Here is a 288,358-nt window from a genome sequence, read left to right as displayed (position 1 = left end):
TAGAAGAGAGGTTCAGAAATCCAGTCCTGTAAAACTTTTTTGATGTTTAGCGCTGAAATAATACAAGTGTGCTGATGTTTTGTTTCTCAGCTCTCTAAGCTTCTGTAATTTGTAGCTTTTTACACCTGGAACTGTCTCAGACTCAGCTGACTAGCTAAATACAATGACTATCTAGAAGAAAAAACAACCCAAAATCTTTTCTGACAGTGAGGTGTCTCCAGCACACTTGACTGACATCTGCAAGGTTTGTTTATAATATAAACTGTAATTACAGCTACTACCACCTCTTAAGATGTTTAATGGCATGGCAGGGGCTATGGAACAGCACCTGCAAGGCTGCAACATTGCTCTGAATAAAATGGACTAGATGTGCACAAACACTTTGGAGACTGGCAGCATGTTCATAAAGCCTTATTTTCCGTCTTGTAAATTTTCCTGCTGTGTGTTGATGCCACCATGGATAAGTTCAGAGGGTTGGCAGCTGCATTGGAGACTACCTGGAAACTAAGATGAGGAGAAGCGTGACCTTCAAAAAGCGTGACTTCCTGTTATGGGCTTGGGGTTGATTTATCTTTTCCTGCATCCAAGTAGCTTCTCAATTTTTTTCTGTGACTCCTGCTGTTCCACCAGGCATCACTGGGGCATGTATGGATTATTTGGGGTGTATTTAGAAAGCATAAATAATGGTGGAGGTATGCTTTGAATTCTCCTTCTTCGCAGCGTCAGAAATGCCAGCAATTCACATCACGTGGCTGCTTAAACAAGTGTACTATTCTAGTAACATTTTCCCTCCCAAACATAGCAGCTGAACACCCTGTGGAGACCATGTGCTTACTGGAGCCTTGTTCTCCCTGAGGGCTGCACATTGGATTGCAGCCTTGATTGTATAAATAAGGCAGTTTTTGAAATCTTGAAACTGACCCCAAAATACTGCAATGGTTGTAACTAGATCTTAAGCCATTCCCAGTCTTTGCCCTTCAATTCCCTTGATCTTAGTGAGGGAGTGACAGGGCAGAGATTTAAGCCATTTTAGCTTGTCCATCAGTGGAAGGAGCAGAAGAACAGGCTGCCCAAGGAAGTGGTCAAGTCTCTGTCCCTGGAGGTTTTTAAAAGACGTGTTGATGTGCTGCTTAGGGGTATGGGCTCATCAGTGCTAGGTTAACAGTTGTACCTGGCGATCTTAAGGACCTTTTCAACCAAAACGACTCTGATTCTTCGATCGCAAAGCAAAATGGGAAAAAAACCCCCACCAAACACCCTTTATAGCTTAAGTGCCTTTAACATTAATGGTTTTGTCCCCGTGCGTCTTCTGTGGGTCTGCGGCTTTTAAAGACCAGACTCCCCTGACTGCTGCCGCGGGGCATCAGTGGGCTGTGGGACCCACGAGTGGGGACCACCTGGCCCTGACGCCGCACCCCGTTCTGTGGGACAGCGCCCGGGCCGGGCTCCCCGGGCTGGACAGCGGCTCCCCTCCGGCGCCGGCCCCTCGGTTCCCCCCGGCTCCCCTCCGGCGGCAGGCCCTCGTTTCCCCCTGGTTCCCCCTGGCTCCCCTCCGGCTGCGGCCCCGCCTCGGTCGCGGCCAACGTCAGCAGGCGTTGGGGCCGAGCCCCCCACCCTCCCTCCCTCCCTCCGCCCGCAGGATCTGCCGTCCCGCCCGTTCCCTCTCCCCTCGCACGGCGTTGGACGGTAGCAGGCGCCGCGGCCGCCGCCTCCTCAGCCCAGCCCGCTGCTTCTCCCTCCTCTCCCCCTCTTCGAGAGCCGTGCAGCGCGAAGATGGCGGCGTACAAATTCCTCCTGCCGCCGCTCCGCCGCCGCATCCTTCTTCCCGCCGCGCGGGCGCGGGGCGCCGGGGCTGAGGTAAGGTGAGGCGGCGGTGCAGGCAGCCAGACCCTCGGCCACGCCGCTTGTCCGCTCCTCCTCCGCGTCCCCGTGCCCGCCGGGCCTTCGCCACCTCCGCCCCCGCCCCGCGGCCGTGACCTTGGTGGGATACCCACCGTATACCCACCTCGCTGGGGGTCGCCTCTGCCCGGGGGTCGGCATCTCCCACGGGTCGGGTGGTCGGAACCGCAGGGGGAGGCGACCACTCTGCTGCCCCGAAGAGCGTCCTTGTGCGCGCCCGCGGGGAAGCGATGGGCTTTGTGTGGAGTATTTGAGTTAGCGTGAGCGTTTTGGCCCGAGGAAGGCTCCCGGGGAGGGGAGGCGCGGCCCCGGCACAGGCCTGGCGACCGGTTGAGATGCGGTGACCTTGAGGTACCGGTTCTGGAGGTTTAATTTTTTTGTTGGTTTTTTTTGTTTGATTGTTTGTTGTTGTTTTGGTTTTTTTTTTCCCCCTGCATTTGAAATGGCAGAACAATGATAGTGTGCTACTGTGTATTTCAGTCTTGCTGTCGCCACGTCGGACTTGTCTAGAGATAGGCTGCAGGTGTAGGCAGGGACAGTGCTGCCAGAGAATCCCAGAGCCAGCTCGGTTGCTTTGCTCATCCTAGGGCAAGCCTCTGCCAAACATCGTGGATCTTGTGGTTTCCAGCCCACGTGTAGCCACAGTCACGTTAATTTTTTGTCTTTTCAGCTGGAATTTTTTCTGTGGCTTTTTTTAATTTTAGTCGAAAAGCTTCTCAACTTTCCTCATGCACATGTCTAGTCTTTGTGTTGTCTTTATGGACTAAGAGTAGTAGCTCTTTACATCTTTGTTCTTCTTAGTTACACTTAGCTCTTCAGTAAAATTTAGTTTCAGTTCTGTTGGTCATTCTAAGAGCTCATCTGTTTCCATGTTCTCTTTTAAACCTGGGCTGCTAGAATTGCAGCCAACTCCTAAGGTCTCAGCTTACTGTCCCGGTGTGCAGGGAAGCGTAGGTGATTGCTGGCATCTTGTCACCCTGCAAAGCCACTGCTCTTAAACATCACGGGGGTGGGAGAGGTACTGCAGGGATTATACGTGGTACAGAAAGGCCGATACCATCGAGACATCCAACCTGGGAGGAAACTCACATGGAACATTTGCTGCTCTGTTTTTTCACCACTGTTACAGGCAGTTGGAGAGATTTAAAAAAAAGGTACCATGTGATCAGTTAAAAATATTTTCCTGTGTGTTGGTATGGGGATACAGCAGTGGCCTGGCCTCCTTCCAGCACTGGCTAATGTCTGCTTGCAGACCTGTTGTACAAGGGCTCCTGAGGCTGCCAGCACTTAATACTCATTATGTTACTTGCTGAGTGTGACCAGAAGGGACGCTCTCTTCAATCTTCCTGTCACTGTGAAAAATGTCTCTGAAATGAACAGTCATATAATAGGGAAGAGTCTTCTGCTCTCCTGAAACTGTTCTCTATGACATATGTACTGATTTTTTTTTTTTTTAATGTTTGGGTGGGGGTTTTTTGTTTTTTGTTTTGTTTGTTTGTTGTTTGGTTTTTTTGGTTCGTTTTGTTTTGGTTTGGTTTGGTTTGGTTTGGTTTTTTGAGTCCACCAAAGCAGAACATCAGTGTTTCCACTGGGAAAGAGATAAGCGTCTGTTCAGAAAGGTATCTTTAATATTCAGTATAAACTCTTTCAGCCTTGATTGTATAAATAAGGCAGTTTTTGAAATCTAGAAACTGACCCAAAAATACTGCAATAGTTGTAACTAGATCTTAAGACAACACTTTAGAGATGAGTTAGGCAATTGTCCCTAAAGCATATGTAAATTAGCTTTTTTACTATTTACTTCTTATACTGCCTTACTAGTAGACAGCAGTTCCAAAAACTCGAAATTTGTAGAGACTGTGTCAGTGAAGTGACTTAAATGTCAGTTGTTCCTGGTGCCTTGGAAGGACTTGATCAGTGTTAATGCATGATAGACTTAGTGGGAAATACTTAAGAAAAAACAAGAGGTAGCTGTGACCAAAGAATACAATATCTGAGTTATAATTGTTACTGTATAATACCTTTGCACCGTGGAGTCAAATTTTGGGGGTGGTATTTGTGTTGATTTCCCTCTTGCCTTTCCTATTTTATCATTTGCTGGAGTTTCCCTGGTTGTGGTCAGTTCTTCAACAGCACAAAGAGCTGTAAGACTGTAAGGAAGCTGGGGGAAGGTTCATTCTGTCCAAGGGAGCCTGCTTATTATACAGCCAGCAGAGTGCAGTACTTCTTATTAGTTAGTGACCTCCACTCAGATTTTGTGCTGGTGTTGGCTCTCTGCTTCAGCAGTTTCTGGTTATGTTTAATGTCTTTGAAGCTACAAGTAGCAATATATAGGTTAAATCAGGCTTTGGGTCATCTGACTTGTGCTGAGGAATTGCTTGTGAATCTGTTCACAGTAAGTCAGAATTCATTAGCAGTTTAGGATGTAATTCAGAACCCTAAAATCTGTTTGGATAATGTCAGATTAATTCAGTGATATTAAGCCTAAAGCCTTCATAAATTCATATAAAGCTTGTAAAATATGATTCTATGTGAAGGAGAGACAATAGCATCCTTATTTTAGAAACCTGAACCCTTCTCTCCTCCACTGCAGTGTGTAGTGTTCACAGCATCAGTATCTTTTTTTTGTGTGTTCCACCCCTTTCCTAGACTGAGGGATGGTCATCATTATAAGGCTACTGCATAATGCCTTTTATTCATTCACTTATTTCTTTTAATGTTGTTCCAGATTTGTGGATGCTATTTTTCTACCAGCTGTCATCACAACACTAAATTTTATACTGATCCTGTTGAAGCTGTAAAAGACATACCCAATGGGGCAACTATACTTGTTGGTGGTAAGTATTTAAATTGTTTATAGGTGCCATCATGTGTTCTTTTAATGAGATATATTTTACTCTTTCATCATATTTAGTGTTATATTTAATAATTTGAGAAACCATATACTTCTTTGGGTATTCTTAACAAGCGATTTCCTTCTCTAGTAATGAGTGTCAGGTGCTTTCACTCAGAAAACCCCAGTTTGTTTCTTAGAGGGAAGAAAAAGTCTCAGAAAAATATTTAGTTTTCTTTCCCCACTGGTTGTACCAGTTTGAATGCAGAAAATCCACGTTGGCTTTTTTAAGTTAGCATTGTTATTCTGGATGGTGAAGTAGTAAAATTTGTTTTTAATAATTCTTATGGTAGGATTCTCTATAATCTGTATCTACCTAATTGCTGTGTCTGTGTGATTTTGACCAAATCACCTAACTTGTTTCTGGGTGTAGCAAGTGAAGATAATACTAATTTACACCGAATGGTTATCTGTAGCATTACCAGAAGAATCAAAAAGTTGTGATACTCACTTTCACTGTGACTTAAGCTTTTGAATATTCTAGATGATTTCCACAATTTTGTGTTGGTCTTATCTACTAGAAGAAAAGCAATCTCTCTATTCCGTAGCTTGTAGTTGATTTTTAGTATTTAATAAGTAATTAATGTAATGTTGTAGAACATGGGAAACCTAACTGGAGATGTGTAAGGAGACATAATGCCTTCCAGGAAGAATGGCTGTATTTTTTGGTTACTGGAACAGAAGAATATCTGAGGCTAATTGGTTGGGAGGAGAGTGGTAGAATTTTTAGTTTTGAGCCTGAGACTGAGGTGCCTCAAATGTGACATGGTACTTCATTTTAGGCATACTGGGTTCTTAAGTAATAGATAGCAGTGTGAGGCATCTCAGCCTGGGTGGAGATCTGAGTTAGTGTGCTTCCAGTTACACATCTTGCCAGGAGCATTGAGAGTCCCAGATTTTTATCACCTAAGTATAAGATAAGCTGTATGTGAGAAACTCCTTGATCCTTCTGTTTGGCAGTGCTGCGTGCAGCAAAGAGCAGAAGTTAGTTGGGTAGAAAGAGAAAGAATATTGAGTGTAATGATTAGTACACATGCTAGGAGAGCAAAGCTCCTGTAGCCCTTCTCCAAAGTCCATTGGTGTGTGAGCAGATATCTGATAGTTAAATGGCTTTCATACAAAGTGAGAAGTGTCTATAGTGACTGGGAGATTCCAGTAGAAGGGTACAACTCTTTCCAGAAGCATTGGTTTATTTAGTCAGCTAAGGAACTTGTTCTACTCAGAAAATATTTTTAATTAGACAGTGCATATCTGATTAATCTGTGTTCTTTCAAACACTTTTTACATATTCAGTTTTGTTCTGTTTTGTTTTGGTTTTTTTTTGTTTTAATTTTTTTAGGTTTTGGATTGTGTGGGATTCCTGAAAACCTCATTGGGGGTTTACTGAAGACTGGAGTAAAGGGAATAACAGCAGTCAGTAATAATGCAGGGTAGGTATTGCTAGAACTGTAGTTTATTAAGTACAGACTAAATGTTTCATTCAAGTGGAAAAGATGATGTGTATGAAAAGTCCTATTTTTCATCCTAATAATTTTTATACTAACCACACATCTTTGTTTGGAAGTTTTATTTTTGAAATGACCCCAGGAAGTACAGTACTGTGTGTATAGTTGTTGCTGCTGTGTAGTGTTGCAGTCATCTCTATCCATTTAACTGAAATTTCTGACTTGGATGCTTTATGTGTAGTGTCAGTTAGGGTTCTTCTGTGTATATGTAAAGTTTTGTAATAAGGATTATTTTTTAAACTAAAATTTCATGCTTTCTGACCTTCTTATTTTCATACTATTACTTTACAAAACCCAAATAACACAGAAACAATGTAGGATATTTATGATCACAGAATGGAGAAGTTCTTTATTGGTCTTGAAGTTTTTAATTTATTTTTTAAAATGTGTGCCTACTAAGAAGTTAACGAGGGGTTAACAGTGAGACTAATTCTTTTACATATAATTTCTCAGTTTCTCATTAACACTAGTTTTTACATAAATTGTTCATTTTTACAGATTTCACAATACCTAATGATCTTCATAAAAAGAAATAGACACAGCCACTTATGTTGACATACAGTGGTAAAATACAAATGAAATTAAATAAAAATATTAATATGCAGTATAAAATGACCTATAATTGAAATCATCCTAGTCAGTAAAACTGATAATCTGTTCCTTGAAGTACTTTTGGATCACTGGCACCTACAGGTGGTTCCATGACTTATCTTTAAAAAAATTACTTTCAGCAACATAATTCCTGTGTAATTTAGTTCATTGTAGATAGAAAGGTTATGGAGAGATTGATGTTTCTTAGTGAAGTTGTACTTTAGCAAATTGTCTTTAATTAAGGAGCTCACCTTAAATTCTGTTTTCCTGTGAAATAAGAAATCTCACAGCTGAATGTAGCGGGGTTACACACCCCAGTTGGTAAGTAAGGTACTTTGTGAGCATTCTTTTAATGTTTCTTCTTTGTTTTTTTTTAAATTTTAAAAATGTTGCTTACTTTCAACAAAAGGCAATTTTTGTGTTATTACATTTTCTGTGAACTTTTTACTTTTTAATTCTCTGTTTGTGATGAAATACTAATGACAATGTTGTGGTTTTTTCATGTAATTTCATTATTGCTTGAAATTGTGAGCTCTTTGGGTTGGAAGTTTTGTTTTTGTTCTGCAGAAGCTCAGCCTTTATCCCATTGCAGATCAAGAGCTGTAAGAGAGAAAAAAATCAGTGGGAACCTGTTTTCTTCTGTACCTCTGTTAGAATAGCAGAGGGATCTGTTTATGTGAGCCAGGAAGGTTTGAGTGTAAAGAATTTTGTCTTGCATACAAAATAAAAGCAGATGTCAAATCTTCCTCCTTCAAATCCTCTAGACTTGCCAGGAAAGTTAATTATGTGGGATTTATCTAATAATGCTTTGGGCTGTTTTCAGTTGCATCATTGGATCTCCCATATAGTTGGTTCATCATTTTCTACCCCAGTCTGTTTTGTTATTAGCCTGTTTTTTATTTAACGTAGTTAAAACCCAGGTAGTATTCAAAAACCCCACATTCAGTTCATACATATACACAGTTCCAGTTTCTGAAGATGAAGTTCACAATATGTTGATCATAATTTTTGTTTTTTAGTGCTTTATGCTTTCCATTGAACATTCATGGATAACAGGATTTGTATTGGTGTTGGCGCATACATAGGCAAACTCAGGCTCCTGTGGGAAACGGCTGCTGGTGGATTGTAAAAAGGAGAGAGGAAGAGACAGAAATACTTCTGAGTTGAAAGATCAGTCACTTAGATTAGAGATCATTCGTTCTCATACTCTTATTTCTGAATGACACACACATACATATATATATATATATATATATATAGATAGAAAAATTACACAGATACTTATGGGAAGAAGGTGAGTGAATGTGAGGGAAAGGAAAAAGAGAAGTATTGTGGAATAGAGTGGAAAAGACAACATTTATTTTGAAATTAAATTAATAATAAAATACCATTTCATCTGCTATTCCTATTATTGTTACATGGACCTTAGTCTGCTGTAGTTGGTAGGGTTTGAGAGCCAGGTTAAAGCACAGATGTATTGTCAGAATCCTTATCACAAGGGTTAGTACCGTTTAAGCATCTTCTAATACAATGTCAAAAAGTATAGAATCATAGAATCATAGAATCCTAGGGGTTGGAAGAGACCTCGAAAGATCATCTAGTCCAACCCCCCCTGCCAGAGCAGGGCCACGTAGGGTACCTCGCATAGGAACGTGTCCAGGCGGGTTTTGAATGTCTCCAGTGAAGGAGACTCCACGACCCCCCTGGGCAGCCTGTTCCAGGGCTCTGTCACCCTTACAGTAAAAAAATTTTTCCAGATATTCAACTTGAACCTCCTATGCTCCAATTTACACCCATTACCCCTTGTCCTATCACTGGTCACCACTGAGAAGAGCCTAACTCCATCTCCCTGACACTCACCCCTTACATATTTGAAAACATTGATGAGGTCACCCCTCAGTCTCCTTTTCTCCAAACTAAAGAGACCCAGCTCCCTCAGCCTTTCCTCATAAGGGAGATGTTCCACTCCCTTAATCATCTTAGTAGCTCTGCGCTGGACTCTTTCAAGCACTTCCCTGTCCTTCTTGAACTGCGGGGCCCAGAACTGGACACAATACTCCAGGTGCGGCCTCACCAATGCAGAATAGAGGGGGAGGAGAACCTCTCTTGACCTACTAACCACACCCTTTCTAATGCACCCCAGGATGCCATTGGCCTTCTTGGCCACAAGGGCACATTGCTGGCTCATGGTCATCTTCTTGTCAACCAGGACCCCCAGGTCTCTTTCACCGACACTGCTCTCCAGCAGGTCAGCCCCCAACCTATACTGGGACATCGTGTTGTTCTTCCCCAAATGCAAAACTCTACACTTCCCCTTGTTGAATTTCATCATGTTTCTCCCTGCCCAACTCTCCAGCCTGTCTAAGTCTCTCTGAATGGCAGCACAGCCTTCTGGTGTGTCAGCCACTCCTCCCAGCTTAGTGTCATCAGCAAACTTGCTGAGGGTACATTCTATACCCTCATCCAAGTTGTTGATGAAGATATTGAACAACACCGGTCACTGCAATACTAATAAATGCATTTGAAAACTGAAGAAGCACAGCAGTCATGCACCTTGTAGCAAAAGTTAAATTGTTCTGTAATCTCAGGATGTCAGGTACTTTGTGGGATGCATAATTTTCCACTTTCCAAGATGCCCGAGGATTCATTTGCTTTGGCACTGTTGTGCTGCAGTTGATGCTCTGCTGTGCTTCATCTTCCTGACTGCAGCTGCTGATCTCCAGCTCTTCCAGCAAACCAGAGGTAATTTGTTGCGGTCAGGTTTTCTCATCCTGCATGACATTACCATGCTTCTAACTGGAGTGGGGAAGGAGCCAAGTATGTAGACAGACAACTTCTTCTGGCGATCAGTGTCTGAATATGCATTAATTAAAAAATGTGTTACAGAGCTATCTGTTTATAACTAAAATAGCAGCAGTGTAGACAGCACTTCACTTGTGTCTAGGGGAAAGCAGTAATTAGGAAGCCTTGAAGTGCTCTTGCCAATTCTCTTTGGAGGGAATAATGGAATCATGGAATGGCTTAGATTGGAAGGGACCTGTCAGGGACAGAAGCACGTTCCACTAGAGGGTTCTGCAAAGCATCAAAATAGTTGTCAGTGTCTGGAAGCAACTTTAAAGGAGTAGGATTTTCACAAGTTCACAGTCTACCGTTCTGTGTTGCAGTGTAACAGGGGGAAGGTCTTTCCTGCAAATCCTTGTCAAATCACAGTCCTGACAGGTAGAGCCCTTTGAAGGGCTTGCCAAAGGCAGCTTGTGCATTTTGTGGGGGGGGGGTATTCTCAGGACCCCAGTTAGAAGCACTACACTGCTAAAGTCACTGTTCTGTGCATTATGCTAGTACATATGCTGTGCAATACATGGTGAAATGACACCTTTGAAAGTAGTTACTCTTTTTCCAAGCCAAACGAGGCAAAGTGTTCGAAAATGAACGAGCACAAATATCCACTATCTCTGGTATTTACATAGCTTGCTGCAAGGGAAACTGGAGCTTGTGAACCAGGGAGATAGTGAAAGATACCATGGTGGGTGTGTGCTCTTCTAAAATACAGTCTCTTAGAACTTAATTTAGAACTTATTTTACCATTGTATTTTGTATTTTAAATATTTCTTTACATTGTGGTATTATTAGCCCATTAAATTTTGAGATTTCTGTCTCAGCAAGCTACTGAAATACATTCTGTTTAGATTTGGTTTGCTCTATATATCTTTATTTTAAACCTTGATTCAGCAAATTCCCAACATAGTTGTGATAGTATGCAGTACCTTACTGCATGTGGCTGTTTTTTCATCTGCTTGTGAGTTTGTGGTGTCTTGTTGAATACTGACTTTAGGGTACAGTGGACTTGGACATTTCAGATCGGTTTATACTAAGACTTCCCTAATGTAGGCTCTCAGACCTGTTGTTGCAGGTGTGCAGCAAAAACTATGTTCTTGTCAAAACTGCCAAATGCTAAAATGAAAGTATAGATTGGCATCATATTAATATTTTAAATTTATTTTCTTTAAAGGAACAGGTAACTAATTTTGATTATAATCACATTCTGAGATTAACATTTAAGTTCTATCACCTCAATAGGCTGAATTTGTACTGGATAAAAATTAAGTCCATTACCTGTAGTAGCTGCAGCTGTGGTCAGACTTGTGTCAAATGAACTATTTCTCTCTAGGCTTTCTCTTCTTTTGAGATTTAAATCTGTATTCTTTTCAAATTGATAGTTTTGAACTTACAGTAAAAATAGAGACATCACAGTTAATATCTTAATTACTAATCACCTGGGTGATTATCTGAAAGGAGATTGAGAGCATGCTGTCAGATTATCAGAGATTCAGACTTGCTGCTTAAAAGGCATTACAAGCTTTTTGAACCTTGAAGAAGTTCTCTGTTACGATGTTATACATTAGTAAGGAGAATACAACTTTGACATAAACATTTGAACTGTTGTTCATGATACCTGAGTGCACTGTTACTTAGGTCTGTTGAACATAATTGTTTTCCTAATGGACTATTTGCATTTGCCAGATCTCCAGAAGAGGCATTAACCTTGCATCAGATGGAATGGCAAACTTAGTACACCTCATATTCTAAAGCACAAAATATATTTTTATGTTCTTTAAATATTTTTCATTGAAGGAAGGATTGATAAATGTCATGTATGTAAAATTTTAAGGTCATGTAATTTTTTCAGTCATTAGTTTCTGTCAAAACCACAAAGTGTCTGCTGTCTTTGCCACACCCCCTGTTTGTTCTTGCATATGTAAATTGTATGGCTTAATTCTTTCCGTATTATTTACTTATATATATATGTTACCTAGAAATACAAAAAAATAAAAGCTGTAATCTCTGAAAATCTGACCAGGTCACCTTGCTAATATTAGTGTGAAGGTTATTTAGGATTTTGGCAGAGCAAATTGTACTAAACTTTCCACTGCATGGAACTGCTGAGAAGTCAGCTGTGCAGATGACTTTATTGTGATGATTACAAGTGAAAATGGCAAAATAGGGGTAGAACTCAGTGTGCTGAGGAACTGAATCAGCTTAGTTTTAGAAGAGCAACAGAACAGTTAAATTAGCTTTCAGCCAGGAGACTTTTGAAGTATGATCCACTCATGATGAAATTGAAATATTTATTGGATTAAGTCTGTTAGGCTTAATTTGATCACTGCACTACTGATCGCTGAATAGATTATTTTATTGTGAAAAAACTACAAGATGTGATTTCATAGAAGAAGGGAATGTGGAAAGAGGACACCTTGCTCCTGACATAACTATGGAATGTATAATACTTATAATAAAAAAAATTTCATTAGGGCAAATAAACATTGTGTCTTTGCCCAATTTACTTTTCTATGAGCTGAATCAATTTTCGTCTCCCTTGTTCAGGTTTCTCATCTTACCCTTATTCTATGTACCCTTCTGGAAGTGGGGGACAGAAAAGAAGGAGAAATAGAGGATGATCTGAACTGTATCCATAGTTATTCTCCAATATAACACCTGGGGGACGATTGTGGGACACAGTCTCACTTCTAGAGCTAGATAAGTGACTGGGAAAGACCAAGAACTGTTAGGTGGCTGATTTTCAAATCTATTTTACCCTGGGTATGCCTACACTTCTTTTTGATGTCTTCTGGTGAATGCCATTTGGTAGGCATCTATTAATTTTCTACTCAAAGGCTAGAAATGATGGCTTTCTGGTACTGTCAGGCTATGCTTTGTGAGTTTTTTTGTGGACCTATGAGTGTGCATCTCACACGATACTCAGACGATACCATCAGCTATACACCTTCTTTCAAGTGCGTCAAGTTTCATGCCAGAATCAGGTTCCCCTCTGAGCCTGAAAGCTTAAAGATGTGCTACTAAGTAGTACCAAACAGGTAGTGATACATTCCTTTTAGCTGGGGAGCATATGTGGACTTCTCCAGGAAGTATTGACCTGTCAGGAGGCATAACTGCATGTACCTTGCAGCAGATGAAAAGTTGATATTGCAAAGCAAAGCAAAGCAAAGCAAAGCAGATGAGATGAGACCCCTTTTAAGTGGAGAATGACAGTAGAAATTGTTTCCCACTCCTAGCTTCTTGCCAGGAAAATTTCTGGGTCTTGAACAGGTCCATCTGTTACCAAGTTTCATGCGTTGCTGTGCAAGGCTTGGACTAGCCAAATGCCTAGAGACACTGCTGACTAGTGTCTTTACATGAAGCCTTCTACCAGGAGCTGGACCAACCTTAAAATGCTTCATTTCAGCAACAGTAAGTTGCAGGAAACTGGTTTCTGCTCAAGGTGGAGCCTTTCTTCAGGATTCTTACTGCAGGCTTTTCTTTCTCAATCCATAGTATCAGGGGTGGTGTAGTCACCATCCCATCCTTCCAATCCCTCAACTGTGGGAGAAGGTCAGGTAGGACACCATATTAGGTACTCCCTGGCCAACAAGTTTTAATTCTACAGAAGTCAGGTATTGATGTTAATCTTTCATAACCAGTAACTTCTGGTATTAGTGGGATCTTTCAGGAGTATAGACTGCAGGTCCTGAAAAATCTGTGAACAAGAAGTATAGAGAAAGGCTTCTCTTCAAGAGATGTAGAACGGAGCCCTTATGCTAATTGATACTGCTTGCCAGCTCTTTTCCATTGTTCTCAGTAAGGGCAGCCAGTGTGTCCTGGCCATGGCCACTGGTCTTAAGCTCCTATAAATGTCTTTACAAAGGCAGAGAGATAGAGGAGTGAAATTATTTTGTTTTACTCAAAAAAAAAAAAAGCCCCCCACAACCCCAAAGCCACCTTCTGCTCCTTGGCAGGGTAGTGTGACATTCCAAGTCTTCTTTTTTCTGCATAAAAATACAAACTTCTATTCCCTGCTTTTCCATAGAGTCATATGATAGAATGGTTTGGGTTAGAAGGTACATTAAAGATCATCTGGTTCCAACCCCCCTGCCATGGGCAGATACACCTTCAACTAGATAAAGTTGCCCAAAGCTCCATCCACCCTGGCCTTGGACACTTCCAAGTAGGGGAAATCCACAAACTCCTTGTGCAGCCTGTGCTAGAGTCTCACCACCTTCACAGGAAAGAATTTGTTTCTAATACCCAAATCTATTTGCTCTCAGTTTGAAACTGTTCCCCTTCATCCTCTAGATACATTCACTTGTGAAAAGTCCCTCTCGAGCTTTTCTGTAGCCTCTTCAAGTACTGTAGACTACTATAAAGTCTACTTAGAGCCTCTCTTCTCTCATCATACCTTCATAGGAGAGATACTCCAGCCCTCTTCTGATGATCTTAGTGTAGTGAGACAGGACCAGGTGCCCTGAGTTATTGATGAGTGGGTGTGGGTTCACCTGTGTCTGGCCTCCCTCCTGAGCATGTGCAGGAGCACGGGGCCAATAAGAGAGCAGCTGACACCCACAGAGAGAGCTCTCACTCTTCAGTGAGGATTGAGAAGCCCACAGCTCAAGGAGCCCCAGGGGCAGGCAAGAAGGGGTAGATCCCGGAGCCCCAGGAACAGCCCTAGGACATCGTCCAGGAATGGGCTAAACCCCAAGGCCTCAGGATCAGCCCTAGGAGCAAGAAGGGCTCCTCCCGCTTCATCTTAGTGCCCCTCCTCACTACTTGCTGTAACAGCTCCATGCCCTTTTGTGGACTGGACACAGTACTCCAGGTGGGATTCTAAGAAAATCGGAGCAGAGGAGGAGAATCACTTACCTTGGCTTGTTGGCTGTGCTTCTTTTGATGCATCCCAGGACACAGCTTTCTGGGCTGCAAGAGCTCACTTGTGACTTAAGTCAAGCTTCCCGTTTACCAGCACCTCCAAGTCCTCCTCAGGACTGCTCTGAATCAGTTCTCTGCCCAGCCTGTAACTGCCAGGGATTGCCCTGACCCATGTGTGGGACCATGCTTGTGGCCTGACTTTGTCAGGCTGTGTAGGGCTTGTTGATTTGTGAAGCTTTTATCAGCTTGGAAACTTAGCTAACCAGTAGAATGTGTTTTGCTCTCAAACCAAAGAGAAAGGTTTGAGAGCTGTAAATTACTATTTATCTGGAGTGCAACATCAGCATGTTGCCTTTGACTATGAATATACTTGATATATGTGGTCTAGGTCTGGCTAGGTGTCATCATGGGCTATTTTACTAGAGAAGGTAGACAGTTTTTGGCAGGGAGGTTTCATAGATCTGAGAGAGACAAAACAGTAAGAAGGAATGTGTTGCTAGACAACCACACATCCTTAATTGTGATAACTTTTTCTTGTCCTCATCAGTAGAGCGGAGAACTTGGATCACTTATGTTCTTGATTAGTGCTGGGTTAGATATCTTTTCCTGTATATGTTTCATGTATTCTGTTGATTTAGATTTCATCTGAATATTGAATGGGGAAAATTCTAGAGATGTTAACAATTTTTCTGGCAAAAGAACATATTCTCTGTCTAGGTCTAAAGTGTATTTTCCCTGCTCCAGCAGCATGCGTAACAACTATGTCTACTTCCACCACACCTTTTTCCTTCCTCTCTTGGGCAACACATTTTTATTGCAAAAAACCTTTGTTTAATTTTTGAAAGTGTTGAATCCAGCTTTTAAGATAGGTGAACAGGATCTGTTCTTTCTGTGCAGTCAGTACAGGATCTTTTTTCTTTTTATGTTCACTATTTGATAGGAAGGGCATTACCTGCAAGACAGATGTTTTTGGGAGTAACATTTTCAACATAAACATACTTTAAGCTGAGAAGTTCAAATAAACTTTTGCACCTTAAAAAAAACCCAACCAACCAAACAAGAAAGCAGCAAAGTATGGAAAGGGAGAACAAACAATATACAAAACCTTGTATCAAAATGTTGCATTGAAAGAACTTTTCCTAAACCAGAATATTTTTTTTCCTGTGATCGAGATGACAGGTAAAGAGCAAAGGGTAGGGAGGAGTGAGAACAGCATTTTTCACTGCTGTGGTAAGGATGAAAGGAAGACTGATGTGCATGGAAAGTGAAAGGGTTGTTTCAATTGGAAATCAGAATGCAGATAGCAACCTTAAAAGAGATAAACAGTACTACATGTCTTTTAAGAAATTTGCATCTAAGATAACATACAAGATGAATAACAACATTTGGATTTTGTGGTGCTGTTCTGAAGATGAAATGTGGTAGATGAAGTAGTTTGGGTTACCAGGCAGAGCCTCTTGTTGTATGACTTCCTGAAGGTAAAATGCCTCCTGTCATTGTGCTGGAGGAGTAGGAGTATATGACCAGAGTGCTCAGTGTCTGATTATCACTGCAGTTTTAAATATATTGAGTGCCCTTGAGGTGAGAAGAAAATCAGTGTAAGAAGTGAGGAACAAGTTCGAATGAATGTGGCAGAGAATATTTTTGTGTGATTTTCTACTCTAATTTCTGTAGGAAACTTTGATAACTACAGAATTTTGCTTAAGAGAAGGTACTTCCTTGTAGCAGATGAGGGGGTCAAGAGTATCTGTATGGACCTGCAGGACAATATGCATAATCCTAGTAAGGACAATCTGCTCCAGATGAGACTGTAGGTTGAGTAATTACAGATTTTAGTGAAATGAGGCAGAAATTTCTTTAAGCATTAAAAATCTGCTATTGACCCTCTGTTGCCATGCTTTCCTCATGTGAGTGAGGAAATACATTTGGCTGTATGCACGCAGAAATCTCATATCTGCCTGTTTCTGTTTGATAGTTTGCAGAGTCTCAAAGTGTTAAGAGCAGCGTTAACCACCTGAATGACAGAGAAAACAGCAAACTCTGCTTTGTAAGCAGTTCAAGCTTCCCCTACTGGTTCTTGCACTACAAAGCACTGCACAGTTCTGATTAACCTGTGCTTTTGCTACACTGAAATCTAGTGATATAGACCTATTAAACTGCCATGAGGTACTGGCTGATCTGGTATCTTTGCTTGGTACCTTTTATAGTGACGTCAGGTTTTGACAATTTTCTTGTGAGAGGGATTGTCCTGCTTTGAGTTAACCTATACAGAAAGTTCTGCCATTTATATCTTTACCCCTTTTTTTTAAATCCCTTTCTTTGCCCACAAGACTTCTCTTTCAGCTCTATTTCTAGATCTTTTAGTTTCAACAGCTGCATTTTTTTTTCTGTAGGGAGTTATGAATATAGTTATAAATATATAAAGTTGTTACCAGGCAGCATACATTTTATTTTCTAGACTTTGGCACTGCACCACTTCTACCATTGTATCAGAGTTAGTTTTTTAGTTGTTTTTTTTTTTTTTTTAAATTAGGTCAGAGTTGGGGTGTGCAAAGCACTTTTATATTAAGTCAAATTATTTACATCTAAAGAACATGGAATAAATTCAGAGAACTAGGTCAGAGAAGCTTATTTCGCTTACTGTCATGCAGTTTCCAAAATGTCTGAGTGGACTATCTTCTTTAAATAGTCCTAACCCTAAAATCGTCCTTTTTTCAATGCAGTTTGGAAGTCTTCCTGACTGAACTCTGACCATATATGCAGCTATTATGAGTATTAGAAGGCAAAGAGCAGGTGCTAGTACTGCTCTGCTCAGCCTCTTCCCATCAAATGCAGCAGTGCAGCACACAGAACAGTCACAGTTGGAAAAGACTTCTAATATCACCAAGTCCAGCTGTCAGCCCAGAAAAAAGCACTGTGCCCATTAGATCATGTCCTGAAGTGCCACATCTACATGTTTTTTCAATACCTCCAGGGATGGTGCCTCCACCACCTCCCTGAGCAGACTGTTAAAGTGCCTGACTACTCTTTCAGTAAAGAAATTCTTCTGAATACCCAGTCTAAAACCTCCTCTGGTGCAACTTCAGGCTATTTCCTCTAGTCCTGTCATTTTTTACTTCAGAGAAGAGGCCAACACCCACCTGGAATTTTATTTTTGTCTTAAATAACTTTTTTGAAAAAGAGGGGAGATAACTTTATTCTATCTTGTTGAGTCTAAAAGTAAAGCATATATAATGTTTTGAATGAAACAAAACTGTTATAAATGCTGAGTGTTGTCTGTTTTTGTACAGTGTTGAAAACTTTGGACTTGGTCTTCTGCTTCAGACCAAGCAGATAAAACGTATGGTGTCGTCATATGTTGGAGAGAACGCCGAGTTTGAACGCCAGTATTTATCTGGTGAGCTTGAAGTTGAGCTTACACCTCAGGTAAGGAGTGTGTCTAGGAGACAGATTTCTTTCTTCATCTAAAAGACTGACTAGACTAATGCTGAAGTACTCTTATAAGATTATTTTACAATCCATATGTTTTGCCTGTGCAGATATGCAGTGAAGACAGGTGGCACTTGCCATCTTAGGGTCATGGGCTGCAACTGGTCTAAAGAACATGACTGGTTGTATTGTGTGAATTGCTATTATGGCTTGTATATATACAGACATACATATGGCTTGTATATATACAAAAGAACACATGGGGGTTTCTCGTACAATGTTTGATTTTTGGTAGAGCCTCCCGGATGGCAGAAAACACGAATTATGCTCACTAGTGTGGGCCATATAAAGCAGAAAGAAGCTGGGGAATTGATGAATTACCCAATTGGTTGCAGTTAGCGTGTGCTTTTAAGGATTCTGCGTGTGCAAGGGCTACCATCTAGTGGGCAGGAAGCAAATTAAGATACTTCAATTCCTTTTCCATTAAATCTTAACCAAATTGATCTCTGCGTAGTGTTGTGAACTGGTATTTACAACTTTACTTTTTTGCACCATAGTGCTCTCTTAGCACTGCCAATGTACCTAATTAGCCTGAATTCAATGAGATCCTAAAATCATGAGTATCAGTCACATTCTGTTGAGATCTAGTTTTGTGAAATTAGAACTCTACCCTAAAGCCTACAGCATATTAGTGTGTGACAGTTCAAAGGGTAGCAAATAACCTTTGGTCTTTAAACAACTATTGACTGAAGTGTCTGGAAAAAGCAAGTCTTAAGCTGTTATGGAGAAGAGGGTCTTGGGCTCCATTGGTTGGGCATGTTTATTAGAATCCCAGAGGTGAGCAGAAAAACTCCTTTTATACCCAGTCATCTGATATAGAAATGATGAGGGACTTGTCACTTGTCATGTTTCAAAAGTCACAAATCTCACTTTTTTTGTGATTGGCTTTGTGGACTGCACAGACAAGCTATATATTTACAGCATGCAAATACTGTGTTTACAGTTGCAGTGCTAAAAACAGTAGGGTGAACTAATGACTAGCTGGAAGATGCAGAGATTTGAAATATTTGTGTCAATATAAATTAGACTTTTGGAAATTGGTGGGTCTGGAAATGCTAAGGCTGCTTGGAACACAGGACTTGGTATCATTGCATGGTTTGCATCTCTTTTGCAAACCTACCAGAAGTCATTGTGTTTCATGCAGGATGACTGAGGAAAATTCAGCCTATGTTTTGGAGGCCATCAGTCTAGATAATTGTCCATCATGGTCTTTTCTTTGATTCCAGAAAAATGCCAAAAAATGTGTGAAGGACACTAGTGAAAAGCAGGCAGGAATATCTTTGTCTATAAATCCATAATTAAGGCTGAGGAATTTGGACTATTAGTATCCCTCATACAGCCAGACACAGAGTACAATGCAGATGGGGTGGTCAAATAGAGTAACATGACATTCAATCAGCTTCTTAGTATTCTCCCTTTCTTGATATGCTGTTCAAGACTGTTTCATCTTGAAGTGAGGTATGAAGTTTTCCTTAAGATGCTGGAGAATGGAACATGAGTAGGTACAACTACTGTAAAATAAAAACCTTCTAACATATGTAGTCAGGCTGAAAAGAGAAAAAGAACTCTTGTACTCTTCTCAGAGTAATGTGTTTGGAAGCAAGGAGAAGAGGTAAAGCAAAGTGCTGAGGCTTTTGAGCTGACATGGAGCTGTCTGATAGTGTGCTCATGAGCACACATCCACACAAAGGAGCTCACAAAGGAGAGCTAAAATGGAAGGAAGAAGTAGATGTGATGATCTTCTGAGTTCAGAAGGAAAGTCTCCAAAGGACAGAATATGAAAAGCAATTCATCATATATGCGAGCAATTCATCAAAGTTTGATTTGTTCTCCCAAATGACTATTTATTAACTATGTTTTCCCACAGGGTACACTTGCTGAACGTATTAGAGCAGGAGGAGCAGGAATCCCAGCATTTTACACAAGTACTGGCTATGGGACCCTGGTGCAGGAAGGTGGTGCACCTATCAAATACAACAAAGATGGGACCATTGCTATTGCTAGCCAGCCAAGAGAGGTAAGGCACCAGTTTGTTACTGGAACCCTTCTGCTCTGAAAACTGGAACTCTTACTTATTTGAAAAACAAACAGTAGTTTAAGCACCTTCTGGTAAAGTTTAACCTTGGTATATTGAAAATACAGGATGGCTGTGTCAACACTTTACTTGTCCTCCCACTGGTCATTTCAGCCCTCTGTGACATGCTAGAAAAGTTTTTACAGTTTTAGGGTGACTCAGCATCAAGAACTGTTCCAAGTAAACACTTAGCTTGCTGAATTACTCTACTTGACAGTTCTCTGACCTGGTTCACTGTATTTTCAAACAAAGTCTTGTACCAGGCACAGAGAGAAATATGAGTAGTGAGAGAATGACAAATGGAGAAAACCTTTGCATGAGTGGGGCAGGTACTCCTTAAATACTGTGATACGGAGTAAGCAGCCCTTCAGCTGCACCTGAAGTTTTAGCATTAGAAGAATTGGGAAACTTTTCTGTTAAACAGGGAAGAGCTCAGTTGACACAAACTTTCAGGAAGACTCTTGGCATTTGCCAGGAGTTGAAATGTAATTTAGTTTGACTATTTGAAATGTCAAAGAAATAAAAATAGTGTGGCTTCAAGGTGAGAAACAAGGATTTCATATTGAAGTTGCTTGTACAATTTGGAGAAGGGATGGCATTTCTCAGTGTCATAAAAGTACATGAAGAAATAGATGGGGCTAATTGTATATATTCCAGTTTTGCAACAAACAACATTAAATTCATCCACAAGAACATCTTTGAGATAAATTTTTCCCTCTGTGATTTTTGTGCATTTTATACGTCTCTTTTCAGTATCTAATCATTAACCTAGGATTTTTTTCCTTAATTTCCTTCCTGAATATTTCATTATGTTTACTGTTCGAATATTCTGTTTATTAAATCATTTATAATTTCTATAACTTTTTTTTTCTACTTTTATAATTTGTGGAAAAGCCTCTCCTAGTCTCTTCAGTCTTTTGGGAGGCTAATAAACATGATTTCATCAAATTTCATGTTCCAAATTTTTTAATGCAAAGTGTCATTTATAGGACTGAAAAACTAAAATCTCATACAATTTTGTCACACTTCCTCCCTCTTTCAGAAATCTTAAATAACTCTCAAGTAGTATTTGTGTATATTTTAACATTCTAAAATGCTAAAAGGAATGCTGTTTCATGTTTCTATAGGATTAAAATACTAGCTGTTTGTCAGTTATGTGTTCTGGTCTCAGGCATGAGATCATTACAAATATTGATCATAACTGCAGAGAAAACCAAATGAAATTCAGCTTGTCAGATGATGCAGTTTGAGTATTCTGTCTCAAATTCACTTCATCTTAGGTTGGGATTTCTGGTTGTGGGTTGTGGGATTATGAACTTTTTCAACAGTTCTGCTTTAGTACTTCAGCTTTATGTTAGCTGCAAGATGTTCAGGACAAAGCATGTATAATTCCAGTAGATGGAGCAGCAGGAATGTGGATCTGATTCTTAGGACAGACAAACTACAGGAGAACTAGGGTTTACATCCTTTCTATATTTTACATTTGAGTTAAGATTTTTCCAGACAAAACTTAATGTAGGACAAAAAGAATTCTAAATATAATAATTATAAAATTAACCCCAGAAAATAAATGTAACATGGGAGATACGTTTGAAGCAACATATATTGTCTTTATAGGTGCGAGAGTTTGATGGTCGTCACTTTATACTGGAGAAGTCGATTACAGGAGATTTTGCTCTCGTGAAGGCATGGAAGGCAGATTCTGCAGGAAACATAATTTTCAGGTATGACATGTTTATCTGTGGGGAAAGATTGTTTAATGGTTTAGATAATGAAAGAGAAGGAGAATCCTGTCTCCTGTGTAATGGCAAAATAATGTACTGATTTCACTTTATTTCATATTGCCTTTCCCTACAGTGAAATTTTTCTGCTATAAAAAGGAAAATACAATCGCTTTTTTCTAATGACTTTTAAGAATCCAAACGTAGCTCCAAAATAAAACATTAATAGTTAAAGATGAGACATAGCAGAGCAAAGTCACTATAATGGCTGTGGAGAAATGTAGTGACAAAGCGTTCATTCTGATTTTTATGTTAATTTGGCTCTTTTTCACTGTGTAATTGAAGGCTGACCTAAGAAGTGCAGGTTCATGTGTGTCAGAAGAGAAGGAAGCTGAGTCAGACTCCTGGACAGTCAGTGATGTGTAGACGAGATTCTGTCCCCAGAAAAGTGTGTTTAAAGTCATTTGATCTAAATGATGTAGGGAGAGGCATCTTATGAATCGAGAAACCTTTTGTAGTGAAAAGTTTGGGCAATTCACTAATGTTAACATAATTTATTTGAGTTGCTTTATTTGTGTTCTGGTTTGTCCTAAACTGAAGCAGGAGAGGTTTGCTTATGTTTAACATTTAGTTGTTTTTTTTTTGCTTTGTGGCTGTCAGAATGAAAGGTAAATGTTATGGTAATCAATTCCAGTTTTCTACAAGAAGATGGTGAATAATGCAGTTTGTTTTTATGCATTAAAACAGTCGAAATAGCAACTGAAATATATGTGGATAAAATAATACCAATAAAGTAATGCTTTTTGGTGTGTGTATATATACACTTATTTACATGAATTTTTACCTTTGTACCTAGTAGATATAATAATAGTAATATTAAATTAAAATACTTGAAAATTAAGAAATTTTAAATTTTTTTTTACCCAACTCTTGACATCCTGTCTTGCCTACTTGCTAGACAAGGTGGTTTCTGATTAAAAACTGAAATTACTTGTGTGCATGCACATGGATTCGGTGGACGCTAAACTACTTTTCTTAGGTTCTGGAACATGGAGTACAGAAAACATTCATAGAATCATAGAATAATTAAGGTTGGAAGGGACCCCTAAAGGTCACCTAGTCTGTCCCTCTTGCAGTAAGTAGAGACACCATCAACTGAATCAGGTTGCTCACATCAAGCCCCACCTTGAGTATTTCCAGGGGTGAGACCTTAGTTACCTCCCTGGGCAACCTGTTCTATTTTTCCACCACCCTCATGGTAAAGAACTTTTTCCTGACATCCAGTCTAAATCTACTCTTCTCTAATCTAAACCGATTCTCTCTCATCCTGTCACTACAGACCCTTGCAAACAGTCCATCTCCAGCCTTCCTGTAGGCCCCCTTCAAGTACTGAAAGGTGCTCTGAGGTCTCCCTGGAGCCTTCTCTTCTCTGGGCTGAACAACCCCAGCTCCCTCAGTCTGTCTTTGCACGAGAGGTGTTCCAGACGCCTGATCATTTCTGTGGCCCTAATTTCCACTTGCAGGTATCTTGGTGATGTATCCTGCACTTCCCTCCTGTAATAAGGAGAGTCGCAGAATCACAGAACGTTGTAGATTGGAACCAGAGACCTCCAAGATCATCCAGTCCAACCTTTGACTAACCCAGTAATCTAACTACTAAACCATGTCTCTGAGGACCAGTTCCAAATGCCTTTTAGGTGCCTCCAGGGATGGTGACTCCCACCACTGTCCTGGGCAGGACATTCCAATGCCTGACAACCCTCAGTAAAAAAATGTTTCCTAACATCCAGCCTAGGCCTTTCCTGATGCAGCTTGCATCCATTCCCTCTGGTCCTGTCACAGCCCACTAAGAAGCAGAGGCTGTTTCCCTCCTTGTTTCAACCTCCCTTGAGGCAGTTGAAGAGAGCTCTAAGGTCTCCTCTAAGCCTCCTCTTCTCCAGGCTAAGCAATCCCGACTCCCTCAGCCACTCCTAACAGGACTTGTGCTCCAGGCCCTTCATGAGCTTCATTGTTCTTCTCTGGACACACTCCAGAACTTCTATGTCCTACTTACAGTGAGGTACCCAGAACTGAACACAGTACTCAAGATACGGTTTCACCAGAGTGGAGTACAGGGGGATGATCACCTCCCTATTCCTGCTGGCCCCAGTGTTCCTAATACAAGCCAGGATGCAACTGGCCTTCTTGGCCAATGCTGACTACACGTCCTTCTTGTGCACACTGCTGACCACACGTCCCTTCCCAACTTACAGCTCTCTAACCACACTTCCTCAAGTCTGTAGTTTACCATGGGGTTGTTACGACCCAGCTGCAAGACTTGGCATTTGGCCTTGTTAAACCTCATACAGTTAACCTTAGCCCATTGGTCTAACCTGTCCAGGTCCCACTGTAAGGCTTCCCTACCCTCCAGCAGATCGACACAACCACTTCATTTGCTGTCATCTGCAAATTAACTTAGGGTGCACTCAATCCCCTCATCCAAATCATTAATGAACATATTAAGGAAAAGAGGCCCCAGCACTGAGCCCTGGGGCACACCACTCATGACTGGTCGCCAGCCAGATTTAGTTCCATTCACTACGACTCTTTCAGCCCAACCATCCAGCCAATTTTTTAATCCAGTGCAGAGTATATTTATCCAAGCCAAGTGCCATAAGTTTCTGAAGAAGAATTCCATGAGAGACAATGTCAAAAGCTTTGCTAAAGTCCAGATAGACAGTGTTCACAGATCTTCCCTCATCCACTAGGTGAGTCATCTTGTTGTAGAAGGAGATCACATTAGTCAGACAGGACCTACCTTTTGTGAAACCAAGCTGACACGGCCTGATCCCCTGGTTGTCTTCAATGTACCATGTGATGGTACTCAAGATGACCTGCTCCATAACCTTTCCTGGCACTGAGGTCAAACTGACAGGTCTGTAGTTCCCCAGATGATCCTTTTGGCCCTTCTTGTAGATGTGCATTACATTCTCTAGTTTCCAGTCTTCTGGAACCTCCCCAGTTTGCCAGGGTCTTCCTCCTTGAGCTTTTCTTTGTTTCATCCTGAGCTTCCGCTGTTTTTCCTTGTATCTATCTACTTAGGATTACTTACCTCTGAAAAATCTGTTCTCCACTGAAGCAAACTGGTTGCGTTGTCCTTTTAAATTTTATTTTTAAAATTCTTTCTTATGTAATGTAGTCCTTCTTTTATGTCTTTTTCTATCTCTCCTGCTTCTTTCAGAAATCTTCCTATGTGTGCCACATTCACACAACACAGTTAATACCAGTTACTGTTTCTATGTGGAGTGGAAACCTAAAAATCTTGACTTCTTCTTTCAAGTGTTACTAATCAAAGATGGAAACATTATCATCCAGTGTCTTATTCCAAGCAGAGTATTGATAATTTAAGAGAGTTTGATCATAATAGGAATTGACCCATTCTGGTTTTGAATGAGACATTACCTAGTGGCCTACAACAGAGCAGCACAGTTGCATCTCATAGCTTGTGGGAAACAACAGAGAAGGAATTTGCAATAGGTTAGAACATAACAGCAATGCTTCTGTGATCTACAGGGTGAAAAATAAAATGTGGTTTTGTCATTGTGCTCCATACTGAGTGTATTCACTACCAATCGAAGCCTTCCAAAGTTTTTTTATTATGTGAGTTCTGATTTTGTTTGCTAAAGTGTGCCCAAATAGACATAGGGTCTGTGTGTACTCACGTCTGCTACTGCTTTCACAGCAGTCTGGTAGTATTTATAGTATGTTGCCCATGACTCTTTTTTTCTGTAGAGCCAGAAAGAATAGAGTAAGTGGCATTCACACTGTTAGTCACCCTCATGCTAAGAGCTTTTTTAAATTTAGTGGATGTACTTTAGGTAGACTTATTTGGACCACAGGCACACATGAGAAATTTTTTTTCATCAGACATGAAGCTTTATAGTTTTCTTGCTTCTTTTCTGGTTCCTTTAGAAAGAAGATTTTTAAACAGGGTTTTGTACATGGTACTTCATGTCCCCTTGCTCTTTTATTTCAAACAGCATGCTGTGGCTGCTTTGCTTCCAGGCATCTTTATGCTGAGTGGACTACTCTGCACCACAAGTTTTGCTCAGTAGGAGCTGTGTCTGGCTCGGTAGATAATAGTTCTTAGGTATAGTGCACTATTACCAGGACAAATAATCCCATACTCCTTCAAAACATAATGAAATAATGTCACCTTGTTCCTGTCCTAGCTGAAGGGACTCATATATGGGCATTTGGTTTGAATTTAGAGATTTGGCATTACTGGTATGAGTGAAACCTGGTGGGATTAGTCCTGTGATTGGAGCACCCTGCTGGATGAGTACAGACTCTTCAGGGCAGAAGAGGCAGTGGAGTGGCCTTTTATATAATGGAAGGGCTAGAGTGTATGGAGCTCGTTGATGGCAATGGCACAGTTGAGAGTCTCTGGGCAAGAAGCAAGGGACAAACAAATTATTCAGATGCCTTTATGGACATGTACTACAGACCTCCTGGCCAGGATAAGGATGCCAATGTCCTATTCTTTGAGGACTAAGGGATACTTCTGAGTCAATTGCCCTTATCCTTATGGGCATCTTCAGCTTCCCAGAAATCACTGGTAGCAACATTCATCAAGAGCAACCCAGGCTGGAAGATTTCTAAGCCATCTGGGTGACAGCTTTATGGAGCAGGTCATAAAGGAGCCAGCTCAGAAGAGTGCCCTCCTTAATCTCCTGCTTCTCAACAGAAAGGATCTCATTAGTGAAGTGGAGATCAGAGGTCATCCCCACAGTGACCATCAGGAAGTTTCAGAGTACAGAATCTCTGTTGTCAAGACGAAAACTGCCAGCAAAACTTCACTGGACATGAGGAGAGCAGACTTCAGAATGCTAAAGGAGCCTCTGAGTCAAGGTCTCAGGGAGAATATTTTTGCAGAAGCTGGGGTTCATGAGTGCTGGTCACTCTTTAAATGTCACCTCCTAAGGGCAGAGGAACAGGCAATTCCAAAACGTTGGAAGTCAAGCAGATGAGGCAGAAGACCAGTTTGGCTGAACAGGGATCTACTACAAATGAAGTGAAAAAGGAGATGTGTATACCCAGTGAAAGGTAGGTCAGGTGACATGGGAAGAATAGAGAGATGCTGCTTCCTACTAAAGGGTGAAAATTCAAGTGGCCTAAGCTCAGTTGGTGCTTAGACTGGCCAGGCCTGTGGAGTACAGTAAGAAGAGTTTTTTCAGATGCATTAATTACAAAAGACAGTGTAGAAACAACATTGGTCCTTTGCAGGACAAAGATAGTCACCTCACCAGCAGGGCTATACATAAGGCAGAGGTACTTAATGCATTCTTTGCCTCTGTCTTCAACACTGGTGGTGAATCAAGGGGTATCAATGCCCAGAACTGGAGGACCATGACTGCAGCAAGGATCAATCCTTAGCTGACCCTGAACTTGTATGGCATCTGCTGTGACCACTAGATCCCTACAAGTCCATGGGGCCCAATGAGATTTATCCAGGAGTCCTCAAAGAGCTGGCTGATGTCATCACTAAGCCTCTCTTGATTCTTTTTGTGAGATCCTGGCAATCTGGATAGACCCCGGTTGACTAGAAGCTGGCTCATGTCCAGTATTCAAGAAGGGAAAGAAGGGGAACCCTGGAAACTACAGGTCAGTCAGTCTAACTTCAGTGCCTAGTAAAATTATGAAAAAAAGATTATTCTGGGAGGTATTAAAAAAACTCCTGAAGAACAATGCAGTCATTGCTCACAGCCAGCACAGCTTCATGAGGGAAAAGTCCTGCTTGTTAATCTTAATTTCCTGTTTAGTAACCTACCCAGTTGATCAAGGGAAGCCAGTGGATGTCATATTTCTGGACATCAGGAAAGCTTTTGATACTGTCTCTCATAGTATCCTGGATAAAATAACCAGTATACAGCTGGACAACCATGCTGTATGATGGGTGAGCAACAGGCTCACAGGTTGAGCACAAAGAGTGACAGTGAATGGGGTAACATCAGGCTGATGGCTGGTCACTAGTGGGGTCCTGCAGGGCTCCATCCTTGGCCCACTCCTCTTCAACATCTTCATCAATAACTTGGACAGGACTGGAAGGAATTTTAAGCAAATTTGCAGATGATACAAAATTGGGAGGAGTGATCAACTCCTTCAAGGGCAGGCAGGCCCTGCAGAGAGACCTCACCAGGTTAGAGAGATGGTCAGTCACCAACCACATGAGGTTTAGCAAGGACAAGTGCCAAATTCTGCACCTGGGACTGGACAACCCATGTTGCAAGTACAGAGTGGGGAACAAGTGTCTGGAGAGCAGTGTGGTGCAGAGGGACCTGGGGGTCCTGGTTGCTGACCATCTGAACATGATCCAGCAGTGTGCCCTGGCAGCCAGGAGAGGTAACTGTGTCCTGGGGTGCATCAAGCACAGTGTCACCAGCCAGTCAAGGGAGGTGATTGTCCCACTCTGCACTGGTACAGCCTCACCTTGAGTACTGTGTGCAGTTTTGGGCATTGCAGCGTGGAAAGACATCAGTCTACTGGAGAGTGTCCAAAGGAGAGCAACAAGGATGGTGGTGAAGGGTCTGGAACCATAAGAGTGGTGAAAGATCTGGAAGGGATGACTTCTGAGGAGCAGCTGAGGTCACTTGTTTTGTTCAGTTTGGAGAAGAGGAGGCTGAGAGGTGACCTCATTGCAGTCTGTGACTTTCTCATGAGGGGAAGAGATGGGACTGGCACTGGTTTCTTCACTCCTGTGACCAAAGAGAGGACTCAGGGATATGATAGGAAGATGAATCAGGGGGAATTTAGGTTAGATATCTGGAAAAAAAGTTTTTCACCCAGAGGACAGTTGAGCAGTGGAACAAGCTTCCTAGGGAAGTGGTGACAGCGCCAAGCCTACCTGAGTTCAAGAAGCATTTGAATGACACTCTCAGGCACACGGTGTGATTCTGGGGGTGCCCAGCACAGGGACAGGAGTTGGACTTGATGATCCTAATGGGTCCTTCCCACCTTGGCATATTCTCTGATTCTTTGAATTTGCTTTGTTAGTCTGATGCAGGCATTGGTTCTGCTTAGCAGAACACTGTCTCTAGGTCTTAGGCTCCTTTGGAGGCCTTCTTGCTAGGGACAACATCAGGGGGAGTGTCACAGCTATTGAGGATATTCGACCTCCTTTGATTCCCCTCCCTTTTCTTCTGGTACCATTATGCTTTAGAGTTGTTCCAGCCCAATATACTTTCACTTTACAAGGGGAGGTGTCATTTAGTGCAGATGAAAGTATACTCTTGACAAAGAAACACAGATACTGAAGGGATAACCTGACTCAGAGCCCCTGCACTGGCATTCATGTCATCTTGTCTCTGTTTCTGCAGTACATAAATTCACATCTGACATTTCCTTTCATCTCTGCAGCATTAGATATATAGTGGATGTAGTTTACTGGGTTAGTCTACTATGAATTAATTTGCTATCTGTACCTCTGAGAGACAACCTGTTGTAATGCCTTTAGGTCAGCATAGAAATCTATCACTGGAACAATGGACTTTGCAGACATCTCTCAGTCTAGGTCTTCAGAAAGCTATCTAACATAAAAACCAACATAAAAACCACATAAAACCACATAAAACCCAGACTTGGCTAGCTAGTTTCTAGTTTACATGACCCAAAACTTGAACATCATTCTGTGTTGGAGAACAAATTTAGTCTTTCTGTTTTTTCTTCTTCTGGATGATGTGTTCTAGAGATCAGATCTTTGATCTTGTAAGAGACTTTTTCTTCTTTACTAACCCAAGAACATTCTAAATTGCATAAGCTTTCATGCATATGAAATCAGTTCCATTAACTCTCATTAATTAGACATTGAAATATTTTCTTGTAACCTTTCACTCTGTGTGAAAATTACTTAATTCAGTTAATTTTACTGGCAGACCAGTCACTAACGTTTTGAAAAAGACTTTGGCTCAGGAAAGTAGTATGGATCTTGCGACGAAATGCTGAATTCTTTGTTTCTACATATTCCTTCCCCATCTGTATCTATTCTCTGTGTATTTTAATTCAGTTTTTGTAATGCTGTTTTTCTTCTCATTTTACACTCTACCTATTTTATCATAATTTTCCCTAAATCACTATTAGTTAATATTATGTTAATGCACTAAGAACATAAATTTCTTTTCTTAATGGTTTAATTTTCTTGCATCTTTATTTATGCAGCCACAGAGAAGACTCACAGACAAAAGATATTGTCCATTCTGTGGACTCTGTTAGAGGCTTCGCAGCTGCTATGTATCACCAATATAACAGGGTTTCTCCTGTTACAGATGTAACTTTGTTACAGATGTATCTTTGGATATAGCTTTCATTCTGCAGATGTCTGCAGTAGAAATCCTGGTAAAACTACTATGTAGTCTCAGGATTTGGCAGTTTCCATTTGCTATCTGCCCGCAAAGCCACGAGGTGGCAGCAGCATCCCAAAATTTAGAATTGCGGTAACACTTAAGGCGGGGAGTTGTAATCGCATTGAAGGGTGAATACAGGAGAATTTGGGAAATAAGGATGGTCAGGAAAAAAAAATGCTTCCGTGGAAAGGGGATGGGCAAAAGGAGGGTCTGACTTTTTTTGAACCCTAGCTACATAAATTTTGGTGGAAAAATTTCAAGAATTCTACTTTTTAAAAGAGAAAAATGCTAGAAGCTATCAGCAGAACCCTACTAAAATACACATCACAGTCACACCATTTTGCTTTCTTTCTGAAAAATGCAAAGAAGGGCTGACACAGGTAACATGTTTTTTCTTGTGCCCACTAGGATCTCAGTGCAGGTACCATGGCTGTACATGCCATGTGTTACTTGAATCCCCAGAAGTTCTTTTTTCTTGTTCCAGAAATACTGCATGAGAATACTTAGGATGATTGCCAGAGTCTTGCAGTGAGTGTCAAAACTGGCACAGATTTTTACTCAAGAGGATTGGATTAGGTCTACTGCTGTGTAAAGTGCTGTCCCTAGTCTTGATCTGAATTATGAAGGGATATGTGGGAATTGAGAGGTTGCTAGGCCCTGTGCTGGCCTCCCCTGAGGAGAATAATTTTGTTTGTTGTCCAGTGAACTGATAGAAAGGTACATTGTACACAGCTCAGTGTGCTGCTGCTCTTGAATCTAATAAATGAAGATATCAGTAGTGTACTCACTTTCAGTTAAGTGGGGTGCAAATTAAAAGTCAAAAGAGCTGTAAGAAACATTTTATAATGTAGCAAAAATTATTTCATTTCATATGCATCTTACATAACACTTTTTCTTCCCTCCTGTTTTTTAATGTGTCTTCTAACTATTTAGAGTCAAGATTTGTGATGTTCATATTGTAAATATACTTGTAGTGTCTTTTCTCTGAAAAGTCTTTCCTCATACTATTAATAGCTTTTAGTATTTATTAATTTTGTTTTCTTTCACAGGAAAACTGCAAGAAACTTCAACCAACCTATGTGCAAAGCTGCAAAGACAACTGTGGTAGAGGTAGGGAATTGAGACATAATAAGCCCTATACCTCTATAGTCAACAAACCTCTTTGATTTGAATGGGGATTGTGGGGACACAGTTCTTCTTTTCTTGACTCACTGGGGGATTTTATACTATTTCATAATCTGTCTCCTTGGATTGCCTACTCCCAACACTATGCTCTGTTTTATTGGTAATTTTTGCATGGTTCCTCAGCCTATTGTTCAGGACTTTATGTTCTTTTTTCTTACTGGAAAGGTATTCATGTTTGCTGAGCTCACTCTTCAGAAGGGAAACATGGCAACAACACTCAAATTTATTAAAAAAAATAAAATACATGGATGAAATAAGAGGCAATAGGCTTAGGCTGTGCTCAAAGGCACAGTTTAAGCTAAGAAAACCTTCTTACAATAAGGATAAGTACATAACAACATAGATGGCTCATATAATAAAGCTGTCACAGTAGCAGTTGCTAAAATTTAGTAAATTGCCTGAATATCAGTCCAGAATGAGATACAGATATTTGGCTATGCTTTGAGAAAGAGAATAGACAAGATGATCTAGAAGTTTCTTCCCATCTTTGCCCTTTTTCATTGATGCCTAAAACAATAATGTTTAAAAACATAGAGCATCCTACACTGGAAATACATTGGGTCTGAAGAGTTTCTAAGACATAGCAATATCCAAAAGATAGACTTCTCTATTAGCTTTTTCACCACTCCCTGGCAAGTCTTTTTATATGCTTAGTAAAAGCTAAGTATGCTTTTGACATTAAGATCAAGGTGAACTGATCTACATTGTTAATAGCAAATTCTAAATGGAGAAGGCTTGTGTTTCTTCAGTTTTTGTTCTGGTTTGTTTTTTGTTGGGTGCAGTTTTTTGGGTTGTTTTGGTTTTTTGTTGGGGGTTGGTTTTTCTTTTGTTTCTGTTTTATTGGTATAATCTTATCTGGAAAATGTCTCTGTTGCGGATTAATAGATTTTGAAACTTAAGTTATTTCTTTGTGTTTTACAAAGCTATGGCAAAAAATACCATAGAATTTGTCACACGACTTCCATTGACAATTCAGCAGCATTACATGAATTTTCAGTTTGTTTCCAAGAAAGGCTTAAAATATTTTTCCATTTAAAAATGAAATAAAGAGCCTTTCATCATTCCCTTTCCTCCTAGTCACTTGTCCTTCATACTTTGCTCAGTCTAGCATTTCAAGAATTTTAAGTAAATCAAAGCCTTCCACCTATATCCGATCTTATTCTTTTTTTCTGCTCTTCTATCCATGGTAGAATTTTCTTGTCAGTGAGCAGCACTGATGTGACATCCTTCTTGTTGTAAGTCCATATAACAGTTTTTAGTAGATTTCAATGAACTGTGTCCAGCACAAGTCTTTCTTTATTTTCAGTCTCATTTAAAAGCAGGCAAGCTTTTTGTAGGATGTTACATTAATACTGGTTTACAGCTCCAGGTTTTTGTGGACAAATTAATGAGGCAAGAGGCATAAGCAGAAATATAGGACAAATACGTGTTTTGAGCAAATGCAGTGCCTTACTGGCTTAACCTTGAAGTGTTTTTCTTACAAAGTGGCTTTCAGAATACTGTGTTTAGATTAAAGAGTTCAAGCCCTGGGAACTGTAAGGATACATCTCAATATGGCATCTTGTATATTCTTTGTACTGGGTATTGTCATCCTGCACTTGCCTAGAGGTGATCACTGGAGAGTTGTGAAAAGAGCAAGTGAAAAGTTTTGCCTACCTCCTTAGTTAGCATTGTTCAGGGCTGAAGGATGAAATTCTCAATCTCACAAGAAGTTTGTGTAGGGTAGTAATCTGTATACACTCTTGGCAGCAGGGATTTCTGAATTCTGGCATCTGTTCCCAGTTCTGTTTCTGTTTTTCACTTTGTTCTGGCAGACAGTCCTAGAAGTAGAGGTTTGAAGCCATCCTTGCTCCTTACCTTCAAAGCAGCCACAGCTGAGACTTATCTTCAGATTCATGTAATGATTTATTAGGATTTATGGTACTGAAGTTTCTCAGTCTAGCTCTCCCATCCTGACTTCAAGTGTAGTGCTTTGTACCTGTTATGTACCTAGACTTATGCTGCCAGCATATATTTATCAAACCCAAAGCATGAAGTTGATGAGGATACAAATGAGGTATCAAAAAACTAGAGACATATCCCTTAGTGTTTCTGATTTTTGAGTTGCTGAAATTTTTCTTTAAAATTAATGCTATAAATACACAGAAAAAGCAAAGTGTTATTTCTTGTAGCTACTCTGATGAGTTATTTATTTCCTTTTTCTGCTTATTGGTTTTATCCAGTCCTTTAGAAGTAATCTCTTTTTCAGGAACAGAACCTAATTTGTTAAACTTCACATTAGGAGGATTCATTCTAGGCTGTTCAATTATGTCACTATTAAGCTTAATCTCACTACACTCAGTCAGTATCTAACTTGAATTTTGGAAGACAGATTTACTTGTAATGCTTTGATGTAAATAAAACAAGAAATGGAAAAGCCATCCTTCTGTCTGTGCTTACTCCAGTGGTTAATCACTCTCACTGGTTTAAATATCTCTTTTATTGTAATTAGTTTGGCTCTAGGTTCCATTCAGTACTTTTATTCCTTTCTGCTAGATTAAAAACCTTTCTGAAGCTTGCATTTCTGTGTCACTGAGTGGCTTCTCAGGGCTGTTTTTATGATGAACGGATTGAGGTCTTAATGATTCTAACTGTAAAACATTTTCTTCACTTTGCTATATGATGTCCTTCTTCTGACTATTTCTTTCTGAAGCTTCACAAATGTGACCACCCAGAGTGTCTTCATAATTGTAACACTGCCATAGAGTTACTCTATGGTCCTGCTGTTTCCTTGTTTGCATGCTTGTACTCTGCTGATCATTATACAGGGAGTCCTACAGCATTAGTTGCTTACACCTTCTTAGAATCATAGAATCATAGAATTGGCTGGGTTGGAAGGGACCTCAGAGATCATCGAGTCCAACCCTTGATCCACTACCGCTGCAGTTACCAGACCATGGCACTGAGTGCCACATCCAGTCTCTTTTTAAATATCTCCAGGGACGGAGAATCCACTACTTCCCTGGGCAGCCCATTCCAATGCCGGATCACTCTCTCCGTAAAGAAATTCTTTCTAATATCTAACCTAAATTTCCCCTGGCACAACTTAAGACCATGCCCTCTTGTCTTGTTGAAAGTCGTCTGGCAAAAGAGACCAACCCCCACCTGGCTACACCCTCCTTTCAGGTAGTTGTAGACAGCAATGAGGTCTCCCCTGAGCCTCCTCTTCTTTAGGCTGAACAGCCCCAGCTCTCTCAGCCTCTCCTCATAGGGTCTGTGCTCGAGTCCTTTCACCAGCCTGGTTGCCCTCCTTTGGACCTGCTCTAGGACCTCGATATCCTTCCTGAACTGGGGGGCCCAGAACTGGACACAGTACTCGAGGTGTGGCCTCACCAGGGCTGAGTACAGGGGCAGAATCACTTCCTTGGACCTGCTGGTGACGCTGTTCCGGATACAGGCCAGGATGCCATTGGCTTTCTTGGCCACCTGGGCACACTGCTGGCTCATGTTCAGCTTCCTGTCAATCCAGACTCCCAGGTCCCTTTCTGCCTGGCTGCTCTCAGCCACTCTGTGCCCAGCCTGTAGCGCTGCATGGGGTTGTTGTGGCCAAAGTGCAAGACCCAGCACTTGGCCGTGTTGAACCTCATCCCATTGGAATCAGCCCAACTCTCCAGTCTGTCCAGGTCCCTCTGCAGAGCCCTCCTGCCTTCGAGTTGATCGACACTCCCCCCCAGCTTAGTGTCGTCTGCGAATTTGCTGATGATGGACTCAATCCCCTCATCTAAATCATCAATGAAGATGTTGAACAGAACCGGGCCCAACACTGATCCCTGGGGGACACCACTAGTGACGGGCTGCCAACTGGATGCAGACCCATTCAGCACCACTCTCTGGGCCTGGCCCTCCAGCCAGTTCTTAACCCAGCACAGGGTGCTCCTGTCCAAGCCACGGGCTGATAGTTTTTTCAGGAGGATGTTGTGGGAGACGGTGTCAAAGGCCTTGCTGAAGTCCAGGTAGACCACATCCACAGCCTTCCCCTCATCCACCAGTCAGGTCACCTGATCATAAAAGGAGATCAGGTTATTGATCTGTTTCTGGCATACATCAGGAAACGTGTAATGAGTGTTTTACAATATGCATTCTGTAAGTATGGCAGTTATTTCTTGATCACATATGTGTAACTTTGTGTTTTGTTATGAAATGTGTAATGTTTGAATAGACTCAGTGTGTCTGTTGTGTCTGAAACTGCCACTTCCTTCTTAGGACTTATTATTCCACCACTCTTCCCCCCCACCTATTTTAGTTTCTGATCATTGATAAAAATATGGTATGATACTTGGAGTAGTAAGATCTTTAGCAACGAAAATGAAAACTACTGGAAATCCATTCTCAAAGTATCATAGAATCATAGAATCATTAATGTTGGAAAGCACTTCTCAAATCGTCAAGTATCCATGAATTTGATGAAAGTGGGACATGCACTTGGAATCAACGGCTTTTGTTACCTGTCCTTCTGAGTTAACCCAAGGAGCTGTGAAATCTCCTCACGTGCATGCACAGTAAAATGTATTTTTCTTAAATGTATTAAAGCTGTTGTTTTCTAGTTTAAAGAGTGTGACATTTTACACTCTTGGCTGAAGTAAGGACAGACAATTTTTTAACAGTTCAGAGGTGGAAGAATTTAGCAGTGTGAAGAATGAGAGTAGAGACCAGAAAAAAACTACCTGACAGACTCATGAAGTGATATTTATTGGTTGCTTTAAAAACTCACCCATGGTTTGACTAGCAAGCCTGTAGAGAGGTTTCCGAAGGAAGAGACAGTCAGATTGTATGGTTACCCATTATATCTGTGGCACACATGGGAGAGTTTGTAATTTTAAAAATTCCCCTAGGATGAATTTCAGATTAAAGTGTCTGACCCAAAGCGTTGTTTATGTTGACTAGTGGAATGGTCAGTAGTTGTTCAGCACGCTTCCTGGGATCCGAAATACATTAATTGTATACAACTAATGAAATGCAGGAGGTGTTTACTGGCATGCATAAATACTTTGGACTATAACATACATTTTTGTTGTTCATCTAAATGATAGGAATGAATGTTGACATTCATGATAATAAAGATGTATGCTGAGGCACAGACAACTGGCTGTAAAGATCTAACTGCATCAAGTCCAATAGAATTTATATTTTCATTTAAAGATCATCGGTATTAAGTGTCAAAAAGAAGTTTTCTACTGAACGTCACGATTCTTATTATTTGTAAGGGAACCTTTGCTGAGAAAAAAATTAAATAATCCAGCCTTACTTAGTGTAGCTTTAATGATGCCAGAGTTCATTTTTTAGTTCTACAGCGTTTCATTTAAAAGAAATTCTCTGTTTATCAAGTCACTTCATCTTGAAGAACTTACAAGAGTTACATATGCCATCAGAACTGTAGCTGTGTTTGGATTTGATCCCTCATGCATGCACTCAGCCTGAGGCTTTCAGTTCATTTTCAGAGCTATAAACACTTTCCTACTCCTACTGCAAAGTAAGGAGGTTCAAGAAAGCAGTCCATCTACAAGGAACTCGGTGGCAAGTTGTATATGAACCACTAGCGCTTTTAAAGGTACAGAGGAAGGTCTTGGCATCTGAAGATGCGGGCTTGTGTGATCTTATATATGTGGTAACATTTCCAACATTCTGTTGAATGAAGGACACATCTGCTGAGTTCAGGTGGTGACACTGCTGTTAGGCCCCTCAACAGACCTGTTAGATTGTGACTGGAGACATGAAATGTGCAGCAGTTGGAGATACAGAGAACCATCCTAGACATGTGCCTGGATTGGTAAGGCAAGGTATGTGATATTAAGATGCTTCTTAGGGCATCTTCCTGTAGATGATTCTGTAGGAAGAGCCCCACAAGGAGGTACAGCTTTTGGTGTTAACGCCTCTTTTTAGGAGATAATTGAGGCAATCCAAAGCCACAGGAAAAAATATGGTGAGTCCTTGCCAGATGTGGTTGTCATGACAGCACAGGAGAGGGGAAGGATAATACCTCTTGTTCTCTGCAGTGGAGAAGTATGTAAACATCCATACATTCCCAAACATACCTAAGCTGTTGTGTCTTTTCTTGCTGTTGTTATTCTGTGCTGTAATACCAACTCAATGCTTCTCACTGGTCAAGTGGTTTGAGATCTTGGCCACTGCTGCGATGTAAATCTTTTGATAGTGGTAATAGTCAATATATTTGGAAATACTTACTGACTGGCTGTTTGAATATCAATTTGAACAATTTTCGTGTTCAGATTGCAGATGGCTAAATATATCTCCCTGTGTAAATAGCACTTCCACCTCAAATAATACCGAGGGAGGAAAAAGAAAGCATACTTTCTCATAAAAATGCATTAAATAAAAATCATTAAACCCTGCGTTTTATCTCTGGTTGCCTAGTAACAGCACAGCCACATCAGTGAGTGCCATTATCTCAGGTATAATGAACTTCGCTGCACTAAGAGACAGAAGCAGACTGAAATAAATTATTTGTATCCTATCGTCTGTGCTAAATTATGGCATCGGGGGTTTTTTTGAGGAAACTGGAAAACGAGCCTTTTTTTTTTTTGTTGTTGGTTGGTTGGTTGGTTTTTTTTTTGTTTTCCATCTGTATCTCTGTATCTTCAAGTGCTTGAACAATGGCAAGACTTATCTCAGATGCATAGCTCTGTTCTGGGGAAGCTTTCAAGGTTTATGCACTTACAGTTTAGTGTTAAAAGCTGTAGGTACCATTTTAAAGTGAAAAAATAATTTAAAAGAATCTTTTTTCCCTTACCTGTGTTGCCTACCCATGGGTCTTGAAACAGTCCTGGTACAGAGAGCAGTTCTGGATTTGGGATGGGTACAGACTTTGTATGAGGCTGTGTCTCAAAAACCACAGGTCACGATTTTAGGCCAAGGAGGAGATGAATTGAGGTTCTTCTGTGCAAATGATGTAACCACTGCACTGTGGTGTTGCAATAACCCCTTTTGGTAATGTTGAATTGCTCAGTTTTGACTCGATGTGCACTTAGGGGGTGATTGCTGAGCAGATGTTCCAGGCATCTGTACTGGGGTAATGTTTTGTTCAAGAATCCAGTTTGCTCAGTATGGATACTAGACTGCTTAGTCCTACCATCTTACTAGAAGTTTTTAGCACAAGTGACAGTAGAATTCTAGTTGTCATAATACATTAATTATTAATTATATATAGAAAATATATGTCAAAATATAATACATGCAAAATACATGTTACATGTGTAAATATATATTTTAAGTGCAAAAGACTTTGCAACTTAAATATCTGTGTGGTTAATCTAGGCTTTTGACTGCATAATTGGATTTATATGTCTAAGTTTTGGCTAAATCCTAAATCAGAGATACTTGTGGATCTGAGTTTAGATAACCCATTTGTTGAGTATAGACTCTTTTCCAAGAGTACCTTAGATGCAAGGTTTGAGTGGAGACATGTGAGATAGTAACTATGAAATGCAAGCTCATGATCCTTAGAAAGCATAGCATGGAAAATTGCAAAATATCAGGACTGCCTCCTAGGAAGATCTGATTTTATGAGTAAAAAGACTTGGTAGATGAAACAAACATAGGAGAAAAAAAATGAGAGAAAGTGAGACCAAGGTCAGAGATTAACCATTACAAAACCCAACAAAAAAGCTTAAGCACATAAAAGCAAACTCATAAATATCCAGGGGAGTACAAAATATCAAAGACACAGTTAGAGATAATGAAGTCAGAGAGGGATTGGAATTGAAATCCAGAGACTACTAGTACTGATTTTGAAAAGCAGCTTTTTGAAACATTTGCACACCATTGCCATGTTAATTTCAGTTTGCCAAAATGAAGCATACCCTCAGACTTGAATGTCCATTTGTTGTTTTTGTGTCCTTTCATTGTATTTGGTTACTTGCTTTTGTGTGTGCATGGGCTCATTGCCTGGCCTATCTTATGGTTTAAGAAGTACTGGAGAAGACTGGGCTAGAAGGGAGTTTGTAAGGTAGTTCTTTTTACATTTGGTTAATATGCTTCTGATTTTCTTATAGGTGGTGGTTTACTGTAGTGTTTTTCCTATGTTTGCTTTTTTTGTGTATATAGCTTCTAATTATGCTGCAGTAGTGAATGCTAAGTGGTTAAAATTCAAAATCACATTGTTGCTGAATGCTGTTCAGATAGTTTTACCTATGCACAACATTGTGCTGGAAGAGTTGAATTTATTTTTATCTGTCATAGTTTATTCCTTTCAAAATTGATACTTTCTGGAAGGAGTATTCAGAGCCTTCTCAGCATTCAGCTTCAGAACTTAATTGCAGACCTGAATACAGTATTCAGTGAAAAAAGTCTTTTTGTCCTTCTCACATATGTTAAGAACAAATACAGCGTTCAAAAAGAACAACCTAAAACAAGTCCATAGATAATCAGCAAATACTGCAGATTGTCAGGATGATCAGCTGATACTGCAGGTTACCAGGAAGTTTATGTGCCAGGGAAACTTGATGGAAAGCCTATGTGCACTCCTTAACCTTAATTTAGGGGTTTTTTTCTCATAATTTGTAGAAAGACTGCTATACTGTGCATTTTAATAATATTTCATTGACAATACTCATGTACTGTAACATGTCATTCTGAGAATTTATAGGATATTAAGTACTCTAGATTTAACTTTTCATTGTATGTACTAACATGTACAATAAATTAATAACTCTTATGCTGTGCTTCTTTCTCTGTACTTTGTGTGTAAAATGTACTAATGAATGAATCAGTCAATGATATATTAGTCTTTACATTTTAAATCACACATGATACTATCACTGAAAAGATGTTGCACAGAAAATTTTAGGCATTATTATAATTTATATCCATATATACTTTTATTTGTGTTTCATGAAGCAGTAATTTGTTTTATGTGCTATTAGCATCTCTGGTGGACATTTCTCATTTTAAAAAAAGACCAATTTGACATTCAAACTGAAAAACTTACAAAAAGTTCACAATGTAATTGCCTGCTGACATGAAATGCATTTACTCAGGTGGACAGCATATTGAGATTTGAAAAGCTTTAGCCTTGTCACTATTTCTGCAGTGACAATTTTTGAGTAATCATTAGAAACAGTAGCTCAGATTTTAGTTTTTCAGCATCCTTTCCTGCCAGAATTATTCAATGAAGACACTGAGTGTTTAAAGATACAGACTGAGATGCCAAGTGTGTCTTGACTACAAATCATGCTATTTTTTCAGGCTGCAGAAGATGGTAAAAGAATGCGTAAGGACCACAGAATAGTTTCCTATTCCTGTCTCTCAGTGTTTATTGAAAGTCACGTAGTGTTCTCTGTTTTCCCAAGACATTAAGTAGTTCTGTAGAAAACCTGCACTCGTGAAGTTCAGTGTGCAGAAGTGTTCTTGTTATTGTTGTGGTTCAGGTCCAGAATCAGGCATCTGCTCACCTGACCAGGTTCAGGTCAGGTAACACAGAACCAGGCATCTGCTCACTCATCCCTTCCCCCACTGTGGAATGGCGAGAAGAAAACCCAACCAGAAGCAGGAAGGTTTCATTCAGCAGTCATGGTGAAAGAATAAATTTAATTTATCACTAATCAAATCAAAACAGGACAAAAAGAAAACAAACCCCAGAACTTTAATACCTTTCCCCATCCCTCCCTTCTTTCCCAGCCCAAATGACTTTGTTCCCAATACCTTCCCCTCTTTCCCCCCAGCAGCAGAGGGGTACAAGGAGTGAGGTTGAGGGTCGGTGCACCACACACTTTTTTCTGCCACTCCTTCCTCCTCAGGGAGAAGGATTCCTTATAGCCTTTACCTGCTCCAACATTGTGTCCCTTCCACAGGAGAATCCTTCATGAACTCTTCTGACATGAGTCCCTCCCACCAGTTGCAGTCTCTCAGGAACTGCTCCAGGGTGGGCTGCCTAGAGTCATGGCTGCTCTGGAACAGTCACCACCCCTGGTGCAGGATCCTACACAGCTGCAGGTCCACTTCTGCACCACTGTTGCCCTTCACAATCTACACATCCACATTTGCTCCACTGTGCTTCTTCTCAGGCTGCTCCACCATGCTCCTCCATGGGCTGCAGGGGCACAGCCACTCATCTCAGCACAGGCTGCAGGGGACAAATATACAACGTCCCTTTTTATCCTCTCTGTTGGAATACCCCTAGGGTTCCTTTTCTTTACCAGGGAGAGCCAGCAACATATTTTGTTACAAAATAGCTTCTCATATATTGTTGTAATCTGCTTGTCTTTTTACATGTCATGCTCTAGTGTGATCTGATCCTTAGAGGTATTCCTTGGATTTGAAGGTGGTTTAGTTGGACATGTATTGCCTGGAAAATACAAACAATTCCTTTGTGTTTGGTGCAGTTAAATCTTTGATGGTTTCGTTTTGTTTTTTTTCAGTTGTCTGCTTCTCCCTTCATTAGTTCAGTTCTTCTGAGCTAATTTTTGAAATTAATGCTTAAATTTATGTCCTGATGTTTGAGTTATGTTTCTCTGAATGCACAAGAGATGAGATTTCTTTCAATCTTTTTTTACTTGCCATTTTTATTAGTAAGAAAATAAGATGTTTTGTATAGATTAAAACTTTTTTTTTACATTTTAATTCCTCTTGATAATATGTGAATAATTTTAATAAAAATATCAGCTGTTTATTATCTTCTAATCCGTTGAAAGACCTTCAGTCTAATGTAATTTGAAAATACATAGTGAAGTCAAGGAGTAATGTGCATTTTGTTTGCAAATATGTTAAATATTAGTTCATTGGAGTTAATACTGCTAGCAGCTACTCTATTCTAGAGTGGAAGGATTGGGATGTGGTCAGTTACCTTGTTCAGCAGAGGTACCTGCAAGAGTACAGGTCAAGAGGTTTTGCCATTAGCTCTTAATGACTGGCTTAATGAAGTCTGTGTTCATTGATTATGGAATTTTTGTTTACTTTCCTCTGACTATTCTGCAATTATCTTAATTATTTGATTGAAAAAATAATTATGAGTGTCATCTAAAAAGGTACTTCCAAAAATTGCTTTTTCCACATTTGAGAAGGCAATTTTATATGTATTCCATGTAGCCAGTTATGTTTCATTTTGTGTTAAGAACTTAGGTACTGAATACGAAGTGGGCACTTCAGAAGTAAAAGGTAAGAACATTATTATGTTCCCCTTTTTGTTGTTACTGCTATCATCAGTATAGTAAAAATGAGTTCTTAGCAGTATGAAATCACCTCATTTAATCAAGAATGCACCAGGTGCAAAATGTGATCAGAACCGGTAGGAGTTCATTGATGGCTCATATGAAAACAGACCGATTTTAAGGGTTTAGGAAGGAATTATCCTTGGTTGTGCCTACTCCAGGAGGCTGGGTCTGTTGCTTGTACTAGGACTGTTAGATTGATGGATCTTAACGTATTCTCTTATACTTATAATTCCGGTTATTTTATAGTAGAAAAATAATGTAAAATCCAAATGAATTCATCTAAGGAAGCAGGAAAAAAGCTATCATTTATCCCTTCCATTGTTTGATGCATTCAGGGTGATGTAGACTTAATTCTGCAAACTGCTGGACAAGCAATTCCATTTGCAAAGCTCTTGAGGAAAAAACCTGCAAGTTTCAGAATTTACAGAAAGAATTCTTACAGTATGTATTTACAAGAATAACTGATAGCAGTCATTTATTGTTGAAATAGGTGTTCTTTATCACATCGCTTCCATTGTGATTTAAGTCAGTATTCCTAAATGAGTTTTTGTTTTGGGTAAAACTGCCTAGATATAAGGAAAAAAAAATCTTAACATACAATGAGAGGTGAAAAAAACTTTTGAAGATGTAATTTTGGGGGATTTTTCCTCTGAGAATTATCAGTATCTTCTGACTTTGAACATGTTCTTGAAATTTCCAAATATCGTGTATCCTGGCAGTGCTGAAATGTGACTAGCTTAAAAATTTATGAAGAAACATAGCTCTCTGTATATGGTAGAACATTTCCAGAAGTTGTTGGTTAAATTTTTCCTATTGTTTCATGCATGCACACAGCTTTACATATAGCTTTTGTGGATAATGTGGTATGCTTCCTTCTTACTTTGTGGTTGTTATCCCAGAACTGCTTTACTGGAGTACCTAGAGCAGGTCATTTAGTGCAGTCTGTTTCCTTCTTTCTTCTTGGCAACTACAGCATTGAAAAGGAAGTTAAATGCATGGAATGGAAAGAGCATTTGGAGGAAGCAGATAGCAGGTGCAGAGAAGTGTGCGAAAAGAGATTAAGCCTGAGGAAACTTGAAGGGGAAGTAACTGAGGAGACTTAAAACAGAGAAAACAAAGCCAAAATGAGTGTAATCTAGCAGGGACTCCTATCATATGAGGACCACATGACAAAAAACCTGGAGACAAACCTAGGAGATTTCTGTCAGCTTTGGTTCCCTAATGATATGTCTGATGTGACATACTGACAAGATATCTTGCTGTTTTTCTCTCTGGTGTTCACAGACAGTCTACTAGAAACCAGGGAAAAATACAAAGCTATATAGACTCTTCATTGGTACGGAACAGCTGCATGCTGTTCTGTATTACAAGAGGAAAGAAGCACACAGTGAAATTACAAGGGATAATGAGAAATGCTTTTCATAATAGAAATGCAATGATAGAGTGTTTTGTGTTCCAAGAAAACTATTAGATAAGTTCCTGGTACATCAGAAGCAAGGTCATCTATATCCAGACTCCAACAGAAGATGACCTTAAGCTGCTCATTTCCAGGAGCTGAGAAGGTAGGACTAGAAGTACCATGCTGTCTCTTAAGCTCTGGTTCTTTGCCAAGAAGAATGGTTACTCTGAACTAAATGTACCATCAATATGATGCACATCAGTCTCATTATGCTAGAGGTTCCCTGGTAAATCTGAACTTTACCAATTTTTACTGTTATTTTGCCACTCAATATGCTTAGGAAGACATTTAGTCCAAGGCTGATGTGAGCATGATGTGATTATTGACCAAGACTTACCTTTATCAGCTTTATCAACTTACCTTTGGTAGTTGCTTGCTTTTTAAAGTTGTAGGATCCTCTTCTTCAGGATAGGTATTGACTGTCATTTCATTACTGGAATAGAAATTTCATGGTCTGGCTGTAGAGTCAGAAAAGGACAGAACTGAACTCAGAAGATACTGTTTCATCTGTGTGTGTGCAGGCAGAACTGAGTAAATATTAACCTGCTTTGCTCTTTCCTCTAGCCCAATAAGTTTGTATAGTGTGTTCTTAATTTCCAGTGACTTGTCTTCAGAGTATATTTTACTCTTTTACAGTATCAAAGACTTCTGTGAAATTCAGTCTTAACAATAAAGACTGATGACTCTTCTTGTTTCTCACTAGCCATGGAGAATGGCTGAACAGAGTTTTGGTGATCTTGATACAAACAGGCACATACAACTTTTCCTCAGAGCTCTTTTTTTTTTTTTTTTTTTTTTTTTAATTTAACTTATAATTTTAGAAATGTTACAGTGAATTTTGCACTGACATCCTGACTCTTCTAGAAGCAACCCAATGAATTTGTCCTGAGCATTTCAGGGGCTAAATTTGGTTTCATTCTTTTGTTGTTTTGGACATTTGACCACATCTGATAGTTATAATCACAGAATCAATAAGGCTGGAAAAGAGCCATAGGCTGAATCCAGCCTATGACCTAACACCACCATAGGGGTAGATCATGGCACTAAGTGCCACATCCAGCCTTTCCTTAAACACCTTCAAGGATGTTGACTCCACCACTAGCTTGGGCAATCCATTCCAATGCCTGGTCGTGATTTCTTCCACTTACTTTTGGGTATTCATATTGGGTATTCATATTATTTCAGTTTGAAGAACTGAAGTGTACTAGGCTAATTAAGATAGTGCTAGATTTAATAAAGCCAGTGTAAAAATAAGCTATTTAAAAATGTATAGTTTCTACTAACCTCTCTCTCCTCCCCAATCTCTTTCTCTCTCCTCTCCTCCTCAGTCTCTTTCTCTCTCATCCACTCATACATATGCATTTTCAATTTTTTTTTTCCTGTAATTAGGAATTATATTGTCATTTCTGGTTATAGTTAAGTTCTATGAACATTGAGATTTAAAACTAAAACAGCTGAAAACATTTCACTTATTGTAAAAGACCTAATTAGAATCATTAGGCTGCAGAGATAATCTAAGAAGTACGTACTCAAAAAAGCTGTCTTTTTTTCAAGTGTTTTGGCATATGTGGGTGTGCCATTGTAATTTCCTAGCCAATTTTTGCTCAAGAAGCAGAGTTCTGTGATTCTACAATTCTTTGTCTTTGTTTATTGAAGTCCAGGACCTTTGAAATTTCTTTTCTGTCTCTGGAAGCACTTAAAAATTCTGACATGAAACTACAGAAGTGTGATTTCCATAAGCAAAAATGAACAAAACTACTTTAAAAGGGGAAAAGTTGATTTAAATTACTGAAGGAAGTGATATTGTGTAACAAACGACCATGGATTCTATGAGTGCTGATAGCAAAAGGAACAGCAGAAGGCTCCTATGAATCATAGTGGAGAAAAGCTTTTATATTTTGGGTGTCCTTGTGGATAAAGCAGTATTTAGAAATTATTGAATTTATTCATTTTTCTCCAATTGTCAGCAATCAAAAAAGATGCAAGAGTATTTATATCAAGAAAGAAATCCAGTACTATGAAACTCTCAAAACAATTAAAGGATTTTTAAATCATGCAACACACTTCCCAGGAAAGGGAACTTGGCCAGTATGGTTTCTTGAAGTTACTCTTTAGCTTTACCTGTGTAGCAAAGTTGTAAACACTTTTTACCTTCTAGTATGTTGATGACATTAAGATGTAAAATGAGCATGTGATCAAAGCAATCTAGGTGGTCTGCCCTGATTAGTTCCCTCTTTATGTTTTGCCTGGCTTTATGCCTCTTGTGTGAGAGGCATGGCACATGATTTTAGATGTTTACAGGGATTCTTCTGTACATAACAAAATAAAGCCTGAGGCAAGATAAATAGAGAGCAAAAGGAACGGAAAGATAGGTAAGATGGAGAGCTGAACAGGAAGAAAAAGCACACACATCTTTTAAATTATTAATATGAATGCTCTCCTGCATGTCTCATTGAGGCTTAGGCAGTGGATATATTAGAGAAAAGATTCATAAAGGATTATGAAACCTGAAAAGGAAATGCATATACCCAGGTATGGAGCTCTATTTTTGCATTATCATTCTTATCCAGAAAGGTGCTTGAGTTATGAGTTACAGTGGTCACAGAAAGTTAAGTTGCCAATTCCCATGGCTATCAGATTTCCTGATTTCACTTCTTTTGGGCATCTGTGGTAGCAGTCCTGGCAATAATGTCGGAAGTTGCTGGCAGCCCACCGACAGTGTTGCAGCTGGAGTGTGAGCAGAGTTGGGAGAGTGTTGGAGCAATCAGATGACTGCTGTTTCCAAAGAGACAAAATACTAACCAGTTAAGGGAATGGTCTGAGTAATAATAAAATCTAATAACTTATAGGCTGAATTATATATTCTTTGGATTCTATAGAGGGGTAAATACAGTGTGTCAAGATTTCTGACAGCATAATTTTGTAAAAGCTCATTGAAATCAGCTAACATAACTGTCATATATAAGGAAGGACAGAAGGTGGCTCCAAGTAATTATGGGCCTGTTAGTTTGACGTTAGTACTGGGGAAACTGATTGAGCACATCATCCTGAGTACCATTATGGGGTATCTGAAGGACAACCAGGAGAAAGCAAAATTACAAGACAGAAAATTCACTCTATCCTGGCCCAAACTGGGACACTAACCTGATCTCCTAACATTCTATGATTTTGTGATTCTGTGATGATGCCTTTTATGACAGGCTGACCTGCTTATTGGAGAGAAGGGCTGTGGATATTGTCTGCCTTGACTTTAGCAAGGTCCTTGACTCAGTATCCTACAGTGTTGCAGTCCAAGACAGGGACCCAGTTTGATGCAAACAAATGTTCTACTTTATTGAATCAAAAGGCAATATTTATACACTAATCTAAGAGCTAATGCCACGTATACATATTGCTGATTGGTGATTTCTACATCTCGTTACACATGTTTTAACTTGATTGGTTACAAAGCATTTAGCAACAATTAACTAACAAAGCTTGTCTTTCACACATTTGACCTTCTTTGTAGACATAACAATCGTGCCGAGTCCCTTAATCTAATCGTCTTGCTTACTCCTTAACCTTCGAGTGTTCTAACGTACTGGTCCCTGCGGTTACAAAAGTTGCTTTACGCAGAGCTGTCCTTGCGCTTAGCCCAGGGCCCATGGTCGAACCGTTCCATCACAATTGCTTGGCACCAACAGTTCGAGATTGTACTGCTTCAATTCCCCCTTCTGACTGAACAAGATAAACTCTTTTCATGGCACGATTGAGCATCCATTGAAAACATTGGAAGATACAAGGTAGCAATGTTAGCAAAAGCAAGAAAGCAAATAAAGCATAACAAACAGTCTTAACTAACCTTCTTACCCATCCTGTTAAGCCCCATACTGAAAAAAGTTTATCAAACCAGTCCCAATTATCTTGTGATTGCAAATGCGTGATCCCTTCTTTAAGTGATTGTATTGCAGCATGTATAGATTGCGAGTGCTCAGAAAGATTCATACAACACATTCCATTAAAATCTTCACAAACATGACCTAAAAGCTAACAATAAAAAGAGCAGTACAACAGAATAGCACAATCAACAATCAACATACAGACGAGGGATCCCTTAGTCGACATATAAACGATCACATGAATTACAACATTAACAAAACATGTTATCAGTACAACACAATACTAAAAGGACATTTCACACTGCAGTGGAAGGACTTTAACAACTTTTTAGTATGAGGAAGTTCAGATGTCCACTGGTGCATAGAACCAAGGGGGTAGAGGAGGCTTATCCGACAAAAATTGGTCGGGGGGCCCCAAAAGCGTCCCCAGACCCCTCCCGGACCACAGCACGGTGGAGTCCTAGTTTCCTCCATGGTTGCCAAATTAAAACCTAAAAAGCCAAATAAAATTGTTAAGAGACAAAACTCCAAGCCTATAAACAGCAAAGGCACACACACACTTTTTTTTTTTTTTTTTTTTTTGACTCTGTGTTCTCTGTACGAGGAGCAGTTCTCACTTTCCTCAGCAACTTTTAGGCCATGGTCTATAAAAAAAACAAGCCCAGGGGAAGCAATAAAAGTTTGTTAGTGGATTTAGATACATTTTTAGAGGTATAATTATAATAAAGGTCCAAGCCTGCGCTGCCACTGGTGGCCCGAATGGTGTTTGGGTCGGCATTAGCACTGGCGCTTGTGGTTGCGGAAGATTGTGCATCTGCTGATTCGGCATGCAATTTGGTGTTGGAGCGCGGCGCCGACCCGCGCTCTGCCTCCCGTTTCCCTGGAGGGCATTCTGACGTTGAAGTATCACATTCCCATCTATATCAAACTTAGAACGGCAGTGGCTATTATAGTGCCGACCTTTTCGACACCGGCTACAAATAGGAATGAGTGTTCTAGCTCGACACTGCTTTTGCGAATGTCCCATTTTCCCGCAACCGTAACAAATAGGGGCGGACCCAGAGAATCTAGGCTGTGCTGGAGTGAGCTGGATATTTTTGAATGCCGCTGCCATAACTTCGTATTTGTGTTCGGAAGACCCAAACCTATTACAGGCTTCCATCATTTCAACTAAAGTTGGGTTAGGATTAGGTAAAGTTTTCAAAAGCTTTTTGCAATCAGGATTAGCATTTTCAACGGCTAATTTAAGAAGGAGAATGTTTCGGGCTTCGGCATTATCAACTTGTTTTTCTAGGGCATCCTGCAATTTTGAAATAAAATCCATATAAGATTCCTTTGGCCCCTGAGAAATTGTTGTAAAGGCTTTTTCAGGCTTATTTGCATCAGGGATTTGCAACAAGGCTCTTTTTGCTATATGCATATTATCTATCAGTGCCCTTCTCGGAACATCTCGAGCCTGTCTCGCGGGGTCGCCAAACTCAGCCGTACCCATGAGATGGTTAATTGTAAGGGCTTGCAGCTGCTGGTTATCTCCGGCTGCATACTCCTGTAGCAGTTTTTCTGCCGCCGTTCTCCAACGCGATTCCCATAATGATTGTTGCGTGGGATTGAGAAGAAGAGCAGCAATAGATTTTAAATCATAAGGAGTAAGTACATGCCCCTCACAAATGTTTGCAAACAAGCCTTGAAAATAATGAGAGCTTAAGCCGTTTTCTGCTGCAGTGCGGCGAAGTTCTTTTACAATAGAGAAATTCAGCGCGGTCCATTGAGGTCGCCCCTTCCCGGCATACAACACAGGCACAGCTATCATGGATCCTCTGTCTGTCCTACGTGGTTTCGGCTTTGGGGGGATTTCAATTAAACAAGCAATGTCCATATTCCCTGATTTTTGTGCCTCAACTTTAATCGCCGCCCATACACTTCGCGGGTCATTATAGTCATCAGGATACAGGTCAGGCTCTAATTCAAGATCGATAGGGTCTGGGTCAAAGGGGTCTGGCTCCGAATCCACATTCACCATAGCGGCAGTGGTTAGCAGCAGGGGGGTGGAAGGGGGGTTAGATGAAGTAGTAGAGTCTTTCCCTTTTAAAGTTTTAAAAAGTGTTCGCCAAGGTGCTAAGAGTTTGGCGGTTTCATTATCGCCCCGTGTAGTGGCATCCCATAATTTAACTCCGACCTCGTCCCAAAATGTTGGGTCATAAATAGAGACCAAATTGATGTCAGAAAAATGCTCATGAGTCCATTTTAAAAGCAGTTTTAGATCATGGCCCGGTATAACTTTTTTATCCTTATTAAGTAAAGTCTTTAAAGTATAATAAACGTCTCGTTCTTCTTTTAAACCCATAACAAAAAGTTTCTCCAAGCTCACCTGCCAATCGCAAGGAGGTGATGAGGGTGCGCACCACAATTATCGGCTTCCTTTCAGCCTTTTTCTTCACTGTCGAGTTCTTGGAGACCTGCGACCGGATAATCTTCAATCCGGATCACGTGGGGGTCACCATTTGTTGCAGTCCAAGACAGGGACCCAGTTTGATGCAAACAAATGTTCTACTTTATTGAATCAGAAGGCGATATTTATACACTAATCTAAGAGCTAATGCCACGTATACATATTGCTGATTGGTGATTTCTACATCTCGTTACACACGTTTTAACTTGATTGGTTACAAAGCATTTAGCAACAATTAACTAACAAAGCTTGTCTTTCACACATTTGAGCTTCTTTGTAGACATTACAATCGTGCCGAGTCCCTTAATCTAATCGTCTTGCTTACTCCTTAACCTTCGAGTGTTCTAACGTACTGGTCCCTGCGGTTACAAAAGTTGCTTTACGCAGAGCTGTCCTTGCGCTTAGCCCAGGGCCCATGGTCGAACCGTTCCATCACAATTGCTCGGCACCAACAGTTCGAGATTGTACTGCCTCACCACAGCATTCTCCTGGAGAAACTGGCTGCTCATGGCTTGGACACTCACACCCTTCACTGGATAAAACACTGGTTGGATGGCTGGGTCCAAAGAGTTGTGTTAATTGGAGTTAAATCCAAGTGGTGTCCTCCAGAGATCAATGCTGGGGCTGCTCCTTTTTATCATCTTTATCGATGATTTGGATGAGGTGATAGAGTGCACCCTCAGTGAGTTTTCAGATGGTACTAAGCTAGTGGAAGTGTTGATCTGCCCTTGTACTCAGCTGTGGTGGGGCCAGGCTGCACCTTGAGTACTGTGTGCAGTTTGGGGCACCTCAGTATCAGAAGGACATTGAGGTGCTGGAGAGGGTGCAGAGAAGGGCAATTAGTTTGATTAGAAGTGTAGAGAACAGGTCTGTTGAGGAGAGACTGAGGGAGCTGGGAAAGAGGAGACTGAGTAGAGACCTTGCCACTGTCTACAGCTGAAAGGAAGTTGTGATGAGGTGGGTGTTGGCCTCTTCTCCCCAGTGACTAGTGACAGGACAAGAGGAAAGGGTTCAGGTTGAGCCAGAGAAAGTTCTTATTGGATGTTACAAAAAACTTCTTCACTGCAAAAGTGGTGAAGCATTGAAACATGTTGCACCAAGGTGGTGAAGTTGCCATTTGTGGGTGTTTTAGAAAAGCAGGTAGATGTGGCACTTCGGGAGATGATTTAGTTTTTATGGTGTGTAGGATGGGCAGTTTGAAAGTCCTTTCCAACCATGATAGTTCTATGATTCTGTGACCCATGCCAGCAAAGCTTTTGGGTTTATGATTTCAGCTACTGCAGGGCATAAGAATAGTTTTCTTATGAGAAAGTTCTAATTGGTAGCAATTAGTATTCTTCAGGCCTATTTTTCTACCTGATAAGTGAAGACATACTTAATTAGAAAAGGTGAATTTAGGACTAGTGCTGATAGCAGATGATCTGGCTGTGTATGGTTACCTGGACAGGCTTGTCTACCACTTCTTGTCCATTTTGAGCATGTTGTAACACCAAGAATGCAGTGTGCCTCAGCTGTGTGCTTCAGGATTTTTTAATTTTACCCTGTAGTTTGACTTAGTCTCCACATTAATTTTTAAATTTGTGTGTAGCATAATAAATTTCAGGTGAGAGAGAATGGGTGCAATAGCACTGTTTTTTTGTGAATACAGTAGACTAAGCTTTTAAGATACTGATTTGATTGTCTCTTCTTACCTGTGGGTGCGGACTTCTAGATGAATGATTCTGCTCTCCATGAATGTTGAGGTTGGTGTTATACAATTGGTCTCTTCCTGTCTGTTTACTCCCACCCTTTTTGGGGGGATTATCTGAAACTGATCCTGTCATCTTCAGTTTGTTCATTATTCCTCTCCCTTTGCTGTTTTTAGAGTGGATTTGTTTGCTTATTGTCATGCTACAAAACACAATAGGAAGGTAATTGTCTGACAGACATAGTAGATTTTATTATTGATCGCATTGTGCAGTAACAGTAGGATGTCAAATTGAATTTTGAGCTTTTTAGTGTTGCTTCACTGGTGATGCCTGCTCAGTGCTGGACCCTTATTGATAGGTACCCTTTCTGGGTCTTTATGGGATTCTTAGGCTTTGGACATACCTGAAAGTTTAATTTGTTCTTGGTGATGAAACAGTTTGGAAATCTATTTTTACTTATTTTTTAGTAGATTGTTTCAAATATTATCTTTGGCCTGTTGCTTTAACATTACACATTTTTTTTGTGGTCGCATGCAGGTACAGCCCTAATGGTAGTTTCTGTTTTGTGGTAGAGGGAGAGGTACTCTCTGCACATCTTGATTTGTCAGGGAAACCACCAGACATGCCAGAGACTCTCTGCTGCAGGCATCTGCCCATAGCAGGATCTACATCTAGAACACTCTGAGGTCAGACATAGAAGGAAAGAAAACCCTGTCGTTTGTGGTGCTTCAAATAGGTGACATTTCAAATGTACTATGTATTCTTCAGTGCCATTTTGTGCTGAATGTTTCATTAACTGTAGATATTTCTAATCTTCACATCTTTCTCGCAATCAACTTGCAGTTCAAATGTTTTTATTCAGATTTTATTTTTGAGAATACAATAGAGAAACATCAAACCAGCATTTGAGTTTGTATCCTTAAAGTTCATACTTCTGCTTTGTACTCTGACATTTTTTACCAACCAATGGTTTCCTTTTCTTTAAATGGAAGTCATTTATAGGTACAAACAATGCTTATGTAACTGTACATAGTATATTCCTGAAAGGTGGTCACACAAATTGGTCTATTAAAACATAAACTACTTTCAATTTTTATGTAGAAATGTCACTTGAAAGAAACATAAAAGAATCTAAAATAGCCTATTTTAAGGGGTATATTGCTTTTGTCCTACTCTTTAGTTTTCTTTATTTGATCCAGTCTATATTGAATATTTGAAACTTCATTGCTAATAAAATCTCTCACTGAATACTTTTTTCTAAACATTTTCACTTTCCCTTTTCTCTTTGTAGGTGGAAGAAATTGTTGATGTAGGAGCATTTGCCCCTGAAGACATTCATGTTCCCAAAATTTATGTTGATCGTCTGATAAAAGGAGAGAAGTTTGAAAAGAGAATTGAAGTAAGTAGCCGAGCTTCTTGGTCATAGTATGTTTGGGATGTACATTAGACTTTACAGGATTTTTACTTGAGCCACCACATCTTAGCACTGGGAAAATATTGTGAGAGAGATGTATTGAATTTTGCTAAGGAATGGAACTTAGATAGGTACTTAGGTAGTTAGCAGTTTTGATTCTTATACCTCAGCTTCTTTGGTTCAGTCCCTGAATAACTTACAACAACTGCCTATAGTGCTAGATTGCTTTAATGCAGTGGAAAATTTTATGGAAAATCCAGTTTCATTATCCTTCTTCCTCTGAGTTAGTCCTCTGTAGATACAACAAGGGGAACACCTAGACCACAATCTGAATTTGACAGAGTCTTTTTTGTTGGAGAGCTTTTGACATGGGCACATAGGACTGGGCTCAGGCCCTTTTGTGCCATATGTTGAATTATGTTATGTTGAAAAGGCCATGGAAATTTTCTGTCCTTTTCGTTAATCAGGAACTTCGTTAGCAGGTGGCATTTCTGGTCTCAATAAAAGTTATCAATAGCTATTAAAAACTGCTGCAATAATATTCCGTACCTGAAAATATCCAAAAACATGATGATTATATAAGGGTTCCTTTTCTTTTGTGATGTTATGTCCCTCTGTTCATTTTGGTGATGTGACACTATTCTTAAAGTGCAATTGGAAATCCTGTATTTCTCCAGTGTCTCCACACTCTGGAGGTGGGAATTATTCAAAATGTTAACAGAAAAGCTGGTGGAGCGGGAGATATGTGACACAACATAAAAAAAAAACCTTGAGAAAAAAATTGCACAGAGAAATTGTAATAATTAAACTTTTATGATTAAAACTGAGTCACAAAGTCCTAGAAGTTATGCAAGACCTTTTCTCTGGGTAAACTCTTTAATGAATGTGAAACTTTTTTTCTCCCATCCATCTGTTCACTGTTCATTCTGCAAAAGCATATTGCATGTTGTTGAGTTTTGGCTAGAAACAGATGTGTCAAGCCTTTTTTTTTTTTTTTTTTTTTTTTTTTTTCTTCCCCTCCCTGTCTGGACATGTTGTGTTTGACTGCAGTTAATGCCCTGTTTCCTTCTTCTGAATCTCACAGCAAAGCTTTTACCTTTCATGAGAAAAATGCATTTTGCATTTATTAAGCTGATGTTCTTACTGCAGTTTGGCAGTGGGTGAAGAGGTGGCTGTCCAGGAAAGACTTCTGTACAATACAGATATCTTGTTTTATTTGGTGTGGCTGCATAAGTAAACATTCCTACATAGTCAACTGCCCCCTTCCCTCTATTTTTAAGAAAAAGAGGACGGAGGAAGGAGAACCTGCTCTAAACCGCACAACAAAGGATAGCAGAGATTAACTTTGTTCATGTAATTTTCTAATTCTGGCAATGGTACCTGTCATTAATAGAAGTAAAGGAAGGAAATTTATTTCCTCTTTCATATAAGATTATATGTCAAAGATGTGGCTGTACATATGAAAGCATTATGTTATGCAGTAGGAGGAGAGATGATGAATGAAGAGAAGCTGCTTTGTCAGAATTGTTACTGACTTTAAATAGCAGTTCCTGCCTAATTTGGCTCAGACATGGTGCCTCTAGTGCAAGTCATACTTTCTATACAGCCTTCTTTCGGCTGGAAATAAACTCTCTGATTTTTTCCTTAATGTGCAAGTGAAGCAATAGCGAAGGAATAATAAGGAAGTTGCTGGAGAATTCAAGAGGATTGATATTGTCCATTTCTGACTGCCTTAGAGGAAAGTGACTCCCAATGTAGGGAAACAGATACTACAGAAGTTCTTTTGTTGTGATGAAAAGGAACAGGATAATTTTGCCTGATGTGTTCATAATGGCTTGAAGTAAGAGAGGATGTGAAGCCACATGGGGATTCAGGACATGATGTTGCCCAAAGCATATTTATATGCATGGGAAAGATGTGCAAAGAACATAATCTATGTAAACAATAAATAAAAAAAAAATTCTTACAGATTTCTTGAGTGTTGTAGCATTTTCACCTGCATGTGATTTAGAAAGCAGGAATGTAAGGCCAGAAAAACTCAGAAAAAAAAATCAGGAAGATTTATGCAAGATTATACAGGTTTATATTTGAAAATATAGTTGCTTCACTCCCCGTATCTTTAGATGACTGGCATTTGTATGTCTCATGCATATAAATCTAGGGTAGCACCACTGAATTGAATGAATGTGGAAAAGAATGTGGAATATTTGTATTTTAGCCTGATGTTTTACAAATGTATTTACGCATCTCTTGGGTAAAAAGTCTCTCACTCTGACTTGCCAGTATTTGAATTAATATTTGGAGCCTTCTTAACCAGTTGTCTATGTATGACATATTCTGTCAGCCTTAGAAACACAAAGAAACAGCAGTTTGCTCTAAGGCTATCACTGGGGATATTTGGTGACTACATTGGCTTAGAAAAGCTTGAAATGACAGATTTAAAGGTCGTTTTTGTAGAAGGTGTATAAATAACATTATTCTTAGACCAAATAAGTCAATGCAATCACAAATTGGGTTTTGTGTCTTGAGGAGCAAGAATTTGGATTCTAATCTTCATTTATGATTATGGCTTTTTTTGCAGCGCTTATCAATCCGAAAGCCTGAAGACTCAAAAGCCAAACAAAAACAAGGAGACAATGTGAGGGAGAGGATCATCAGAAGGGCTGCTTTAGAGTTTGAGGATGGCATGTATGGTATCCTTTAGCTGTGCTATAGGTTGAACTGACAACTCCTCAGAATTTTAACTGCAGCTGTTTCATTTAAGACAGGTTAATTACCATGATCATTGTCTTTCCCAGAGCCTGAGATTCCCCCATTTTATTGCTACATTATTGAGTAGATGGTGTATTAAGAGTTAGTGTACCTGGAGTTTTTATTTGGGGATATCTGGAGAATTTGTTAGTGGTTGAATATTGTGCAAGAATTTCTTGAGAAAGGTACATATGTTGGAAATGAATCTTACTTTCACTGTGGGTTTTTAATCCTGTAAAGCATTTGGCAGAATGCAATTAGATGGTCCAAATGGCAAAATAATTCATCACAAGTATGAGGCATGTATCTAAAACTGGACATGTTTGTGAAAAGAGCAGATCTCATCTAATCTAATCATAGTAATATGCTTACTTCTTCAGATTTACTGGTTTGAATATGTTCCTGCTTGTGCCTTAACCAATTCTGTTCAGCCAATCTAGGTATTGGAATCCCACTACTGGCTAGTAACTTCATCAGTCCAGACATAACTGTTCACTTACAGAGTGAAAATGGAGTCCTGGGTTTGGTAAGAGTATCTCTTGGTCACTTATTGCAGTGTAGTTACCTTGCAATGTCTGGGTTTTATTCATTGCCCACCACCAATTTGATTAATTCTCAGTGTAGTGCAGGGGAGTTTTTAAGAAAATGATCATTTCACTATTACAGTGCTATTTGTATGTACATGTGTTTCTTGGAAGGAGTGAGAACCATCGGTAGTTTGCTAGACCAAGCCTCGTAAGACCTATCAAAATTTTAAATAAAGCTTATAATTTCAAATAAAGTTTAAAGTAAACATTATCTTCGCTGTTATATCATTTTATGAAGTTATACCACCGTATTACCTTGCTCTGAAAAATGTCACTTTGTTAAAAAAAAATCAAACCAAAACCAAAAAAAAGCCCAAAGCAAACCAGAACCTCATGTTTGTGTTTTTTAGTAATGCTAACAGTGTCTAACAATATGTTAAGCAGTCCTGATGTTACTTGTTGTAAATTATGGATCATATTGTCAGGAATGTTTTTCTGATAAAGACAAAAAATGCATGTCTGTGATGATCTGTTTTCAGTAATAAAAGTCAGAAATAATAAAGCAGTTATGAATTGTATCTCAAATATATTTTTATATAAAGCTGACATGCATCTGTGTTTTTATCAGGGTCCTTATCCACTTGAATATGAAGTCGATCCAGACCTGATTAACGCAGGTAAAATGTTTTAAATAATTGAATTTATGGAAAATTATTATTAATTGTTAATCTAAATTTTTGGTTTTGAACACTATTTGAACCCAAACTTCTGTTTATTTACTTATAAATGTTAATGTATTTGTATATTCTTGTAAGTGAAGCTTGATTTTGATCAACAGAGATGTTTAGTATTCTAGTTAGAGAGCTTGTGGTTTGATGCATTGTAGTAGGTACTGAAGGAAACTGTCTGCCAGGCCAGGTAGTAAAGGGTCAAATCTTCCTTTCCAGAAGTGACGTTTAGTGAAGCCTATGTGCCAACATGGAGTTCTTTTCTGGCTACTTTTCCACTTGTGTATTCCAGAAAATAGTTTTCAATTATTTATGTTTGGGACATGTTTGAAAATGTCCTATGTATAATGAACTGGTTTATTCCTGGCTAATGAGTTTCCAAGAATGCAACTCATTTGCTTTTGGAGAGGGAGCAGCAGCTAGTGCAGGAAGGAAGCTCTCTAGATGCTACCTGGAATCCTCTGCTGCAAGTGGCTGTTTTTGCCACTTTAGGGGGGCAGTGCCAGTCCTCACACACTGCTCTTGCTCAGCTGTTTTGGTACTTTTCACCTTGCAGTGGTGAATCAGCCATGCAGTGTAAAAGGTTAAGTGCTTTATGGTTTAGTGCTTCCGTCTGATTTCTGTTCCCTTCATGGAAAGTGGTGCCTGCATCTGTTCTCTATTTCCATGTAAAATTACCCCTATGTATTGCAAGACAAACCAAAGTGGGTCCTGACATCTTACAAATTCTCATAGATGTGAAGGGTATAGGTTATAGACACATAGCTGACATTGTGGAGTAATTTTTTATATGAGAAACATGCAATTTATATTTTTCATTTACATATACATGTGCACACATACACGTATGTATGTTGTGTATGCATCGATACAGACAGTACCTTTCTCAGTGGCTGTTAGCAGATACAATCAAAATCTGAGAAGTCACAGGAAATAAATCACTGACATTGAACAAGCTTCTAATTTAGTACCAGGCTGCAGTGAAGCAATTGCTCACTGAATCAAAACATTTGGTACCTGATTAACTAATTGAAGCCATGGTCATACTGCTATTGCCCTTGTTTCAGTATTACATTTTAAATAAGGAATTACTTGAATTGAAATAAAAAATGATTAAGGAACTGAGTCCAGCATTTCATCAGTAGCTAGTTGTGAGACTCTGCATGAAGGAAAATATCAGAAACACATGAGAGCTGTGTTAGATCTTGAACTGAAATTGATGTTGTTATTTTTTTTTTTAAAGGTATTATCGAGGATGCCACTTGAAGAACTATTTAAATAAAACACAGTACTATAAAAGATGAAACTGTATACATGCACATCAGAATTTAAGTTGTAACATAGGAGCATTAGAAAGAACAAATAAACAGTGACTGGAAAAAAATACCCAAAGACTTTATAAATACTCTGAAAAATCACTGTGCATTTATATAGATGTTAAGACAATCTTTAATTGTTATTTATGGCTGATAAATATTTTTATGAGATAATCTTGCAGGGCTGAAGATAACAAAAGACATTAGAATGCAACATGGCAAGTCAGATTATTCTAGTATTGGCACTCCAGTGTCTTCCTCTGCAACTGCAGGACACAGGACAAAGGAAAGGTGAACCTCAGCTTTACTGCCAAAATTAGAATTCTTATCATTGCTGAACATTCAGAAGTTGCTAAATCCCACAGACACTTAATTGGATTAAGAACATTCTAAGTGTTTTCCAACCACATTTATCAGAGCATATGAAAAAAATAGAAGCTAAATGGCAAAGGAATAGGGTGACTGGAATGGTTCAGTACTAGCTCCCAAAGTCCACATTTTCATAATACTCTTCTGGTTCGGGCTTTTGCCAAATTTTTATCTGCAAATGAATCTATTTCTCTGAAATGCAAGTGGGTTTTTCATTAGCTGCATTTTCTTACTATCTCATATGAAGTTTGTCTCACCTGTAATTGAAAGGTAGACTCTTGTTAAAAAATCATAAATATTTAAAAGTACTGACCTCCTGAGAGTGTTTTCAGTAAGCGGGTAGTGGAGTGCTCTTATTACATTATTCTGTGGTCCTCAGCCTGTGCCTCTTTCTTCTCAGACTTGCCTTATTTTGTCACTTTATCTCAGGCTTCATGCTCCATGTTGCTGCTTGCAGGCCATGGTGTCTCTCCCACTGCCTTGCTTGGTGCATGGTAGAGAAAAAACAATTCAGGCAGTCTTTGCAGGTCTGGATATTGGCGCGGTGATTTCTTGTGTTCTGACTGCAGGACCACTTGTACAGCCTTAATTCTCTACTATTTTGTGTGTCAGAATTTAGCTTCCATACAATGTTGTGGCATATAATATACATCAAGTGAATAACGAATAAATTAAATCAGGTAGCTTAGGTCTTGAGTTTTTCCTTCCCTGTTCCCATCCTCTTTATTAATATATTGTCTCTTTTGTCCTCTTTTCTGGAAACTGTTTAATGATGGCTCATTCCTCTTTCCCTTTTTTGGTACACTAATATTTTCTTCACAGTGACAATTGGTGCTTAAGTTTTTGGTGTGTTTATTCTTTCAAATTTCCTGTTCTTTGTTTATAAACGCACCTTTTGCTGTTTATTATGCCTTTCCAGAGGCACTCTGTACACACAGTTGTTGCTTGAAGTGATTCAAAGTTCTGGCAGAAGAGGAAAATGTGCACTTTAACAAAGAAAGAGTAGACTAGATCTGTCATGTATTTTTCTGTACTCTACATTATTGTCACTCTAGATTCTTCAATCTGGGCTGCTTGCTCTTCCTTGCAGCTTCCCTGTCTCGTGAAGATGATGCTTCTCTGTTTCAGAAAGTTACCTCTTACTGCTTCAGTGGCTTGAACAGAAAGTTAAAGTCCACAGAGATTTCTTGTCTTCTCGTGTCAGTGATGTCTTGCCTCAGACTGCAGGTGGTCAAAGAGCAGGGCAGTTCTATCATAAAAACTGTAACAAACTGCTTGGCAATTCATTATGATTGATGAGGTTTATGTGTGTAATCAGGTCCAAGGTTATACAGAATCCAAAGGAATTTCGGAAAAAACACTCACTTCTTGGCTGATAGTTGTGGCTTCACTTGTCAAAGAGGCAAAATGCATACATACATACTATAGCTTATTTCTTTTACAGGTAAGGAGACAGTCACTGTTCTTCCAGGTTCTTCTTATTTCTCTAGCGATGAATCATTTGCAATGATAAGAGGGTACGTAACAATGCAAACCCTGATCCTTTGAAATGTGAAAAGAATAAACTGAGTCAGTGACTTGAAATCATTATTCATTCTTTGAAATGCGGTTAGCATTTAACAACCTGTAAAATGATCATGGGCTTAATCAGTGATGGTTTGCAGAGAATTAGGTCTGGCTATTGGAAATAGAATAATACTGTAATTAATAGATACCATAGTGATGTTCTGTCTACCACCACCTGGCCATATATAAAGACATTCTTAATTGTGTTTTAATAGCTACTTTTTGGTCATTTCCTAGTATCTAATCTGTACTTGCATTCTGTATATTCTCTTTTCTCGGCTTCTAACTATGAGCCTCATTCCACCTCCCTAATGGAAATTCACCATCTGCACCTGCTTTTTGTTTGGTTTTTGGGAAGGAAGTTGGATGCAAACAAACACTAAGTCCTGATCGCTCTGAGAAGATAATGAGTGCATATGAATATGTGAAGGATTGCACTTAAAAGTATGAGTTCAGAGCTGATTGACTGTGCATACAATTAACCAAAACCAGACAAAAGTAATAACATTTCTGAGGCTCAGTAGGCAGACAGAAAAATTTGCATTAGTGATACATCTAGAGGGAAAAAAATCCAAAGTACATCTGTGACAGAATGGTTGCTACCTCTGTGGTATGCCAGTGTTTTTTTATTGATGTAATAAGATTGTGAACTTCAAGATTGTGAATCGTGTTAAGATTTGTGGACTGTTGCTTGAACATGATATGCTAATTACACACTTTCTGTTGCCAGAGGCCACGTTGATTTGACAATGCTTGGAGCTATGCAGGTATCTAAGTACGGTGACCTGGCCAACTGGATGATTCCTGTAAGTAGTTTTTTGTGCTACAGCTATTTCACTGTATTTAGGATAATACAAATGTCTGAGGGTCGAGCAGAGGAAAGAAGGGCTAAAGAAGAACTGGGGTTTGTGAAGCTTGGAGCATTGAAATAGAGGATAAGTGTAGCTTTGAGATTAACAAGTTTTCTTGCATGCTGCTAGCACCAAGCAATCAGGATGTCTAAAATTATGCTTGTGCATTGTGAAATGATTTCTGTAAGCTTTTTGCCTTCTTCTGGAGTTTTTATGCTTCAAGTGTCACTTTTTTTTTTTTTTTTTTTTTGCTGAGGATTGATGATTTTTCTGGAGAGCAACAGCTCTTGTATAGTTGTACCTGGAAAAAGAACTTGAAGGAAGGTGTAAAATAGCATGTAGCTCATCATAGAATTGCTAAAAAAAGTCTGTGTTATTTTTTTTCAGTGTTCCTGTCAAAGGATCACAGCACTGCCATTTTGAATATGTCTAGGAGGAAGCAATGCTATTTTTTTTACCTGAATAGTCATGGAGGTTTCAACTGTTGAAATACAAGCTAATCTTAGTATGACTTAAGCAGCTAAAGATACTAAACCATTGTTTGAACGCAGTTCATATTTTAACATTAAAACATGTCTTTCACATCATTTACAAGTTTTACAATTTTCAATTTTCATTTACAAGGCTTTCAATATAGTTTGCATCAGAGATATCTAGAAACAAATTTTCTTTTTAGCCAGGGTTAAGATAACAAGGCATATTTCTCTCTGTCTTAGAGAGACAGAGAGAAAAATCTCAGGAAAAAATCTCAGGAAAGTTACTGAGAAATGAAAGCTGGGTGGAGGAAGAAAAAACAGCACATTTATGTCCCGTCTCATGGGAAACTTAGTTGAGCCCAACAGTCTGTGTGACTCCTCTGGCAGGCCTGTGAGTGCATAGGTGATAGAGAGGTGGCTGGACATAAGCTGCTTTTAGTGAGAGGGGATAAAGACAGGCTCTGTACAGGCAGACCTAGGAAAAAGATTTATCTGCAGGGCTGTGCCAGATGTCCGTGTGAGCAACTGTAGGTGATGTGAAGGGATTATGTCTAGGTCAGAATTTGACACTCTGGAGATAAATCTATAAGAAAACAGTCTTTCTTTAGGTGTTTTCACAGTAAAATTTTGTTTTATGATCACAGAACTGAGAACACATGAACTGCTGCTGGCTGGATCTTTTCAGACCCCACTGATAAAAGTGCTAGTTTTTCCAGGACTTGTTTCTACTTGCAGTGTCTTCCAGTTAATATTGTGAAAAATAGAGCCTAAAAATTGGTGCTGCAGTTAGTGCATTACTCTGGGATACTGTGTGTGCTATTCGATTGCTGTTTTATGTCTTCTGATAGAACTCTGTGTTTTAAAAATAATTTGATAGTCAGATATACTGTATGACATGCGTTAAAGTAGTACTGGTTAGCTTTGCATTGTTCATTTCCATTCCTTTTTTGTCTTGAGTTACAAGAACTTGTCAGTTGAATCCAAACTAATGAAACCAGTCTCTACGGAGAAATACATAGATAGTTGGCAATACGAGGGATAAATCAAATTACATTTTTAACCCTAGGTTTGCTTTTTGGGCCCAGGAAAATGTAAGATTCTCTACGTCTCCAAGGAGTTGAATTGGAGGTAACTAAAATTGGAGTTCATCTGGTTTATCCATGGCTCTGTATCTCAAAGATATGGATAAGTCACCCAAACTCTAATTAGATATTTTGAATAGCTAGCTTAAAAAACTTCAGTGAACTATTTTTTCAGATGATTGACATAAATAAGCCTAAGTAATTTACACTGTCAGTATAATACTGCAGGTATATGTCACTGAGAAGCTGAGTGGGATATTTTTTCCCTCATGTCATCCTGAGAACTCCTTTCTTCTACTGGATGAAGTAGTTCTAGTTTTGTGAAAGCACTTTCTTTAACTTGTGGTGACTGTGATACTAGTAGAAATCACTTGCTTAGGTAGTGACTTTTAAACATTATTCTGAATTATTACTTCCTCTTTTAAAATTTTGAAGATATACTAGAAAAAATATTGAAAGGTAAGTTGTTATAGTATAAACTCAGGGGTTTTTTTAGAGTAGGTTTTAGACATTTTCTTACAGGCAGAGTTCAAGATTATTTTAATCTTTATATCTTTTATTTCAACTGTTAGATAAATTCCAGGCTTTATTTGGCTGGGTTGCCTTGGACTGAAATTCTCTTTTTACTTCGGAAAAAATGAAAATTATCATATAAATGTGTCTCTAGATTATCCTTCAAGCTTACTTATCCTTCAAGATTACTTAACTCCTGAGATTTTCTTCCTTGGCAATCCTTTGGTCCTACAAAAGTGATGTTTAGTGTTCAATGCATCTGGTAAAGCCTTCTGTTTATTCCAGCTGTCTCTGAAAGGTCTATTAGAAAGCAGAAGGGATGCATTGAGTTTAAGGTAGGAAGAATTGCTTTGTTTGCTTTTTTCTGCTTCTACAAATTGAAGCAGCAAGGAAAGTTTTCTTCAAAATACCCAAAATAAACAAATAGTAAATAAAGGTTCCTGCTCTAAGGTATTTATAGTAAAACAGCAAAAATGCACCTCTAGTGATTTTTCATGATGCAAAAATGAATGATATTTCTTGATGTTTGAAACATCAGTGGATGCCACTGAATGTCAATGCCGAAGTTAATTTTAATCTGATATCTCAGAATATAAAATTTCTTGCAATTACATCTGTGCTAAATGTAAGAGCTATTCAGTGGAGTGTTCATTCTTGAAAAACAATACCATGAGCCAGAGCAATTCACTACTTGTTTTCTTGTTTGGTTTCATTTTACTTGGAGTGAGGTTTTTGGTTTTGGTTTTTTAAGGGGTTTTGTGGGAATTTTGTTTGTTTTGATTTAGTTGTTTGGGGATGGGTTTTGTTTTCTTTTGATCCTATTCCCATTGGCTTTTCCTAGGACTTTCATTTTATATTCTAAAGCTCTTTAGAAAGCAGCGTTTGGGGATTCATTATAGTATTTGTAAACAGAGCTGTAGAACTTGCTAGATTAAAACTCACAGTGAAAATCAGCATCTGTTGCCATTTTCTCATGCCAGTCTGTGCTGCTTTTCATAGTTCTGTCTTTTCTATGTTTGACAAAAGTAGTCATGCTTAAAAATATTTTCTAAGGGTGATAAACTTTTTTCACACAATTTATTTATATTACATACAACATTTTCATGTTGTTTATGTACTGAATAAAAAATTATTTTTTTCTCAATGTGCATATACAGTTATTTGTAGAGAAATAGTGAAAATTCAACTCTTAAAATATTCAGATAAACTTCAAAATGTAGATATTTTCCACATACATTTTCCCAGTATATTTAGTTGGCTGCACAGACATTGTTTGATTCCTGTTAACATCAGTTTCCAAAGACAGGTCACAGTTGGAGACTATGAAAATTATTTTTGTGGTATTTTCAACTTGCTAGTAGCATCTAAGTTGAAAAAAAAATACTTAACAATTTAAATTGCTTCTAAAAACTTGAGCTTTTTTCCTAGAATTAGAGTGAACAAAATCACAGCATTCACAGACCCTGCAGGCACAGAAAAACCTTAAAATACCACACAATGTTTCCAGAGACTAAGTAATAACCACTTTTATGCTAGCTTTTCTTCATGCATTTTTACTTTCTTTCAGAATACTTCTTGCTTTGTAGAAGTTAAACTCCTTTTTCAGATCATGATGTTGAAATTTTTTCAGGTTTTGTGGCATCTTTCAATTCTGATAAAAAGATGAAGCCAGCATTTTGCATTAATTAACTGGATTAATTTGAAAACATATTTCTGGAAACATTGAAGCCTAGATTGTATTGTGAGTTTTTCTCAAAAACTGTGCAGACTTACATATTCTTTCTTCAGTGCTTTATGTTGTCTAGAAGATGCTGATTATAGATTTGTGTCCCTATGCAAGAGCATATTTTTTCATATCTGGAGTTGCTTATTTTGTTTATAAAGATGCTTCTCCAGTCTGTTCAGTACTAGATTTATTAGTAATACGTACATTTGCAAAACAAGATATAAAATACAGCTTTGGGTAACTGTTATTTGCCTTTTTGTTAGCTCTTAGTTATACCTTTTTACTGACATACACCACATGGGTCCCTCTGATTTTTTTTTCTATCCTTATTTACCATACTTACTAGCCTTTGGCTGTCTGTAAATACCATTTGCAGTGCACTTGTATTTGCTTCTCAGTAAATATGCTTGACAACACTCTATAAATCCAGTCAGGAGGCTTTCTTATCAGCAATTATTTCCCTTTAGTTACTTTTGCTTTTGATATCCACTGGTCAAATGGTGCTTAATCTGCTTTACTTATGTGTTATTACTAGCCTACACTGCAGATTTTTAAAATGGGATTAACCAGCACATAGGCATTCAGATGTTCTTGCTTTTCTCATAAATAAGGTGATGTGTTACTGGTAGTGAAGTTGACTTACAAGCTAAATGCATCTTTTTTTAGTCACAAGATTTGTGTGGGGTGACAGAAAGATTAATTTTTCTGAAAACTTACTTAAGAAAACTTTATGGTGTATTATATTGTAACATTTTTCATTTAATTTTGTGTTTAGATTTTGTTTAACTCTTTCTCAAATGCTGTAGCTTTTTGGTTCTTGAATTGTGGTATTTGACATTTCAGAGGCAGGTCATAAATAAATTTCATGTTTGAGTAAATACCATCAGAAAGCTATTTTTTCTGTCCTGTGTGAACTGGATAAAATTTGAAACCTAATGCTTACATGTTTGTATTTTAATTGTATGTGTTAATAGGAACTGAGCTAAGGAAGGTTTATTGCAATAATTACAACCCTCTCATCACTCTTATCTGCTGATTTCTAAAGGAGAAAGTCTTCTTCCTAGTGCTGTGTGTGTCATTTGAAACTGACACATCTGTGGAGAAAGACAGTGCCTATCCATAGAGTGAGACCTACATGACTACTGAATATTAATAGTGCATATATACCTTTCCAGGAAGGGGCAAAGCATAAAACTTTGAAGGGGTCCTAAAGTTATCCTTTTCACTGCAGCATTAGCACCATTGATGGTAGTGATGGAGATATATTTTATCCACTGCATTACCTTCATTGCTGCTTGTCTTTGTGGATTTCATTTTGTTCTAGTTGCTTTGAGCTGTACCTGGAACAATTTAATTTTCTCCTTTCCTAAGGAGGATGAGACTGGCAGTGGATTCTGTACTTACCACCTGGTCTGTGGCCAGACAAGCTGAAGACAAGACAAGGCCAGACATCAGACAAGTCCTTTGATACTCTATTTTAAATGGAATTTTTCAAGCTTTTATTGCTATCTGCATTCAGACTCTGCATTGACCACTAATAAGTTTGGGCAGTAACTTGAACACACCATTAACATCTGCTTTGCTGTACTGTTGATGTGATACACGTTTTAACAGATTATGTTCTTTTAACATAACCAGATCAGCTCACATGCATTTTATCCTCTGATATTGGAAGTAGCTGTAAAATTCAGTCATGGAAGAAGAGTCCTTCTCCTTGAGAATACAGAGGAAAGGTGTAAGGCACCAGCAGGGATTCAGTAACATAACAGTGTTTGAAGGCTCCTCCATTTCTCTCATTTCTCTCAGCCACCTCATTTTAGTCTGGTTTTTCTTATAAATTGTTTCTTATTTGCTGTAGCATCTTTCTAGCTTGCAATAACATTGTGGAAAAACTTCACATTCTGTTGAAAGGTACTGTTTCACCCACATTGCACTACTCACAAGCTTCTGTTGGAATGCTGCATGTTGGCTCGGGTGCTACAAGTGACAAAGCTGACAGGAAGGTTTCCTTTAGGAATTGCTGTTAGCTAAATTACTTTCTCAGGCTCTTCAGTGATGTATTTTGACTACTCAAATGACATTCCGATATGAAGACATCAGATGAGAATACATGTACCCTCTCAGATTTTCTTGAAGATACCCCAATACCACAGTAAAAAAATTAATTTTTCTTGCAATAAGTAGGCATTATAAGAAATTCCACTAGCTTTGTGTGCTTTTGTGGATGCGAAGAAGTAGAAGAGATGAATAGGTTAATTAAAATTTAAAAAATTAAACCCTCCATCAAGTCCATGAGTTTCCATCTTTGAATCCCAAGATTATTTGGACTGTGACTTAGCGAGATGAGCACAATGGGAAAAGCAGAAGTCTTCCTTGAGATATGGACCTTCTGTGGAACTAAGAAGTTGCAAGGAAATTGTCAGCTTGTTTCTGTCCTCTACCTAACCCTCTGTATAAATAGTGCCCTCTTGGGACATCTCAAGAAGGTAATGGTTGATTGAAAACACTTCTAGCCTTTCTTCAGGTTCTTGATGTTGAAGTGGGCTTTATAGTTGTGCTTCACATTACTGGTGCTCTACTGCTGAAGTCTTTCCTTCTGGTTTCTTCAGCTGGCAGCATCATTGTTATTTGGAGCTAGCAAAAATCACCTTAGTTAAATAAATGAGGTCGGGGACATGCAAACCCTGGAGCTTGCCAACATAAGAAGGAGCAGATTACTTGCAAATATACTTCAGCAACATCTTATTTGAAATACCTCCTTTTTTTCTTTTAAAAATTTTGAAAGACAATTTTGCTTTATATGGGCTGTTACATTATGCTTGTATGACTTATTGACTAACCAGAGTGACCAGTTTTAGTGTCTGCAATTTGCCCTGGTCAATAAATAAAAATTAATATATTATTGAAGGAAATTCATGGTTCCCACTGTAGCTAATATCCAGTACTATTAACCTGGCTTAGATTTCACAGGAGGGGTGATGATTGCAAGCAGTCTAAAGGAGGAGAAAATGTTTATTTTTAGGCCAGACTGCCTATTGCAAGCAAAGTATTCAAACAAAATAGTTCTATTTATGTAAGGTGCAATTAAATCTGTTATTAAAATTTAAAAGAAACAGGAATTGCTTGTTTTTTGTAAATGTGCAGTGTTTTTAAACGTCAGAACTGTTTTGGTTTGCATGCTTATCCTTTCAGTGTTGAGCATTTTAGTTCAAGTGCAGGATGCAGCTGTCCCCTGTGCCACTGTGGTGGGGGGAAACACACAAGTTCTGGAAGTTTTGTAGGTACGAGAGTGATGTAAGGCTCATATTTTGGATATTCCTCAAAATAAAGGGCTAATTGGGTTTGCTTTGCCAGGCACCGTGCACTGAGGAGTATGTTTGCCTAAGAGGAGGAGCACATATAGCAATTTAGGTTCCTAAAATCTTAACTTGCATTTTCCTGACTCTGCATACACAAAGGAATGAAATTTCTTCTCTCAGTCCTGTGTGACAGTTTCTTCTTAAGTAGACTTGGCCTTCATCGACACATATTCAGGTATTTCCTAGTTTCTGTAACTCTTCACTGGTTTACAGAGCTAAAAAGTCTGGAAAAGGAACATGATATTGTCAGGACTGCTGTATTGATAGCATAAACTTCAATTCAAGCATATTTTGAGTGACTGGGGAGATAACGCATCGTCTTCAGCTGCTCTCCATTCTTGTGTCAGTGAGCGTCTGGCAGACGAGTGAGAGGACACTAAGAGCTGTAAGTGCACTGTAAGAGCTCAGTATTTCCAAGTAGGATGGAAAATGATCTGAGCAGTGCTAGGATGTTAACAGCAGAGATAAATCTCTCATTCCTTTCAGGTTTGTATTTGCAAAGAAATATTTAGTATTAATGTTAATTCTTGTGATTAATACTAAATAGTACTCTGACCTGAAAAACTCTAGAGGGGTTGTTTCTAGATATAGGAATATATGATTTATTCTTTACTGTGTAAACAGTAAGAAATTATTGTTCAGCAAGAATAATTATTGTTTTTAGAAAGTGTGTGTGTGTATATTCCCTTCATTATGTCAAGAGACCAATAAGTTGCTGGCCCAGCAGCTTAATGAGATAAGTCTCTTACATGTTTTTTACATCATCGACCATAGGCACTAAAATTAGTAATTAACTGAATCACATAGGTAAAGAAGGCATAAAAGGAAAGCTTTACACTAGATATTTCCCAGTCTTTTAACTGTGTACTTGTAGGTTTCATCCATAAAACAGAGTACCTTGCATTACTCTCAGAATTTATTTTAATTACAGAAAATAACCAGTCAAGAGAGCAAATGCGAAACACTATGGGACAGAAGTTAATGTATTTTAATCTGTGAAATTCCTTGCCTTGTGTTTCTTGATAACCTCCCTTATGTTACAGGTGCCTTGATGTTCCATTCCCCTTTCTTCCTTTCTCAGCAATTCTGGAGTGGCCTATGAAGTTACTGCCTTGTTTATCTTTTAGGGTCTTGTTGACAAAAAATGTTGTTCTGCTCATACAGAGAGAACTTTGTACTTATGGTCATTTCCCATCAGAAGTGTGCCAGGTCTGGATCTCCTGGCTTCCAGGATCAGATGCATGCAGTTTAATTTCCAATGTATTATTTTCTTTTTAAAAAAAAACTTCTTAGCAATAAAAATATTACATTTCCATTAAAAATTTAATTTTAGGGTAAGATGGTGAAAGGAATGGGAGGTGCCATGGACCTTGTATCCAGTGCACAGACGAAAGTGGTTGTTACTATGGAGCACTCAGCCAAGGTAAGACTGACACTTCTTTCTGAATAAGTGTTTTGTGCTATACTAAAAAAAAAAAAAAAGAAATAAAACCAGACATCTTTCATTCTGCTACTTTGTGAGGATTTGACAGTTTTGCTATTAGTTATGAAGGTGCAACAAGGAGATAGGTTAATATGGTTCCTTTCCTCTTGTGAATCATTCACCATAGAAAAAGAATTAAATGCTTGAAATACTAACCTGACTTTTAAAAGCTGCACACAGGTTTTTTTTTTACTAACTTCATGCAAATTTAATGATTGTGGCAATTGCCAGAGTTACAGTAGATGCTACCCCAGAGGTTTTCCTCTTTGCCTCAGAATAATTTGAAAAATGAGGTTCCCATTGTTAAATGCTTGTTATGATGGAAAGTTATTTACCTCTGAAGTTGCCAGTCAAATTGGTACTGACAGCTTAATAGAACAGATCTTTTTGGCATGATGAGATGCAGACTGCCTTACATCATTATGTGCTAAGAATTAATCGAAGTTTCTTTGTGGAGGGAGTTTTATAGATGTAAGTAGTCTTCCACAGAAGGTAATAGGAAACTTGAAATTTGAAACTTCTAAAACGGGACTGTCCAAACTATAACAAAAATAAAGTGAAGGGCAAAAATCTCTTTTTTCAGGGAATTCTACCAAATGTATGCAAATTATTTTGGTTTTTTTCTAAATTTCTGTGTTCCTCTTAGTCCAAAATTTCGTGTGTCTGCAATAAGAATTAGTTGTGTTTTGTTTAAGGTAATTGTCAGAATGGCTGAGGGCAACCCTAACTAATTTGCATAGTAAACTATGTAAACAGATATGTAAATATGAAAGGTAAACTTAATGTTTGAGTGTTTTTTAAATGTGATTGGAAGAATGAATTTTCAATTTAAAAAAATGGTTGAAAAATATAGTAGTTTCATAATTTATACTAAGCTGCAATCTCAATTTTTAGTAACATTTTTAGTAACAGGTCTAAGTCTGGCCCAATAGTTTTCATATGCACATGTATAAATAAGTAAATGAAAGTACAAAGAAAATTTATCTATATGATTCACATCCTTGTTACAGTTTACCTGAATATGTAATTATCCATTTCTTCCAACACATACTTCAGGTATTAATGTGACCTTAATAAATACTTATGCTAAATTTCTAGTTACTGGCTCAGAGTTCACATACAATGTAATAATTCATACCGATTTTTCTCATAAAAGGACTATTACAAAATTCTTTTTTTGGTACTGTGTTTAAAAGTTGTTTTGCATGTTGTTTTTTTTGTCAATAAGAGTACTGAAACCTGAAACAGATGGAAACACGAAACAGATTCACTGTTACAAAGAGTCCAGACATAGACTTACTATTTTAGCCTATGTCTACATAACTTGGGCTCTTAGGTACGTGGGATGCCTGGTGTGCACTTCTAGAAAGCCAGGAATAGGCTTTCACAAATTATTTCCTGTGCTCTTGTGAAAAGGCACTGCAAAACTAAACCATGTGCATGATTTTTGATATTATTTTCATTTTTAAATGGAGGGTACTCTTGGCATTCTTTCCTTGTACCTAGCCTTATTTTGGGGTCTTAATACTGCTACTTCTTGTTTATGTGAAAGTACAGATTATGAAATAAGGAAATCTAATGTTTGAAAATCAAGAGCTGCTCTTCGAGTTTTCAAGTACCCCTGTCTGTAATATTTTTTATCGATTTGATACAAGAGCAAGTACAGAACCTGTGAGACGAGTTCTGAAAATCAGATGCTTTTTTATTGGGGTTCTTACAGAGCTAATTTTATATTCACAGCTTTTAAATTCTTTAGCCTACAGATTTTCTCACAAATGTGTTGCATGTGTTTCAGTGCACCAGAAGAGCAATCTTTCATGCATGTCTGCATGTATCGTGACAATCTTCTCTCTGCTAGCTCTTTAGTGTTCTGTTCAATATCTTCACTGATGATTTAGATGAGGGGATTGAGTCCACCATCAGCAAATTCGCAGACGACACTAAGCTGGGGGGGAGTGTGGATCAGCTGAAAGGCAGGAGGGCTCTGCAGAGGGACCTGGACAAACTGGAGAGTTGGGCTGATTCCAATGGGATGAGGTTCAACACGGCCAAGTGCTGGGTCCTGCACTTTGGCCACAACAACCCCATGCAGCGCTACAGGCTGGGGACAGAGTGGCTGGAGAGCAGCCAGGCAGAAAGGGACCTGGGAGTCTGGATTGACAGGAAGCTGAACATGAGCCAGCAGTGTGCCCAGGTAGCCAAGAAGGCCAATGGCATCCTGGCCTGTATCCGGAACAGCGTCACCAGCAGGTCCAAGGAAGTGATTCTGCCCCTGTACTCAGCCCTGGTGAGGCCACACCTCGAGTACTGTGTCCAGTTCTGGGCCCCCCAGTTCAGGAAGGATATCGAGGTCCTGGAGCAGGTCCAAAGGAGGGCAACCAGGCTGGTGAAGGGACTCGAGCACAGACCCTATGAGGAGAGGCTGAGAGAGCTGGGGCTGTTCAGCCTAAAGAAGAGGCGGCTCAGGGGAGACCTCATTGCTGTCTACAACTACCTGAAAGGAGGGTGTAGCCAGGTGGGGGTTGGTCTCTTTTGCCAGACGACTTTCAACAAGACAAGAGGGCATGGTCTTAAGTTGTGCCAGGGGAAATTTAGGTTAGATATTAGAAAGAATTTCTTTACGGAGAGAGTGATCCGGCATTGGAATGGGCTGCCCAGGGAAGTAGTGGATTCTCCGTCCCTGGAGTTATTTAAAAAGAGACTGGATGTGGCACTCAGTGCCATGGTCTAGCAACCGCAACGGTGGTTCAAGGGTTGGACTCGATGATCTCTGAGGTCCCTTCCAACCCAGCCAATTCTATGATTCTATGATTCTATGACATTTTTGTTATCTTATTCTGCAAATAAATAATAAGAAATTTATCATTAGACACATTAGTCTCTTGTACATTAGTCTCTTGTAAATCAAAAGCAGTCAAGATCTGATGGATGGCAATACAGTGGAAGGCTTGGGGTATACGTAGTTCTTCAGTGAACATGTTCGAGAGCTGCTGCAGTAAGGTAGCTCTTGCAGTCATTTTTGTATCATTTATAATCTTCTGAAGAATCTTTTCATCCTTTTCAAGTTTTTTTATGTAACACCAGTGGAGTCTTAAACATTGAAGTAAGATTTCTAAGAGTTTAAAACCACATTGTCCTTTCAGTCCACATGTTGCAATTTTTGAACATAGCAATAGGCTAAGTCCATACAAATGTAGGCAAAATGTAATTGATATGAGGGTGAAGATAGTGTCTCTCTTAACCCTTAGAAAAATACTCAGTGAATTATCCTCTTTTCAACTCTGATATATTGTATATTACAAATGAAACAAAATATGCTTTGCTCCAGATTGTTTACATCTTTAGTTATTTAAATTTTTACATGTAATGACAGCCCAAAGGTATGGAAGAAAAATCACAGAACATATAATGAATTTTGTACAAGACTCTTCAGCTTGCAAAATGCTGCTGAGGAATGATAACACAGAAATAGACAAAATAACAAGGGCACACAGAAGATGGATGCAAAATAGCTAGTCACTGCCTTATAGAAGTACAGGTAGCCAATGGAAATTAGCAACAAGTTAACAAGTTTAAAACATGTTTTTCACAGCCAGCTCATGACGTTGTGAGTGATAGGTGAGATGATGAAGGGTGTCTAAGAACTATGTCTGTATGAAACAGTTATATTTATGATAACTAAAGAGCATTGCCCAGAAGCAGTCTCTTGCAGAATGTCAGGAACCAGGAGGGCATATCTGCAGAAGGGTGACAACTTTTCCTCTGTCTGCTTAGGCCACTATGAGACACTTGGCAAAGGGACCTTAAGTGTAAATTTTTATGTTATTCCTTAATGTATTTTTTACTTAATTATGTTTTTGATCACAATGATGAAGAAAAATAATAGAATGTGAAGTTGTTATTTAATCTCTAAACAGCCACTGTGTATCTGTGACTAGCATGCTGAATACTGCCAAAGAACAGTCAAGTTCTTACCCCATATCATCACTGACATGTTTTGCAAAACATAGTAAAATAATAGGTGCTAATTGTTTCATGTAGTGAAATGAGTTGTCTACACCATTCAGAAAGATAAAATGGAAACTAGTTTTAAGCACTTGATTACTGCAAAGTGGAGCACTGAATTGAAAACTCCAATCATTATGAATAGTTTTGATTTTAATGTGTTGTGGAAGGTTAAGGACATTTTTGTTCTTCAACAACAGAATTTTTTACTTAAAGCAGACTGTAACACATTGAGGTTTTATATATCTACACATCTGTCTTTTCCTTCATCTGAACAAGTTCTGTATAAACTCAGACAGTAAAAAATAATTTCATTTGGATTCCTAATTCTGATAGCACCCTGGTAGATGCCTTCCAAAAGTCTCCTTTAATACCAACTGATAATAAAATAATCTTCAGCTCAAGTGTTAAGAAGCTGGAATATATTAGTTCCCAGAGTCACAGGACCCATTCAAGATGTCAAATCTGCAAGTCTATGAATTCCAATCTCAACTTGGTACCAAGAAGTGATGCTCATTTCACATGGCTGAGAAGTAAACCTGTTATGTTACTGAAGATACTAAGAAAAGTACAGATTAATCTTGGCTTTTAGGCTTTTAGGGCAGGAAGGTGCTCAAGATGAACAAGATACAAATAGATCATTTGAAAGTCACTCTGTCCCAAGTCATTATTTGCACTGAGAGTGAATGAGTTTCACCAGAGTATCTGCCCTGGTACTAGATGTGGATCTTGCTGGTATGGTAAGAATGAAAAAATAGTTTTTCACTGAAAAAGATAAAATGAGAAATACATGGATTGCTTATTTTGTTGTCACTCAGGAGTCAAGCTGGCTGAGACATAGTTCCTGACCTTATATTAAGCCTTAAGGCAAAATTGTAAATTTGAAAAATACTGTGTTCATTAAGTGAGACGTAATACTCTGAGAGTTTTGAAAGGAATAGCTGAAAACTGGTTATTTGAGAAAAATTAAGAGCATGTCATAATGGGATGTAGACATTATGCTGCCTCTGTAAAATCCCTACAAATACTAATTGAAAGCATAGTAACCCATCGATGTCCTTAGCATATATTCAGAGCTCTTGCAGACTACATTTATTTATCAGGATCTAAAGCCATTTGCGAGCTATTATAATGATTAAAAGAAAAAGAAAAAAAATAGCAAAAAAATATTTAGAAAAAACAAAAAAATTCACACTCAAGCCTTACCTGCTCAGCTTCGTGTAAGAAGCTGTGTCTTCTCATTAAATAATGGTTTTCTTAGGTGTTAAAGTAGCTGGTGTTTGGTGCCTCAGAAAAGGAAGTATATCCTATTTCCTTGGAATACGTCCAATTTTCTATAGTTAGATTCTTTTCTGTATTTGTATGCCGATTTCCTCTGCATAAAACAAATAATGTAACTTCTGTGTAGCACTTGAGAATATTGCACTCATTTCTTACTCTGATTTTAGGTTTTCCTGGAGAGATGGAGGGAATGGGAATTCAATGTGAGTTAGGAAACTGCATTTACTGTTTTCAGAGCGTGACAATGCACTTGAGTCCTAGGAGTTTGAAATGCCTTTGTGTATGACTGATCCTGACATAGTGTTTGTGATAAAATATAAGAAGGAGAAATGTCATGCCTTCAGTGTCTCTCCCTAATTTTTGTCCTTTATGTGAGGTCCTGTGTATCTCTCATCCTCACACAATAGCAGGAAAGGCAAGTGGGTAATTAGAAGTCTGCAGAACTTCTGAACTCAGGAGCCTGCTCATGGGTACTCTGAGATTCTTGATAGTCATCTCTCCATATCTGGAATTTAGCTAACAGCTATCCCAAATGGCCAGAGATGTAATCTTCCATAGATTTGATACCAAAGAGTGTTCTGAGTACAGTGCATATTTTGATAACTCTGAATGGCTACAACTGTGATTTTCAAGTATGTGTTTGAATTCTGAGTAAATGCATTGTTTTTGAAAATTAATGCTTGTCTGTATATTTTTAAACACAGGGCAATGTCCATAAAATCTTGGAAGAGTGCAGTTTACCACTTACAGGGAAACAATGTGTAAACCGCATCATTACAGAGAAGGTAAAGTACTTTTCTTGCATCCTTGTCAATGCTTTTCCTCCCCTAGCTGTAAGAAGGGAGACTCAGTAAAACTGGTAAAGCTTAGTGAAAATGAAGGGTATATTCAGTATCTGTTGCCAGTGAAGGGCAAAGATTCCACTGGAGTTCAGTTCCAAAGGTCTGAGGGTTGTTTTTTTTCTCTTTAGGTTTTGTCCTCATTGACATCTAGTGTACTAGATTATACTCTTGGGAAACTTCAGAACAAAGATGCATGAGTAGTATGCAAAGTGTGCATCTCCTTGTTTTTCCTAAAGTATTCCTGCAAATTTGACATGTGAGATACAAATTCTCAAATACAGCTGTAATCACAGCTCATTTTTTTCCAACAGAGCAACTAATTGTCATCTTACTTGGTGTATATTACAGACTCTTGGAGAGCAACACAGCCTGTAGCTATGGCAGGACTTTAGTTCTTTTGTCCTTACTTGATCCCATTTGTGAAGCAGTTTACTCTCCAGTGCAAGTACATGTGAACATCTCATATTGCGGCTGTTCAAAGTACATTAAAGGATGTTTTCAGTAGAGAATAAGAGACTTAATGTTTTTGCTATAATCCTGCACTCCTTTTATTATCAGTGTTTACATATTTAAGGGCTGAGAGTAGTCCCCCTGTGAGCTACCTGTCATACTAAATAGAAATGCATCAAAGGTCCTGGTGTAAATTTGCTTTCTCCTGATGCTATATTGCTGTAATTTAAAGGTTTTGCTCTCCAAAAAGTAAGAGAAAAGAAAATGTGGAAGGTTTTCCAGCCTTCTGTGAACTGGCCACATACAAATATAGGCTACAAAAAAAAAGGAGAGTGAGCAAGAACTGATGAAAAATGAGCAAGCAGATGTTTGAGACTCAGTACTTCTCAGACCGTGTCAGACTGCTTGTCACCAGGAGGTGATGCAAATGTACAATGCTACTTTGATAGTGTTGTAAATTCTGTATCCACACTACCTTCCTAGTGTGCGTGTTCCTTATGACCAGCTTGTCTAGGACTTCAAGGAGCTAAAGGGTTTCAGTCCCATAAATCAGTTTCATGTGCTCAGAGGACAGCTGAACTTTAGTATGCCTCTGTGATGAGCTTAAGACTTGGCCTTCATTTCAAGTCTTTTGCTGCTGACTATTTTTTTTAAGGAAAATTACTATAGACCTTATGGTTTCCATGGCAACTAGCTTGCAACCTGTGTATCTCCCTCTGGTAGACACCATTAAAGTGCACATCGTTTTACAGGTGATTTTATTTCATGCAATTGTAAGTCTTGGAAGTGGAAAGCATGTCTTAGGAAGACATTAGAATGAACATCCTTTGCTCCTTTCAGCCACTTTCTCCCAGACTTGCTGTTCCAAATACAAGGAATCTTGTCACCTGAAAATACTGAAGTTTGTACTGGGTTTGCAATAGCTGTGGGAGAAGTTTATAATCTAACAAAGGTATCAACCACTCTATACCTCTCTGCTAGCCTTAAATCAAAACAGAAGAATCACAGAATCACAGAATGGTAAGGGGTTGGAAGGGGCCTCTGAGGATCATCCATTCCATCTGGAATGAGGGATGCACTGTATTTTTCTGTTTTATAATATCTTGCATTGTCTTGCAGCAAGCATATCTCAGCCCTTTAGTTTGGAACTCCCACTGTTCACTACATTGGAGCAGGATGCATGGTCCTTGTTTTATGCAATGAAGAACAGTTGCACATTTTCCCCAGGAAACTAAAACACCTCATATTTTAGATTCAGGTATAAATAAATATAGCACAAAACTTGATTGGTCAACCAGCTGATAATGGTATCTTTTGTTACTGAGAGAACGTCACCTTCTTCAGCACACAATTTTGTATAATATTACTACTTGCATCCTTATTTTCTGCTTTGATAATAAAATATAAATTCCTTGCTGTTTGAACCTGACAGGCTGTGTTTGATGTGGATAAGAAGAAGGGATTGACCCTTGTGGAAATATGGGAAGGACTGACAGTGGATGATATTAAGAAAAGCACTGGCTGTGACTTCACCGTAAGTAGTTTTTAAAACAAATATAGTAAGTCCAGTGTCCACAGATATTCATCACAAATATTCATGAAGACTTTACAGACACAGTAATTTTCCTCTTTGCAGTAAGATTACTTGTGGAACTTAAAGTGGAAATGAGATAATTATGGCTAGCCTAGTATGGTGGTACTGGAAGCATTAGAAGCTAAGAAAAAACAGGATATGGAGCACAAAGAAATGTGCTAAGAGTGAAGGACAATATTGAACAGGAACTTTTATTATGCTTTGAAGAGAATGTTTGAGATTGATGATGTTTGAGAGGTGAATTAATATTTGTTTTTCCACTGTATAAATTAGTTTTCTTAACTCTCTGCTGCTAAGTTTTTGTGCTATCTTTGGGTAAGATTGTGAGTCTTCTCAGTCACATTATCCACTCTGTGTTACTAGTGTCAATCAGTTAAATGCTCTACTGTTGATTTCTTTTTCTCTCCCATTGCCTTGTACAAATGAAACTTAGGCTCTGCATTAATCCAGAAAGCCACTGCCTTTTGACCTTCACATTCATTCTTAAGTCTCAGTTACTGCTGACACAAAACTGACTTATTAATGGAAATCTGTAGCACTTTAGATTGGAACTGATTGCATCTGTATGGTTGATATAACATACAGTTTTGTTCTGGCCTCCTCCATGCACATTATAAATTTTTTTTCTGAGTTATGAGGTCTTTTGGGGTGAGCCAGCCCTCCTTTCATGAGGACAGCAAGTATTACAGCGTACAAATTCTTCTGTAAAGCTAGCTGGGCAATGTTTGTAATGAAGTATAATACCCTTCCTCTTTTCAGTTTCATGGCATGGCACGTAATTGAAAGACTGCAAACCATTTTGGATATCCTTATGAATACTAAGGCTTTGAGCATACTATTGGCAGCAAGTAAAACTATCTGAGCAATGAGCCTGTGGAATTTCATTAATTTCCTGTGTCCATTAGAAAGCATTTCTGGCAACCAATATAACAGTGTATGTTCTCCTTACAGAGATTTAAGTAGTTTAAATAAAGACCTACTTGCTTCTGAAAATGCATTTGTTAACAGCTATCATCCAAAATTAAAACATAAAAGTGACTGTGTAGGTTTGTATCTCTTGCAGTCACTTTGTATCGTTCTTGCATATTTAATTTGGGAATTAACTCAATGATGAATTTAAAGGTTCTATGCTTAATAAGCATTTAAATGAACTGAAACTACAAGGAGAGGACTTCTGTTGTTTGAAGACACCAGTCCTTAAGTATTCCAAACCTTCTTGTTTGGAAGGAGTTGTTTTCTTTTAGGTTAAGCTGGCCAATATATATGTATTTAATTGAACATGTGTTACATAAAGTCAAGTCCAGCAGACTTTGCTCAAGGCAATGAAAGCAGAAGTAAACAAAGCATTCAGAGAAAGGAGTGATAAGCTTAAAATTATGGACACAGACAGTATGATAGGGCAAGACTATTAGGATCAAAGAAAAAATAACCACTACCCACTGTCCTGTAGTGCTTTCCTGTAAATGTTACAGAAGGAGCAGTATAAATTTTGAGACTTTAGCGTAGCCTGAAATTGGCAATTGCTAAGAGTTACTACAAGAATACACTGTTTAAAAAAATCTAGGTCCGTGTGATCTATCCCACTACCACGAAGGGATACACAGTTTACTAGTTCTCCTGAAAGCAAACTCTGGAACAGGCTGCTTTGGCTGGCTGCTGCGGTCATGCATGAAACCACGCTCCACTGAAATAGCTCTGGCCATGAGAAATGTAGATGCTGCTTGTTTTTTTTCCTCTGCTGAATAATGTTTTCAGGTCACAGTGACCCAGTCCTCTCATTGAATTCTTTATTTTTGGATTTCAAAGCTTTCATTGACATCTGTGACAGCAAGAATAGGTCACTGTTGTTTAATAGGGGACCCCTGATCGCCTTTTTTTTTTTTTTGTACATGGCAACAGCTCCTTCACTTAGTTTTGGAGTTCAGAAAATAGATTTGAGAATCGTGATAGGCATTTGTTCAGAAAGCAGCCTCCTCAAGACTGCCTCAGGCTTCCTTGCAAGAGTATTGGTTGTGCTTGTGATTATTTCTGTTCGCTGAATGAGACATCTTGTTCTTGTTTATATTGGTGACAGGAACTTTGGAGATACTGTATTGCTGCAGTAAAAGCATTTTTGCTAGTTTGATACAGAACTAATGGGTGGGAAATGAGGATTTGACCCTTTCCTAGCAGCTTTCTTCAGTGGATATAGTGAATGATCTGAAATAAATGAAACACCTCTCTAGGCTGATTACAAGGCAGATTTTAAAGGTTGGATATACCTTATATATAGCTATGTTTCCCCATGGAGATTACTCCATTTTTGGAGAGAACATTGTAGCCCATATAGCTTTCTTTGAGACACGCTTGGCTATACAGTCCCATTTTCACAGCCTTGTGAAAAGCCTTACTTACTTGGAAAAAAAATCTCCTGAAGTACATTTGCAACACCAAAGTATCAAAGAAAACATGATTTAGAGACAGCAGTCTTGATTGTAGACTGGCATCATATAAAAAATAAGCAATATGACCTTGATTTTACTGTTCTGTGAAGACAAAGTGCTGACTTACCTTGCATGCTAAAAACACATTTGCTGTAACCTAGCATATGGATCACCTTGGCAGGTAATCTGTTTGGGTTTGTATGGGTTTCTGTTTGGGTTTGTACTGGTTTGTACTGTTGATGAGACCATGAGAGAAACAGACTAAGAACCATACTTTTGCAGATACCAGGATAAATCTGTCTAGATAAAAATTCCAAATCCCACCTCTGCTTCCCCTCTTTTTTTATTTTGCTTGATGCAACAGCTCAGTTTTACAAAATTATCTCAATTTAGGAAGAGCATCTGCCAAGGAAACATTAGGTACCTGAATAGTATTTCACTAGTGTATGTTTAAAAAGAAATTGTCTGTCCTAACTTGAAGCCATTGAGTGCAGAGTGACAGATGATATTGTTTTAGTTTCTGGAATCAAATTTTCCTTTGAGGAAAAAGGTTGTTGCAGGATTGAGTCAGTTTTGAAATTAATATTTTGGTTTTTTCCTGGTCAGTCACCCCCCGCTGCAAAAGTCACATTAGTCACATTAATCACAGATTTTTGTACAAAACCTGATATTGGAATTGTGTTGGAATTTTCATTTTTTTCTGCAATTTCAAAGAGTTATGAGTAATAGGGGGTAAGCAACTTAAATTATTTTAACAAATACACTTGCAGGGGTCATATTTGTCGAGGGGCTTTTTCACATTTTTGAGCAGTAACTTGCCTTTGCATACCTGGTAAATTCATTAGAAGTTATGGGGACTCAGCATCTTTCAGAATGAAAGAAAGACCTTGAAAGAACTGCTTGCTATAATGAAACATTATGAAATAATCAGAGGGCTGTTTGTGTATATGAAGAGGGTAATTTGAGTCTGGAAATCAGGGAATCAACAAGCTTGAATTGCAGGGAGCCTCCTGAAGCTGTATGTCCTCTCACCAGTTCAGAGCTGCTAGAGGGATGCCCAGGCAAACTCTTTCCACTCCACACACTGTGTATGAATGTGTTGCTTAGAAGGTTCTGTCAGAAAGTAGCAACCTTCCAAATGCTATTTACTGCAAAACAGTCTTCATTAAGCACATTCAGCCTTTACCAAGTTGACTGGCTACTGGGATTTAAAGCAGTGGACTTAGGGGGCTTTCTGCATTTTAGACTTGATTACTCCTTACTTTCCAAACACAAACCATCCCTTTTCTTACCATTTTCCTGCTTATTTAATAACATTTTATTCAGAGTGAACAGTTGTATTTGGATCAAGTGATGCTGGGCTCTTGCCACCTATGTTATCTTCAGCAGGCACTGTGACACTGCAGCACTCATGGGGATTGGACTCTTTCTAAAGCAGGTAGTGGTACACTCAAATGATAGCTGTTAGCATCAGATGTGCAGACATTACATTACATGTAATATGCTTATACAAATGTAAAACACTTGAGGTTGCAATGGCACCAAAATTTGCAACAGCATAAAACCAATTATCTCCTCCAGTAATTGCCTTTTGTCATTATTTGCAGAAAATAGATTTTAAGGGTGCTAGCTTCATTTTTTTTTTTTTTTTTTTTTTTTTCCCTTTACTTCAGTGGAACCATCTCTGAGCGAGACAGAAATATGGCCAGAGTAAGTGAGGGACATAGGCACTTCAAGTAAGAAATGTTGAAACATTTCTGGAACTAGTCCAGGAATGCTGCTGCTCTCAGGGAGTTTCTTCAGGCTCACTGCATTTGTACCTATTACATCTGTTTATTATACTAGTTCACACACAACTTTTGAAAAATCAGTGAACAGTTTCCATCCACTGAAAACATTTCATTAGCATTTGATACAGTAAACACATTCTTCATGAACTAAGCTTTCCTTGGTGGCTACTGTCATAAGTTTATAAATTATGATACCTAGTGGCTGGGGGAAGGATAATGTAGAAATCGAACTAGTACAGGAAATACAGCCCTCTACCTCTAAAAGAAATGCTTTAATGCTTGGAAAGTCCTTATATATCATTGTTTCATGAGCTAGATTCAGTACTTCTAAGTGAAAAAGATGGGATAAGGAGGCAGAAAGAATGCTGTATGTGATGTTTCACTGGGACACATTAATCAGCTAGGAGACAGATCATCTGTATAACTGTTTTTCATCCTGAACAAGTAAGTTCACATGAATTAGTTTTGATCTTCATCCTAGGGTGCCTATTTAACTAGGCTGGGATCAAGTGATGTTTAAAGAGGTCTTCTGTGTGGAGCTTTTCCTCAGGGTATCTTTATAGACCTGCAGCCAGAGCTCAATCAAATGTTAACTACTGATACACTTTAGAGTCTTCTCTGTATTCTTCCCATTTACACCTCTTTCCTCATCTGGTGAGCTGTTTAGGCTTACTTTGCTTTATTTCTTTTCTGGATATCTTATGATATCACTAACAGATTTTTACAAGTATATGGAATTAAAACAATAGAATGCATAAGTGTATCCTCATGAAAAAAACAAATGTGAATAGAAGAAGCAAGTTTTTTAAAAAAAGTAAAATTAGAAGTATTGAATTATTTACTCATCGAACAAATAATGAAACCAAATATCTATCTGTATTGTAGGTACAGTATATGTATAATATATTTACACATTTGATTGTATATGCTAATACATGTATTCCAAAACTCAGTTTACTACTTCTGCACAGACCCAGCATTGACAATGTCCTGTCTCCTGGTGGGTGGGGAGGAAAAGCAGAATGAACTTGGTTATTGAGTAAAGAAGCAAAATCATCACTTTAAGGTTTCTTGGCATGCTTTTCTTAATACTGAAGTAGCGATTCAGTCAGGTCATTAATATAATCTGTTGTTGCCTGTAAATTATTCAGGGTGTTGATGCATTAATGTAAGTGGATGAGAAGGTGATGGCTGAAGCTGCTGCCCATCTGCAGCAATCTTCTCTGTGTGGCAAACACAACTTCGCTGTACACAAACTATGACCACTCAAGGGCCAGTGCATTAACTAAGATACAGACTATTTCTGAGTTACCTTCCCATACCATTCTGTGAGCTGCTTATTGAAGAGCTGCTTCATCTGAGTTCAGCTATCCTTTCTGCTAGCATTAGGAGCCATCTGAAAAGACCATGCAATTTGAAGGGGCAAGTACAGGTTCAGCTGTCCAGATTTTATCTGTTTGCACTCTTCAATCGGTACTCCAACTCAAAATAAATGAAATTTAGAGACTCACTACTAGCAACAGACATATCTTGTATTTCTGCATCAGAAATTTAGATGTTTGAAATTTTATCTCTGAAATACTGCAAATATATCACTTTAAATAAATACAGTGTCTCTGGTCCTCAGTGGCACGTAATTGACAGAGGTGGAAGGGAATGGTGGGTTGTATTGCTATATCTTTATGCTAACTGTGATTTTTTTCCCTCCTTTTCACTAGGTTTCACCAAAACTAATACCAATGAGGCAGATTTAAAAGTGAAATACAGTCTGGGCTTAACTTGCCAGAAGTCTTGTTTCCAAATGGGAGCTCAGTGAAGAGAAATGGATGCCTGTTTTGCTATTTTACTTCTTTTTTTTTCTTAAGGGCTTTGTAAGTAGTTTCCAGATAGTTAAACTCAGGCTGTGACTATCAGCCTAAATTGTATTTTCCTTTCATAACATTACCAATTTTAATGGAAGGGTGAATTTATTCCCTAAATCCTAAAATGTTAATGAAGATTGTAAAAAAATTGCCTTGTAGACTCTGCCAAATAGTGCATTTTTTACACAGCTTCAGGAAATGACCATGCAAAACTTACGATTGTCTCTGCTTTTCCTGATGTCATTAAACTTACAATTCAGTCCATTGCTATGGAGCTACAGCACTTACTGTGTCCATTCTCCTGTAACAGTGTGTGAGGGGTTTTGATGTCATCTATAGCACATATATGCAGCTGTAGATAATCATCAAGAATATGGACTTCTCTTTTCCTGAAACTTTCAATGAGTCTGACAAAATTGTTTATACCATACCATTTGGTTATACCAAATAACTGGGTCCTTAGGTCTGAATGTATCTATTTCCACATTATGTGTCTGTTGGCATTTAGATGCCTACACCTTCCAAAGTCCAACTCTGACCCTTCTATTGAAATCATACAAACCAGAATGAGCCTCATACGAAGGAGGAAGATCAAAAAGTCTCTGTTCTCACACAGACAGCTGGTAGCTACGCAATTGTTCCACATGAACCACTCTTGTCTTCAGATAAAATCCTTTTCCCAAGCCCCCATTGAAAGGCAAATGAAGATTGTTTCTGGAGTGAGGTCTGTCCTTCCAGTGTTTCATAGAGAAACAGCAGAAGAGAATGTGGTGGGCACTGGGAATATTCTTCTGAAGAGAGTACAGTTGGTTAATGGTAAAAAGCAGTAAATTTGCACCACTTGCCAATCAAGGCACCAGCAAAAAATAGTTTGGAACCCAGTAGTGATAACTAGAATGAATGCCTAAGAGACAATCAAAATGAAGCTTTTCTTTCATAATGGTTCTGCTATTGTTAAAGGTCTTCCTTTCCTTGTTACTAATGACAAAATTACTGTTATTTTTGCAAATAGGTAATATGACAGCATTGGGTCTCACATCCGAAATCATCACAGTATGTCTTTATAATACAGAGCATGAATTGACTGGAAATGTTCTCCCCAAGTAGATGTTATGTAATTATGTCAAGATATGTTATGTTAAGACCTGAAACTACATGGATCAAAGTGTTCCAGAGTATCTTAATCCAGGATTAGCACAAGTTAATTTTTACCCACTTTTAGTTTTCACCAATTTTCCTTGTTTAGGTGTACTCTCTCTGTTATTTACTCATTCCAAATAAGTAACTTGCTTAAAGTTTGGCCATTTCTATTGCTCTGCTTATGGAGGTTTTGCAGATTACAGGTCTCTATATAACAAAAGTTCACTCATTATGAAACAGTTTTGTTTGCAAAAACACAGAGGCCTCTTCCCCAGTCCATAAGGACACTTCAGTGACAATTCTGACCCTTGTGCTGTACACAGCAAAGGGTGCCTATCTTTTCCTTAAGGGACAAGGATAGGTGAAGAGCTACTCTAAGGGAGTGGTACAGTCCCTGAAGGTGTCTTGTTCATTGGCACTCAGGGCTCTCTTAGAGAATACCCAGAATGGATGCTGTTTTTAGGGGAGGAGTATAAAAAATATTATACATGGGAAGATGTTGCTGTTAACTTATCCAGGGAAAAAAAGGTATATTTAAATACATGGGGAAGTCTTAAGCCCAATAATGAAATGTTCATCTCTTGCAATTACTGATACTATTAGTTGTAGGACTGACTAGTTAATTACAGCAAACATTTCTAACACATATTGAGTATCAGGAGAAGTATCTGAGGGCAGCATTAGGCATATCCTGCTTCTGTGATAGGGTTATGTTTTGCTGGTATACGCACAGAAGCCATAATTGTCATTAATATATGGCTATAAAGAGACTAATGACCTGATAATGTCTGGGAGTTCCACACCTTGTTTTCTGAAAGCAAAGAATTAGGAGCCAATAACTTCTAGGTTTCAGCTTTTCCAGTTCTCCACTTTTGGCCTTGAAAACACCTGGGCTCTTTGCCATGTCTCCTGTTGCTAGAAAGGAGATGGCTTTCTTCCTACCTCACAGGGATGTTGTGAGGAATAACCAGATAAGGTCTGCACAATAGTTATTTTTTCTCTTCAACTTGGGGATAACACTTGATCAACAGTGTGAGAGAGTACTTGAAGACTGTCACACATGCTGGATGTTTGAGTTTTGTGTCTTCTCTTATTTGTATCAGTGTTAATGTTAGACAGTGGAAGTCAATATACTCTGAAAACTGGGGGAGAAAGGAGAACAGCCTCTCTCTGAATACAACAATGGTGCAAATACCTGTATTTCACACTTAATTTTTTTTTAATCCTGAGGACAATATACTGGGGATAGAATATTGGTATTGTTATGAAAATATAATGTGTCCACAGTTTCAACAATCTCTTATTCCACTTTTTAAAATGATTTGTAAAGTGATTGTAGTAGAAGTAGAAGCTGAAGCACTCCTAAGTATTTCCCTCTCTGTGGATGCAAGCATGGTTTATAGTTGTGATGATCAGTATTCCAGGGGTGAGAGCTTCTTATTCCTTTTTGCTGGTTGAGGGTATGCATGAAGTTTTATTGGAGTATCATCACTGAGGCCGTCCACTGGTTGACAGCACTTCACAATACATGAACAGTTGACACTCTTTGTCCTGAAGACAACGATGGTTCTACTCTATTATCATATTGGACTTACTTCACTTTATATTTTATTGACTTTTTTCCCAAAAAAAGCAAATTAGAAAAATGAAGCATTATAGAAAACACAGTTGTACTATAAGCCCTGCAAACTAAACTGCAAAGTGCTTCTATGTATTTGCAAAGTAATTAATGAAATAAAGATTACAAATCTGGTGTTCCATCTATTGTTACCATTTTTCATGGTGTTCTATTCTGCCAACACACTAAAGGATTAGTTTGTGTTCACACCAGCATGTCACACCTGCCACTTCTTGGCAGAAGACTGAGGGATTTGATGAACAGAAACAATGCACCTCAAAACTTAGCTAACAGCTGGATTCTCCATGTTCTGCCTTCTCACTGTTGTCTCTGCTGGGTCATTTTCAAACATAATTATCACATCCATTTTTGTAATTACCTGATTTTCAGTCCAGTGGAATAATGAGCTACATATGTAGTCCTTAGAGAAGTGGGTTTTTAGCCTTTCGATTAAAACTGATGTAGATGACACATAGAGCTAAGTTCCATTAACCACCTGGTGAATAATAAATTAGATTATTGCAATGTGGTGAAAATGCTTGTCTGTGGATAGTGGGGTCATACTTCTATATAAGTCATAAGGTCATGAGTACGTATGTCACCATTCTGTCTTCATAAGTGTCATTAGAGAGCAGGTTGACAAATGAGAAGAAAAATGCTTAGAGTCTGAAAAAAAAACCTTGATGATTCACTCTGAAATGAAACTCTTCAGTAATTAATATGTGTGGTTAAAATCCAATAGTCTGCTACCCTTGTAAAGGAGAGTACAAGGTAAGTGCCAAAACCACAGAGATAGCATACAAGTCTTGAAGCTCTAAAATCTACTCATACAAATTCAGAGGTTAAAGTTTTCCACTGGCAAGAGGAGAAGATTGGTTAGAGCTGTATCCGAGCAGTTTTGTGATATCTGGTTATGTCTTCTCTTGCCTATTTTACAATATCCCTTTGTGTCTTTGACGCGTTGCAGTGTTCTGAGCCCTTCTTCTGCCTGTGTCTATCTGCTGCTATAGATCAGGGGTCTTAGTTCTGAATATGGATACAGTGCAGAACTGTGGCAGGTTTTAGTGGAACAACTTCAGGGGGCATCTTGAGAGGGTGAAAAATTTTCCTTTCTAAATGTATTTATGTAGCAGATTTTGAAACTCCAGCAAAGGTGAAATTAGCTATTCTGTCTGTGTTGTGAAATCTTGTAGTGCCTGTTTCACATATTTATTTTGAAGAGCCTGGAAGAAATCCTTCAAGGCCTGTGGGTTCTCCATCTGCTTCTACAGCTTGAGTACTGTGTCCAGTTCTGGGCCCCTCAGTTCAGGAAGGAGATTGAGGTGCTGGAGCAGGTCCAGAGAAGAGCAAGAAAGTTGTGAAGGGATCCAGCACAAGTCCTGTGAGGAAGGGCTGAGGGAGCTGGGGGTGTTCAGTCTGGAAAAGAGGAGGCTCAGGGTAGACCTCATCACTCTCTACAACTCCCTGAAAGGAGGTTGGAGCGAGGGGGGGGCTCAGTCACTTCTCCCAAGTAGCTTCCAGTAAGAGAAGAGGGCATGGACTTAAGCTCTGCCAGGGGTGGCTTAGGATAGATACTAGGAAGAAATTCTTTACAGAGAAGGTGATCAGGCATCAGAATGGGCTGCCCAGGGAGGAGGTGGATTCTACATCCATGGAGGTTTTTAAAAAGAGACTGAATGTGGCACTCAGTGCCATGGTCTGGTAACCACAGTGGTGGTTATTAAGGGTTGGACTTGATGATCTCAGAGGTCCTTTCCAACCCGGATAATTGTGTGAGAAGGCTGAGGCAGGATCTCATAAATGCTTACAAATATTTAAAGTGCAGGTGTCAGGAGGACGAGACCAGACTCCTCTCAGTGGTGAACAGTGACAGGACAAGGGGCAATGGTCACACACTGGGACACAGGAGGTTCAACTGAAACATAAGGAAGAACTTCTGTACTGTAAGAGCAACAGAGAACTGGAGCAGGCTGCCCAGAGAGGTGGTGGAGTCTCTGTTACTGGAGACATTCCAAAGCTGTCTGGATGCCATCATGTGTAACCTGCTCTGGTTGGACTAGATGAGATCTACAGAGGTCTCTTCCAACCCTAACTTTCTGTGATTCTCTTTGTATTATTACAAAAGCAAGTTAAATATTACTTGTTTGCAGGAGCAATAGCATAAAACCCAAGAATTTCTGTTTCAGTGCTCTGTCCCCTGACCATGAAAACCAGAGCATTGCCTATGTCAGTTACTATTTTTGGATAAGTTCCTAAGTATTACCTTTGGTTCTGTCAGCTGGAAAGTACCATAGTAAGTAGGTAGAAAAGAGAATTAAAGACTTGTGTAAATGCAGAAAAAAACATATTACAAGCAGCATAAAATCTGCAGCTAGGACGAAAATTCTTTTGCATAAACTGAGCAAAAGCAACATGAAAAGCAAACTTGCATGCTGCCCCAAAAAATAAATGCAAGCAACAGAAGCACATTTGTACCACCTACAGAAAGTATACATTAAGTCTAGTACAAATTGAGTCTCATCTGTTCAGGCAGTGGATGAAGAAAGACTATAAATTGTATCTGATGCCCATATTCTACAAAATAGCACTTCTCTTCCCCCCTCCTCCTTCTCCCTCTCCCTTTGGAAAATCTGTCTATATGAGCAATTAACACTTTCTTTCAGATATGTCCAAGAACTAAGCAAGCTGTGCAAGGCTATAGCAGGCAAAGCTGCCTTGTCCAATAAATATCTCTAAAAATACAAACTTCATAATCAGGCATTCTGGCTTGCCAGTCATTTCTCTCTAGTTACATCTTGCATTTGCTCCCTTGAAACTTTGCTTTGCTCCTTCTGGCATCTTTCTAATCCTAAATGAGTACCTCCCTTTGCCCAAAGAAGACTTCAAATATCTTCACTCTTTCTGCTTGCCTGTGTTCATTTTTGGTTGAAGGAAAGAAGGTATAAGGTTGTCTTCATATGTCTGCCAATCCCTGCCAGCAGGGAACTGCAACCAGAGGGGTAGAGCTGATGTGTACTGGGCTGTATGGCTGCAAGGCTCACACAGATGCTCTCAGCCAAAACGTGGCTACAATAAATGGTGTGGGCAGAGATGGTCCTGGGGAATGGCATTGGTGTGACCAATGAGCCACCACTGAGCATCATCACGTCTGGTCTGCTGGCTTGTTTCTAATGTTCATGCACCTCCTGCCAGGGGAAAAAAAAAAAAAACTTCTCTCTTGTTCTCTCTTGTTAATTTCATTTCAGCTTGGAGATCATGTGGATGCCTGGTTTTGAAAAATTAAAATAATACATTCGTATGAAGGGGACACATCTTAGGAATGAGCTGGGGGATGGCTAGCCTAGGTCCTGGGCATAATCCTGTCTGCAGCACCTGCTGAGGCAAGGAGGAAGACATCAGGCTTTGACATGGCCCTTCTTAGATCCTAGAGGCTCATCATTGCTTAGACAGCAGCAAGAACCACAGCTGTACTTTTGTCTACCGTGGCTGAGAACGGCTCCCCTGAGTCTTCTCTGGAGCAAAAGACAGGCTGAGATCTGGGATTGAAATGGCATAAAATCATATTCCTACATAGCAGAAACAGTACTGAAACGTCTGCTTCCATGAGGAGATGCTTCTGGTATTATTTGTTCAGATTTACATGCTGGTATTTGCTGATTACTGCTGTATCAATTAATAGTGACATTTTCAGATTCTTCAGGCAGCCTACAGTATGGAAAAAACCTGCATAAATCTGCTAGCTATAAAGGTGAAAGATGGTGAAATTAGTCTGTAGCAGCATATCCATTAAAAGCAATTCAGCATTTTTAGGACATGTTAAATGCTGCAGTGAACAGAAGAGTCTGCACATCAATATAAAGTAAACCACAGCCTTGCAAAATCCTATTTATAGTTTCCAAAGTATTTTCCTTTGGTTGTCCAGTAAAGTCATTGGCACACCAATGCATCAATAGTTAAAACATCACAGACATACTTGGGTGTGGAGCTGCAAAACTCACTCGATCTGAAAAAAAATCAACATATGTTAATGAGAAAAAACTCCACAAAAACAGAGGTCATGTATATTGCCAGAGAGAAACCAAGAAGGGCTAACAGTCACAGATAGCTGCACTTCAAAAGCGGGAGAAGTCATGGTAATTAATTATCCAAATCACCATTGTTAATGTGCCTCTACCGAAAAAAACTGCCTGACCCTTTTAAAACAATCCAACGCAGAATGTATCAACCTGCGATCTTGTTTCTATGGGGATTTTAATTGCATGACAGATTATTTGCATCAGAGCTGAAAGGGGTGGCCTCACCAGGGAGCAGCAAATGTAAACTGGGTGCAGTAGAGAAGGAGCTCGCATGTGAAGGGCCCCAGACATCGCGTAATGGCACTGCTGGTCCTGAGGCACCACCCACTGCAGGTCACTGCTCCTGGCTATTCATCTGGGTAGGATGCGTTTAGGATTTCTACAAGCACGTTTGGTTCACGTGTATCTCCGAATTGAACAGGATTATGTGTGTGTTTAGGAACCTCTGGGAGTGCACGCTTAGGGGCAAAGGCCAGAGGAACCCAGATGACATCCTGACCTCGAAGGGCTTTTTGACTCCAACAGTGTGGCCAGGCAGCTGCCAGCATCCAGGGAAGGCATTTGTTTGCAGGACAGACTTTCCTCAGGGCTGAGCAAGTGATGGTGGGATGGGAGAGCTGGGAGATGCTGTGCAATGCTGCTGCTGGTGCAATGTTGCCCCAGGCTATTAACCCCCAACTCGGTCTAATTGATGCTGTGCAGAGCTGCATGAAAAGGGGAGGGGCACTTCACTCTGTTCTGCAGAGATTTTGCGTCTTTTCCCTGAGATGCTGAGTGCTGAACTCCGGCTTGGATGGCACATGTCTGAAGGCTATCGTGTTCTAACATGAATTCATGTTCTCCTAACATGACAGATTTTGGCAGTAGCTGACAGTTTACCCCAAGGGGACACCAGTTCTTAGTATGCAATAATCCTGTGCACAGCATGTTGCTCTGGATGGGGCAGACTTGTGTGAGGGGTGTGCGTATGTAGGTTGCCAGCACAGTTTTAGGCTGGAAATAGCCATTAAGCATTAATTACTAAATGTATTAATGTAGTGAGATAATGGCCTAAGGATCCCAGGATTAATGCTCTCACCAGTGAGTCACAGTAAATGTTTAAGCCTGTGGCTTTCAGATCCAAGACAGAATGCATTAATATCTACAAATAAACTAATAAGAACATAATCTAACTACTGTATTTAATTTGAAAAGCTCCATACAAATCTAGTAAAAGAAGCATTTAGGAGAAGGGCTTCCCTGTGACTTGCTGCCACTTAGCACTCAAAACTTCATACATTCACACAGTGCTTAAGAGTTTGAGAGGACTTGTGCAAATCAAACCCAGCAGCAACCATTCCTCTATATAATTATTGGGGGCCAGGTAAGAGGAAATGATCTCTAACTCCACCTTCCCTATTTGCAGGTGAAGCTTTTGTCAGTAAAAATTACTGCAGCTTAAGCCTTGCTAGTTATTTGGAACTTTTAAGGTGGAAAAAAAATAAATATAACAGTTGGCTGAATAAATGGGCACCATCATCTCTGCTGGGGAATGTGGTTATTATGGCAGGAGGAGGAGGTTGGTGCCCCATGCCCAGACAGTGTGCAATCAGTCAGGTGAGCAATGGGAGGGCTTCGAAGGCAGATGGAAATTGTACACTCAGCGTGTCCTCGCCTACAGAAATTACATAAGGTCAAACCTTAGCTGGTTTCTGTCACAAAAGCCCAGGACTGCAGAGAAGGAAAGCTGCTATGTCCTCTTGAGTGATTTAAACTGGCAGTCTACAAAATGAGCATTAATTCCCCTCCAAAGCATGGTTTGCTGGGGTGGTGTGGGCCCCAGGTTTTGTTGCTGCTCCCAGCTGTGAGGTTCTCAGTGCAGGGGAGCCAGTGCACCCCCACCAGCACCTTTCCACCATTTTGTTGACGTCTGTTTCTTAAGGCATAGAGATCATTAAGCAAGAAATGGAGCTGTAGCAGAGATAATTTTCAAACAGAGGGCTCTTAATTATGTTTGCCTGGTTAAAAGTTAAGCAGATATATTTGCTAGTCCAGTAAACAAAAAAATCCCTGCATCTGAGAACCACCTCCAGAAATCAAACGGAACTGGCTCTCCCATGCTGCTTCCCCATGGTTTTCCTTCCCTCTCAGTCAAGTACAAAACCAATATTTGTATTTTACCCCTTGCCTTGTGTGGGGAAAAAATACACTGTTTTCTTTTTCCTTGAAACAAGATACATTATTCCATGCTCTTCCACAGATGCTGTGTGTGCATGTCTGTGTGCATAAGATAAAGAGGTAAAGACTGCCATCATGCATGTTACAGTGATACTAAGTGGCATGGGGCTAGAAATGCTGTGGTTTAAAAACTGTAATCATAATAATTTAAAATCTCTTTGGCCAGGTCAGTGCCTTGTTACCAGTCTTGAAATGGGACCACACATCATATTATGAGCCACTGTGCCTGAAAGTACTGTGGTTTGCTGTTGAACACTTAAAATGAGGGAAGGGTGAGGCAGCTGGTAAATGTTTGAGTTTCAGAGTCTCAGAACATTTTCTATAACCATGAAGTTTTCCAGTTACTGTTTTGGACAATGCCAGAGCTGACAGAGCACATGAGGTGCTGGCAGGGCAAGATCTGGTTTCAGTAGTGGATATGTGCATTTCTTCCCATGGATTACTTTTGGGCAGGTGAAAATAGTTATTTCTTATTACAACAAACAGGGAATATGTGTGATACCAGGGCAAAGGGTACTGCTGTGAGTCCACGGCCACTGCTGCCCTTAAGTCTGGTGACACTGCAGACAGGGACTTGCTCAGGGGCCAGGGTGAGGATGGTCTGTGTGCACCCAGTCAGGGCTTTTTGGCTTTTAATCAGGCTCTGGAATTGTCCTCAGAGGATCTTGGTACAACAAGAAACAACAGAAAATGTGAGAATACCCAGGAGAGTCAGTTCATTTTAAAATTCAGATGAAGTTTTGGAGAGGTGTCATTCCCATACTCTTAATGCCAGAAGAGCAGTTTCTTTATTGCTTATGCCCAGGCTGAAAGAAAACTGATGAGACTTGTTTTCAAGGATATTTCTGTCCAATGGCAGTAGTTTTTCTGTTCCCAGAGGAGCTTTGGTAGGGATTTTTTTGTACCTCCCACCTGATAGAATCATTAGAAGTTTATCCTCTCACTTACCTTTTGCTTCACCATTTAATGAGCACAAAGTACATTTGATCACCTGTATATTCCCCTGATTAAATGCTCTTTTCATAATAAAATATAAAGTGGCTTTCCCAGACGTGGTAAGTCTGGCACAGTAACAGTTTATTCCAATGCTACCATTCTTTTGATGAGAGTGAACTTGCTCAAAGAGAGCAGCTATGAGGGATCCTGCAGCCTTCACCCATGTCTCTATAGCAGGTTCATTTCACTGATACTTGTAGCAAAATGGACTTAGAGAATGACTCCCTCAGACTGCTTTCCCAAGCTGCTCATGACGAAAGTCCTGAAGTAACCCTGGAGAAATGATGAAGATGTTACATAACTATTTCTTGGGCCTTATGCTGCACAGAGAATTGCAGGGCCAGAGAGAAGTGCTGCGTGAAACGAGAGGCACATGTTCCTGGGGGTTTCTCACAGAAAATGATCCTTCTCTGCCACAAAATAACACGAGATGAAGTGCTCTAGTCTGGCAAACTCGGACTGCTCTCAGCAGAAAATGTGAAAAATCCCTAATTTTTTCCCCTTTCCCAAGCCAAATGCCTTCAGCCCTCCTGAAGCCATGCTGTCTGATTTCAGGCACCAACCAGCCTCAGCTATGCCCCTATCCCCACTGCCCTTGATCCCATGTCACTTCAGTGACAAATAAATACTACCCAGGGACACTGCAAGCCTGGTAAAATCCTAGGAGCAAGTACAGAAGGAAAATGAATGGGATTTCAGTTTTCTTACATTTAGCAAGGGTCACTGCAGCAGCTGAGCACCCTCTCAACCAGTTTTCTGAGCAGCTGGTCCAGGACCCTCCTCCCTCAGCTTCACAGGGCTTCATCTCCATGCACTTCTCCAGCACTGCCACAAAGGTGGCAGTTTCCATTCCTTCTCTCAGCAGCCGTTCATCAAATTTTATTATTTATAGTCTTGTGTCCATTCACTTCATCTTTACTCTCTAACAATAAACTTAACAATGCCTTTGCAAGCCTTTGTTATCTGCTGAATGCTGCAGGGTGCTGTGTTTCTGAGCTAACAACCACTTCAAAGAGCCTATGATTTGTCTCTCGGGTATGTTATCTTGCTATTAGCTGCAAATAGGAATGGAGACAGTGTTTTACATCTGTACGATTAAGAAGCAACAAATTAGACTCTTCCTCAGCCTCTTCCCTAGCTCACCGATCTCTGTTAACTCCAGGAAAAAATGAATAAGGAATCATTTTTTGTAAAGATCCACACAAAACTCTGCAATTCATATGCTTTTTAATATAACAACTGAGATTTTTAAGAAGATGTGGGTGAAATTCAATATTTCTTTTCCAGAAAAAGCTCAAAAATGTTGCTCTTTGTTTTCACAGGGAAATGAAAAGAAAGCCCAAAGCATCAAAGTTTCCTTTACAAAGCAAAATAAAAAGCAATTAATTTCAAATCAACCCTTTAGAAGATTTTCATTCAATGAAATAGATGTTCTGTTTTCAATAATTTGTTTTCAAGAATTTTTTTCAATACAAAGTAAACCACTTCACAATTAAGAGTCACCTAAGAATAAAAAATATTCAAATTTCCTTCTCAGTGCAACTGAAACATTTATTTTCAATTTATTTGCAAATAAAATAATAAGGTTCTAGGCATTCTCTGGCAAGTTGCCAGAGTTAGGGTTATGACTAGGGTTAGGGTTAACTCTGTCTGACCTGGCAGTGTCTTTCTAGTTGCCATCTCCTCAGCCAAATTCCTCGTGCTTTCTTGCAGGTTTCCTTCATAGGCAAACCAGAGGGCAAAGGCAGCAAACAGCTGCAGACAGTTGAACAAAGAGTGCTGGCATTCTCCCTCTCCGGTGCTAGAGAAATTTTTATCAGCTCCCAAAGGCACGGAAACAAATATATTTTTTAGTAGTTTTCTTCCCCTGTTGACAAAACTCCAGCTTTTGGGCTTCTTAAGTGTAATAATTCTGTAGCTTGGGTTTTGAAGATGAAAAGCACAGCTTAGTTTTGGACAGAGGGGCCTTCCAGACAGCCTATGCTGGACAGCGTGCTGAGGAGAGGGAGAGACAACTGCTCTAGCTCCCTGCTGTCCCCCAAACTCTTGCCCTGCTGAGATGCTGGAGCTTTGCCAGAATCTGCAGATGTGCGTCCTACTCAGCACAGTATTTTCAGAAGTGGTGTATTCAGGGGCATGACATCACTCCTCACCGCTCTGAAATCTGGTTTAAAAACAATAGTTTTTGGATACCCAAAGGGGTCGCATCATTGCCTGAACTCCAGTTCCTTCTGTAACTTCTGCATCAATACCATAGCATCCCTTGCTTAGTTTGGTAAATACAACAAAATTAATATATTGTTATAGTTTAAATGGGACAGGCTGGTTTTGTGGTATCGATACAAGGACCTAGAGGGAGTGTCTTTAGTATTCTGAGGGAGCCAGGAGGGGCAGAACAGCATTCCTTCCTATTCCCTCCATATAAGCCAGGGGGACTGGAAAGGACCTTCCTGGTCCCTTCTTTCTTGCTGCTCAGAGGTCCTGGTGAGAGGCTCCTGTTTTCTCATCAATTTGCCATGTGCTCTGCAGAATCTGAACTCACTGGGTGCTAGGAAGAGCCTTGGACCCCCTTCCTTAGTTGGCCCTGCCACAAGGACTCCCTGGACATTTATATCTGTGATCAGTGAAATCATGTTATATATAATTGTATACATTGTTCCTCATCCCACGTATTACTCTTCCTCCCCTGTTCTAGTAAACCTGTTCCAGTTTTAATTTCCAACATTTAAGTCTCTCTTCTTTATTCCCTTTTTATCTTCCCTTGGGAGGGGTAGTAGCGATCAGTTCTGTACTCTGTGGTTAACCCTGGCCAGTAAACAGAGACAGGATATTTGGTGCCCAAACATAGGCCTATAAGTTTTCATTGATAATATTGGAAGGTTGGAAATCAAAACAAACCATCTTCATAATGGCCTTTCTGGAAGACCTGTTATATCATGCCTCCTTAGACCCCATTTTAAAGCTCTCGGAATGCTGTGCTATCTCCCCCCTATGTTACTTTACTGTTTTTTTCAGGTACTGATTTCTGCTGGGATGAGTTGGGTTAAGGATTCTCTTGGGCAGGCTGGAGGTTATGTTACGAATTTTGGCATTATGAAAACTGATGCTGTTTCCTTCACTGGTGAGTTCAGCTTGCCAGAGTTTGGAGGCCCTGGGAAGTGCTCTTATTTTATCATTGCTGTGCCTGAATGAATTCCAGCGGTGGTTCATTTCTAAAGGTCTACTCCAGAAACTGTCTCCTCTGGGTCTACTCTGGTACCTGCCCCCCAGCCCAAAACAGCCCTTGTCCCTCTGGGAACAACCTGCAGAAAGCATTTAAAGAAGTCAGACTGCCCAGTGAGGCACGAGTCCCTGCTCAAAGAGAGAGCTGGTCCAAGGCAGGAACAGCACAGCATAGTGATTCAGACTCCAAGACAGTTGTTGAGTCCAAGTCTCTGAAATATACAATATTTAAGAAAGGACTATGTTTGTGCTGAGGGTGGGTCACTGACAGCATGCTGACTCTGGCACTGGGACAAGGGAGCTGATTCGGTAGAGCTGGAGAGCAGAAGGCTCAGCAGCTGGGATGGTTAGCCAGGGATGGAGGCACTGACAAGATCACTGGGAGAAAAGCTGGCACTCACAGAGAGAGCTGACAGTCCAGGAAATTGTCTGTGGTGATGGGGAAACACCTACAGATCCCAGTGAGCTGCCTTGAAGGAGGCCTCTGTTTAAAAAATTGAGTCCCCCTCCTATGTACTCCCATATTTCGGGAGGAAGAGTATTTAGGGGTAATGATGAGATGGCACCAGCTGTCAATGACCTTGCTAACCAGCCAACCAAAGCAATATGAAGACAGTGTTTTTAACCCCCTACAGGATTGTGTCTCAGCTGTGGAAAAACTGGCTGAGGAATGCAGGACTTCTTTTGAGAGTCTGCATGATAAGTTATCCAGGATGCAGGAGAATAACACCTGTCCTTCTCCTGGATGGGGAGCCATGTGTCAGCCATCAGGAACAGATGCTGTCCTAGAAGACCAGCTCAGGGCAGGCAGAACTCAATATGAGGTTCTCTGTGGTTTACCCTGTGTGACCATGGTGAGGACATTAAGGACATGTATATCAACATCAGCAGATGACAGAAAATCCACCACTGCTCTGTGTGCAAGAGTGTTGGAGCTACAAGGTAATACTATTAGACATTATGTTTCCAGAAGGATGGCTCTTCTGGTCTCCCAGGAAACATCCACTGGCCTAAGCAGATGAGTCTGTGATCCAAATGTGAGGTGAAGAAGTAACTATGAGTCTGCCATACAAGCCCTTCTGCTGAGTCTGGCTGTTGTGCTCAACACTAGAGGGGCCCTCCCTTCAGAATGATGAGAGGAATAATTGAGTTTGTTGGAGAGTTTGAATTCAGTGGCCTGGCACAAGAGAACCACAGAGGTGCACTGTCTTTGGTGCACTGTGTACCTTGATGCCATGAAATCACAGAAAGGCAGACTCCAACACCATCTCTGAGGTCTCAAGAACTGACTCTATGGGAGGCTGAAATGAGCCTAGCCAGGAAAGTCTGGGAGACCCCCTGTGTATTAACTCTTCCAGATCTCTCTGGATCCTTGGTATAGAATTTCTCCTGACAGGGTATTTCAAAGGTACCCAAAAAAGTGTAGAAGGGAATTTTGTGTTGCAGCTGTAGAAACTGAGGGCTTAACCAGATTTTTACCTTGCCCAACCTTTGAGTCAGCCCTTCTGCGGTGGGCATGTTGAGGGTGGGGAAGCAGCAGATACCAACAGTGTCATTACAAATACATGGTAGGCAGCACCCTTCCAACAGAGACTCCCTTCTCTGCATACATAGCTTGATTCATCAACTAGAGAGCCAGAGAGACTTACTCACCCTTCCACAGTCCCATATGGCCAGTGCAGAAGCCTCCTGTAGAATGGAGATTAACTGTAGATAAGTGGTCTCAGAGAAGTTACACCACTGATGAGTGCTGAAATCCCAGACATCTTGAAACTTCCCTATGAACTGGAGTCCATGGCAGCTAAATGATACGCCATTACTGGCGTCTTTGATGTGTTTTTCTCCATTTCTATAGCAGCTCTGACCTGCCCTCCATGGCCACTGCCTCAGCATTCAGGTCCGAGCATCCACTGCCCCAGCCCTGACCGCCAAGGACAAGGGGCTCCCACACCTTGTTTCCTAGCAGGCCGCAATGCTGGGGTCTTTCTGGATGGCCCTGGATGCAGCCCTGGATCTGTCTCAGGCCTTACACATCCCCAAAGCCACGGCAGGATGCACTTTTTGGGGACACAAATCAACCTCCTGCTCCAGGAAGAGCAACAAGCTGCATCAAGCAGCATCCTGAGTCCTTCCACCAAGCTTGGAAAGGGCCTAGAAGATGGTCTTGCATGGCCTGGCCAGCTCAGGGGCTGGATGAAGATGGGAAGGCATCAGTAGGTTTTGAAGAAGATGGATAGCAAAGGAGAAGAGTTGGCCTGCCAGAAGCAGTTTCTTCCCCTCTAGCATCTTTCCCTGAACGCACTGTTCTCCAGCCAGCATGTTATCTCCAACACGTTCCCAGTCTGCCATACTTCCCAAGCCCACTCCTCTCTCCTCACTCTGTTCTCAATCCTTCTTCACTGCTTGCATCACCCACTGGGCATAATCTCAGCCCTCAGCCAGGAGGGCCTCATTTGCCTTCTGCAGCACAAAACTGCACTTAGTTCCAATTTGGGAAAAATACCTATTTCACACTTTGTGTTGGCTGGCACTGGGAATATCCTGCTCTGTTCCTGCCAGGCCACGGCATGGTGTTGCTGCTGCAAGCAGTCAGCATCATTCTGTGGTCTGCTGCATCCCTCTGCTCCTACTAACTCTGCTGCAGTGAGCTCAATCTGAGCCTCTTTTGTAGAAAAATCATCTTCTTGCATGAGTTACTACCAGCTTTATTCAAAGACCAATCACAAATTATTCCTGCTGGTGTTCTACTTTTCTGCTTGAAGGCCTGCCTGCAGCACATCTCCATTGCCTGGCAATACCTTTACTTCCCAAATTCATCTGCACAGCATGTTCATAGATTTCTCAAGTTACAGTAAGGAAATAAAGCCCAAGAAAGATCTGTAGCTGGATGTCGAGCTCCTTACCCAGTCACTCATGCAAACCTTGGGTCTTTCAAGATCCCTGTCTCCTGGGTCACAGGAGACTCCATTTTCAAATACACACACACACAGGGATCCTATCAGTAGCTGGCCTAAGAACAGCTTTGTGTTTTCAGCTGCTCTCCCTGTGACCTCTCCAGCCCTCTCTGGCCTGTGTCCCCTTCTTCCACTGCACTATCACCACCATCTCTACCTGGCATGGTTTCACCCCTTTTGAGTGTCTCTCTCCGATTGTGCTCTTTTATCTCTGTCTGAAGCCCCACTCGGCAGGTGCTGGACATGGGAGCCCTTGCTTTGCAAAGGAGACTGGGCTAGACTGATGCACAATTTACTGTGAAAATTGGAAAATTTATTTCAAGAACAGTCAACTTCAGCAGTAGTGTGCATTTAGAGGACTGTGGGCAGTACATAGATGACCCTTGACACTGAGGCTGCCTGTGGAAAAGCAGACATTGCCTCAGAGGGAAAGGGCTGTGGTATGCTGCAGTCTGCATTGGATCATGTCTATCTTGCTGCTCAAGACTTTTCATCCTTTAGGAACTGCATAAGCTCCTGCACCACATTAAAGAATTTCACCAGCTTATCTGGTGGAAATAGGCAACCTGAGCTTGATTGTGTTGTTGTTGGGCTGGGAGTCTGAAGGAAGGTTGAGGTGAAGACTTGCTGTGGTGTTGGAGTAGTTGTTGAATACAGTCCCATCTGTGCCGTGATCCAGTCATAGAAGCTCTGGGTGGAGGTGTAGATTCCAGGCCGTCTGATTCTTGCACAGCCTTTCCCCCAGCTGGTTAATCCAACCAGCCAGTAGTAGTCATCTGTGTTATCTTTGCAGGCAAGAGGACCACCGCTGTCACCCTGCAGTGAAGAAGAAAAGGTGAGGGTGGTGTCAGGTGGCCACTGTCAGCACCAGGGCTGCCTCCTCTCTCACAGCACCTGCCTGAGCTCTATTTGCTTCACAGAAAGGCTCTGCTCCAGTACTGGAACTGACAGAGCCTTGCCTGGGGGGGGGGGTTGAAGGCTGGTAAGGTAGGGTTCTCTGTCCTCTGCACAGACATCCTGGATGTGCAGGAGATGTGTGTTCCAGTCTTGGGATCTGGATCCATGGGCTGCCAAAAGCACTGGATAGGCTTTCTGAGCCTCTGAGACAAGTGGAGCACTCGACAAGGATGTGCAGCTGGGGAAGGTGAGATGAGCCCCAGCAGTGCTGGGGACCCAGAAGTGAGAAGGTGACTTGCTGGGCAAAGCATATGCTGGTCTCTTGGGACGCTGTGACAAGGCTGGTAATTTGGGTTGTGTTGTGGTTGACCTGTAGCAAGCTCCTACCTGGCAGGTATCGACTCCACCCTGTGCATAGCCAGCACACAAGTTGTAGGTGTGGATTTCCCCTTTGTACCACTTGCTGCTGTTACAGAGTTTGACATCAATAAGCCGGACCTTGGCTTCCTGTAGGACATCACTTATATCTGCAGCTGTGAGCACAGAAAGGAGTTAACACCCAGCACCTTACAGCCAGTTGTCCACCTCTGTGTAAACCCCTTGCCCAGGCCTTGGCTTTGCATCTCAAAGGCCATGTGCTGGTGTTTATCTTCTGTCTTACTGTGGGCAGTGGATCAGGCCCACCCCTCTACAGGCTCATGTCCCCACATCCTGACTCTGGCTTTGGCCTCTGTCCTTGGCTGCCCAGCGTGCTGAGCTTGCACTCAGGACACATGTACTTTTTGGGAACTCACATCTTGCCGTGGTGGCACCCCAACCACTGACGTAGCAGATTTTCAGCTTCTGCACTCTCACTGAGTCATCGGGCACGCAGGCAAGCTGTATGTAGGAGCTGCACTGGACGGGCTGGTCCAGCTCCAGCAAAGCAATGTCATTCCTCATTGAGATGTTACTGTAGTCCTCATGAAGCAGCAGCTGCCTGACATTGCGCACGTTAGCCTCAGGGCCCAGCTGACTCAGCTGGGTGGCCCCAATGACCACGCGCCATGTGCCAGCTTCCCTGGAAGGCAGATGGAGAGAAGGGTCAGAGCGAATGGAACCCCGTGCCACAGCAGCCCAGCGGCTCCCGACCTTTTGCCTCCCAAGGCAAAGAGGAAAGCAGGGATGTGGGAGGTGTGGCTTCTGTCGAGTGCCTTCAGCTCAAGGAACTTGGGGGCTAGAGGCTGCCAGAAGATAGTGGCAGGAGCCCAGACTTCTCCTGAGCAGACTCCCAGATGGACTGGCAGTGCCCAGTTATTGTGTCCATGCTACAGAAAGATGGGACAGGGTGCGAGGTGGTGCTGGGGACAAGGGACATCCCCTTTCCCTGGTCCTTCTTACCTGGTCTCATCAAAGCAGTGGGCTGCTGTGAGAACCCACTGTGGGCTGATGAGGGACCCTCCGCAGGTATGTCCCGTGCCTGTTTTCCAGCGGTTCTGGATGCTGACAATCCAGGGCCAGGCCCCTGGCCGGGCGTTTGTACCGCCCACAACACGTGACATACCATATCCAGATGCCAAGGGCCGGAGCCCGCAGCCCCTGTAAACAAAAGCTCATGAGCGTCCTGCTAGATGGGTTGCTGCTGCTCAGGCTGAAGGTCAGCCCTCTTCCCTACCCACCAAATGCTGCATGGACAGCAGGGCCAGGGCCCCTAGGTGCTGTGCATCCACCAGGCCTCTCTCTGCCTTAGCCCCCTGGATGAGCTGCCCCAGCAGCCAGGTGCTGGTAAGGCCCCGAGGCTCCCCACGGAGCTGTGGTGTGGCCAAGGGAGGCAAGGAAGCACCTTCCAGCCAACCCCGTAAGGGCTGCCCAAGATCCAAGCTCCCTGGTGTAGCCCCAGCCTCTTACGAACAGCTCTCTTCTGTGCTGTGCACGGTCCAGCACAGGGCCAGCAGGACGATGAGCAGGACCCAAGTCATGGCTGCAGGGTGTGAGGGCTTCCAGCCAGCAAAGCAGCTGTCAGGGAAGTGCTGCAGGGCTGATGTCACAGAGACACTGTTTCCACGTGGCATCCTTAGGGAAAGGGGACAACGGGGAGTTCCAAGAAGGAGGGGAAGAGCCGGGGGCCGGGGGGGGGGGGGGGGGGGGGTGAGTTAGGGGCCAGCAGGGCCAGCCCATGGCAGGGGTCACATCACTATGAAAGGAACCTGCAAGAGAAACCCCCAGGTGAAGCTCAGTTTCTTCTCTTTGAGCTTTGGACACCAAAGCCATGCAGGACTTCCCAAAGCTGCCCAGGCAGAGGGGAAGCATCATCACTAGCTTTGTGGGAAGTAATGGGCCTGAATGTACATTGGATAGATTTAAACACTGAGACCCAAAGAGCCATTGAATAGGCATTGTTGGGGTGGTGGGACCGGATAGTGGATGGCACATCATTTCCTTTGTGCAGAGCTGCTATAAACTTCCAAGCCCCTTGGAAGTCCTTCTGCTGCAGAGGTGTCTGCTTCATCTTCTGCAATGTTCTCACACAGCCTCTCAGAGCTGCAAGAGCTGGGAGATACAGATTCTGGGAACAGCTGGGTGTGGAAGAGCAGCTCTGCACAGCCACCCCAGCACAGGGTAGTGCCAAGCTGAGAGCAGTCTCCTGGCACGTGGGTGGCCTTACTACAGCCAGCTGAGGTGGCCTTAGCAGCAGTGTTCAAACTCAGCACACAGCTGTGGGGCTCTGCAGGGCCAGCATCATCCTGAAGGCTTCTCTTTTCTTCTGCATCTACTCACTCAGCTATGTTCCCTGCCTCTTCTGCAGAAAAATCATCTTCATCATCTAAGTCTACTTTTCTCTAATTTAAAACCATTGTCCCCTCATCCTATCTTAAAGGTCTTTTCTAACCAGTACAATTTTTTGATTCAATGATTATATATCCATGTGCAGCTGCTGCAAAAGGATAATTGCTGCAGCTCCCACAGGAGACCTACTGAGACAGGGGAAAAGGGTAGAAAAGTGTTGCCTTCAGCACTGGAAACAAAAATCAGACTAACCTATCTTAACATTTGTCTGATTTAAAAACAGTCTTAAGATAATAAATGAATTAAAAACAAAAATATTCCTTACTAGGATGATTGACCTCCAGTCCTTTAGAGGAAAGAAATTAAACACTTTGGGTCTGTCTTGCTTTAATACTATTTTAATCTCCGACCTCGGTAAATAGATTCATATATTGTGGTTTTCCTCCAGTGTGGGGCACTGCTGGAAAAATCCTTTGCTGAAGGCATGAATGTCATTAATACCTACTAAAAAAAGGTTTGACTAATTTGTTCTAGAGTCTGTTTTAACATAAATAAATTACAGTGTTTTCCAGTCTAATCTGTCATTTTTTAGAAGAAAACCATCAGCTGATGTTTTTGATAATTCATTTATTTCCTAAACTGTCTGCCCATGAAAACTAAACTTTTCAGAGGAAATGGCTTTGACTAGTGTGGAGCTATAGTCTATTTTCTTTAATCTATGTCTTAGTATTTTTCTTGGCATTATCAGAAGGATATTCCTCTGTTGTAGCACCTCTCAGGTAAATCCCTTTGTGGCTGAAGAAAGTACGGGTTGTTTTTTTTTCCAACTCCAGGACATTTCCTCAGGGGTCCATAGATGCAAAAAATTGAAAGATCTTCCAACTGCAAGATCTTGGCTGGCCCATCAAACACTTACTGGCTCTTGTTTAGTGGGAAGGGAAAGGGAGGAAAATCAGCCTCAGACAAACAGCAAATGGTGCACATACTCCTCTTCACACATACTTGTGTTCATCTGCTGTGTCTGGCAGACTCCAGCCTGGGGCTCTGGGCTGCTCCTGTTGTGGCAGGGTGCTGGGAGGCTGCATGGTGCCATGCTGAGCATCTGGGACCCCTGCAATGTTCAGAGGTTTGCTGAAGCTACATGTTCTGGTGAAACCTCGGTGCACATTAAAAAAACCTGAAATGCAAATTATCATTCAAATCCAATAGTAAGAATAAGGCAAAGGAAGAAATATAGTTATTCCCTTTTAGAAAACAATTTCTGTTCTTCATCTATTAGCTCATCATTATTCTGACATTTGCATTTGTAATGTATTACTTCTGCTGTATGCAGCACTAGAGACTTCTGAAAATATCTTTGAAATTAGAGTCTTTGGGTTGGAGAAATAGACATTTGAATGAAACATAATGGTTCTGGCTCACTTTATTTAAAATCATGTTATCTTCAAACTGAAGTCCTTTATCCAGGTTATATCCTGTTACTATTTATTGCTCATACCATCAATGTGTCTTGCTGCCCCAAGCCCTCATGGTGTGAAGGGCTTATGGAAAACGGTACTGTCTGTTTCCACACCTCTTCTTCCAGAGATCCGTGCTTTTCCCTTGTTTATGCATGCTTTGTGGGCAAGCCAGCTACCTCATCATGTGGAGCTAGGATTAATCCAGTCAGGAAACAGGTGAAGGCATGCTCCCTACAGCATAAGCGACCAAAGCATGGCATGCCTGGCATCGGTAGCTCTCACACAAGTTGCCCAGGATGTCCCTTCCTCAGGAGCAGTGGTGCCCTGCAGCTTGGGCAGAGGTCTGCAAGAGAGCCACCCCACTCATATGCACAGCACCTTTCAGCCATATGGTGACATTTGCATCTTCATCCATCACTTGCTATAATGAAAATACAGAATTTGCCTTCTATGAATGCCTTGGCATTTATTTACCACTATTACGCTATGTCAGTATTTTATTCTTGTGGCATCATGTAGGCTAATTAAGGCTTGCTCTACCTGCTTCAGCTATGCAGCAAAGTAACAAAATGACGCTGCTTCAATTCCTGAGTCTTTTGAGGCTGTAACAAAGGAGGCAGGCAACGCGAGGAGGAGGGCTGCCACCATCCCAGCAGCCTGCCTCCAACACATCTCGGTGCTATGCAGTACAGATCTCCATCATGTGCTCAAGGCAAAACTGAGTGCTCAGCTGTCACTGGCACCAATGTGTCCAGCAGCACCAGCATTTAAGAGGCACTACGCCTGAGCATATCTGCATCTTTTTTTAAATAAGGTACTATAAAAGAGAAGAACTGTGTTTATATGATAAGTTGCAAAGCCACCTTTCTGGAAAACTGGGAAAGACCAGGATTACATCAGCCTGAGCAATGGGAAAAGCACTCACCATGCAGATGAATGCAGAGAGTGTCCATGGGTGGGTAAGACTTGCCCACCTCTCCTAGTGTGCAGCTTTGGCAGGTATAAATGAGATGGCTCTGTGAAGATGTCCCAGGCTTTTGTGTGATTCCAGTGTCTCAGCATTTCTACAGATGACCCAGGTTTTATCTGGAGCTATTTGCTTACCTCCAAGTTCTTCTGGGTGCTGCAAGTTGTGTCTCCTTTTGTAACCACCCTGAAGTGTACCCAGGCTGGACCAAATAGCATGAGGCCACTGTCTTGGGTTAGGACAGTGGTCTTTTGGAAGTGGAGGGCATAGGCGTGGCTCCTGTTAGAAGCTGCTGGAAGATCCCCAGGTTCCAATCCCTGCCCTGCCTCTGCCCAGGGCAGAGGAGATAAGGGAAGCTGGATGTGCTTCTGTGAGTTACATAATCAAGAAAGAGCAAATGAGATTGTAGAAATGTAAGAGAAGGACCAGCAGAGCAGACTAGAGAATTAAGTGAGAGAGAGATGTCAGAGAAAAGACATGAAGAAGGAGAGTGAAAGGTGCCAAGAAGAGATTTTGCCACAGCCCATGATGGGATGGCAGCTGTCTCCCTGTAGCCTATGGAGGAGCATGGTGAAGCAGTGTCTGAAGGATCATGGAGGGGTAAATGCAGATTGGTGTCACTGAGGTAAGTGCAGATTGGTGGGCTGTGTGAGGAAACAACCTGTGCAGTCTTGCAGGGAGTGGCAGATGTAGATCTGCAGCCATGGAGGACCCTGTGGCAGAGGAGGTGAGTGTTCCCACAGCATCCAGCCCAGGCTGGAGCAGTTCCTGAGGGACTGCACCTCCTGGAAGGGACTCACATGAAGGGGTTTCTGAAGGACTCTCCTGTGAGACGGACCCCACGCTGGAGCAGGGGAAGAATGTGAGTCCTCCCCTTGAGGAGGTAAAGTGCCCACCTGCCCACCCCTTGTGTCCTGAGGGGGAGGCAGAAGGGAAGTAATCCAGACCTGGGAAGAAGGGAGGGGTGGGAGGAGAAGGTATTGAGTTTTGGCCATGTTTTATCTTTCTCCATGTAGATTAAATTAGTTTTTTTCTATCCCAAGTTAAACCTGTCTGGTTTTTCCTGTTACCATAACTGGGGAATGCAAACTTCCCTGTCCTTGCCTTGATTAACAAACCTTATTCTATCCTGTCTATCCCAAGTTGAACCTGTCTGTTTTTTCCTGTTACCATAACTGGGGAATGCAAACCTCCCTGTCCTTGCCTTGATTAACAAACCTTAAGGTGGATTTTCTCCTCCCTGTCCCATGGTGGGGATGGGGGTGCGTGGAGGTGTGGTTGACCTAAACCATGACAGCCACACACAGGACATAAACCATGTGGCTGCTACCAAAGAGCAATAGTATCCCATTAGGATGGTTTTGCTCATGGAAGAAAATGCAATGGTTTGGGAAAAATGAACCACAGATGAGGATATGTTCTCCTGCAGCTTCCACAAGTTTTATCAGACTACAGGGAAGAACATATTTCTTCTTCCATGCAAATGGCAGCGATTTCCTCTAGTTTTTAAGGAAGCATCTTTTATACAGATGCATATATCAATATATAATACAATTCCTGGACACTCAGGAATGCTGCAAGAGTTATTGGGATTTAAGGACAGTGAGCCCATGTGAGTACAGGGTTCAACAGCTGATTAATGCTTCTTGCTGGAGCAGGTTTGTATCAATGATGTGCCCCTCACCCCAGCAGGAATCTAATTCAGCCAAAGAGATAAGTGCCTGGAGTGTGCCCTCAGAGAGCCTCTCTGGCACTGATAAGCAATACTATGCCCCAGTCACAGCTTCATGTCCAGTCAAAGGACTTCTGGAGAACACTGTCAGTAAAATTTGGGATATTTTTTCTGCTATTCCTTCTTGGAAATTGAGTGTTTGGAAAATTGAACACTCCTGGTTTAATGACAAGGCCAGTGTGAGGCCAAATTTCCCCTATCTGCCTTTAACATATATATCTAAGTGAAAACATAAATGTCTTAAAATCACAACTTTGTCAAATTTTTTTCTTTAAAGAAGGTTGAAAAAAGACTTGATTGGAAATGGAGACAAGTGGGTCTGACAGGCTATGTCAGTGAAAAACAAATTCAGTAATAAACCGTGAAATTATCACCCCTCAACACAGTCAGTCTCCTACTTGCCACTGCATGCACTTGCTGCCCATGTTGCAGTTGGAGAGATCCCCCGAGACCCATGCCAGCAAACACCAGACATGCAAAGATCTGCTCCAGCTGGAGGCTGGCTGGATGCCGGGTGGGTTTGTTATGGGGAGTCTGAAATGGAATTATCCTTACCATTAGTAGGGGACTTTTCATTGCTGTGTCTTGGGAAAATATATTCTTGGGAAATTAATTATTGTCTCAAATTAAAACCTCAGGTGAAAGGCAGGTACCTTCATGCTTTAATTGTTACTACTAAAGTCCCCCTGACTTTGTACTCTCTCTATTTTCTCTCTCATTAGCATAACTGGTAATTGTATTTTTGAATAATTGTAACATTTTCTCTGTTGAGCTTAACTGGTCTAGCGATGTCAAAAAAAGGTTAGAGAGGATGTAATATCTCTTAATAAATATGCTAGGTGGTTAATGCTGAGATAAGGAAAGAGCTCTTTGAGTTGAAGGATAATACAAGCTCTGGATCAAACAGCTATGCATTGGTCGTGAATAAATTTATACTGTGAATTAGAAGACAATTTCTAGTTATCTGAAGAAGCACATTCTGAAGAGCCTATTTGGTCAGGGAAATGGGAGACTTCAGCTTGTTCTAAGATGGAGCTTCATGGCCCCATGCAAGGGGCAGAATAGGTGGAGGGAGGAATACTTGGAAAAAAGGGATGAGGCTTGTGCTGTAAGACTAGGGGGAAACACATTAAATCCATAGGGTTTTTGAATAGATACTGGATTTCTCTGCTTACACAATACTTGTGCTGTCAATACTTCATGTTTGAGTTCTCTAGGGTGCCAGGAAGGACACATCTCCTTCACCTTACCCAGCACTGGTGAATCAGGGTTAGAATCACAGAATCATCATGGTTTGAAAAGACCTTCAAGACCAATTCCAACCATCACCACCATGATGACCACCATGACCACCACCACCATGACCACTAAATCATCTCCTGAAACACTACATCTACTCGTTTTTGAATACCCCCTGAGATCGTGAATACACCACCCCCTTAAGCAGCCTGTTCCAATGCTTCACCACTATTCTAGAAAATGAATTTTCTTAATACCCAATCTGAACCTCCCCTGGCTCAACTTGAACTCATTGCCTCTTGTCCTGTCACTGGCCACTGGGAAGAAGAGGACAACACCCACCTCACTACAGCCTCATTTCAGGTAGTTGTACAGAGCAATAAGATCTTCCCTCGACCTCCTCCGTGCTAAACAGCCCCACCTCCCTCAGCCTCTCCTCAAAAGACCCATTCTCCAGACCCCTGATCACACTTGCTGCCCTTTTCTGCACCCTCTCCAGCACCTCTATGTCCTTCCTATACTCTGATGCCTGCAAGTACACACATGCACCGTTGTTGCTCTGATGTTTACCTCAAAGGAATCTCAGTGCATGTCCTTTTTGCTTCTCTTCTTAAACCTGTTACCAGAGCTCAGTCTAGACAGGAGAAACAACTGAGGGCCTCCCTTGTCTGCTCTGGTATCATGGTCCTTGTTAACTTTTTTGGTTTATCTAGGATTATTTTTTTTTTAAGGTTTTTGCAATAGCAGATCAATTTGCAGTTACTGGAGAGCCAGTGGCGTGAGAGATGTCCCTGACCTCTCTGTTGTCTTCCTGTGGGTGTATCTTGGTTTATTATTATAGGCTTCGTGTTTGTTGCAGAGAGGGGAAGCTCTGTGGCCTGCAGCATGTTCTGGCAGATGGGCGAGTGTCAAAGGGTCCCCCTATTCATGGCACTTACTGCTTGGCACTGTGTAATCATGACAGTTGCTGTAACTGTGCATTACTGTAGCTACTAACCAACACAGTTCATTTTTTGTCCCAGGTGAGTTTTTACAAAAGGTGTGCTATCATGCCTAAAATTACTCTCCTATCTCTATCTGCTGTGCACCTTTTTCCTGGTGTTCATTCATGAAATCATGAAGTTTTGTATAAATGAAGAATTTTTTTGCTTAGAATTAACTTTCTCTTTAAAAATGCTAACTTATATCAACTGAGCCTATGACAGCTCAAAATATAACATTCACGGAGTGTGAACTGTTTGCACAAAAAGCTGCTTTTTAACTTCATAGTGTCTCTCTGACTATTCTCAGTGTGCTGTCTTTGCCTAAGACATGATTGTGGAGTTAAGCTTTATCCTATAGGAAGTCACAGGACCTACTGCATGCAGCATTTGTGGCACTAAATGCTGAAGCTCAGTTCTTGAGAATGGAAAACCTCCAAGTTTTGGCTATCTTCTTCTGTTATGTTCCTAAAGTGTAGGCAAATGTCATTGGATGGAAAAATGTGTCAGTTTTGAAAAAAAAATCTGGTTATTTTGACAGTGCACACTGAAACAATACCAAATTTCCAGAGAATTGAATTTTTTTGTGAGAATGTGGTATGACATCTGAGAGTGTGGCCTGTCCTAAAAAAAAAGTAAGTTCTTCTGCACTCCGTGTTTCCATGTCTTTCCTGAAAACTTCATTCGTAAGCAACCACTGACTGAGAGACAAATCTGGCCTGGAGTGCAGCAACTACAACTTCAAAGACAATGAAGAAATGTTTATCAGGCAGTATGTCCGTTTTCTTACTACTCATGTTGCCTACTCTGCACAGAAGATTCCTCTTCTGCAAGCAATAAAGATATGAAGCTTCCCACCTGACATCACCAGCATGCAGACTCCCTTAGCCCCTTTGCACTCCTAGTCCATTTGTAATTTTTTTTGTTCATGGTAACAGACTGAAATAAAAACCTGATAAGAAAAATGTAGTGAAAGCTCTGATTCAATATCTGCATCCCTGGTCAATCAGGAGCTCTTCAGATCATTCCTGCCTTGCTCTTTCCTCCTCTGTTCTCTGCTGGAGCAGGGTAGAACAGGAGTGTTAAACTCCGGTGATGAATTTTGGTTAGCAGAAGATGAAAGGCTGAACTTGATCATATGTCAGAGAGATTTCTTTTTGCATGGTCAGAGAGAAAGTGAGAGCAAATAGTTCAGCAAGGAGACAAGTTTGAGCAGGACAGTCTTTGGCCAGTTCCACTGTTCCAAAGCCTGGAGCTGTACACATGTGTCTGTGTACATGACTGTGTGTAGATGTGGTGTGTCAATGGCAGTAGTTGTCCTTTTTTCAGAATAATATTTCCTTCTGACATTTTTGCCTTTCAATGAAGAAGAATTTTTTGTATGGAACACACATCTGTGAAATAATTAGCCCTACTTTATATTTTTCTTTTAATTTTAAGCACTCTATCCTGGCCAAGCTAATGAATTATTCTTGGATACCTTATTAAAGAAATCAAATTGGTCAATGCATTGTTCATAACCATGGCTAATTATTACAATTATAGAGGTGCACAGGACCATTTCTAATGATAGCTATTGTTTAGGGCCTCTTTATAGAGTCTCCAAAGAAGTTGTGATGAGGGATTGTTAGAAGCCATCCGTGTCACATCCTGCTTCCATGTGTGTATGGGACTCAGTGTCTTAAAACAGCAAAACATGTTGTGCCATGTGAGGTGTTTCTGGGTAGCTTTGTAATTGTCCATAAACAAAACCAAATCAGAGTGAATTCTTAGAAGCATTTTTATCACTCTTCCTAGTATACAGCAACCTTGCACATCCTCTCCCTGAAAGAAGAATAACTTTCTTCTTCTCTGATTATGCTTTCAAGCCTCAATATATAATTCCCTCTTTCTAACTGGAACATGCAGCAGTCACACAGTGAAGAACAAGATCAACAACATCACTCATGGACTTTGGAGTCACTAGTGTAGAATGAAGGCTTGTCTGGATTACCCAGGCAGTGTATGCAGTCCAGTAGTACTTGTTTATTTTCCAAAGTCATCTATGGTTCATGGATGTGTAGCCTCTCATACACATGTATGAAGACACTTGCTATTTGCTCCTATGCTCATAAGCTCTAGAAACAGTGACTGAACAGCAGCTTTATCATGCACTATAAGGGGACCTGGTTTTGGTGGTCCCCTTGCACACCCCAGTTCTTTGTAAACATCTGCTTAGCAAAAACCACAGGGTACCCAGTGCCAGGCCAAAACAGGCTGTGAGGATGGTGCTGTGAGAGGCGTATGGGGTCTTCAAATGATATGACTGCAAAAGTATTTCAAAAAGACTTAGAGTATATAGAATTTGATTGGTTTATAGCAGAAATAATGGGCTTGTAATTAATTCTTCTACAATATTAATGACATTAAACAATCTTTTCCCAGATGATCTGAACAGAGGTTATAATTTCCTTCATTACATTTAGATTTACAACAGAGAATAAACTTTAAAAGCCACCAAATAAAGCAATTCATAGTGTGCATCTGCACAGACTCTAATGCACAGTGCTAACTTTAGTTTTCCTTTCTTTGTACACATATCTATCAGGACTGTACAGATTTTATACAGGTTTTTTACAGAATCCCTGTCATTGTAGTATCCGAAGGGTTTCCATGGTATTTCAGTCAGGCATAGACCATTATGAACTTCTGAGGGAAAAACGCAGTTGCAGAAAAACATTTTAATTTATAAATATTTTTGTTTAGATTCAAACTTTTCATCTTTCAAATTCTACTAATGTTACAGGGCTACAGTTCTGGTGGCAGTAATAAATAGCTGTGAAACTGATGCTGGGTCATGTAAGAGTAGGACTGAATCTCATACAGAGACTGCAGTGATGGAAGCACTGTCTAGTTGGCACTAGAACCAAGAAAAAAACTGTATATTTCAGAATGAACTTTTCTGCCTGCAGATATGCAAATAGGAGCCAAACCTTCCTGAGCCATCAAGTCTAGTCTCCCACTGTCTCTGTCCACTACTTCATGGTTTCCCATTCACATGGCTGCCAAGCCCCACTTCAGCCTTGTCCATTGTCCAGGCTGAGAGCTTGCTCCAGAGCCTCCACTGGCTAAGAACATTCCTCTTGCTTTCCACCTGATGCTATTACTGGCATTTTCTAACTTTTAGTATACTGCCAAACACACCTCTAGGCATTATGAAGTCTTCTCTCTGTGATCAGTTTATCTATACTGTGTTTCAAGAGAAAAACCCCATTTCTCCTTTCCAGTGGTTCCAATGGCTAACTGCTTCAGGATGCTTCATGCTCTCACAGGGATTGGCCAGCTGCTCTTACCCATCTTGATGTACACCTGCTCTAGTCAGCATTTGTTCATACTGCAGACAAATGGCTTTCACTCTGTGGCTTTGCATTTAAAAATCCTATTATGTTAGCAATTGGTTTTCTAAATTTTGTAATTATATAATGAAATATTAGTCACTGGATGAGGTAAGCCCATAGCCTGATGGGTTGGAGGTCTGACTGTACCTGTCTGTGTTCAGGTTCAACCCTCTCCATCCTCAGGAATACTTTGGTTTCCCTTGCAAATCAGCATTCACAAATTTTTAATCCAGCAGAGTCTATAAATGGTGCTGTGGGCTCAGACTCTTCATGATGGGGTTTCCTTATGGACAAGCTTGCTGTGGGAATCTGGACAGGCCTTTGGGGTCCACAGTGTCTTTCCAGGGAACAGCAGGGACCTGGGCTTTTGATGAAAAATGTGGCAGATGAGGAGGGAGTTGTAGGGTTTAAACTAGTGACTGCATTCTTGAGAGTTAAATCAATAGTTATGGGGCTCCTGAAGTACACCATACTTTGACCCATTCCCCTGGCACCTGTCCAGTCATGGTGACCTGGGCACCTTCACCTCTTCTGCAACATGGCAGAGCATGGGGACCTCAACCTGCCTAACATGGGCTGGGGACTCTCAGTATGAAAGGCATGAATACTAGGGCACAGATTTGTGTTGCACCATTGCCATCAGCAGGGTGAATGTTGCTAAAAAGGGATGAGCAAGTGGTTTGATGTTAACTGGAATATTTTTCTACAAATCAAGGCAACAGACTTCCTCAAAATAACAACAGCTTTGCTGTCTGGGAACTCATCTTGCACCTGCTTAAGCTGTCAGTTGTGGCTAATTCCTTCCCTGCACTAGGACTGCCTGAGGAGGGGAAATCAAGCACCCAAGTACTTGTTTGAGAGTTTGGTCATTTGACCATTGTGGAATCAGAGGAGCAGCTTGGGAGTAATTATCTCAGTGAAACCACTGTGTATGCATTTGAGCATGTGCATCTGTTTTTATTTCTTGATGTATAAAAGCTTTTGAAGTTTGCTGTTCATCTTGCATTGTTCTTTTACATGGAAAAAAAAAAATCACTCTTCAACTCTGTCAGAAACAATTACTTATGTCCTTCTGGGGTAGGTCTAATTTTTCATTTTATTTTATCATTCTGCTTTATACTGATTACAAACTGGAACTGTTTGTTTATTTACTCAAGCCAGGGTGTTTTGTCAGTTTTCCTAGGTACTTTGCAAGGCAATGTGAAACACAGACTAGAGAGCTGCTCTCCAAGAGGACTTGTCCTTCCTCTGCACAGGGCTGCCAGAAAGCATGGAGACACCCATATTTTGCTGATTCTGCCAACTTAAATGTATTAACACTACCTAACATACACTGTAAGGAGGGTAATTTTTATGACTCTGGAGGACCAGTTTGTTCTTAGAGCTGTTTTACTTGAAGAGTTCTGTTTTGTTTGATGTGGGCTGTAAGGATCATCTTCTCAGAGGCTGTTAAAAGAGTACCTCTTGTTGCACCAAACAGGCTGCACTCTGCCACTTTTGGGGTTGTGGTGGAACAACCATGGCTGCATGGTGCTGGAGGGCAGCTGTGTGGGCATCTGGGTGGTACTGTGGCAACTCTTAGGTTTGTAACCCAACTCTGGCAGCAGGAGCAAGCACACAGGGATGACACTGTGGGAAAGCGTTTGTGCTTCCTACCTACTTTACAGCAACCTCCCAGGTAGCTGACCTGTCTTTAGAGCCTGAGGATGAACAATAGTAACAGTAATAATATTTTTCCTCCATGAGGTTTCTGAACTGTGCTGCCATGTTCAAATGGCAGAATAATTAAGCAAAAAATAAAAATAAAAAGTCCAATCCAGGCCTATATTTTTGAGAATTTTTTATTAACATGAGTCACTGAACACTTAATAAAAACTATTGTCTTAGTTGATACAGAGCCAATGCTATACAGCAGAAGTTCTATTAGCTGCAGCTGTGTAGATTCTGGTGCTTTTTATTGAGTCAGAGACTCAGGATTTGAACAATACATTAGTGCAAAAGGAAAATCTCATCATTGTATTGCTTGATATGGTGATCCATCTGTAATTCAATACCATCAGTCTTCTATCAGATGGTAATGAAATCATTGTGAGCCAAGGTATGGTTTTGTTTTTTCAAACTGAATGGAGGCCTTTTCAGCCATTTTTAAGGAGCTGTCCTTGCTAAGAGTACAGAAATTGCTTTTACTTGATCCAATTTTGCATTAGGACAAAAACTAAATTTCATGCTACATTTCATTTTCAGATGTGGGATATAAAATCGTGAGCTATAAAAGAAACTCATGTACTGCTCATACCCTTTGTCTCATAATAAAACAACAAAAAAGCATAGAGAGACACAGAAAGTTTCCTAGGGAAAAAAGCCCCAGCATACAGGGTTGAAATCAAAGCTCTGTGCATCTTCCTAGAGAATACAGTGTCGCATTTTTTACTTAAGGAGGAGAGATTTGCCCACTGTTGGGTGGAGATTATACCCCCTTGTCTACATTGTATACGTTGTTTCCTGCCTGTAGAATGCACCATCTTTCATCCCCTGCTCTGGCTTACAGAGGAATGGCTGGCTACTACAGATGGAAGATATATATTTTGTGTGACTCCTGTGCCATGTGCTATTAAAACTCACCTTGGCCCACTGATCTATTATTTATTTTCCAGATACTACCCAGACTTGATTTTGAGAGACCAAAATGTGATGGTTGAACATCAGTATCTCTTGGTCCTTTGTTCCAGCTGCCAACATTCTCATCTGCCAGACTTTCATTCCTCACATCTCTGAGGTAGATGTCTGACATCCCTTCTTGTTACTCTAAGTCTGTGACAGACACAGCTTGTCTTTATTGATGGTTGTATTTCAGTGGGTGGCAAATGAACCCTTATTTACTTTCTGAGCTCTACAGTTCTAGGAAGCTCTAACTTTTTTTACCAAAGAAAAAATTACATAGTAATTTTTACATTATGTAATTCATTTACTATGCTAAGACAATCAAGACACATTCAGAATTTTGTTCCTTTTCTCTGGCTAATGATTAAACCTCAGAAATAGTAGAACTATCACCTAGCAAAGGTCAGTTCTGATTACTCACCTTTTCTTTGAAAGCATTTAAATAGTATACTGATGGAAAGACATCATCTGAGCTTTTCCAAACAACACAGAAGAAAATTCACTACTAGCAATATTAGCACATCGATACACTGATGGAATACTACAAATTTTGACCATGTCAGAACAAACCCAACAAGTTCTTCAGTGGACCCACATTTCTTTATTATTTTGTCATGACTATATAAAAAGTAGGGGGAAACATATTAGAGATCAGCATTCCTTCAGAAAACTCATTCAGTCTCTCACTAAGCACAGATGAAAACTCTTGATATTTTTCCATTACATGTACATAAAAAAATCTCTCCCAGGCACAGCTGTGCATCAGAACAATCCTAACCACTGTAGCAGCTCTGTGTGAAACAAAAGTAATTAGTCTGGGGTGCCAGTTATGCTTTCAGGGATTCTCTTCTTTCTATGGAAAAACTGGAGTGATTTTTGCTTAGAGATATCAAAACCCAAGAAATGGCCTTACTGAAATCTAGACCTGCCCTCCCAAACAGAAACCCAGAAGGCTTTTTATGCTCTTCTGGATCTCATTTTGTCCCTAGCATGGAGGCCATGTGGCCTGGCTGACCAAGAGTGCTAATGCCTGCTTGAAAAGCTATGACTGACTTGCCATCTGCAAGCCTGTGATCAAAACTAGATACAGATGGTGTCAACAACGTCCTGCCCAGAGCCAGGGTGCCAGCCTTGCCACAGTGACAGCCCAGTGCAAAAGGGTGCTTATCTTTAGGGTTCCAGCCCTCCCCTTTGGATGAGGGTTTGTTAGTGCCATGGGTAGCTTGCTGCTGATGTTAAGCTGGAGGCAACAAAGGGAGATGCTTTTAGAGGCTCCTAGCAGGACTTTGGTATCAAGGGGTGTGAAGATCTTACATGAGGATTTGTGGACCTCCACACACAGAGGAGTAACTTTTTTGGTCCTGGTTAGTATTCATAAATAAGTGAGTCACACAGGCTTTATTTCTCCCGATGTGTTCCCCCCTTCATATTTTTCATCCTCAGGAAGCTTGAGAGACAGGACCTTTATGCCCTAGTTCTGTAGAAACAGCAACAGTCTTCCTTCCTTCCTTTCCTCCTTTTTGCAGAAACCTCAGAGCTGGAAAATCTGCAATGATAGGCACTGAGCAGTTGATAGAAGTTCTGCTCAGCCATGGCATAGATGAACATTAATAATTTTGTACCAGTATTAGGTTCACCTTCATCTTTCAACCTTACCAGTGTGCTAAGCATCTCAAAGCAGGCTAATGAAGAAGAATATGACATTGTGCTCATGGTTATGTTATGATCAGGAAGCTTTCAGGTGGTCCAGCAACTTTCACTTTTTTCCTGCAAGAAAACTTCTCTACTGATCCACATTCCTGTCAAGTCTGGTACAGTCTCTCTCAACTCCTTTTATCTCTGCTTGAATATGAACATTACAGGAAGCCTAAGATTATACAGCATGCAGCAACATGCCTCATGGCCGATACAAGCCATTCCATCTCTGCTTTGCTGGCTGCATTTCATCCTCCTCAATTCCAGAACTGAGTTCAAAATCCTAATTATCAGCTACAAAGTCATTGCTAGAATAATGATGAATTATCTGCTTTAATGACTTCTCCCACCCTCAGAAAGCTCCATGCTTCAGGAAAGATAATATATATGGGACAGGTTCTTGGTTACTTGAGATGCACAGGGCATCTTCAGTTGAATATCTTTGTGGAAAGAATAGAGAGTGGGCTGACCAGGAGCCTGACTGTGAAGTGTTTAGCACATTCTTTTCTAAGAACAGAGGTTTGTACTATAGCCAGTACCATGGCAGAGAGGTTGGAAGTAGATGAGAACTAGATGAGTTACAGAGTCCCTTCCAACCCAAACCATTGTATGGTTCTAATGTATATTAAAGAACACAAAAAACTATCAAACAAACAAAACCCGTAACAAAAAAACCAACCAAACAAGACACCTAACTTTCTCATGTGAGTATCAATATATATATCAGTATATATATATATCAAAATATATATCAGTATATATTTTCATACCCTGAAGCAGGGCAAGGGATGGTCCAGGTAGATGTTGTGATCTGTCACAGATGTTGTGTACTGTTCTCAGGCTTTACCTCTAGGTTCCTCTCAACCAGTTTTTAAATCTTTCTGGACCTGGCATCTGTAAAATGATGGCTTGAAATACTGCTTTTGTCTTTGATCCTGATAAAAAGAATGATGTTAATGGATTATTTCAAGGGACTAGCATAATATGATGATAGGAAAACTAATATCTGCTATTCAATCTATGGCCCAACTTGGTTAGTATCAAACTAAACGCATAAATGTCTGTCATAGTTTGAGTGGACCTGGATTACTTTTGGTACCAATATGAGGACCTAACGAGAAGGTCTTCAGACCCCATAAGGATCAGATGGGGAGGGGGGGAACACAGAGATCTCTATTCCCTCCCATTCCCTGCCCATATTCTGTGCAGGTCAGGCAGACCTCAGCTCCTCCTCTATTTCTCCCGCTTGTTGCTTGGCTGCTGTTCCTCTGCACTCCTTTACCCCCAGCTCCCCACTGCTCTTCAGCATCCACATCCATATGATGCTGGGAAGAGCTGTGGAGCCCTCTTCTGAGTCGGCCCTGCTGCAAGGGATCTCAGGCACCTCTCCCTGCCAGCATCGAGATCAAATTGTGTATATATTTGTAAATTTCTTCCTTATCTCATGTGTTACATCTCTTCCTCTGTTCCAGAAAACCTGTTTTCCTTTCAACTTTCAAGTCTTATTCTCCTTTTATCTCCCCTTGGGAGGGTGAAGGGAGGGTACTAGGAATTCTGTCCTCTGGTTTTTGGTCCAGCCAGACTGCTAAAAAGTGACAGTATCAAAGATTGTTTTCTAGAATTACAAATGCTGTACAAGTAAAGAATTCAAGATACATTTAATTAAAGATCTTGGACCAGCTCTGGTGAAAGTCCTCATAAATTGTTCATTACCAAATTTTTACACTGGCTAAAGAGTAGAGGCTTTTCCATATTGTGTTGCTGCTTCGTGCTTCAATGAAAAGACTATTGTTTCTACAAAATGGCACAAGTCCAGAGCATATGTCCCATTTGTGCTTTCTGAAAAGTTACCACAGTGGTGCCACACTATGCTTACAAATGTGACCAAACCATTGTGGAAACCATTGCAGTTCATGCCTTGGTAAACCTTGAACAATAGGCTGATGATGAAAGAGCTGCTCTGCTGAAGAAGCTTACCTCACACTGCTTACCACAAACCAAAGCCATTAGATCTAGTTTTACATATAGCAGCAAGTTTGAGATGATGTTCAGCTCCTTTAATTTTGTCTCTGAAAATCATATTGTAAGAAATCAGCCTAGCTGAGATTTAATAAAGCTGTTCTGTTATACTTTATGTTGTGGAAAACTACATTGAAGGAAGAAGAAACTTAGCAGGGAAGAGTCTGTGCCCTTTCCTAGTGGGTGTCATGCTCAGGTAAGAAGGCTTTTGACTGTGAGGGCTTGCCATTCCACCACTCTCTGGGTGCTTTGGAGTCGTGATTCTCACATCTTAGATCAGTAAACTACAAGGTTGTCAAATTATGTATATACCACTGGTTTAAAGAAGACAAACTGTGGAAATGAGAAAATGTAGTAAGCACAGTGGTGTGAAATTAAATCAGTCATGTTAATACTGGAAAATCTGTTGTGATTATCAGGCAAGTAGAAAGTCCAGGGATTATTCCAAATTAATTATACATCCAAGGCATTCATTCCCTTCGCTGTGCACACTAGCTATTTCTACATTATCCAATAAAATTAAACTAAGCATAAACCTGAAATCTCTGCTTTCAAATGCAGTTTAATATGCAAATAATGACAACACAGTTTCCTGAGGATGAATAACTAGGGGCTTGCTGGGCACTAATGGGCTAAGGTGTGCGCAGTAACAATTACACCCTTCTCATCATTAATCCCAGGGATAAGCATGTTCTGATTATCACAGTGTAATTAGTTAATAAAGCCCCTTTCAAAGAGGAAGAGAATCACTTTCTCTGAGAACAATGTGCATCATATCTATCATGGGTTTATTCATTCTGGATGAATCTGATTCTCATTTAAGAGGATGAGACATGTCTATTGTAGTGTCTCTGTTGTTCCAACAGTGCAAAAATAAAAGATGGTGGTGATTATTAATTATTTTAATCTGAAACAAATTCTAAGAAGCAATTTATATCAAGTATAGAAATTGGAAGTGAGAGAGAGACATTTTCAGGGAGACATATTTGCATGTGTAACTTCAAGAGGATGACATAATTTGAACAAGTATTTTCACTTCCTGTTGTCCAGAAATTGAGTGGTTTGATTTACTATTCACTATTACATTGCTATTTAGTACTGAATGTATTTTAAAATAAATGCTTTGAAACATATCTAGCTTTCAAAAAGAATTGTCTTGAGCTATTTTAATCTAATGTATATGTTGCATGGCATTTAAGCGCAAGCTGCCAAGTCAAAGGTTTTAGAACTCTAAACGATATTAGTGCTTTCCATGTCACACATCATAGAGTAAATTCATTGAATTCACAGAAACAAATACAAAGACACCTCATTGGAGTTAGATGAAATTATTGTTAAATGTTAAAGAAATATTCAGAGAGAGAGTTTTCTTGAGGTTTTTTGTTTGGTTGGTTGGGTTTTGGTTTGTTTGGGTTTTTTTTTTTTTTTTTGTTTGTTTGGTTGGTTGGTTTCTTGTGGTTTGTTTTGTTTTGTTTTGTTTTGTTTTGTTTTTTCCCCAGCAGTACTTGGCCTAGGTTAACTGATCAAATTCTCAAGTTAGAAAGCAGATCATAACCATACCTCTGTGGAAATCTCATTAGTTTAAGTTGTGCTCCAGAAGACATAATGCAAATCAAACCTAGTGCAAATTGTCTTAGTCCCTGAATAGTAGAAGACTGATCTTCATTATTAAAAGGCTCTGTTCAAGATACAGGTACCATTGTCAACATTGTGAAATGGAAGTGCTGACCACCTTTTTGGCACTATTTGGCCCATGGAGCTATTATAGGTTCATATAAACAATGAACAAAATGTCTCTCTCTTAATACCATCAGATCAGCAGTAATCCATTTTAATTACAAGTTCATGCTGGGAAATTAATGGGAGCACCTTTGTAACCTTTTATTGAGTAACAAAACCCCAAAAAAGAGGTTGATTTTATGGAATGAGCCTAGTGGAGAATCACCAGAATGCTCACAGGCTGGACCACCTCCCCTGCAAGGGGAAGCTGAGGGAAATGGCTGCTTCTGCCTGGAGATTGGAAAGTTCTGGAGATACCTCAGAGCAGCCTTCTACTGCCTAGAGCCTGATCCCTGAGATGACAGAGCCAGCCCCCTCCACAGCAGCACAAGGCAGCAGAATGAGTGACTGTGGGTCTGAGCTGAAATAGGAGAAGCCCATGTAATATCTAAGGGGAAATTTTTCCCTCTGGGGACACTGGAGCAGTTCACTGGAGCAGGTTACCAGGAGAGCCACTGAGGTCTGCATTCTTGGAGCTTTCCAAGACTGAGCTAGAGAAAGCCTCAGACCATGTGGTCTGACCTTGCTGCCACTGTTTTGAGCAGGCAGATGCTCTGGGAACCTCCTGCCATCCCTTCCAGGCTGGGTTACTCAAGCCATTTAGAGACTCCACAGACATCTCTGTGCTGGGCCTGTTTGCTTTGTCGTGCCAGAATTCAGTAAGCTGTGCAGTCTCTTCCTGTTGTATCCATGTATGAGCCGTATTTATTTGTGCAGTCTGGTTTTTAAACCAAGTTTATAGTTATACCCTTGCTAGCCCCTTTTTCCACTCAGTATCTGACTCATGCTGTACACACTGTCCTGTTTTGAGAGGACCAGGACAAAACTTGCTGATGGCCACACTGACCCAAGACATTCTGGGACCGCCCCCCCTCCCCCAGGTGCTGTCGGGCTGTGGCAGTGACAATGGGCAGGGGAGGAGAGGCTGGGCCAGGTGACCCATATGGACCCTTCACAACACTGCTGCCCATAGCACTCCATATGAAAAAGCTCCTCAGAGAGCCCTCCTCTGGCCTCTCTGGCTGGGCTGGCCATTGTTTCTTTTGTTATGTCTGGTCCTGCAGAAAAACATCATTCATCAAGGCAGGCTGCCTTCCCCTACTCCCCAGGCAGGACCAGCTTGGCAGCTTCAAGGCTTTTGTAGATTGTCACTGGGACCCTGGACTCAGGCACCCCAATCTGCTGCTGAGTCTGGTTTGGGACTTTACTGGCTGGAAAGTAATTACCAAATGAGGAGTGTGGGTTCCATATTTATGCATTTGTGCATATTTTTAATTAGCCATCATCATCAGTATTACTACCTCACTAAATTTATTCTAGCAATTTCCCATTTTAAAGTCTGTCTCCCTTATTTCCTTTTCTGTCTTCCCGTGGGAGGGTAGTGGGGGGATGATGGAGAGCATCTGTCATCCACTTATTGGCTAACCCGTGACACAAACACACTCCTGCCATATTTTCCTGTATCTCAAAACTTCCCATTTTAAGTAATACTTCTCTCTCACAAGTTAAGAAGCTAACTTAGATGTTTTCTCAAGTACTGTGAACAATCTTTTTTTTTTTCCCTACAAACATCTGAGTATACAACATGCTTTCCTTTCTCTAGGTGCATCAGTGTGAGCATCCTTTAAAAGTCAACTGGATCTCTGGGCTCAAGAGGGCTCATATTGGATATGCAAAGTTATCAGCGCAAGTGAATTTTTCTCCTTCTATAATTCAATTTGCTCATCCTGGGGATTATCATGCTGAGGATTCTGCTGTGCATATCTGCTTTCTGCTGATGTCTTAAATGTGTTATACCTTATTTACAGTCTTTGGTTTCTACCATGCAAACCTTCTGTGTAACTGAGTGTGTTTTAGCTCATTGTTGAGGTTATAAGCAAGCTGCTGTGCACTGGAGCTCTAGATACTATAGCTGATTATGCTTTTTCACATTTCAAGCAACATTTTTCTTTCTTATCCTATAAGAAACATTACAACTCATTAGCCAGTTCATGTGCTTTGAAGATATTTTAGAGCACTCATTTCTAATCGTGGCTTTGTAAAGAACAAAGTATGTTACCACCATTCAAGACTTCAAGCCAGTTACCTTCAGCCACTCAATAGATTAAATCTGCTGTCTGATAAGCCTTGTTTTCCATAAAAGCACATTGACTCAAGTTAATTATCCTCTTACTCTTTATCAATTAAAGCCCCATGACAGATTAAATAGATTCTACCTAATAACAAGCCAAAGGGTCTTTGAATAAGCCATTTCCCCAACTACAACTAAAGAGCATTGACTCAAGGAAAGAGAAAAAGCGGAGCAAGGAGCACAGAAAAGAAAGAAAGCTGGGGATAAGGTCAAAAATACTTTAATCTTTGAAATTAGCTCTACCATCTTCTTACCTGCAAAGCAAAAACATTCACTAAACATTTGGACAGAATAAAGAGCAGCACTGCAAGTGTGTTGCTATGGCAGATGTAAGATGGGTTGTTAGGTGGGACTGAGTCTTATACAATTAATTATTTTATTTCCCACTGTTTTGCCTGAGATTGCTACCAAGTAAGCCACCATCCATCATTCTGCTTGCTCCTGATGAGGTGTGGACAATGTTGCAGCACTTCTAGTCATCAGGCATTTTCTCAAGTCTCTGCTAAAATTTTTTTATGTACAAAAATCAAAGTGTAGAAAATTTATTTAATGACCTATGAAAAAATTTATCTGGTCCTGTTGACTCAAGTGTGACCTGGTCTGCTGCTTTTATTACTGCTGGCCTGGGAATCATTTTGTCACTGTGATTAAAATACTTCATCTAGTACCTCACCCTGCTTTTTTTTTCAGATGTAAGACATTAAATGTTCATGGAAAGGCTATCACTTATGAGGTAGAAAGAGATGTTCAGTAAGCAATTGCTCATTTTTCTCTCATTATTATTTGTTTTTTAAAGCACTTCAATGGAATTTGTTTTGTTCTTTGCCCTGACTGCCATGGATTTTTATCTAAAATTGTGTACTTCTCTTATTACACCCTTCTATACTACAAGCTAGTAGTCCTTTTTTCCTATTCCTCTTTGTTTCTTTATTGTATATCTAGCTTCTGCCTGGTGTTCATTTATACAATGAGAACTTTTGCTCAAACAACAACAAAAAAAATTCTCTGCCTTGACAGTAGCTTTCTGACCATCTAAAACTTTTCTTAAAGAACCAGGATATTTGTTCTTACTCCTTCTCTTTTTCTGATCTTTTCTTTCTGATGAAGTTGCCTAGAACTTTCCTCTCATACAAGAAAAGAACTGTCTCCTATTTCTCAGTACTGACACTAAACCATGAATCTTACCTTGCAGGATACAGAAGGAACTGGAACAGATAAAACTTTTAGACCTTGAAAGACTTCTAAGCGGCAATGTAAATACTGAAAGTCTTGGGAGAAGAAAATCACCTTTGTTGAATGATCTTTTGACATTAAATTAAAATTTATTAACATTTACAGAAAGCTTAAGAAAATCACATGGAAAAAACAGTTGTCAGTCTGAAGGGATGAACAGATAAGGATGGGATCCAGGAGCTTGCCAGGTAGCATCTAAATTTAAGAGGCAGATTTCAGAATAGCAGCCTAGCTAAAATAACAGTCTTAACTTCTTAACTCATGTATACTATGAGTCTGCAAGGTGACTGGAGAAGGCTATTCTGTTGAGTTACAGGGTCCAGACTGAACGCCCTTGCTTTCAGAACTCCTCACAGAGGAGTATAGGTCTAGCTGCATCCAGTCATTGTCTAAGACTTGGTCACTGGTTTATGCCTCAAGGATAATGTGTATGAAGCCGCCTATCACAGTCAATGTTTGTCTGGTTCAGAGTCTCACAAAGGACTTGTACTGTTAAAAACAACATTTGCACACTTCAGAGCCCCACCAAAGATGTGTACTGAGACAGTTTTGCAAAGCTGACAAGATAGTCAGCATTGCTTCTTTCAGTGCTGCACTAGGGGCTTGAATGAGAAAGATGCACAAAATTGTAAAGAAAAAGAATTTTTTGAGGTAAGAGATATTACAAGTTTAGAATGGTCATTGACAGATGCACTCAGTACAAAAGTTTGAACTCGAGTTACTAATTCTCAGGTAAACACGCAACAGAACTGGAAGTACAGATATTACCAAAGAAGCATCCCTGTTTTGGAGAAAAGAGAGAATTCAGGCCCATTGACCTGTCCAGATAGTTGGAGCTCTCTTCTCCTGAAAGCAAAGGATTCTAAATAATAATTTATATATATTGAGAAGGTCATAAATCATGTGCTGATTTATTCTTAGCAGGCTAATAAGGCTTATTAGCTAGGGTATAGGGGTAGGGAATGGGGGTTAGAGACTTGGGTTACATCTCAGATTAGCTAAGAGAGAGGACCATTGCTCCCACACCCACTCCTTGCCCAGTGTAACGTTAGAGCACTGAATTAGCCTGCTGTCTTGTCCAAGGCTGTGTGCCAGATATATGGCCAAAGATCAGCTTGCACTCTTGTTCAGTTACAGTTATTTTTGAAATAATTAAGACATGTATTTTCCCTCTTGTTCAATCTACACGTATGTGTCGAGCATAGAAAAAAAAAAAGAGAGCTAAAAAAAAGAAAAGTAAACTAACTTGTAGGTGGTATAACTAGCTTTCAAGGTGCTGTCCAGTCTTTCTTGTTGTTGTTGTTTTTCACTCTGAACAGTAGTTTCAAGTCCTTAAGGTAAGCAATGGTGCCTGTGACACATAGTGTAATTGTTCCACCTACATATTTCCACCTACATTATACCTGCTTTGTTCCTCTTAACCAGGTTAAAAGTAATGTTTTTAACATTTCAGACATGCACATCCTCCCACTAGATTTCTGTAAGCCAATTATATTAAATGTCTTCTTTTAAAAGAGAAATTTCCAATTCTTTTTCTTCTTATTGCAAGTTCTAGTAATTGGAATGCTCTTTATTTTACTTTTTCTGTCATTGTAGGTCAATTAGTTCATGATTTTCTGAGTTAATGTCTGTGTTACATTTGCCTCCTTTGAATACTTACTTATATTTTTAAAGTACTGCCTTTCTTACTGCATTTCTTGCCTCTGTTCCCAGTAATTATTGGTGCAACACAAGAGACACTGGTCATTCACTGGTATTCAAAAATACTCTTCTGTTTAAGGCTCTGCAAAAAATAAAACACATTTTACTTTAGTAATATGACTGAAGATGTGTCTCCAGTATTTTTGTCTTGTTCCCACCTCATCCTTGGGGGCAGAAAAAATAGAGACAAATCTGTCTAGTTTTGCTAGTTATTATACTGTCCCAGGGTGTATCACCATTAACAATGTTTTTCTGGATGTCTTCATAATTCTATCTAATTCCTGCAGTCCAAAGAAAAAAATCAGGATTTGTGCTTTTCTCCTCTAGAGAGACAGCATTCACTATCCTGTTGTTTTTGTGTCACTGAGATGAATGGTGTATAGTCTTGGTATCAATAGTGGTTATTTATAATCTTTATATGGCTGAAGAGCTTCCTTTGGTTGATGCTTACTTAATGTCACAAGGATGCTTATCAGGATACCTACACTCTGCTTAGTTGAGTTTTGCTTCCTCACAGAAACATTTCTTGGCAGTTGACTTTCCAGCAATCTGGAAACCATCTAATGCCTCCAGATGCTAAGGACAGCTTCCATTTCTCATCTTTGACTAGCAGTCTGTAATCTGGACTGTACATGAGTAAAATTACTGGGGTAAGAGAGTACAATCTTGTTGATGGTACTGAATTTCACCAAGAACTTAAAGTGACTTTATTTTGACATTTCAATTAGCTGTTTATTGAAAGGGTCATTTGGTATGGACCAACACTGGTATCTGCCTAGCTTTGTAGAGTGAAGAAAACTAAAACTAATAAAGGTCTCAGATGGAATTCCCTCAGTAGTATGGCTGAAGACAAGATGGTCACAATTTTTTCCTCGAGCTTTAGAAACATAAGGTGCCAATGGGGTTCCCCACATAAAACTTCAAAGCACATCTTTGTTATTTATGCATAAGGAAATAAAAGGAATTCTATCAGAGGTCAAAATCAAACTTATACTGACATTTTGTTCTTACTATTTTGCTTTTCTCTGTAGGCAAACTAGTGCCATCATAGGAATGAGAAATTTTGGAAATTCCTGTATTTGGATAATGGCTGCTAAATGCACTTAAGAGAAAATACTTCCTTCAGAGAAATTACTTTGGAGGAAGGGACTTTAATAACTGCTTTTAGGATATACACAGGGCAATTTTGGTTTTAATTGGTATCATGACACCTTCATTGGATTTTGAACTACACCTTGGTGTATGAGAAAAGCTTAGCACCATGATTATTTTGTAAGCAAACAGTGATATTGCAGCACCATGAGGCATGATATGAAGCAGCACAGAAGAGAAAGGAAGGAATTGTACATAAATGTGTACAAAACAGTGAGGGCCCAAAATTAATCTGAAGAAGCAAAGTTATATTTGAACCTTGCAAGACTGTGCTATGTATTTTGGGTGGTAGCCTATCTCCCTTGTTACACCTAAGGCTGTAACTCCTCTGAACTGAGCATCTTCCTCCCAAGCCATGCTTCAGCCAGATTCAAGAAAAGTTTTCAAAGGTTTTCAGAAAGAAAAAAGGAAAGGAAGCCAAAAATACACACAGGAACTATCTCGGAGCTAGAAGCTACATGCTTGTGTGAAGATTTCCTGAGGTGCTTGCTTATGAAGGGAGCAAGAGGCAGTCTCTGCCCAGCCTGGGGTTCCTGAGGGACTGCAAAGCTGAACTGCGTCACATCCATGGTATCCTCTACCTAAAGACAACAGTAGATCTGTTTCCATGTTGACTGCAGTTCTCATGCCTTAGGTATTCCTTGGGCAAAACAACTATGAAAGCAACTATATTGGGGAGCAAAACAGTGAAAATGGGTCCCAGTGTGTTTCTGATTTTTTTTTTTTTTTTTTTTTTTTTTTATCAGGACACTGTGAACTGCAAGCTAGAGGCAGAATGCTTCAGCAAAGTGAAGTGGTCGTGAGAGTGGATATGGATAGGAATGAGAGAAAGGAAAGATTAAGAGAAGTTGCTAAGCAACCAGGGAAAATTATTCTTGGAAATGACATTTGGACTGAAAAGGGCCAATGTCTGATCTAAGCCTTCCACCAGCAGAGGGGTTAACCTAATAAGAGTGCCATGCACAGTTATCTGCAGTGGGCTTTTCACTGTCTTAAATGGAACTTACTAAATAGCAAGAGAACTAATTTGAAGATGGAAAATCTGTAACTCACAGAAGTGAAATTGGATATGATAAAACTAAGGGGGAAAGGCAGAATAATCATTGCTTCCAGCAACAGGAGCTCAGACAACAATGTTTGAAGGAATACATACCTGTTCAGCCCATCAGGTTGAACTCAGTATATTTACAAGTGTCACGTCTGGTATTTTTGATTTATATAATGTGACACTATGGTAATATGTTGGAAAACATAACACCATGCAAAAAGTAACAATTATAATGGACTGCAACAGTCACTTATAGAGTCCCCTGAGATTACCACACACATAACCTTGTAACACACTCATATACTTGTGTGCATAGGGTGCACAAAGGGGTGTATTCTGTGTCACACTAGGAAGGGCAACATCTTTAAAGGAATCTGGCGTTTAGATGAACTCTATAGCAGTGACAAGGCACCTAATGTGCCACTAGTTTCAGTGGGAAATTGAGTATTTGATATCTCAGGGATTTGGCCATAGTTCCTACCCAACTGTCTAGACTCTCATCTCTAATACTAGGCAGAGTGAAGAGTAGTGTCATGAAGCTTTTATTACTAGTAGCTCTGAGGATCAAAGTGTCTTATGGACAACAGCCTGAGCTGGCAATGTCCTTTATACTACTGTTGATTGCCTTATGGCACTGTGAGGACAGAATTACTATTTTCTGGTGAAAGAACTGCAAGAGATCCAAGTTGAGTTGTTGTCACCTGGGCACAAGGAAGCTGTGGGCAGCGCCAGGGAGCAAAGAACAGACTCACACTAACATCATGAAAGATCTTTTTTCTATGGTCTTAAACTTAAGATTTCTGATTTAACCATATTGCCTCGCACTAGTCTTTTAATTTAGCTATGTATTTTTGGCTAAGTAATGTTATGTTTTGTACTAACTGGTACCAAGAAGCTGATTTTGCACCTTTCTCTAGTAAGGTGAACATTTACACTGGTATGTGAATCCACTGAAGGTAGAAGTAGCTGCCTTTTTGTTATGAAACCAACATGTCAGCATCAGCCAGCAAAACTACGTCTTAAAAAATTAAGAACCCTTTTGTGTTAAGGTTAAATGGACTAGTGTTATCTTATCCCTTTTTCCTATCCCTGTAGCCTTAGAGATAGGCAAGGGGAGTTGACATCTCTGATTCTTCAATTTCTTGCTTACCTATCTTCTCCTTTAATATATGTTATATACTTAGATCTCTGCTGCACCAAGAAAAATAATGCAAAACAGTGCACTTTTGTTGTCAGCAATTTAAAGCATGCAAAATATCAAAATAATATGTCCTGGCTGTGCATTTGAAAAAAAAGTAAATGTTTGAAATCATGGACAAATTTTGACTAAATAGCCTGTTTTTATCTGCAGAGACTAGTTAATGTTCTTTAAACAGTGCTATAAAAGATGGCTTCCCTCAAAAATTAAAAAACAGGTAGGAACAGAAAAAGCTGGCAAGCTTATGTTTCAGTTTATGAAAAAAAAAAAAAGAGCACTGAAGTGCAATTTATAAGTTCTAAAAATCCTGAAGGACATAGTCACCAGGAACAATCTGTTCAGTTTATTTGATTTCTTGATAAGTCATTTTTTAATATAGAATATGATTTTGTATGTGTTGCTTTTCTTTCATGTCCAGAAAAATCAAAGCAATTTAGCAAATAAAACTACTCTTAAGTTCTGATACATATAATTTAAATGACTTCCAATTTTCATCTGAATGTTACTTTGATATATCACAAATATGAATTTTCTTAGACAGGACATAACACTGTTTACATTTATGTAAGCAGCTATTGAACTGTAAGTGGTTATTCAGTCTTATTTAATTTTGTGAAGAAATTGTATGAATCCTTGTATCATCAGGAATTACAAAATAAGTGAAAGAGCTAGAGTAGTTGAAAATTCACATGTAATTATATAGCTGCACAACATGAAAAAACTTTTCTTTGGAAAATAAAAAGAGAACAAGATTAAAATGCATGACAGCATGAATGACAACCTCTTCTGTGGTTATTGTGTGGTATTTTGTATCAATTCATCCTGACAATATTCTGTAGGTCAGACTTTTGGGTCAGTCTGGTATAATTTGAGCATGATGAAATATTAGATACACCATAGCTGGCATGGGTGTGTCTTTGCTTTTGCTAAGTAACAATGAAATACACCTCACACTGCTAAGGATCCAAAAAGCCAATGCAGCAGGAAAAACAAGTGTTGGAACTTTCAAGAGGAATGGTGCAAATGTAGCGTGGGTGCACGTCTATTTTCACTGGGATGTCCCACACCAGAGCTCTACCTCTGCCAGCCCATGGCGTAGCAGCTGGTGGCACAGTGAAAATAAGGTGTGAAAAATCACTGTAAGCCTATAATGATACAAAACTGCTAGAAATCATCAGGAGCAAAACTTCAGAAGCTTCAACTTTCATATCAAATTAAGCCAGTTCTGAGAAAGTTATATATATGGATATGGGTATGGATATAAAAGGCTTACCTTGCCTATGGCCAGTGTCAGCAAAGCCCCAAGCAGTGACACAGGAGATGAGCCAGAGCAATATTGCCTTTGCTTTCCCCCTGAGTTTTCACACCAGAGGGGCTGACTTGATCCAGGAAGCAGCACTGGGATTGCTTTAATACACTGTACTTTTTATCAAAAGAAAGAGTGTTCTGACCACTCCTGTTGTAGTTGAGGAGCTGTATCTAAATGGCGTAACTCTGGGGTCATGGTGTCTCGGTATTAAAGCTGTCTCTCACTCTGGGGAAATCTGCTTCCAGAAGGGCAGCTTTCTAGCCTTTTCTGACATTAAAGCACTGTTCCTACAGTAATGGGACTGACCTGATTTTGATTAAGTGCTGGTAGTAGTATCTGCAGTCCTGAAAACAGAAAAAAAAAATGTAGGTGAGGCGACGAAAAGATTAAAACTCTGATCAGAGTTTCTACTGGATTTTTTTTTCCTGTCTTTACCTAAAGCACAATGTCTTTACAGCAAGGTTATCTGGTGAAAGCACTGTTTGCTATTCCTGTGCAGTGCAGGTCTGCAGTTCAGCACCCTATGACAACCCCATTGGTGTGACCCTGCCAGACACCTTGTGGGGTGATGGGCCATGTGCTGGTGTGAGCGTGAATGTACCTGCTGAGCCCCTACCTGACCATGGCAGGAAACAGCCATAGGTTATTATTCTCTACATCAATGAAACGTAGCATTAAAAATTGAACATTAGGAAATGCAGACATATTTCTTTTTAATGATAGAAGTCCACAGGGAATGTGCTTAAATTTAAAACAATTAGAAACATAGAGTCAACAGTGTTCTAAAGTGTTACAGGAAAACTTTATATTTGCATGCATCCACTGTCCTGCTTTCCATGCTGTTATGGTATCTAAATATTCAGGAAAAATATTGTTAGACTTTAGACACAGCCAAGCCGTAGCTGAAGCACTGTGGCTAGTTTCATAGGAGGCTGCAGCCTGCCATCTAGGCAGATTGGAGGTTCACAGCCACAAGCAGGCTCTCTGTCAGCACATTCTGCTTTTTAGCCATAGGATATCTGCCTGCCTTCAAAGCTCTGCTGTGGTTTTTATGTCCCAGTCTTGTGCATACCCTGTCAGAGTCCATAAGGTTGGTTGCCCCACCCAGGTGGAACTCTCTGAGGAATGGTGGCTGCTGGGCATGCAGCCTGGTGCCCAGGAGAGAGGATGTGTTCAAGCAGGTTTGTCTCCCTTTGGAGAGCTCTGAGGGATGCTCAGTTTGGGAGGAAGAAGGTGAGAGCCTCCCTGGACTCAGTTGATACAAGAAACCAGGGCGAAGGCTAGGACTTTGGACAGTACCTGGGTGTTATATGTGCTGCTGTTTCTGTAAATTTTCCTTTACATTTGGCAGTGTTAACCTGGTGCTGACTGAAAGTCCTATGGTTGCTTTTAGATGGTAGTGTCAGAAGTTCTAAAATTTGCTTTAAAACCAGGATCAGCTGAAAATCAACATGAGAGTTTTTTTATGTGTGAGCAACAGGAATTTAAGCTTTTTAAGCTGCCACTACAGTTGCATTAGTAGAAGGCTGAATGCAGGACTGTTTTATATCATATGACAGCACTTAATAGTTCAAAAATTGAAAAACATAATGAAATAACGTGGTTTAACTTGCTGAAAAGCAATGGTGTCCTTCCTCCATTCTGTGCACTATAACAGTAATGCAGCAACTACAATATTGGGGCCTTTTGGAATAAGGATCTTAAACAGATTTGAATCTGGCAATGTAAGTAATATTTTCTTCATCTTGCTTATGTTTTTACGATGTTATAAAATAAATATTGCATCTAGGTACACAAAAACATCTGCTGCCTATTTGCTTACGTGTTGATAATGGCACTCAAGCTTGGTTTTGGCTGTTTCCTCCCTCTCTGGGCAGCACGAATACTTAGAAAATCTGGCTGCTGCTCCCCTTCACCATCACTTGAGTTTCTGCACCCTTGCTCAAGACAGGGTGTAGGAATTGTCCCCCCTTTGAAGACACCCTCTTTCTCCACAGGGGATGATGCTGGAGATCTTGCCTCCCTTCTTCCTAACACTTGCTCCTATCACATCAAGATTTGAGTCATAAAATGTAACCATTTTAAATTACCAGACCTGGTAATGTTTAATGACAATTAAAAATTTTCAGACACCAATGCAGGGAGTGCCTCTCCCCTGGAACTGCTTTTCTCACCTCCCGAGGGATCATTCCCTGATGCTTGTGAGGGCGACACTGCCCACAGACCTGCAGCCACAGCCTGCCTGGCTTTTCCCTCACCAGCATTCCTCGTTCAGTAGTTTTGTGTTTTGCCTTTTTCTGTGTGTACTTAGTAGCTAAGTGTAACCCCAGAGTAACCTGGGTAGCAAATCTGCTCCTCATGAAACATAGTAACACTCATTGTTTCTCAGGGGTTGAGGCAAATCTTAGTTTCTTTGAGTCTTAGTTAAGGGTTTTTTTTGTTAGTTAAGGTTTTTTTAGAGGCAGGGATCAGCGCTTGTGTCAGGGCTGGGAGTGAAGGTTGTAAAGAAGAAACGGGGTCAAAACAGAGAGGAACCTCTGTAGATGAGCTTTTCAGAGAACAAAGTGCCTCACTTTTTAATTTCCATGAGAGAAGCAAAAAAAAAAGGTTTCTTGTTTTGCTATATGGGTAAGGGTGTACATATTTTTATGTATATATGTTCATATATATATATAAATAGTCTTGAATTGTTCTGAAAAACTCTTCTTTGAAAACAAGGATTTAGAATAATGAAGCAGCTGGAAATTAAGAGGGAGGAAAGCCATCCATGCTATTTAAAATACTAAATCTCATTTATGGTCTCTTTTAAAAACAGGACAATTGAATATGTGAACGTTCCTTGTAATAAATAGATGTATTTTAATGTGCTGCCAGATTACCTCATTGGAAAGATACCAGAATCTTAAAAGCAATCATGATCTGGTTATCAGTTACAAACTGTATTGATTTATTTTTAAAATGAAAATATAACTGGGAAGGTACAATATTTGCTTTTAAAAGATGACAATTGTACTGACTTGTGTGGGTTGAGAATAAAAGAGGCAGCTGATGGAAAGTCTGCAGATCTGATTGAAGAATCAAACAGAAAATTATCCCTGCAAGAGCTGAAGCATAGACAGATAGCCCAGTTTGCTGTGTTTATGATGGCTAGTTTAGTGATCTGGGACCAGAGAGGAGGCAGGGATTAGTAATATTTTATTGCTGTTTAGGGAAATTTTAAATTCAGACATTATGATCCTTTACTGGTTAGGACTTTATTGGGGAATGAGAAATTGCTCTTCTAGATCACGAGTAAAGAAGCAGGAATTTTTCGCACATGGGTTTTGCATGTTGATTGGGAATTGGTACCTTTAGAGCTACCGTGTACTTTATGATGTAGAGTAGAAGCACAAAAGACTACTTCATTAGGCATTTTTCCAAGTCACATAGACTGGAAAAAAACCTGTTCAGATATTCAGGGAAGACATATCTCAGGGATATGTCACTGCGAGAAATCTGCAAATCTGCACCACAGTTCAATGGGAGGCAAAGAAAAAGAAAAAAAAGAGTTACCCACCCTCCCAGATACTAACTTAACTGCTGCAGGAAGAGATGTATCAGGGCTGGAAAATCATCTCAGAAATGTCAAGCATAGACATTTCATAGGTGCTTTTCTATTACTATGGCAATGAGGAAGAAAGAAAAAGCAGAAAATATAGCATTTAAGGTACAGAGAGTCCAACGATGAGCTGTGTTAAAGGGCCATGCAGCGCAGCCTGCTCCCTGTTGCTGAGGTGCTGTGGGGCACCCCAGGAGGGGGAGTGTTTGTCTGCCATCTGCCTACCTGACATTGTTGGTCCAATGAAGAGAGGGTACACTGGACAGTGTTTTTTTCTTGGCCTCTCCCCCCATGACAAACTGTGGCTTGTTGGATTTGCAAGGACGGAAGGGTGTCTGGTGTACCTTAGGTTTGTTTAAGGAGGCTTAGGAGGGTAGATAGAAGGGTATGGGAATTTGCACTTTTGGAGCTGGCATAAACCAACCTGCAATCACTTGGCTGGTGCTCAGGTCCCCAGGGGCTACCATCCAGCCCCATACTCAGTGACTTCTAAGCAAACCCTATGGTTGTGTCTGGGTTTCTTGAAGTTTATCTTCCTCTCAGGTTTCTCAGATGATAGATTTAGTTATTACTATTTTGCATCCAGTTATGCCTGGAAGTGGGATGGTATGGCAGAGTATTGATGGAAAAGACTGCTTCCAGCTCTTTGAAGGGAACAGCAACACACAGACCCATCGACAGCCCTTTTTTTTGCCTCTGAATTCAATTAGTTTTACTGGGATTGATGCAAAGCAGTGTCAAAATCACTCTTTTATTAGCCTCTAATCTGTCTGCTTCTCTGTGCAGCACTAAACTGAAAACTATGAGCAGTCTCACTAAGATGCTGAAGAAATCAGTATGTATGAACAAGCTGAAGGGTAAAAGATGAAGAAAAAAATTCTCTCTAAAAATCATAGGCTGCTTCTTTTAATTAAAATAACAAACTGAAAAAAAGATGTGCCATTTTGAAAGAGCTCACCAGAGGCAAACAAGTGCACATGAAGGATAATGGCTTATAAAAAGGATTAACTACTGATGAATAATAAAACTTCTGTCACTTCTAGCTAGTCCTTTAAATAGTACTATATGGAAGGTTTATCAAAGAAAAAAAATTTAAAATTGGGTGCCTTGAATTATTTTTTTACTCTTTTAAGTATAAAATGCTGTAATTCAGGAAGGGTATAATAAACAGAGATTTATTTCCACTGTAATCCTTTTAAACTTCACACTAAAAGTATATACAAATTTGTAAAAAACATATATACAAATAATAAGCAGGTGATCATTAAAACTAGTAAAATGGGTTTGTTTTCCACCTGTCTCATTCTCCTTCTGCAAAGGCTTTATCCTAGAAAAAAACACCTCATTCACATCTGTGTATTTACATATAGAAGAGGGAAATTCAGGCTTTTCACTTTTCTAGAAAGACTTAGAGACCCTTTGTCTGCCTGGGTAGGAGGGATCCAAACAGCCTTTCCTTTTGCTTTAAAGAGGATCAGCTTCTTGATTTTAGCACCTTGTACCACTTTGCAGGGGGAAGCAGAGAGCAGAAGACAGGTGCATACTGTAAAACTCAATCAGAATTTGCATCCCATATTAAAGGGAAAGATATTTCAGCTTGCTGATAGTACCAGGCATTCGATTAGTCTCACAGATCTGGTGGTAGTATTCACAAGATTAAAATTCTTTTGTAAATCATAAAATAAATCAGACATTTGGGTTTTGTCTGTTTTGCAGTGATAGGGCCAACTGGCATTTCTTGAACTGCTGTTTGATTATGTTGGGTTCAAAAAGGGGAATGGGAAAACAAGTCTGATTTTGTACTGCATTATATCTCAAAGATAAATTATATTTTATTTCTAACAACTCGAAGTTGCAGTGAAACATGATCTGCACAACCAGTGTTAACAGGAGTGTCTATCTAAAATCAGGTAACAAATCCTGAAGTTTTTTTGATCCAATTTTTAGCACAAATGCAGGATAATAGTACTGCAATAATTTACCACATAGGACAAAATGCCATTAAAAAAAAATCAACATTATTCCTTGAAGTTTTATGCTTTTTTAAGCATTAAAGAATAGCTGCTTTTTGATGAGAATTTTGATAGATTATCATAGAAGTTTAAGAACTGTCTTAGAGTGGCTCTGTAGAAAGGTAACTCTTAAAATCAAGACAAAAATATGAGGTAAAAGGGGATGGCCTAGTAAGCAAGAAATGCTCTGTAGGATGCAGGAAGACGCTACTGATACTTTTCCAGAAGGATGAGGCCCAAAGAAAAGCAAAACCATGTGTGAAACAAGGTATTTGTTCCAGCATCAGCAGAATCCCTGGGGACATCCCAGCATTCCCATGCTCCATCCTCACCTGTTTGTCAGCAGGACTTCCTTAATTTCAGTGTTACGTGATCTGGCACTTCCTACACAAACCACTGCGATTTCAGAAGTGGAATGAGCTCTTTTTTTTCACAGGTTTTATGGGTTTCCAGTAAGAGTAAACTAAGGGTGGGGGTGACATATTAACATGAGGGAGTGTTTGCATGGTTTGTATCCCACAGATGTTAGCTCTGCATCTGAAAAACACTTAAAAAGCATTAAAAAGGCTTAGGAAGTTTAATGCATAAACAGTAGCTTTTGCTCACAAAATTTCAGCTTCCAAAGCAAATTTCACCTTAACTAAACCAGTAATTTTTTTCAGGAAAACAGTGCTATCTCTCATGCTTGCATTTGGCAAGCTGCACTAGCTTTACAGTTGTTATTTAGAAACAGTGTTTGCCAACATGACATGATCGTAGATGCAAGTCTCTTTACTTCAAAGAGAAAAGAGCTCTGAAATGGCAAATTTGGGAAAATTTTGGCAACTACTTTAATAGAGAATTGTTACTGAATATGTTTTCTTGCTACACAATTATTCTGTTTTCCACAAGAATTCCAGCTGGTCCAGCTCAAGGACAGCAGAAACAGCAGTACCACTTTCCATAAGCTAAGGCAAAGCCTCAGAAAAGTGTTAGCATGCATCCACAGCTGTCATCTTAACACTGACTGATTTAAAATAGATTAGAGTTTGCATGCTGATCATTTGGCAGGCTGAACCAAGATACTTAGATTATTTGAAATGATTGATTTCCATTTCATTGATAATCCTGTTTGTTCAGCCCAGCCTCCTGTTTGATGCCAGGGGTAGGTGTTTGGGCTCTAGAGATTTCCCTCAGCCCCCTCCCATATATTGTGTGTACAAGAGTTGGCATTGCAGTTTGGTTTGTTGCTTGGAGACAGCTGCAGGGACACACAGTGGTATAAATCACACCTGACTCTGTTGCTAAGGAAATAAGACCATCTCCTACTTTTCCTTCAGGCGTTGTAACAAGAAAGGCAAACAAATTCATATTTAGGATACCTAAAATATTGCTTTAATTTAACAAAAGTGAAAACAAAACTACATAATGCACATCTGTAACAGCTTTCCTGGGGAACAAACACTGCATTTTCTCTCTTCTGGAGATGATTACTGGAAGCACAAGATTCAAACACATTGTATGATGGAGGAGAATAATTAGACACAATCTGGATTTGGGGCATTAAAAACTCAGTGAACTTTTCAGAGGGTTTTTAAACTTGTAGAATGGTGCCTTTCTGCTCACCCTCTTTATGAAATAGAGTTGCGGAGTTAGGTTTCCTTCTGAAAGACCATAAAAGGAAAGAATTTGTCAAGCTGAAAAAGAATCTCAGATGCAACTTGTTAAAAGAGTTATCTAAGAAAATATATTTGGAGAACAACAGTGAATCTGTGAACACATTTCTCAGTCTCTCCTAGCTTCCCCTTAGTAATCTTTCTGGAGAGGAAACTGGGAAGTGGTGTGAGAGCAAAGGTTGATTGGATGACCTGTTGCTGCTGCTGTTCCCTCAGGAAGGAGTCAGGCTGATACACTTGGTGAAAAGTGGCATACAAATAGCTCCTATTTTGTAAACATGACTTCACGACATGCAACATATGTTATTTTGCCCTTTTTCAAGATGGACTTTCTCATCTTCTACCCTTTTCAGAACTCCTGAAGGTCCCTAATCAGCACAGCATACCACATCTGTGGGTTCCATTGTGTTGGAAACAAAGTTCATCAGTACAGAGAAATATATCCTAGAATTTTTACTTGTGGTAGGTATTAAAAGGCTTAGAGGTACCTAAACATTTAGAATCTGTTACCACTACTGGCACTGACTTCCAGGTGTCATAATTGTTACTTTATGTCTCATTTATTTATTTTGATTTACACAACAAATAAAGGAAAAACCCATCCCTATTCCTAAGCTTCCTTATAACTTTTGAGATGTGTCTTAACCTTCTAAAACTTTATCAGACATAGCAAAAACAACTGCTTTTATTCCCTCCTGTGTATCTTTTAAAGACTCCATCTTAAATGTCCATTGTTTATTCTCCTAAGAAGTTTTGCCTTCAAAGTTCAGGAAGCAGAGCTGGGCAATGTAGGCTTGACCGCAATAGCTTTCTTTAGGTGAAAAAAGAATGTCAAACAATAAAAATATTTGCCAGTAATTCCTCCCTGCTAATGCAGGGCAAGGTGATAACCAGCAGAGGGTCAGGCTGTGGTGGGTCCTGCAGCTTTCTCCACCATGGAGGACTTTGAAGCTGTGTGATCTCCTAAGGCAAGCTGTAGAAGTAACAAAGCAAAAATCTGCCTCTGCCCAGGATTTCACATGGACATTTCACCATCTGAATACTAGTGTGCTGATCATTCCCTGAGGCTAATATTTTGTGTTGCATTAGTGAGTAGAGGTCCCTCTTATCATGTTACTGTGAACAACACCTGAACTGAAGAATAAGGAAAGTGAATTCATAGAGTCATAGAAAATTTTGGGTTGGAAGAGACCTTAAAAATCATCTAGTTACAGCCTCTCTGCCAAAGGCAGGGACACCTCCCACTAGATCAGGTTGTTCAAAGCCCCATCCAACCCGGTCTTCAGCACTTTCAGGGATGGGGCACCCACAACTTGTCTGGGCAACCTGTGCCAGTGTCTCATCACCCTCACAATGAAGAATTTCTTCCTAATATCTAATCTAAATCATAGAATCATAGAATTGGCTGGGTTGGAAGGGACCTCAGAGATCATCAAGTCCAACTCTTGGTCCACTACCGCTGCAGTTACTAGATCATGGCACTGAGTGCCACATCCAGTGTCTTTTTAAATATCCTCAGGGATGGAGAATCCACTACTTCCCAGGGCAGTCCATTCCAATGCCTGATCACCCTCTCCGTAAAGAAATTCTTTCTAATGTCCAACCTAAACCTCCCCCGGCACAACTTAAGATCGTGCCCTCTTGTCTTGCTACCCTCTTCCAGTTATACACAATATATATACATATATATATTATACAATATGGTATATTGTATACCATTTTAAGAAGCCACTCCCTAGCTTTCCTGTAGGTCCCCGTCAGGCCTTCCCTCCAGTGTGTCAACTAAACCACACATCTTGGTGTTGTCAACAGACCTGTTGAGGGTTCACTCAATCCCACTGTCTGTGTCACTGACAATGTCCCAATACTGACACCTGAGGAATCCCACACATCACTGATCTCCATTTGCACACAGAGCCATTCACCACAACTCTTTGAGTGTGACCACCCAACCAACTCCATTTCCACTGAGTGGCCTATCTGTCAGCTTCACGTCTCTCCGGTTTAGAGAGGAAGCTTTTCAACAACAAGGAAATATTGAGGGTCAGGGTACATAGTGCAACCAGAGTGTCTGCCTAACTATTGCAAGGTGTTTTGTAGGTGCTGTGTTGTAAATGAATTACTGGAACAATTTAAAGTAAATTACTGTTCTTTCTCCTTTCTCCTGCCCCCTTATCTCTTGCAGACACAAGCAGTTTTAGCACAGAGATTAATTGACTTTTCATACTTATATTTTAAAATATTTTCTTTATGTGTGTACATGAAAAGAAAGACATTCTTTCTATATCTAGCAAGACTTCCTTTTTCCAAGGACTGGGTGCACAGTGAAAGGACATTCAAATTATACCAATGTACTTTAATGAGGGTTGTTTTTTTTTAAGGTATTATTCCTCAGTCTGCAAACCATTTATCCACTGCTGGCACACACACAGATTCTGAAATCTCTTGCTGTCATGTTTTTCTTAATTATTATTCTTCATTGTCATAGAGTTCCTCTCCATGCAGCGGAAAGAAGATGGCACTTCAAGCCAGTTTCAGCTGAGCTTCTTTAACTTAATAAAATTGCTCAACTAGCATATTCCAATAAAGAGAATTTCTAGAATATTTTATGGTGAAAAGTGTTGGAGAAGAGAGTTGGGGTGATGTCAAATGGATTTTAGATATTCCTCTCTCAGAATGTTGAAATTCCTATAGTGTGCGTGATGAATCATGTCCTTGTTGGAATTCTAGCTGTAAGTATGATTGCATTAAGCATGTTTCTGAAAATGGCTTTGCTGTTCCTGGAAGCAGTGGGGTTTGAAACTACTTCACTTGCCCTCTTGCAGGCCTTTAGATGATTAAGGACATATGTCTTAACAGAGGTCAAGAACACTTTCAACCTGGGGTCCCCTGTTTGCTTCCAGGGAAGAACTATGCAGGAGATCAGTGTGTATTTCTGACTCCCATCTGCAGTGGAAAAAGCCTCCTGCTTTTCCTTCTCCTTTCACAACACTTTGACTGTTTAGACACAGTATGACTTGCAAAGATCTTGCTACATACCAGCAAAAGTCAAAACAGCACTCTGAAGGCTGGCTCCTTCATGTTCGGCACAGAACCCCTCATTGGCTTCAAAAGGGTGAGGATTTTACCCACTGTGTTTCCTCAGCCTCTGTGTGCTTCATGTTGTTTATTATCCAGACTATCCACAAACCTCCTGCTGCCTTTCCCCTGACAGCAGTGGAAAATTCTCCAAAAAATAAAATTCTAAAAATGGGACAAAGTTTTGCTGGCTTTTTCTCTTCATGTGGCTAGTGGAATAATACCTCAATGCTCTCGTCACTCGGATGGCATCTGCCTTGTACAATGTATCAGCCTATCTTTACTACTTAGCGGCTGCTGAATATGCTGTACTATTTCCAAATAGAGATTTGCAACAAAACACTCATGTCCTGAGTCAATATACATTTTTTCCATTCATAAATATGTATTATCTGATTTTGATATGCTTGCATATGTACATTTGTATAAATCTGTTTTTCTACATGGAACTGCATCTCACCACACTTCAGTCCAGAAAGACTCTTGTTAGAACAATGAGCTACTTTAAAGTCTTCAGATCAAACCTAGCACTTAAAACTACAGTAATTAAGACTATATAAATACTTCATTAAGTTCTACCACTGTGCTCTGCTCAGAAAGATCTTTTCATTTGTCTGAAGACCAGTGAAACCAAATACTAGAATTTTTCTCTGATCAGCTACTTCCTCTTCTCCAAATCTAGTTGTTCCTCCTTTGTTTCATGGTGCTTTTGGGGCTCTCTGGGGACAGCCCTGGCAGCAGCTGTGGGCACAACCCAGCCATCCCCTGGTGCCCCAGACTCAGGCTCCTTGCCAGCCCCAGAGCCCCAGACGCTTTCTCTGCACCACAGCCTGTTGATGCCGACATTCCCAGCACTGCTCCTGCTAGTTTCCTCCCAAGGGTAGCTTAGCTTCCTCCCCATGCATGTGGGCTTCACAAAGCTGTAATTGCCACAAAGAAAGCACTCTGGGTGTCCCCTTCATTGGAAGAAAAGGGCATGCACGTTGGCAGGATGAAGTTCCTGCTTTCTACAGCAGCAGAAATTTGGTATCTGTTGCTTTGCACTCGTAAGGGAGGGTATTTCAGTGGATCTTGTACATCTGTGTGCAGATTACTGCAGAATTTTTTCAATTTGCATTGTCCTGTCTGTGTGGGCACCAAACGAGCTCCCCAGGGTCTGGAACTGACATGATACTACATGTTGTAGCACAGTTGCAGTCTGGTCTGCTCAGCTTTATCAAGAACATGTGTTGAAAGCAGCTGGTATACAGAGAGGACAGTGTTTATTCCTGTGAAGGGTTGTTTTTCCCTATTGCCCTGAAAAATTGTATTCAGATGACTATGTGCAAAGAAAGCAGAACATGTAAAAGACCAGATTTATATTAGGGTAAAGTAATGGTACAGAGTTCAGGCTATGGGTCAAGGGAAGGAGCTGCCCAGCTCTGTTGTGGGAAGCACTGGGGCTCTGTTTTGAAAAAGAAAAAGAAAAGAAAAAGAAAATGGAAAAAGGAAAAAGGAAAAAAGAAAAAGGAAAAGCAAAAGAAAAAGGAAAGAAAAGGAAAAGAGGAAGCAAAAGCAAAAGAAAGAAAAACAGAAAAAGAAAAAGGAAAAGAAAAAGCAAAAGAAAAGGAAAAAAGGAAAAGAAAAGGAAAAAAAGAAAAAGCAAAAGAAAAATGAAAAGGAAAAGCAAAAGCAAAAGAAAAGAAAAAGCAAAAGAAAAAAGAAAAAGAAAAAAAAAAGAAAAAGAAAAAAAGGAAAAAAGGAAAAAAGGAAAAAAGAAAAAGGAAAGGAAAAGAAGAAAAAAGATCTCTAATGGTAGCAGTGGGGGCTGTGGGGGCAAGGCATGAACTACCATGCTCCTGGCCCCAGTGCTGGTCCTGCTGGCAGGGGCACGAGCCCTGCATTTCTCTCCAGCTATCCCAAATGGCTCCATCCCTCCCACTGCTGTCCTGCTGGGATCCTTCTTCCCTGCCCTCTATTTGATTTAGCTGATGGCAAAAGGCAACTTTTGAAGTTGGTCGGTGTGTATTTTTCAGCAGGGGTCAGGATATCAGAAAAACGTGATCAGACTTTAAGGTCATGAATCCAAAAACCAGGTGCTGAAACCCTCTTAGTTAGACTAAGACCAAATGTAGGGGCTTCAGTGTATCAAAGTCATATTCTTATTTCCAGGCCACTGCATCCAATGAAAAATAATAAAAAATGGGTAAAATGGGAAACCACTGATAAAGCACTGGCAGGCTGGGAGCAGCACTGTATAATGCTGCAGCCTTCAGGAGCTGCTGGAAATGTGCAACACTTGTAACACATTTGAGGGTTGCTTGCAGTCTCTCTTGTCTGCATGAAAGCAGCAGGAGGAGGCTGGTGGGAGCAAAACTGCACCTTTTGCCCTTTGTATTGGTTTGTGGTGTTTTTGGGTTGCGTGGAGAGAAGTCTCTGATGGCCTTTTTAACCCCGGTCTTTCCCAAGAGAACTGAGGAAATATTTTACAGCCTAGTAGATAAAATGTGTAACTTTCTACTGCAAAACCTAATGGCATTTAATATTAAGGGGATTGTATTTTTATTAGGAATTCCTCGTATCTTTTATTCCCTTGGTGTCATGTGGATCATTACATTTTAAAACTAAATTATCTTATAACCCAGAGCTGTACTGCATTTAATGAAACCGCTTTAAACAACTTTTCATTCTGGGAGCAAGTCATGATGCATGGCAATTAGGGCCCAATCCTGTGGGAAGAAAATTCTTTCAGAAACTGATGCTTGATTTCTGAGTTCTGGCTGGAAATATTTACAACCTTTTGGAATGGTTCATTAGCTACAGTGCAGTTAGGAAATCAAGGTGTAGGATTTAATTTGCCAGGTAGGTCAAGGGTGAGGGATCAATTAAAAGCAAAATGGAGCTGAGCCCACAGGAACTGGGAGGACCTGACTGGCAGAGACCAATCTGATAACCTTCTGTGATGGGACGACAGGATGGGTAGTTGTAGGGAGAGTAGTGGATGCTGTCCACCTTGACTTCATCAAGGCCTTTTGGCACTGTCTCCCATAACATCCTCATGGGAAAGCTTAGAAAGTGTTGGTTAGATTAGTGGACAGTGAGGTGGTCTGAGAACTGGCTGAGTAGCAGAGCTCAGAGGCTCTTTTCAGTGGTGCCCAGTGATAGAATGAGACAACAGGCACAAACTGTAACACAGAAGTTCCCTCTGAACACAAGGAGAAACCTACTTACTGTGAAGGTGACAGAGCGCTGGAACAGGCTTCTCAGGGATGTGGTGGAGTCTCCTTCTTGGTAATATTCAGAAGCCACCTGGATGCCATAATGGGCAACCTGTTGTAGATGCAGGCAAGTTGAACTAGATGATCTGCAATGTCCTTTCTAAACCCCTTCCATTCTGTGAGTCTAACTCTCTTCCTAACTTTTCCTCTAGAGACAACCGGTGCACCAACCCTTTCCTTGGAGTTGATGCACTGCCCTGCATCTTGTACTATCTGACCTGATGGAATGGCCAAGCTGGAATAACTTCACTACTTTCACCCATCATGGGATATGTGTAATTAAAAAGGAACATTATCCCAGCAGGCATTGACTGCAGCCTGTGAAATGTGGCTAGCATACCGATTCCAGTAGCATGCTAAAATCCTATTAGTCCTGCTGACTTTTCAGCACCTTTTAGGAGTGTTTCATTACCATCCAAACAGCAGGAGCCTGTTTGTAAAGCCTCATCCATGAGGCAGAAATGCTTTTTTTCATGAAACATGACTCCAGTTGCCAGGAGTGGAACTGACCACTCCTAGCACTTAGCAGCTCCTGTTGGAAAACTTCTGTGTCATCCATCATCTTATTTAAGAATAGAAAACACTTTTCATCTCCAGTGGCCTAGGATATAAATGCAGTAGATGCATCACATATTAACAAACTGATACTAGTTCTCCTCCCAGGGGATCAAAATCCCATTGAATTTATTGTGATTATTTTATTTTTGATTCTTCTACAACCAGTACAGAAATAAAACCAATTTGTTTATTATTGCTTAATAGTAATTACTTAAGCAGCCATTATACATTTATATACTTTAACTATTTTCTCACATAATGCAGTTCCTGTTTCTTTTAGGTTCTTTAAAACTGATTTTACTACAGAACATGAATGGTTTGACCAATGTTTGCTCTTTTGAAAATGATCCTACAGCAAGGAAACGGGAAATACATAATAGTGCATATATATGCTGCTCAGTTATAGCCAGGATTAATTACAAGATGTCATTCCAAATATCTTGATGGCAAAAAAAAACCAAAACAAAACACAACAAAAACAGTTATAAAATCTGAGAGTCCCTTTTTATTACATTTAATTCCCAGACTTTAATAAGAGATTAAAAAGTACTTTACTACCTATTTAGAAATACTATTTTCCTCTTATCCCTCAGTTGCTTAATACCCTAGACTGTACATCTTAAATGGATGACACAAACAAACTGATTGCATCTTCTGTTTCTGGTGGTCTGCTGTAAAATTCTGCAAGCACTTTCCACTTCAGATTATCTTATCTGTTTCATTCCTGCTACCTTCACTGATTTTTCTGTATGTGGGTTTGTCTTTTCTTACCATTTTATTATAACATAAATATTGTCAATGAAAATAGGCTGTTTTTTTCTTTATTTCATTCTGCCTTGCATTGTTAGCAGTTTTTACTCTGTCTTGAACATTCCTAATTTGTTTATGCTAACTACAACACCAAAGGTAAGATCTCAACATACAGACAATCTGAATTCTTCTGAAGTCTCTTCTATATTATCACATTGGTTTTCAGTGAAGATTTTGGCTAGACTACTCAAAATTTTCTGTTCATACATATGGCACTACTTTCTTACAAAACTAAGTAGAGTCATGAGACATGACTACCTTGAAACCTTTTCATTTTTCTTTGCTGCTGCTGGTAGACTTAAAATTTACAGGGCAAAAGCTGATTTTGGGCTTTAAACTCTTTTTTTCTAACCAAAGGTAGACATTTCTATATTGATGGTCTTTTCTGACCATGTCTACAGTAAGTTGGGTGGCTACATGGATTATGATTAGCACTGGAGCTTGTTTCTGCATTGACTGTGGTAACTCCACCACTAAACTAGCTCATTTAACTCTTGTTTTTTTAAAAACACAGTTTTATAACCTGAGAATGTGCTGAAATGCAAATGTTTGGATTGAGCTTTCTGTGCAAGCTATGTAATAAGCTAAAACATGAGCCCTTCAATTCACAGAGATTCTTATTCAGGACAAAATGCTCATGAGCTTCTGTTGAAAAATTTTAAGCATTGCCAGGTCTATTTAGAAATAAAAAGTATCTTCTATCCTTCCCTGTATCGAAGCTGTGTAGTTTTTGTGATCTTAGATGTTGTAGTTTTGGATAGAAAATAGAACTTTTTGTGTTCTGCCATTGCTGCTCTTGGTAATACCTTGTAGTCTTTGCAGTAATGCCAGCATAAATGAACCTGTTTGTTTTTTACTAGGTAAAACTGTAGTCACTGCTGTGTTTTTACACAAACATCTCAGGTGAGACACAGCTTGACTCTGAACAACAAGCTTAGAAAAGGAAGAAGCAAAAGAAAGCTTCTTCCAGAAAAAAAACCAAACCAATCCTTCTTTCAGGAACAAACCAAAACAAACTTTCTTCCAAAAAGCTGAGAAGTGCTCTTCAGAGAGGAGCAGCTAAGGTGAAATTGATTTTCACCTAAGGACTGGATACAAATAATATAATTTGTCTTTCAGCCTCTTTATTTTGAGTTTTCAGAACTTGGTAACTGTAACAAACTGTTTTCCATACACTTCAATTATATCATTCTAATTATTCTAATTAATTTATTATTTTTTTCTAATAGTAGATACATTATGCATTTTGGGCTTGATCTTTGTTTTTGTTAAGACATACATACACCCTTGGGTTCTCTGTATCTTATTCTATTGTCTCGGTTTTGGTTATAAAGCATGCAAGTAACAAATATGTTGGATTTTTCTGTTAACCCATCATTTTCACAGGCTCTGTAGTTCACAACAACAAATAGGGATAACATTAACAACGTGACATTTGTTAGCTGCCTAGAACAAATTCTCGGATTCAGTATCAGCACCAGCCAGGATGCTCAGATTTTCTTACTAGAAAATAACACATCAGAGTGCAGAATAAACTACGTTTTCTTTTGCTTGAAAGGCAGAAACAGACATATTATTTCCCATAAAATGAAAAAAATACTATTTACCCTGTTCCTACAAGGTTTTTTTCTGTCTACTCAGAAATACTGGAAGCAGTTTTCACAGGATGAATATTGCTACGTAGAGATTGCATAAAGAACACAAAATAAAAAATGTAAAAAAACCCCAAACAAATGTAGCCAGATGAAGTATGAAACAACAACAAAAGTTCTTGTTACCCATTCACCCAGATGGTCACCTTGAAAAATTATCTCGTTCAATATATGTGCTTACTTTTACTCTTTAGAGTTTTATATGCTTGTCTTACAGATTAAAATTATTTTTTACACCTGGTAGCCATGAGCAATAACAAAGTTGGGAATGACACAAATTGACTGCATGCTCTTTTAACAAGAAGACAGGTGGGAACTCAACTGAAAACAACTGGAAGGGCTTTGCTGCCCAGATGTGACTGATGGCATCATTTAAAGCCATGAGAGCTGCAGACATGGGATAGCAGCTGAGATTTGTTCTGAAAAACTATCAGCAGTCACGGGCAGTAAGAATGAGGAAGAGACCAAGCCTCAGAAACAGAATTCATTGGAAATTTTCAAATATTTAAATAACAACTATTCTTCTGTTCAAAGCCTCATTTTGCATTCATTAGCAATAGATTTAGAGTAGCCACTAAATAAATCATATATAACAGGAAAATTACAGGGAGGCAATGCCCTATTAAGCCGCTTTTTCTTTTACCTTTCAGACTAGAATACACTTTATGCAGTATAGAGAAAAAGCTTCTGCTCCTCCTTGGTTATTTACATGATTAAAATAGATGCCAAGGACATATGAAAAGGCAAAGTATCTGACTGCTAAAAGGACAAAGAATAATGGTAAATGTTTACCATTAAAATTAAAATTTTTAAGAGAATAAAAGCAAGGGAAAGCCTTTTAAAAATGAAACTAATCCTGAGTGCCGAAGCAACATTCCTAGTGGCTAAATTACTCTGTTTTTCTGTTCCATAGAAGCAGAGGTGTCACTATTCATCCATGCTGTTACAGCTGCAGACTGTGGAGAGCATAATACGTGGTGAACAGATAGTACCATTTTCAATTTTTCTTTGACAAAAGAAGTGATTTTTATTTTTTTACTCTTTTTAAATGTGATCAAAAATTTGTATGGATGCTCTGATTTTGATTTGCAGGCTGCAATGTTTATAAATCAGTTAAAATTTGCAAAATGACCAGTAAGATGCTCCTTTAGGCAAGACGAATGAAGAGTTCTCTGTTTTGTTTTTTTTTTTAGCTCTTCCTGAGCACATGCTTAGACAAATACTGATGTTTCAAACCACTGAAAAGTTGCATAAAGCTACCCTTTTATTTTAAGTCAAAGCTTCCACATTAATGTTTCTTCAGGTTACTGTAGAAAAGTTTCCTACTTTCTGTCCTACAAAAGCTTCCTCTCCTGTCCCACTTCCTTCCAAATTATTTAAGACTGCATTCCCATAAGTTCACAAAGACTCAACAACAGATTTTAAGCTTACTATTTTGGCCATTACAGTGCATGAGAACATGATTAATGTGGGACAGGTTAGAAGGGACTGGTTTTTGCAAAGTAGATGCTCTGTGGTTTGAAAATCCAGACTATGAAGAATCTTACTTTGAACTTAAGAAAACCCAAAAAAGATACAAAACCTCAAATTACTAGAGGAAGCAATGGCCAGCAGGTTATCAGACTGCATGGAGGGGGACATTTACAGTTCTTCAGTAAAGCAGAAAGCATTACTGAGAGACCTGGAATCAGATAGTTTAGGCATTATTACACATAATAATACATTTTAGTTATGTGTTTTGCAGATAATTTTTTTATTTAGCTCTGAACTACACTCAAAACTTTAGAGACTGGAAGATAATCAACAGTATTAAACAACATGTTTAACCATTCAAAAAGATGTATACTTCAGTTCTACCTTAGAAAAGAGAGAACACATAAAATGGCTAATACTCCATTAATAACATTGCCACTTAAACTGATTTGATCCAAGCATGCTGATAAAAACTTTCGTTAGTCCTTACCTGAGTGCTTGCTAGAAATCTTGATTTTTTTTTACTAGAATTTCTTCCTCTCCTTTGAATGTGATGTAAATTAACAATCTTCTATCTTTAGGTGGTAACTAGAATATATATTTAGTTTTGTTTGGGTTTTGTGTGTGTGTTTACTAATCCAGTCGTATTGGAAGGGGCAGATTAGCATCCAAATAATCGAGAAGTAATACCGCAAAAATTAAACCGGTCTCAAGGCTCAAGGACTGTTTGCTTACTCATCTCCCCTTTTAATGTACTACTCGATTCAGAGTCGAAATCTCCCCCAAGGTCAACCATCTGTTCAATTTCTCTGGTCAAATCCCACCTGAGGAGCTATTTCTATCATAAAAAGTGAGCCAGCAAAATTTTCTTTAATTAAATACCTCAGAAATATTAACTCACTTTAAATAATATAAACCATACCTTTATTTTGTGGCTGAAGGAAGAGCTTTTCTTCATATTTGCTCTGGAAACTTGGGCAGAAAGATAAAAGGTTATTTTTAGTTGTTCTCTGCCTTTTTATTTCCAAAACCAGCTGTTACAGAAGATGCTGGGTAAGAACACAAGCTACAATACCACAGCTGACCTTCCTATGAATTCAAGGTGAACTGTCAATTGATCTTGGCTCATACACAGCTATCTCCAGGCATTGTTTTTGATACGAGCTACCAGATGAACTTTCACACAGGTATCAACTTTGATAAAAAACAAACAGCCACGCTGAAAAGATCAGGCTTCTTGTACTAGTTCAAGCTCACTGATCTTTATCAGGTTCATTCACGCATAGATCTGGAGGCTGTAGCATGAATGCTTTGTAAGCTCACGTTTAAGATGCTTCTCCAGAAGACAGGTTGCTAAAGAGAATTAAAGATATTATTTTGGATCATCCTCAAAGAACAATTAAAAAAATGTTGCCAAAAAGACTGCATCTCTCCAAGGAGTGCTCACAGTACGGAGCAATGTTTGTTTGTTTGTTTTTCTAAATGTGAGTAACCCATCGCAAAAGAAGCTTGTTCCAGAGGCTGACCAGCCTGCCACAGCAAACAGCTGCGAGTCGTACCGAGGCGCCAGCCCCGAGGGCATTCCGCCAGTACACCGCCAAGGTCAGGGTCCTGCAGAGCCTCAGGGCTGCGCAGGGCAGCAAAAGCTACCCAGTGCCACCCAGTGCCTCTGGCCGCAGGAGAAGCCCTCTACAGGCACAGCTGCCGGGCCAGCTCTGCCGCCTCCACTCGGCCCGGGAAGGCGACGGGGCTGGACGAGAAGGCGGGGGCACGGCGACCGGGGAGAGGGGGCGGGAGCCACATCTGTACCCGCCCCGGGACTGGGCCGTGACCCTGCTCCCGCCCCCAAGTCCCTGCGACTATTTAGGGAGCGTTCGCACTGCCGAGCCCCCAGCGCTACGGGCGATGCTGTCCGGCGCCGCAAGCACCCATAGCTGAGGGGCACGGCACCGCACCGCACCGCACGGCACGGCACCGGAGGCGGCGGCAGAAGCAGCAGCAGCAGCTGCCCCGAGGGGCCTCACGCATCCCAGCGCCGCAGGGAGGCGGCCAGGGACAGCACCGGGGACCGGGGGGGCGGTGCCGGGCGGGGCTGGGCCGGGCCAGTGCCAGTGCCGGGCGGGTTAGAACGAGCAGAGGAAGCGGGCGAGCGGCAGGGACAGGGACAGGGGCAGGGACAGGGCGGCGGCATGGCTTCGTCGCAAGGAAAGAACGAGCTGCGGTTCGCCGACTGGATGGCCGCTTTGCCGGGCAGCGTCCACCGCACGCCGCTCACCAATCTGGCCATCCCAGGTAGGTGCTGCCGGCTGTCCTCCTGGCAGCTGCCCTTCCCGGGTGTGCGGGGAGGGGAAAGCGGAGCGGGGGAGGCATCCGTCTCCGTCCTGTTAAGATGCGGTGGGTCTGGGACTGCCCTGTGGGGGATCTGGGGCTGCCCTGTGGGGGGGGAGGGTCTCGTCTGAGACGCCCGTGCGCGGCCTCAGGCCGGGTGGAGCGGGGCAGGTGAGCGGAGGATGCCTGCGGGAGGTGTCCCTGGCGTCCCCGAAGTGTAGCGAACTTGTCCGGCGAATGCTGGCGGAGTGCACAGGCTGGATCTGGTATTTGTCTGGGATAACAGCGTGTTCCCTGTACCGCTTCTATTGGCCTCACAGTCCGTTTGCTGGACCTCAGGCACGATCGAAATGCCATGACTCCCCGTTTGCTTGCGGTCTTGTACCCAATCTGGGCCCGGGGGGCTAGGGGAGAGTGCGGGGCTGCCGCCGGGGCAGGCTGACTGCTCCGCTCTGCTACTTATCTGATTATCGGCTTCAGATGGCATTCAATCTCGACCCGAATTTAGGAGAGACGAAGTCGTGGTGCTGTGAAGTTCTTCCTTCCTGCTCTCTCTGCGGTTTTTTTGGGAAGGTGTTATCTATAACTGTAGGTACACAAGGTACCTCTCCGAGTCCAAAACACAGTAATTGGTTCAGTGATCCCTAGTTTTAGGGAACACTTCACTTTGCCAGACCTCTTTACCAGTGAGTATTGTCCCCTCTAAGAGGTCTAACAGGGATGAGGTTTCAGAGATGCTGAAACTGTAATGCATCTTAAGCTGTTTAGCATCCGAAACGTTGTGTTCTTCCAAGTTTTGTGTTGCAAGCTGTATATGCTACAGCAATCTTTGCAAGATATTTTTTAAGACAATGAAATGGAGCATCTGCTTACTAGAGTGCATTTTCTGTATGTAATTCCAATTAAACACAGGTATGCCCTCTAAGAATCATTGGTCTTTTAGCTTCTTGCAGTTTACACAAGCCATGTCTAGAAATTTACTTACTGCACTAGGTTTTACTATTGGTTGAATACGTCCTGTGTAAAAGTGTGTTACTCCAAGGTGTAGAAGTCCAGCACCTGTAGCTGCTTAGTCAAATTATGTTAGCGCTTTAAAAGTTCTTGGTATTAATAACTTTTCTGTAATCCACAAAGCTTGAAATGGTCTTGCATAATATTGGATATTATGAGAAAATAGTCTCTGTTTCATTGGGCCTTTACAGGATAAATATATTAGTTTAGAGACATTTTATTGGTTTTGGGAAGATCATGATCAAACTTACTTGCTTCTAAATGCAAGAAATTTATTTTGATATGCATCACCTTTAACTGTCTTCCTTGACTAAAGCATCATGAGGCTGGCATACCTGTCATGGGTGCGTGATCTCTTCAAGATCTCAGATTTGTTTTCTCATACCCTCTGTAAAATATAGGGCAATTTTTAACAGTGGTCATTTTCCAGAGCTTTGGCAGTAATAATAAAATAATAATGAAAATAAATAAATAAATAAAAAGAAAATTACACCAAAAAACCCACCCCAAAACCCAACACCCCTCAAAAAACCCCACACTAAAAAAAGCAATAACAAAAAGAAAAGGAAAAGAAAAAAATATTACAAACTCCTGTGGGCTGTAAGTGCCAGTTAATCTTAGCACAGCATTAAGGAGTGGGCAAGTTCTGTAGCCTGAGAGTGCAGAGATTAATGCCTTAATATTGGCAGAAGGGTTTTGTTCATGTGGTGTCTGTGCACACAGTTTTTTTTTTAAATTAGTAGCAAAACATCTAATTTTACTAGTATAGCATTAAGACCTTTGAAATTTGCCCTTCTGTTACTGTAAATAGACACAAATCTCACTTACCTGCTTATTTCACTTTTAAAATGCCAGCTTGTGCACGCAGTCTTATTGGAGAGTAGGGCAAAATATTTCATACAAATCTGGCAGTTAGGGAGGCTGATTTGCAGGCTGCAGACATCAATGCAGTTTATATATTATCCTATAATGTATTATTATGTACAACATGCAATGTGAAAATATACAATATTATTATAAGGGCAGCCATGGAATTGGTTTCTTCATTTAAGAAGAAATAACCTTTGAGGCATTCATAATGTTTATTTGGAAGTTTCCTTCCATATAACATTGATGATGAACATTGATGCTACCTGTGCATAATAGTTACTAATGTGTAACTGATAATCAAGAAGTTCAAGCAAAGAATGTGTAGCAAAGAGTGTGTAGAATACAAAGCTGCCATGTCAAGTCTTCATAATTTTAATTTGTGATTTTTTTTCAGCTGTTTTTTGAGTATTAACGTGTAAGTACAAATGTGTTTATAGAATTAGTTACGTATCTTGTGAATAGCATTTTGTTGACATGGGATTTTTGGTACCAAAAGAAACTAACAGAACATTTTTATTTCCCTTTTTTTTTTTTTTTTTTTCCCTATAAGGATGTTAACTTCCCTTGTGCAGTAGGAATACTGGTTTTGACCTTAGTTCAGCAAGATAGAATTCAATTCCAGAGCCAGAGTAACAATCCAATGCTAATGTTGAAGAAACCAAATTATTAGCGTGAAAATGCTAGAATGAATTTTCCCAATTAATATATCTTCACTTACCCAATGGAGAGGATGTGGCAATATATTAGGGGAAAAATGCTTATGAAAAATAATCCGTACAATTCTTATTGTTTAGAAGGTATGCTGGGAACTGAGACATACAGTGTTGTTTGTGCACATTTATGTAGTGGTTTAAGTGTTGCAATGAGAAGCACAAAACCTGTAGTAATCTGCCATGATACTATTGAAGGCACATTATGTTCATAGTATATCTAAAAGCTTGACTGATCATGCATTTCATTTGTTTCATTAGTCAGTAGTTAAGCTTATGCAGGCACAATTTATACTGCTTATGACCACTTAACGCTTCCATAGTGAGTGTTGAACCTGCCATAACAGTACTAACAAAATTCATTTGCTCATTTCATTCTCTACATTTCAAGTCAGATTGTTTTGTTTACCTAAGGTCAGGAACCCAGTAGATGAGAGAGATCTCTGATACAACTTGTGCCAGCTTTGTCAAGCAGAAACTTTTTCATTTGGATTTCTTCCAAATACAAGGATAACACCTTGCACCATAACATTTTCTTTTTTCGTTGTGCTGTCTGTGTCCGTGTTGTCACACAATGCAAATGGCAGATTTTCCTTGAGTAAAGGTTAGTAACAAATAATAGTGTGCAGTATTTGGAAATCAAGCAATCTTTTAGCTTCCAGAAAACACCATGTGTCTTTACTCCTCTATTGCTATAACAATTAGAACAGTTAAAATATTCTCAGGTTTTCAGCCCAAGGTGTATGTCTCCTAGTGTTTATAAACTGCCTTTTATGTTGAAAGATCTGCCTGGCTAAACTCACAGAACTGGCTAAGAAAAAGGTGGAGGATTGTGTTTTATTTTTGTTACTGTTGTTGTCTGGGTGTGTGTCTGTTGGTAGTTGGTAAAATGTAGTTTTGTTCAATGCTTCTGCTGCTTTAACCAAGATAAAATTCAGGTTTTTTTGTAGACAATGTAAGTTGATAGAACTGCAATCTTTGTGCCCCCAAGCTGAGGCTAGAAGGTGACTGTATAGGGAGCCCACGTATTCTGCTGTGCTGTTGCCCTCTTAATCGAGGTTGAGGGTATGAACTATGTGTAGTGCAGTAAAATAAACATCAGTAGGCAGCATTTACTTATGAATTGATCCACTTACTAATCACTTAGCTTTCTTATTGGCAATCTGTAGATATGGATCTAATTTTGTATCAGTCTGGGGTTTTGTATTACTAATGTTTAATACAAATTTGCCTTCTTCTGAGAAGTCTGTAAGAGCAATGTATGATAGAAAAAAGTAATTCCCTCTCCAAATAAATAAACGCTCCACCAAAATTGGTGCTAGCCTAATATCTGCTGTATGAACAATCCTTGTATGTGCTAGGGATGTGTTTGTCCTTCGCATAACATAGATTAAATCTTCTGAATAAATTTAAGAACCAAGATATTCCTGGAGTGCATTATTTTGAGAGTTAGGACTTTTCTTTTCATGGCTTTTGTTTCATAGGAGAGTTTTCTGCTTTCTTGGAGCAGATGAAACCTTTGTCCTCAGCATGTGCTCTTGTTGCTGTGAGCAATACAATAAATTGTAAGTGAAAATTATTTTCACAGTGATATCACCTTGGCAGCTGTTTGTTTAATGTCATTCCTTAAGAGGAATACACAGGACCTGGCTGGCTGCTTTTGTTTCTTATGAGATATATAAATTTTTTTAATGTTGACTTATACATTCCTTTGTCATCCAGAAACCAACTGCTAGGCACAGCAGAACTAAAGTTCGCTCATTTTAAAGAAGAAGCTGTTGACAGGTAGGTTGTTTTTTTTTTTTTGCTACCCATCTTTAGAAAAAAAATCTGAGATTTGAAATTTGGATTTCCCACTATGCCATGATCATCATGCTTTGAAAAGAAAGAGCAAGACCTCATAGGTAATTACTTTACAAAAATGCAGGATGTGTGTATCAGATGTATTAAGAGCTGGAAGATGGTATTGGGAGACTTGGGAAAAGTCTGCATGTTACTGCAGCTGGGATATTTTAGCGATTTTGTGAATGACAAAACTCCTGTAATAATGTGACAGATCCATTTCAGCTATTTTAAATTTTTGTCTTCTGTTGTAATACTTTTCAAATGTTCAAGTGATTACTTCTTGGGTAGTTTGCATTCCCAGCTCCATGGGGAAATTGTTTCATCCTAAAAAAGGCTAGAGGTTATTCCTTGTTGGTTAAATAGATACACAGTATTTTCACTCTTTAATTGTTATTAGAGAGCTCCTTAATTTTGAGCTTAAATTGCTGATAAATTGGATGTTAGAATGAAGAGTGATTGTCTTTGAGAAGCTCTTGGACCTGTTTCATCCTGGTCTGCCCACTAGTGGTCAGCGAAGTTCCTCCACTTTGCTTGCCAAGGTCTGATTCTCTGCCATCTGTAAACTGATGGTGCAGGTTAACTTACAAATAAACCTATAATGCAGGTTGCCTGTTAGCTGTGGACATGCATGTAAGTATTTAAAAGAAGTGCTTATTTTTTAAGTGCACCCTGTACTCTGTTTTAGTGTTCTTCTACTTGAAATGAGTATTTTGTGCTCTATTTGCTGCTCAGAAAATGAGTAAAGACCTCCATAACTGACATTTCTAGCTTTTTTAGGACAGCTGTCCTCTTCTGTATTGATGGTTGTCTTTTTACGTTCCTTTTATCCATAAAACAGTTTCTCACTGGCCCTGCCTGTGTTGATGTGTCATTTCCAACCTCATCAGAAATATTTATGTGATACAGTTTCCTGTAGCATTCACTACTAATTTCCCCTGATGTGACATGTTTCTAGCATGCAAAGAAAAAAGCTGCTTCGTTCCTGACACCACCACAGAAGTCAAATGGTCCAAGCCCTTCAGTTACTTGCCCATTTGCTAAAAGAAGTAATTTGAAGCTGCTTTTGCTTGGTTTCTCCACAGGAACTAACTATTCATTTAGTCCAGCAATCTCTGCCCACTCTGTCTCCAGCAACTTGGTTACAGCAGAGCTCTCTCCTTCTGAGACCTGCATTGCATCTTGCCACCATGGCAGGTGTGACAGAGGGAATGGCTTTATGGACATCTGGAATGATTCCCCTCTTCCCACCTCAGTGAATTTGTTTCGTTTCATCTCTTCGCTGAAAACTGCCTAACTGTTCTCTGTATCCAAACTACCCTTACCTCCTGACAATTTTTAGCTTTGTGTTTGGAATGTGTTTTATGTTTGGTAACCTCCTACAGTTCATACTGTAGCACAGCTTGTACTGTGTCTTTCACATAAAGTGACACTTACTTTGAAGAAGTTCAGGTGCATTCAACTGTGCACGTAATTAAAAATGCAGGTACAAAGTAGACAAAGTTGTAGGGACTATAACTTCACTCTGCTAAGAGGGCTTCGCAGTCTCTTATACTGCTCTACATGGAGATATTAATTAAAATTTTAGCTACTTTATGAATTAGAAATCAATTATATGTCTTTAATAAATACTTTTCAGATTCAGTAAACAGATTTGTGTAACAGTTCTGGTTTTCAAAGAGCAGACAGTTCCAGAGAGAATAACTTTCATGCCCATCTTTTCCTGTAGGTGAATTACAGCTGCTTAATTTGTGAACAGATCTGTTTGTACAGTCTATATAGTAAAGCCCATGGGACACTGAAGAATATAATTCAGAATAAGGATAATAAAAAATCTGGAAGTTTGGATTTTTTCTAAACTTCTGCAACAATGAATGGATTTTTATTTGAAAAATACCTTTAAAAATCTTATACAGCTATTCAAAAGAATGAAAAAACCCCATGGTAACAGCTAATAAAGGTACAGAAATATGGAAATGCGGGGGTAAATGAGTGTAAACAAATGCACTGAAACCCTTCTTTTTCAAGTAGCTTGACAGAAATGGGAATTGCTAGAAATTTCCTTGTGGGGGCTGGTCATCTTCAAGGAGGGCAGGAGGAAGAAGATCCTGTCTGATTTACATGTCTGTCAGTCTGGTTTCAGTGCTGGTGAAGGTTATGGAGCAGATCTTCTTGAGTGCCATCACATTCACATCCTGGTCAAAAAGGGAGTGAGGGAACTGAGTGCACCTTCCCTTTGCAGGAGACTCCATGCTGGGTGGGACTGTTGATCTGCTTGATGGTAGGAAGGCTCTGCAGAGGGACCTGGACTGTTCAGGTACTTCTGTCACTTTCAGTTCTCACAGAATCATAGAATCATAGAATGGTTTGACTTGGAAGGGATGTTTGAAGGTCATCTAGTCCAACTTGAGTATGAGTATGTTCCTAGGTACCCACTTCCACACACACTGCACGGCCATATCAACTTGCACTTGGGCCACAACAGCCCTGGGTAACAGTAAAGGCTTGGGGAAGAGTGTGTGGAAAGCTGTCTGGTGGAAAAGGACCTGAAGATGCTGGTTGACATCTGGCTAATAGGAGCCAGCAGTGTGCCCAGGTGGCCAAGAAGGCCAAAAGCATCCTGGCTTTTATCAGGAACAGTGTTGCCAGCAGGACTAAGAGAAGCATTTTCCCCCTGTACTTGGCATTGGTGAGGCCTCACCTCAACTGCTGTGTTCAGTTTTGGGCCCCTTGCTACAAAGACATTGAGGTGCTGAAGCAAGTGCAAAGAAGGGCAACAAAGCTTATAAGGAGTCTAGAGCACAAGTCCCTTGAAGAGAAGATGGGGGAAGCAGGAGAAAAGAAGACTGAGGGGAGACCTTAATCACTCTCTAGAACTCGGTGACAGGAAGTTCGACCCAGGTGGGTGTCAGTCTCTTCTCCCAAGTGTGAAGTGATAGAAAAGTGGAAAAGGCCTCAAGGTCTGCCAGGGGAGGTTTAGATTACATATTTGGACAAAAATTTTCACTGAATAAGCTGTCAAGTACTGTAACAGGCTCCCAAGGGAAGTGGTTGAGTCACCACCCCTGAAGTTATTGAAAAGACACATAGTTGTGGCACATAGGGATGTGGTTTAATGGTGGGCTTGGCAGTGTTTGGTTTACAGTTGAACTCAATGATCTTAAGGGTCTTTTCCAACCTAAATGATTCTGTGATTGTATGATTTCAGAGATGAATAATTTTTATGCTTGCTTTCATGTATTTGTGCTTCTGATAGGAAGGTACTGGTGCTCTGTATGTTTGTGTAGCTAGGCCACTTGAAGCCATAGTTCGCATTTCTCATTGGCCAGAGGTAGCAGAGAAATAGTTTGTGTTAAGAAGTGGTTGTTTAATTTTGGGTTCAGAGATTATTTTTTTGGACCACTGGTTGCATTGGCTAAACAACAGAAATATTGAGTGCAGTTTGTAATACCGGACGTAACCCCCCCTTAAACAGTCATCTGTTAAAAATGCATGAAAACAAAGCTGCAAATCTTTCTTCCCTCATATATTCATTTATATACTTATTTATACTTTGCCAACCATGTAACTTGGTTTTGTAACTACGAAAGGTTGCTAAACTGGGGCTTAAAAGTGAGAGCAGAAAAATGTACAGTAGGTAAGTAACATACACTGCTGTGCAACCAAAATGTTGGCTTAGAGCCTCAAAGTGTCTAGGTTTGTTTCTGCTAAATCCTTTTCCAAAAACTGTATTCTTAAAAAATGCATGCATCAGACTAGTCTGGATGTTCCAACCAAAGCCAAATGACATTCATACATCATCTCAACCAGTGTGTGACTGGAATTATTTTGTGATATTTCATTCAAGAAGAGAAATGGAGTAGTTCTAGTAATTCTCACTGTCTGTGAAGCTGTGATCTTAAGATAAACTATTAGAAATCTTTGCCGTTTTCCCTTCTTCGTAGGATGGGGGTGGTAAACTCAAGATCACCGCTGATATTGAGGATGGTCTTGTTCTGGGTTAGGAACTGTGCTCCATGGCTTGTGGAACACTTCAGTGCCCCCTGGGCCATGCTTTGACATAAAGGCTGTTCATTTGTTTTACCCTGTAGAGCTCACATAACCTTTGTTAGTGTGTGGCACTTCATCCATGTGAATGCTACTCAGAAGTTGCTTTTTCAGCAGAGGAAAAGTTTGAGTACATAATGCTTCTAGTTGCTAGTGCAGGAATCCCAGTTATTTGCTATTTTAGCATTAGTCTTATTTCTTTCTTTTGAATTCCTTAAATTTTGCAAGATTTGTTCTAGTAAATTTGTTCTAGCAGTACAAATCATGTTCAGAAATCCTGTTTCTGAAGTCATGCAAGCAGGGGGACGACATTCCTTATATATACCTGGTGTGCAGATGCATGTTCCCATCATATGATCCAAAAAATGAGCTTTTTGCATTGGTTCCCTCAGACTTTCGGTGTCTGCTTTGACACCTCAAAAGTGGCTTTTCTGTGTATGATGGACAGATCAGAAGACACTTTGAAGCTACTGCAAAAAGACATCTGCCATTTCAGGGTTTTTTGTTGTTGTTGTTGCTGGAAAGCAAGGTGGGCATTGGATTACACTGTAATAGGAGTGAATCACTCCTGGTCAGTGCACTGGGATGAGTTTGGGCTGGGCGAAATCAGTTTTGAAGAGAAATTCCCCAGTTATTATCATATCATGCAAAAAGAAGGAGGGGGGTGTTGACTGGAAGTTCTCTAAGATGGACCTTGAATAGCAGATGCTGTGGGTTTGTCTGCATTCATCTCTGTATCCTCACTGGACTAAGAGAAGTGGTGTTAGAGGGTTGCATCATTGGATCACCAGGAGCATTTCTCAGCAGCTGCACACTGAAGTTTGTTGCTCTTGCTGCCTGTGAATAATGGACCTTGGAGTACACCACAGGTGTCAGCAGTGTATTTTTTGGTTAACAAACTGCATGCTTAAATTTAAGAGAACTTGGGCCATGTAAGTATGTGGCTCTAGGTCTGAAATTTTCTGTTTGAGGCAGTGTTCGTAGGTTGGCTTGCTTTTGTGTTGTTGGGGGTTTTTTTGGTCGTTTTTGTTTGGTTTTTTTTTTCCTAAATTCTTCAACTTTCCTGACAGTTGGTATAGTTCTCTCACCATCTGCAGAGCTAAAGTGGAGGCTTTCCCAATCACATGAAGATGCTCAGTTTTGGTGAACTATAAATCTTAAAGCATTGCTCAGTTGGAGTTCTGACTTACCCTGCCTCTGGTGCAAAATTGACAGCCTTTAGACTTTCCAGTAGTAGAGATTGCCTCAAAAGAGTCCTGTCTGGGATGGGAGCAGCAGGCACATGTATTTTGACTTTCTAGTCATGCTTTAAGGCTTATCTAGTAGTGCAGACTCCTGCTGTGAGAGGGAGCTGGACTTGTGCCATTAGCCAAGTGTTATTTAGTGCATGTGCCTAGTGAGTGTTTTGGGAAGCATTTTGTAAGCTGACAATAAATAAGGAGAAATCAATCCAGGTTCAGAATTTTTTTGATGTAGCTTTCTTGTAGGGGAAACAAGCCAAGAGACACTGTGAAGGACACAAACAGCACATGTATATATGAATGCTGTTGCTTCTGGAATGTGGAGAAAACTGGGATTTCTAAGATTAGTTTTAAGGAACTGTCCGTCAATGCAAGCTCTTCTGGCTGTAAATGGTGTGAGTATGAACTGATAAACCCAGATACAGACTTGTTTGAGAGCTAGGTTGATGTGGTAGTGGTACTGAGGAGAAATAGTTTGCTTTTGTGCTATTATGTATTTTGACCTGTTGCATCCTCCTGCTTTGCAGGGATCAGAAAAAGTCACTGAAAAGTTGGCTGGTCAGTTCCATCTCACAATTTCAATTCCTAGCTGTTTTTATTCTGCACCACAAAATTCTTAGTTTCCTTTGAGACTGCATTCTTCACATAATCAGGAGTAACATCTGCTATTAGAGAACAACTTCAGTTTTGCAGGAGAGCCCAGTCAATACATGAAAAAAATCAAGGATTAAGCTGAGCCAGGGTTAGGTGATGTGGGAGTTGCAGGACTGGAGATGTAAGGCCAGGGCAAGAAAAGCTATGCTAAAGGAGATCAAAGGTTCAGTTAGTTTAGTCACCTGGCTATGGTGTCTTCTCTGGCCCTTGTCAGGGAAAATGCTTAAGGATGAGGTGAGAATAAAGTTTGCATCCCAATTATTGTTGTGTAAGCTCTGGTAGCTCTCTAGGTAGAGCTATGTCCCTGATAGGGTCTTGCCCTGTTCTTGGCTTCTGGAGGGCGTGAAATTTTGTACAGACACAGGGAGTGGGCTCAAGAGGATTTGTGTCACTGTGTCAGTGACAGGAGAATGTGATTGTGACAAGAGAGGATTGATGCAAGTTTAGGTCCCTACTATTGGAATCGCATAGGTTTTTGACACTGAGCAGAGGAACAGAACCTGCCCTGGGAGCAGCAAATGCAGCCTTAATGCCTCTTCCCAGCTGAGCATGGATGGTCAAGTTGGTTGTCTTCTGGAGCCTGTGAATCTCACCCACTACTGTGGAGATGCAGGGCCATGGATGGGCGGAGTTTATTCTCCTAATGCTCAGTAGTTTCCAGCTATTTACAATCCAAGTAAGTCAGCATTCCCTGCTCTGGAAGAAACGTATCTTTCTGAATTGCCATGTGTTGTGCCACTCACCCTAGAGGAACTAGCACTTCCTGGGGCCTCTTTCCAGCCTGCTTCTCAAGTAAGTCTTCAGGCAACAATAAGCTTCCAGTGTAATTTTCAGAACCAGATTTTATCTTTTTTTTGGTATTGCTTTCCCAGATGTTTCAAGAGAGATAAGGGTTCTTATTCTTTAAAGCACCTTTCTAGGCTGTGAATTATCTTGATCAGAGAGGGGAGGTGATGGTGTTTTGTTGTAATTTTAATGCTTTAATAACTGTTTTTGTATTTCAAATGTTATTCAGGATTATTGATAAACAAACTTCATGCTTTGAAAGCAACTTCTTAGTCAAGTGAGACAATAATTCCCTTTTCTTTTAACATTGCTATTGTCTACAAGGGCATACTGGAGCACAGATGCCAAGAACCTAAGTGCAATTCCTTTTATGTAGCACTGTCCTTCAGATTTATTTTTAAGTCTGGGTGAAATAGAGGCTAGAAATGCTTTGTTTGAGAAAATATAAAGTCAGTAAAAATATGGAAAAGTCCTCTTCTAATATGGGAATCACATTTAAAAAGTGGGGACAATCATGTCTCTCTGCCTTAGATAACAACTTGTGAACACTGTTTTAGTGTTGGAAGTGAAATAATGTGGTTTCAGAACTTGTTCCAACTTTCAGACAAACCAAGAAAAATCCCAGAGGGAGGGAAGGAAGGGAATGCACTTGAAGTAAGCTTTTTGTATGAGTTCAGCCCAGTTCACAGTAAAGTTTAGATATATGAGGGTTTGGGGTTTTTTTTGTGTTTAGTTTTTGGGACAGTTTATGGGATAATAGAATTCATCAACTGCCAGGAGAAATTTTGGCATTAGTCTGGCTTGGCCTGCTTCTTCACTGGCTTGCACCATGTGTAAATGCAGATCTACATGAAATGTCACTAAATCACAGCTGTAACTGTTTTTTTACTGTGTGCATTATGCAGCATGGAAACAATGTGGTTAGCTTGGTTAGCTCTTGATGAATAAATTGCTCTGACCAGCTGAAGAAAGTGTCGCTAATTAGATGACGGACTTCAATACAGCCCTCTAAAATACCCAGTGCAACTCATTTGTCAGAAGGATGAGTACCAGCTTATGTTGCTTCCAGTCTTTAAGTGAACCAGTATTAAATAACTATATGAAAGAAAAAATAATGTCTGTAAAGTGAAAAAACTACAAGCTTTGCAATTCACCCTTATCCAAAATTTTCCATTGTCTTTGATTATGAAATAAATACAAATTAGTGAACAACTAGAGAAAAGTGGGGTTTGGGATTTACCTACTGCATTTCAAAGCCAGATGAAAATACACTGACTAATAGTGATAGATCAGGCCCTTAAGTTTGTTACAGCAATGAGTTAAGGAACATGCAGAAGAAGAGGAAAGGGCACGGAATGTAACTTCTTTGAGGCACCACTGAAGTACCACTGACTCATTTTAGTTTTGGTCTGCATTATAATGATATTGAAGCCATCTGGCCTTTCACAGGCTGGCTCATTTTTTTACTGTAAAGTTAAAAAATACAAGGCTTTCAATTGTATTAGCATAATAGTATGCCTAAGCATTTAGGCAGCAGTATTTCAAAAACAAGCTAGCTTATGTTAAGACTGAAAATATCTACTAAGATGTTCATATCATTGAAGTCTGAAGAACTCTTGGACAAGTAAAGTTTGTAGTTTCTGGGTTTTGTCTCTTAATTCAAACGTAATGGTCTGTTACTGGAATTTACATGTGCGTAGAAACAGAAAATACTCTCCAAGAAAGGACTTTAAACGTGGTGTATTTGAGACTGTATGGTTATTTCACAACAGTGGTATTGGTCTGTTACTAAGGCTCTTTATATCTCTCTTAAACAGCTTCTTACAAAAGACCAAGCCTCTTGCTTTGGTCTCTGGTCTTGGCTGGATTTTCGTGTCACATTACTAACTCTAGGATAGTTTGAAGGTAAATAATTTAAATAATATCAAGGTTCAAGTGAGGGGGGAGAAACAGAAGAGCAGCTGTGAGAAACTCAGTATGGATATGTATATTGCATTAAGGGTAAGGTTTTATGCAGTTCTTGATGCCTGGATTGGAAGCAGAAAAGAGCAGTAAAGCTGGATATCACATTGCAAGTAACCAGTGGGTGATTTTATTAGCCCAGCTGAAGTGTGCAGCAGATGCATGTCTCTATCAGGGAATAACGGCACTGATGATTGGTGGTATGTCTGGTCTATGACAGGGTTTCTGATTTCTGGCTTTTGCTGATGCTGCCGGAGGGGAAATATGACATCAGATTCAGTAAAGTGGACTTTGAGCCAAATGTACTTAAAGCTTGTATAAGTGAAATGGTCAATGCATGGAAAGTGTGTACATCAGTTAACCATCTCCATGGCCTCCATACTAAACACAAATTTTGAAAGGATCGATAATCTGTATTATGACAGGATGTTTTCTGTGTTTCATGGACCAGAAAACTAAATAGCTTGCTAAAAATGAGGGAGGCTAAGGCAGACTAGGAAACTGATCTGAGTTTTATAGATCATAATTTAGTGACTTAGCCTTTGAATCATGCTTTTTCCTAAACAGTATAATTTAGAATGATGTATTCTGCTCTGGCAGTGAATCACAGTATAATAGAGGACAAAGAAATATCCAAAGCTTCTCATGACAGCTGACACACTACATTTTTATGTCTTATGTAAAAGACTTTTACACGAGACTTGCGTGGTTTGCACTTTGTCATGCCAGCAAGGAAAGGAAACATTTCCTGCAGGAAAGCAATACAAGTTCATTAGTCATCAGAAGGTGTGATGGCATATGGAGTGCTAGATTGCATTGCCCATCTGTGAGCTGGTCCCTTAAGAGAAGGGCCAGGCTATACCAGATCATAAGCAGTTGCGGCAGATCCCCACAGGTTAGAGGGTGAGGTGTGGGAGATGAGGTTTCTTGCCTCAATTGAGAAATGAAGTGTTACAACAGCTTCAGCTAAATGGGAGGTTTCTACTTTTGCAGCTGGCCGGTTAGCAACAAGTTCTGAGTTACATTAAGGGTTGTCAATGTTGTCCATTGGAGTTACATGTGAGCACTACATTGCTGCTGCTGTGGATGTTTTCTGGTGTCATCCAGCAGCATTTCTTTACCTTTCAACAGGTAAACTATAGGCAGCTGATTTTATCTGTCCTTCTTTAATCCATGCAAAGATCCAGAGTGTCGGATTTTTATCCTGATTGTTGAATAAGCTGCCAATCACCATAGTCTTTCATGTACGCTAGTGAGGAGTGAGACAAGGTGTGAGCACTCAGAAGCCTCCTTTAGCACTGTCTGAAAGCTTGAAGGCACCAGTAGTTTCATCCACCCACCCAAAATCATCTAAGAGAGAATATAGGAAGTTAAAAGTGAGATAAATATACTGAAGACTGGAGGGAGGACAAGCTGTTTAGATTGCTACCCTCAATCACTGCTGGCAGACGAGGGAGTTAATGCTAGAAGATTAGCTCTAACTCTTCACAGAGTATTGCTTCAGGAAGTGTCTAGTGCGCAGCTCAGAAGTTGTTTGGCTGATTTGGTTTCCAACACTTGAGCAAAAGTGAAGGAAAATGTGTACTCAGAAAGAGCACAAGTATTATGCTGCTCACAGGCAAATGAGTGAAATTTACAGCAATGAAAACCAAATCTTACTGCTAAGCCACAGAGTAAAACTTGTTTGCTACTGTTCTATTGTGTATGACACTTGTTAAAAAGAATACAGTCTTGGTAGTAGTATTTGCATCCAGTCTGAATGAGTTTTTGTTGGAGACTGAAGTGAACTGATAAAATTGGCTTCTGGGCAGGGTGTTTTTTCACTGCTGCAGTGTTTTGGATCCTGTTTCATTTAGTGTTTTTCACTACTAAACTAGATGAGAACAAGCTCATTATGGAAATACGTGAGTAATTGCAGTTGAAAGCAGCACATGAAGAAGACAGGAGCCCATACAGCGAAATGAACTTTATTTGGATAAAGCTAAACTAATAGGTTGGGTCTGAACTGTAGAATTGTTCAAAAGGCAGTTGTTTTTTCTGAAGAGAGATTTAAAATGTGACAATACAGGAAGAGACCAGGAGGGTAGCAGTAGACCAGGAGGGTAGCAGTGGCTGGGATTTTGACAGGCGAGGCAGCTTGGAAGAAGGTCACTGCTGCAGGCTGCAGCCACGTGCTCAGAAGTATGGTGTGTTGCTTGGAGATGGTAGTCTGGTGTGGCTGCAAATGAGGCATGGTATTCATTGGCACTGGAAATACAGAAAGAGGAGCTGGAAGTGAGATGATTAATACAACTAAGGTTATGTGTCTGTGAGGAGTAGTGAAGCAACTGGGTGCAACTCTGAGAACTGGGCTTAGATAAACAGGAGGTGACACTAACATGGAAATGTATCAATGGTGAATTAATTTACTACATGATTCAAAGAAAAGAACTTGGTAAAGATCCCTCTGACCTCCTTTAAACATGGATTGGGAAGAGTGCAGCATTGTAAAACAAAGTTATCACTCCACCAGGTGGGTTCCCTGCCTGATCTCAGAATCCTTCTCTTCCCATCCTTTACTCATCTTCAGGAAACCTGAAATATAAGGTAAAAAATATCTATTATTTTTCAACCAGCCTCAGTTGCAGTAATGAATGCTAAATCACAATACTTGTGTAAAAATTTGAGGACTCATAGAGCTGTTGCTCTATAAAAATTGATGCTGTTAATGCCTTATATAGGGTGGTGGGGTGGAGGAAGTAGTTTCCCATGCTGAATAAAAAGCCTGGGCAAGCACTGGAAGAATGAATCTTCTTACATGACTTGATGTTCTCTCTGAGCTCCTGTCTGCAGGGGCAACTTAAATGCTGACAGGAAGTAATGTTCTTTTACTGAAAAGTTTTATACTGAGTAGCTCCATCTGTTAAAGCGTCAAGGTCTGTGACCTAGGATTCACTCCCTTGATGGTTGTGTGGCAGAGCATAGCCAGTGGAATTACAGCTTGATAATTATGCAAAAATAACTCCTCATCAAGAAGCAAATTTTGAATTCTTGTTCTTTGACCAGTGAGGTTTTTCTGCATGAACAGACCTGCTGGTGAAACTAGTCATGGGTGTAATTCAGGTGAGTATTCATGCCTTAATGCTTTGCTGGAGTTAAGGCACCTTCTGTCTTAGAAGGTAATCTAAGTAAGGAAAATGTGAGGAAATATATTAACAGCCAAATGCAGTGCCACTTTCCTAGTTGCAGAAATACTGTGAGGTTAACTGTTCATGAGCTGTGGGGAACACCTGACCAAACACTGTACGGGGGTGGTTCCTGGGCAGCCATGCTGCCTCCAGCTTGCTACCCATCAGACTTGAGCTATGCAGGCTGAAACATTATTTTTGGCCACTTAAAATGGCCAAAACTTACTTTAGCCTTAACTGCATGAAAGAACCTGTGCAAAATCCAGGCTGTGAGAAAAATTAGCCCCTCCATGTGTGGTTCAGGGGTGCTGATCATATTCCGTGTTGCAGAAATCCTTCCATAAGAGGAAGGCAAACCAGAGGCTTACTAATGTGGCAGTCAATCTCCCTTTCTGAGGCTCATCTTGTAAAAATACAATACAATATAAACAATAAAGTTTTAATTAATACAGTTCTTGAATATGTGTGTTAAAATGCTACAGTGCCTATCAGTGAGACCACATGATAGCAAATTACCACCTTCTCCTTCAGAGAGTGGAGCTTGTTTTCTGAACTGTTCCTTCATCGGTAAAGAAAAGAAGGAACCAAGCTAACCCCCACACAATTGTCACAGTATTTTTTTTACTCTGTTCATAGTACCTGAACATACTATCTTCAATCCCTCACACAGTCTTCACTTCACTGTCGTAAAGACATTATGCCTTTCAAAGAGTATTTTAGACTCAATGTGTTTCTTTTCTCCATAATCACAGTCTCTGGTTACATAAGAAGAGGCTATTACTGTGTACTATGTCAAAATGGGATTTCAAAGCCTGGAGAAGAGCAAATGGTGAGGAATTGCTTATGCAAGCCAAAGGGAGGACAGGAGAGCTGGCAGGATCAGGAAGGGAGGCTGAAATCTTTACTACTCTTGTGCCTTTAGTTCTCAGTATCTTTGGAGGTCAGTTGAAGTTGATGTTCTGTAACCTATTCTATGACCTGATCTTTTAAAGCTTTTAATGACACATTCTGACACTAGGCGTTATGCAGTCCCAAGGAGACCACTTGCTACACCAAGACCATGGAGAAGGTTTGTGTAACGAGATCCTCTGAGATTCATGTTTTTTATGGAATTCTCTTCCTACAGAGTATGAAAATGCTTCTGAGTCTGATTAAAGAATATGAACAGTGTTTCAGGATGGCTCTTCAGATGGAACAAAACTGACAAGATGCTCTGAGGGTAGCCAGAAATGAAATATAAACGTAATTTTTACTCCATATATATTCAGTTTGGAATTAAACTTCTTTTTAGTAATGAGACTGCTCATGCAGCTGATAGATTGAGAAGTTAAATCTCTTAAAGAGAGATCATGCAATTTTTTTGCAGAAAAAAACCCCAGTCTATCTCAGCATGAGGTTTTGGGTTGCTATAGGGTCTGTAGATTGGAATAACTCTGTGGCTTGAACTGATTTATTTCTCTGTGCTGTGCAACAGTAGAACATAAATAAACATTACCTATTGTGGCCTCAGAGGTAAAGAGATGCTGATGTGAAAACCCATAAAACTGTTATATCTTTTTCAATAAATTCCACATTGTCAGGAAAAGAAATGTTTTTTCATTTGCGGTCAAGAAAAAAAATACTTCCTTTGATGTATAAAAATAAGCATTTTGTCATTAAAACGTAAAACAAAATTCCTTGAGTCATGATCCAGTTTAAATGTATTGATTCAGTAATGGCAAGGTATATCAAACACAGAATTTATTTCAAGCCAAAACCACTGTATAAACAGCTATACTGCCATGTCCCCGTTGTCTTGCTCTCCAAGAGCTGACCATATGCAGTCATAGGGATGAGCATAAACAGAGACAAGCTGCTACCTCCCTTGTACAATCTTGCAGTTTCCAGCTATGAAAAATGGCACCAGCTTTGCTTTCATTTCACTGAAATATTTATGCATCTTTTAAATCTGTTGATGATGCTGGATGGAGAGATGCATGCTTTTTCAACACCATGGCAGGTGTTCAGCTAGTTGTATTCAAAAACTCTCTAAGGTGAGAGTAGCTTTCTGTTCTGTGGGTTCTTACAGATCTTGAGGGATTTTCTAATTTCTGTCTGGGTCATTTTACAAATAGAACATTTCTTGTAAAAGATTAATTTTCAAGGAGCTGAATGATCCTGTACAGGAGGCTGTACTCCGTTGAAGCTCTAGATATTAGGCTCCAATATTAAATGTATTTATAAAATAAACAGATCTCTAGTTGAAAGCTTCACTTTCTGTGAAATCTATAATTTTGACTTTTTTTTTTTATAAAACACAACTCTTATTAAATACACATGTATTTGGTGAGTGTGGACTATAGATCAGAAGTAGGACTCTTGACAAAGAGCCAAGATGAGCTGGAAATACACAAGAACTAAGTACATTTCTGCCTTCAGTGTTTTAAATCCACTGCTCTTGTGGAGGTGATTGTTGTAGGCTGGTTTTGTTGAACAGCCTGTATCAAGTACTAATATGATTTCAGTATGAATCTCTATATATTGTCTCAATTCCACAGTTTGTTTCTGCTGTGTAAACCAACCATGTAAGATTACTTCCCTCTAAAATAGCACCTTGCAGTCATTCTTGAACAATAAAATGTGAAGTTTGAATTGACAGGTGATCACACTTAGTAAATTTATCTCTTACTGATTTAAGTAACTACAAATATTTCAGGAAATGGACAAGATGTCTTGTTAGCTCAGGATCAATGATCTAACAAAAATCATCCTTTTTCTATAACCTGCAGGACCTGGAAAGTGGTAGTATCGCCACTTTGCTGAGGCTTCTGATATCTTTGCCAGAAACCAAACCATGATCACTTCTTTTTATTAAAAATAAAAAAAACCGCAAAACATAGAAAAGGCAGAAGCTACTCCTCACTAAGTTTTTAAAGATATTCCACTACAATGCCAGTTTTGCAGTGTGTTTCAGAGGACATTCTACCTGCATTGTTAAATGATTGGTGAGTTCGTGATGTGAAGCAGTGAGCCTTTTTTAGTAGCAATATTTTGGTTTTTAGAAGCCAGAAACAGGCAGTGTTATCTGAAATACTTAATGCGCAGAGAATATGTAGGCCAACACAGCATGCTGTCCAAATTAACAAGGAGTGATAATTGCGGCATAGTTAATCAAGGATGTTTAATCACAGCTACAACATTTTCTTATAACTAGATTATTTTCTCACTTTATTTCTTCCTTCATAATCATTAGACAATAACTACACAATGTATAATTGAGTAGTTTGTAGACTTGCAGAATGCTAGCTTTCCTTACTCTGTCTTTTGACAGTGAAGATGAAAAAATTCATAATGTTTTAAAGATCAAACCATTATTTTTTAATATTGGAACTAGGTAGTTTGTTATTTTCATCCTATTTTGGCAGAAAAAGTGATATTTGGTAAGGATTTCTCTTTGCATATTTTATTTTTCCTTCATTAAACCTAAGATCTCAAATAATGATGGTTTAGAATAAATTTATAAACATAAGAGTGTCATGAGGTAGACTGAGGTAGACAGAACAGCATGTAGCAATGAAAAGCATATTTTCAACTTTAAGTTTTTATGTTTTGGGTTTTTTTGCTAAGGTATAATTCTTCTAGTACCATAGTTGCTTAGGGACAGCTTGTTCTCAGGATGTTTTACAAAAGTGAAATTCTAAAAGCTTACTCATACCCTCAAAACAGAAGAAGTCACAATGTGAATAAGGTGCAATGTGGCTGTAATCCTGGTTCAGTAGGTTAAAAACATTTGGGATATAGTAAATTAGAGGTATGAGAAGGTAGTTCTTGAATGCAGTGACCCAGTGAACTTTCATGAACACTTGCATAACCTTTCTTACCAGAAGCAATTATGTGTGTGAAACTGACCTGTGGGAATTTACTCACCACTGCTCACAGGAAAATAAATTCATGAATCTGGCTGATAAATAGGCTGTGAAATGCAGACAACATTATTAATCCCAGCCAAATTCAGTGATTCAGAGCTAACTGTGGACAAGGCTACAACACATAAAAAGTGAGTTATGTGTTTGGATGCATATAATGCTCTGTCATTCCATGTCATTCTGTGCTCTGTCACTAGAAGTAGGGGAGCATAACTGGAGGGAGGAAAGACTCTGCACTGGTCAGTGAGGACTGGGTTAGGGCTTGCTTGAACAAACTGAAAACACAGAAATCTATGGGCCCTGGTTGTGTGCCTCTATGTGTACTGAGAGAGCTGGCTGATGTTGTTGCTGAGCTGCTCTCCATCATGTTTGAAAAATCATGGAGAACAGGAGCGGTGCCTGGGACTGGAAGAAAGCCAGTGTCTCTCCAGTCTTCAAAAAGGACAACTATAGACCAGTCAGCCTCATCTCCATCCCTGGCAAGGTGATGGAGCAGTGCATTCTGGAGGCCATCTCTAACCACTTGATAGAAAAGAAGGTTATCAGGACTAGGCAGCATGGATTTACTAAGGGGAAATCTTTGACTAACCTGATATTCTTTTAGGAAGGCATGACCAAATGGGTAGATGAACGGAGGGCAGTGGATGTCATATATCTTGACTTAAGTAAAGCTTTTGACACCGCCTCCCATAACATGCTCATAACAAAACTTAAGAAGTGTGGGATAGATGATTAGATTGTGAGATGAATTGATAATTGGCTCAACAACAAGGTTCATAGGGTTATGATCAGCAGCACAGAGTCAAGTTGGAGGCCCCTGGCCAGTGGCATTCCCCAGGGATCAGAACTGGATCCAGTTTTGTTCAGTATCTTCATCAACAACCTGGATGAAGGGATGGAGTGTACCCTCAGCATGTTCACTGATGCAATGAAGCTGGGAGGGGTGGGTGTTACACCAGAATGCTATGCTGCAATCCAGCAAGATCTAGACAGACTGGAGAGCTGGGCAAAAATCAGCCTCAGGAAGTTCAATAAGGACAAGTGTAGAGTCCTAAATCTGGGTGGGAATAACACCAACCACCGGTACAGATTAGGGGATGTCCTGCTAGAAAGAAGCTCCATGGAGCTAGGTATCCTAGGAAGAGTGTGTCCAGCAGATCTAGGGAGGTTCTCCTCCCTCTCTAGTCTGCCCTCCTGGGGCCACACCTGGAATACTGTTCCCAGTTTTGGATTCTCCAGTTCCAGAGAGACTGGAACATAGTGGAGAGAGTCCAATGGAAAGTTACGATGGTGACTGAGGGGCTTGAGCATCTCTTCTATGAACAAAGACTGAGATAACTGAGGCTATTTAGCCTTGCAGACTTTCAAAACCCACCTGGATGCAGCCCTGCTCTAGTTGATCCTTTTTTTGCAGGGGGGTTGGACTAGGTGATCTCTAGAGGTCCCTTCCAACCCTTAATATTCTTTGATTCTTAGAACTCATTGTAATTAACTGTAAAATTGAAAAGCTGAGCTACACAATAATGAAAAAAGAAACCAACCTATAAACCATAAAGGCTGTGGATCTTAAAGGTAATGTGCATGAGAACATTTTTTAATTCCTTATTTATGACACAAACACTGGACTCCAAGAAGCAACTGCTACCTGTATTTATTTATTTTTTGGCTTCAAGGTGCTTAATGGCAGGTGGTGATTTACAGATTGCAAATATTTTTCTGTTGTATTTAACATATTTAGCAAGTAAATACCTGCCAGTTTGGGATCTTGTTGGCATTTGCTGATATAATGTGTATATGAGCTTACCTTAATGGGACGTGGTAAAATTCAACTGTGGGTTTTCAAATGTGTCTGGAATTCACGGAACTATGCTCTGTATAAGTCAGTGCTGAGGTCAATGCCATGTTGTCATAAGCTAGGCCTATGTGAACATTCAGTAAATCTATGTGGGCTTCCCTGAGGACACCAAGTATTTTGTATTTTCAAGGTATTAGGAAAGTGGCTCCATTGTGTGACCACAGTTGTGATGCTTGTCCCTTCCATAATGTAGGGCAAAATACTGTTTCTGGCTGCCCTGATTTCACCATATCTTCTTGAATTCCTAGAGAGGGCATTGAGTAGGAATAGGATGTAACAAATGATTGCAAGGATCCATCGTGGTATTTTTAAGAGGGCCGTGCATGTTGCAAGGTGAATCTTTAAGCTTCCATTTAAAGGAAGGGCCTGCACGCTTTTTCCATTCATATATATGTGTGTGAAAGAAAAAGAATTGATTTAAATTTTTTCTGTGTGTGTATATATATATATATAGCTAATCCATTCAGTTTTTTTCCAAATGTTGAGCTAGGCTTTCACCTATAGTGATAGTCTCAGATATCATCTGCATACAGGTCTTCAGGGTAAAGCAGTAAAAATGCAGTATGACTTTTATGCTCAAAGTTAATCACTACTTAATTGAAACATTGGAGCTGGCAATATTCAATGTTCTTAGCTCTGTGTCAGACACCAGCTGTGCCTCTGATTTGAGAGGTGGTTATTAAAAGTACCTGAAATAATAACTTCACTTCATCAGATATTATAACCAGCTAAACACAGAGCTGTGTAGCTAACTAACCTCCTCAAAGGTGAGTGAAAGTCGTAGTACTACTAGTATCAGCACTGCATGCTCACCTTTCCTCTGGAGAGATGCTTTAGTGACTGGGGTTTTTTGTCTTCAGTTCTCCAAGTTCTCTCTTTGAAACACGTTAAAAATGGACTCTGAGAGGCAGGTTGGTCCCTCCCCCTGCTGTGCATACTCCCAAGCTCTGGAAGATTAAAGAGCCTGGGCTTGCTCTGCTCTCTGTATGTGGGCAGAGATCTTGCATGCTGAAAAGAATAGATAGCAAGCAGATTATTTTAAAGCCTTGATGAATTTTTACAGTTAAATAATCAAACACTTCCTAGCAGCATGTTACTACTTTTGTAACTCAGCATTAGGGTAGACCAACCCTCGTGGTAGGAGAGCCAAGAGTGACCCTGGCAGCTGCTGTGTTATTCTTCTTGCAATGGGACCATGTATGCAAACCCAAGAGGAACTCTAAAAATTAATTTTCTCTTCATTTGTGACTGCCACCAGTAGTGTTATGGCATTCTCTTTTTCTTTCTTTTCACTCTTTTGTCTTTCCATCTCTTGTCCCTGTTTTAGACCGTATCATTTCCAGTGCAGAGGCCACCCTTGTTTTAGCATGCTTAAGTCCTACACTGGGATACTTTCAGTAAAATCCTAAATTCTTTTTAGATAAAACAAACAAAACCCAAACCAAATGAAAAAAAACCAAAAAACAACCAAAAAAACCCCAAACCAAACCAACAAACAAAAAAATCCACAGGGTAAAGAACCGTGCTTTGTATTGCACTAGCTGATGAGGTTTTTTGATGAGTGCATGAGAGGGGGCTTTTCAAGAACTTGAAAACTGTCCTAGGCCAAATTCTGATTGTTTTGAAGTCTGCCTTTTGAAACAAGGCAAAACCTTTCCTCCTCATTAAAACATATTGCCCCTTGAATGACTGAAGAGCTAGGTTTCTCATTATCCTGAAGTAACTGATTAGTTAATAGATATAATAATTTGGACATGCATTAATCACAGAATCATTAGTCCTTGTAAGTTGACTAGGCCATAAGTCAAAGGCCATAAACTTTCCTTTTGTTCCTGAGTTCCAGCCAAAACTATTCAGTCAGGCTGGTGGTCTTCACTGGTGGCTTGTCTTTCAGGTCATGGGAATGGCTTGCTCCATGTGCCTTTAAGACTTCCTCCTTGAAGTATGGCCAGCCTTCCTGGGCTTCTTTGCCCTTCAGGATTTTCTCACAAGGGATACTCTCAATCATGTTGTGAAATAGGCTAAAATCTGCCCTCTGGAAGTCCAAGGTTGTAGTGAAATGAGGCAACCAGGTGCCACTAATTGCTAGGGAGTGAGCATGAGCTTGTGTCAAGCCCACCAGTGCCTAATTAGGGCAGGCCCCCACTGTGCATGAGCAGGACCAGGGGGCCAATAAAAGGTGAGTCCTGAAGCACAGGCTCAGCTCAGTCCTGAAACTTACAATCTTGGCATGCTTGGCTTAACTGCTGCTTTCAGCAGTGCACTACCTTTATTGCTCCACTAGAGCTCATCGCCGTCAGGGTGAGGCTTTGAGGAGTCTCGAACCCGCGGCCCTCAGCATTGCTCGGGGTGTGTAGTTACGTGCTTAGCTGGCTAGTACGCAGTGGGGGCCCACCCTAATTAGGCACAGGTGGGCTTGACACAAGCTCATGCTCACTCCCTGGCAATTAGTGGCACCTGGTTGCCTCATTTCACTACACAAGGTAGCAGTTCTGCTGACTTGCCTCCTTGCTTCTCTAAGAATTGAAAATTCTGTCATTTCATGATTGCTCTGCCCAGGATGGCCTCCAGCACTTACATCGCCCACAAGACCTTCTCTGTTAACAAGCAGCTTTCCCTGGTTGGCTCCCTCCCTGGGTATGTCAGGAAGTTATCCTCTACACCTTCCAGAAACTTCTGGGACTGTTCCCTCTCTGCTCTGTGGTGTTTCCAGCAGACACCTAGGAAGATTAAGTCCCCCATGAGAACAGGGGATAGAAATCATGAGACCTCTCCCAACTGCCTGTAAAATATTTCATCTGTCTCTTCATCCTGTTAGGAAGTCTATAACAAACTCCCACTGTGATATCTACCCTATTGGCTTTCCCCTCAATTTTTATCCATAAACACTGAACACTGTCACGACCATCATTAAGTTCTATACATTCTTGACAACATTCATTGCATGGACACCAACAAATATGTGTATGTATGTATATATTTTTCTGTGTTTGCTCATTCAGGTGATAGCTCCCTGTTTTAAGTTCATAAACAATGCAATTTGAATTTCTTTTGAAGGTTGCACGAGATGTAAGGGACAAATCCAGTGATAAATGATAAAACTAGATAGGGAAAGCTTCTTTAGGAAGTTCATATGTTTTTGTAGGAAACCCTCAAAAGATGAAAAATCCATTTTTTGAGTAAATTCTCCAAATTCTGTTTTCCACATGTGTGGCACTGTTAAACACATGGGCACCCTACAGGAGGTGGTGCAGCTGCAGCAGCAGTACCTGTCATTCTATGACAAGAATCCATGTGGGAACTCTCAGAGAAGATACATAAGTTGTTTGCTCAGGTACTTTCTAGGAGTGATTACTGTACTGCTTGACAAAGAAAAGGCTATATTTGTCACAGTAAATTATTTTTATTTGCTAGGTAGTTAAAAACTTCTTGTAAATTAAGGTACCCAGAAAAGTTAGGTACAGCTACCAGATCATTGCCCAGGCTTTCTACTGTAGTGTTCTGGACATCTTCTGCATATTCAAAAGATAAATGACTTTACTTCCTTTCAGTCATTTTTTTCTATACATAATCCATCTGATTTGGCTGGGAAAAGCTGCTGGGAAAGCAAACCTGAAGAAATGGGGATGATGTTCTGGTGCAGGGTGGCTTTAATTCCCTGTCTCCTCTGCATGTTGAGAGCTGCAGCCCACCTTCCTGCTGAGAGTGGCTGCCAGGCACTTGCACCACCCTCAATGCTTTGGTCTTGCATGTTTGTAAAATTACACTTAAACTCAGTACCTTTGTTTTGGAGTTGTGATCCTTATGAATAACTCAGTGTTGATGCTTCCACTTGGGTTAAGACACTGTAGGATTTAGGGCCCCAGGTCAAATGCCATCTCTGCCTTTTTCAGTAAATATTGCATGCCTTTGGCAAAGCTCCCAACTGTGTGTGGACACACATAAATATGGCACTGTCTGCTCAGGGCAGAGCAGGCTTCTCCAGGACTCATGACTGTTAACAACAACTTCACACAGAAACTTCCCTGGAATACATGTATTTTACCTGGAGACTACATCATTGGTCATCTGAAGCAAAATAAATGCCCATATGCAAAGCCTTCTCTGTGTTTCCTTCACTGTGCTGAAAATCTGCATTGGAGGTTATTATTACTGTTTCCATTTTGGTCCCCTTGTCTTCTGCTCTTGTCTGGTCTCCCCTGCTACAGCTGATTGCGTTGTCTCTTCCTGTCTTTTTCTTTGAGGTTTTTCCTTTTTCCATTTATGAGTTGTGATTTTCAGTATCTTCTGCTCTCCCCCCTCTCTGTGACTGCTGAATATTTGTGCTTGGTGTAATGGTTAGGAACCATTAGCAGGGCAGTCATCTTCAGCCAGGAATCATCATTGCTAAGTATCAGTAATTACTTTCTCTGGATATTTCATCATCAGTCAAAGATATTTCCTCTCCCATCTTGAGAAAAGAGTCATGAGGTGAAAGTAAAGAAAATTCAGAATGCAGCTGCTCTGAGACTGGAATTGGTTAGATAATGTGGTCAGATTACCCACATTAACCTGGTGCCACAGTTTGCTTCCAGATCTAATGTTGTTCTGGTGGGTTTGAAGGGCTTCAGAAATCGCAGTGCTTGTGGAGAAGGAAGCCAGGTCTCAAGGGACAATATCACGAAGGATGTGTGCCAGGTCAGAAGTCTACAAAGGACATATGGATCATACTTTCCAGATGAAATGAGTGATATCTCTTCATCAGCTGGACCAAAGAAGGAGTCTTACTTAATTTCATTGTGATGATGCTTTTGAAGTGAAAGTTTTATATCTATAGACTGAAGAAAATGTACACAAGAACTTTGTTTGCTAGAATTCATTAGAGATAGGGAAATCTTTCAAAGTGTAGAATACAGATGTGGGATTCAACTTGTGGCACTGAAATGGGCACTGCCTTTGGACAAACTCAGTGTCCTTCTACTGCTTCAATTAAATGCTTGTCATACTTCCCAACTTTCTGATGATTGTTCTGTAAGACACTGCTGGATGCATGCTAAGGACATTTTCTATTGAATGGAAGGTAATAGAGCTTTGAAATATTGATGACTAAAACGTTAATTTTTAATTTCCCATCAGTCTGTACTAATTGGAATTCAATGTGCTTTTGTCCAAGACATTTTCTGACATCATGTGGCTTACTGTGGTTACACATTTAAATAAGAATGGAGCTGCAGGATTTTACTTTCTCAGGAGTCCAAACTGTTAGGTTTAACAAAAGAAAACAGTTTTGTTTGCTTCTGTCTGTACTTATACCAGTTACCCAAATTCTGCTTATGCATATTCTATGATTGTTGCCACATAATGCCACTTCCACTGAGCTAATGCAGACATGAGTCTTCAAAGCTCAAGCCACAAACCCTATATTAATAAATGTTTATCCCATATGAACTATGGTCTCCTGTAAGCACAGAAATGAAACTTGCTGGTGGCTAGTTATGTGTTCATCCTTGTGTTGGATCAGCGTTGTGTTATGGCTTCAGTTTTGTGTACCTGCAGTTGTACTTGTGGTTTGGAAGACCTAAGCCAGCTAGAGTGATGGTTGCCTCACTTATTTCCTCCTTCTTGCTTTGGTTGTCTAATGGTTTTGCCTAATTAAGATTCACTTGTTTCCATTATGTCTGTATTTGGAAATACAGAAAGATGGTCACAAATTCTTATTTTCATTAGTGGGACAGAACTTAAAGTACAGTGGAAAAAAAAATGTTAATCTCAGTTTTTTGTAGTCAAGTTTATAATTTAAATTGGATGAAATGAAACTAAGTATTATAGGACTCTATTCTGCCATGACAAAGTATCTTGGTAACACTACAAGAAATAGTTGAAAAGAATGGATAAATGTTTCCTTCTTCCCTGGGAAAATACATTATTCAGTGACTGACACTCTGATATATGCCCGATTGAGCCAAACCACAGTATATTTATTTGGTGTTTTGAATGCGTTTTGGTTTGAGTGAAAGTGAACTGTATTGAACAACAACCACTCAGTAGGTGTGGCTACAAGAAGTTGCTAATAGTAGGTCACCAAAATATATGCTTCACTAGTGGTTATCCAGAAGATCAGTTTCCATTTGCGCAGTTGTCACCAAAACATTCATGTGAGGCTATCTCTGTGTCTCACAAGTTTAGCCACTCCACTGCAAGAGAAGATAAACTTGGACTCTTCTGCTCGGACTTTTCTGCTTGTGCTTCCTTAATGTTTTTTTCCCTGCAAACTGGGGAGATGATTGCTAGTATGTGCATGGTAATAAAGCTTGTCAGGCACAGCCAGCCAGAATTCTTCTGAATTCACATTTAATTTATTCACAGCACAGCATGCAGCAGAGCTGATGGTTGCAAGTTAATGTGCTGTGCTTTAATGAGAACTGTTTTCCTTCCAGGTTTTGAGGTTTATGCTAGTTTTATTTGTCAACCTGGCCAGAGCCATAAGGAATCACAGCCCTGTGCTGAAATATTTTATTTACTTAGCTGATGCTTTTGCCAGAAGAGAAATCTGTGAAGTAATTAAATAGCTCTGCTTCTATTTTAGAACAGGATTTTAAAAAAAAATTTATTGAGCCTGCTGTTTACAGTATGTCCTTGTCAGTGTTCTGGAACAAAAGTATTACCTAGATAAAAATATTCTGTTCACAATTTCTTTGTACTTGTGGAATTAAATTTTCACCTATCTTTGAAAATTGATCCCCTCTTCTCATTCCCTTTGGAGGTGTATATTACTGGGGGAAGGGGCAGGGGGAGAAATGAGTAATATGAAATGCAAATTAAGACATTTCAGTGACAGAGCTGCAAAGTCTCCTGTTAAACTACAGATTATATAGCTCTGCTCAGGTTTTGAAATCCAGTTCATGCCAACTGACTTTTTGTGTTACGACTCAAGTCTTTAACAGTGGCACTTCCTTCTTATCAGCTAATTACTGCATCCATAATGAAAAGCAGATGAACCCTAGTAAAAAATAATAAAAAAGAGGTTATGATGCATGACTAGTGAGACAATTTCTGTCGCATGGTGGTTACATGCAGGGGCTGGGAGGCATCTGGGAGCATCATCCCTGCAGATGGATGTCTGGTGCCAGCCCTTGCAGGTCTGCTCTTCCAGCCAAACCTCGCCCCGAGTTGGCAGAATGTGTGGACACACTGTCTCTTGCAGTAGTTTTGCAGGTTGAACTGCTTAAATAAATCTAAGTGTCCTCTGAGAGGCTTTCATTGATTTATCTAAAGGCAGCTAAAGTATTATTTTAAGAATCACTTGTTTTCACGCAGAAACATTGTTTCTGTAGTCAAAAAAGTGCTTGGAAAGGAATCCTTGAGCTGGAGCTGACATCTGTTTGTGTTAACCTTTAATGTCTAAAGCCTGTCAAACTGAAGGTCAGATTGACCTTTGTCTTCACCATTGTATTTTGCATTATGTTGTCTACAAAATCAAAGTCTGTTCGACGTGCCACCTCTTGCAGCAGGAATAGAGCAATGTTAAGAATCTGCATCGTTCTCTGTCAGTTTTCTGACACTATTTGTGACACAAGCTATTGGATACAAATGCGTTAGTAATTATTAGGAAGTAACTGGTAGATGGTGAGAAACGGCTACAACTGACTTCAGTTTAAATGGGTTTGATGTTAATTATATCTACTCTTTTTTTTTGCTGGTAGTGGAAGGTTGGGGGGAGTGGAGATGGGTTTGGAGGGGAGTGTATGGGATGGAATATGGCACTGAACATTATTGGTTTTGAGAACAGGGACGACCAAATTTATGTCCAGCTCCTCACTGAGAGACTTCAGAAAAAGAGATACAGGGACTATATATGTAAATAATAAGTCAGATAATGTAGTTCATAGAAAGCACAAAGTTGTGGCAGCCTTGTAGCATGTGTTTAAACAAATTTTTAAAATAAAATAAAAAAAAAAAGGTTGGTTTTTAATGCCATGCGTGTGGGAAGAAGTGCATAGATAAAGCATCAGCACATTTGCCTGTGTGTGATGCTTTTTACTTCTAGGCATCTTTCCTTTCTCTTGAACCATGATCTTCCTGTTAGTGTTCCCTGGATGCCAATAGCATATCAAAAGGGAAGGTCATGTATGTTTACTGTGTGGGATTGTGGGGGTGGCTGGGGAAGAGATGGCTTTGCCCCCCAGCAAGTGCCACCTCTTATAGCAAGGGATTCCACACAGCTTCTAGGCTTTCTTTCTCATGTTAATGATAGACCCTTAGATATTAGAGCAGACTGAGATGATTAGCGGTTTACTTGGCAGAATAAAAGATAATTGCTGCCATGTATTGCCAAGTGGTGCTTCCTCCTTAAGAGCTGGCAGCTGAGTTTGTTACCTGTTAATCAGGAATTAATGTGAGTAGCTTAATGAAGAAGCTTAGGGTCCACAAAATTATTAAAAGTTTAAGAGGTTTGTGTTTTTATTAGCCTCCTGCTGTCCAAGAAATAGTCTTTTAAGTGCTTGGTTCCAAATTTCTGTCCAAGGGTGTCCAATCTGACATTACTGTTATTTTTCTTGATGTATTTATAGGAATTCTGGGTCAATTCATTGCTGACAGTGAGTGTTTTCATTGTGTTAATTGGATTTCTATTTTGTTTGGTTTTTTCTTGTTTTTTCTGTTATCAAATTATTTTGGTATTGTTTTAAATTTTGCTCTGTGATGTTTGGTTTTATTTCAGAAATGCTTTTTTTAGTGTGTTTTTGTTTCAATTATCGCCTGTGGAGTTCAGTAGCTGAGTGAAAGTGATGTATTTCTCAGTGTTTGAAATTCCCCACCTAGTTGCCTACAGTAGTTAAAAATGAGTAATACTTAGAGGTTTGGGAGTATACATCTTCTGGGTACAGTGTGTAAAACTGATAATTAAACAGTAATGTGGCTTCATTTTTCTTTGTTTTAAGATTTAAGATTTAATCTCCATTTGGTTCTGTATTCACTTCCAACCAAGTTCCGTACCTTCCCATTGCGGTAGTTTCCTTAGGGCTGTGATAGTCCCAGGCATGTAGAAAAGATAATATCTTTCGAGGACCAACAGCCTTAATTGGAAAAAAAATGGGTAAACATTTAGGTATAAAAAAAACTGTCTGCAGGCCTGAAGTGGAAGCAGCAGACTTCAAGGTAAGTACAGAAATGCAAGATGACATTAATCTAATGCTGGTGCCATATATGAATAAACATAGCCTGAGTAGCTCAATCTGTGAAACATGAAAGTGTCATTGGATATCAAATGGAGTCCAGCCTGAGCATACCCCAAAATATGTTTTCCCATGGAACACTAAGGACTGACCCATCTGGGCACTGTTCTTAGATTGTGGGGAGAGAAATACAAAGATGTCTTGTGTTGTTTGAGTTGATCCATCACAGAGTATTGTGGGGTGATATGGTTCTCCCATAGGCTGTCTTTGTTGAAGCTTACAGTGAGCATTTAGGTGGGGTCTATGGTGGTTCTCTCTGGGCTGTGTGTGGCTACACACCTTCCTTTTCACCACTAATGTGGAGCAAATAAGCAAAGAGAATGGTGTGTTTCCCCTCAGGTGTTCTGCAGGACTCACAACAGCAGTGCCCGATCTCCTTCCTTTCATCCTTGCCCACACCTCCCTACCCATCACATCAAACACAGGCCTCTCACCCCAGGTTTCACAGCCCACCTTGCCTCAGCCCAGCTGGTGAGTCCTGTTAGCTGTGGCAGGTGGGTTCTTGCCTGCACTCCTGTATTTATGGCCCCTTCTCTTGAACCACAGTCAGCGTTACCACAAGTGCCATCACCTTTTGTCTTATGCTTTTTGATATATTTATGCAGGGCAGAAGCACTGTTTCAGAATGGCAGTATAGTCTTTCCCTAACATTTAGCACTGCAGTGGTGTAAGAGCATGAAGAACTTAACTAGCAATTGATGATCTGTGACCTTTTTTTATGCTGGGTTATTATCTTAATGTTTCTTTCAGCTCGCCTCTTTTGATTTTTATTTCTACTTCATGCATTTCTTTTTATGCCTAGATGGCTAGATCCTTGCAGAGATACAGGCTGTCTGTGATGTTTGTATGTAGAAATGAGACAGAATAGAAATGGAGATACTGCTGAATAAAGGAGAATACATTTAAAACAAAAACAAAAAAAAAAGCAAACTGAAAAAAAAGCAAATAAAAAAAACCCCAAAGCAGTAAACTGAACATTGCTGATGCTCAGCCTGAAATATTGAGGGCCTGAATTTCCAGACTTTTTGCAGTCTCAGCTGTTGTCAGTCCCACCACACACATTCCCTGTCTGTTACTCCTTCCTCTGGACCATGAGCACCTTCAACTCACAGCTTAATTTCTAAATAGGGGTTAAGAGCAAAAACACTTCAAGTTTGTGCATCCAAACAGGGACTATATGCCTTTTGGGCACTGAGCTCTTAGTCCATGAGACTGACTTGTTTCTGGGCAACACTGCTTTGGAGATGCTGTGGTAAGAAGTAATATTCTCTGCTCTTTGCCTGTCTGACACAAAAGGCTTTTCAGGGTCATAGTTTCAGGCTTTAAACTCCTAAATTTCATGTAGATGGACTTGAAATTCTTTTAGGTATGACTTTCAGCCTCTTGAGACCCTAAGTTGTCTATTAGTAATACAGAGATAATATTTCCCTCCCCTTAAAGATTCAGTCACTAATAATGGGGGTATGTATTCTGGAATTCATCTCACCTGATTTTGGCTGTCTTAAGTGAGCTGTTCATCTCATTTGAGTGGAGGAAAAGAATGACCTTCAGTGGTGAATTATCCTAACTTATATTAGACATGTATATCTGGAATAAGTCAGTACACACAAGAGGTCCCTCTCTTGCTCTCTTATCTCTGCAGGAATTTGAATGAGCAGAACCAGTTTAGATGAAAGATTTAATTTCAATTGGCTACAGTTGGGTGAGGTGTCACCAGGTGATAAGGTGAACCAGCTAAGTGGGTGTTTATCTGTGTGATGAAATGAAATACCAATGCTTTGTTGCTCCTGAGAACAGCATGTGCTTAGCTGAGCGTGGTTTTACTGCTAGAATATTATAGAGATTTCCTATAAGTTTTAGTTTTTAATGCTGAGGATTGAGATCTGCATCTTACTGAGATCCTGGAAATCTTCTCTATGTCTAAATATCACTGTACATTTGAAGGAACAAAATAATAAAAACATTTCTTTCTTTTGGCTTGGTTTCAAGTAGGGTGACATAATTTTATCAAACTGCCTCTATTAGTGCTTTAATTCAGCAAACAGAGATTGCTAAGTAAGGTTCCTTTTTCAGCCAAAATGTCAGTCAGAACTGCATGCTACAGAGTACTGTACAAATTAACATTTTAACATCACTATTGTAGTAATTATTCTGAGCATCTTTCTTTTATGATACAACAAAAAGGATGACTTTTTGATGAGTTTCCAGACTCTAATTTTCTCCTTCTATAAATGTGCTATTCTGACATCTCTTTCCCCTCTGGCTGTGCAACATTTCTCTGCAACTGCTACCCAGCTGGAAACTCCCTGGTTTAGTTACTGAGCTGCCACAATAGAGGGCAGGAAGGATCTAAACAGCCTACGTGTATGTGAACAGGTTGCTTTGAATGTTCAGAGGATCTGATGAATAGACAAACATATGATTTGACTGCTAGAGAGATGATTTGATGGCAAACAAAAGGTCACATACCAGCAAATCTGTTAACTGGTGGCATGAAGGTGGGGACTGCCATTCTGCTCACTATTTATTTTCCTCCTACACGGAGGGGAAATTCTCACTGAAGGGAGATTCTGCCTCCATTGCACCTGCTTTTGCTGCACAAGGTGAGCAAGGTTTTTGGTTGGTGTGCTTGTGTGCAAGCACTCAACCGAGCATGCAGTGGACAGAGATGATTTCAACCCAGCCTGGCTGCCATATGTCTCCTGTTCCTCTCTATGGGCAATTTATGTGTAGCATCATGCACAGGCTTGTGCCTGGCGCTTGCCTCATAATCCTTGAACACTTAATTTCCTGACCACAGTGCAGTGAACTTGTGTGCTCCTTTGTTGCTGCTTGACTGGTGAAAATCAATCAGTGCCACGAATTTTGGCTTTTTGTATGCAAATAGTTGAACAGGATTGTTTCTGGAGTTCTTCAATTCTGGCTTTTTTTTTTTTTTTTTTTTTTTTTTTTTTTTTTTTTTTTTTTTGACAGCTAAGCACCTAGAATGAGAAATACCTGTTCTTGAAATGCACTGCAGCAGAAAAAGAAGCCATTATATTGCCTGTCTTTGCCCAGACAAAGTAACTTGCAATTCAAAAGCTTTTCTTCTCAAGGTTTTGTACTGATTATTTTTTTTTGCTTTCATTCACCTGCACCAGGTTTGCTTTTTATTCTTACTGCTTAGGGGAAGTGGTGGTTCACATAGCGGATCCAGCAGATTAATAAAGCTTTGCAACGAGTAACTGGACTGCATTAAACCTGCCTGGAACAGTGCTCAGAAATCAACTGCAAATCCTAAAGAGCTGTATAGTAGTGAGATCTGGACTTTAGAAACACCAGGATTTCCATTGCTGTTACTAAAGGCAGAAGTCTTTAATTCCTGCCTCTTCGATAGCAGTGATGCTCCATGTTGTAGTTAAGCACCACCAGGCTTAAAACTGTCCATCCCGCTGTAAGCAGATGTCACTGACTCCCAGCAATAGACAGACTGCTGTGAGTCAGAGTTACAGAAGTCTTTGGGAAGAGCAAGATAAAAGTATTTGCTCAGAGGGCTTTTCAAAGGAACTGAAAAAGGTCAGTTTTTGTGCCTTGTTGAAATGTATTTTTTAAAGGTACTGGTTCAAATAGGAAACAAATTATTTTGTCCTTTATTTGTTATTGAGTTCAAGGATGAGGGACTTTTTAATACTTTCAGCTGTTAGTCTGCAAGTGCCCTTCAAAAAAACCAGTACTTAGTACTATGTCATAATTTGTGATGCAAAAAAGGGCTTTTTAAAAAATTTTCATTAGTGGCTTCTGTAACTTTAAAGCAAGCGAGTGTTGACAAAGATGTAAAACTCTGCTTCATAACAAGTGCATTGCAAATTTTCTAGACAGTGATTATGATGTGTGAATTAGTGCTAATTAAAGTGTGTCACTAGCATAATGTACAAAATGGCTGATTGCCAGTTGCAGGAACAGATTTAGGAGCTTTCTACAAATTTTAATTTTTTATGAATATGTTTAGATTTCAAAACATGCCCTCTGATAAGAGGTATTTATTCTTTGTTTATATGTGAGTGCCATTGCTTGTAACAGAAGATTACAGATTAGATGAGAAATATTTTGCCATGCAATTTTTTTTTTAATTTATTTTTAAAATACTGAACATTTTGACTGTGTGCAAGAGGAAATGATTTATGATTCTGAGCACAGCACAAATTGAGCACTGCACATGGGCTCTGCCTGATCAGTGATGATGTGGCCAGGGTTGGGCAGGGAGGACAGTGTCCTCCCTTGTGGAACAGAATGGAGCACCATGTGCCTCCCAAGATGAATTTCAATCCTGTTGCTACAGGGTCTACAACAGCCATTGTGGCTGTGTTTGGCTCTCTGAATGGGCAGCAGCACCAAGGGGCTGCTCAGCTGCCCATGGCATGCAGAGCTATGGGCTGGAGGGCAGCAGTGCATCAAAGTAGCTGTGGTGGGCAAGAGAGATGTCCTTACTGTCCATGACAGGTGTTACCATGAATATTGTTAAGCTGCTGAGTGTCAGCACCAGATATTGCCTCAATTAGAATTCTGCAGTGCTTACTTCCTATCCTCCATTTTGCAGAAGTGAGAATTGAGTGATGAAGAAATTTACACCAAAGTGAAGTGCAGAATTTTTCTTTCCATATAAATTTCTCAGTAACTGTATTCTGGAAGGACTGGGGGTCCTGGGAACTTTTGCTCCATATGCTCCACTTGCAGTGGTGCCCTGGCAGGAGGATGGTTCTGCATCCAATAGAGAGGTTAAAGTTGTGGAAAAGCTTTTTAACCAAAGTTAAATAGGAAGATCTAGGTCTCTGTCCAAAACTCAATCCTCATTTCAGTGACTGCATGTGGCTTACTGGACTGGGTTTTCCCAGTATAGGTGCTCCTAAAAGAAGTAGCAAGGACTTTGATTTTCAAAATATTTTACTCAAAACTAATCAAATTCCTGAATTAATATATATTTTCAAATTGGAAGAAAGAAGGAAAAGGAAAGGCACTGTGATAAGAACTCAACTTTGACAGTCTCCTTGAAAAATGGCAGTAAGAACAGTATGGAACAGCTTGTATTGTGTTTTGCAGAGTGGAGTGGGGCTGTTGAAAGGAGATACTGTCTGCCAGTGCAGAGAGTGCATTATATTACAGAATTATGTAATGGTTTGAAGCAAAGCAGCCGGTCCAATAGGCAGCCGCTCACCAGTGGTGTCCCCCAGGGATCAGTGCTGGCCCCAGTTCTATTGAATACCTTCATTGATGATTTAGAAGAGGGGATTGAGTCCACCCTTAGCAAATTTGCAGATGACACAAAGTTGGGGGGGAATGTGGATAAGCTGGAAGGCAGGAGAGCTCTGCAGAGGGACCTGAACAGACTGGAGAGTTGGGCTGATTCCAGTGGGATGAGGTTCAACATGACCAAGTGCTGGGTCCTGCACTTTGACCACAACAACCCCATTGGGAGCTCCAGGCTGGGCACAGAGTGGCTGAGAGCAGCCAGGCAGAAAGGGACCTGGGAGTCTGGATTGACAGGAAGCTGAACATGAGACAGCAGTGTGCCCAGGTAGCCAAGAAGGCTAGTGGCATCCTGGCCTGGATCAGGAACAGTGTGGCCAACAGGTCCAGGGAAGGGATTCTTCCCCTGTACTCATCCCTGGTGAGGCCACAGCTTGAGTACTGTGTCCAGTTCTGGGCCCTTCAGTTCAGGAAGGAGATTGAGGTGCTGGAGCAGGTCCAGAGAAGAGCAAGGAGGCTGTGAAGGGATCCAGGACAAGACCTCTGAGGAAGGGCTGAAGGAGCTGGGGATGTTCAGTCTGGAGAAGAGGAGGCTCAGGGGAGATCTCATCACTCTCTACAACTCCCTGAAAGGAGTTTGGAGCCAAGGGGTGATCAGTCTCTTCTCCCAGGCAGCTCCCAGTAAGACAAGAGGGCATGGACTTGAGCTCTGCCAGGGGAGGTTAGGTTTGATATTAGAAAAAGATTCTTTACAGAGAGGGTGATCAGGCGTTAGAATGGGCTGCCCAGGGAGGAGGTAGATTCTGCATCCCTGGAAGTTTTTAAAAAGAGACTGAATGTGGCACTCAGAGCCATGGTCTGGTAACCACAGTGGTGGTGGGTTAAGGGTTGGACTTGATCTCAGAGGTCCTTTCAACCTGGCTGATTCTGTGGAAGCATATCTTTTCTCACAAGCCACTCACATCTTCTCACATCTTCTCAGAAATGAGCCATTTTGAACAAGTCCTTGCAAATATCTTGAAATAATAGATATTTAGAATGGCATGGAGCAACATTGTGAAGAGGAAGGGGATGATAATGCAAGTTTGTACTGTGATACTCCTGCCGGAGTAACAAGGGCAGTTGCTATCCAGAAGAAAAAGGCAACACAGAAGTTATTAGAGAATTCAAAGGAAGCATGAAAGAATTTGTGCTGACATCACCACTTCACTGTGTCAGCTTTACCAGTATCGTTAGTTGTGCGTTTATTGCAGATAACAGTATTTTGACTTATAAACTGAGGCAGTGTCATGTTTCAGCCAACACACAGTCAGGCTAGGTGAACTGCAGTCATTCCTATGGTTTTCAAAGAAAACACAGCTTCTCTGGGCACAATAGGGATGGAAAACATGCCATGCTCAGATGATTTGAAAAGTCATTTACTAATTTGTAAGTTTTACTGTATCAAAGTTAACTTTTGAACTAGGAGGGTGAAAACAGCTGAAATTAGTAGGATAGCTTAACTAGCTGAAATTAGAGGATAAAGAGACAATCCAGTTACATGCCAGGAAATTACTATGCAATGTTTTATTTATGTAGTGTTAGTATGAAACAGCTAAACTAATTATTGTTTTTAAGGATATGAGCATATCCAGTGTAAATTAGACATATCTTGAGGCTGGACAAGTGCAGATCAGGTGACTGTTCATTCAGTTAATGGTACTGCCTGTGCTTTTTCATTGACTTGTTAACGCTAAATGGTAAACACTAAGAGCCAGATGTCCAGAAATCAAATTTGGCCTAATGGGTCATTAAAGCTATGCTGATAAATACCAACTGGGAACCTGGTGTGGACTGTATAATGGAAATGTAGAAAATGGAACGCTGCTCTTTTTTTTTGTAACGTGCTTCATGCATTATTGTACAGAGGCTTATTTGATTGCTGTATGGAATCAAGCAGGGATACTGTTAGCAACAAATAATGCAAGAATTGGATTGAAAGTGGATTCTAGGCACAGTGTGTTTGACAGGACTCTAGGTTAATCAATTGTGCGGGGCTTTAAATTGCCTATTCAGTGTGGTAGAAGAGACAAGAGATAAGGCAAGCATTAAAATTTTGATCCCTCTCTGTTCTGTGTCTCTTTACTTGTCAGCATTCTGTTTGCAAAATGAAATCATTCTCTACATTTCTGGACCAGAGAGGATGTGGTGTGGCTGATAGACATGTTTTGCAATCCTAGCTAAGACTTTTCCTACACTGACACTTGCAACACTCTACCTGTATTACAGTGTGGAGATTTTTATTTGACCTACCATCTGAAATAGCATCCAAGTGAGTCCCATTTCCTGCCTGTTTGTTGAGACTGAGACCTTTCTTTAGGCCTGTAGGTTTTTTCTGTTTTCTTTTCTGTTCTTTTGTGACATCTCAAGGTATTCAAGGTCAAAAATGAAGAGTCACTTGTGTGGATAGGAAGGCAATTCAGAACCTCTGTGGATGAAAGGGTGAGAAATTATCCTACACTTCTATCTGGAAGACTCTTAAATCTCTGCTGAGGTGTAGGCCCTGGCAAAATGGGGATACTGCCTCAACACAGTGTGGGCAGTCTGACAATGCTTTCACCAAGCTTGGATAGGATTTGGTTTTAAATCTCCCACTTTGGTTACAGACAGGTCTGTCTATCCACACCTCATAGTCAAGAAATAAACCCACAGCTCATCTTTCCTTATATTTCCATTTAGTAGTGACCAAGTAAATAGAATTACAAAATGGTTTCTGTTGGAAGGGATCTTAGAGTCCTTCTAGCTCTACATACTCTTCTCTGCCTTGGTGAGACCTCACCAGGAATACTGTGTCCAGCTCTGGAGTGTGTAACACAAGAAGAATGTGGACCTGTTGGAGCATGTCCATAGAAGGGCCATGAAAATGATCAGAAGGCTGGAGCACCCCATGAAGGCAGGTGGAGGGAGCTGGGGGGAGTTGTACAGCCTGTGCAGCCTTGTGGAGAAGATAAGGCTTCAGGGGGACCTAGTAGCACCCTTCCAGTACCAGAAGGAGGCCTACAGGAAGGGGCTTTTTACTAGGGCAGATAGTGAAAAGACAAGGGCTAATGGTTTTATATTCGAAGAGGGGAGATCTAGGGGTTTTAAACTCGAAGACGGGAGATCTAAGAGGAAATTCTTTAGTGTGAGGGTGGTGAGACACTGGAATGGGTTGTCCAGGGAAGTTGTGGAAGCTCCATCCCTGGAAGTGTTCAAGGCCAGGTTGGATGGGGCTCTGAGCAATCTGATCTAGTCAGTGTCCCTGCCCATTAATGGGGGTTGGAACTGGATGACCTTTAAGGTCCCTTCCAACCCCAACCATTGTATGATTCTGTGATTATGTGACAGATATAAGGAGGCTTCCTAGGAAGGCTTTTTCCTTAGTGTTACTCTCCCAGGGAGTCATGTTGTTCAATAGTAGTTTTATGCAGCAAAGCTGTGCTGTATTTGCAGAACTCTAAGTTTGAGAAGGCTGGTGACACCGTGATATGGTGACTTGGTGGAAGGACTATGTTTATGATCAGCTGAGGGAGCCCGTTTGCTTCCTCATGGTGATGCTGCTCCAGTTGCACATTTTCTTGCACCTTGACCAGTTACAGCAAGACAAACTAACTGCAAGGGACTCCTTGGGCCAGAGGGATGTCCCAATTGTACATGCATGGCTAGTGACTTACTGAAGTTAAGGCTTCAGGTGCATAGGGCTGGTTTTTTTACAGGAAAAAAATAAATGCTTTGGGAAATATGACATAGTGTTTTTCATTTGTCTCTCCAGACCCAAAGGAAAATTATTGTATTTCCCTCTAGTGAATAGGAAGTCAAACTTTTTAGTGTCTATGCTTGTAGCTGAAGAGATCTTACATGAAACACACTTCTAGAGCATCTTGTTTGGGGAGCATGTCTTGCATTCAGCACGGTGGCTAAGGGAGTTATTTTGTTTGTAGTAGTTTTTCATGTGACAGGCAAATGTAAAAAATAGAACAATGTCTAATGTGAATATTTGAGAATAAGGAAAGGATAAGGAAAGCTGCAAAGCAAGGGAAATGGTCAAATATTAAAACCTTACATGCTTCCCTTTTATTCCCATTCCTTTGGAGTATTTTGCATCTTTATGTTATCTCCCAGCCTTGGCATGGTCAGTCGACTAAGTTTATATGGACAGCTTATTAACTGCGATTTTTTAGGAGGGTTTTTATGTGTAAGCCTTTGTGAACTGTCTCGGGAATGGGAATAATATTTATTTCTCCATCTTCTTTCCCAGCTTTTTCCCACAAGAACCAGATGAACTGTTCAGATTTGCCCCAGCTTTCAAGATCAGTGACTGAGAAAATGAAAAGGAATCTAGTGTGGATTTCTTCCATGAAATAGAGGAAACTCTATTAATTTTGTCTGTAGGACAGCCCATCCTGGGGTGCTGATAAACTGACTGCCAGGGCACTCATGACAGTGCAGGATATATCCTTAATCTCTGTGTTACAGATGTCCTTGCAGCAGAGTTTGATGCTAATACAAAAACGCTGAAAAATCTTGTCCTTTAATTCCCTGTGGAGATCCATCTCAGATGACAGTAGCTTTCTTGAAGGGATCTTAAAAGTAGCAGAAAACCTATTTTAAGGCATCAGTCTTCCATTGGCTTTGCCATGCAATCTCAATTTACTCAGCTAGACCTCGCGGTTTTCCTTTTTTGGCCCTAAAATAATGGGTGAAAATGCAGACATTGTTCAAGTAATTTATGTTAGCTACAAGGTCAGATTTAATAGAAAATGCTGTACAGTTTTTTTGTGTGGGGTTTGTTTTTAATAAAAAAAGAAAGAAGAAAGAATACAACAAAGTAAAAGCTATACTGAGGCTAATGCATCTGTCAGTGCAGACATGAGTTAGGAAAGGGCTATACTGAATATGCCAGAATAAAAACAAACATACATCAAAGAAGAAGGGAGAGGCAAGAGATGAGGGAAATGCAAAATCAAATATCCAAAGTGTTCTGAGTTGCTGAAAAGATGCAGTAAATGGCAAGAGAGAAATCTCTGTGATCAGAAGCAATTATTTCAAGGGGTATTTCTCTTTTTGCCAAGCATGTTCAGGATTCTTTTCCATGAAAAGAAATCAAATAAATAAAAGTACAAGAAACAAAGGTTGTCTGATCTGATCCTGCTTTAGAGTGTGAACACTGAATTGCTTCTGGCTATACATTATAAGTAATGCTTTATGTTTCCCTGTGCATGGTAAGGAAGAGATATGAACAGATCAAAAGCCTGTTCTCATTTATAAGCCTCCTCAGTTGCATATTGCCCTTCAAAGCTGTCCTGTCAATAGTATCATTAGGGTATGAACAAGAATTATGATCGGAAGGCAGTCACGGTGGGGAGATCCCATTTTGCATGCTCAGCAGAGCTGCCTGGGGTCATCACAGATTCTTGCTAGTCCCAAAGACACTGGCTCACAATTGAAGTGCCACAGATGCCCCCAGGAGATATGGCTTGAATGCTGATGGCATACTCAGCCAAAGTGAGCTGCTGCTGGAATAAAATACACACACCAAACTGTTCCTGGCACATTGATTTTATGCTCATAATCAGAGACACCTCTTACCATTTTTTGCTTTCTGAAATGTTCATATTCTTATATGCTAGTCCCTGAATCACAACAAAAAGAAAAAAAAAAAAGCTTATGTTACATCTGAGACTACTGTTTAACTATAATGTCAGATTTGATAGGGATCTCTGATGCTTCTGAATAAGCAGCAGTGAGGTTGCAGAGCAAAAAGAAAAAGTAGCATAGTATATTTGTTTGTGGTGTTCTCAAAAAAGGAAAAACTTAAGAGAACTATCATATGTGGAGTGCTGGTGACAGACAGGAGTTATAGCTCTGCCTCAGGTATTTTATTTTTAATTGTCTGTGAAATACAAGGTTGTATGTGGTGTTTATTAATATGAAAGAGAATATTCTAATCAGTTTTCCTATACTCAGTCAAATTTATAAATCAGAAGGCCATGGCACATGGTCTATTACATGGCCAATATCATGCGAGTGTTGTTCCTTGATTGCAGTTGTTGAAGTTGTAACTTTTGATAGTTTTTAACCATGTTTTAGGTGCTTGGTCAATCCTGACATAAAAGGGTCTTCCTAAAAACTGGGAGTTGGTCTTGCTGTGTCAGCAATAAGAGCTAAAGCACTGATTTCTTATTCCATAAATCCTCCTGGGTTTTAGCCTGATAGGTGAAAGGAAGTTCTGTTAAAGACTTTGTGCTGCCTGCTCACAAACCATCATGAAGTCATTTATAGTTTCACTTGAGTGCACAAATAAAAGCAACTTTTTAGTGGCTTATTGTAAGGCAGGTTTTAAAATTTTAAGGCTTTTGCACCTTTAAAATATTCAGTGCACAAACATCTTCCAGGGTTGGGGTTATTTTTTGCATTTGCTATATGCACAGGTTGTATCACTGCCTTCCTCCTCCAACTTTTCTTCTGTGTACAGGTAAGAGGTTTAGGTGACATCTGGAAAAAACAGTGGGGAAGGCACACCTACTGATTCTCTCAGTCCTCAACGTGGTCATTTCCACTTCTGCATATAAAATGCAAAAATGTTGACCCATGCTGCTTGCATTCAGATGTCTGCAGGAGATCTGGTGGCCTGACTTGCCCTGGGCAGCACAGCTAGGCATGGCTCCAGAGGCTGTGGGGATGGGTAGAGCTGGGAGCAGTGCTGCTGCCCTGAGCTTGCCCTGCTGCCACTCTAGCCTCTGGCAAGGTCTCCACTGATCTGATGAAACATGAGAATTAGCCTGTGCTGCTCTGCACTGTGGCCCCATATTGCAGCCCTTTTTCAGGTTTCCAGTGGTGAAAATCTCGCAATTTTCTGCATAAGGACTGGCTTGTTTAGAAGCTATACTTGATGAGCTTAATTCACTTAATAGTCAGCTTTTAGAGTACAGTAAGCCCTTGGAAAAGCCCGGCCATTCAGGTACTTCTCCATGTGCTTTTCTTACGCAGATGAATTCTGCAGCGAAATCTGAAGGTGGCTTGACTGGGAAGAGGTAGGAGGCTGTCTACACTTAGAAGTGGCTCAGAAAACTTTATAGCACCTCCTCCTACACAAATAATTACAAGATAATAAGGAAGTTACCAAGTAAGAGTGGAAACATTCTCCTAGGAGGGCTGCATTTCTATTTTTCTGTCAAAGCATAGCTTCTTTATCAGAATTGGTCTGATGATGTCCATCTTTATGAATGTGCTCACATTATTTGAAGAGCTGTAAATACAATTACAGCCTATTTTTTCTTTTGCTTTTCAACAAATGAGAATTTCAAATGAGGAGTTAACTGATGTAGTGTTTTAAGAGCTACAGGAGCTGGTCATTTGCAGGAGGGAGATGCAAGAGACTGAATGTGGATGCTTACATGTACACTACACATATTAGTATGAATTGAGTGATGAGCAGCCTAATCAGGTTCCTTGAGTCTTGCTTGTCATACTGTGATAAATGTTAGTTATCTTGGGTCTTAAAGCCAGGGAGATCGTTCCACACTTACCAACCTGTTTGATTTTTGAAGCAAGTTCCTTAGGGATGAAGCAGTGCTTAGGTGAGGTGACTAATCTTGACTCAGTCTAAAGACCACAAATATTTGCCCCGTGCAGGCAATACCACAGTCCCCAAGCTCTGTCTTAAAAATCAACTTAAAATGGTAACATCTTTGGCCAGAATGAGCAACAGTTCATCATCACCACAGAGATTACTGGCAATATCAACTGTCAGAGCCTTCTCTTACAGGCAGTTGTCACCAACCTCAAAACACAGTAGCCTTTACCTCCTGCAGGAGGAGAGGAGGGAACTGGAGCAGGACTGTCAGTCCTTGCAAGTAATGGAGCAGGAAGAAAGCAAATGTTTCCTTTCTTTTTACCACATTATCACTGTGGGCAAAATTATCCCACTTAAAGAGGGATATAAGTGGAGTAAGAGAAGAGTTTGTTGGAGGCAATAAGACTAGGGCAGACTGGGGAGTGGATACTGATGGGGAAATGTGATTGCGCCAGCTTCATAGCAGCATCTAAATTCTTGCAAAGTTAATAGAAATATAACAATTGCTGCTTTAACATCTCTGTCACCACTGTCACCTTCTCCACTTATTCTCAAAAATGAACAGAATACATTTTCTCTTTTGTCATTGTGCCTTCTTGCTCCCCAGTAGACAACTTCAATTTAGGTGGTCTTAATGTAACTCCAAAGTAATTTTGAAATTTGTTATTCTGAAAGAACCGAAGGAAAAATGTTTCTCTTTCCTGCAGACATTTGTGCACATTATTAAAATTAGATGTCCTTAGAATTGGGGTCTGGATTTATATTTTATTGATAATCTCCCACAGGCTAATTTATCCCTAAACTTACACTTTGAAACAATTAAAAGGCTTAATAGCTGAAAACTGTTGACTTTATAAGATACAACTGTCAGGATAGAAAGTTGTTTGTGCTGTATGACCTGGGAAAAGATTTGCTTTAAAAGGTGGCATAATTTCTTTTCATGTTATCTCACATATATTTCAAGTTTGTTTAATGGACTTATTTTAGAAATGTCTTGATTTTATTTTGTCTTTTTTTTTTTTTTTTCCATAGTAAATTCTGAATTTTATGTAGAGAAAGTGAAATAGCTCTTCTGTTTTCACTGATTAGGAGGGGGGGATTTAGTTTGATTTGTTATGTATGGGCTGGCTCACCACTTACAAAATCAAGCTTATAAAATTTTCTTTGTGATGAGACAGATCACTTAAATAAAAGCAAAATGCTCTTACATACTGTAATGTATTAATCTCGTGTAAAGAAAAGTCTAACTTTTTATTTTTAATTAAAATCCCAATTTCCATGCTGAGACCAAGTTCCAAGAATGTATTGTTGGTTGGCTGTCCAGGACTGGGAGTAGAGCTCACTGTTCTTGCTTTCCATTCAGAGGGTCTCTTGGGCCTTCAAAAAGCTGAAAAAGGTTGTGCTGGTGCTGCAGGCAGCCTTACCTGAAAAGCCGGTCTAATTTATGAGCAGTGCAAAAACCACTTGTGGGTAAGGAGCTGAGAAATCCCATGTGATTTCTGGAGGTTGAGGTAGGGGAAGGAGACTGTAGGTAATGTTCCTCACTGTCTGAATGTGATTGTATGGCTGATTGTGACCATGGGTGGCCAGCTCAGTCTGCAGGCTTCTTAATTCAGACACAGATTAGAAACCAGCCAGTGGGCCTTTGTGTATAGTATATACATGTACTCTTGTTCCGACTCCAACTTGGTCATCAACTAGATTTTTGCAATACCTGGGGTAGTATCTGCTTCTCTTCCCATTCCTTTGGTCATGGGGTGTTTGTAGGTGTCTGAGCCCTGAGCCCTTTGTTTGGTGTCAGGTGCAAACAACTGATGATGAGCACTGAAGCAAGAAACAGGGCAGTTACCTGTGGGGAAGCTAAGTCACTGCATAATCTTCTTTCCCAATTGTTTCTTCTTTCCCAATTGTTTTTGTTTTGTTCTCCTTGGTTATACTTTTACCAAACAAAGTGTGTGTCACCCAAGCTGTTCAAATGCTAGAGGTAATGGGGCTGTGAAGTCTGAAGCTGCATTGCTACTTTTTGACCTTGCGATGTGTTCTGGCTTTTGTGGGGAGAACAGTGCTCAGCCATCTTCAAAAAAAAAGTAAAACAATACTGAGCTGCCTGACTCTAGTGGTCATGAGTAGGCTTTGCTGTTCCTTGAAATAGTAGTGTGGCTAGGTAAAGACTAGGGTTTTTTTATTTGATTGGTTTATAAGGCTGAGGTAGACAGTGAAGAAGAGACAAAATGAAGTTGGGAGAACGTCTGCATTGATTTCTTGTGTGACAGAGGTCATGGAATTTTTCCTAACTCCAACATCCAACTCCAACATCTCCACAACATCCAAGAAAGGTGTTGTGATCTGGTGTCAGTCATTTTATAGCCCTCTTTTACAAGGATGTTTTCAAAAAATTGAGAATGCATAGCATGTGACATTTCAGCAGTAGTGTCCAAGGGATGTCATCACCTCAATAGAGGAAGACGACAGCAGGTAAAGCTTTTCATGACACACTCTGGTAAGAGTCCAGTTCCAAGATGTTGGATAAATCCCCGTGCAGGGAAAGGAGGAGCTTGAAGTCCATGGGAGAAGGGGAGTAAAATATGGCAACAATTGTGAACCTTCGCTCCTCTCTGTGTTTTTTGTGTGATTTCTGGATCTTCAGGATGTGACTGCTGCAGTCAGGAGCATGCTGGGCAGTGCTGCTTGATTCAGTAGCTCTATTTTAGGAACTGTTACCCATGCAGTTGTTAAGGGAGATGTCCAGAGCTAACAGTGAGGAAAGGGGAAGCAGAATGAAGTCCAGCTACACTTGTCTGCTTTATGAATGGCATCTTAGCCACCAAAACAGCATCTTTGCTGTACCATTTTGTAAATTGCTGTGAGACTGAAGAAAAGATTCTGAACTAAAATATGGTCTCCCTGAGGGGCTTTTTTCAGCACTGAGCCAAATTGTTTTTTAAATGGGGGGCTTAGCCCTCCAGGGGAGCCATAAATGTGCTGATAGCTGAGGTGTAGTGGGTTATATATCCCCAATTGTCCTATTAAGGGACTACAGTAAAGAAAAGGGAAGACCATATTCCATAGTAAAAGTACTAGCAGCTGTTTTCTTGCAATCTAAGTGACACTGCACATAGTGTTTGGCCATATCTAAGGTCATGAAAATTTAATATCTCAGTGATTTAAACTGGCCACTTCTATTTTTTTGGATCATGGCTGGTGCTGACATTTTAAGTGTCTCTTGATAATTTCTTCTAAGATTGAGAGACAGTAAGTAAAACTTTTGTACCATGGAGGAAAAGGGAATAAGCAGACAGAAGATAATTTCATTTGAAAGGAACTCCAGAAGTCTGGTCAATCGCTGCTCAAAGTCGAACTAAATCAAAGTTAGACAAAGCTGCCAAGCCAAGGGTTGAGAAATAGGGATGCAGAGTCCAGCTCTGTTGGGTTCCCACTCCAGGGTTTAGCTGGTCTTGTGGGGAATTTTTTTTTTCCTTGCATCTAAAGTAACAAGTCTTTTTCTGTAGAGCTGCTTTCTAGCCAGTTTGTCCCCAGCAGTGCTTTAGTAGGGAATTGTCTGTCCTGGCTCCATCTTGCCTTTGAACTTCTTAGAGTTGCTGTCATCCAACCTCTCTGCTGTGTTGTTGAATATTCTCTGAATACCAGCTTTCCCTTCCAGAGCATTAACCTCTTCCCCCACCTTGGTTTCACCTGCAGATTGACCGAAGGTGCTCCCCATCACATTGTCTTTGTCACTGATGAAGATGTTAAATAGAACTGGCTTGTAATCACCTGTGATTTAAGACTTCGTACCTTCTGCCACAGCCTATTGAACCTGATGGTCCAGACAGTTTTTCATATACCTTATAGTGCACTTGTCTGGTGAGTGTCTTCCCAGTTAGGCTTCAAGCAGACTGTACTAATAGCCTTGCTGAAGTAAAAGGAAAATTTCCTTTTCCTCAAAGCCATCATTTCATCTTAGAAGGCAATTGGGTTGGTCAGTCATTATTTTCTTCTGCTAAATCTATGGTAGCTGTTCCTAGTCACTTTTGTACCATTCAAAAGTTGGACCTGGTTTCCATGAAGACTTCCTGGGTGATTGAAATTCATCTGTCAGATCGTTGATCTCTGGATTTTCCTGCTTTCCCATTTTGAGAGTAACTGTTGCCTCCTGCAGTCAACAAACCTGTCAAAGGTGAGGGAAAAGGCAGCCTTACAGTGATCTTGACCTGATCATCTGCATGTTAAGGTAAATCTTTTCTTGACCCATCCACTTATATAGATCTAATTTAGATTAAGTAATCCTTAACTCAGTTGCCATTTACTAATAAGCAGCTTGAAAAAGACAAAGTACCCGAGGTGCACGAGATCAGACCTTGTGAGTGAAGAGTGAGGCAAGGAAGATACTTCCCTAGTTTCCTTGCTCTGCATTATGAGGTCTCTCACTCTGCTCAGCTGTGGGCCAGCATTCTCCTTGCTCTCTTCTGCTGATGATGGAGCTGCAGGACCTCTTTGTTGTTTTTCCCATCCCTTGTGGAACTCAAGACAAGCTCTCTCCTTGCATTCCTCCTGTGTGTCTCCCAGGGTCCCTGAATACACCACTGTACCTGGCTTTCTAAGAGTTGTTTTGGGAGTTATCCATTCAGCCAAATTTGTCTCCTTGTTTTCTTTCACACCAAGGTGGATTGTTCATGTGCTTTAGAGATGTTGTCTTTCAATTTCAACCATATCCCTCCTTGGAATTTAAGCTAATTCTCCCTCTGGATATCTCTTACTAATTTCATGAACAGGGTAAGACTGATGCTTTAAAATACAGAAGCTTTACTCAGTTATTTGCCTTCCTCGCTCTCCTCAGTATTTTAAATTCTTACACTCACTTCAGTTACTCTGGCTAAGGCTGCCATCAACCTCAAGTTCCTAGCCATTTCTTTCCTTAATTCAAACCCTGTCCATCAGTGTTCCTTCTTCTGTGACTACAGAAAAAGGTTTTGATGCTCTCCAGATTGCCTGTGCATTGCTGTTCTGCTCTTGCAGTGTCTCATGGAAGTTCCTCATAAAAACAGGCCCTTTAAATTTGAAGCTTCTTCCAATTGTTTAGTCTTTGTCCACTTTCTGTTCCTGACTGGCCAAAAGTAGTATATGCACACTATTTTTGCCCCAAGTTTGCCACCCCTGGGATCCTGACCCATAAGCATTTTTCCTTGACTCCTTAGATCAATGGTATGCAGTGTTGTTGAAATAGTGGGAAAGCAGCATGAAATATTAAGGAAGTGCTAAGCACTTAGTAAACTGGTGAGAAAATAATGTTTGCACACAAGAGGAACATCAGTCTACTCCTCTCAAGCATGATTTGGAATGAATCATTTCCCCCCTCATTTGTTTCCCCATGTCTCAGACTGAAATCTGTGTGGTGTAGACTGTCCCCTGCATCAGGTCATTGAATCCCCTGTCCTATTATAATAAAGATAGTTGATGTGCAATCACTACTAACTTCCGAAGTTTGCAGACATCATTCCATTTGTATTTCTGAATGTACTCTGCACCTGTCTTCAAGGATGCTGAGATTTGGCCATACAGAGAAACCAGAAATCCACTTCCCAGTAGAAGAGTATGGTGGGAGTGTTGCTGTACACCAAAGAGAAGCTGGAAGGAAACCTGGTTGCTTAAAATATGGGCATGTTCATACAGGATCCTCTCATTAGCAGGAACATGGTGGTTTGAGGCATAACAGTGGAAAAGCCCATACTGTGATTTGCTCTGCCAGGTGCATGAATTTTGAATTTCATTAAGTTATATGAGTAAACTTGTTAGGAAAACAGGACCTAGGGGGTATTGGTTGTTGGGAAGCTCAACGTGAGGCAGTGATATGTACTTGCAGCCCAGAAAGCCAACCGTATCCTGGGCTGCATCAAAAGACATGTGGCCAGAAGGTTGAGAGAGGTGATTCTCCCCCTTTACTCCACTCTCATGAGACCCCACCCTGGATTACTGTGTCCAATTCAGAGTCTCTCAACACACAAAGAACATGGAGCTGTGGGAGCAAGTCCAAAGAAGGGCCACATAGATGACCAGAGGGTTGGAGCACTGTTCCTATGAAAACAGCCTGAGAGAGTTGGGGTTTTTCAGCCTGGAGAAGAGGAGTCTCTGGGGAGAAGTTCCAGCATTTTTCCACTAGCTGAAGGAGCCACAGAAAAGCTGGGGAGGGATTTTTTATAAGGGCAGGGGATGACAGGATGAGAAGGATCAGTTTTAAGCTGAGAAAGAGTAAATTTGGAGGAAATTTAGAAGAGATATTAGAAGAAAATTCTTCACTATGGGGGCGGAGAAACACTGGCACGTGTTGTCCAGTGGAGTTGTGTCTCTGCTCTCCCTGAAAGTGTTCAAGACCAGGTTAGATGGAGCTTTGAACCTGGTGTAGGGAGAGGTGCCCCTGCCATTGGCTCAGGGGTTGGAACTAGATGATGTTTAAGGTGCCTGCCAATGCAAACCATTTCATGAAATGTAAATGAATGCATGGTGAAAATAAATATTTAAATGACCAGTTCGAATTACTTACACATGTGGAACTTAACACTGCATTTTTCAGTCAGAAGGAATCTTTACATCTGCTTTGTTCAGTTTCAAACAAGTTAAGTCTTTTTGTAGTATTAAGTAGGCCCCATTTGTTTGAGTTACAAAACAGGGACCTAGCTTCGTAGTGTTGGACTTGAGGGTCTTCAAGGTCTTTTCCAATCAAATGATTCTATGGAGGCTCTCAGTGCACTGTGTGTATTTGTGTATTATACATAGGAATCCCCATTCTTAGGCTCAAATATGTGCATGAACACCTTAGTTAAGCAATAATATTTTTCTAAACTATTCTGCATTTAATGTTCAGTTGTTTCTAATTGTGGTGTTTCCATCACCTCCTACACTCTTCTTTGATTTGTATTACCTATATAAAGGCTACCTGCTGACAAGTCGTTCACCTTGGTTTTCTGTTGTAGGAACTGTGCTGACTCTTTTGATTTAGGTAATTTTAAGGAACATTTGACACTGTGTTGCATATTGGCCACAATGGTTAAGTGTAGCTGTCTCATCTGCAGCTTCAGGTTGCCAGTGTCTGTAGATCAGACCATAAAGGGCAAATGCTTTAATAAAGTCTAATACCATTTTGATCCCACTGCTCTAATAATAGATCATGTTTGTACACATACTTATTCTGACATAGAATCCTGCTGAAATAAAAGAGACTTAAATGGACAAAGCAAGGGTCTGCAAGATCCATGCCTTGCTAACATCAGAAGCTATGCCTTGTTTTGAACAAGACTGGATTTGCTTTGATTTCTAGATTAGTGGAGGTTACACTGAGCAGTACATTTAATGTATCTCATAGATTTTCCTGTAATACAGTTGAAACAGAAGTCACTGCTCTAATCATCATTAAAATTCTGTATGCAGATTGGGTCCCCTAGGATATCAGTGTGTAACTAGATACTTCATGAACTAATCAGATTCTGTGAGGAATATGCTATCACTTCAACACATAAGAGTAGAAAGCTTAATCGAAATGGAAAATGTATATATGTTTAAAGTAAAATGCATTTTGAAAAGCCAACCATGGAGAACAAAAACTTTAAAGACATTTTTCAGATTAAACACAGTCAGATCCACGCCAGAGAGTAAGATGATTTGTCATGACTTCATTTATTGTTCAAGAAGATGTTATAGCTGTCACTTCAGTTTATAAGGTTTGTTCCAGTTCTGTTAAAATAGCATCACCATCAGAAATGACTGACTAGTAGGATTTCATTAATGTGATATACATATTTGCCACAGCATACATGCTTTGGAAAGGAATTTTGAAAAGCACCTACAAAAGCATCAGCAGCAGTATCAAGTCTCAAGTAGCAAGACTCAGCTTATTTTGATGCTAGAAACTGGATCTCTGAGGCCCTAGTGCTGCTGTCCATTTAAGAAATACAAGTTGTGCTGACACCGAAGGAGTTTTGCAAGGAATGTGATGTAGGCTGAAGGAGCAGACCTGCTTGCTGTGACAAGTCTGACCAAAAGCATCCCATCCAGCTGGGACAGTGGTAGTGTGGCTCTGGTTGCAGCCAGGCAGTATTTCAGTATAAACTGCCAGCAGAGAGCTAATTGTAGACAAGGGTAGTGCTCATAGAATCATAGAATAACTTGGGTTGGAAGAGACCTCTAAAGGTCATCTAGTCCAGCTCCCATGCAATAAGCAAGGTCATCTTCAACTAGATCAGGTTGCTCAGAGCCTTGTCAAGCCTCACCTTGAGTATTGCCAGGGATGAGGCCTCAGCTACCTCCCTGGGCAACCTGTTCCATATCTTTCACTACTCTCATGGTGAAGAATTTTTTCCTAACATCCAGTCTACGTCTACTCTTCTCTCATTTAAAACAATTGTTCCTCATCCTATCCCTCCAGGCCCTTGCAAACAGTCCATCTACAGCCTTTCTGTAGCCCCCCCTCACATACTGGAGGGTTGCTATTAGGTCTTCCTGGAGCCTTCTCTTCTCCAGGCTGCACAACCCCAGCTCCCTCAGCCTGTCTTCATACGAGAGGTGTTCCAGCCTCATACCTGATCACTTTTGTGGCCCTCCTCTGGACCTGCTCCATCAGGTTTATGTCCTTTGTATTTTGAGGGCTCCAGAGATGGATACAGTACTCCAGGTGAGGTCCTATCAGAGCCACCAAAGTTGTGGAAAATGGTAAATTGTACATGGGCATGTTAAGCAGTATGGTTTTCTCTTGTTTAGAGCATGCAGTGGAATTACTATATTTTATCTGTGAAATGTAATGTCTGGGTCTGTCTGTTGTACTTACATAGCAAAGGAAAGCAAAGAATTTTATAGGTGGATTTGAGAAGAAAAACCGTATTCACGAATATTGTTGATGACCAGAGAAGACTTGAAAAAAAGAGTAGTCCAGAAGGATCATGTGTTCTGTGTCCTTGGCATTTTTCAACTCTTTATTTTACATGGCTGTTAAAGTGTAGGGGGGATGTTTTTGGCTTGGTTTGTTTTTGCCTTTGGTTCTGCAAACTAGATGGTGCACAATTCAGTGTGTGGGGTCAGACTTTCATTATTGGCTCTAGGGATTTATTATGTGCCTAGCTTTTCTAGAGTTACACCAGGACTGCTTTGATGTTCAGAGCCTGCTGATGTCAGTCATCTTAAAGAGCCAGAAGTGAGTGAGGTAGTGGCCAGGCAAGCAGTGAAACAGGAACTATATTTCCTTCAAGTTCCTGGGAAATGCTGGAGAGGTAAAGGCTGCCAGACAACTATAGCATGTTGAGAAAAATGGCAAGGAAGGAGCGTGGTGGGTGATGGTACAGGTCAAAAATTTATATTTACTACAGAAGCATCACTAATGCTTTTTAATATTTTAATATACTGTTATTTTTCTCTGTTGTGTTTTTAGGGTCTCATGACTCATTTAGCTTCTACATTGATGAAGCCTCTCCTGTTGGGCCTGAACAGCCAGAGACAGTCCAGAATTTTGTGTCTGTTTTTGGGACTGTGGCTAAAAAGTTGATGAGGAAGTGGCTTGCTACACAGACCATGAACTTCACCAGCCAGCTGGGGGCAGGTATACGGTATTTTGATCTTAGAATTTCCACCAAGCCCAGAGATCCAGACAATGAACTCTATTTTGCTCATGGTTTATTCAGTGCCAAAGTCAAGGAGGGCCTGGAAGAGATCAATGCGTTTCTCACTGACCATCCAAAAGAAGTGGTCTTCTTGGACTTCAATCACTTCTATGGAATGCAGAAATACCATCATGAAAAGCTTGTCCAAATGCTCAAAGACATATATGGAAACAAAATGTGTCCTGCTATATTTGCCCATGAAGTCAGCCTCCAGTATCTGTGGGAAAAGGAATACCAAGTCCTGGTGTTCTACCACAGCCCAGTGGCTCTGGAGGTACCATTTCTTTGGCCAGGCCAGATGATGCCAGCTCCTTGGGCAAACACAACAGACCCAGAAAAGCTGATCCAGTTTCTTCAGGCATCAATCACTGAGAGAAGAAAGAAAGGCTCCTTCTTTGTATCTCAAGTAGTGCTGACGCCAAAGGCTAGTACAGTGGTGAAGGGAGTTGCTAGTGGTCTCAGAGAGACAATCACAGAAAGGTAAGTTTCTGATGAGTAACCTGTGCTGAATGTGTGCTCTGGTAATGCTGCTTTTCTAATCCTTTTTAAAGAAACTTCGGCAGTTGTGTTTCTTCCATGCTACTGTGTGTAAGTTAGAACTTAGGCATAATCTTAAAATATTTGAAGAGAGATACATTAAAGGAGAAGCTTTTGTATCTTGAAAGACAATCTAAAGTCTTGTGAGATCTTGTGGAATTGGCTTAGTCCTTTTTTTTTTCCCCTCTGAATGGAAGGTTCTTCCTTTTTTTTTTTTTTTCCTTTTAAACATGGTTTCTTACCATGAACACTATACATCTTGCCTTAGATTTCTTTACTAAGGATGTGAAAAATCTACCTGAAAGATTTAAGTCATTTAAGTTTTTATTTATACATCAAGCATTATGGCAGTAATTATTTTTTGGGGGGTCATCAGCAAAGCTTGGCATTGCAGAATTTGCATCTGTGACTACCTCTGTACACCTTAAAGACGTGGTGCTTTTCTCTGCATGCCATTACACAATATAACAAAGATATCAGGACACCATTAGAGAGATTTGCTCGTAAGAGACCTTCATTTATCTTATGGCAAAGAGGTTGCAGACCATTGTAGAGGTTGTGTACATGGAATACTGTGTTGACAGGTCATTAGTTGTTGAATTCCAAAAAAAGCCATCTGTGCAAGGCATGAATTGTTTATACTATTTTGACTTTGATAAATGACAGCCAGTTTTCAGCTCAAAGGCATGTATGTATAACTATGTTCTTGACTACTTGGAAGGAAACCTGAAATTTAACGCCAAGACACAAGAGATTATTTTTTTCCCCTCAAAAAAGACAGAACTACTCCTCATTTGATGATAATCTTGTCAAAAAAAATAAAAAACAAAAAGATGAGTTAAAAGATGCAGCACAATTAGTATAATTTACAGAATTCTTTTCAGTCTTGCTGCAAGAATGTTTCAGTCACTTATAACTATGTAATCCTCACTGAAAGAGACAGGGCAGGTGTTCTAGCTGCACTGTGTTTGCTGCTCTGAACAATCTGGTAATTATTTGCTAAAAGATTATTCTGACCTTTTTAAAATAAATACACAGATCAAAATTCCACTGTTGTGTCCAGGTAGATAACATACCTGCTTTCCTTTGTAGTTGCTGCATAGAGTTACACATTTTATACTATTTTCTGCTTATTAATAAATTCTGGTAAAGACCTTTGCTCTTGGCAGCAGTTTGGTAACCACTCTTGGGTGGAGTTTATCCCTTGCATTGAATTTTGAAGATCTAAATACAAATGTGAAACTAATTCTGGTGCAGGGCTTTTTGTCCTCTGAATTAAATACTACATTTAAGAAATGTTCTTTGGCATTTTCAAATCAAACCCTAGGTCATCTCTTTCCCCCCTCTCCAGCTGTACAGTGTCCAGTTTTGTTTACGTACTGGCTTAATTCTGAAAACAGAGTGTTTAAATCATTTTTGGAACCAATAAAGATAATAGGTTTTGATCTCTGAAGCTGTTGCTCTCAAAATTATTTACCATGAGAAGAGCAATGGCCACCTGAGGGAGAAGCTTTCTTTCATTTGCAGCATTTGTCAGGCCAGGAAACCTGCAAGCAGACACTTTACAGCAATCCATACTCCTTTCTGCTACTTTGTAGGTCACATTGTGAAAGTGACATATACCTCTGTAGCCAACTCAACATGGTTGGTTTAGTAGCTCTTTGTCACAGCAGCTTGTGATGGTGGAGGTCTACATGTTCAGACTGCAGCAGTGCAATTTTCTAGGGCAACATGTTTCAAAAAAGAGAAGTGATGTTGTTCCTCATCCTGTTTCCCACGGGGGAGGGGGGGGGGAAGGAAGGAAGGAAGGAAGGAAGGAAGGAAGGAAGGAAGGAAGGAAGGAAGGAAGGAAGGAAGGAAGGAAGGAAGGAAGGAAGGAAGGAAGGAAGGAAGGAAGGAAGGAAGGAAGGAAGGAAGGAAGGAAGGAAGGAAGGAAGGAAGGAAGGAAGGAAGGAAGGAAGGAAGGAAGGAAGGAAGGAAGGAAGGAAGGAAGGAAGGAAGGAAGGAAGGAAGGAAGGAAGGAAGGAAGGAAGGAAGGAAGGAAGGAAGGAAGGAAGGAAGGAAGAAGGAAGGAAGGAAGGAAGGAAGGAAGGAAGAAGGAAGGAAGGAAGGAAGGAAGGAAGGAAGGAAGGAAGGAAGGAAGAAGGAAGGAAGGAAGGAAGGAAGGGGGGGAGGGGGGGAAGGAGGGAGGAGGGAGGGGGGAGAAACAGTTTCATGCTCCTAAGTCTGAATTCACTAGAAGAAATATCAGTACTCTTTTTCACTGGTAATGCTTGCTCACAGGCTTCATTGCTGTCATCACACATAATAAATACCCTTTGGAACAATAATCTGAAAGAAAGAGAAACTATAAAGTCATCAAGCTTTCTATCTTGCACCAATGCAAGATGGAAAAGCCATTTCTTTTAATTTCTTCCTAGGACCACAGCTTAACATTGAAAAAACTTTATAATGCAGCTTTCATTTTCATTACGTGAATCGCTCTCATGTGTGCATGTTATGGTTCTTGGATTTGATTAAAAACTTTGAAGACTAACAATATGTTTTCAGACTTAACATTCTGTCATGCACAATTCGGATGCCAAGAAATACTCTTTGATTAGCAAACAGTATGTACCAAACGAATTACATTTCCTCTGCTTATTGAATTAAATTCACAGTGAGGCAGCTGCCTTCAGTCTGTCTGAAAGTCTGTCATGAAACAAGCTTTTGATGAGTGTAGAGCTGTTCTTCATAACAATCTAGTTTTTCTGATTTGCAGTGAAATCACTCGTTTTTCCTCTGACACTGGAGACAAGCAGGATATTCTTTTTTTGTCTCTTATGTTGAATAATCCTCTTTCACAGGATGAAAAAATCCTGTGATAATTTTAAAACTTTGGAGAAACAGAAAACGCATACCCAGCCTACTACCACTTGATTTCCAAAATAATTTCAAGGATAATATTCCCTATAGCTCACATGTAACTAAATATTTACCCAGTTTTTTTTTTTACCCATTACCCATTATCTTTTCCCTTAGCAACTAAAACAAATTAAAAACAACTTAAAAACCTGCACATGAGGTTGAACCTTTGAAATGGAGGCAAAGCAGCCACACTTTTAACAAAAGGGGTGGTAAGTAGGCCACAGAAGCTGTCTGGAAAAAAGACATTCTGTTTACAGTCATAAACTAAGCAGGGGCAGATTTATTTAGTTATCTAGCAGGTAATAATTCAATGACAAATAATCCCTCCAGTTTCAAGAAGTAGGATTTTTTTTAGTCAGTTACTAAGGACACGTTCTTTCTCCAAACCGCATCTCAGCCACTGAATTTTTATATTTTTTTGTTGCTGGAAGAGTGGGATATGATTATGATTGTGATCCATGCTTGATACTAAGTGATGCCATTCCTAAACCATTTTATGTTTAAAAAAAAAAACCCAACATAAGTGGCAACTGTACTTACTAATTGTCTGGGTATCCTTCCTGCTTGTCACCTTGGTGTCTGTCTCCATTATGGGCTGCAGAAGAGCAACAGCTTTGGTGAGTTGGTTTGGGTGCAGAACTCTGTGAGCCCATAGCACTGCAAGTGGCTTTTATCTGCCGAGAGGCTTGTGCAGACCTGATCCCTCACTAATTTGTATAGTACAAGCACATTTGTCACTCACTGCATTTGACTTGGGAGGGAGCTGGGGTTTTTTGTTGTCGTTGTTGTTGTTTTTTTCTTTTGTTGGTTTTTTTTTTTTTTTTATATCACAAGGGAATTTAAAGTACTCTGAGCAATAAAGACAAATCCTTAGTATTTCTATTCTTCCTATCCTTCATTATTTTTCTAGCCTTTCCACACAAGGGGCAATCTCAGTTTTCACACACAGAGAAGCACAAAGACCTTGGTTTCACTTGATGCATCTGTCTGCCATATCGCCAGGCCTGCATACTAAAATCCTGATGGGCTGTGTATGCTCAGGTTGGGTTTAGTGACATTTCATCATCAGAGCATCTGTCTGCACAAGGATTTTAGTATTGCATTTAGCATTTTGTTGGGATGTGCTGGGTCATTGTGTCTGATGGCTTTATTCATGAGCCTAGAATAGTAGTAAAGTGTCACAAAATACAAAAGCAAATGATTTTTAATAACATGATTATTTAATAATATATGTATGTATATGTTAGCAGTCTGTGTGATTTAGTCCAGAAAGGAGGTTGACATGGTGATCACCAGCTCTGTGACCACCAGCAAGAGTTTTGGCTTGGCTTTGGGGTTTTGATTTGGGGTAGTTGGCTTGGTGTTTTCTATGGGGATGGGTAGGACTGTCTCACAGTTTTTCCTCTGGCCTGCTTGTAACTTTTATCATGTTATGCAGCAGAACGCTTGCAGTTACAGTCTGTGGTGTGTAACTACTTGTAAAGATATTTTATGTGGTCCCATAATCACACTGAGGACAGTCTAACCATGCATGTACAGAAGGCAGCAAGTGTTTTTCTTCACTCCCCCAGCATCGCTTCTGTAAGCTGTCGCTAACGTCTACTTGTCTCAAAGATTTAATTCTTCAACCTGCACGGCTGCTGTAGTGAAATTGCAAATGGCTCATTAAATCAGTTGTATTTTCTTTGATCTTCCTAACATTACTTAGATCACTAAGGAAACTCTACAGCTAATAAATGGTAACAGGTGCTGAGCCCAGGGGAGATATATTTGTTATTGCTCGGCCTGGGTGTGCCTAGCTGCTTTTAACCTTGATCATGCAGAGAACTGTTCCTTGTTCTCTTCATTTTTAAGGTACAAAATGAGCACAGAGATTTTTACACAAGCCTTACCAGATTTATCCACAAGATAGCTTTCATGCTGATTATGAAATTCTGAAATGCAAGGACACCTAGTACAGCTCTGCAGTCTGAGGAACATTTGTGGAAACAGTAATCCATATGATGAACATCTGTGTCTTTTTTCCCCTCCAAGCTGTTTCTGATGAAACTTATAGGTAGTTGCTTCAAAAAATATTTTTTAAGCTCAGTCAGGACTTTTCTTTATTCTTTCGTAGCTGCCAATAGTGCTTTGGATGGACTGACAACAAGGATCATCTACTGTAATTCCCTCTGAGTAACCTGGGCTTCTGCTTATAGGCAGCATCAGTTGTCCTGGCTTTGCAGTTCTTCTCAGAGTACATCTTTTTTTTCTTTTTTTTTTTTTTTTTAAATTTTTTTAAAGTACAGTGTATTATTCTGCAGGCTTATACTTGTCAGCAACTTTAGCATGTCTGTAGTAGTGTGTTGTGTGTTGGGTTACATGTGCTGTCACACAGATCTCCCCTCCCCTTGCACTGGGGTGCAAGGTCCATCTGGCTGGTCCTTGACCCCTGATACAAGGCAAAACCTCAGATGAGGCTGATCACCAACAGCATCTGGTGTAGAGGGAAGGGGACTGCAACAGTTCTGTGATGACTGCAGCTTGGTCTGTATCCCACAAGAGGAGCACGAGGCACTGCTGGAACTCTCAGTGCACAGTGGTCCAGCATGACCACTGTGGGGAGGTGGAGGGTGAGAGGGAGTGGACTAGGTGATTTTAAAGTCCTTTCCAACCCAAATTATTCTATGATTCTATAACCTCTTTGTTATGGCATGTGTCAACCAAAAAAAATCTGTTCTGGCCTCATTGCAGGAGGATTTTACCTTATTGTTGATGCATCTTCTGTAATCCCTTGCTGTACTTTTACACGCTGCATAATGCATTCTCTAGTGTACCTTTTCTCTAATAGTCTGTGATGTGGTTTATTTCATTTGTGGTATAGCAACCCTAGTTCATTGATGTGAAGCTTTCACTAAATAAAATATGAGAAGTTGCCAGTATTACTGGAAACATGAGACTTTTCACAATGTCTGGTTTTTTTTGGTGTTGATCAGAACCAGTAAGAGCCCTCCAAATCATCAAAACATTTTTGTTTTCAAAGCCAATTTGAGATCATATCAGTTGTATAATGATTATTTTTATATTTATTTTTTAAAGTGTTTGATCTGCTGCTGCTAGATTTGCTAGATGTGGCAGCAAGTGCAGTGATCACAAAACGATTTGTTCTTTTTTCCCATTTATGCAGCTTTTTATTATTGAAAACAGCAGATACCTTGAAGTCTACCATTGTTTTCAGGAATTCATCTTTCAATGTTTTTCTCTAGGGAGTTGTCTATTAAAGCGAAATCATTTATGTCAAAACATCTTAACTTGTACTTCCATTCTGTCTTGTCTTCCTATTTATATTAGTGTTAATTGCTATACTTAGTGCTGGTTCTATATTTGCAGCTTTTCATTTTTGTATTTAGAAATTGGTCTTGAATTTGATAGGAAAGGTCAACATTTTGTAATTCCTTCCTCATTCAAAACAAAATCACATTTTGAAATGCTGGGGCTTATTGCAGTACAGCATTCTTAATTTTGGGCCAGATGTAATTAACACCATAATGGATATTTAGGAGTTAAGTACCCTGATTTGTCTTTCCCTTCATTATCACTGTCTGCAAGCTATAGGATGTCCATTAGCTATAGGGTGAATACCACTGGCCAGGCAAAAGGAGCAGTATTATTAGCAATAATAATTTACCTAATGTTTATTGTAATATACACTGTCAAAGGACAGAGTTCTTCAAGGAAACTCTATCATCTAAGTAATACTGTGGCACATCTCCAGAATTTTTAATTTTTGCAGCACATGTAAGTCAGAACCTAGTTTTAATTTATTTTTTTTTCCTAAGAAAGTTCAGCCTAATTTTTTTGTCCAGAAGTGAAGTGGCCCAATTGTCCTCTTTGAAACATAAAAATTATTTGAAGTCAAAGCAGACAGCATTATAGTAGATGTAGTCTAGAGTTAGAAGTTTGGGACTGTCCAATGTGGAAGAGTCTGACTCAGCCTTATGACTGATCTGAATTTTCCTGTTGGTTGTAATATGTTGCTATTATTTGCATCATCTAATAATTTCAAAGTTGCTGGTTGTAGGGCTCAGTTAAAAGAAAAAAATTACTATTAGCATCTGATTACAAAATCTGCCAGCAATGGATGTTAAAAAGATGGCTAACAGGTCAACAAAAATATCTGCTGGAGGGAAACAAGCAGATTTTATTCCCTACAGTGGATTTCTTCGCAAATTGTGGTTAAGTAAATTGTACTGCTGTTACCTTAGTGACAGGCCCTTGTGAGTTGCTTAAAACAATTGTATTAGTCTTGTTTATCTGCATGTTAAATTTGCTATGTTCCATATAGAGCTTGGAAGTTAGTTTTGAAATGTCACGATTCCTCTTGGAGCCTTCTTTGTGACTCCTGGAGTGACTTGGGAAGATGTTTTGTAATAGCTGTAACAAGTTAACTCATTCAAGCAAAGAGCGATCTGTGTAATCTCTATAGCAAAATCGCTCAAGGACTGGCATGAATGTTGCACACATTAATGCAGATCAGTGAATACAGTGGTTTAGAGTAGAGAGCAACAAACACCATGCTCTTATCTAAAAATGGCAGGGGAATTATCTGAATCCCCCCCCTCCCCCAAGCTTTCAGGTGAAGGCAAGACTGAAGAGCTTAACTGGGAAGAAGTGAGAGCTGAAGGTGGTCAAGGGAAGGTAGTATAAATGTTGAGGTTTTTCCAAAGGTGGATGATGTCAAACAATCTTAATTTGTTTTTTTAACTACTTCTATGGAAATAAAACAGGAAAATTTGTGTACTTCAGTAATGCAGCTGGTAAAGTGTTAAGTAGAATATTATCAACCAAAATGGAATTTGGGAATCAGTAATGTAATTGGAACTGTACCAGATTGGAAGTACCAAACTGAAAATAAGGTAATCATAGAATTGTTCTGGTTGGAAAAGACCTTTAAGATCAACAAGTTCCACCATTAACCAAACCCTACTGACTCCAGTGCTAAACCATATTCCTAAGCATCATATCTACTAAATCTTCAAATCTTCTAAACACCTTCAAGGATGGTAATTCTGCTTCCTCCCTGGCCACCCTGTTCCAGTGCCTGAAAACCCTTTTAGTGAAGAAGTTTCTTCTCATATCGAATCTAAACCTCCTGTTGTGACACATTTCCTCTCATTCTGTCACATGTGTCTTGGGAGAAGAGACTGACACCCACCTGGGTCCAACCTCCTGTAAGGTAGTTGTAGAGAACAATAAGGTCTCCCCTCAGTCTCTTCCTCTCCAGGCTGAACAACCCTGATTACTTCAGCTGCTCTTCATGGTACTTGTGCTCTACACCCTTTATAAGCTTCATTGCTCTTCTTTGGACATGCTTCAGCACCTCAATGTCCTTCTTGTAGTGAACACAGTACTCAAGGTTTGGCCTCACTAGTGCTGAGTATAGGGGCAGAATCATTGCCCTCCACTGCTGGCCACATTATTTCTGGTAACAGCCAGGATGCTGTTGGTCTTGGCCACCTGGGCACACTACTGGCTCATATTCAACTGGCTGCCTGTCAACACCTCCAGGTCCTTTTCCTCTGGCTAGCTTTCTAGCCACTCTTGCCAGGCCTGCAGTATTGCCTGGGATTGTTGTGACCCAAGTGCAGGACCCAGCACTTGACTTTGTTGAACCTCAGACAGCTAGCCTTGGCCCATCAGTCCATCCTGTCCAGATCCTTCTGTGAAGCCTTGCAATCCTCAATCAGATCAATACTCCCACCCAGCTTAATGTCATCTGCAAAATGACAGGTTGCCCTCAATCCCCTCATCCAGATCATTAATAAAGATATTAAACAAACATGGTGCCAACACTGAGCCCTGAGCAGCGTTCTTCAAAGAGCCTGGTACTCTAATATTTCCATGAAGGAGATTGGATTCAGCTGTAGGAGACTGTTAATGGAGTTTGTTCATGACACAAAGTAAGAAGCTATCATCATAAGAGAGGAAAGCTGGGGGGTATCATACATCAAGAACTGGCTGCCTGCAGTATTTAGAAATGAGATGGAATTCAGTGGTATAAAATGCAAGGCTATAATCATGGGAGCATCTCATCAGCTGGGGAAGCCAAGATGCTGGAGTGTCCTCCATGGCTGGCTGAGCCCTCAGTAGAAAATACATGGGAAAAAAAGCAGTGTCCTCTTGATATGCACCAAAGCCTTTCCAGCATGCACAGAAAGGCGGTGGCATTACTGCCCACAGTGCAGCAGGTAGGATATCCTTTTTGGTATACTGTGCAATTCTGGTCATCCATATTCTGGGGAGTAGATTGCCACAGAAGCAGTGAAGGACTACTAACCAGGATAATCAGGGAATGAATTGCTGAAGACATTGAGAGAGCTTGTCTTGTTTACCCTAGCACAATGAAGCCTGAGAGACTCTGTGATTACTGTCTGTAAATAGCACAGATGAATGAAAATGAGGGAGGAAAAAGAACAGTTTCAGCTGAAGGCCAGTGATCTCACCAGAGTAACAGTTATACACTGACTATGTTTAGGTTGGAAGTGAGAAAAAGGCTCCCTGCCATGTGAGCAGTGAAGTTTTCCAACAGTCTTGCAGCTGGAAAAGCAGGAGCAAGAAAGCTGACTGCTTTTAAGAAGAGTTCTATGAACTTTGAAAGAGGAGCAGAGATCATTAGCAGATTCCTCCCTTTTATGGGAGAATATCATGACTGCTAACCTTTTCAAAGAATTCTGTGCACAGCACTTGTCCATGCCATTTGTTTTGCCACTGGAGATGGGAGGACAGCACCACAGGGCACAGTGTTCCTCTACCTGCTGGGCTGTGCTTGTGGCAGCACAGGAAATGGTCTGGTCCAGAGGCATGTGAGGAGCCACCACCCTGGGATGGGGAGGCATGCACCTTTGGGGCTATTTGCTGTGGAGAAGCTCAAGAAGCCTATGCTACAGGAACAAATCTGCCTGATGTGAGACCACCTTGGCAGAAAAGATAGCCTGGTGAGCTTGTCTCTCCCAGCTGAAGCCACCACAAACATTTCTCACTGTGAAAGAGCAGTGGCTGTTCTGTAAAATCACCTGGGTACTGTATTTGACATAATTATAATTGGTTTTATATACAGAGTTTATCATGTGAATGCTTTGGGCTTGTTAACTGGGTTGTGAGGAGAGCAAGTGGAAGGAATGAGGAATAGCTCAGGGAAGGCTGCTGCTGGTACATGATTCACAGCAATGCCCAGGATGCTATTTAGGAAGATACTGCCTGTGGGATGCAGCTGATTAACAAAACTGGTTTAGCTGTGTGTGTGAGGCCAGAGCTAGAAGCCAGAGAGTGTACAAAGGATAATAAGCAGCTTAGCCTCCCTCTCTGGTGAGCTGAAGCAGCTGTTGTAGAGGAGCTAGTGGGTGTGTGACAGTCCTGAACCCTGCAGCCTGAAGTCCGGGTGCTGGGCTGGGGTTGCTGGGTGGATAACCATTGGTGGCACTGTCAGAAGTGTAGTCAGGACCCTCAGTGCCATCTCTCTGTCATAGGGGAAATGGTAAAAGTAGCTTTGCAGAAGGCTTGGTGGAGAAAGAAGTGAGGTGGATTCATTCCATGCTAAAAGATGGTTGCTAGTATAATCAGTGGAAACAGCAGCAGGAGGGGAAGTGGTGCCTCAGGTGGAGAGGTACTGCAGAGAGGAATTTTGATGCTAAACAGGAATTTACTGGAAAGACAGTTTTGTGAGCACTGTTGATATTGCTTGTAAAATGTGATGACTAAATATATTTGAGGAAGTTATGTAGGAAACATTTCATCTTGATATTTTCTAACTTAGTTTTAGAAATACTTTGACAGTCAAAATGTTTTGGCAGTTTCAAAATAACATTATTTCAAAATGACCCCGTTTAAAATTATTTAAATTTTAGAAGACAGAAAAATTATGAAAATAATGTTTAATTTGCTGTGTTGAACATTAACTAGACATTTAATTTTTTTAATTAACTGAAAAATTGTATGTTGATTTATAATTTTGCCCCCTACCATCTGATTTCCTGACTCATTTTAATTACAACATCACTCAAATCAGAGCTGAAATTATGCTCAAGTTCTGCTATTTGGATGAGCAGCCTGAAGCTCTTACTTTATTCTCTACTTCTTGCTACCCTGGTAGCAGCAGTGTAAAAAAATTGCTTTTTCCCTGTATCTTTTTCAAAGGAAATTATTTTTCTCATAATTTTCCATTTAAACATTTTTCTGCTTGCTGGTGTTTCTCAAATGAAGCAGATTTCCACCTTCTCTAAAAAATCAGAAAAGAATCCTGTTTCTGGAAATGCTGCAAGACTTTTCTGCAACTTTCTGGGATTCGAGTATGGCTACTTGCTTTGCATTTTCCCATATTATATTCAATATCAATTATTCCACAGTTTTTCTGTCTGAATAGTATATTGTGGTATATACTGAGCAAGTTACTATGGCAAAGAGCTGTATTCAGTTTTGTATACTTGGTCATCTGTTTTCTGCTACTGCAGACTGACTTTGATCTTCACTTGATGGGACAAAATAACTGGAACAAATTAGAGCTCTTTATCTGAAAGAAAATGGAAATTGCTTTGCTCTGTATTCAATAGAAAAGGATTCAATAAAAAAGGATTCAAATATAGGTGAGAGTTTAATTTTGAAGCATCTGTAGGAAGAAAACATTAATTTTGTAGCCTACACCATTAGACTGTAAGAAATAGTACATATTTTACCTATTCAAGTAATTTAATTTTATTGTAATATCTGTTTCAGTGGAAACTGCAATGATGTGTGAAATTGTTACAGGCCATGTAGGAGTCATAGTCTAGGCTGCCAGAGTTTTCTTAAATGAACTCTGCCTGCTGCAGTGTTCTGGACTCTGGCTGCTCTTCTTTCCCTGATAGTTATACATACCTTTTTGCTAACTTTTCTAGTTAGTAAAAAATGCTTTCCATTCATATTTGCTCTGCTAATATATCTGTGTTCCAAGTTTCTGAGCAAGACAAAACACTGGTAAAAATCACCTCTTCTCTTTGCTCTGGTAAATACTGTGTCATTGTTCTCCTTGTTTAATTTCAGAGTGTTTCCTCCACACACCCATTCTTTTTATTGATTTTTAGTCTCTCTGATTTCTTACATCATTCAAGAATGTGAGTTTTGTAATAATGGGCTGAGCTATCAGCAGCAAGTGAAACTCCATGTCTGGAGTCCCTTACCAAGTGCTTCAGCAGCTTAACTGATACTTGGTTAAGGTGTGGTGACAACCCTTGGAGAAAATTAAGCCCTTTGCTAAGTTTTCTCTGTGCAATAAGTTCCAGAGCTTGTTTCCATAGTCCACACTTGTAACTTCTCTGAATTTCTTCTCATTTCTTCAACAGCCAGATTTCTGTGTGGAACTGGGACCCGAACTGACTGTCTCAAACACATGGAAGCAGCTGTGTAAATGAGTGCCCAGGCTTATCTCTGGGTCACAAAATGTTGAAAGGAATGACAGATCTCTCTGGTGCCTTCTGTTTTCTTACTTTCGCCACTGTTATGAAAATGGGAGATGTTTCTCCCCAGTGTGATTGCTAATGACATAACTTCTCAGAGGAGCAGTTGATGAGCTTGTCTAAGAGGATCTGCTCGATCACTGAGGAAAGCTAGGCTTCCAACACAGGCACTGGCAGGGAAGGCAGTAGTTTTCCTGCTTATCCATGGACTGTCATGTATTTGTTCATAGTAGCATAACTATATGTGTTACAATGCCTTCTTCAGTCATGATGTAAAAACTAAATGCATTACTCTTATGTGGTAGCAGTTAAAACTTCTAGCTCTGGTATTGCCCACTACATTGGCAAAAAAATTAACCAAAATACTAGACTTGCCTCATTAATGAGATCTTTTGTTCTACAGAGTTTACTGTCTCCTTTCCCAGCTGTCTGGCATTCCTAATGTTATTAGTTAATGTCCCAGGTACAATGGCTAAAAACATGGAATCAGGAAAAAATAGGTTTTTTAACATTAATCATCTCCAGAATTTCCATTTGCTACTTTCAGTATCTCATTGCAATTTTATACAAGCATAGAGGTGTAGGTTCAATTAATTCAGCTGAAATAATCTTTGAAAAAAGGACAGGGAAGGCCCCTTTAAGCTCATTTCTGCCACCCCCTTAAAAATGAAACCCAGAAAGCCAACTGCTCTATAGGAGAGAAAGGCACCTGGCCCCTGGTGATTCTCCAGAAAGCACCTGGCTCATGGTGACTCTCCAGAGTACAGTGCTATGATCAGTTACATTAAAATATTTATCTAACCCCAGCACAGTAGTCTGATCAGATGCATTCCCAAAACTTTATAAAGCAATTGGAGGTGACTGAGTTGTAGATAAGCATTTCAGAAGAATAAATCCAGGGCTTTTGGATGTTAATGTGAGTAGTTCTCGCAACATGACATCTTATGCAGTGTAAAGTCCATTCCCACCTGTGTACCTTTGAGACTATTAATAACAAAATTTAACCCAGCATCACCCACATTTTCTGGTTCTGGTCTGCCTGCCATGGTAGTGCCAATTTTATGGCCACACTGCTGCTGCCTAGAAAGAATCTGATGGGTAGGGACATGAATCTAAACTGTTCCTTCCCAACCTGTTCATTTTAAGATCATGTAAATCTCTGTGCTTTTGTTTATTTTTTCCCTTGGTCAATTCAGCAATTTTTGGACGTCCTATTGTAAATCAAGTGTCATCAATTATTTGGGCTATTTGGGACAGAGGGATAGCAAAAACTATCAGTTGGTTTCTGTTAATCCAGACCATTTCCATGTTCTGATTTTTTGTTCTCTCAGCACAACTAAGAGAATGGTAAATTGTGAGGGAGCAGAAACAAGCAGCTGGCACGTAAAAAAAGAGGACCTTTTTGACTAGTTTTACCACAGAGAAAATTGTGGTAGAATGATGTACTCTGGAATGGTACCCAAGGCTCATGGTCTGCACGGGAAGCCTGTTAAGTGATTAACAGTAAAACATTAGTGGGTCTAGAGTGAGGATGTAGTGAACACTTGAGCAGCATGCTTTAATGCTGTTATTTTTGGAGGGATTTATTTTCGGGTACTCTGGTTGAAGCTAATGAGGATGTGTAATGGAATGTATGTAGGTGGTCTAGATAAAGAGGAAGGTTGTGAGATCTTCATCACTGGGGCCTTGCAAGTACTGATTAAATTGAACAGGTAGCAGAAGTGGCTTGTATGGTTGATCTTTGTGTAGTTGATCCTGCCTAAGGGTGGGCTGGATGAACTTGAATGGCTTTTCAAGGTTCTTAGCAGTCTGGATTTTTATGATTCAGTGACACGAGACATCCACTTCTCCCACTGGAGCAATGAATTCTCAGCATCCTTGAAAAGCCAAAGTCAGGTGTGCTGAATTACAGCTGCAGAATTAATCAGTGTTCTTGCAAACATGCTTAAAATTGGATTGAGAAGAGAAACTAAAGAGCATGGGGATTCAGATTTAGGCTTGTGTGAGTACATCCTCCTGCAGAGGAGTGCTGTTTTCCTTGAAAAAGAAAACCCATTTGTTAAAGGCTGCAGGTAGGAACCGTGTTTGCTTTGCTGGGACAGGGTGGAATAACACATGTCACTTTGCCCTGGAGCAAGTGGACCTGCTTCAGTTCTCCCTGGTGCTTACTGGTAATGGGTGCTTAATGCCAGGCAACACTGCATTCAGTATATGAGACCCGTTTCTCACTCTGGGTTAGGTTGTAGTGGCTCCCTGCACTTCAGAAAAAAAACCAAAAAAACCTCTTCTCTGCCTTTAGTGAGCAAACTCTGCCTGAGCAGCAAAACAGCCTTTTTGAACACAAAGCTTCTTTGCCTCCTCCTCTCCCTTGAAAATTCTGTAGAGAGGAGAAGCTGTTTTATCACAGAAGATCCTGTCTTGAAGCACTGCTGTACTTAGTCTTCTGTCATATTATAACACTTTGGTGACTCAAACTTTTAAAAAAAACCCAACCACCCCTCTGACCTAAAATAGCCCAAGAGCCCAATTTTTTTAAAAGGTAATTTTAGTGCAATTAGTTAGGTCATATTTTCTTTCTGAAAGCTTCAAATGGGAGTCACAGTTTTGCTGCTTGAACTGAAGCTACTTGAATGTTTAATTACTATTTTTAAACAAAATTCAGGACTGTTGGAGTCCAGTTGAGATCTTTGGTAGATTTAAAAAATAATAAAAATAGATAGTAGATAAAAAAAAAAATGTTTTGGAATGCTTTGGAAAGGACTAAAGGGCTATGCTTGTCTTATAGTCAATGGCAGTGTTTCTCTGCTAAGTTCTTTAAAGCATCGTAAAATGGCTCCTGAAACAAGACAAAAACTTAAAAAGAAATGTTGACACATTTCTGTTTAAACGAGCAACCAAAGAGAAGAAGGAAAATGGAGGTAATAAAATATTTGTCAAAGCTGAGCCCGGATTTTACTGGGTTGCAAATGAGAGTCACTATAGCAATCTATATGAGAAAATATACAGCTCCTCAGAAAAAAACCACTAGAAAGGGTGATATAGGGCATGTTAGCATGCATGATGTAAGCCATCTTGGTACCCAAGCCATGCCCAAATGATTAGTGCCTCTGACTGGCCTAGTGAGGTGTCACCTGGTGGTAAAGGCCTTGGTATCAGAAGAAATATAGTCACATTAAATATCTCTGCACAATGCAGTGGCACTGCCCAGGTTAGGTGGCTCCCTAGTTCCCAGATCTTCTCTACTGTCCTTATGTAACTCGGAGAAGAGGACACTAAGGAACAACCTCATCATCCTGTCTTGGCTTCATGAACAAAGATTTCAGAAGGGCTCTCTCTCCCCATGCTTGCCGCAAGCACACTGGTGGCTGATAACGGCAATGGGGGACAGGCTGTGTGGCTGCAAAAGGCATAGCAGAAAGTGTCCTGTGAGGGGACAGGCACGGCAAAGTTCTTTCTGTGCTGTCCTTTCTCCTCCAGACTGATTCTATGTGTGTTCTCAAAGGAGGCACCAGTGTTATGGATGCAGTGTCTCCATGTCTCCCAACTGGAGGCCAGAAGGGACAACTGAAGGCAGTCAGTATGGCCAAAGCTGAGGGACTGTTACAGGGAGTCCTTGTATCTCCTCTTTGGGGCTCCTCTGTTGCAGCGGTCAGTGGCAAGCTCACCACAGAGCACAATCTTAGGGAGGTGGTGATCCTCCATCCTGGAGACCTGCCCTGCCCAGCACAGCTGTGTCCTCAGTATCATGGCCTCAGTACTGGTGACCCCTGCCTGTTCAAGGACAGTGACATTAGTCACACAGTCAGTCCAGTGAATGCTTAGCATTGTAGGGAGGTAGCACTGATGAAAATGTTCAAGGAGTAGCAGGTGGTGGGAGTAGATGACTCATGATTCAGACCCATATAAAAGTGTGGACAGTACAGTGACTCTGTAGACATCAATCTTTGTACTTTTCTTCAGCTGTTTATTGCTCCAGACTCTTTTATGAAGTCTTCCAAATGCACTGTGTGCCTTTGCTAATCTGTTGTCTATCTCTTTGTTGATCTTGGCATCCGAGGAAATAATGCATCCCAGATAGCTGAACTGCTGGACTGGCTTAAGCTCTGATTTGCCTATGGTGATGTGGGGATGATGGAAGTCTTCCTGTGGTGCTGGCTGGTAGAGAACTCCTGTCTTCTGCAAGCTGACTTCCAGCCCAAAAAGATCTGCAGCCTCTGCAAAGCAGGATGTTAAGCACTGCAGAGCTGCTTCTGTCTGAGCAATGAGGGCGGCATTGTCAGCGAAAAGCAACTCTGGGACCTGGTGATTTAGGGTCTTGGTGTGGGCCTTCAATGGCCTTAGGCTGAATAAGCTCCCCTTGGTACCATATTGGATGTGAATGCCATTTTCTTCATCAAGGTCTGCCATGGCCCTTTGGAGCATCGTGCTGAAGCAGATTGTGAGTAGAGTGGGTGTGAGAACACAGCCTTGTTTCACACCATTGATTATTGGGAAGGATTCAGAGAGTGCATTACCATATCTGACGTGGCCCTGCTGATCCTCATGTAGCGGGACGGTCATTTTGAGGAACTTGGGGCACCATCCTAATCGTTCCAAGATTTGCCACAGGCCCTTTCTACTCAGTGTCAAAAGCTTTAGTGAGGTCAATTAATGTCACGTAGACCTTTGTTGTGTTCCCTGCACTTTTCTTGCAGTTGTCTGAGAACAAATACCATGTCTGTGGTACTCCTATGGGCTCTGAAACCAGACTGGCTTTCAAATAGAACTTGCTCTGCTACAGTAGGTGCTAATCTGTTCAAAAGTATTCTTGCAAGGATTTTTACAGCAATGGAGAGCAGAGTTATACCTTGGTAGTTGGAGAAGTTTGACTTTTCTCCTTTCTTCATGTACAGGGTGATGATGACTGCATCACAGAGATCTGATGGTAATTTGTCTTGTTCCCAGCAGCTCACAAGGAACTTGTGAAATTTAGCATGAAGTGCTTGGCCTCCATGCTTCCGTAGTTCAGATGGGATTCCATCAACCCCAGCTGCCTTGCCAGTTTTCAGTTGCTTTATAATCTTAAGAGTCTCTCTCAAAGCAGGGGCTATGTCCAATTCAGTTTTCACCAGTTGTTGTGTAAGGTGCTGAATTGCTGAGCCTTGGACTACACAGCTGGGCACTGAAGACAGTCTGAAAATGTTCAGACCATCGGTTCAGGATGGAGGTTTTATCTGTCTGAGGCATTTGACCATTTGCATTGAGCAGGGGGCTTAGACCTGGTGTGTGGATCCATACAGTGCTTTCAGCACTTCATAGAGCCCTCTGTGGTCACCCCTAGCTGTGCATAGTTCAGTCTTTTCTGCTAAGTTGGTCCACCACTTGTTCTGGATGTCTCAAAGTTTCTGTTGGAGCTTACTGCATGCAAGATGAAAGGCTGCTTTTCTTCCATGGCAAGATGGCTGAGCAAGGAGCTTGGGGAGTGGTTCTCTTCTTTTTCAACAATTCTTGCATCTCTTGGTTGTTTTCATCAAACCAGTCTTTGTTTTTCTTTGAGGAGAACCCTAGGGATTCTTCAGAGGACTGCAGGATGCTATTTTTAATGTGTTGCCAAAGTGCTTCAAGAGAGGGATCTATGGGATGATCTAAATGTCTAGCTTGAAGTTTTACCTGGAAGCTGTTTCTCACTGTATCTTTTTGAAGATTGTTAACTCTGAGCCTCCTCCTTGGGATGCCACCCCTCAGGTTTGAGCTTAAAGTACAGGGTAGGTTTGCATTGTACAAAGTAGTGGTCTGTGTGGCGTTCTGCACTGGGCATTGCTGGGGTGAGATGGACATCACCAACATTTCTCTGACACACTAAGACACAGTCAATGAGGCTGCTGGGTGGATCTGGCCAGTGGTTCTGGGGTGCAGGAGTGGATTGGGACTGGACCATGGCCCTTCCCACAACTTCTTGCATGTCCTTCCATGTTATGTCCTGTCACAATGCTTTCAACCCCTGCTCTCTCACCCTCCTTGACTTGAGAGGGAGTAGTCTGGTACCTCCTAGCTCTCAGACTGTGCAAATAAATGATACATTCCACAGAAAAAAATTCTCCCAGATTACTGATCCCAGTCCACAGTCAAACCCAAGTTACGTGGAATTCTTCTCTTTCTCCACCAATGCTTGAGCCCCTGAGTCTTGTGGCTTTCACCTCCCTGCCCTGGTTGTACCACTAGCTCTCCTTTACTGCTGGACACATGGAAAGAATTGACTTCAGATGCTGGTTTGTGGGACAGAGCTGCACTGATCTGGCAGTATTGGATCTGGCCATCCCCAGCCCAGGGTAGGGGAGCTGCAGGAGGATGAAAACAGTGCCTTAGGTAGTGGGATGAGAGGGAGAGACTCCACTCTTCCTCCCCACACAGGTTTTGCTGAGGCACGCACCTTCCCTCCTCTCAGTCTCTGTGCTAAGGCACGCAGCACCCTTCTGTGTGTGTGTGTGTCTCAGTGTTAAATGGTGACTTTTCAATCCTTAAGAGTTGGAATTGATTTCTTCCAAGAACTGGGACTGTGGGTGCCAGGGCTGGATTTCACAGGTGTGGGACTCTGATGACTTCAGTGAGTTTAAGGGCTGACAGTGTCCTGCATCTCTCAGCTTTTGCAGCTGCCTGGGTCTTTTTTTGTCACACATCAACATACGACTTTTCATCTTGTATGCCCTTCTAAAAATTTGCTCATGGTTCTGGAACCTCAAACTGATCAGGAGGACTTCTGATCGACTCATGCAGCTTTCACTACATTATTTACCGAGGTGACAGCTGAAGCACAGGAGGTCCAAAAGACCTGAGTTCCCCCTCAAGAGTGCTAGAACTTGCCCTGCATGCATTTTCAATACTGCCATAGATGTTTTAATTACAAACATGACCCTGTTTTATTAGGAAAACCCATTACACCAACACAATGGAGCTGTGGATGTTGTTACAGTATGACTGCACTGCTATAGTTAGCAGGTAGCAGTAGAGATTACTAATCTTGAGTGAGTATCTAAATGTGTGGCCCATACTCACATGCTAGGGCTGTTCTCAACCCTTGCTGGTTGGTACCAATGGTACTAGAACTTCTGTGAGACCTTTAAGCACAGGAGAACCAGGATCTGCCTGACACATGGGCAGTGGTGCTATCAGTGTTTGCAAGCTGTGAGGTTTCACATGCTCATGCACAACATAATTTCTCCACATTGCAAGAGGATCTGTGAAAGCCATGGTGCATACTGGGTTTTTGTGAGCACAGTCATGGAGGTGGCTGCCACACAGCATGGTTTGTGTTCCTTTGACTAAAAAAACTTAATGAGAACAATTGCTAGTTTGAGTCATGCAAAGACTGGAAATTAGGAGGAAGAGAGAACAAGGTTTGTGCTTCTATCACAAAGGCATCCTGATTAATATTAAGGCAGGTTCATTCTAGTAATTATTGTGAGATACTTGTACAAAACGGAGCAATGTGTAGTTTCTTAGTCATGGATGTAATCCACTTGAAAGATTGTACTTTGGGAGGAATATGGTCTGTATGGGGGTTCATATTAATTTTTATCATAAACAAGAGTTGCATAGCCTAGATCAGTTCTTTCAGGTTACTGGAATCTTTTGTTCAGGTGGGTTGTTTTAAAGGAATGTGTTCCTTGAAAGAGCTCATTCACTTTTTGACTGAGTCAAAACACACAGTTTCATGAAAAAAATATTGCTGTGACTTTACCTAATTTGCATGTGAGCAAAGGTTCATGCAGCTGTGTCCTTTGTCAAATAGCAGTAAAGTGTAAATAACCCTGCTAAGCCTCACTGGAGATGAAATGGCATGGAAAACCAAGTTTAAGATAGATCACTAATTGAAAGACGGTATGACTATCTGTTAAAGGCTGGCTTAATACAAAGACTAGGAGAAAGAAAACAGTATTTCATACTATATGGCTAAGTGTATAGACAGCAGACTATATTGTCTAAAGACAAAAGTACATCAGAACCATCTTCAGAACAAATAAAGGACACCACAAGTTAATTGTGCCTCAAGGGGGTAGTAGAATATCAAGGGTATCAACTTAAGCAGATGAAAGGAAGGAAGAAAAAATCCATTGCTGCCTACTGTCAATCAATTCCTCTTTAAACCTGAAACTTTCTAAGCTTAAACAGCATGGTATTAAAGGCAAAGGCAACATATTGCCACCTTAGAAGTTCAGTTCCTTGTGTCTTTGTCCAGTGTTCAACACTATCTATTGCATGTGAAGATGCAGTGGATTTTTCAACTGCTCTGAGCTGCCTTTTATCAGCTTGATGGTCTGTGCTGTAATGCTGAGGTCTGTCATGGTTCTGCTTTCTCACAGATGTTATGCAAGCAGTCAACACATTGCTGAGTATGTAACACCTGACCTGTGCCTGTTACAGTTCCAGGGAGTGCTTTTCAGGATTGAATAAACTTACATCAAAAAATGCTGTCTGGGTACTTATATAGCAGAGTGCTTAAGCTCAGATTTACGGGCAGGTGTGCACACATACATATACGTCAGCCATATTGAATAAATGACAGTGATAAAATGTGTTGCTGGGATAAAACATGGATCTTATGATGAATTTAAGTACATTTTTCAGAAGCAAAACCTCAGTGTCATGCATACTCCAGTAAAATCACAGAGGGGGCTAGTTATAACTGGTTGTGTTTTTTTCAGTACTAAGTTGTTTTTTTAAATGGCTGATTCTGGTAGCCACTGAGAAGTACTATCAGTGTCTGCCAGTAGTTATGTTTTCTTTAGATCTGTTTTTCTAAAGCTTTTAGGTTCAGCATGTTCAGCTTGATTTAAGTTACTGTCAGACTGACATTTTACAGGTTCCTTGCCTCTCTGAAAGAGGCTGTACAACATGTTGACTAAGGTGGAATGACAGATTTACAGATTTTAGAGAAAAGGGAGAACATGTTGTTAATCTAAACTGACTGTGGCCCTGCCCAGTCTGTAGGTTCTTTTATTTAACTCAGCAGCCCGAGGTTGACCAAGAGTATATTTTTGGAGTTGATTTAAAGACTCCCAAGTGCTGCAGACCTTGTCAAAGTCTTTGGGAGTTAGTTCCAATGGTCAATTACCTGTCCTCTGAAAAATACCTTCTCTTTTAAAAGTTAATTTTCTCTGAACAATCTGTACCTTATTTTCTTGGAATGCTGTTAACTTCTGTCTTCTGAAAAATGGATCTTGCTGCTTGACTTCCTCAGCAGGACTGGGGAGATGTTTATTTTCCTTATTTCTTTTTATTGTTCATTTATATTTTCATGGTGTCAGAAAAATTTCTTTGTACTCACAAACACAGTTTGGTAGACAATTTTACACCCCAATGTTCCTGTACTAAGGGTCTGACATAATAAAATATGCCATCTTGGAAAAGAGTTACAATGACATACAATGGCAGTGTTTTTATTTCCATTACTGGCCACTATAATTCATCTTAATAATGGAAAGAAAGGGTATTCAGTTTATGCTCCTGTGTGACCCAAAATATTGTTTTCTAGTATTTCTTTGAATGTATCAAGCATTCTTTGCAAATTCTTGAGTTGTCTATTACTTCTTTTTCCATAAAAAATTCCCATGGGGTCGTATGGCTAGATGATATTGCAAAGGTTCATGGCCTTGCACCCAGGCAAGATCAGTAGTAACTGTGAGCCCATATGGTCTTCCTTTTATTCTTCTCTACTGAGAAGCTGAAATACAATCAACATATTATTTCCGCAGAGAATGAAAATAAAAAAATAAGAGTTTCCAGAAAGCCTGAGCAGTAACCTGTGTCCTTTCCTACACAGTTCCATTAGAAACCAAGTAGTTGGAGCCAGTGTTGGAAATCTTGCCTTGATGCATTTGTCTCACTGCTTTATGAATAATTATTCTTTCTGTTTCTCTTTAGGGCTCTTCCTGCCATGATGCAGTGGATCCGAACACAGAAACCAGGAGAAAGTGGTGTGAATATTATCACAGCAGATTTTGTGGAGCTTGGTGACTTTGTCAGCACAGTCATTAAGCTCAACTATGCCCTGGATGAAGGTGAAGATGACACTACTTGATAGTACTATAATTTGTGGGTTGATGCATAAAATTGAATTTAAAAAAAATTTGCATTTTAAAAGAATTATCTTGTAAAAGGCTGATCTTTCTGTAACACATTGAAGTGTTTAGGGCTTCAGTGGATGGACATAAGGGAAATGTTTTAATCAATTATGATCATTTTTTACATTTGTGTTTCATGTGAAGAGTAAAACTACATATGTTTACAGTGTTTGATAAAAGGAGGCCATTTACATTTTTTCTGTGACGTACCAATTGTGATTCATGTTGTGTCTTCTATGGTTAGGAACAGTGCCAGGAAATTTGCTGCTTTTGGAGCTATAGGGTGTATATTGCCCTCTGCCTGCCCACAGCAGGTTTCCTGGTGTGAGCATTACACCAAGACACTAAGGACAGGACATCTGACCTGAAAATTTTAAGTTGCTACATGTCATTTATTAGGTGGTTTAAGTGATTATATTTATCAGTGAGGTACAGGTTTAAATGCCTTTGTGAAATAAATCCAAAGTCCTGCCTCTAACACATACATAATCAGTAGACAGTAAATGTGATGTGTTTTGTATTTTCCATGGAGCATGGATTAAATCCTGCTTGCTTTTCATTTGCAAAATGGGCTTTTCCAATGCCTCTGTCCCAGGTGAGTCAGCAGATGTGTGGCACTGGCCAAACTCTGTGCTAGGAGCTGCCAGTGCATTTTTTAACTGGTTGTATGAGGAACAAAGTTAGGCCAGCTTGGAGCATCACTCCCTCCCAAGGTTAATCTTTTCTAAGCACCAGATCCAACATCCACAGAATACAGTAGGAAAATTTCCTGTATTTAGCATGGATTGAACACAGGATAAATAAACTGTGTGTACTTTAAGGTCAGTAAATTCTGTCCCATAGGGGAAACCTGCTTCCTGCAGGACTAAAACCGCATTTTAAAAAAATAGTCCAGGCTTCTCTCTAAGGTAGCTACTAACACAACACTTCTCTGCTGATTAAAAAAAAAAAAAAATCAGTGCCAGTTTCATCAGTGAAAAATGGCTCTACCAAAGAGCATAGTAGTTAAATTTCTAGCTAATAAAGAGCACTGTATAGTTCCTAAATTGTTTGTAGGGTGTAATACTCCATAACACAGGCTCGGAAGTCTACTGAATGGCACTGTTCTGGCAGTGGAATTGCTGATCCCGTTCTGCTTCCAATGAAACATACATAAAGCTCAAGTACATGGGAAACTGCATGAGTTACAAAACACAAGCATTGCCACTCTATGACACCTGAGTGGATACAATACAATCAGTTTTCTGGATACATCAAGGCACAGGCACACAACTTTGGCAAGCAAACTTGTCATTTGTGCAAAAGAATAGATGCTATCATGTCCTACAGTGAAAATGTTCTTTGAAATATTGCAGTGTTTTATGGAATAAGATTAAGGTCAAGTTTCCATTGATGTTACTAGAATGTGAGAAGAGAGAGAGATATCATACAGTCATTTTCTTTTTTCTATCAGAAAATAAGGACTATCATGTACCATCAGAGCTTATAAAAACAAAAATGGTCTTATCAAACATGTAGATTAAGAGGAGGGGGGCTATAGGGGTTTCTTCAACATTTTTAGTTCAGGAAGAGATGGAATAAAAGGAACACTTGCTGCTATTTTGTACTGAGAGGATGCCTTGGAAAAAATGTGTGTGTACTGTGAAGAAATATTTAAGTGTATGTGTACTATAAAGACACATTTAAATGTATGTATATGATTCAGAGACATCCATGCACACCTGCATAATGATATTCTGCTTTCTGGACACTGGACTATTATAAATTTTGTTAGAAAACACAGTGCAGTTGTTACAAAATTATAATGCAGTTTTTCCTGCACAGTTTGGGACTGTAAGATCCCCAGTGAAACCTGTGATTGAAGCCAGTTAGGTTTCTTATATTATGAAAACTTTACTCAAACTACTCCAAAAATTTACCAAGACACACACAGAGCCCGTATTTACATTGAACAAGGGGTGGAGTCTGTAGTGCTTTCATCCATGTCCAAGCAAGAAATGGGGTGGGTTGATGCACATTTTTTCCTGGTTTCACAGGCTCTTCAGGCAAAAATTTGTGCAAGACACAAAACCAAAACTTGAGCATATTTTTTTGTAACCCACCATATGTGGGTGTCCCACAAAGAAACATTGAAATGTCTGCTTATTTATTGGCAATGTGGAGTGAAATGCTCTTTTCATTTTTCTGTCTAGCTGGATTTGTTTGCTTCCAGATTATCCCTGCCATCATTCCTCTATTTAAGTGTAGTCAACAGGGTTAACCTATTATTTAAATGTAGTGAAGTAATCTGAACCCATGGGAGGAACAATATATAGTTTTTTTCCTTTGGTTTCTTACTGAAATTCTGCTGAATCTCAGAGCACCAACAACACTGAGTTCCTTCTGGGATCCCCCACTGAACACACACACATACAAACACACACCACACTGAGCTTATGCTTACCCAGAGGTGTGCTCAAAGCAGCTGTTCTGCTGTATTTAAGAAAAATATGTGTGTGCCTGTAAATATGAATGGAGCTATCTTGAGCTTGTTTTGCATTGTTATGAAATATTTGCTTAGTGTCAGTTTTATTCTAATTGTTGTTTGGGTGCAGGAAAAAAAAAAAAAAAAAAAAAAAAAAAACAAAAAACAAAACAAAAAAACAAAAAAAAAAAAACCAAAAAAACAAACCACCTCTGCCAGGAAGGATAATAGACAAATCATATAGTTTCTCCATTAATGGGGGAAAAAAAATCTTCACAATATGCTACATTGGGTCAGAAAATACATGTTTTCATTTAGTTGTCAATCTCCTTTCTGCTGAGAAAGCACAGCACTTTGTTAGGGAAATGTAAACAAACTTGCCTTAATTATGAAAACAAAAAAGTGTGGGAGGGGATCATGCTATCCACGCTTTTCCGGGGATTTCATCTGCAAGGCCCCAAAACTGTAAACAAACTGTCCTGATAGGAATGCACTCCCTATTGACACTGTTTGGGACATCTTGCAAGAAAACAAGAAGCCAGAAGGGACTATGCAGCACAACTGGACCATCTGAGAGCCCAGTTTTGCCACCCCTGTGCAGCTAAAACTCTTATTATTTCAACCAGAAATTTGCTTGTGGAGTTGGGTCAGATGACCTGTCTGATCCGACTTGTCTGGGAGGTACTTGCACATGTATTATGAGGAGTCTGGCATGGGAAGTTAGGGGACTGTAATCAGCCCATCAAAAGAAAAATTCTTGTCTACACTATTGATCTCCATAAGCATCTGTTTACACAAACTGTCATGTCATTCTCCACCAAAACATATTTTTTATTGTTGTACTTGTTTTCCCTCTTATTGTATTTATTGTATACAAATCAAGTCGTATTGTTTTCTGACATCTTGCATGATTACTTCATCCTTTCTTTTCAGTCATACTTGGAAAACTATGAGTGTGCTGCAGGACACAGGCTTGGACACAGGCTTAGCCATAGTTGGTATAAACCTGCCTGGCTCCATTCTTCAGTTTACATGAGCTGAGATGTCTTTGTTGGTACTGATCCAACGTGCAGTGATTTGGACCAAAGAGCAGGTGGTCCTGCGGTTTGATTCCTGCCTTGTGTGGAGAGGGTGAGATGAGAATCAGACCACAGGAGCCCAGTTTTAAAATCAGTGGGTTATTTGCATTCACTTGCTGCAGGTGACATTACTGGTTTTGTAGGGCCTGCCATTTCAAGCCATTCATTTAAATACACACATGTGTGTTTATATATATATATGTGTGTGCACACACACACACATATATATATATATATATACATATACACATATGTGTGTGAGAGGGAATGTGTGATCCTGTATGCTGATCTAAGTCTGTCATACTGGTACAAATCTAGGCCATTTCTGCTAGCTTCGGAACAGTTACTGAAGTTTTACCCTGGGATGAGAGGGAGCAGATACTCAGTGTATAGTAAGTATATGCTGTGTTGCAAAGGAAATTTAAAACTGTGGAGATTAATTCTACAATATAAAAAAGTGGAGTGCCCTGAAAACATAGTTCCAGTGCTGTTTATTCTGAGTATAGTATGTGGAGCATTAGCTATTAGCAACTGAGTAGGCTGTTTGGTGATTTCAGTAGTTCAGTTAACACCACTTAGAACTTCTACAGTCCTTTTCAGTGAAGTAAAAGCTAATAGTGTACATGATGTACTTGGCATACCTCAGTGGCAGCTTCTGTGTTACATACAGTCAATGTGTTCTGAATTGTATATGTTAACCCAATGGTGAGATTAAAATATGATGTATAGTATGTGCAATGTAGTGATTACAAGTATGTTGGAGTTCAGTGATCTATGTAGTTTTTACTGTGCTGCTGTTTTGTAGGAGTGTATGTATATGGGAGTATGGATTGCCTACAATGTACAATGAAATAGTTAATCCTAAAGGAAAAAGGCAGTTATTTAACCTGCCTAATTCATTTGCATAATCTTGTTTAAATCTTGTGATTATCAGTTCTGATTACAAGTGTTATTGGGGATTGTCCGTAGGGCTGACTCCGTCACCTTTCGGCACTAAGGAGTTAAACTTGAAGTTATTTGGAGCTCACTTAGATATTGGTAATTCAAGAGTAGGATGTTTGCCTGGTCAGTTACCTTGATTGTACAAGGTGGCAAAGACATGGTTTCTAGTGTGATACAGATCAAACCACTTCTGTGCACACACAGCTCCTGCTAATGCCGGTAGGAATGGAGACCATGTAATTGAATGGCCTAAAGTTCTTCTGGGATACAATCATGCAAGGAGGGTGGTGGTACTCTGGCTTTGGGGATGTCCCTAGATGCTATGCAATACTGCTCATGTCAGTGATGGAACGTAGCTGTAAATTTGCAGGAAGAGCTTTGAACTCTGCTCCTGTCTAGGTCGGACTGTAAAAAAACTTATGCAAAAGATGATAAATGTCAAAGGCTGAGCAGCCTGGCCTGGCTTGCCCACATACAGCATTTTGCTTTCAGGAGCCATGGCAGCTGTTATTTAAAAAGCTGCAATAATGTCACAGCATCTGTCAGGACCTAGTGCTCTGGTTAGGAATCTATCCATTGCCCACAGGCATGACCTCTCTACCATTCTCACAGCCAAGTCTAGCTCTCCCTTAATGGTTTCTGCCTGACACTAGTGGTAATGCTGAAAGACATACGGAGCCCAGGAAGGATTTGCCTTATGCCTGGCTGGTTAGACACTAAGAAGAGCTTGTCTGCTCTGCAGTACGTTTATTTGGTGTTAGGTAAGCTTCAGTCAGATCCACCTGAAGAGTGACTGGAGGGAAGGCAGAGGTCTTATTTCAGACCCTCTTCTGTTACTGCTGTCTAGTTACAGTGCAGCATCTTTCCTTTTTTTCTCCTTTGTCTCTTGTGCTCCTTATCTCACCTTCTGTATACACATCTCTTCAAATGCCAGCTGTGAGCAACACTGCTCAAAGTGAGTGCTATAGGCTTGTCATCCACAGTAGACTGTAGCAATCCACAAGTTCTTACAAGATGTGAAGCATGGGGCTAAAAGGTGTCAGTGTCCTACATCTAATGCCCCAGAATGATCTGTCTCCACACTCAGAGCTATTTATTTATGTCCTCTTACATGGGCCTCACCTTGGCTGGTGAGGAATCAGTTATAAACTTTCTCACTCCAAATTAAGAACAAATTGGATGATATGCCCATGAATATCTCCTAAAATGGACATACCCCTAGGTACTTTTTTCTTCAGTGAGATGACAGGCACTGGGTTCTTCCCTCAGCTCTGGGTTCTACAAAGAAGCTTTGATTGTGAGAAATTCCTTGAGTACCTGAAAACAGCTTGGCTGTGAAGCTGGTATCCTTAAAGCAAAATCCTGGGTTTATGTGTACTTATTATTGAAAATAAAACAAACATGGCTAAAAATATAAATTTAAAAATTAAAATAAGAGATGTCTGGGCTTGCCTGGACAGCTGTTAAATTTTTGACTGATTCAGTCATTAGTAGCTTTAGGATCATGTAGGTGATGATTTGGATGTTATTGCCACACTGCCTCCTGACACTGTTCAGGGTCACTGTACAGAAGCCTTATTATTCTCAATGAGCATGAATGCATTTGATTGACTTTTCTCTGTTTCCGTGGGAAGGACGATTGTGTAACACCACAGACATGGAGCTCCCTGTGTGTTGTGCCCACAAAGGTTCACAGAGCTGCACCTTCTCTTTTTAGGATACAGTCAATGGTACTTCAATAAATGTTGTGTAAACAATGCCTACAGTTCTATATAGCAAATGTGAAATTTTATTATAATGTGTATTTAATGTAAGAAAAGGAGTAATATGAAATCCATTTCTTTGTATCCAGTGAAACATCTAATAAAGCTCTGGTACCTGTATTCTGGATTTATGGCTTCATTGCTGCATTCAAGACTTTGCACGTAGGAGGCTTCTTAAACACAGTTCTGTGATACGAGATGGACTTGGATGTTAGACCCAGGCCATACTATTATGTTCACAGAATGTTAGGGATTGGTGGGAACCTGAAAAGATCAAATCTAACCCCCCTGCCAGAGCAGGATCACCTAGTGTAGGTTCCTCAGGAACACATTCAGGCAGGTTTTGAATGTCTCCAAAGAAGAAGACTCCACAACCTCCTGTTCCAGTGCTCTGTCACCCTCACAATGAAAGAGCTTTTTCTTGTCTATGCATAACTTCCTATGCTCCAGCTTGCACCTGTTACCCCTTGTTCTGTCATTGGACATCACTGAGAAGAGCCTGGCTGCATCCTCCTGACACTCATCCTTTTCCATATTTGTGAGCATTAATGACATCCCCCCTCAGTCTCAAAGTAACTTAAATAAGTGATCTTAATCAAGTTTAAATCTCACAAACAACTGACTTAGATAAGGAATTTTAGTTTTGCTTTCACCCTTTTAGTATGCTGAATCCCAAATTAAGTGTGTATCAACACTGAAATCTATGGAAAGTAATTTCATAAAACTATAGAGTCATAGAATGATTTCGGCTGGAAGAGACCTTAAATATCATCCAGTCCCAACCCCCCAGCCTGTCCAGGGACACCTTCCACTAGAACAGGTTGCTCCAAACCCCATGAAACCTGACCTTGAACTGTTCCAGGGTTGGGGCATTCACAAGCTCCCTGGCCAACCTGTGCCAGTGTCTGACCACACTCACAGGAAAGAATTTCTTCCAAATGTCTAACCTAAATTTCCTCTCTTCGAGTTTAAAGCCATTACCCCTTGTCCTATCACTCTGTGCCCTTGTAAAAAGTCCCTCACAGCTTTCTTGTAGCCCCTTCAGGTACTGGAAGGTGCTCTAAGGTCTCCCCAGAACCTTCTGTAGTCTGAACAACTCCAACTCTCAGCCTGTCTACATAGAAGAAGTGCTCCAGCACTCTGATCATCTTTATTGCCTTCTCTGGACATAGAACCTAAAACACAGATGTTGAGAAACTTCTCACTACCAGGTGTTGCAAGGGCCAGGAGTCTCTCACAGGGAGATTAGACTGATTCATGGAGATTCAGGCAGTTCTCCCACTGAAATAATTGTATTGTAAATCCAGTGCCAATGGATTCAGTAATACACTGAAACCTAGAAGCTGTAAAGGGTATTCACTTCAAACATTTCTTGCTTCCTATACTATACCATACCCACAGGCTGGGGATACAAACAGGTTATTAAGGCATCTGGGCTTTCATTTACCAGCTGCAAGACTTCTCATGTCCTTAGTGCAGCTTCCTAGGCCCTACTGGGTTATCTATACCAGCAAAGCATTTGGCTCCAGAGCCTCACTCTCCAAGGAATTTGGGCAGCAGTGTGTCATGACAGCCTCACACAACCATAGTAGCTCACAGAAGAATGACACAAAGAAAAGGATTTGATTGTTTATAAAATACCTCATTTGGACAACTTTTTTTTTGCAGAAACTGTGGGGAATCACAGAACATAGAATCACAGAATCACAGAAAGTTAGGAATTGGAAGGGACATTAAAAGACCATTGAGTCCCACCCCACCCTGCCAGAGCAGGATGACCTACATCAGGTCACATAGCAATGCATTGAGGTGGGCTTTGAATGTGTCCAGGGAAGGAGACTCCACAACCTCCCTGGGCAGCCTGTGCCAGTGCTCTGTCACCCTCACAGTGAAAAAATTCTTCCTAATATTTATATGGAACTGCCTATGCTCCAGTTTATAACTACTTTTCTTTGTCCTGTTGTTAGCCAACCCTGAGAAAAGCTTTACTCTGTCCTCCTGGCACTCTCCCCTTACATATTTATAAACATTAATGTGGTCACCCCTCATTCTCCTCTTTTCCAAGCTGGAGAGCCCCAGCTCCCTCAGCCTTTCCTCATAAGGAAGATGTTCCACTCCCTTCATCATCTTGGTTGCTCTGCACTGGACATTTCCAAGCAGTTCCGTGTCCTTCTTGATTTGAGGGGCCCAGAACTGGACACAATATTCCAGATGCAGCCTCACCAGGGCAGGGTAGAGGGGGAGGAGAAGCCCTCTCAACCTACTAGCCACCCCCCTTCTAATGCACCCCAGGATGCCATTGGCTTTCTTGGCCACCAGGGCACATTGTTGGCTCATGGTAATCCTTCCATCCACCAGCTCACCCAGGTCCCTTTCACCTGTGCTGGTCTCCAACAGCTCAGTGTCCAACCTATACTGGTACCTGTGGTTGTTTTTTCCCAGCTGCAAGACTTTACCCTTGCCCTTGTAATACATTATATTTCTCCCTGCCCAACTCTCCAGCCTGTCAAGGTCCCTCTGAATGGAAGCACAACCTTCTGGGGTGTCAGCCACTCCTTCCAGTTTTGTCTCATCAGCAAACTCGTTGAGAGTACACTCTATTCCCTCATTCAGTTCATCAGTAAATATATTGAATAATACTGATCCCAGTACTGACTCTTGAGGGACTCCACTAGAAACTTCCAACTAGACTCCATCCCATTGACTACAGCTCTCTGGCTTTACTAAAACTTAATTAAAATCTATTGAAATAAGTAAATAAAAAAAACCCATTTGATCCATAGGAAAGGCTTTGAGTAGGAGTTTTTTAGTGATTAACAATTTTTTATTTTAAAATTTTTTTTCGGACTAATAGGCCCCCAAAATTTATATATATTTTTTTCATAGATGAGCAGAAAAGGGAAGCCTTCTTGTGTTTTAAGTAATTTTTTTTTTTACCTTTGACAAAGCTAATAATTGGATTAAACCAAAGAGAAGAAAGTTTATTAATTCCTGCTGCAGCGATCCCAGAAAAGTAGGCTTCTCTGGAAAACTTTATCCTTTGGTGCTCAGAGTAGGGGACCTCACTCACTTTATCTTTTTACATTTTTTTCTGTACTTCAGTGTGGACAAAGTACAAATTATTTTACAGTACTAAATAGTAAATATAAGCTTTCATTTGGATCAGTGTCTATTGACAAAGCTTCCATCTTTCAGTTAAAACAGTGGACGTGATACCCAGTTTTCATATAGTGAAAACAAAACCTGCCCAGAAATGCAGACAGCTGGATTTAAAATTTGCATCTCTTGGGAGAGAGGGAGAATTTGACTCTTGTGTTGGGGAAGAGGAGCGCGGCAGTGGCAGCATAAATCCCAGAAGGAGCTGATGAGCTGAAGGGACCCAAAGGTGGGGCTGAATTTCACAAGGTGTCTCTGAACAGCATGTCCTGGGGGGCTATGGTGTGGAAAAAGAAATCTATTTTGGGAGTGTAAAAGATCTAAGGACAGGGGGATTTTGTCCACTGAAAGGGGGAATCACTGCCTGTGGAGGTATCACCTGGGAAATGACTGGGTTTGAGGTTTGGTAAATTGCAACAGTAAATCCACCTGGTGTTTTGTTATGGTGGGAGGCACAGATGTGAATACCCTTTCTGGCTAGCAACACAGTTTCAGCCCAGACAATATGGCCTGAAAGACATTCCCAAGCACCTTCACCTTCAAATAAGCATTTTCAGGGCAGACTATGCTATGGAAATAGAACAATGAGCTGCAGGCAGGTGGGAGCTCAAAGCACTTGGAGGGTAATTGCTCACTCACAGCATTCAGAGAGCTTTAAAAAACTCCTGTGCTTGATTTACATGATACATGTGGTCCTTGCTCATTAATACCACGTGGTATTAATGTTTAACACGATCTATGTCGATACATTGTCTTTACCTGTCCTTTGCAGTTTGGGAAGCTAAGGAAGCATCATCCTTGGAAGCAAAACTCATAAACATCTTAAAATAAAGCTTGTACAATTTGCAAGGAGGAATGGGAGGACAAAAACTGGGGCTTATTTTAGATTCCTCAGGTACCATGTGGATGGAACAACCAGAATAAATCTCACTTTGGAGCACAAAATCCTATTGTTAGCCAATTAAGTCTTCTGGGTTTGGCTTTCTAGTAACTCAGAAAAAAATGTGAAACCCATCTCTCAGCTTGCATTCAAATACAGGAGGATGGTACATAATGTTACTGGGCAATACTGCGAAGAATTGTTTATTCCTGAACTTACAAGCCCTCTGCAGATCTATCCTGCAGATAGGGTGCTGCAGGTGAGAACACTGACACCATCAGAGGTTTAATGCTTTCATCTTTCTCTAGTGCTGTACTCATCAACCTGGCAGTCTGGCCTGAGCCATCAAAGATCTTGCAAAAGGTTTTAGAGGGCTGGTTTCCTGATAGCACATACCATTTATTACCCTGCATTATTGGGAAGACTTGCCTATATTTATTTAAATACTTGACCCAAAATCTGAGCCAACTCCCTTTCCACTGTCATGTATCTGTAATCCTTTGCCCTTCCTCTAATTACAGCATTAAAAAAATACAAAGCAGGAGAACATGTCAGGAGTAAAGCTGCTGGCTGTACTCATACATGCTTAGGCCTTGTAGCTCATGCAGAGTCATTGCAAGCTCCCAAAGTGGCCAATACATTTCAATAATTCAATTGTCTTTGGATTGTTTCAAAAATAAGTGTCTGGTTTTATATTTTAACTGAAATTAAATACGCAGTTATCAGTGAATACGAACAGTGAATGGTTGTAGCCTATTCTCTTGGCTATTGAGAAATATGTATTTGTCACTTTTGTACCTTTCAATCCTCTAATGACAGTCAGCATCAGCACTGAAACTCTAAATAACAATGCAATAAAATACATTTGCTTTAGCAATCAAAAAATCAAAACACAGTAGGGAAAATGAGGAAATAAATAGGAAAAAAACAACAGGGTACAACATTATGTGTTCATCTAAGCAGCATCTGCATCTTGAGTAGTGAGTGCAATATGGCTCACCAGTCTTAAGGAGCATGGCACAGATCTCAAAATAACTCAGAGAAGGGCAACAAGGATAAGGAAAGTTGTGGCTAACTTCCACCTCAGAAAAGACTAGGTGAAGCTTCTTCAGGCTGAAGAAGAGGCTGGTATGAGGAGGAATGATGGATGGCAATGAAAACATGAGTGGCATGGGAAGGGTGGACTGCAAATGGTGGCCCACAATCAGTAGAAGGCAATAACTGAATCTTGTTGAAGGCATGTTCAGAGCAAACAAAAGGAATGGGTCTCGCCTGCTGTGAGCTCCTTTCCCAAGTATGCTGGAGTGGTTGTGGAAGGCTCTCATCAACCCAAAAGGAGACTAGACGAGTTAATGAAAAATAAATTCATTGAAGGTTACTAAATATACAGGCAGTGGATTCACCTCAGGAAGTGCCTAAGCTGCAAATAGCTGGAGGCTGGGAAGGTGCTTAGGAGGTGCTTAATAACAGAAAGAAAAAATATTACTTTTGATGATAAATAAAGTCTAATCTTTCACATAAATCAAAATCCAATAGTGGCTGTCTAGTGATAAATAGGAAAATAGTTAATTCATACAATAGAGATGTGAAAGTAAACTCTGCTTGGATAGCTCACCCTTGAACACCCCACTGATTTGTCATTATAGGGTAGCAGCATTGTGCTGGTTCATTTATTTCCATATTTGATCCTTCCTAATACCGTTGGCTAGACAGGATTATCAGATGCTTGAAAACATTATCTTGGAAGAAAAGATCCTTCTATGCCTGCATTCATCTCTTTGATGTAGTTATATTCATGACTGCCTTGCTGTTCACCCAGCCAGGATTTCTGTAAGAGCATGTTTTTGTGCTAAAGATTTGCACACTTAATTTACAGCAGAGTGAAGAGCCAGGAGTACTTCTTAGCTGCTGTCACAGCTTGTCACAGGGCCTGGTATTAAACCCTTCTCTCTGAAGTCCAATCTGACAAGCTATTGTGTCTTCGAGTTCTGTGTTCAATGAAATAAAGACAGCAGCAGCCTTTCCCAGATGAAAAGTAAGTATCCACATTGAATGCTTTGGGATGATTAACTGCATACTTATACAAATAGGTAATCATACCCATGATTCATGGACATGCACAAAATAGCAGTGTTCTAATTAATCAAAACTTTTAATAACTGGTTTGTCGTGTGCTTGAATTACTGCATCACTAAAGCTCTAATATGGACTAATCAGGTGCTTTATTTGTAATATGAGGATTATTTTTCCATACATCTGTTTCTGCAGACAATGCACTAGGCAAAAAATCAGGTAATCTGCACTGTCCTTACAACAGTTAAATGTGCAAGATTAACTAAGCTGAACCTTTTTGTATGTGTCCATAATTGGCATGCATGTACTTGGGAAGGAAGGGGGAACTTCTTTCAAACTACTCTAATTTTTCTTGCAGAATCCTAGAGCATTACTGTAAGCACTGACTGCATTGTCTTAACACTGGGATTTTAGGTTGCATGCAGCAAAATCAAAGAGGAAAGCAAGAGGATGTCTGGGGCTATCAGCTGCCTTGTCTTTGAAATGCAGCAAGGCAAAGCTGGTGTATCTCAAGACTACTGAAAATTAATGGGCACTGTTATAGCACACATTGCCAGCTAGTCCTGGAGGTACCCTGGCTTTTTTAGTGGTGACTAATACTCCTTGCATTTACAGCAGAAGAAAGTGGAGCACCCAGCCAGCTATTATGGACCACTTAAGACAGAAGAAATTTAGTCTTTCAGTCTTATTGGCAATAATCTGTTTAGGGCTCGTGCCCTGCACTATCCCACCACTCTGTCCACAGTCAAACACATCAGGTAGGCTCTCACCTTTCCAAGGATTCAACTAAATGGTTGTACTTATGTAAAATTTGGCTGCAGTTTAGCATGATGATGACAAAGCAGCAATTTAAAACCAGAAATTGGAGCAGATGAAAGCAAATACAACCCCACCATCCCCAGAGCCACTTAAAGTCTGTTGGTGAAGGAAGCAACTGTGGTTGCTGCTGCTCTCAAATCTTTGTCATCCTCTCTCTGCTTTCTTTTTAATAGAACTTGAGTCCTAAACTGGAGCTTCCTAGAAAGACTTGACAAAGAGAAACGTAAATCAACGATCAACAGTTAGGGCTGTTCTTTCTCTATGCTGAGAGTCAGTTGTGCAAAGGCTTCAGTTACCAAGTAAGTGTAAAGTGTGTTAATCTTCCTGTAATCACAATGTTTAACACAGCGGAGCTCTGAGAAGCTTTTTCCTGATGTTCTCTTTGTGCAGATAAGATTAGATTTTTTATTAAATAATGCATTTTTTACAGTAAAAAGAAAATTAATTAAAAGACCAAGTAACTGATGTGAGAACTTGTATATATAGTATTAAATTAATTATTCAGTGAATGACCAGCTACTTTTTTTTTTTTTTTCACCCTTTTTCCAGATACTCAGAAAAAGCTCTTGACCTTCTTGAAGAAGTAAATCAATAGGTCAGAGGGTTGCACTCACAATTTTGTAGTAACTTTTAAGCCAATAGCATTGTGCAGAAGTATAGAGAATCAGACCTCAACATCTCACTTTTCATATCAAACCAAGTGTTTGACCAGCTACTACTACAAAGAGTTCTTTCTTTCTCTGTCTTGGGTTGTTCAGAGCACATTTACCTTCTGAACAGAAAACCCTTTTTCTTTTCTGAGTAAAAACAGATGTTGATTATCCCTGCCTCTTCCTAAGGCAGCATTTGTACCAGATTATTGCCTGGCACTCATCTATGTTAATGTGTCATTAATGTTTAATTACACTGAATCCAGTCCTGGGTTCAAAATAGTGCCGCTCGGGCTGATCTGCAAGTCCCGTACTAAGACTGTTGCACTAGCATTGTGGATTTTACAGGTATTATGCAGTCACTAATTGTGACCTAGGCTATCCTCGGGCCCCTCTACTTGCCCTTCTTTTCAAACCCATAAGTCTAATATCGAGTTTTTTTAGTGGGGAGGGGGACAAGAAAACATTCACTTTCAGGATTGTGTCTCCCCATCCCTCATCTACTCCCTGTCCAAAAATGTGCCTGTGAAACCTAAATACACAAAGGTTTGATAGGATTTAGAGGATCTGAGTTGCATCAGCCCAGGATAATTCCTTTCACGGTGTTTTTCAAGGACCAAATCAGGAGAAAATGGGCCATCGGAAAACAAACAATGAATGTGCAGTGCAGGCAGCTGTGAGGGGCAGTTTACCTTAGTGCCTCCAGCCAAATATTCAAATGCACTTTTGCTATACTTGGAAAAATTCACGATGGGTGTTTTACAACATCTTTGCAACCTATAAAATCCTACTTCTGAGCACATGTAATGCCAGATCCTCATGTCCCTAACTGCTACTCTTGCAAGAGGTCAGTGGCAGCCACTGTCAAGTGTGGCATGATTCTGCTGCTTGATTCAGCAGTGTTGTGATCTAAAAGCTATATTGTCATGGATTATAAAACAGAGTAATTCTTACTGCAACACTGATCTGTACAATCTCAGCATATGGTAGCCCTGGACTTGGTGCTGGTATTATGGCACTAAATGGCAGTGCATGCTTCCCCTTGCAAGGGGTGATGGTGAGGCAGCAAATCACTTTCCTGAAGGCAGATAATAAGGTTCTGCTGTGACTTAACTCATACAGATCTAGTTTTCATGTGTATTCATAAGGACTTGAAAAAGATCAGTTGTTACACCTGTTTTTAAGGACTTAATAGTGCTTTTAGGCTTCAAGTGGTATTTAAAAAATTAAATCAGAATTATAGTAGTATGTCTTCAGCAACCTTGCTTTGTGTTCAGCAGAAAACTGTAAGCCTGCCTATAAACACACATACATGCACATATACAGGAGGCAATATTTATGTTAAATAAAATGTGATTTCTCTTGAGAAAGCATTCAGCACAACCTTATTGCTGTACAGTGCTGTTTGCATGCTTCACCTGCAGCTGAATGTGTCCTACAAATCTACAGTCTATTTAATTAGGTAACCATAAAAATCGACTCTGGATCACATAGTCTTTCATTTTAGTCAGATTGTGAGGATTTTAGAAGTGGAAAGACTTCATGTGCAGCTGCTATGACATATGAGCTGTATCATGTCTAATTAGATAGTGCACACTTGGGGCAATTTATTTTTTTTTAGGCAACTCATTCTTCTTTTCCTCAGCCATTCTAATTTTTCCACAAGATCTTTATGATCATTGAACTAATAACATGAAATTTCAGCCCATGAAGCTGAATCTCATCTAGCTCATTGATAAGAAAAATGAAGCTGAGTTAATGTGGTGATACCAAACCCCTGACTTTATGATTTAGGTATCCTGTTCAAAAACAATTAAAATACTTCTTTCCTATTATCCCCCTTCTCCAAGCTTCCAATTCTAGTCTCTATACTAATCCCTTCAATCCATACTCACCTGCTGGACTCACTGAGTCTCTCTGACATTTCATGTACAGGAAGCTCCAACTGATTTGATATTAACTATATTTTTAACTAAAAAAAAAAGTGCCGGCCTCTATGATTTAAAAATATTGAAAGAATTGAAAAATTAAGAGTCCTTTACTATTCTTTCCAATACTCTGCTTATGACCTTGCTTTTAAGTTTGGCCTTTTTCTGAAGGAGCTGACTGTTTATACTTACAGATGGAGCTAACCTGAGGTGTAGAATTCTGTAATTCCTCCCTGCTGTTTCTGTGCAGCTTAAAAATTCATATAATTGGCCATTTTCTTACCTCTACAGAGCAAAAGTAACACTGCAGTGTCAGCTGGACATTAATGACTTAAATTGCCTTTAATGAAATGGAAGATATTTTGCATGAGCTTTTTGGTCGGGGTGAATAGCAGAAAAAAGAAGGTAAATCTCTGATATATGTTGCTTAATTTGTTTCTACAGGTTCCATTGGCTAAGTTAATGCAGTGGTGCAGTCAGCTTTTATCACAAGGCCCGCCACCATCACAAGAGCTGAAAAATCTCATTAACAGTATCTTCAGAGGGCAAAGGTGTTACTCATATAACATAGCCCATAGGTCTGTTGATTGCTGATCCTGCACTGTGTTTTCAGCTCATTCCAGATTCTCTCACCAAAACAGACTTCAAACATTGAAATAGAAATAGCCAAACCCACAATTTCAAATTATCCTTTTAATAGTCCCCAGAAGGCCTACATGCCCCTTCAGTTTGATGTAAAGCAGCTTGTGATGCCTGAGCAGAGAGGGACGTGATGTCAGTCTGGAAAAAATGTGGAGGAGAAAGTATCACTAGGGCAGCCCAAATTGCTACCAAGCCTCTGTGCAAATAGGGTAGGTGAGTGGATGTAGGGTTAGAGGGATGGATGGATGGATGGATGGATGGATGGATGGATGGATGGAGAACAGGACCAGTGGAGGACAGTAGCAGCAGGTTGCTGATGCATTGTAAACTGGACAAGCAAATATGAGTGTCACATCTGGAGTGGTTATACACCGGGAATGTGTATGAGAGCCAGGAGCCTGCCCATACAGGAGGGTCTAGCAGACAAAGTGTGGGTGGGAAAACAAGCCTTGAAAACAGGCCTCAAAATGCCTGCAGTTAGCAGTGTTGATGTAGCCAAGTGTGATATGTTAGTCATGAGATCTCCTTCCTGCAGAGTTAAATCCCAGAGGATGATGTTGTATTGTATCTTCATGAGCTCCCTCCCCCTTCAGTCTCCTTGCATCCTGCATCCTTGTGGCTCACAGGCACAGAACAAAAACCTGATACATCCCTTGCTTCTGCACAGTGCATGTGAGTTCATGGAGCTAGCATGGAGCAGAGAGGGGGGGTTCAGGCTGCACTCAGCTGTGCTACAACATGAGATGAAAAGCAGAGCTGATGGTCAGCAATGCCTTTACCAAAGAAAGTAAAGAACTTGAAGATTGTGTTGTGGATGTAGAGGTGAACAAGACATTTTTAAAATAGAGAATAAACTCTTGAGTCTAAAATGGATGAGTGTCACGGTTTAACACTGGCCCGGCGATTAAACCGAATAACAGATGCTCTCTATTAATCTCTCTATCCTTGATAGACAAAGGAGAGAGAATAAGGGAGAGAGACTTATGGGTTGGAAACTAAACTACACAACTTTAATGAAACAGTAATGATAAATAGGTAAAATTACTAAATATATACAAATATACAGGAAAATGGAAACCACATTCCTCCCCCCTCTCCCCCAGTAACTCTCACGTCACCACCGAGTCTGTAGGGCAGCCCTGGGAAAGTCCAGGCTAGACTCCTGGAGTCGGCAGCAGTCGGGAACCGGAGGCAGGAACACACAGATATGGGCTGGCACGGATCAGGACCACAGGCAGACGAACGAACAGGATCCTTCCAGGATACCGAGAAGGAAGGGAAGCAGGAAATCAGGAAAAGATCCGGAAAAGATCTGGCTCGGCCCTCGTGATGCCTCAAATTTATACTGAGTGTGACGTATATGGGATGGAATACTCTGTTTGGTCAATTCTGGCATCTATCTTGTCTGTTCCTCCCCAAAGGAGGGTTCAGGTGGGACCTCTTTACTCCTTCTGGACGGTAAAATGTTTTCCTCAGAGCTGAGCAGTGTCCTTGGCTCTGCATACCAGTCTCTAGCAGTAACTATAAACATCAAGTGTTATCAATCCTAGAAGCACACACTATCTGAGAAACTTAGCTAAAAGCAAAAGTACAAGACAGAAAATCACCTTTATCCTGGCCCAAACCAGGACAATGAGAAATAAGTACTCACAAGTAAGTGTGTACGTTTTCTACAGTACTTTTTTAAGACAATTTAAAAAATTAAGTAAAACTAAGTAAAACTACAAAAACAAAATAACAGCATGACCTACTGGGGCCACCTCTTGAATCCCCCAGAATGAAGGAAAGGCTGAAGATAAGTTTAAAAAATGACTCACTGAGGACCTACTAAGATTTTGGCAGGCAAAGAGGCAGCCAGTGACTGCAAGGACATCCATCCCTAGGAGCAAGGAAAGAGTCAGTTTCTTCCTCTTTAGCAGTACAAGTGTGTGAGTTTCCTCATGGCTACTACAGGGAATATAGCTTCATGAGGAGATTATGTAGGCATCATGGAAAGCCCTCTTTATTTTCCTGGATATGCAAGCATTTATAGTGCAGCTATAGAAGATAAAGGCTGCCAGCTGCAGCTGAGATGGGAGTTGGGTCAGCCTGAAGGTCTCACCAAAGGCTTTGAAGAAACTCAGTGGAAAGAGTGAGAAGTAGGGTGTCCAGCAGAATAACTGCCTGAGCCATATGACATAGCATGCAGTTATTCTCCCATCTTCATACAGGTGTTCAGGGATTCATGCATGCAGTTATCCTTGGATACAGAGGTAGGCACATTAAATCTGCACAGACAGCTGCGCTATGCTTCCCAGTCACATTCAGATGAATGTTCATGCAGCAAGTTTGTCATACCACTCTCAGACACACAAATGTCAATAATACAGCATGAGAATTAGAGAGCCTCAGTGGAAGCCTAGCTATTTGCATGTGAAGGAGTTTCACTGTCCTCAAAGTTCCCTGCTCTATGTCTTACTATAAATGAATCATGAATAAAACATTCTGAGTTGTGAAGAAGAACACAGGTCCCATAATTGCAGGTAAGTGATGTAAAGATGTTATGACAACAACACCAAATCCATGCCACTGTAAGACATGGGGAGTGACAAAGAAACAGTCATCTCTACTCCATCAGCAGAGCCATCTCAGGCTATCTGCCTTTCACAGAGGCACATGTGCATATGCAAAGCATCATGAAAATAATCTACAACCACAGCTCCTGGCTCTGCTTCTGGGATGCTAGACTGGGAGTTTGGGTCCAGTTTGGGTCCAAGTTTTGGCTTGGTGGAGAGCTGAGAGCATGGCTTTCTAATGTAACTCCTCCATTGACTTTTGGATGTCATCACTAAATTCTGTCCAGCATTGTACAGAATTGCCCCACTACAAAATATATATTTGTGTTAAGTGTTTATTCCTGTTTGCAAAGCTGAAACTAGAAAGGGATTGTCTTTGTGATAAAATTCCTTTCAGGATTTGTGGAGAGCTATGGTAACTTATATCTCTCCTGTCCATGGCAAAAATGTCAACATCCAACAGGAATTGTTCTGTAACTTGCTGTCTGTAAAGCCTTTCTACAGGGATAGGGACACCAATGACAGAATGGTGACACTTAGTCTCAGGAAAAGGAAGCAACTCGCTATTGCCAGATTTTCCCTTTTTTTCTGGAATACTTTGTATACAGTTTCCTATGTGAAGAAGGACCTGCTGCATGCTCCTCTACTTCTGTTGTGGATGACCTGTAAAACAGGCACACAAATATGCATGCACAGGTCTGTCATTCCAGCTGCAGCTCTGATTATAAGGATCTAACCATATACTTGTTCAAGTTTCTTTCTAAATCCATCGTGATTGGTAGTGTGTCATGTTCCTTGGAAGCAGCATATATCAGGTCACAGAGTGTAATTAAAGGCAATTAATGCAATTACTCACAAATGTGCTGCTGATAATGCTGCAGATGCCATCGGGGCACTGTGCTCCCTGCTGCTGACCCCCACAGGCTGAGCCTTTTTGTTCTCCTGTGTTGTCATCAGGGTTAGACCAGGGGGCTGGAAAGGGGAGAAAACCACAATTTATTATTCCTAACTCTCCTTTCTGAAAATTTCAAGTGTGTTACACAGACCCTAAACCCATTTCTCTATTCTTTTTTCTATTCATTGTGTCATGGAGAATAAGAAGGGGACAAGGGTGAAGGTTGCCATGGAAAACGGCTGAAATGTTATTGAGCATTTATATATAAAAAACATATTCTACAGTAGTCTGTTCAGCAATTAAACATGTACTAAATGTGTCGATTTCCACTAATGAGTTTTATAATTCTGGAGTAACTATTCAAAGGGATTATAAATCTGAAAGACTTGAACTAGACTTTTTGTTTGGAATCCAGCCCTGTCTTTCCCTTTTGTCTCAGCTGCTGCCAAATAATTTACAGTTCAAGAAAGGCTAATGGAGCTTTAAACAAAGCACAGATGCCTCTTACATTTCCTTTGTTGGACTGTGGTGAGAAAATAGCCACTGCTTCCAGAGGAGGAGACGTGTATGATTACAAAAGTACCTCAAGTCTCCTGCTTATCTGTGGAACAGGTACACCACAAATCATCCTTTGTCCAGTGGGGCTGCTTTAAAGGGCTCAGTCCTACCTGAATTCACTCTCCCTTCTCTGGATTTATTTTTGTCAAGTGAGGTCTGGCATAGCGGGGTGACTGTTAAATTCATTTAGGTTGCTAAAGAGAGATTGACTGCTGTAAACTCATTTTTTAAAGCTGTCTCACGTAGTGGGTTATCTTTGGATCACCTTGTGAGCCTGGCAATGCGGACACACTAAAGTTCAACATTTCTCCCTCGCAACAGCATGAGACAAAAAATCTCTCAGCTTGGCTGAATGGTGTTGAAACCATGTATAACAATGCAGTTGTGACTGAGCTCATCAACACCAGGTCAGGGCTGCCCCATGATCTTCTAAATGCAGGTTCAGCAGCACTGGAGTCTGGGCAAACAACAGTCCTGCTGCAGCTGATGTCTCTGAGCTCTGCCTACCTTCAGGGGAGCTCCTGTTCCTGCTGCTGCTGGGATGGGGGCACTGGAAGGCTCAAGCAAGCCAAAAGCTCCAGCAGGAAGGATTGAGCGCACCTTCCAGACAGGGAGTCTGTGTCCTGGGAAAGATGCAGTAGGATTCATCCCACGCTTCACTTGGAGAACGCTGACTGTTGGCATATGTCAGCAGCTGATGGTCAGCTGCAAGCAGGTGTATTAGTGCCTATTTGGATAATTCAGGACATGAGTACAAATGAGGGGAATTGAGCCAGCCAGCACATGCACCTTGCAGTTCATTCCTGGAAGAACAAGGTATGGAACAGCATGCCATTGGGGAAGTGAAGAGACTTAATCCAACCGGAAATGGGCTACCATGGCAGGCTGGATGAATGCAGTTTAGTTTCCATACAGTAACCAAAAGGGTTTTTGTAAGAATGCTCAGTGTGCCATCATCCACTGCATCGAGTTTGTAGAGCTTTGCATCTTGAATTTTTTGAGAGCAACACACTGGTATGTTTGCTTGGAAATTTTCCTTGCAGCCATGGCTCTAGCCACAGAAAAGAGGCCCCACAAGCAGTGGCTAAAGGCTGGTTTCCAGTCAAACCTCCTCTGTTTCATGGTAATTGGTGTGAGGTATGCTGGGGCTGTTTTCCAGATGGGTGGCACAGTCATGAGTGCACATTCAGGTTGTTGGGGAAAATGAACACTGGAAGACCTGCAGTTTGGGTGGCTGCTGAGTCACCAGATTCTCAAAACTATTTCCATCTTCTGGTGTTAGAAGCTGAAGATGTGAAATTTTACATTACTCATCAGTTTATTATATATATTGGTTTGTATCCACAAAGTCAAGGATGTGTTGATTTGAGCTTTGCCTCATATCAATGTCCTGAGGCCCCTGAACACCCCTATGGAACCTGGTTGGTGAGCTGTACATCTAAAACCAAATCAGCCAGAGTTTCACAGTGCAGTTTGACACTGTCCTTTAATGTCACCTCACCCTGTACAGACATGGCAGCAATACTGATGTTTTATGAACAACTCCGACAACAAGAAAAAGTAAGGAGGGATGGAGTAAGGCTCCTTTAGTGCTCCATATTTGTCTATTTTATCATGATAATATTACCAATCACAGAGAAACTCGGAAAACAAAGTCCATGAGTTGTGAAGATGAATCAGCACGGCTCTTGATTGGTATTAGTGTAAAGAGCTTGTCTAGAGATCAAATAAATTAAAATCTCTTGCTCTTGTTCCTGATTCATCTCTCTTCTCAGTGGGCAGTTTTTTAAAATTGTAATTTAAAACATTTTTCAGTGACAATGTTTAATGCTTTCTCTATTTTACATTCGTAGTTTGATTTCAATACAGAAAAGCTCTAAAAAGCTTTGTCTGTTGGTGCTCCCTAGTGGTGAAGTTTGCCTACAGTAAAGCTGCTCCTAATTGTGCAATTCTGTATCTTGCATTAATTTTAAGTCCCTCAAAAGCCTTTTTGGGGCTATAAAGGTATTCATACATATCAGGGCTTGCAGGACTGCTCTTTCATGTAGCACAGGGCCTTCATGATGTGAAAAATATACACTGCAACAAAGAAAATCCTTTTTCCCTCCTAGGGTTCGTTCATTGATGTCTTTAGCACTAACCTGCTATGTAATTTTCCTAAATAAGGCGAGATAAGCCACTCTTTCTCTATCAGACAGAAAGATCTTTCTGTAACAACCAGGCACAAATGCAGTCAGGAAAAGGCACACACACAAAGAGGCATGGAGAATATTTGTGCCCCTCAAACCCATGTCCAGAGGCCTTTTCCAGCAGGAAGTGGTACAGTTCCCAGGAGGGTAGATGCTCATGTGTGTGTGCTCCATGGCTTCCTGCCCCAAAATTTGCCAGGATGGGGGAAAAGTGCTGGCCAAAAGGACTTCAATGAATGGCAAGCTGGCACCAATCCACACCTCTCTCTTTGGCAGGGCTTTTCCAACTGGAGAACTACCTGAGAGAGAAGGAAACCCCACAGCCATGAGTATACTCTTACCTGCAAAACAGCTGAATGTAGCCAAATGGCACAGCTCCCTAGTGCAGCAGTTGCTACACATAACCATATTCTCCCTGAGCAATGGTATTTAAGCCAAAAAAAAAAAATTCTTCTGACAGCCATGGTACAGGAATTACTCTGAACCTGATCTGACAGATAAACCCTTGCAGAATAGATTTTCATTGGTAAATCCTCATTGCATTGATCTCCTTCAGCACAAATTTCTTAAAGCCTTTGAATACCCCAGCGCACTCTGGCTTTTATGTCTACACAGGCAAATGAGGGAACAAAAAGAGAAGCTAGTGCAATCTGTACAGATCTGGTATCTTTTAAATCCATATATGTAATATATATAAGCATATGTATATAGATCTTAAACAGTCACACTCAGAACAACAGTGTTATCTCTGGCTCATTTGTGTAAAAAGTTGCTACGGCCACATTACAAGAAAGGTAGTAACGCAACACCACTTGTGCAGAGTTGATGGTATGTTTTGGTCCAGGGAAATTGCCATGAAGCCCCATACAGTAAAGGACATGGCTGACTGTTGTGGTTTAGATTCTACAGAGAAAGGGAAATTTTCCTAGGACTTTCAAAGGCACCAGAGAAAACAGTGGAGTCAGAAGATCATCTCTTTTTGCACAGAGGCAGTGAATCTGAGAAGGGAATGGGAATGCTGAGACAGGACCTGTGATTAGGGATGCACCCAGTTCCCTTCACCTCTTCCCTGTAGTGTGGCTTAATCAAACAAGGTGATTACCAGATGCTTTGGCTGAGGATTATCAGACTTTTTTGATAGTAAGTACCACTGTTTATCAGGGATCCTTATTGCTTTGAAGCTTTTTCTATCCTTTTATCTATCAGGAAAGACCATTTTCAGTACCATGTTCCCTGCTTCAGGCAGTTGAATCCTACCAGCAGACTGGCTCTAAGCAAATTGAAGTCAGTCCATGGAAGTGTACAAGAAAATTTCAGTTTTCAGTGTTCATCTTATGTATATACATTACTAAACCTTCCATTCTGATACAAGGAAGTCCAATACAGCAGATGGCTTCTGAAGTTGCAAAGTGTATTTCAAGTGGCCTGGAACACAGTTTTTTCCCCATGTACTTTCATAAACTTTTGTGAGCTGGTTCCCTGGGAGTTTCCAAACCCTGCAGACAGGCAATGGGCACTCCAGATTCTCTTGCTGCCCATGGGATGCCCTGGTTCACTATCAGGGAAATCAGCTGTGGCACAAGATAGTGTCTCTTGAACTCTCGGTTTGTTCACAGGTACTCAAAGTACCACCATCTGCATTGAGCACAGATACAGATGCAGAATTATTTGTTACATGAAATGACAGGTATTTTCTCTTGCCTTTTCTGTAAAATTCCTGCTCAACTATTGGGCACAAATGCCTTGCAGCTCTGTTGTCACATCTGGTTCCTAGCACTAAGCTTTATAAATTCTCATAGGAAAACAAAACAGAGATACAACTTCCATTATGAGTTACTGGGTGCTGTCTCAGGGATCATGAATGTCCAGCCCTATTTGTTGTCTCAGACTTCAGCATCCATCTCTTACTCCAGTTCCAAGAGAGTTAATTTTCTCAATGATTTTATGACTAGGAGTAATTTAGGATGTGACTGCAAACAGAGAGATTATGGTCTGACGTTGCCAAGTGATAGATGACCAGCCTGTGTAGGACAAGGTGGTGGTGACAACTCACATGCAGCAGCTTTGAACTGCAGGCCAGGCCCTCAATGGCAGCTGTGTGAAGCAGAGTGAGAGTGTGGGGCTGAAAAACTACAGCCCCCACTTGCATTCACTCCACTTGAAGGTAGGGGCATTTGTGGTAGTCTGAGTGGTCCTTAAAAGCCTCCATGGAGCAAAAAAGGTTCACTTTTGTGAAGCTGGAAGTCATATATCTCCTTTGGATTGCTGGGGGTAAACTTGCCCTTTACAGGTCCTCCTCAGTGAACAAGGGCACAAAACCATATTTTGTAACCTGTGTTATTCACTGGGGCATGAGACAGCCTTTCACTTGTCCTCCACAGAGAAATCCATCCCAGTAAATTGTGTGCTTATAGAAATAATAAGTTATAGAAAATAAGTCTTATACATTATAACTTTAGTATAATTGAACATAATTATAAATTATATAAATTGTTCCAGGCAGCCCATGTAGGGGTGGTGGAAAGGGACTCTCCCAAGATCTGTGGCCTAAGCTGTCCTGGGGTGTCTTCTCAGCTCATGAAATAGATATACCATGAACAGAGAATGATGTTCTCCTCCTGGGCAAGCCATGCAGGGCTGCTGTGTATGTTTCTGACTGCAGGAGGCTGTGTGCTGAATGAATGCCAGCATGCAGTTTCTGACTGGTTCCTTGTCCTTTGCTGCTGAAGTGCCTTACAAGCATGGAAAATGGGATTTAGTTTACCTAGAATTTTGTTTTTCCCCTGTGTGGTAGAAAAACCCCTCACTTTTAAGCATTTTAGCACCTGGCAGAAGGGGTGATTTTGCTGCTTTAGGGGAATGTGCCTATTTGGTAGTTGTGCTCAGTAATCCTGTGGTCATCCTTCAGTCCACCAGACATGTCTGGGTGCTAGTGGGGGTCAAATCCAATGTGATCTCTAAGGGTGAAAAGCCTTCACTGAATTTCCAGGTGATCTGTGAGATGAAGAGGCAAAACAGCCTGAAAGCATGGGAATGAAGGAAGGTGCTAAACTGGGGTTTCCCTCCTTGGCTCCAGCCTACCCATTACCATAGGGTGCATGCAACAGGGCTGCAGCTCAGCAAAAGAACACTGGTGCTGGGTCTTTCTGGTGATACAAGCCGTGAATGTGGTTTTCATGGCTTAACTCCCTGATCTGTAGCAAAGACACCTGAACATGTTTACAGAAGCAGGGACTGGTTTTGTCAGCTGCTGCCCCAGAGTGACCTTGGTGCCAAACCCACCTACGATGCAGTCCTAAATCCTGGGCTACTAGTAATGCACCAGGTGTTCCAGATTGTCAATTAAAGTCAAGAAGCAGTAAATACCCTAGAAGAGAGGTAATACCTGGCTGTTTGTTAGACTAAGCAGCCAGTGAGGGCAGCTACAACTTAGCACTTTCAAATCCTGCAGTGTAAAATCTTAATCTGCTAACACAGACATTGGACAGAAGTTGGTTTTTTCTACAGCAGCCTCTGTGCTGACGCAATCCCTCTTCTCAAAGCTTTTCCCTCTGCTCTTCAATCCCACACCTCTAGATCAGGAGGAGGCAGCAGCCTGGGTTTCCCAGTGAAGCACAGCACAAGAGACAAGCAGCTGGCAGCCTGCCACTGCTGTGCCACTGCTGTCATCAGACAGCCCAGTGATGGACAGTGTAAATAAGATATTTTATGGTTTGCTTTCCTTATTGCCACAGGATATGTCAAAACAGCTCAGTATTGAAGCCATTCACATGGCCTTTTGTGCTTAAAGGTGCCTTAATTTTTTTTTGTTTCAGTGTTCCTTCTCATGGGGGGTATATAAGGTGATAAAAGTTTAAATAGGAGGAAAAATGCAGCACTGAATTATTGAATTAAGTGCAAAGTGTATTTTCCACACAGTCCTGCCTTGTATTAATTTTTAATTGTCTGTGTGGAGGTGACAGATTTCTCTTGTACTTTATTTTCAGGCAGATTTTGAGGGGAAAATATTTCTAGGTAATAGTATAGGTTTATGCTCTTAAAACTCCAGACTTTTCCAGAGAGCAGGTAATTGAAGCCACAGTGGTGGGGAAGGATGAGTGAGCAGACACCTGCTTGTTAACAGCAAGATCTGTGTGAGATGAGGAGTGATGTTATGTAAACTCTTGCTGTTTGTCATCCAGAGAACTAGAGGTAGCTGATACCAGTCCACATCAGTGAATTTTATTGGACAAAATAAATGTTTTTCCTGTCCCCACACCTAGGGGATCTGGAAAGCACCAGGGAATGTCACTTAAATTGAAGAACTGTTTGCTGCCTTCTTTCTACCCCCCCTTTACAGTTCCAGAGTTGCTCCCCTGAGCAGAGCTTTGGTGTGAGAACATAGGCTGCTTCCAGACAGGGGTGAGAGATTGACCTGGGAGGATAATATGTTTTTTTCCAAGTAAGAGGAAACAGATATAGGGTTAAATAGATGACGAGTGACCTTGTGAAACCCAGCTAGAAACACTACATTCTCAGGTTGAATACTCATTGGATTTGTCCGTTTCCTTTGAGATAATATTTTCCCATTCTTTGAAAGCTGATCTTTTAGAAACACATTGCAGCAGAGATGAGGGAGTGTTATATTGGTTTGCTGGAGAAATGTTTGTTGTAGAAATAATGAAACTGAGGTCATGGATATGTGCATGGGCACTCCCAAAGTCTAAGTGCTGTAATACTGCATATATCTATACACTGAGTTGCTCCTAATTTGATTCCAATTACAGTGTTTCGATCTTTGGGGAATATTACACCAGAGCTTTAAACCGGAGATCTGACAAGGCACAGTATCAAAAGGATGTGAAAGCTTGCAGAACCACAGTTCTGAAGAGCACCTTTTGGTGCTAATGCCTGTCCATGTGAAAATTAGTCCTAGGAGGATGGCTATATGAGCCATCACTTGCCATATTGCTAACTAAACTTTGTAAGTGTTATCTCTGAGCAAACTCATTTATCATACTTCTAAAAAGTTATGAGGAAACTTTGCAAGTAGTTGACTTTACAAGTAGGACAGAAAGTGAACACGAGGTGAAGTGTCAACAGTACAGTATTGCATGATGTTCAGACGTCCTAACACATCCTGTGGTATAAAGGAAAAGTGCATATGCAGTCTCCAACTAGGGCAAAAGAGAGCAAGATTGATCTGAGGATATCCTTCACACAAAACCCGGGAGCAATGGAGGTACATACATGAGAGAGATGTTCTGTAGTGTCACAGGCTAAGCTGACACACTTGGGAGAAGCTGCTTTCTATAGTCATTTTGGTTACATGAGTGCCAGCTTTGTTGTTCTGATCCAAAACTCTCATTCCTCTGATCATTTCTTCTGCCTGCAGATGACCTGATGGCTTCCTGGGTCATGACAGAAGTTGCAGGCAGCTATGCCAAAATATAGGTCAGCTCTTTGTTGCTAAAGTCCATCACAGAATCACAGAATTATCACAGTTGGAAGGGACCTGGTCCAATTCTCCCCCTAAAGCAGGATCATCTGGAGCACGTTACACAGGACTGCATCCAGGCATGTTTTTGGTATCTCCAGAGAAGGGACAGCAACTCCCTGAGCAACCTGTTCCAGTGCCCTGGCACCCTCAGAGTAAAAAAATTTTTTCTTATGTTTAAATGCAACTTCTGATGTTCCAGCTTGTGCCTGTTGCCCTTCATTCGGTCACTGGGAACACCTGGGAATAGGCTGGCTCCATCTTTCTTGCACCCACACCTGAGATATTTGTAGACAATTACAAGGTCTCCTTCCAGTCTTCTCTTCTCCAGGCTAAAGAGTCCCAGCTCTCTCAGCCTTTCTGCAGAAGAAAGATGCTCCAGTCCTCCAGTCACTATTCTCTGTCTCTCTTGAGCTGGGGAGCCCAGAACTGGATGCAGTATTCATTCCATCTGGAGCCTCACCAGGGCAGAGCAGAGGTGGAGAATGACCTCCCTCAACCCACTGGCCACACTCTTCTTTGTGAAGCCCAGGATTCCCTTGGCCTTCCTGGCAGCAAAGGCACACTGCTGGCTCATAGATACTTTACTTATCTGCCAGGACTCCCACATCCTTCCCCTCCAAACTGCTTTCTGGAAGGTCCACCCCTAGCCTATATTCGTCCTTCAGGTCCTTCCTCCCCAGGACCCTACACTTCCTCTTATTAAACCTCATCAGGTTCTTCTCTGCCCAGCTCTGCAGCCTGTACAGGTCACTCTGGATGGCAGCACAGCCCTTTGCAGTGTCAGTCTCCCCTCCCATCTCAGTATCAATCATGGAACCTGCTGAGGACACACTCTGTCCCCTTGTCAACGAACATGTTGAACAACACCAGACTGAGCACTGACCACTGGGAGACTCTGATGGTTACAGGCCTCCAACTGGACCCTGCTCTACTGATCACCACCCTCTGAGCTCTGTCACACAGTCAGCTCTCAATGTACATCACTGTCCACTCATGCAGCCCACACTTCTTGAGTTTCCTAAGGAGGATGTTAAGGGAGGCAACAGCAAAAATCTTGCTGAAGTCAAGGTAGACAACATCCACTACTCTCCCCTCATCTAGCCAGCCAGTAATGACACCACAGAAGGCAATCTGGTTGGTCAAGTATGATTTCCCTTGGGTGAACCCATGCTGACTTCTCCCAATGACATTCTTTGTTTTCACATGTTTCGTCATGACACCCAGAACTGTTTTCTAGCACCTTGCCAGGGACAGAGGTGAGACTAACCAGTCTGTAGCTGAAAGTATCCTTGTGATCACAGGCCCTGGTTCTCGGCGGGGGACTTCAATCACCCATATATTTCCCTCAAGGACAACACAGCCAGGCACACACAGTTAAGAAAAAGTGTAAAAGTAGTTTCTCTCCATGAAGATTTTAGCTAATTGCATACCTATAAGCACTGGCTTGCAGCTCACAGCTGTGTTTTGTTTCTACAAGGCTGAGGCAAGCCAGTCTCCTATTTGGGGTCCCACTGGGGCTGGAGGGGCTCCTCTAAGCGAGCTGGAAGTGCTGAAGGTCAGGAGATGCTCTCTGAAAGGTTGAAGCCACTATTTTTCACATAACTTTACAAATCCCACCCAGCAGCAACTATGGAGACAGACTGATGACTATTTTGATTTCTTATGACAAGTTTATATGGTTTAATAAGGATCCAGCAGAGCATCCATTTGCTAATTGTGTCCTCAAGTTGTGTAATAACACTTCCTTGGTCACAATTTAAACAAAACAAAACAAAACAAAACAGAAAGGCTGCACAGGCAACTGGAAAATAAAGCTATGCAGGAAACTGAGTTGTTTTTCAAGGAGTTGCATGACCTTGGGTCCCAACAAATTGGGAAACATGTTTTGAGGACTCTTTCATCTTGACATGTTTCTGCCAGTCTGATGGAATGTGGGGGATTCATTGCATCATTTCCCTCTGGGTGGGATACAGGCTGCTATTTGTGAGGTTTTGTTTTCTCTTACAGACTTTCAGATTATTTTTTTAGGGCAAACTACTTCCTTGGTTTGTGCTTGTCATTGCTGTTTCTATTTTGAATGGGTGTATTCTCTCATTTCCCGTTTTAATTCCTGCTCTGGCACCTCTGTCTCAGGGAGATGCCTTTACTATAGGGCAGAGGCTCTCAGAAGTTCTTGTCTGCTGGCTGCACTCCCTGGGCCTGGAGTTCATCATGGAGGGCAAAAATCTGTAACTTCAAATGTATTTGGATTATTGCATTCTGTTGGAGCCCAAATTTTTCTGAGAGGGTTCATCAGCAGACGTGTATTTCACCCTGGCTCGGGCTCTGTCTCCTGTTTCCTAGTGAAAGCAGTAATGAATTATGAGCATGCCTCCAAAGTGAGAGCAGTAAGGTTGTGCAGCTCTAACAGGCAGCACAAAGAGAGCTGCAGTTCATAGAGCCATTATAGCCTGAATGCAAAAGTATTTTTATTCCTTTCAGTTCATGTTGGGCAGTTACATTTGTACACAGAGCTTTTCTTCCACAATTTCCTAGAGAATGTCTCTCTGGGCGTGATAGTGGAGTGGCAGTTTTGTTCTGATCATTTCTACCAAGAGACGAGATTTGCCTTCATTAACGAGTAACCAAATCAAACAAAACCTCCAACCTGTCATTTGAGAGACTGCAGCAAACCCTGCCAAGGCCACACAAGTCTGCAAAGTTGACTGACTTTGCAGCTAACAGTCTTACAGTAAGATAATAAGGAAGCTTTTTTGTTGGATTCAATGAAGAGAAAGACACATGGGGAAGTGTTTTGTGGGGTGGGTTTTTTTGTTTTTTTTTCTTTTAAAATGTCAAATGAATCTCTTGTATACTTACATTTATCAGTTGTTGATAAGCTTCTGGTGTATTAATTTGTCAAAGTTTTGCTCACAAATGAGAATAAAGAATATTTTTATAACTACAGTACAGTGAAGAAACGAACATCTGCAGTCCTTAATTTCTCTCTTTTCTTTTTTTTTTCAAGCCAGCACTGCCTGTCAAAGGGGCCAGGAACTCAGGTAAGGAAAAAGATTTAATACCTGTTCTCCTCTTGGCTCATTGGCAAGACTGCTGATTTCTCTGTCATCAGTTTTACCACATTTTGGATTTGATTATACTTTACTCTCTTGGTAAAACCTAATCACTGATGAATTATTGAGTGAGAAGTGCTCTGAGTTTTCAGCACGACAACTGTATTAAGACTTACTGCCTTTCTTTACTAAAGGAAGAAACAATGTTTTGACTTCACATAACTTAATTCTTCTCAGCAAAGAATAAAACTTGTAACAACACGTGTGACTAAAAACATAAAATAATCACACAATGCATTTCAAATTGTTCAAGATTAAATCTTTTGGAGTATTATTTTAAAGTAAATACTTTGATTTTAAAGCATCTTATTGGGTGTAGTATTTTTGGGGTTAAAACAAAATCATAACATTTTACTGTAACAGAATCTCCTGATGAAAGGGAAAAATCTTCTGCATTTTTCAATAAATGAATAGTTTGTCCAGAAAAAAATATTTTCCAAGTTTACTAAGCATTATTACTTCCTAAAGACTACCTATAACTTATGCCTCATCAAAAAAAATTTAATTGACCACTGGAGTGTGAACTAGGCTAACTGTTCTGTCTTCTGCTGTTGGTAGAAAATCCAGATGAGGTCTGAGTATGACGATTTGTAATTAAGATAAGCTAGTCAAAACTTAGAACAACAAAGAGCTGAAAGAAGAGTTTGTTGCAGCAAAGCAAGCAAGGGGGGTTTATAGGCAGGTAAAAATGATTTGGTTACAGGGTAATAGATGAGGCTGCTTACTCTTACGGTCCTCTTTGAGATTTTACATGTTTTAGAGGAAGAGTCTTTATTCTTATTCCTAGAAACTATTTTTGAAAATATGTCTAAGCAATGAATAACATCAGGTCTTCACCTGTCATGTTTAAACTTATTTTTAAGCAACTTTTTGAACAGAAATAATGCACAGTCATTATTAGTATTCCAGATAAATAAGTGGCCAATAAAAAAATATTGTGACTTCTGGTCCTTAAGTGTTAATTAAAGTACTGATAGAAGTATATCATGTGTTATTGCCCCTTTCTGGATACATTGTTTAGCAACTTTGTATCATGCAGCAGACTTACAAGGTCTGCAAATTAGAAAAGATATCTCAATAAGGATACAGCACAACTGTAAGTAACAGTTTCTTTAGCTTTCAGTACCTGTCTGTACTGTAGGTGGTCACCTTCTTTATGCCCAGGAAGATGTTAATGCATCTGATCCTGCTGAGCCTGGTGATTGGGAGCAGCCAGGGGTGCTACTGTGAACATTACCCGTGGGGGTCATGGTCTGCCTGCTCACACACCTGCAATTACGGCACACAGACAAGGCACAGGTAGGACCAAACTAACTCATTACTTGTGTGTTTCTATTTATTTCCTGAGAAACTATCACTGCTGGGGAGGGGGACCTGTGTCTGAAGCTTCAGTTTCCACAATACAACAAGAAAAATTGTCTTATGCAAGTGTTTACGAAAGCGCAAGACTTAAAAATTACAAAATTATGTGCACAGAGCACTGCAGTGCCTCCAAACAAACCTGTATCTGCCAACATGCAGCGAGGAGAGAACACTGAGGTCCAGCAATGGCCTTGCCAGAAGCATGCGTTGAGCAACCAGACTCTGTGATCATGTGGGGATGGTGCTCAGTGCCCTGCTCTGGGGGCTCTGACCATCACAGAGCAATGCCCCAGGAGGGCCGAGCTCCAGCATAGCAAGCCTGCAGAAGTTTCTACCTGTATGACTAATTTTATGACAACAGTGAAAATCAAATAAAACTCAGCAGCACCAAATTAAATGCAGTTCAGTGATATACTCTAAACTCATGAGAAACCTCTATTTCTCCTGGCTCTTCCTGTAGCTGTTTTCTAGGATACTTGAAGTGACATGACTTGAAAAGAATTGCTCTGTAAACTTAAGGCATAATTGGATTTTTATTTTAATCAACAGTTTGCAACTACCTGCTATCTCAACTTTTTTCATTAGGCTCAAATAATTTTCTATATTAGATTTCACCCACAGAAAGAGAACATTTACGATCTATGATTCATTCCTAGCATAACTTGCTAAACTTTTTTAGGCAAATAAGAATGGATGAATATTATAGCCAAAACTTCTGTGACCAGCTGTGCACAAAGCAGGAATTTCGTGCATGTAACCAGCAAACATGTCCTATCAACTGTCAACTTGGAGACTTTGGCCCTTGGTCAGAATGTGACCCATGCATTAAAAAACAAGTAGGTAGAAAATGTATTATATGGGTTAGAGACAAGAAATTATGCTTAAGTTATCTCTGTTTCAAACATTCAACTTTATGGCAACTGATCTGAAAATTAGAGTTTAAGTTAGCAAGGGAAATTGATTATAACAGTGGAAGAGAGAAAAAGTCAAAATAAGTGTATCAAAACAAAAACAGGTGATTTTGTTAGTATAAATCCATTTGTGAGAACTTTCTTCAAAAGTTCAATTTTTGTAACTAAAAAAAAGAGTTTTCCACATAAAAGATAAATTAATCTGAAGAGTTCGCCTGTTTGTTTAAGCAGGAGAAAGTAACAAAAAAAAGTGTCTTCTCCATAGCCTTCTATCTGTTCTAAAGAAAAGGACAACAGGGTCAAATAATATATTAAAAAGAGGTAGCTGACAAATCTGAACCAGCACTGGCTAGACATGTTCAGGTTATGCCTTACCTTGATAGCCAGAATAAGTTTGAAATTGCTGTTAAGAAAACCAGAGCACCATTTACCCAGCCTTTTTAACCTACACAAAAAACAGGGGTGAAAAGTCAAGTAGATGTCACCTCAAGAAAGCAAGCCCTGGCAAATACAAGGTTGTAGGGAGTAGAGGGGGGCAAAGTGCAGGTTGATTGGGGCAGTTACGTGGCTGGTGGACCTGAGTTTTGAGGCTGACCATCATGGAAGCTCTGAGTTTCTATACAGACAGTCCACAGCTCTCCTGAATATTCTGCTCGGCTTCAGAAATACGTGCCTGGGAAGCAGGCTTGAACAACCTGTCAGATATCATATAATTACATGCTTACCTCACTTTCTGATGGTCATACAAGAAAGACAGGAGGAGGCTGTTCTAGGCATGAGATGAGAACCACCCCATGGGCTTCCCACCCTGCAGGTTGAATGGAGAGTGTGAGAGCACAGAAGGCAGAAACAGTGTAGGAGACAGCAAACAAGCTGCAAGAGCTGAAAGGGGACATCACTCTCAAGTGAACTATTTTGTTGGGGGTTTTTTGTAGTTGATATCCTCTCAAGGATGAGTTTCTCACCTACTCATTAATGTATAGAAGAGCTGTTGATTTTTATTAACTTTAAATATTGATGCAACACATTTGATGTTTCAAGCAAAAAGCTGGGTTTGTGGGCTGTGATCCATTTTTCTCTCCAAGCTGTAAAGATCACTGTTTGTGACCTTTTTAAGTATAAACAACCATCAGAACGGAGGATGTGACTTCTAAGATAAATGTGAAGGCTACAGTAAGCAAGCTCCCAGTGAGGGAGAGGGATTAAGAGGCAGAAGTTCACACAAATAATATCACTATGGAGCCCAAATAGAGTACAAGGAAAGGTTATCTTGAGATAAATATCTTTCAGCTCTAGTGTTGTTCCTTGCACACTTCCTTCATAGTCACTTGGTTACTGATTTTTACTGTCTGTCTACAGGAGGGGAAGTAATGGAAATCTGAAAGAAACTGTGCTTTTCCACTGGAGACAGTTCTTAGAGTTCTCAGTTCAGTCACATGCAGACAGGTCTTGTCAGCAGTCCTTTGATGTGTACTAGGAAAAAGATCTGAAATTATTTGTCTAGCAGCCTTCAGCTTAGTTATTCTGTGTGAAGGGTACAGACTTGCATAAAAAAAGAGGACCCAATGAGATCTAGATTTTGCTCCCAGATCTTCTTTAGTAATACAAATTTTCAGGAAAACTATTTTTGTCCTCCCCAGTCATCCAGTGTTCCTCAAAAAAGAGGCCCCATGTGTTGGAACCAAGCCAGCTGGTTTGGGGATGGAGACACATGCAGTTCCCTGCTTGACTTACTTGGGATGATGGCATGGCTAAAAGCCTACTTTAAGGGCAAAAATAACTTATTATTTCCTTCAGGATCTGGTTTTAATGAAGCTGAAGCAGCACGGAGAGATATGGTTCTGGGCTGGGTGAGGGGGTGGAGGGACAGAGCTACAAAATCATCTTACACAAACAAGCCTGATTTCAATTCTTCCACCTTTCAGTTTCGTGTCCGGACACTCCTGCAGCCATCCCAGTTTGGGGGTCAGGCCTGTGCAGAGCTACTGGTGGATTCCCGACCTTGCTTCCCAACTAAGCTCTGCAACATAGTGGAAGTTGATTGCAAGAATAAATTCCAGTGTGAAAGTGGTAATGATAATCTTCATTGCATAATTGGTGTTTTAGTAAATAGTGAAAGGATTAGGTACAGGGACAAAAAAGGTCAAGATGATAGAGATGGTGTATGTTCCGTGCAAAACTCCATGGAAAAGGAGCAGAGAGCAGTCTACTTGAGAACTTCATATGTATTAGTAGCAGCTTACATTTGCAGTTTCTTCTGTATCTAAAAGTAAATAAAAATAAAACCTCCAGCCTGGGACATCAGCATGACCATGATAAGTAGCGCTGTTCCAATAATCCTTTTTTGCACAAATATTTCATGAACAAACATACATAACATTTGTCTGAGCATAAACTTGCACTGTTGCTATTAAATTTGTGGGTATTTCTTGTTTGCTTCAATTTAAATAGGCCAGATTAGCTTCAAAATAACTTTAGCCACATATCCTTTTGCTAAACCTTAAATTAAGCCTTTGCAGCTTTGAATCAAGGCACAACTGGCAGAACTGGAACAACCCTTTCTGTTTGGAATAATTTAAGCATTGACTGCCTCACTGTTAATTCTCATGGCAAGTTGACACCTTTACTAGTGAAGAAGAAGGACTGCCCTGTTCTGTATTCGGACTTGATCAATCTTTATGTAAAGTCTTTTGCTGCTCTTTCTCAAATGCAGGTCGCTGTATTGCAAAAAAATTGGAATGCAATGGGGAAAATGACTGTGGGGACAACTCCGATGAAAGAAATTGTGGGAGGAAGAAGACCGTGTGTAACAGAAAGTATGAGAGCATCCCAGGTGTGCAGTTAATAGGCAGTGGGTAAGCCAGCTTTCCTTGTGTTTCATAAACTTGAGATTGTTATCTCTCTAATTTACATAGTAGATACTCCTCAATTAGCATGTGAGAATTCCCATGAAAACGCACAATATCTCAAATTAAAATTAATGAGAAATTATAAAAGTGCAAAAAAACAGGTGTGTAGAATGTAAATATGGTGTGCCTGTTCCAGGTTGTCTTGCATTTTTTCCTTTTGAGCTCAGTGCACTCTAGTAGCATCACTTATGGCAGAAATGGAGTATTGCTTGTTCATTTTCTTAGGCCACATTTAGGTGTTTCTCTGCTGAAGAGTGACTGCCTCATGCTGACGTTGGGATTACCTAGAGGGTTAGGCACTGCAATAGAGTAGGAAGCAGCATTGCTACTGCAGTGCTTTTCAGGTTGATTCAGTGTGAATGAGATGTTTTTGTAGAGGAATTTCCTTCCAAGAAGTAGCAAAACCCCGATGCTCATACTGTATCAGTCAAACCTACAAAATCTGCAGCGCAGCCATATACCACTAATGTTTCATGTCTGTGTGTTTTTCTGGGATAATTCAATCTCTGGAAATATTTTTTTGCTAGATTTCACATTCTGGCAGGAGAGAGCCGAGGCGAAGTCCTTGGCAACTCATTCAATGGAGGACAATGCACAACAGTGAAGCACAATGAGACAAGGAAATCATATCGTGTTCCAGCGAACCTCAAGGCTGTCAGCTTTCAGGTATTCTCAAGCAGCAACTCCTAGCTGAAAAGCTGTTGCCATGACCACAACCCAAGTTATGCACTGAAGACTTAGGCAGTAATGTCTTAGGACAAGATTTCTCAACCTAGTGAAGCCTGAACATGCTTCAAGTAACGAGTGGAAATGGGATAAATAGAGTAATCAGGGTGCTGCTACTCACGCCTTTCCGATCTCTGTTTAGTCACCATTGCATCATGTATCAATATCATCATGATAGATTTTTACTTCTCTCCTGCCTCCTTGTGTCTACTGCTTGTCTTTGTTCTGACTGGGTACCAAAAGCGTTGCTCCTGACCCTGCTGTAATCTAACCAGAGGCTTGTTCAAATCCAAAGTTCATGTCAGGCTGTCTTATTTCCATCTTCCTTTTAGTCAAATGCAGACTTGTGTATTGTTCCTCCTCAAGACATTTCAGCCCCTTCCTGTTCCCAGCTCCTCCAAAGAACAGCAAGACAGACACTGGGGCTGGGAGGTGGGAGGTACACAGTCTAAGGAGGATTCTTGTAGGACATTCCAAGGACAAAAAAAGGCCTGGCTTGTATCTTATAAAAAATCTAGGAATCACTGATTTTTTTTTCAAGACTTTTAGATTGATGCGTAGAAAATACCTTGAATACCATAGTTACATCACAGCATCTGTCTGCGTGCACATCAGCAGGTCCTATATGGAGGCAATAAATAACACACTGGGAGGACAGGACATTAAAAGCTCAGCAAAAAGATGAAGTTTGAGCTACTAATTATTCTCATGAGTGCTGTGAGGTTTTGGTATGACTTTAACAGTAGCCACTGAACAATGGATGTCCTAATGTGTTCCATGGAAATTGAAGTTGCATTGGCCATGGCATGTAGTTTTGCCAATAACAGTGAAAAGTTATTGCATGCAGAAATACTCAGTGAGGAAAAACAAAAAACCCACCTTGTTTTGCCCAGGTCTCTTTAAAGCTTTGGTTTATTAAGTTCAATTTGGAGAGTGCATCTACATCTTTTAACATTTGGAGTAGTCTTTGATACATGAGGGTCATTAGATCAGACTTTCATCTTGGAACTCCAGAGTGCTTTCATACAAATGCGCAGGACTTCTTGGGGAGTGGAAGTGGATTGGGGAAATGGACCACCTCATCGACCAAGGTCCTTAGCAGCACTACTAATTAAACAAGCCTAGGGGAGGAAAAGAAGTTACTCTTTCAAACATTCACAGGGATTTGCCTGAGTTTCAGGGAATGAATTATTTCTGAACTGATGCTACAGTTGTCTTTGTACATTATAAAACAGCACCACAGTGGCTTGCCAGCTTGATCAGACAGGTTTGCTTCTGGTTTCTCTCCACCTGTCCTTAGCGCATGTCCTTACCACCATGCACTACGGGTACTTATATTGCAAGTGTACTCTGAGACTCAGGAAGAAAACCAGATTTATCTGGGAATTAAGAAAAAAGGACAGAAAATACCAAGCGTTTGAGCATGTACAATATAGAAGTCACTAAAATGGAACTTTGTCAAAGTGTGAACATATCATAAAATTCTGAAAGTCTCTGAAAAGTGTATGTGTAAAACATTTATTGAAAATTATTCCTAAGCTTTGGGTCATGGGGTGGAGATTTTAGAAGGTGTTACATATTTTGTTGGTTTTTTTCTCCCTGGTAGAAATGCCTACTAGTAAATCTATTTCTTCTCTTGTATTTATCTTGTCTATTAACCTTTCTCAGCCTCATCTTTCATGTTAACAGCAGTATTTTGGCTTACTGCCACATCTCACATAATCAAGTATATTTCTTCCATAAGAAATTGAGAATTCCTTGCTTGATAGGTTTCTGGTTTGTGTTATATGAGCAAAAGCCTTTTGGTTTACTGAGTCTCCAGGTAACAGATGAAGAGGATGATGTAACATCAGATTTCTACAATGATTTGACTCCTCTGAGTGACAGTGATCATGGAAGTGGTTCATCCACTTCCAGTGGTAAAAGTTCTTCTGGTATCCCACTCTTATTTTCAAGAAAGACAAGGGTTGAAGTTATATCATCTACCTCTTTCAAGAAAGCCATTGAAGCCTCATATAAGAAGGTAAATTGAACATTGCCTCCAATTTCCTCCTTTCACTTTATTTCTACCTACTCATTTCATAACTGAACTACCAAACGGTACTTTCCTTGTCAAGGCATTAGCATTATATTTCTTTTTTTAAAAAATAACACTAGAGGTACCCATTACTGAGTTCCTCTTCTGATAATACAGAATGTTCCTGGTTGTAACATACCTTCTGTAATGCAGCCTGGGTGTACTGTTTTAGTACAGAAATCACAGGCCTATTTAATTTTAAAAAATATGGATTTGACATAGATAGGAACCACCCCTTGCCCTGCTCTAGTTATAGACTAATAAGACAGCATGCCATGTAGTAACATTAGCAGACAACTAAAAAGAAATTTAAGTGCTCTCAGGAATGCTATGTGTATGTGTGTACTGGGAATTAACTTACATTAGTTTGTATTTGGTAATTAATTTGCATATCGGGGTCTCATATCCCCAAGATACACTTGGTCATAAGTACAATCTCAGAAATAACACATCTACTGGGAAGTTTTTGAGAACAGGAAACTTTTTCCTATAAATTTCTGAACATTTAATGCAGATGTATACTGTGGGATATAAGATTATGTACCTTCATAGTTTAATAGTATTAAAGGGTGGGCTACTTCTGCATGGAAGAGGCCATACGACTGACCAAAACTATGGTCTGTTGAAAGTCCTGAATTCTAATGCAATTACAATGAATCTTTTAAAAAATATCAGTCTTAATAGTAAGATTTCCTATGATGGATATTTACTGCAGACTTTAATAACTTGTTCAGTAATTGTTCAGTAACTTAAGTAGTCCATTACTCCAAGTCTGAATTATGCAAAGTTCCAGCTACTGGAAAACTCTAGACTTTCATTCCCATGTAGATATCTGTTTATGGATCAGGCTGTTCTTTTGTACAACTGGTGAGTTTATTTTGGTGGTATGGTGGGGTTTTTTTGTTTTTTTGTTTTTTTGTTTAAACCCAGATGAAAGATACACTTGGAAATATTAATGTAAATGAAACTTTGACCAGGAGGTTTTTTGAATGTACATTAGTTTTCAGCATTATTGTAATGAAATAGTAGAAAACCACCTGAAATAGCCAACAACTGAATCTGGCCTTTGCTGAAGATGACACAGGTCAAAATCTCTCCTTAGTGGATCTACAGCAAGAGTTTTAACTGGGGTCTTCTTCATTTTTTCTACTAACATATGGACAACTATGTAACATATGGAAAGCCTCTATTTTTATATCTTTATAGATTTTATTTCTGTGCTTGTAGATAGATTAATGTTTACACGTTTGAGAGACTTATAAATGAATTTGCAGTAACTTCTTTTAATAGTGAAAATAGAAGTTCATACAAATCACTTAAAGGAGGAGGAATTTACCTGGGCTGTGGAAAGTCAGGGTCAGACCTATGTACTAAACTCTCGGCAGAAGGCTTTCATATCACACAGAATCACAGAATCACAGAATCACAGAATCACAGAATCACAGAATCCTAGGGGTTGGAAGAGACCTCGAAAGATCATCTAGTCCAACCCCCCCTGCCAGAGCAGGGCCACCTAGGGTACCTCGCATAGGAACGTGTCCAGGCGGGTTTTGAATGTCTCCAGTGAAGGAGACTCCATGACCCCCCTGGGCAGCCTGTTCCAGGGCTCTGTCACCCTTACAGTAAAAAAATTTTTCCGGATATTCAACTTGAACCTCCTATGCTCCAATTTACACCCATTACCCCTTGTCCTATCACTGGTCACCACTGAGAAGAGCCTAACTCCATCTCCCTGACACTCACCCCTTACATATTTGAAAACATTGATGAGGTCACCCCTCAGTCTCCTTTTCTCCAAACTAAAGAGACCCAGCTCCCTCAGCCTTTCCTCATAAGGGAGATGTTCCACTCCCTTAATCATCTTAGTAGCTCTGCGCTGGACTCTTTCAAGCACTTCCCTGTCCTTCTTGAACTGAGGGGCCCAGAACTGGACACAATACTCCAGGTGCGGCCTCACCAATGCAGAATAGAGGGGGAGGAGAACCTCTCTTGACCTACTAACCACACCCTTTCTAATGCACCCCAGGATGCCATTGGCCTTCTTGGCCACAAGGGCACATTGCTGGCTCATGGTCATCTTCTTGTCAACCAGGACCCCCAGGTCTCTTTCACCTACACTGCTCCCTAGCAGGTCAGCCCCCAACCTATACTGGGACATCTTGTTGTTCTTCCCCAAATGCAAGACTCTACACTTCCCCTTGTTGAATTTCATCATGTTTCTCCCTGCCCAACTCTCCAGCCTGTCTAAGTCTCTCTGAATGGCAGCACAGCCCTCTGGTGTGTCAGCCACTCCTCCCAGCTTAGTGTCATCAGCAAACTTGCTGAGGGTACATTCTATACCCTCATCCAAGTCATTGATGAAGATATTAAACAACACCGGTCCCAGCACCGACCCCTGAGGGACTCCACTAGTCACACACCTCCAACCAGATTCTGCCCCATTGACTACAACTCTCTGACTCCTTCCTCTCAACCAGTTCCTGATCCACCTCACTACCTGATCACCAAACCCATACTTGATCAACTTATCTACAAGGATGCTGTGAGAGACAGTGTCAAATGCTTTACTGAAATCAAGATAAACCACATCTACTGCTCTTCCATCATCTATCCACCTAGTAATTTCCTCATAGAAGGCTATGAGGTTAGTCAAACATGATTTACCCTTGATAAAACCATGCTGACTGCTCTTGATGACTCCCATGTCCTTGATATGCCTGGAGATAGTGACAAGAACAAGTTGTTCCATCACCTTTCCAGGGATGGAGGTGAGGCTGACCGGTCTATAGTTACCCGGGTCCTCCTTCTTGCCCTTTTTGTAGACTGGAGTGACATTTGCTATCCTCCAGTCCTCAGGCACCTCTCCTGTTACCCATGACTTACTGAAGATGATGGATTCATATGAGCATCCCAGGTTCTCTAGAGGACTCTAGCTACTTGAAGGTCATGCATTTTTCTATACTGGCATGGAAGGGATATGAAACCTGACATTTTCAGGTTTATTTTTGTTTATCAGAAACTGTTAAGCTAAACTGCTTGATCATATAGAGTGCCTTCTTGGTTTCTGATCTTTAATCATAGAATAATAGTCCACCACCCCTCTGTGATCATCACAGACATCTTCAACTACATCAGAGTTGAAGATGCTTCATGCATCAGAGCTTCATGCAACTTGACTTTGAATGTTTTCAAGGTTGGGGTATCTACCACCTGTCTGGGTAACCTGTTCTAGTGTTTCACCACCCTTATAATAAAAAAACCATCTTCCCTATATCTAGTCTAAATCTACCCTATTTTTGTTTAAAACTATGACCCCTTGTCCTATTACAAAGTCTGATAAAAAGTCTAGCCTCATCTTTCTTATAGACCCCCTTTAATTACTGAAAAGCTGTGATAAAGTATCCCTGAGCCTTCTCTTCTCTAGGCTGAAAAACCCCAACTCTCTCAGCTTTACCTCATAGGAGAGGTGCTCTATTCCTCTGATCATTTCTGTAGTCCTCTTCTACACGTGTTCCAACAGGTTCATACCTTTCCTGTGCTGAGGGCCCCAGAACTGGACCCAGTATTCCAGGTCAGATGTTAGAGGGCCAGAAGCAGAGAATCACAAAATGTTAGGAGTTTGAAGGGACTTCTGGAGATCATCTAGTCCAGGGCAGGGCAGGCTGACCTAGAGCACGTTGCACAAGATGATACCCAGGTAGATTGTAAAAGTCTCTGAAGATGGAGACTCCATGACCTCTCCTGGCAGCCTGTTCCAGTGCTCTGCTGCCCTCACAATAAAGAAGTTCCTTCTCAGGTTTAGAGGAACTTCCAGTGTTCAAGTTTGTGCCCATTATCTCTAGTTCTTTCACTAAGCACTACTGAAAAAAGACAAGCCCCTCCTCCTGACATCCAGACTTTAAGTGTTTATAAGCATATATGTGCAATCACTTCCCTTGGCCTGCTGATCATGTTTCTTTTGATGCAGCCCAGGACACAGTTGTCTTTCTGGGTGGTGAGCACCCATTTCTGGCTCATGTAAAACTTTTCATCCACCATCTCCCCCAAGTCCTTCTTGAAAGGGCTGCTCTCAATCCCTTCATCACCCAGCCTGTTTTGGTATCAGAGGTTGTTCTGGCACAGGCTGACGACCTTGTACGTGGCCTTGTTGAACACCATAAGCTTCACATGGTGTCATGTCCTGTGACCCAGTTCACATAACAGCCAAAGGAGATTCCATCTCCCAGGCCACCATTTCCTTTTTAGGGAGAAGTTACCCTTGGGCCAGCCAGTGGGGGATGGCTGGTATCAGTGAATCTCCCAAAGCCCACCAGTGCAGCCCCTCATTTTCTAGACATGTTTTGATTAGTAAGCATGGTTGAGACATAGCAGATAGAACAACCAGAGGAGACCTCTGCCCACCTCTCTCCCCAGTCCTTATCTCTTTCATATGCAGGCTGTAGGCCATATACAGACACTTACCACTGTCTCCTTCCTCTCCATGGATCCCTTTGGAAATGATAATGAGTATTTGCTAATGAGGTTTGGGGGTCTGCAAACATGGATTGGCATCTCCTCCCTGTGGACCAGTTCTGTTGGAATGCAAAGTGATGGGGCTATTACAGCAATTGCCTCATCTGGTCCCTTACACCTGGGACCACTTGTCAAGCTTGTCCAGGTCCCTCTGGATAGCATCTCATCCCTCAGAGATGTCAACTGCACTGATCAGCTTAGTGTCTCTGGCAAATTTGCTGAGGGTGCACTTGAGCCCACTATCAATGTCACTGATCAAGATACTAACCAGGCAAAGGTTGTTAAAGTGGGACTGGAATATTTTCTAATACATTTCATCATAAAGAACTTTACTATTTTCTGCCCATTCTGCTCTGTGTTGTTATTTTCATATACTAGTTTCTTCACTTACTTGTCATTGAACTCTCATGCTGTAACATCAAAGGACTTCTGAAGGCTTTGTATAAGAATGAGTGTCCATTCCCTTAACCTGTGTTCCTAGTATTTCTGACAGCAGTTAATTGAGTTGGACTTCTTGAACTACAGTTAAAAACTAAGAGCTCAAAAATAGGAGGATATCTCCATCCTTTTTTTTTTTTTTTCTTTTGTCAAGCAGGGACAGATACATTTTTGTGGCAACACTACTCTTAAGCAGAATTATAATACTTGGGATGAAAAATTAATTAATCAGCATGTTCAGATTAAATCCTGCTTGGTTAGAAAATTTACAGTTAAAACTACTTCTTTAACACTAGTCCAGCTCAACTTGTGTTTGGCTGCTTTTTGTCAATGAAGTAGTTTACAGAACAAACCCAAACTTGAGTACTCATGCTTGACTTACATCAGGCTTTGTTTGGGAATAATCATCTCTGGTATACTAACATTTCGTATTAATACCTGGTACTCATGGATCAAGCTTGATACAGGCAGCAGTGTTTGCTACTATAATTAAACATGTACCTAGGAATTATTTGAGACTTTGGAATCCTATTTCCTGAGATTGTTCTACAAGTGAGGGTTTCCAACACTGTTCATGCCTCAGGGATTTAACATAGAAATTACTGCATTTGACAACTGTAAGGTAAATTGCTAACGAAAGAACCCAATTGCTAATAATAACAGCTCTTAAGGTACTTTTACTAGTGGAAAATGTAAATGTGAAATGCATGTCAAACAGAAATTAATATTCAACATGCAAATGCATGCTAAAACCAGCTAAGGTTTTAGAATCAATATTTGCCAAAATGGCCTGCAATTTTATGTGTCAAAACTGAAAAGATTGAGGAGCAGAACCTGAATTGCCTGTAAATCCTAAAAATTATCTTGCCACAGTTTATTTTAGGAGTTAAATATAATCTGGATATCTTTGCAGACTTTATTTATGTTGTTCTTATTCTCATTGCAACAGAAAGCTGAAAGCCCTTAGGTTATTTTCTAGTGTGCACATGAGAGCACTGAAATGAGCAGTGCAGTGCAGAACTCAGAGCAGAGGTTCAGTTTGTGTGTTATGTTGCTCAGTTCTGGATGGAAGAACTATCTAGATGCATCCTTGCATCTTTTAAGTCAAGTGACCTTGGAAGCAGAACTGGAGTTAAGCTGACCTACTGGCAGCAAATTTCAGCAGAAGAACCTGTGTCTAGATCAGCGGCAAACTGTTTTGTAATGAGTCTTTATTATCTGCCAGTTGGTCACTGGCTTCAATTTTCTGCCCTCCTTTTGCTTTTGATCTCTTTTTGAAAGCATTGTGCCTTCCATTCACCTTGTCACTTTATAAATCTCTTTGCTCAGTAGGTTCTATTCCTCTACTTTCTCTTTAGTTAAATTAGTTTTGAATTTTCTATTTGTTTTCTTTTCCTCTCAGATTAAGAGCCTGACACTTGACCTCAATTTGATCTTTGGTTTAGTTTTAGTTTTAGCAGACTGGTAAGTTGTGAAAGTTCATAACATGGAGTTAGTACCCAAAATACTCACCAAATTAGTTACAAACGATGGTTATAGCCTAGAGCCTCTCTGCTGAAAACTTTGGTTGTCTTATCAGTTGATAGTGTGTTTTTTATGGCAGGAATTCTTTTGCTTCCTCTTTGGTAGGTGCTCAAGAAAGTCCTAATTGCCATTGGGTTGCTATATGCTCCCACAAGGTAAAGGAGTAGGGATAGTTGTTCTCAAGGCTCTTGAAAATTCCATCACTAATTTGTTCATGGTTAAAGCAGCATGATACAGAGGATTAGTCAGTTATTATGGTGTATCTGAGGACATACTCTTTGGTCCTCTGCTTTCTTCACTTAACTGCCTACGAAGGTGCTAAGGCTCCCCTTTTCTTGTTTCTAGAACTCCAATTTCATTAGAGTCCATAAAGTCATTTCGGTTGCAAACTTCACAATGAAACAGTCAGATCTGCAGCTCTCAGATGTCTTTCTAAAAGCACTTAACCACCTGCCTCTGGAGTACAACTATGTTTTATACAGCCGAATATTTGATGACTTTGGCACTCATTACTACACCTCTGGGAAGATGGGTGGTTCCTATGACATTCTTTATCAGTACAGCTCTGAGGAACTGAAGAACTCGGGTATGTAATCTTTAAAAATAAAAGATCATTACTTGTATACCAGCTTTTCTTATTATTGCTTTAAGTCTTACACCACACAGTAAGTTCTCCAACAGAAAAAAAATCATTTAGATTTGCATAGACCCAGAAATTACTCACACTGCCTAGATACACAGCAAAAAGTTTTTCTATACAATCTCACTTGGTAAATGTCATTGTGCTCAAGGAAACCTCTTTTAGACTTTTAGGTCAAGACCATGGATGCAGTCACTAAAGTTGTTTGGTATTGATTAAATAGTATTCTAGAAATATTCCCATGACTGCCAGACTGTAAAAATGGAAAAAAAAGAAAAAAAAAAAAAAAAAAGTGGAAATCTAAAGTTAAAAACCATAAACCTTAATGCCAGTCCTTTATCTTATGTGGATATAGGAGACTACTTATAGGGGATGGTAAGAGTGACTCAGTCCAGTGACATTTGTATTCAGAGAAGCAGGTGTCTGCAGTAGTGAAGTCTCCAGTGTCAGGTGAAGAACAGGGAGACTTGTTATGGTTTGCCTTGATGTGGGAGCCTGGCTGTTGTAGCATAATGTGAATATAGTGTTGAAAATTCTCTGTGTTTTTCCCAGGACTGTCAGTGGATGAATCAACAGAGTGCATCCGAACAGAAACAACAAAACGTGTGTTATTCATGAAGAAAAAGAAAGTCAGCACCAGATGCACTACAAACAAGATGACTGTGAAACACGAAGGTGACCATGAAAAGAAAAGAGCCCATGTCTTACTGCTTACCTTGAGAGATACCATTGCCCTTACCTAGGTGCCTCAGGTTACTTTCTGGGTTTGTTGAATTACAAATGGTCTTCCACCACTGTCAGAGGAGCCAATGTTTTGCTGTTTGTCTTTGAAGCAAGCACCGAAAATATCATCTTACTTTCAAAAGAAGTTATGGTCTAGGAGCACTCTTCCACTGTTCTGGAGAACCATTTTTTGGGGTCCTGTGGCACTGGCTCTTCCATTCAGTTACGGATCTAGCAAACACTCCCCATGGGTCCAGGGGTAGTCATGGCAAACTGGGAAATGAGCACAACTTAAAACATGTGATCATGACTGTGCCTCTGAATTTCTCTAAGGGTTTCTCAGGGCTTATTGAGAGAGTTGATCAGATATGACACACTCCCTGACCTTTATTTCCTATCTTCCTCATGCCAAGCAGACATCTTGGTGCAGCACTTCCCTGGCACTGCCAGAAACGTGTCTTAGGAACTGCAAGATATTGGTACATTTCCTGCTGCTTCACTAACACAGAGTTGTCATCACCTCCATCATGTTTTTTGTCCTCATTTTATGGTCAACGTCCATTTCTGAGGTGTTTACACCTAGCACTAAAGATCTTGCCTTGTAGTTTGTTCTTCTAGAGGAGTGTGCTATATCCCCTGCATTTTCCAAAATTGTCTAGTGTAGTCTTGAATATCTCCATGGCTATGGTCTTAGACACTTTCATTTGGAATACTATAACAGGCTTTTGGAATAGCAGGGAGTGTTTTTCTATGCTTAGGCTTCATTCTTCCAAGGGCAACCTCAGAAACTTGATTTTAGTGTATTCTTTTGTAAACTCTTACAAGTCTTCTTAGAACTCTGTAGTTATATACACTGGTTTTGGAGGCCTTTTTCTGATGATACTGTGACTAAATCCCTTTTCAGGTTCTATTTTGGAGTCAGCAGAAAAGTCAATCTCCCTGGTAAGAGGAGGTAGGTCAGAGTATGCAGCAGCTCTGGCCTGGGAGAAAAAGAGGGCTTTTCCAGGACACACAGTCTTCACAAACTGGCTGGAATCAATGAAGGACAATCCTGTGGTGATTGATTTTGAGGTAATGGAACAACAAAACATTGAGATAGTAAAGCCCTCACCAGTTATCAGCTGTTTTAGAGAGCTCTACTGGGATTGTGATGGTGCCGTGTGTGATACGAACACACATATGTACGGGCAGAACATAAACATTCAAAATATTTATTAGAATTACTTCATGTGCATGTCAATTTGTAAGCCACACTAGGTTTGCATCCTCTCTGGACAGTAAGAGGGAGGAACATGAGTGAATAGCTCCAGCACCTGCAGGAACTGAGGCATGGGCAGAGGTTAGTTTCTGTGCAAGAAAGGATTTCACGGTGCTGACAACGTCTTTTTTTCCCTTTTCAAGCCTGTGCTGCAAGGTATGAGACTTAGCTAAACTGAAACAATGCTTCAGTCTTCTGACATCTCTATTCTGCTCATGTAAGGCAGTGCCCAGTGCTGTTTGAATGTAGTGAGGTGCCTGGGTCCTCTGCTGGCACAGCAGCTGCTTGCTGGCAGTGGCAAAGCCCTGGAGGCAAATAGCAAAACCTGCCTGTATGCAACATGTGCTGAGCTCCTGAAGGCAATATAGGAAAGTCTCATACGGCAGGGATCATGTATAAACAAAGCCCCCATCATCTATGGTGTCCTGAATTTTTAGAGGTGGTGTCCAATCTGGTTGTCTTTCCAATGCTTCATAGAGCCCTAAATTGGGGGGGAAAAAAGCAGTATAAGCAGGGTAATATAGATGTACAGCACTGTCATGGTCCTTTAAAGCACCCACAACTTCCAAGTTACCTGGCTTCTGCATGATATGACTTCATCTGTTGGCTCCAGTGCCTTTGAAATGCTGCAGCTACCCAGAGAAGGACCCTGCTGTGCCTCTGTAACTGCTTACTGAATGTCTAACAGGTGTCGCCTATTGTGGACCTGGTGAAGAATGTGCCATGTGCTGTGACCAAGCGTGGCAACCTGAGGAGAGCCCTGAGGGAATACGCAGGCAGGTTTGACCCTTGCCAGTGTGTCCCGTGCCCCAACAATGGCAAACCTGTGCTTTCTGGGACAGAGTGCCTCTGCCTGTGCCAGGATGGCACTTACGGCAAAAACTGCGAGACACGAGCTCCTGGTTACAAATCAGGTACATGGGGTGACACTGCCATGATGCAAATATGTCCTTCAGCTATCTTATTTGATCGAATTTGAGTCTGACATAACCTTCCCTTACTAAATCCATAGCACATCTCAACACATGGTGATGCTCAGAAAGTATAAACATAAAGGTAGGATTAAAAATAAAAAATCAAACTGAATAGGTATGGCTCAAAAGAAATTTTAAGACACAGTAAATGTTTCCTTGGCTACCTAATTCAGATAACAGGAAATCAGCTTTTCTGCAATAAGGATGAGGTTGAGATCAAAGATAATTGATGCAAAAATTAAGAAACCCATTCCTTTGCTCCCTCCATCATGCTATGCTTAAGACTAAATGGCTAATGGAGATAAGAATTGTTGACTACAACATGGAAGGAAAACTCAGTTATCTCAAGGAAAGAGAACATAATCATCATTCTGAAGAACTTAAAGGTTTATGCAAATAGGGTTTTGAATGAAATTAGTGGTAGTGCCATAGTTATTAGAAATAGAAGAGACTTGCGGTATTATATTTATTATTACATATATTTATATTCCAGGATCAAGAGGGGACAAAAGGAAAAATCACTAAGGCAGCTACAGGTCTCCTTGACCTCAATAAATATTTTGAGAGAAACAATGAAACATATGCAGATAAAGAAGAATGTAGAAAGTACATTGCATTCAGAAAATAAAGGTTATGAAAATAAAGTTTTATATAACTTCATGGTGACACAGATTAAATATCCCAAGGGTTAATACAAGACAGTAGTGTTTTAATATAACTTGCAGGGGATGTAGATCCAGGGTTTAGAGGTCAGATTTATTTGAATAACTCATTAAATACTGAGCTAGCTAAAATTACTGTCATCACAATGAAAACTCAGCCATCTGTGTGTTCAATAAAGGTAGAAAATAAGCTGCTTCTGGTTTTAAATGTTAAAATCAAAACTAGAAAGAAAGATACATTTTAAGTTTTCTTGAAGCAGATAGAATTTGGCTGATCATCTCTTTGGAAAACTTTCTAGAGACAATCTACTCCTTTAACAGTAACAATTTAAAATCATCTGAAAATGGCTCTTATGAATTTATTGGCATCACTCTCATATGTGACCCCAAGAGTAATGCTATATATGGTACATGTTTATCAAAAAGATGGGGTTTCTATTTCTTTCAGTTGCTGTAGATGGTCGCTGGGGTTGCTGGTCTGAATGGAGTTCCTGTGATGCTTCCTTCAAAACGAGAAGGACCCGTAAATGTGATAATCCTGCTCCAATGAACGGTGGGAAGCCCTGCGAAGGTGAATGGAAAGAAGAAGAGGACTGTTATGTCTCTGTGTTCACTGACAGGTGAGAAAATGGTAAATCAGAAGACCTCCATAGTCATGGGGCACAGTTAAGGAGCCCAGCGGTATAAGTCTGTATCTCCCAATGAAAAATAACAAATAACTCTCTTGTCTGAAGTTCTGTGGTGAGGCTCAGAAAAGGGAATATCTGCAAATCTTCACAACTTGCTTCAAGTTTGGATCTATTCATTGTTTATTCATAGAAAATGGCTGACAAATTACATACTAACATATCCCTGTAGATCTCTTACACTTCTTTGCAGAGTTTCTAGTCCAAAGTCATGAAGAATTTATCTGTTCCTGTTCATGGGAGATCACAGATTCTGTTTTTTTAATATCAGATCCTCTTCACTTAGAGATTTAGGGCTGAACTCAATTTCAGAGAGGATTTGACTGAAACTTCCAAGCTTTTCGTATACCTGCTTTATCTGATGTACAGTTTTGCATGGCTGCAATTTAAAATCATAATGCCAACCCCAGACTGGCTCAGTTTCTTGCACATTCAAGAGCAAGGCTTTTTACGGATTCGGTTTTTCCACTAACCAAAGGCTGAAACAGGATTTTCATCATCCCTGATGTAAGGACTACAGAGAAAGTTCTGGAGTGGGTGGGAGAGGATTAAAATTAATGGGCTCTGCAGTTCTTTGCTACTCATCTCAGTTGGACATCCAGGCTGTAAAGCTCCATGCTCACAGAGACCAGCTTCTTTTAACCACTGCCTGATGGCAACAGGTGGGTTTTGACTATGCTGTCTTAAACCCACCCAAATCACTTATAACTTCCTCCATATGCTGTTCTTTGCCTCTCTTTCTTACTCCATAAAAATAACTAATGAGTTACTAGAAAATGAATTGCAGCCCTATATCTATCACTTTTTTAGTGATCTCTCAATCTACTTCCTATCAAGACCTGCAGCTTCTGATATCTGCCACCTTTTATTTAACGGAATAATGTTTTTTCACCATGGGTAGAGGATGGGAGGGGAACAGGGAATATCTTGATGCATTCCTCTCCAAAGTTTCAGACCTTCAGGTGCCATTGGTGACAACAATATTTAAGATACATTCTTCCCAACAAATTATTACTTTTCAGAGGTGCTCCTTGTATAAATGATGATGAAGCCAGAAGAGAAGAGGATGTCTTGATTGATGAACCTGAGACTGGATGCTCAGTGCCAGAGGCACCAGAAAATGGCTTTATCAGGGTGAGCATGAAAAATGAGTGATGCAGAGGAAAAGTGTAGTAGTTGCAGAGCTGCAAAAGTTTTCAGCTTCTTTGCAATGCATTCCTGATACCTTGTCTAGCTACTGTTCTAGTGAGCATGTTGCTGTGTATGTGGCAAGCTATGGGACTCTAGTCCACTAAAGAAAGCAAAGAGAAGGTAAAATCCATTTAAACAATGTTTCTTGTATCCTTGTTTTATAACTATGACATCAATTAGTGCATCTGGACAATTATTTTATAAATGAGTACTCACATATAATATATAAATAAAAATATAAATGGGTATATTTCCTCCTCATTTTTCAGAGGAGGAAAAACATGCATTCATTAGATCATATAACTTTTTTCATTGTTTTTTTTGACAATGTCCAGCCTTGTTACCACAGATTTTTGAGGGTCTTCTTGGTTTCTTTTTATATAGAACGAAAAGAGCCACTATGCTGTTGGGGAAGAAGCTGAAATTGCCTGTGTGAGTGGTCATGTCCTCAGTGGCTATCAATTCCTTCGGTGCCTGCCAGATCAAAGCTGGATGCAGCAGCCTGTTGAATGTCAAGGTAAGAAAGAGAAAATTAATTTAGCCCAGCAAGGAAACAGAAGTGAAAGAAAAAGAGGCAAAATACATTTCAACACAGGTTTTAACAAAAGAGTCTGTAATGATGTCTGAAAAGATAACATTTTAAGAAGGAATTTCATGTAGAGATGAGTCTACTACCCACTGAGTCACTACATCATCCCTTTTTCAACTCAGAAGTGTTGTTATTATGTGCTTTGTAAGGATATTGAAATATGCAGTGATTTAGAAAACCTTCAGAGGGATGCAGTGAGGTCCTTCTCTTGTCTAGTTTTCAATATCACTAGTAGAAGGACTCAGCTTTTGTTTCCAGACTTACATAGACATCTTTAAGTTGATGACAGTTATGCTAAAGAAAGCATTCTGAAAGCAATTTATCTATCAGTTTTTTATATTAGAGTGTCCCTAACCTTGTTGGAATAAGTCTTGAAAATCTACACAATAAATCAATGCCTTGAAGAATTTCTAGTGCAACTGAGATCAGAAAGATCAGAACTGGACTGAGTTTGCTAACAGGAGAGATTCTCAAAGTTTTAAAATCACCACAGAATAGTTTGTTTTGGAAGAGACCTTAAAGATCGTCTAGCTCCAAGGCCACTTCATGGACAGGGACATCTTTTACTTGACCAGGTTGTTAAAAGCCTGGCCTTCAGCACTTTCAGGGATGGGTTTTCTAGACCTTAGTGTGAGTTCACTGACTTAGTGTTCATTTTATTAAAAAAAAAAAATTACCTGAATACACTTCTGACTTTTCTATTGTCATTAATTTTAATTGTTTTCTTAGTAACAGTTTTGTTAATAGCTTCATTTACAAAAGAAAAATTTTTAAACTGTAAAATTAAATTACTCACGCTACCATACATTAGATAGTCACTGCAAGTACTTAGTTATTGATTGAAATTTTTAAAAAACTACAGCAGTGTGCTGAATATTTTCTGACATAATTATGTTACATATTTATTTGCTTTGAATGTCAGTCATTGTGTGTCTTCATGGCTTTTCAGATAAAGCCATCTTGCTGTAAATATCCACAGACCATAAAACCAACAAGAATTATACTTGTTTATTACAGCATCGACATGCCTCAGGCCACCAGCATCTGACAGTGTTACAATTTCCCCATTTAAGCAACATTACAACCTTGGTGAAACTGTGAAGCTGAGCTGTCCTGATGGGTTTATAGTCACTGGTCAAACACAGTATACCTGTGGGAAAGACCTGTCCTGGACACCTCCTATTTTGAGAACTATTATCTGTGATAAAGGTTAGTATGCCTGCAGATGCTTCATTGTTTCTATACTGCTGGTACGAACAGCACAGTTTATTTTAACTAGCTAGAAGTAGGAGGCAGATGACTGATATTAGTACATTTTGAGACATATTCATTAATTTTGGTTTTATATTGTGCCTACAATAGTGGCATATAATTTCAGGCCCAAACTTCTGCATCAAGTTCAGAATTTTTGGATGTAATGTACAGCATGCTTTAATTTTGTTCTCTTAAAAAAAAAAATCAAATCAAATCAAAACAAACAAACACAAAACCACAACTAAACAAAACCACAAACAAAATAAACCAAACCAACCCAAACCTCGAGTGTATTAACAAGGCTTTATGAAAGTAAAGAAGGAGAATGCATTCTGCTGAAATTTCAGTTACTCTTGTTTTGCAGGATTTTCCAGTGATTCCTGGGAAGACTAATGCATACTTGCAGAATCCACAGCAGCTTTTTAAGAGGGAAACACAGAATAAATAGAAATAAATCCTTTTTAGGCTTTTTTGTCCACTTTTTTACTCGTTACAATAACTCTCACTCTTTTGTTTCAGATGAGCAAACTAAAATTAGAGGATTTTGCAATCCAGGACAAAAGCAGGTTGGATCTCAGTGTGTTTGTATGTCTCCAAAAGAAGATTGCAGGTAAATTAAGTACTTCCATTAGAAAAAGAATAGTAAGAATTTCTCCTCTGGTAGAACAAATGTCCATTGTGACATAAAACAGGAAGAGTACTCAAAGACAAGGGTAATTCCAGATTACCGTCCATTTGGATAGCATCCAGCTATGCCTCTGTATCCAAATGACAGTCCTGTTAATAGCCTATGAAATATATGAACAAAGACATTAGTAAAATGGCACACCAAGGCATATCCTTCTAATCTAGAGTACCATATGCAAATGCAGATCTCAACTCTTCCTCTTCACAGAATCACAGAATTATCTGAGCTGGAAGGTTCCTCTAGAGGTCATCTGGTACAGCTCTCCCCCTAAAGCAGGATCACCTGGAGCGCATTACACAGGACTGTATCCAGGGGTTTTTGTGTCACTGTCCATGCTGACTTCTTCCAGTGACATTCTTTGCTTTCACATGTTTTTGTCATGATGTCCAGAATTATTTTTTCCAGCACCTTGCCAGGGACAGAGGTGAGACTAACCAGTCTGTATTTCCCTGGACCCTCCTTTTTGCCTTTGTGACAGTAGCCCTCCTCCAGTCTTCAGGCACCTCTCCTGTTCCCCACAACCTCTCAAAGATGATGGAGAGTGGTCCAGTAGTAATATTTACCAGCTCTCTCAGGACTTGTGGATGAATCCCATCAGGGTCCCTGGATTATGGACATCCAGTGTGTGTGAGATTGACCTTTTTCAAATTAACATTCTGCAAAACACACTGTTTCAGTCCCCAGAGCTTATAAAAATATGTAAGAACCGGATTTACTGTCTCTTTGCTCAACCTGACCTGCACAGATCATTGAGCCTTCAAGTCTAAGGTTTCAAGTAGAGGTCTGTCTTTCAGGATTTTTAGTAAATGACTGGCCAAGGTGGAAATGTGGCATGGGACTGGAGACCATAGAATCATAGAATGATTAGGGTTGGGAAGGTCCTTAGAGATCATCTTTTTCCAACCCCACTGCTTGGGCAGGGACACCTTCCACTGGACCAGGTGGCTCAAGGCCCCATCAACCTGGCCTTGAACATTCACCCCCTCACCTTGAACACTTCCAGGGAGGGGGCATCTACAATTTCCTTGGACAACCTGTGCTAGTGTCACACCACCCTCAAATTAAATAATATCTACCTAATGTCTAATCCAAATCACATATCTTCAAGTTTTACACCATTTTCCCTTGTCCTCTCACTACACACCCATGTAAAAAACCCTACCCCAGATTTTCTGTAGGCCCCCTTCAGATATTGGAAGGTTGCTCTAAGGTTGGCATAGATAAGAAGAGAGTATGGATTGAACATGAACTGGGCTGAGTTCAACACATTCTACCACAGGACTCCTATGTGGCCACAGGATAGTTCCCTGGCATGGAATTAATCTCATTCATGTCACTGCCCAAACAACCAGGTACCTTTTCTCTCTCAAGACTCATGTGGTCAAAAGAGAAGCATGTTCAGAGAGTGATAGATATTGCCAAACGTAGATAGGCCCTCTGCAAACTAGTGAGACTTTGTTGACTAAAGCTGTAAGTTTAACTCAGGAGTCTAAAAAAGGTAAGATGTATTGCTCCTTCCCTATGGCATATGACTAAGCTCCACAAAATTACACTTCTTGGAAATGCCTGCACTTTCTGAGACCAAACCCACTCAGGAAGCAAGATCAATACAGAAAGAAGCTACCATCAGTATGACTGAGTTTGCCTGTCATTGGTCCCAAACCAGCCTCAGAGGCAGTCTTCAATACACAGCTACAGGGCTGCATTAACTCTGACAAGTCACCCCAAAGCCTGTGGGAATTTTCCACATCTCACAGAGGTAACAGTATCTCCAGTTTTCTTGTGTAAGTGCTTGTCCTACACCTCCCATCTGGCAGATGGGGCCAAAGTTTCCTCATCTCACAGCATTATGCTGCATCAGGTCCAGGTCCTGCAGTAGGTAGGACAGCTTGAGGTCTTTAGGAAGATATCCACTCTGGACATGACTTTGCTGCATTTCATCTGATGCTGGTGGAGCATTTAAAAGCATGGATTTGCTCCACAGATTGCTAAAATAATTTTTCTTTTTCCCATGGGGCAGCTACTATTCAGAAGACATCTGTGTGCTAGATGCTATTTCTGAGAAGAATGTGACCAAGTCCAGCTGTCAGTATTCATCTGAAATGTGCCTCGGAGAGCAGTCATTTCATTTCTTGCATGCTGGCTCTTGCCATGGTGATTCCATCCTGGAGTGGTCCCTTGAAAGAGCAAAGCTGTCTACAAATAGCTTGAATAAAGTGCCCTGTGGCTATGACATCTGCTATGACTGGGAGGAGTGTCCAGGTATGGCTTCTAAAGGGTGAGATTTACCCATCACTTTGGATCTAAAAATAAAATGTGTTGACTCTTTCACTGCTCCAGGGATGGGATTTACAGACACTGTAGTCCATCTGAGCAATTTATGTCAGGAGGAGTGCAGAAGTGTGGTCAGTCACGTGTCTCTGCTACCAAGCATTACACTCAGATGTGTGCCTCTTCCCTTAGGTGCAAGTGCAGAAGTGTTGACACATCCCATTAGTAAGGTATGAAAGGAACTAGAAACCAAGTGAACTTTTTACGGAAAATTAACATTTGAATCTTTAATCACAGAAACATAGGCAGCAATGTTATCATCCATTCCCTGTGGGTCTACTATAACCCCTAGTTTGTACTTCAGGAGCTAATTTGGGCCACAGCCTCTATAGCATATAATTAAATTAGGAAATTAAATCATGACAGGAGATAAAAAGCAAGACCGGAGTCATCAGGTTTAGTGGGATTTTAATGGTAAAATTTGCAAATACCCATATGTGAAAACTGTTTTTATTGAGAGTTTTAATGAATTAGCTAAGCTGGTGAAATCCCTGAGAGGATTATTTTATGAACACTATTGTGCAGCTGAGCTGTTTACTGTGTAACTTGGTGATAAGAGCAGTGGGTTTTACTGTAAATGTCCGAAGTGCTGGCTGGCTCAGTGAACATCGAGTGCTTGCCAGGAAAATTCTGAGTAGCTGCCACATTCATTCCTCCATTTCCTGCTGAGCCAAAATGATACCTATCACACCTTCTCTGCTTATGATAAATAAAGTAATCTGCAGCAATGCTAAAAGCCTGTTTTGAAGATGCAAGATTTCTGAAGCACAGGTTTTGAAGTAGGTGGCTGTAAAATGGCCACAAGAGATGTCGTTCTTTGTGGGGTTGAAGCATAGGGCATAAGCAGGTGTGGTCATCAAGGCACATGCTGTACTGGAGACTCTAGGCACCTTAGACTCCTGGGAAGGTCATTGTAATTATAAAAAATTAAATAAATACCAGGCTTATTAATTCCAGAACCTCTAAGAGCTCTAGAGCTGCTCCTGCTGTGGAAGTGGCTTAAAGCTGGATTCTGTGACAGTGTTTTCCTCTCAAAAGCCTACACAGGACGCCGGTTCAGTGAGGAAAAACAAGACAGAGAGGAGAAAAATACAGTAAATGAAATAAATTTTCATTGTGGTGCTCAAGATTTTTGAATTGGATTTTACTCCTTTCCATCTGCACTAATATCCTCTTTCTCATGAGTGTGCATAAACATTTAGGAAATGGAAGTTTTGTTTTTCCTGGGAACACGTAATTGCTATAAGCACAGGGACAAAAGATACTGCAGTAGCATGTGAAAGCAGTTAAACACAGGAAAACACACATTTTTTTATGTTTTAAGAAAAGGAAAGCAGAAACATTGTTTCCTGCCTGGGGAATTTCAGGGAAGAAAGAGCATAAAGAGACACAGTCTGATTAGATCAGAAATGGGTAATGAAATAACTGGCAGAACTGAGCTTTACAACAGGCTAACAGCAGGTAGCTTAGCATTCATAAACAGAGTTTTAATGAAATAGGAGCTGACACAATATGGACCTTAAGACTCCATTTCACATAAATGCTGTGTGCAAGGATAATTGGGAACAGTAAGTCAAATTAATACCTTTTTGTTTAGAAGAAAGGTCAAGGAAAGCCAACGGATAAAAATAGTTAGATATTTGATTTTGGTTTCTTTATGGGTCACAGGAGCAAAACCTGATATTTAAAGCTGCTTTTGTAACTATTCCTAATATCCTACCATCCAGTGTATGTGCTTTAGGCTTTTTATAACTAATGCATCACTAAACTCCAATACTGTTTCCCTGTTGGACTTTGAAATGTTGTCAAACTATAAAATACATTTTTAGCCATGACATTTGCAGCTAAAACTCCAACATGTTCATTTCCAGAGACACAGACCAAGTGTTCCTGCCTGATGCCTTACCAGTGCCCCAAAGAAGAGAGCCCCCTTTACTGCATCCAAATGGAATCAACAGGGAGGAGGAGGAGAGTCAGCCACTGCATGCTGGCAGCCATGAAGTGTGCTGGCATCAAACTGGAGGTGATGGAGCATGGGAGCTGCCTGGCATAACCTGCCAGCTCTCCTGGAAGCTACTACAATCATCCCACCACTTGGAGGCTAAGACACCCTGGAGAAAACTTGACTGATTATGAAAGCACAAGCAGACGAAAACCAGGATAAAAATAAATAAATAAATAAAGTTCACACAAAGTATTTTTGGGAGAGGGGTGGCAGTAGGCTTTCTATCTAGGCTGTAGGGGATAGGGACTACAGAATTACCCTTCTGGTGATTCTAGATTTTCAGAGGGAGAGAGAGAGGGGAATGGTTGGGAAGGTACACATCCGAGCATTGTCTCTGGTCTCCCCTGGTGCTGGATGAGATTTTTCTTATTGTCAGACACTTGTCACACTGTTTGTGGACTTGTGACTGCTGTGCACTCTGATTGTTTTGCTGGATGTGTACTGGCTGTCTTATGCAGGCAAGCCTCATTGCACA

General features: G+C 40.4%; 4 protein-coding genes and 1 long non-coding RNA gene across 10 annotated transcripts; 3 read left to right on the top strand and 2 right to left on the bottom strand.

Moving 5' to 3' along the window:
- The first annotated feature begins 1,523 nt into the window (after positions 1-1,523).
- Positions 1,524-87,419, top strand: OXCT1 (3-oxoacid CoA-transferase 1). Its single transcript, XM_030467742.1, has 17 exons — positions 1,524-1,857; positions 4,628-4,736; positions 6,132-6,222; positions 17,877-18,012; positions 19,943-20,092; positions 21,767-21,873; positions 31,298-31,358; positions 53,403-53,510; positions 56,107-56,218; positions 56,708-56,802; positions 57,432-57,480; positions 60,661-60,733; positions 61,513-61,588; positions 70,123-70,212; positions 76,263-76,343; positions 78,283-78,384; positions 84,376-87,419. The coding sequence occupies exons 1-17, from the start codon at positions 1,774-1,776 to the stop codon at positions 84,409-84,411; spliced, it is 1,560 nt and encodes a 519-aa protein (XP_030323602.1). The 5' UTR covers positions 1,524-1,773; the 3' UTR covers positions 84,412-87,419.
- Positions 87,420-101,222: 13,803 nt separating this feature from the next.
- Positions 101,223-103,597, bottom strand: LOC103528197 (acrosin-like). The gene is made up of 5 exons (XM_008493491.1): positions 103,527-103,597; positions 103,020-103,217; positions 102,434-102,699; positions 102,027-102,172; positions 101,223-101,558 (listed from the first exon to the last, which is right to left on the bottom strand). The coding sequence occupies exons 1-5, from the start codon at positions 103,595-103,597 to the stop codon at positions 101,223-101,225; spliced, it is 1,017 nt and encodes a 338-aa protein (XP_008491713.1).
- A 48,706-nt stretch (positions 103,598-152,303) lies between these two features.
- On the top strand, positions 152,304-229,221 carry PLCXD3 (phosphatidylinositol specific phospholipase C X domain containing 3). Its single transcript, XM_030467104.1, has 3 exons — positions 152,304-152,471; positions 205,999-206,707; positions 229,039-229,221. Exons 1-3 carry the CDS (start codon positions 152,369-152,371, stop codon positions 229,193-229,195), a joined length of 969 nt encoding a protein of 322 aa, XP_030322964.1. The 5' UTR covers positions 152,304-152,368; the 3' UTR covers positions 229,196-229,221.
- Positions 167,621-261,651, bottom strand: LOC115599883. The gene is made up of 3 exons (XR_003988662.1): positions 261,550-261,651; positions 249,046-249,161; positions 167,621-167,877 (listed from the first exon to the last, which is right to left on the bottom strand). It is a non-coding gene; the product is annotated as an uncharacterized LOC115599883 (long non-coding RNA).
- Positions 259,988-288,084, top strand: C6 (complement C6). 6 transcript variants are annotated; one of them, XM_030467100.1, is made up of 19 exons: positions 259,988-260,041; positions 260,318-260,351; positions 261,565-261,722; positions 262,465-262,621; positions 264,622-264,766; positions 265,410-265,551; positions 266,133-266,271; positions 268,154-268,354; positions 275,228-275,468; positions 276,075-276,197; positions 277,150-277,316; positions 278,192-278,417; positions 279,588-279,759; positions 280,848-280,959; positions 281,401-281,533; positions 282,623-282,814; positions 283,379-283,469; positions 285,568-285,809; positions 287,750-288,084. In XM_030467100.1, the coding sequence occupies exons 3-19, from the start codon at positions 261,580-261,582 to the stop codon at positions 287,929-287,931; spliced, it is 2,808 nt and encodes a 935-aa protein (XP_030322960.1). In that variant the 5' UTR covers positions 259,988-260,041; positions 260,318-260,351; positions 261,565-261,579; the 3' UTR covers positions 287,932-288,084. The 6 variants fall into 6 exon arrangements, with proteins under 6 accessions (XP_030322960.1, XP_030322959.1, XP_030322958.1 ...); XM_030467099.1 differs by having other exon boundaries at positions 260,009-260,111; positions 260,337-260,351; XM_030467098.1 differs by having other exon boundaries at positions 260,017-260,111.
- The last annotated feature ends 274 nt before the right edge of the window (positions 288,085-288,358 follow it).

Source organism: Calypte anna, chromosome Z, assembly GCF_003957555.1.
Source record: "Calypte anna isolate BGI_N300 chromosome Z, bCalAnn1_v1.p, whole genome shotgun sequence".
Classification (NCBI taxonomy): Eukaryota; Metazoa; Chordata; class Aves; order Apodiformes; family Trochilidae; genus Calypte; species Calypte anna.
The sequence above is the reverse complement of the archived record's forward strand: the minus strand, read 5'-3'. Positions and strand labels throughout refer to the sequence as shown.

What these genes read in the sequence shown, in the direction of transcription:
- PLCXD3 (XM_030467104.1), top strand. Translation starts at nt 152,369, where the DNA reads ATGGCTTCGTCGCAAGGAAAGAACGAGCTGCGGTTCGCCGACTGGATG. An exon ending in CACCAATCTGGCCATCCCAG is followed by an intron (nt 152,472 to 205,998) that starts GTAGGTGCTGCC and finishes TTGTGTTTTTAG; the next exon opens with GGTCTCATGACTCATTTAGC. An exon ending in AGAGAGACAATCACAGAAAG is followed by an intron (nt 206,708 to 229,038) that starts GTAAGTTTCTGA and finishes GTTTCTCTTTAG; the next exon opens with GGCTCTTCCTGCCATGATGC.
- C6 (XM_030467098.1), top strand. Translation starts at nt 260,092, where the DNA reads ATGGGGAAGTGTTTTGTGGG. An exon ending in TCAAGGCTGTCAGCTTTCAG is followed by an intron (nt 266,272 to 268,153) that starts GTATTCTCAAGC and finishes CTGAGTCTCCAG; the next exon opens with GTAACAGATGAAGAGGATGA. An exon ending in GATGACTGTGAAACACGAAG is followed by an intron (nt 276,198 to 277,149) that starts GTGACCATGAAA and finishes ATCCCTTTTCAG; the next exon opens with GTTCTATTTTGGAGTCAGCA.
- LOC103528197 (XM_008493491.1), bottom strand. Translation starts at nt 103,597, where the DNA reads ATGACTTGGGTCCTGCTCATCGTCCTGCTGGCCCTGTGCTGGACCGTG. An exon ending in AGCACAGAAGAGAGCTGTTC is followed by an intron (nt 103,218 to 103,526) that starts GTAAGAGGCTGG and finishes TTTTGTTTACAG; the next exon opens with GGGCTGCGGGCTCCGGCCCT. An exon ending in CACTGCTTTGATGAGACCAG is followed by an intron (nt 102,700 to 103,019) that starts GTAAGAAGGACC and finishes TCTGCCTTCCAG; the next exon opens with GGAAGCTGGCACATGGCGCG.
- OXCT1 (XM_030467742.1), top strand. Translation starts at nt 1,774, where the DNA reads ATGGCGGCGTACAAATTCCTCCTGCCGCCGCTCCGCCGCCGCATCCTT. An exon ending in GCAGTCAGTAATAATGCAGG is followed by an intron (nt 6,223 to 17,876) that starts GTAGGTATTGCT and finishes GTTTTTGTACAG; the next exon opens with TGTTGAAAACTTTGGACTTG. An exon ending in GTTTGAGGATGGCATGTATG is followed by an intron (nt 56,219 to 56,707) that starts GTATCCTTTAGC and finishes AATTCTGTTCAG; the next exon opens with CCAATCTAGGTATTGGAATC.